Source organism: Mus musculus, chromosome 10, assembly GCF_000001635.26.
Source record: "Mus musculus strain C57BL/6J chromosome 10, GRCm38.p6 C57BL/6J".
Taxonomy (NCBI): domain Eukaryota; kingdom Metazoa; phylum Chordata; class Mammalia; order Rodentia; family Muridae; genus Mus; species Mus musculus.
This window is the reverse complement of record NC_000076.6, coordinates 44,262,196-44,550,553: the sequence shown is the minus strand read 5'-3', so window position 1 is coordinate 44,550,553 and position 288,358 is coordinate 44,262,196. Positions and strand designations below refer to the sequence as shown.

The 288,358-nt window shown below is 43.5% G+C and overlaps 2 protein-coding genes, 2 long non-coding RNA genes, 1 other non-coding gene and 1 pseudogene across 16 annotated transcripts; 4 read left to right on the top strand and 2 right to left on the bottom strand.

Moving 5' to 3' along the window:
• The first annotated feature begins 21,995 nt into the window (after nt 1–21,995).
• On the top strand, nt 21,996–113,380 carry Prdm1 (PR domain containing 1, with ZNF domain). 6 transcript variants are annotated; one of them, XM_006512505.2, is made up of 8 exons: nt 92,026–92,087; nt 93,495–93,573; nt 93,684–93,929; nt 100,316–100,435; nt 103,510–103,762; nt 108,390–109,495; nt 109,767–109,895; nt 110,312–113,380. In XM_006512505.2, exons 1-8 carry the CDS (start codon nt 92,026–92,028, stop codon nt 110,885–110,887), a joined length of 2,571 nt encoding a protein of 856 aa, XP_006512568.1. In that variant the 3' UTR covers nt 110,888–113,380. The 6 variants fall into 6 exon arrangements, with proteins under 6 accessions (XP_006512566.1, XP_011241411.1, NP_031574.2 ...); XM_006512503.3 differs by lacking the exons at nt 92,026–92,087; nt 93,495–93,573 and adding an exon at nt 21,996–22,188; XM_011243109.2 differs by lacking the exons at nt 92,026–92,087; nt 93,495–93,573 and adding an exon at nt 61,332–61,770.
• A 9,185-nt stretch (nt 113,381–122,565) lies between these two features.
• On the top strand, nt 122,566–130,597 carry Gm35028. Of its 3 annotated transcripts, none has more exons than XR_380291.3 (3): nt 122,566–123,051; nt 129,131–129,282; nt 130,325–130,597. It is a non-coding gene; the product is annotated as a predicted gene, 35028 (long non-coding RNA). The 3 variants fall into 3 exon arrangements; XR_380290.4 differs by lacking the exon at nt 122,566–123,051 and adding an exon at nt 126,224–126,637; XR_380289.4 differs by lacking the exon at nt 122,566–123,051 and adding an exon at nt 126,228–126,834.
• A 55,657-nt stretch (nt 130,598–186,254) lies between these two features.
• On the bottom strand, nt 186,255–282,232 carry Atg5 (autophagy related 5). Of its 5 annotated transcripts, XM_011243108.3 has the most exons (9): nt 281,970–282,223; nt 275,860–275,913; nt 264,357–264,522; nt 260,564–260,691; nt 255,880–255,958; nt 246,825–246,987; nt 231,000–231,094; nt 203,480–203,597; nt 186,910–187,638 (listed from the first exon to the last, which is right to left on the bottom strand). In XM_011243108.3, exons 3-9 carry the CDS (start codon nt 264,462–264,464, stop codon nt 187,502–187,504), a joined length of 828 nt encoding a protein of 275 aa, XP_011241410.1. In that variant the 5' UTR covers nt 264,465–264,522; nt 275,860–275,913; nt 281,970–282,223; the 3' UTR covers nt 186,910–187,501. The 5 variants fall into 5 exon arrangements, with proteins under 5 accessions (NP_444299.1, NP_001345525.1, NP_001300942.1 ...); NM_053069.6 differs by lacking the exon at nt 275,860–275,913 and having other exon boundaries at nt 186,255–187,638; nt 281,970–282,215; NM_001358596.1 differs by lacking the exons at nt 231,000–231,094; nt 275,860–275,913 and having other exon boundaries at nt 186,255–187,638; nt 281,970–282,215.
• Nucleotides 190,786–190,878, bottom strand: Mir1929 (microRNA 1929). Its single transcript, NR_035450.1, has one exon. It is a non-coding gene; the product is annotated as a microRNA 1929 (primary transcript).
• On the top strand, nt 214,253–214,772 carry Gm19229 (predicted gene, 19229; annotated as a pseudogene).
• A 119-nt stretch (nt 282,233–282,351) lies between the features above and the next one.
• On the top strand, nt 282,352–282,812 carry Gm40637. The gene is made up of 2 exons (XR_871625.2): nt 282,352–282,441; nt 282,593–282,812. It is a non-coding gene; the product is annotated as a predicted gene, 40637 (long non-coding RNA).
• Nucleotides 282,813–288,358: the final 5,546 nt, after the last annotated feature.

Below are 288,358 nucleotides of genomic sequence, written 5' to 3'. Positions count from 1 at the left end.
CCAGATAATTTCAGCTGTCTTTGTTGGACTATGGAAATGCACTAGTATACACTCAGGTAAGTGAGATAGCCCAGGAACAGCATATGCAGGTCATATGCTTATCCTTTCCTGCTGCTTACAGGATGAAATGTGAAGTTCTCTCTACATTTCTAGTTTCCCCTTACCCCATCAAAGCATGAGGGAGAAGGAAGTATCTTAGTTTTCACCAATGAGCAACCCCCTCATTCAGGTAGTGTAGAAAGTGGCCGTTGGTTAGTTCACAGAAAGTTCAGAAGTAGAACAGGGTCAGGGTTAGCTAAGTCACCATCTCAGTGGTTTTGGCAGAGTCTAGGTGGTCTTTGTCTCTCTTTGTTTTCATTTGGTACCTTCCCTGGGAAGTGCAAGGTGGCTGCCCTGGATTGTAGAGACTATAATAAGCAGGGAACAGAAATGGCATCTTATTGTTAGACCTGGCTGACCAGCCTCTTCCCAATTTATCCTTCATGATACTCAGTGTTCCTGAGCATGAAAACTACCACCTTAGTTTCCCTGCACTTCAAAAGAAATTAGGAAACAGAAATTGAAAAGGGAACATTTGATAAAGAAAAATTGGTTTCTTTATAGTTTGGCAAAACAGATAAGAGAAAGACTCCGGGCTTATCTGAAGCCTTTCCTGGGAAGGTGTTAAAGCTTTATGAAAAGTGTGTGTGTGTGTATGGGTGTAAACAAATAAGGAAATATGCATATGTTGATTTAGCCATGAGATAAACTTTCAGAAATGTGTGAATCTCTGCCTGTGATGCAAGTTCCTTTGACACCAAGACTCTAGCCTGTTCTTAACCTCAGCATGCAATTCCTATGGTAATTTTAAATCTTTAGGGTCCATTGTTTAAGAGTCATTATATGGTTTATACAATGTCACAGACTAACCAAAATGACCTTCTTGTCCCTAGGTCAGATTTACCTCAAATCCTTGGGAATGTAAATTTTTTTTCCTTAATCCTGGATTATGTTTTCTTAGGCAGAAGAAAGGCCACCATCAGTGCTGGTTTTTACAGTTTTTCATGCCTAACAAGAACAACAACAACAAGAACAACTACAACACAGTTTTTTGCTTTCAATTGGAAACTGGGTTAAGAAGCTGTCTTTGTTAAGTGCATTGCTTTCTGTTTTTTGTTTTAGGATTTATTATTTTATTTTACATATATGAATGTTTTACCTGCATGTATATCTGTGTATCCCACATGCATACCTGGGCATGGGGAGGAGAGTTAAAAGTGTAGAAGAGGCAGAGAAAAGGCAGAGAGAGAGAATAGAGAAGTAGAGGCCAGCCATGAGAGAGAGGGGGAAAAGGATGGGGAGGGGGAGGGGGGAGAGGACAGAGAGCAAGAAGACAAGAGCAAGAGAGAGCAGAGGGGGCAAGCAGCCCCTTTTACAGTGAGTCAGGTACACCTAGCTATTGCCAGGTAACTGTGGGGAGGAGTGTACCTGGTTGTTGCCACATAACTGTGGGGCAGAGCTTAGACAAAATGCTAACATTCATAGAGGGGGAAAAAAAAAAACCCTTTGAGTACTCTGGAGAAGATAGCTTGGGCCCATGAAAACAGTGATATTGTTCATGCCCAGTTCCCAAGCAACCTGCTTGCAAAGACTGTTGGACACAGAATCTAGAACCCATGTACGCTGTACCTCTCTTAGATTTAAACCAATGAAAAGCAAATGAATAAATAGTGGATTTGTGCTCTTGTTTAAAAAAAAAACAAAAAACAAAGTTGTTGGCTGATGATGAGTGAATGACGATCAGTCAGCAGTCTGATCTGGTCCACTGGCGAAGGATTAGACGTACTGGAGGTCCTTCTAGAGAGAACCTTATAACAAGAAGGAGACAGAGTTCTGTGATCATTGGGATAGAGCCCTAGGTCCTGACTGGTAACAGCCCATCCATTTCTCCTGCAGCAATCTTAAGCTGCCTGGCCTATCAATCTCAGAAAATATAATTATCTGTAGCTATGAATAATCAATTGTCCATGGGTTATGAATGCTAGCCTGGTAGATGGATATAAATGTTCTGATTTACCTCATAACACATGGGTAAAAGACGATACGGTACAAGGAACTATGGAAGAATAAGAATGTACTGCCAGCTACTTGGAGAGAAGGGTGTAGGAAAAAAGGAAAGGAGCACGGGAGCAACATGCTCAACATATAGCTTTTATGAAATGTCCTGTGTGGTACAGGACCATGCAGAATGAATGTATAGGGTGAAAAAATAATATTAAAAAATGAACTGCTCCAAATTCAAAGTGTACAGCAGCTTTGTCAACTTGACAATCTAGAATCACGTGGGGGAAAGAGTTCCAATGTAGGACTGTCTAGATTTTGTTAATTCGGGCAGACAGACCAGCTCACTGTGGGCAGCGCCATTCCCTGGACAGCGGATCCTGGGTACATAAGGGTGGAGAAAGAGTGTGAAGACTCACACCCATTCATTAATTCCTTGCTCTCAGCTCTTGACTGTGGTTACAATGTGAACACTCAGTCTCCTGACTTTCACCTCACGATGGACCATATGTGAGGGACCAGCTTTAAACTGTGCCAATACATATAGTTTCTATTTGCTTTACTCCTTTTAGATGGCAAAAGAAAAAAATTAAAAACAAAACAAAACAAAACAAAACAAAAAAAAAAAAAAAAACACAGCCGAGCGGTAGTGGTGCACGCCTTTAATCCCAGTACTGGGGAGGCAGAGGCAGGTGGATTCTGAGTTCGAGGTCAACCTGGTCTACAGAGTGAGTTACAGGACAGCCAGGGCTTCACAGAGAAACCCTGTCTTGAAAAACCAAAAAAAGAAAAAGGAAAAAAAAAAAAAAACACCAAAAACCACTTGATGATTTATGCCTAGCCGAAGTTCTACACAGAATTGTCCAGCTTTAAAGAACTGTTCACGGTCTATCTAAAGATAACCATTTTCCCCTCGAAAGCACAAGTGTGTTGTTGTTAGCTTTTGTATTTGACTTGACATTCCATCCAAATTTGAAGTCATGTATTTGACTCCTTCCTACACTTTTTCTGTTTGGGGATTAGATGGCTGGCAAGATGCTGACATCAAGCAATAGCCTAAGAATCCTAAAGGTTTGGCTTGTGGTCCTGTGCCTTTGGGAAATGTTTATACCGACAGAATATGTTTTATGGAGGGTAAAAGGGATAGGAGAGGGGAGGAAAGAGGCTGAGAAAAAACCAGTCTTCACATTGCAGTATACAGTGATTTTTTTTAAAGCAATCTTTTATAGAAGATTGCTATCAAGGGGCAAAACCCTAACTGAGAATGAATTAAAGTTTATTGCCCTGAGCTAAGATAGGCATTGAAAAGCATCGAATTCCTTATTGCCTAGAATAAAGGTCGGCATTAGATAGAAGGGATACTTGCATCCCTTTTGAAAAAGAAACAAAACAAGCCCCCAACCAATAAAAGTGGTGACTCTCTGCATTATATCAGCTCAGAGAGTGAGGAAATGGAAGGTGAGTTAGAAGAAACGCAGACATCGAGAGGAGGAGGAAATGATGTCATTTTACAATGCAGTATTGTCATCCTAAACAAAATCATTTTATAACCCCCTAGAAATAAAGAACTGTAGACTACGAAGAGTATTGTTTTTTTCCTCCCCAATAAATGATGAATTGTATTGTTTTCTGGTTTTTTTTTTTACTTATTTAAGCGATATATTATTCATATCATTATGCAACTTGCTGTTTTCTCTCTTAATATTATGTTGCTGGACATTGTAGAGTATGATCCACATCTTGGGCCCTGTCTGCGAACACTAAGGTTGCTTCCTACGTTCACTATTATATTGCTATGAACATCATCTGGCTTTGCATACCTGCATAAAAGTGTGGTATATTTGTACCATGATACCTTAGCTAAACTGGATTACACTTCCTAGAATTTCCTTCATTGTTCTTGGTTCACATGAACTTTGATTTGAGATGCAAAACAAAGCAGTCTCTTGGCTTGGGTAGAGTTCATACAGATCTCTACCTACTTGTCTACCTTCCAGAGCAGGTACACATATAGTTCTCGGAAAAGGACACTGGTCTGTCCTGCAAGGTCATACCTCGCCATGAAACTGTGAAAGAGAGCCACGAGGACACAGGGCTACTCTCATGAGTCTCACTTTTCATGTCTGTCATGTTTTCCTGGCCACTTGACCTTTGAACTTCAGGGCCCAGCCATAATCACCCAAGATGCTTAAAATAAATCCCTGTTAATCAAAGCCTTGTTCTTTAACAAACATAATGTCTCAGTTTCGGTTGATCCACCTGTAGCCTAGTATACCAGAGGATATCTCAAGAGGTACAGAAGTTGATCTTATACTGCTCCCTGTTCCAATCACCTCCCTCCCTCCTCCTTGAATGGTCTGGATGAAAAGTGGCTGCCTTGGACCAAGGAAAGGAAAATTATCCACATCAGAATAATGTCACTTTCTACCTCGTTTATTGACCTTCTCATCTTGATTCAAACAGCATTGTCTTCTCTTTGCTCAGGAGTTAACTGATCAGCGGAGCATCAGACTCCTTCTGGCCAAGAGCCCACAAAGGGGCAACTGCTATGTTTTTAAAATAAAGAAAATTTACTTCTTCTTCATTCAATATGAGGCATATGTCATCTCAAAACAACGAGTTAACCAACAAATCAATGTAGTGCTGCACTAGGGACTTCCCCCTATTTCCTCAATATTGAAACAGACAAGGCTTGAGAGAACCAATTCCTTAAGTTAGTTTTTAAGGATGAAGAATGTAATTTAGACAACAAGCTACTAGTAAAATCCAACATGCATGTTTAGTCCAAGGAGAGATGGACATAGCTGACTCTATTTTGTTCTTGGAAGCTTTCATTTGGCAAGGCTAAATTGAAGAGCTCTCTTAAGTGAATGCCACAGCCAGGGCCCATTAACATCAGCACAGACAACCATGAAGAGGCTTCCATTTCAGTAGCCTAGCCTTGTAAATAAGAAAATTGCTCATGGCTTCAAAACTTCAAGACCCTGAAAGCTAAGTATTTGGAGAAAACTGAAGTACAACTACATAGGCTAAAATTATACCAACTTCCCTCTGGTTGGGTCTGAAACTTCTGGAACAGACCTACAGCTCTACAGCCTCATCTCCTGCTTGACCTATGCAGACATCTAACTGTGAGCCACCTCCACTGAAACCAGCAGAGCTAGTCTGGCTGCCAACAGTTCACACCAGTGTAAAGCCAATAGACTACTCCTGCCTTTTGTCCCTCTTTAAGTATTTGTGCTTGTATGTTTTTAAATAACAATACAGAGGTTACAAAAGTAAGGGAGTTCTTTCCCTTTTTTTTTTTTTTTTTTTTTTTTTTTGTTGTTGTTGTTGTTGTTGTCTACAATTCTAAAGCCAATCAAACAGGCATGACACTGTAGCCACTTGGCAAATTCTTGATGGATAACAGAAGTTTGAGTTGAAGATCTGACACTTCCAACAAAAGACCCAATTTACAATACAAACCATAGATCAAAAGCTGTTCATTGATCTTACAACATATATTTATACCACAAAAATCACCTCACAAATGTTAATGTATGGAGGACAGCAAAAAACATAATTTAGCACTTAGTGAAGTCAATCCTCAATTACTTTTTAGTAGAGAAAATGCAGGTCATGAAGCCTTCAACTCACCCAACCAAGGCTGTACTGTATCATTGATTTACCTAGCCCCTCTGTTAACTGTATCCCCTTTACTGATGGTTAGACCAGAGCATGGTAGAATTGTTTGTTTTACATTTATAGAGAAGTTTCATAAATAGTTCACTGGCTAGGTATGGTGGTGTATGGCTTTAACCCCGGCTCTTGAGTGACAGAGGCCAGGCCTGGTCTACATAGTAAGTTCTAAGCCCACTAATACCCAAGGCTACATGGAAACTCTGTCTCAAAAACCAACCAAAAAAACAAACAAACAAAAAACCATAAGTATCTAGAATAACTCTGCCTCTTTATATGCAGAGTTATCTGTAATTAACATACAGTTCCATTTGCTGTACCCTCTACTTACTCTGTATTTTTCCCTGAATCATTTGAGAGTTATTTCAGAAGTAGTGTCCCTTTATCCAAACTCCTTCAGTGTAATGTATGCTTCCTAGGGATAAAGACTCTGAACATATCCCAAAACACCTACCAAAAAGAGCAATATAAATGTCCAGATCCAAATTTTGCCAGTTATTCCAATTATGTCTTTTATAATGTTTTTTCCTGTATTTGAGATCCGATCCAGATTAATACTTTGTCATGCACAGTATCATCTTTCTTATCCTCCTCTAACCTAGAATTTTTTTCTTCATCTATTCATTGGTTTCATAATTTATACATACTTAGAATTCTTAGTTGAACCAAAATGTACTTATTAGGATGTAGAAGAGAAGCATTTGTGTGTTCTCTCCTTTGTTCCTCCCTCCTTCATATCATATGACTTGAGTATTGAAGTGGAAACCTAAGGGTTCTGTGGAAAGTCGGTTGTGTTGGGTGGTGTGTTGCTAAAGCAAATACATAAAGGAACCTTTAGCTGAAGCAGACACAGGTAAAAGGATGTTCTGCTAAAGCAAGCACATGAAAGGACACACGATGAAGGATTGATTCATTGATAACAGCACACATGTATTGATCCGTCTTACACTTTGTACTTGATCTCCATTCGTCAGGACTCCATAGAGAGAAACTCACTGAAAAGCTTCTGATGGTGTGCTGCAGCTTCTTGCCACTTCTGTGGACTCAGGCTGATTGGCAGATTGATGTCAGCTTAGACAGACTCGCTTTCTGAGGCAAGACCCATGGAGGACACATGATGTTTGGACAGAGTATAAAAAGGATGGACTTGATGGACAGTGATGGAGGCTGAGCTGGCTTGCTTATAGAGCTAGCTGTGCAATGCTTGTCAGTCTCAAGTCTTTACTGATCTTTCCTTTGCTGAGAGAGGCACAGCTGAGAACTTTTCCTGGCATTCCTGTTGGCCCTGGTCCTTCCTGCTGACTTGTGCCAAGGCTGAGGCCTGGCTGTCTCTGCTAGGTAGTGTCACCACTGCTGTGTTTGCTATCCTGATTCTACCAAACTAGACTGCTGGTATGTCTGTGAAGTGTTTGCAAGTGGATTGAGCTGCAGCTGCTAACCTGTGAAATGAACTGAGAATTTCCACACAACAAAGATGTGAGTTGCTCCAAAGAACCATTTCTAAACAGGTCCACTTCCCCCATATCCTTTCTTCCCCACTACCTCTGGTGGGTGATAGGCTAAAAAGGGAGGTTAATGTTTTAAGAACCATCATTAAAAATAAGGTTTGAAAAAAATAAGTTACAGCATATAAAGTAACAAGAAATTGTATTAATTCCAACATCTTTAATTTTGATTTTTTTTATGAGATAGGGTCTTGCTGTATAGTGCAGGTTGTCCTTGACCTCTTGTCCCAGCTTCCAGACTGCTAAATCACAGGTGGGTGCTACTGCACTTGGCATCCTGAGAACTTCTTAAGTTTTGATAAAAAACCATACAATTACCATCCTAGCAATCTTTAGGTATTATAAGTTTTAGTGGTTGTACAGCCATCATTAACATTCTCACATAGTAAAGCTAAAGCCCTATTCCTGCTCAACAATAACTTGTCAGACACTGGAGGTCCTGTCAATCATCCCATTAATAAAAGGATGCCCTAAAGGCTGTTAAATAATTAGTCAGGAGGAAGTAAGTGTTGGTGGCGCTAAGGCTTTTCAATGCTGACCCCTGGGATGAATTGGTAGAGTGCTCTTCTAGGCTGTACAAAGTCCTGGCTTCAACACCCAGCACCACATACACTAGGCATGGTAGCACAAGGTAGCACTCAGGAGGTGGACACAGAAGTACTAGCAGCTCAAGGTTATCCTGAACAACAGAGAGTTTGAGGCCACTGTAGTCTACATAAAGTCTCTTTCAAAGAAGCAAACCAAAAAGGCTTATTAACTCATCGATATTGTTCAATTTATCATCAACGTGACTGTTGTGGTTTTCTTTTGAGTGTTTACCTTTAAAAATACTATTGCTCGAGAAACAATGTGAATATCGGAATTTGTTTTTTAAACACTCCAGTTGGTTAGTTAATTAATTAAAATGAGCCAGGCATATTGGCACATGCTTCTAACTCTAAAACTTGAAAGGTGGAGACAGGGGGATGATCAGATACTCAAAGTTATCCTCGGCTACCAGAGACTGCCATCATCATCATCATCATAGTAATAACAATAATAATAAAATTAACAATAATGAAAACATAGGAATAAAGTATGAATAGCATAAAACTAAATGGAAAAAAATGATGGACAAATCGGTGTTTACTATACTGTTTTACTTTCTGTATCCATTTGAAATTTTCTATAACAAGAAGCAAAACAAAAACTAAAGTAAACAAACAGAAATGTCTTTTGGCCCAGCAGGACATTAGAAGGCCAGAACCTGCTTTATATATTTCCACATCTGCTACTAACTTGGCACTAGGACTCTGGGCCTGTTTCTTTATTCCTAAAATAAGTTCCATTTTGACCCTGTGAATGGCTGTTCTCATTCTGACTGTGACTCTGTTACCCTGAAATCCCCAGCCATTCCTTATCAAGAATCCTTTCCGTGGGCTGCAGAGATGGCTCGGCAGTTAAGAGCATTGTGCTGCTACTGTAGAGGACCTGAGTTTGGTTCCCAGCATCCGTGGAGGCTCATAAACGACTGTTACTCCATTTCCCAAGGCTCTTTTTCTGGCTTCTGTGGGCACTGCAGACATACATGTAGGCAAAACGCCCATACATGTAAATACAAAGAAAACATTTTTTGAAAAGCAATGCTTTCCCAACTAAGTAACTGTAAGCAAGGCAAGACTTCTCTAACTCTCCCAAGAATACTCCTTCTGACTATGGGACTCACACACAGCTCTCACTTTCCACTTCTCATGCAGAGAAAGCACTGGTTCCTAAATATGTCGGTCACTCAGCACTTGCTGCCCTCAGTCTGCTTCTGTAACTTGCTCTCTGTGTCAGTGTTCTACGTCTAAAGCTGTAAGCTTACGAACCGGCCTATGAGTGGTCACCCAAATCATCCATGATTCAGCCTGTTGTCAACCGGGAGCACAGGTACAGAGCCATAACACTCCACTGCGCATGCGTCATCCACTTCTAAAGCAGTCTGCAGCCTCCGGTCTGTCTACAAGCAGAAGATAAGACGGTCTTTTCTGGTTTGTTCCTTTTCCCTCTCTCCAGAATTATGAGTTATAATTTGGTAGATAATATTCCCGGGGATGAATAAAGGATCTTTCTGTTTTGTTTGTTTCATGAAAAAGAGGTCTAATAACGCAAAGCTTCTCTTTCTCCCTCACTAGTAAGGGTGTGTGATCTCTTTGTTATGTGATGGCTAGAAACTCCTCTAATGTTGCAATTTTCTACTGGCTATATTGTATCGGGTTGCAGTTTCCTCTACAATCTTCTCTAAAATCTGCAGGATTGTTATTCAAATATAGCATACTTTAGAAAATGTCAGCATGAACTCCAAGGCCTTGGCTACAGGAAGGAATCAGTTCAATACCTGAAAGCAGTCTAGCTCAGTTCTTTATACCCCTTAAGATTTTACCCTTTGGGAAACTTCTAAAAATCAGCTGGTGACCCCACAAAAGCTTCTGTTGGTTCTTTTCTTTTAGCGTAGTAGGAAGTTGGTTCTTTTCTTGAAAGGGTAGTAATAGGGGTTTTCAATGTTGGGCCAATTCTGAGCCCCATCTTTTGCCATTAAGTAAAATTTCCCTAGTCCATCACTTCAGTTTGGCCTGGTGAAGACAACAACACAGATGGTAAATCCCATACCTGCTAGACAATGTTGCAAAAAAGTCTCTGACCAAAGATTGCCATCAGAAGTTTCAAAGAAGCACCTCTCTTGCTACAAATGACCCTGACGCCTGACACTACTCTGAGGTTGCTTCTTCCGTTCTAGGTCTTCCCTGTTTTACCCATTAATTAAATGAAAATCCCTCTGCCTGCATTCTGTGTCTATGGTAATGACAACGTACACATCTCAGTGAGTCATTATAAGCCATAGATGGAATTCAACTAGAACATGCTAGAGCTACACCATACAGCTCGGCATGCACCCCTGCACTCTTGTAATTCCCTGGAAAGAAAAAATGTTGATTAAACTTGAATAGATAGAGACATTGGGTAGCACAATGAGAAAAGCAATCAAACAGAACCTCTCCCTTCATGGGGTAATATAACTTGTGGAGGACTTTCACAAAGGGTATCAAGTATCGAATGCCACCACACTGCCTACTTAAAAACCAGACAGTCCAATTTTGAAATTTTAACAGGAAGAGAGTTAATAAGGGGAGGCCCACTTATTCGGATGAATCAAAGATGAATCTGATATATAATCATGCTTTATTTGTACAGGGTCATTCACCCTAGAATCAAAGCAGTGATCACATATCTCGTTAACCCTTACAACACCCCCAGGAGGCATGGAGATGGTAAGTCATCCCCCTTGTTACAGATGGAGAGAGCCTGAGGCTCAGGACACTGAAGGGACTTGTCAGAGGCCACATCAAGTAAGTGAGTAATGGAGCAAGAAAGGGAACTAAAACTCTGTCTTTCTCCCCATCGCACTATTATATCTATTATATTTTACCAGTGTTGCCAAACATATTAATTACATTTTCTTCAGAATTCATTTTAAAAAATCAACCCCTTCTTTAAAAAACAAAACAAAACAAAAAAAAAGGCAAAAGAGTGAGTTGATAAGGAAAAAAAGAGATTTGTGTTTGTTTTAATGGATCAGTGAATTAACATATCTAAAGGTGTTGCTTGAGAAACAACTTCGGTGTGAGACAAATGTTTACATTTTTAAGGTAATTAAGGTGAACTCAAATTGAAACTCTAATTTGTGACTGAAAAGCACTGGCTGCTTGCCTTTGGGTTTCCAAACAGAACCATCAAAGAAACCTTCATTGACTGGTCCCTTTGTTGTACGGGCAGGGGCAGCCGCCAGCGGCAAGCAAAGGGTTTAACTGACTCATCACGGTAAAAAAAAAAAAAAAAAAAAAAAAAAAAAATCATCAGAATTTTCAAGTTTTTTAACCTTCACATTTTCCTAGAAGTCCACTCGATGAGCAATTACGTTTTCAGGATCCCTGTTAGCTAACCAACCGTTCCTGAGAATTCGTGATTCCACAAAGTAAAACCGGTTACTACTCAACTTCCTCATTTTTAAAAGTGGTGGCGACAAGAAGTCAGGGTGACTGCCAGACCAGTGCTCCTTGCTGCGGAGGAGGTGGGGGAGCAGTCAGGAGTCCTAGTTTGCAGGCTAAGTTCTGGAGATGCAGGTACCTCTGTCCCTGAGCCATGCCAGCCTGGTGTGGAGCTGTGTCTCACACGTGGGTTCTGCAGGCTCATCCCACACCGACCTATAAGTCTCCTCGAAGCTGGGCTGAGGGAGCCCACACCACAGGCCTGTCTGTGGCCAGTGCTCTTGAGATTCTCGGTTCCCAAAACCGCAGTTCCCGATTTCTAGTTTCCTTATAGATGAGATGTGGGGATCTTCAGAGGGGATCCCGGACCGCCAAGCAAGGCTGGGGAAACCCAAAGCCCCTGTGGTTGACGCTAAGTTGTTTGGGTATCAGCAGAGACTCTGAGAGATGGTGTTTAAAATGCCTATTTTGGGTCAGTTGAGCTGGAGGGAGGCCACACCCCCCAGAGAAAGCCATGAAGAAGGTTCAGATGCGGTCTCTGACTCTCAGCTCCTGAGCTTTCAGGATCCAGAGCCTATTTCCATCTTTCCAAAGAAGTCTGGGGCCCTGGGCCTCAAATGTTAATTCTATATTTAGGTCTACCATTTATTAGCTGCTGTGTGACCCTGCGTAAATTATTTGGCCTGGCTGTTCTTCTTCTTAATTTGTGAAATTAAGGGGCTCCGGGGGCGGCTTAGACAGTGAGATGATACCTTTAGTGTTATCTGATTACCGTAAGCACGGCTTGGTGAAATTAAGCTCCAGGTCACACCAAGAACTGAAGGTGACCTAGTGCACCAGACCCTTCCTTAGGACTGCTGACCTACTTACATGGTTCAGGCAGAGGTGGGGTGTCATAGAATGAGTAAAACCAGGCGAGAGAGCATAGCTAGGAGAAAGCGTGTCAAGGCAAAAGGAAAGGCACACTGGGGAGGGAGCGACTTTCCAAGTTCCTGAACTAAATAAATCCTGTCACATTCCCACACGCAAGCCTACCACAGCATGAGCCTTGCCTAAGAAGCAGACTAGAAGGCTGATGGGAATCTGGATAGGATTGGCCCAGTTTAAGGAAGTTGAAGTTAAGCACCTCCTACTCCAAGTCCTGTAGCCCCTCGCCTTAGGTCTTACTCGCCTGAATAGACAAGGGGACTAGAGAGAGAAAAAACATGAGACGCAGTAAGACACCATCTGCAAGACGAGAGAGAGGCCTCAGGGGAAAGCAAACCTGTTAACCTCAAGTGTTAAACTTCCTGCCTCCAGAATAAAGAGAAAATTCATTTCTGTTGTTTGAGTCAAACTGTAAAATGGAAAAGTTTCCAGATCCTGTCGTCCAGCCTGGCCTGTGTGTCTTCCTTGTCTGGTCCAGTGATAGCAGGTCTTACAGAGAGACCACAGGGACAGTCTCAGTAGCTAGTAGGTTCTTGCCCAGGCCCTCTTTTTCTGCTCAAGAGATAGCCTACTCCTCTCTCACTGTGGTGTGACACTATTTCTGGGGAGATGTGAACAAATGTCTACTCACCCCAGATAAGAAACCAGCAACAGGAAAGTAGGGTAGGGCAGTGGCTCAGCATGTATTGCTCTTCCAGAGGTCACAGGTTCAATTCCCAGCACCCATATGGTAGCTCACAACTGTCTGTAAGTCCAGTTCTAAGAGATCCAATACCGTCTTCTGCCCTCCATGGGCACGAGGCATACATGTAGTACACTCAGGTAAAGCACTTACATACATAAAGTAAAAATAATGAATATTTTATATTCCTTTTAAACAGAGCTATAAAGGGAAAACTGAAATCTGTCAAGGAATCAAATTGTGGTTTTCCTTCCTTCTGTCTTTCCTTTTCTTCCATGAAAGGAATAAGAATCATCCCAAGGCAAGGGATACAGGCCAAGCAAAAGGAGGCTTTCAGACCTGCTCAATAAACTTTTCCTCTCAGTGTCGATGGAGACATAATGTGATGTAATGAGTGTGTGTAGTACTCATGACACACTTCCAGGGCACAAAGAAATACTAATAGCAAAGGAAATCTGAGCCAGCTGCTATGTACAGCAATAGACAAAGAGAAAAGACTAAGATAGGCAGGCAAGGTATTACCTATATTTCCATACATTATTAAAATTTTAAAGCTTTATCAAATACATAATATGAGTCAGGCCTGCATACATACCAATACCAAGTACTATAAGTACTATGTATTATGTTCCTGTGTGCCTAGTGTGTTATATGTTATTTAACTCTTATTGAGCACCCTGTAACCTAGAAGATACCAGACCTTTACAGCTGATAAAACTGTGGTTTAGGGCAACTCAATATTTTTTCTTCCAAGGTGATAGAATATACTGAAGCTACTCCTTTGTCTAATTTCATTAAAAAATGAATGTATTTATTTCCAGGCATTGGGCAACGGGAAACAAAAAGCATTAAAAAGAAAAACAAACAAAAAGTGTCCTGCTGTCAGATTGTTTACTCTCGGGGGCGGGGGGTGGGGGTGGGGGGGGTAGAAGCAGTAAATGAGGGAAAGGGATTCAGTATGTAAGAAGTTAAGTACCATGAAGAAAAACAGAGAAGAGAAAGTGGGAGGGGGGAGCCGACGTACACTTCACCCAAATGATGGCATATCAGTAAAGAACCGAAGCTTCCCTCCCGTCCAAGGAGCAATGCTCCAGGCAGAGGAGCAGCAGCGTTCAGACCCTGGGGCGGGAGATGCAGGAAAGTCAGTGTAGGTAGAAGAGAATGAGGTCAGGCAGAGCCTCAGACAATCTCAGGCAAAGGCCCTGAGTTTTAGGGCCTTCTTTTAGACATCTAAGAGGGGCCAGGTAAGCTGGAAGGGACCACAGTGGAGGTGTCAGTTGTCAGCTCTGAAACACTTCAGACTTTGACTCTGAGGCAGGGATTAGGAGCTCCTTAGCTCCCGGATGCGTAACAGTATCTCTAGGCTGCACTGCAAAGCCACCAGGAAGGTGAGTTAAGAAGCTGCCATAATCATCTGTGTGAGACAGGACACAGAGCAAGCCCCAAGCAGTAGCAGCAGGAAGCGTTCAGAAATGCTCAGGACGGATATAGTAAAGATGGAGGGACACAGGCTGGCAGTTGGGGCCATTTGCAGTGTGACTTAAGGTACCAGGAAGTCCTCCTGTCAAGATTTGGAATTTACACAATTCTTGAAAATCCGAAGGGAAAATGCTGTCCAGGGAATGATAAAGCTTTACACCTGACAGGTTTTTAGCTATTGAAGTGGAAATGGCCAATCAAGCAGGCTGTTGGGTGGCGGTTTGGGGAAGGGTTTGGAGTTTTTGTTTGCTTTGATCACTTGTTTGGGGTCTTGTTTTCTTTCTTTTGTTACGTACGTTTATTTGTTTGTTTGTTTGTTTGTTTGTTTAACACAAAGTCTTAAATGTATCTCAGGTCTGCTGTGAATTTCTCAGCCTCCAGTCTCAGCTTCCTGAGTTTTGGGATTACAAACCGGAGCCCTTGAGTCCAGCCCAAGTGGGCAGCTAACGGGAACTGGAGGTGTGGCTTAAGGAAGTTTGAACAGAAACTAACTATTCACACCTAGGAAACCCCTGTCTCTGGCAGGCAGGTGAGGTGAAGGCACAAAGTGAGAATAGGCCTGGGAGAGCCAGGCCTGGTCACCCCATCTGCTGTCCAAGGACTAAACACACACACACACACACACACACACACACACACACACACACACACACACACACACACACAGAGAGAGAGAGAGAGAGAGAGAGAGAGAGAGCTTTCCTGTCTCACACTCAGAGCCCTGGATAAGAAGTGGGGCATGGCTGAAAGCCTATACAAACTCTGTTACCTCGTCAAGGAAAGAGTAAAACAAGAAGAAAGCGGCGGCTTCATCTGGCTTCCGGTGCTTGCTCGCTTTTCCCTTTCACTAAAAAGTGGACAACAGTTAATCAAGGGATCAAGTAAATTTGGTAGCTATGGCAGGGACACAGACCTCCTGGGAAAGGAAAGACGAAATTAGAATGAAATTATTCCCCTGGGTTGTCCTGGGCTCCTCAAACCACGAACAAAATGTAATTAGGGCAAAAATGTTTTTGGAAGGAAGTTAGCAAACAGAGAAGGCCTTCTTAGATGTAATGATGACAGTTCTGAAGTTCTGTAATTCCATTAACCAAAAACTGTCTATGTGAAAAGTTATGAGGTTTAATGGCCCCAGAGAAGCAGTGCACACAGTGCTGGGGAGGGAGGGGCCGAGAGTAACATGTCTACTGCTCCAGAGACTTGCTCTCTAGCATCTAACTATACCATATATATATATATTATGAAATTTTTGTGTAACGTGACATATCTGTCTTGTTTTATTGCACCAGATGGAGAAAACACAACAATATTTGGGGGGGGGGGGACATTTCCTGTCTTTTTGTACTTAACATAAAAAGGTACTTTATGACTATTTTTTTCCAGCATATTTTCTCCTCCTCTGGGGATCTTGTTTAAAACCTTAAAGCCTCCATTTGCCAGAAGTCTTTGAATCATCCCAGTACTGTCTTCCTATCTCTCTGAAAGCAAGGCCGGCTGCGTTTGCTCCATCAGTGAGACTCGTGCTTCACAAGCTGCAGAGGACAGCGGCAACAGCAAACGGCTTCTTTCCTCCTTCTTTTAATCTAGGAGAAACGCAAGCTTAAAACACTTAGTATTTATGGGCCATTGATTTTATTTTTTACTACCCCAGTTAACCATGTCTTTTCTTTGCCGCTTGTCCAGAGGGACTCTCCTCACCCAAGGCTAGATCAGAGAAGCTAAAGGAGAGACTTCCTCATCTCTGTCTCATCTCTCACCTCCCTCCAAAGCAGTTCACAATAAAGAGAACTCACTCCCACATCCTGATCGCTGCTCTTCTTTGATCTTCCCCATCATTTTCTTATTAAAAACAACTGCTCTCTTGCCACCGCCCGCTGCCGCCAGTTGCAAGTTGTCTGAGTGACTATTTTCATCCTTAAATTTTTAATTTTGAAAATCAAGTCATATATTAGAGCTATTATGGTGGTAAATACAATATCCTTACTTGAAAACGAGGGTTAATCTATGGAGAACAACCTATTAATTTCCCACCAGCTAGAAAGGACTAAAATGCTACTTTCTGATTTTAGTTAGGTCTTTGGTTTCCAAGTCTGTCTCTTCCTGTCTCAGTCACACCACCCCACATGCTTTCCTGGGCTAGTTCTTCCATTGAATGGTAATTACAAATTAGCAAGCATTAAACTTCATTCCTATCAGCATCGTTTTTAAAACTGCATTCTGTAACAAGTCCTGAAATTCCAGCCAATGATGCAATACACCACCAAATTCCAATGAAGCAAAAATAATTTGAACAAACCCTCAGACTTCATAGTTTGGGAATTTTATTCCTAAAACAGACATATTTCATTAAGTCAAATAAACCAGTCATGTAACTTAACAAAAAATATTAACACACACACCAAAAAAAAAAAATGTTTACAAGCCCCTACTTTAAATTGTGTACCCAAAGACGGCAGTCAGAGTTGGTGGGAAGGGAGGCACTAAGATTGCCCCAGGTTGAAAAACTGAACAGAGCAGACTTATTACAAAATTCTTTTATTTTCTTTTTAAGCCTCTTCTACAAGTTTGTGGAGAATGTATTCACTCACAATTCGTTAGGTCCTTCCCTTTTTCTGAACTTGAGCGGCCTACAGCCAGTGACATAGTCCCCTTAGAATCATCTTCAAGTAAATGTCCTCCTTCCTGTGGCCCTGTCAGGCTGGATCAGGGGCTGCTGCTGCACTGGGGACTGTGTGCAGCACAATTCTGGCTTTTCCCTGCTGGCATCTGCATTCAGGAAGGGAAAGACCCACTCTGCTTTGTTCAGCAATTTTTATTTATTTATTTATTTATTTTGAGACAGTTTCTCTGTGTAGCCCTGGCTGTCCTGGAACTCCCTCTGTAGACCGCGCTGGCCTCGAACTCAGAAATCCGCCTGCCTCTGCCTCCCAAGTCCTGGGATTAAAGGCGTGCACCACCACTTCCCGGCCAGCGTTGTGTTCTAAGTACCTGGCAAACACTGGATTCCTATTAAATACTTAATAAATTAACAAATTGACATACTAAAATTGATAGGAATGTTGCTTCTTCTTTTGTCTTTGGCACAAACAAGCCAGCAGCAAGAAACAAAGCCAACGACAAATTCTGTTTTTTATTCAGTCTTCTGAAGGAGTCTCCAGAGGGAACAGCTGACTTTGGCACCCCGGTCAGGTGCTAGCTGTTTAATCTTAGATAACTAAATCTCATTTCTTTTCCTATAAAATAGGTATAGCAAACCTCCCTTTTGGGCTGTTTTAGGATGAAATATGTGCACCTAACATACATAGTTACTCTACAAATGAATTTGTCATTAGTTCATGAAGGATTTTGAGGACCACCTACAGGTAACTATGGATGCCAAGATAAATAGACCCAAGTTTTTTCTCCTTATGTCTCTTGCCCAAACACAGAACAGAGCAGTGCAGGTAGCAACATAGCTAGAAAAAGGGATACAATTCAAATAGAAAGTAACATGATGAAAGACTCTGAAGTCTGAACATGATGGTTTGTGTGGGAGAATGTGACCACAAGTGGTTGACCCCCCCTGTAATGCGATGTGAGCAAACAGAGCTAGCGAGAACCTGCCCAAGAGCACACTCATCTCCCATTTTCTCTTCAGTCCTCATCTCTTACATACAAGTTAAAGAGCCCTTATCTGGAAGAAGCAACACTTTGGGTTTAGGAAACATTGAACGCCTAGTTGGAGTTAGGTAAAATCTAAACACAGTATCTTTTCTTTTCTCCCTCCCCCGCCCCCATGCCTCCCTAGGACAGAGTTTAAAGGCCTAAGCCACCACAACTGGCTTAAACATGGTATTCTTTTCTCTTTCGTAAATGGCTGAAAACACTGAAGATAGCCTTATATAATCTTTGTAGTTTGGTTACCTTCTTACCACAACTTACCACACATTATCAGGTAGGGTTCGGAATTTCCACTCATTATCACTAAAGTTTTAGATTTTAAAATCTAAAAGGATTACAGATTTTGTACTTAGAGATCCAAATACTCAACCTTATTCCTTCACTTGTCCTTCTCTTTTCCTCTCTTTGATGTGGCAAGCCCACTCTCACCCACCTGGGGCTTTGCTCTGGCTTCCCTGGGCCTAGATATTCTTCCTGTTTATCAACTTAGCTCACTGTCTCATGTCTTTGCTGAAAATGTCATATTTGCAATAAAGCCAATCCCGATTAGACTATCTAAAATCACCCTACCTATACCTGATACAATGCACTAATTTATTCAGTTTTTTTTTTTTTGTTTGCCAACAACCCCTTCCTTTCCACACTCATATAAGTTTGAGAACAAAGGTCAATTTTGCTCCTTCAGGTATCCAGTGCGCCTATAATAGCAGCTGGTACTCACTAGCATAGAACAGATGAATGGAGGCCGGGATGTAGTCAGGGCAGGAAGTAGAGAAAAGTAAAGCTAGAGAGAGCTAAAGAGGATTTGAATGCTGGGGCAAAGAGCTTAGGTTTTTATCTGGTAAGTAATGGGAAGCTTTAAAGGCAAGTGTCATGTTCAGATGTGCTTCTTAGATCAACCACTCAAGGAACGGCACTGGAGAGAAAGGTAATGGCAGAGCCTTGCTCTGAAGATGCTGCTGTAGCCAGAGAGGAGGCAAAGCAAGGAGCAGTGGGAAAAGAAGGGAAGAGACACATCCGTAGCATTGTAATAAGTTAAACTAGGCATGTCTTGATGGCTGCCACTGGGGAAGGAGAAAAGAACTCCCAGGACAATTCCCAGAGTTGCCCAATAGGGTAACTGGGAGGTTAAACTAAGTGACAGCTAGAATGGGGGGGTGGGGGTGGGGGTAGTCAGAGAGGTGATGGGTGTGTATATAAAGTGATATGTATGTTCATATATACATGTGTGTATCTATTTATAGTTAGAGAGATATAGAGAAATATATCTCTCTAAACATGTGGAAGACAAAATTTGGGACTCAGATCTCTCTCCCCCTCCCCCTCCTTCCAGAGATCCAACTTGGGGAGGGCACTATGCATGCTAATCAGTATAAGGACTCTAAAACGGGGGGGGGGGGGGGGAGCTACATCCCCAGCCCAGAGGTTGCATTTCTACCAAGCAGAAATTATACTAGTTTTAAAGAGAAAACAACTTTCATTTCCAGTCTCCACCTATGCTTGGTCCCCAAACCAGGGACCAAAACACAGCTGTTTTAAGTTAAAATTTTATATATCTGTTCTATGTGATTTTTTCCCCAGATAGCAAAAAAAAAAAAAGAATTTTTGTATGTAATTAGTTCTTATTCTAGATTGTATTTTATGATAGACATTCAGCTAACTACCCAGAGAAAATAATAGCGTTTCCCCCTAAAAGTCACCATGTTTAGTTGTGAAATAACTAGTAGTATAAGCCTAACTCTGTCATTTGGTAAAAGTGCATGGGAGAAGTTAAGAAAATTCAAAGGCACTATTATATATTCAAAACAAATTTGAGGAACTACTTTCAAAAGGACATGTAGTTAGCCAGTAGAAGTTACTTATCACAACACATGATTGAAGCAAATTGCTTTATGAGCTTTGCTTTCTCCTTAATCAAACTTCTACATGAAAATAAAAGAAAGGCCACTAGCACAGTCAGGTAAAACTCCATAGGAGGAGAGTAAACCCAATTGTAATAATAATCCATTGAGCGTTTATTTTGTACCAGAAACTATACTAGGTAATTGTCCACACTTTGTAAAGTTGGTTTCCTATTACTCTTTAGGAACACAAACAAAACAAAAACAAAGGACTCAGTTTAGAACCTGTTAAATGCCACCAAGTGGTGGAGACATCTTTTGAAAGAAGGCAAAGCAATTTTCTTTCTAAAACCCAATCTTCCTGTTACAACTTCCCTGGCTTGTTAAAGATGAAGGTGCTGCATAAGAAAAGAAAATGGACAAGGGAGGAAGGCAATTTGATGCTATGTGCCAGAACTTCACAGGTAAAATGTACAAAACGTTAACTAAGCTCTGTATAATAAACAACATGACCTGGACTATTGACTTCCAAGAGATGAGATTTCTTGGGCCATGGGGAGCATCTTAGAGGGTCAGCTGCACACAGATAATAGGTAAGCGCTGCGGAGTACGTGGGCAAACATTTTGGATTGCTTCTGAGTCACCCGCTGATCCCAGAGCTAGCAGAGACTATTCTTTGGATTTTTGCCTTACTAATGCCAAGCAAGTCACCCACGTGGGCTAACAAGAGGCCCTTTAACTTCAGTTAACCCAGCAAACTACATGGCAGGTTTTCCTTCTCATAAACAAAGGATTATATCAGGGTTTGAAGGATGGAGCTTCTACTTGTTTGAGACTTTTGCTTGCTATGCCCTGGCGGTGGGTGTCACTTCCCAGGACATTTCACGGACACAAAAGCTCAGACAGCTGTGCTCTTGTAAGGCGAGCAATCCGGTTTCCCCGCCAAGAACCGCTCCCCCACGCAACCTCCCTACTCCTCCCACGCTACCCCCAGCCATGAACGGGTTCGACTCGTTTCTCCTCCGACGTCTTCCTCTTGCACTGGTTGCCTCAAAAAAAAAAAATCTAAAAGAGCCAAAACAAAAAGTTATCATTCGTGCGTGAACCTCCAGCGCAGAAAGTGAAAGTGAGTGCCAGGTATGTGCAGTGCTCCGCGGACTGCGCGAGCGGCGGGAAGGGGCGGGGCGCGAGCGAGCGGAGTGCTGGTCACGTGGCTAGAGGCTGTCCAATCCTGGAGGTCCCAGGTTGGGACCCGACCGGGTCCTCCAGAGCCTTGCTCGCCGGTTGTAGGCGAGTTAGCCCGGCTGGTACTATGAGAATCAGAGCACAGAGTGGGTTGCAGCCCGGTGCGCTCCAGCCACCCCCCCAAAGTCCCCTCACATATTCACACGTCCACTGCTGGATGAGCCACCTTCCATCAGCTGCGGGAGCCGCTTGCACACGTGTGGCCAATGGACCCAGGAACGATGGGATTTCTAGCTCTGTTCTGCAGGCCAAAGAGGGAATCAGGACTGTGTGCCTCCTTCCATTAAAGCGAATGTGCACAATGATAACTGGAGGGAATCTGAAGTTTTGGGTTTCCAGAGCAAAATCCAATAAGTTCCGACGTTGCTGTTGCCATTTTTCCTATTTTGACAGACGCCAGAGGGGAGCTGAGTTACTGAAATACAGGGCAGGTAGCAGGATGCAACGTCAGTTCTTAGTAATATTTAAAGTGATATTTAGGTTTTTGGGTGGGGAGCATTCCACGATGCGAACTTGTGAAAGTCGGTTCTTTCCTTCCACTGTGTGGGAATGAACCCTGGTCTTCGGACTTGGCAGCAAGCGCCTTTACACACTGAGCCACCTCTCCAGCCTCTATAGAAAAATTTTTAAGTGACTGGACGTTTTTCCTCATAAAAATCTTAATACTTCATTCGGTGCTGTAATCTAAAAGAACCAAATTCCTCACTTGAGGTTAGATTTTTCCATAATCTCAAAGACTCCTGGGAACTGTGGCGTTGGCGTTTTTTAATCCCTAATATCTACCACAAAACAAAAGCTAGCTTTTCTTAGCTAAATAACAATGGGAAAACTGGTTTCAGCCACCTCTGAGCAGACAAACCCCCACCCCCAAAGCCCTCGTCACTCTCCAACCTGCCCTTAGGTATGTTTGTGTAATCAGAGACGGATTGTAGCTGCCTTGACGTTTCTCCCGAGAAAGCTTAGTTTGCATTCACCGAAGTTGCTTGTTTTGGGAGTTTGTTGAGGCACAGAAAACGTGCCACAGGGAAGACTGAAGGTTCTGCAGCCGGAGGTCGTCGGGAGCTGCCCGGGCTGCTCAGGTGTGCCGCTTAGGACTGCGAAGAGCCGTGGAACAGTGCAAGGTCTTTAAAACGTTACTCTTGCTACCTTAAGAAATGGGGTTTCAAAGAATGGAGCCGGGGTGGTGTTTAAATTAGGATATCAGTGTGGGGAAAGATTTCCAGTGTTGGGGACAGTAAACCAGAGGGGACCTCCTGTTGCTTCATTCCTCCGACGGCATTCATTATTTAAAAATTTAAAACGGGATGGAAGGGAAGACCTTAGATCTTTCCCTTCAGTCTGTGGATGGAAGGGAAGACCTTAGATCTTTCCCTTCAGTCTGTTCAAAGAAAACGTCGAATTTCGTGTCACCCGTTGGTTGATTAAACGCAGAATCGGATACACCTTATTTTGAAATGTAAACTTAATATAATGTCGGAAATTCTAAAAGGCCTGCCCCAACTGAACAGGGGCAATTACGTTTACTCTTCTTCGGTAGCGCAAAAACAGCACCCAAAGTTTTAGATGCTGGGAGAGGGACATGGGAGACAGAGAGCAGAGCGACTCTGGGGATGGGGATCAGGGGTGTCACACGTCCCAGATGCCACCATTAGGACACGGAGACTCGGTGGGAGGCTAGGGAGACAAGGTAAGACCCAGAGGAGGGAGAGTCCAGACTGGTTCAAATTGAAAAAGGAATTCGCAGCTAGCGGCTTGCAATTAGACTACGCAGTGCACGATTGCGCAAATTATTTTAAAGGCGGGAGGGGGGGCGGTGAGGCGGGGGAGGGGTGGACAGCTGTTCTGCAGGAACACTGGTGCTGCCAGACCCTCGAGTAGGTGAGAGGGAGCAGACACACCCTTTGTGCGTCTTCTTTGAACTGGAGCCCTTTCTTTAAAGTCACCAAAGAAGGAGTGAGTGGGTTTAGGATGACCCAGAGATTGCTTTCGTTCGGAGATAAAGAGAACCAAGGGTGCTGACAGAGACCCTAAGGATACCAGAGGGATCTTTCTGTGTCGCGTCCCTCCAGGCTCAGGGAGGAATGGGTTGTGCAGACAAACTTTCCGAGAACTCCTGGCCTGGCCCGGAGTTCCCGCTGTCACTGGCTAGGGTGCTGCCTGCCACTTCCTAAGTGCAGAGCAGATTCTGCCGCGTGGATGGCTGCTGGGCTTGCAATCTAGTGTAATTGGTGAGCAAGCCAGGCAGTCTAAACCAGAGTCGGGGCTACTCGAGCTTTCCAGCCTTCGCACCTTCGCTAACCGCTAGCACCGCAATCGCGCTGAACTTAGGGGCGCAGAGCTGGAGGGGTGGCCCGGAGGGCAGCGCCTGGAGCTGCCAAGCTACCTTTTCCGATTTTTGAAATCCGGAGAGATGAGTCCTACTCAGGATGACACTTTTAAGTTCCTGGTTACGTCTCACCTTACTCGCACCTTTTTAGGTTCTCGGTTCCTGGCAAGCATAGAGGTTAGGCACAGGCAGAGGAGGGCTTGGGCAGGTGCCAGCTCTGAGTACCTACCCAGCGTGGTCACGTTCACTATGGGATCAATGAACCATGCGCTGCCTCTTTCACAAGCAGCCTGGGCGTTTTCTGCGAGGATTTACTTTTTTTTTTTTTTCCTTTCTTTTTAAAAGGAACCTTCAAGGATTACTATTTAAAGTTTTAAATGTTTTGATTCAACAGACACTTGTAAACAGAACAAAAGGGAAAGGCCTGACTTGAAACTGCTTTGCTTTGAAACTATTCTGCTTTGCTGAATAAAACAGCAGAGGAGGAATAATTGAGGGGGAAAAAAAAAACATTGGTTAAGTGAGTATTCAGCTGTAAATAAAGTAACAGGAAAGACCCAGTAAATAGGAAAAATAATAAAATAAACAGTAGATACACGACACAGACCGTTGGGAAGCTCTGTTCCCACTGAAAGCCTCTTTCTCCCAGGGAGGATATTTGTGGGGGAAAATTATTTGGTTATTTTCACAGTATTACAGCTCCCTTTGAATTAAACTTTTTTTTTTTTCATCAACTAGACTTAGTTCTTTAATTAGGAAGCACAATTGAGTTTCTAACAGATGTTGTCAGCCGCAAACTCTGATCCAAAATAATAGTGTAATTAGTTTGGGGGGGGGGGACATCTTTAGTTTATAAGGCCTGAAATTAAAATATGATGTTTTTAAACATTGTGGTACAAAGCCACCGGGAACATTTGTTCCAGAGTCTAGTAGTGGCACCACTTCCTGGTTCTGCCTTGGAAAAGTTTGCAGTAGGATGCTTAGGGCCCTTCTTATTCTAGACCTCTCTACATTTCCTTCAGCTCTTGGGAAATTCAATTTTAAAAAATGTTTCTGACTGAAAAAAAGTGAAATCCCTAAAACACAGCATGTTCCCAGTTGGTTAAGTTTGGTTTTTTAGTTGTTTTTTGTTTGTTTGTTTTATCATAAACTGACTGTCCTAGAGATGGCTAAGCAGGGTTTTTTGTTTTTGTTTTTGGCTAACTATAGTTTTTTTTTAAATATACATAATGTGAATTAATGTTAGCAAACTTTTTGTACCTTGAAATATAAACATAAATACAGATTTTTCTCTAATAGCTGTCTGAAAAATGAAATGTTTGCTAGCTTTTCTCTGTGGTAAAACTAGCAATCTGGCCTATCTGATTTGAATATAAGTATACGACATCAGGATAAACTAAACAGGACATTCTCCTGCATCTAGTTTTTGCTCTTACAGCTTGATGTTCTTCTAGACTCTATGCTGCACGGTACAGATTTGTCTTTATAAATTATCCATTTCGTACACATTACAAGGTGCAGGAAGTCAAGCTATTCTCTACAGTACTTAGCAAATCCACTGGCGAAAATTCTTATGGCTTAAACGGTGTTTTTAATACATGCCATGTTTCAAAAAGCATTTAGCAAAAATCAGTTTCTGTGTAAAAATAGCCTATCACCCTTTTGTGGATCTCAGTGCCTGTTTTCAATGTTTTTAAATGTTAAAGGCCAAGAGGACATTCATTACATTGTGCTGTCTGTGTCTTCTTCAGAACCCCTCTCCATTGGAGCCTTTTGGGTCCTCCTTATTTTCTAGTAACAATGCCTCTTAGGGACAGGTAGAGTTAAAATTACCCACTTTGGCAGACAGAAACTAGAATCCTTTGTTTCTGACACAAAGTAAACATTATTTTAACCAAATAGGCTATCTCCTGCCTTAGAGTCACACACTAGGTTTTGATTTGTCTTCTTTGGGTTACAAGAAAACAAACTTCTGCTCCAAACATAGCTGCTTGTTTTCAGACTGAGATTTCTTTAACTCTATGAGAATACTGTTCACTGACAGCTGATAGAGGTCTGAGCCTTAGAATCTTCCTAAGTGGGAAATCTAATATAAATGACACAGGGAGCAAAGACAAGGAACTTAGCACTCAAAAAATAAGTCCCATTGATAAATGTAAAGGTCATTGATAAATGAAAGCCGTTCACAAACAAGTTCCTTCATGCAGAATGAATGCTAGACCAGGGTTAAATGTGTCCTAAGTTATTTCTGTTTGTTTCCTCTTCAGTCTTATTATACCAATGTAATTTGATGTAGGTTTAATTGATAAAATGATTTCGGTCAGTTATAAACAAATGTTATTGGTCTGTCTCCTGGCACTTTGGTGTTGATCTATATATAGGAATAGCTCCGGGTAGCTCCCCTTGAAGGTTGCAGGTGATGATGTTAAAGTTCTCTGGGTTCTGCTGCCAGTGACTCCTCAGCCCTTCTAACACGGAAGTAGATCAGAGAGGTTGCCCTCAAAAAGTTCCTAGCCCATGCATTTTGCATTTTTGAAAGGAAAATTTTTGGATTGTTTCCTGATTTGTTGGGAATGATAAAGTCATCGGGGGCATCACAACTTCCTAGCATTGATTGGGAATATAGGTTTCTGGGTTTTAGAATAAGTATTTAGATGAAAGTTTCTGAGTACATATTTTTTAAAAGAATTATACAGCCTCGATTTCAGTAAAGCTTTTTTTGCTCTACACTAAAATCTTAAATGTATTAAGATTCATGACCTTCAAAATATAGTTGAATTTGAAGGAGATTTTTTTTCTCCCCCAAATTTAGCCACACTTCCTTGTAGCCTTTACAAAGTTCTACACACAGCATTGCAGTGGGAAGTTGTTTCTAGCAGCTGTCTCTCAGCAGTTGCCTGAGCTGAGTGTGTGTGGGGTTTTTCCTAATGAAATTTTAAATGTGGCTCTGTGGCTCCTAACACACCATGTGGATAATATGTGAACAAAAGCATGTGTGCTGAACATTATTACTGTAAAAGAAAAATAGTTTGCTTCTTTTAAATGGAAGGATACTTTAAGCTTTAGTAATGATGGGGGTCACTGCTTGAAAAGAAAATGCCTAATTAGCATCTGACAGCAAATCGTCAATCTGTAACTAATTCAGTTATTAAGATGATATTGTGTGCTGGAACAAAACTTTCCAAGTAAACTGGTTGTTAAGAGTCTAGAAACTTCCTATTAGAAAATCATATGTTTAGGTAGTTTCTCTTTTTACATTAATTTGTGTAATGGCAAATTATAAGTAGCTTGAATCAATGAATTCTAAGTATCTTTATTACTAATTTGATTCTTTTCTGGTGGAGGTTTCCAACAACTTTGTTCTTACAGATGAACTCAGCTGCTTCTCAGTGTTTCCTGCTATGTCTGAGTATGTTATTCAGAATTCATCAAAGTGGCCTGTGTGGCTAAATGTTAGCCTTTTCTTTCTGTTGTTAGCTAGAAAGACACTTTAAATATGACACACACATCAAAAACAAAGGGCTTTGAAAAGCTACTCTACTTTTAACGATAAGTATTTTCTGTACTTGACAGAAATTGATCTAAAACCTGAAAAGCTTTAGTAATAGAAAAATCCAGATCTACATAAACCACTAAGTCGGATGAACTTTTCCTACCGACATCTGACTCGGGGAAAAATGTACTTTGAGAAGATTTGTGGGACTGGGAATATGGCTCAGTGCTAAAGCACTTGCCTAACGCGTGCAAGGCCCTGCGTCCAATCCTCAGCACAAGTGGGAGGGAAGGAGAGAGGAAAAAATGGAAGGAAAAGAAGGGGAGAGGGAGGAGAAAATAAAGGGAGTTGGGGGGGAGAAAAATGAGAGCTATAAAACCTATCTGTAATTCTGGCACTTGAGGGGTAGAAGCAGGAGGATTGCATCAAGTTACTATGGCTACACAGTAAGTTCCAGACAAGCCTATGCCAAAGAGTGATCTCTCCCAGGATTAGCAGTCTCAGTTTGTTCCTGCATCAGACCTAGTTTAAAATCATAACATCAATTTCCCATTTTCCTATGTTTGTTTCCTTCTCTTACATATGTTCTCAGGCTAAAGACAGTCAGTCAGCTTTCATTACAAAGTAACTTGGGTTGGCAGTTGTCAGAGCACCTGTCTACTATGTCCCAGGCCGAGGGTTTTAACCTCAAGTATTTATCCTCACCTCATAACAAGATAATAACGTTTCTCATTTATGATCCTGCTTCTGCTAGGCTGGTAGCATCCATCTTTCTTTCTGTGGTCATTATAATCAACCTGGCTAAGATTCTCTCTTATCTTTTCTATAATTGTATATTTCCCATTCAAATTTGGCAGTTACATTATAATGAATTTTAACGAAAATTTTTATCCAAAAGTGATGTATAATTCTGTTTACTTGAATTAAGCTGGAGCAAGACATCAGTCTCTGGTTATTGAATTTTGGAACATCCCATAAGTATTTCGCCTCTGCACAGAGAGAACTGAGGCCCCAGGTACACAGCGGACGCTATGCTCTATCAAAAGCCCTCTTCTCATCCCTCACTCACCAGTCTTTGCCCACAGCTTTGCTGGCCACACGCAATACAGAGTGCTCCTGCTGTTCAGAGTAGACATGGCTTGAATGTCATTGACACGGTGGGCTCAGGTGTACTGAAGCAGGATTCTCTGCCCTCGGTGGTTTGGTACTGGTTCACAGCCCCAAAGGCAGTCAAAACAGACCAAGTCTTCATGTTTACCAACAAGTTTATGCAACCTTTGTTGATCTCTTACTCCAGCGGCTAAGCATCAAACAGAGAGTATAAAGTTATACACATTTGAAAAAACAACCAACTAAAATTCAACAGTCTCCAAACATTTTAGCTTCTATCATCTTTTTTCAAGAATTACTTTTAATTACTTGCAAATATGTGTGCCTTCATGAGTTTATATACACCACATACATGCAGCCAGGAGGGTACTGGATCCCCTGGACCTAGAGTTATAGGCTGTTGTGAGCGGCCTGTTCTAGGCTCTGGGAACTGAACCCATGGCCTCTGAAAGAACAGTAAGCATTCTTCATCACTGAGCCATTTCTCCAGCCATATATATCTTTTAAAATTATGTTAAAATATATGGCTTTTTAAACCAGTATATTTTAACAATGTCAAGAGGCTTACAGAATACTACCAATGCTTATGTCAGTACATCTTCCTCTGATGGCCTACTTTCCAAGACACATCAAAACCATTTTGCCCATATATATCTGTGTGTGTGTGTATATATATGTGTGTGTATGTACATATATATGCATATATGTATATGTAAATAGTAAATATCTCATATATAATATAGTTATATATCTTAACATTTGATGTGTGTCTGTGTGTGTTAAAATTTCCTGTGTACTCTTCCCATCTTCTCCCTTATTCTCACCAGTTATTTCTTTTTCTTTTTTTTTTTTTTTTTTTTTTCTGGTTTTTGAGACAGGGTTTCTCTGTGTAGCCCTGGCTGTCCTAGAACTCACTTTGTAGACCAGGCTGGCCTTGAACTCAGAAATCTGCCTGCCTCTGCCTCCCAATCGCCAGTTATTCTATGCTTGATTTTAGACTTTGTATTTGGATGTTTTCATAGTACAGTTGGATTAGAAAACAGGACAAATACAATCAGGGTGTATGTATGTTTGTTGTTTTTGTTTGTTTGTTGTTGTTTGGTGGTGGTAGTGTGTGTGTGTGTGTGTGTGTGTGTGTGTGTGTGTGTGTGTGTGTTTCTTCTGGAGACAGGCTCTCATTATGTAACTTAGCTTGCCTAGAACTCACTATGTAGCTCAGACTGGCTTTGAACTCACAAAGATCTGCCCACTTCTGCTTACCTGACTTACCTATTTCTAACTAAACAGGATTTTTTTTTTGGCCTGTCTATTCTGATGAGGTCAATTTTACTAATGATATTGTAGTGTTCAACTACTGGAGATCTCATTACTTTATCTTTATGGTAATGTTTGCTGTGCAAAGGTGGCTCTTGTGACCTTCTCAGATGGGTCATCTTACACATAGCAATAATTGTCTCTTTAAGATATACCCCACAGAAATGGGATTGTGAGGGTATAGAATAAAGCTGTTCACCTGTCAGTCTTACATGTCAGTCCTTGTGTCTGTCCTTTTTCTTTCCTCCATCTGCATTACTGCAGCAGAGTAAACTGCTTTGTCTTTAACATCTGGTGGACTGAGTCCCCTGCTGTGTTAAAACATCATCTCTCTTTGCTTGTGAAGTATTGGAGACAAAACCCAGAGCTTGCACTCTATGGAGAATATTCTGCTTTTGATTCTCCCTTGTAGCTTACAGCCAGTGTACGTCCTTTTTCCATACTGAAGAAAACATCCTTCAACCTTTTGGACTCAGATAGCCACAAATAGCTCTCCTCAGGTGAAAGCATTTAATATGCTCTCTATGTGATTTTTTTTTTTTGGATCATCATTGAAATTAAAACACATTATATAATGAATGGATAATAAACACCAACTTCCAGTCTACTGTTTCTTTTGACTGTCTTGGTCCTGAACTTTGGTACAGAAACAAAGTCAGAAAGTTCGTTTAATTTAAAAAAATAAACAAACGAACATCCAAAAGTTTGACTAAGCAGAAGAGTATTAGATTGCTAAAATTAAGGCGTTTTGTTTTGTATTGTTTTGCTTTCTTAAGGAGCATTTGAATTGCGGTGTGGAGGCAAGAGCAGGTAATGGCTTTCTCTTCCCCCTTTGTCCTTAAGAGGGGCAGAACAATGGGTGTTACTTGAGAACACCTTCTAATCTTTGTCACTCTGGAACATGCCTGCAGGTCATCACAAGGTTCTCAGTGGTGTCTCGATTTTTTTTAATTTAATGTTTAACTTCTGAGAGAATTGCTTAGAAACATTTACCCGGCCTTGCTGGTGACTCAGGGAAATAGTTAGATAAGGGTGACCACTGGTCAAGATAAGATACTTCATAACAAGCTTATTTTGGACAAATGATTAAAAGTAGAATTGTCATGGCTTTGCTAAACTGGAAATTTAGTTTGATTTTTTTTTATTCTTAAGACATATAGCATGAGAAATAAGCCTTAATATCAAAATTTAAGATATCTAGAGCATTGATCTTTTTTGAAATATATTTTGCTTTACACAAATTTAGAAAAATCTTTGGATCGTCTTTATCAAGTATATCAAGTGTGAATTTTCATCATAATACATTTGTTGAGTTTTTTTTTTTTTCTTCTTATTCTTCCTTATTGCTGTTGCCCTTGGTGGGGTGGGGAGATGATACTTAAAGCAGACAGTTTGTTCCCCTCTGTCAGATCATATGCACTGGTCTGAGAGGCACCTGTGCCATCTGTAATCAGCGGCCCATGGTCCTAATTTCATCTTCCTTTTCTGTTCAAGGCTTTACTTGGCTGGGTTCTTTAGTAGCGTGTGATCAAGGTAACGAGGAGAAAGCAACATTCAGCAAGATTCTGCGTTATTTCGGAGTGATGGTATTAGTTTAGGGCTATTTTTTTCTTCTTTCATGTTTAAATTAATTCATACATTCCAAGAGCATAAAAACCAAGATACCTATAGATAGATACCTTATACTTTGGATAATGCTTCATGTATTCATTCACTGTGGTGGCTATTTCTGGTTGTTAATTTGACTATATCTGGAATGAACTACGATCTAGAATTGGAGAGCACACCTGTGATCCAGATCTTGAGGCTGGAAGACACAAGTTTCTGACCTGGATCTTGACGTGGAGATCTTGAGGCATAGTGGCTATGAAAAGCTTAGGCCCAGGCAAGGTAGTATGTGCCTTTAATCCCAGATCTCTGAGTTCAAAGTCAACCTGGGCCAAAGCAAGTCCCAGATCCAGGCATGGTGGTACATAACTTCATCTGAGTCATGCCTTCTGCTGGAGGCTTACATAGGGAAATTGGAAAATGAAAGCCTCTATCTTTTTTGACTGCTTACACTGCAGCACGTGTGTTGGAAACTATTTCTACAGAAGACCAGCTTAAATAACTGGCCTTATAGGACTGAGCAACTACTTAGATTCTTGGACTTCCCACCCACAGCTGCCCATTGTTGGATTAGTTGGACTAAATCATCACAATAAATTCCCTTCACACAGAGAGACATTCCATAAGTTCTGTGACTCTCGAGAACCCTGACTAATACATTCACCCACTGTGTGTAGATGTGCATCCTGTGACTAAAGCGATCATGGAACTCATTGGCTACCACGGGACACTTTGAGAGTGAAAAGGGACATTAGGAATAATTAGTCATGATAATAAGCACAAGCCAAGAGGCTTCCTGGCAAGTCAGAAGGCTCGAACGTCTATGCGTCATGATTCCTACAGCCAAGAAGTTTTAAAAATAACTTACTTAGCTCTCAGGATGAGAAAGGAAGGGAGAGTTGATTGGAAGGGAGGGAGGCTTCTGCGTAGGCACTGTACCTATTAATAACACACACTAACACACACACACACACACACACACACACACACACACACACACACACACACCAGAAGACTGCCTGGCTGGAGGAAGGTTATTAAGAGAGCTGTGTGTATTAGTTGCCTTGAATGTGCGTGCCCAGTGGTTGTGAGAATTGTGTCTTTATTAACTCCTCGTTATCCTTGGCATTTAAAAAACATTACCCGGAATTCTTTTCTCTAAGACTCATAATATATGTCTGTCCTTAGTCTTTCTTCCATTTTTTTTAAATTTTGTTTTATAGTTCTGTACTCATCTAGGTAAACTAATTCACTTTTGGGTGGGGGGCTACTAGAGGAGAAGGCCTCCTAGTAGGCCTTATGTTAGCCTTCTTGCTCAATCAAGACACCGGTCTTAGTTATAAAGGGTCTGAGGGGCCATGTAGAATATACTAGCTCCCTACACCACATAAGCCAGGCATGGTGGCACTGTGATCCCAGCAGTACCAGGGGAGGGGAGGAGGGAAACAGGAGGCTCAAAGTATCTATCCTTGGCTACATAGCAAGTTCTAGGCCAGCCTGATCTACACGAAACCCTAGCTCAAAAAGTAAAGGATGTGTGAGAGGTGGGAAGCCTTCCAGGCCAGCCTAGAGCGTGCTCATTTTTGGACATAAGTGCATGTGATTCTCAAAACAGAGCAGCTTTGCATGCCTCCATTGCTGTATTTATCCCTCCTGAGGGAGAGCAAGTGAGTCAGGATAGAGGTGACTGCTGGCAAAGGGGTTGCCTCTCTTTCAGTTAATATAAAAAGGCATTTTGGGGGGAGGGGGGTTGTGCATCATGCCCCTCCTCCTGCTTCTGAAATCATATACTGGGGAATACAAAATATAGGAGTGTGTTTGCTGATCAACAGATCAAAGGTTCCCATGGGGGTTAAACCACCTGGAAGGAGAAAGGAGCTCTGGTCTTTTTCTGCAGCCTGAACTCTCTACCCTCCATTTTAGCCAGATTTTAAGTAAGCAACAGAGAGAGAGAGAGCTGCAGCTGGGCACTCTGCCTTCCCAGCTCTGGGCTGCATGGGATGTGTGAGTCTGTGTATGGGCCCAGTAAATCTGAGCTAGTGGAGACTGAAGAAAAAGCAGTAACATATATTCACACAAACACCAAAACTCATTGTTGACCAGTTCATAAGTCACTCTTGGTTTAGGATGCTCTTGCTAGGCAAGGATGAATGGAAATGCTAACTCATACTGTTTAAAAGATATTTGTGGCACCAAAGACAAGCATATCCCCAGTAACTTTCTGAGGATTTGCAAATATTTGCAGGCTAAAAAAAATAAATATAGTCGGAAAAAAGAACCAAGTGATGTCTTAGCAGCGAATTCTCTGGTCTTCCTATAATTTAGAAGATAACATATCAATAACGATAAGAATGGGGGGCTGGCTGTGGGACAGACAATATTCACAAAAATAATTGTTTTCTTTGGGGAGTTATTAATATTACTGCTTTCCATTATCAGAAAGAAACCTGGGTGGTTTGGGGGGATACCAGCAATGCTAACCATGTGACCCAGTCATTTAATGTTGGCATTCCAATAACCCAGGCTGGCCTAGAACTCATAGCGACCATCCTGCCTCAGCCTCTCATGGTAATATTAAACCTGTGAGCCAATACATGAATGTATTAAAACATTTCCAAGTGTCATCAACAGGTGCTCTCAAGGGCCAGAGAGCCTGCTTAAGTAGCAAGGGTACTTACCGTCAAGTTGATGACTTGAGTTTAATTCTGGAGACCCACACAGTGAAAGGAGAGAACCACTCCCCGAGCTGCTGGCTAACCTCCACCAATGTACCATGGCTCATGCATGTGCACATGCGCACGTGCGTAAAAAACACAAACACTATAAATATTTTAAGAGGTATATCCACTTATGTTTCATACATTTTGCCATTGTAGTTAAGAAATGTTGGGCTGGAGAGGTGGCTCAGTGGTTAAGAGCACTGACTGCTGCTCTTCCAGAGGTCCTGAGTTCAAATCCCAGCAACCACATGGTGCCTCACAACCATCTGTAATGGGGTCTGATGTCCTCTTCTGGTGTGTCTAAAGAGAGCAATGGTGAATACATAGAAATAAAAAATAATAATAATAATAAATACTGACAGCATAAACCCAACATGCTTGTAATCCAGCAGTGGGAAGGCTGAGAAGGGCTGGCACAAGTTTGAAGCCAGCCTGGGCTTTGTATAGCAAAACCTTGTTTCAAACAACAACAGCAGCAAAACAAACAAACAAAAAAATGTTCTTTATCTTTTCTTAGAATGCATGTTTAACTAAAAATATATATCCTTCTATGTGGTTTATCCAACTAGCTATCCAAATGATGTATCTGTGAAGAACGGGGAACAAGTTCCCCCCAAATCAGTATGTTTATGGAAGCAAACCTGTCGGATTCCTTCTGATACATGGGTCTAGTGGTGCAGTCCCGTTCCACCTTTAAGTCTTTCACCTTTGCTGCCTAGGACTGTGAGTGCTGGCTGGAATTTTCCTAAGGCAAAAAGAAGGACATATTCAGAAAGTCTTTGACAACATTTAAACAACTCTTATCAAAACTTAATTTCCATGAATGATTGATTTGGCGGCTGGAGGATGCTCAATTACCTCTTTTTCATGTGCTAATGAAGCCGAGGGTGACTTTAGGGAATTTGGTGAAGTGAGGCAGCCTGTTTGGATATGCACAGGACTTCTTTGCTTTCTATCCCAGTGTTCATAGCTGCTTTGTTATTGTCTTGCCAAGCAACTGTGGTTAATCTGTCTGCCAGGCCACAGGCCTTGGCCTTCCTCAGTAGGAAGGGCTGGAATTAGTGAAGCTGTCAAGCCAGGTGTTGAGTTTCAAGAGAATTTATTTTGTACAAATCTTCCAATAAGTTGCAAAATCAACAAAATTCAGGTTTCACTCCACCCCCACCCCTAGGTGCTTCTTGGCAATTCATTTTTGAGTGAAATCATTTATACTGGGAAAGAAAACTTTCAATTTCAAATTTTGAGGATTTGGGTGTGGTGGTGCATGCCTTTGATGCCAGCACTCAGGAGGCAGAGGCAGGTGGATTTCTGAGTTCGAGGCCAGCCTGGTCTACAAAAAAAAAAAAAAAAAAAAAAAAAAAAAGTCCCTTTTATTGAAAAATTAAAAATAGAATATTTCCCCCTCACAAAATATATCCTTACTACAGTTTGGGCTCCCTCTGGTCCTCCCAGGCCCTTCCAGCCTCCCTCTCACCTGGATCTACTCCCACTGTGTCTCCCATTAGGAAACAAACAGGCTTTTAAGGAATAATAATAAAGTAAAACATAGTAAGAGAAAACAAAAGCTAACATATTAGAATAGGACAAAACAAGCCAACAGAAGGAAAAGAGCCCAAGAAGAGGCATGAGAAATCTACAGACACAGACCCACTCATTATGTCGCTCAGAAATTCCATAAAACATAAGATACCCAAAGAACAAAAATACCCACTAACCTGGAAATAAAGCCAAAGACCTGTGGAGGAGGGGCAGAGGCAGAGACAGAGACAGAGAAAATATATAGTATACAAAAATTAAGTTAAAAATAAGATAAAATTTTAAAACACACACACACACAAATACACACACACCAAGGAAGATGCCTGACAGAACCTTCCAAATACCTATTGAGTTCCATTTCTGTTGGCGTCTACTGCTGGGCATGCAGCCTACCCATAAGAGTAGTTTGTGTCCCCAGTGAGACTCCCTCAGAGGAAACTAAATTTTCATCTGTGGTTGGTAATCTATTGAAGGTAGCTTCTAGGGTATGGACAGGTGTATGTGTCTACTTCTCTCAGCTCGAGAACCCCACCTGGTGCAGACCCATACAGGTTCCGTGTTTGCCCCTCAAGTCTCTGAGTTCATATGTGCATCAATTCTGCTGGTTTATAGTCGTGTCTTCCTGGTGCCCTCCATCCCCTCTGGCTCTTACACTCTTTCTGTCTCTCTTCCTCTATGTTCCCTGAGCTATGGTGGGGGAGGAATTTGATGGAGACATCCCATTTGGGGAAGAGTGTTTCAAGGTCTCTTATTCTCTGCATGATGTCTGGATGTGGGTCTCTGTATTTGTTCCCATCTGCTGCAAGAGGAAGCATCTCTGATGATGGCTGAGCAAGCACACTGATCTGTGCCCCCCACCCCCAACTCTCCTGCCACCCTAGTCAGGACCAGAGTGCCAGGCTTTGAATTTTAAAAGTTGACCTCCAGATCCAAGTTTTCACACTGCACTAGGGTTTTCTTCAACCAAGCTTGTCTGGAAATATAAGTAGGGTGCTAAAGAATCCCTAGTTCCATTTTTGAGTAGCCAGAGAAGAAAAGAAAGATTGCTTTGATTTTTGTCAGGGAAGAAAGGTCCTGTAGAAAAATTAGTTGAAAGATTCTTTCCAAGAACGTAGTTGCTATTTGGACTTAAGTCTTGATGATATGCTAAGTGTTCTTGCAGAGACTGAACACGAACCTGAAAGCTTCTGAGGGTGGACAGTTACAGACTGGTTTTGTGACACCCCCTCCTTCCAAAGTAAGACACTTCCAGCCTTTCCTGTTCAAAGCAACAATCCCAGCAGAACCAATTGGTTCCTATTCCTTGCTTCCGACAAAGGCTGTTGAGGCCTGCCAGCTTAGAAAGTGATGTGCATCCAGTAGAATAGGTCTTTGCTTCCATTGAGGCAAATACGCAGCCTGCAAACACTAACTGAGTTGTTCTAGCAGACACAGCCAAAACATCTGGGCAGCTTTGTCTTGCTTCCCCTGTAGCCATGGTAGGACTAGCTCTTTAGAGCTTCAGTTTTGGAGGTACGGGGCAGGTTGTCATGGTGAGAATCTGCAAGTCCTTTCATGAGAATGTCATAAACTTACCCCTTGAGGGGTGGCCTTGGAGTGCTGATCAACCTTAGGATTCTCTTAGAACATAATTTGCTCCAGGTCTCATTCTATAATTCCACTTGTATTTATAAAGTATCTTCTCTCGTCTTCCAGCCTCCTCTTCCCACAACAAAAAATAAACAAGGCAGTCAGCCCTTTGCCAGATAGCATCCAAGTAGCCACTGTGTCTGACTGATGCACATTTCAGAAACAGGTCATCCGTTGCAGTTGTCGGAGATGAAGGCTGGCCCTCCACGTTGCTCCAGGACACACGTCAATCAGGTGTTCCGCAATGGTGGGAAGGAAGGAATCTTCTTAGTGGCTTCTCCTCTTTGACAGCAGAGTATTGTCCTGGAGGGCCCTGGCCCCGAGTGTCACACAGCACGCTTACTATATCTACAGTTTCTCTAATGTCAGGTTCATGGCAACTTGAACATTCCTTTCCCAGATGATAGAAAGCACTTTGGATTCTAGTTAGTGTGTATTGTGCAAGATGTCCCCATTGTTCCTTTGGGGATTAGTCATGGTGAAAAGTGACTTTTCTCCATTATTTGCTTACTATTCTGCACGTATTAAGAGCTAGCATATCAAAACTTCTCTGGAAAAAAAAGAGCAAGTGTTGTTTTGTTATACTATCTGAGCAGACTGTTCATGTAAAACTACTTACTGTGCTATCCTCTAGATTACGTCAGGGGTGGATTGTTTTTTAAAACATTTTATTAATCGTGTGTGTGTGTGTGTGTGTGTGTGTGTGTGTGTGTGTGTGTGCGTGCGCGCGCGCGCGCGCGCTCTTGAATGCGTGCTCTCATGCGTATACTGAGGCAAGTGTGTGCATGAGTACCACAGGCGTGCCCTCAGAAACCAGAAGAGAGCATCAGATTCCCTGGAACTGGAATCACAGACAGTTGGAGCTGCTTGATATGGGTTCTGGGAACTGAACCCTCGTTCCCTGGAAGAGCAGACGTGTTCTTAAACCACTCAGTCATCGCTCCAAATCCTAAGCCAGTAACTTTTAAAACTCATGTTTTGGTTCTTTAACTGTTTTTATATCTTAAGATTTTTAAGCAGGAGACAATATGCTCCCCACACTATCCAGCCTTCTGCTCCTCCCTCCCTATTCTTACCCCGCACTTGAAGGCTAGCAATCCAGGCCACCTGTCTGCCCAATTCCTTTCCTTTTCGATGGTCTGTCTATATATTTTCCTAAACTCAACTCCTAAGGATTTTCTCCAGCACCAGCCTTTCCCTGGGCCAATCCTCTCTCCCGAGCATCATCGGCTCAAGTTCCCTAACCATTAGGGCATCCTATGAGGACGCAATCTAAGCTTGCCTCCCACCCACCACACTCTGGTGTAGTGCAGTGACTATCCATTCTGATGAAATCTCTTTGACTCTCCAGACCCTCTAAGGCAGTGTTTCTCAACCTGTGGCTCACAACCCTCTTGGGGTCAAATGATCCTTTCACAAAGATCACCTAAAACCATCCTGCAATCAGATTATGATTACATTACGATTCATAACTCTACCAAAATTACAGTTATGAAGCAGCAAGGAAAATAATTTTATGGTCACCACAATGTGAGGAACTGTATTAAAGGGTCACAGCATTAGGAAGGTTGAGAATCAGTGCTCTAAAGTTTGCTTCATTTACTTACAGACCAGACAGCAAGCGCCTTAATCCTCCATCCCTTTGCAATCCCTTTAGGAAATCATTTGATATCTCTCCCCTCCAGAGTCTGTCCATGTGCGCTCTCTGGCTCACTCTCCCTTTGCAATTAGTTTTCCTTTTACAGCATTAATGAGAGCATTGGCCATGTGTTAATGGATGTTGAAGATCCTGCAAGCCTTCTTCTTCTGGGATCTCTCTCTCTCTCTCTCTCTCTCTCTCTCTCTCTCTCTCTCTCTCACACACACACACACATACACACACACACACACACACACACACACACAATCGGGAAAAGGAAGGTAGGTCTAGTCAGATGACATCTTTGTGTAAAAGCAGTATGGGAGTGTTTGGTAGTACCCTTACCTGAAATAAAGGCAGAGATCACATCTGTAGTCACCCCAGTTCCTACAGGGTTTATCCTGAGGTATTAAGAAAACTGATTATTGGCAGTTGCTTGGTTTCTCTTGATTGTCTTCGGGTACATGGAATCCCTTCCGCTTTAACTCTATGTAGGTGAGTTTCACCTTCTCCATACAGCTGTGACCAGGTCTGTGGCTGGACATCACATTTCTCTGCTGAAGACCAGGGGCTGAGCACAGTTCCCCCAGTTGGGCTGGTTGGTGTTCTACCAGGAGTCCTGTCTTCCCTTTGGTCTCAGCCCCTGCTCCTGTCTTGGTCACTCATCTCCCCTCAACACTCATGAAGGCTGTGAGCATTTGGTTTTGCTTTCATTGTAAAGTAAATTAACTTTGACATGAGATATTTGAAGCAGGGGAATTGGGCAAATTCCGAATGACTAAAAGACATGCAAAGCATATATGTAACAATCTGACTTCAAAACATTCCTCAGGTGCTTCAAAGTGGGTTTGCTCAACTCTCAGCTTCCAGGGAGGCAAACACTGGTGCGGATTTCTAAGGGCCACTTCCTCTTCTGTTGGAAGGGAAGTATCACTGTAGACTGGGGAAAAACTGAGGAAGGTATAATTTTACTGGAGTCATTAGCGCTCTTTGGGCAGATCTGTGCTTGTGTTTTAATTTTTTGAAAGAATTCTGCTCACTTCAAAATCCTCACATATTCAAAGCAGTAATGTAAGAGACGACCAAGGAACACATCGTCATGTACACATATGGAAGAGCAAGTTATATCAAAAGAGAGAGCACAGGGGAATGACACTGGAGTCTAGTTTAAAGAGAAAGGGAGATAGCCAGATCTGAGTTACCTCCAGAGTGGGAGACGCGGAGCATCAGAGTTGAGGCACAGAAGAACATGTGAGTTGAGGCACTGTGATGATATTTCCCCTTCTTAATTTTAAGGTCACTGCTGGGACAGGTTAGAGTCAGCAGAGGTCTGCTGGGCCACTCTAGGAGCTATGTGGTCCCAAGTTATGGTCAATCCCCGGCTCTGGTGCATGGTAAGGCGAGTTTAGCCCACTATAACCTAGCTTAGCCGGACTTGTTAAGCCTCAGGGCTTGGGACCCCAGAGAATCTGGCTGAGCACTCTTCTGCAGGTGCCTTGGGGTTTGCTATATTTTTTTTAACCTTTGGGGACAGAATTCACCCCCTCCTCTATTTTAAATAAATGCTAAGAACCTCGGATTTAAAAAATATGTGTTATACAGTGGAATTTTAGGCAGCCGTGGAGAAAAATGAAATCGTGACATTTGTGGGAAAATGGGATGCGGCTAGAAATAAGTATGTTAAGCAAAATAAGCCAGACTCACAAAGACAGCTACTGCATGCTTTCTGTCCTATGCAGAACCTAGATTTAAAACTGTGTGTGTTTATGTGTGTGTTTGTGGCTCATTGAACCAGAACATTGATCATGAAAGAGAAGGAGGAGCTAGATAGATCTTAGGGATGAGACAACTAAGGTAGTAGAATACAAGGAATTGGAAAATGGAGAAAGGACTAGGTGGGCAGAGGGGCGCAACACCAGCAGGACAGAAGGAGGGACACAGAGGAGGAGAATAGCAGAGGGGAAGGGTGAAGGAGAGCAAAGTACAATGTCACATGTATATAATAAAGCCAAGATGGAACCCATTGTTTTTCATGCTAACCTAAAAAAAATTTTATGTTACAGCTTAATACTATAAATAATACACATAGTCACACATTTAAATTCTTTGTATATGTTTTCATTCAAAACATTTATTATTGAGGTAAATTAATTAAATGCTAATTGAAACCCACCTGTGAAGTATATGATTCATGATGCTGGGCATGGTGAGAAATCCTGAGGCAGGGGGATCACACATTCATTCAAGGCCTACTTGAGCTTCACAGGATGTTAAGGTAACTTAGCAAGATCTCAGAATAATTAAAAGGCTCTGAATACAGCTCTGTGGATGATCAAGGCTCACTCAGCCTGTAGTACTTAAATAAATAAATAAATAAATAAATAAATAAATAAATAAATTTTAAAAAATCTGTGGGTATACATAGTCACAGCCTTACTTCAGCCATGGTGCTTGAAGCTTAATCTCTATAGCTTGGTCTCTTCATCTAATAGCTTGTCACATGAAATTATTGGCTGGTTTGATTCAGTTCTTGAGATGGAGGTGGACAGATGCCTCGTGTTGGGGTAGGAGGACAAGAGCTGCTGTCACAGCTCAAATGAGTGACTTGCATCAAATGCTGTTCTGCTTATTATTCCATCTGCTGGTGTCTTAGTTAGGGTTTTACTGCTGTGAACAGACACCATGACCAAGGCAACTCTTATAAGGACAGCATTTAACTGGTCTGGCTTACAGGTTCAGAGGTTCAGTCCAGTATTATCATCAAGGCAGGAACATGGCAGCATCCAGGCAGGCATGGTGCAGGAGGAGCTGAGAGTTCTACATCTTTATCTGAAGGCCACAAAGAGAAGACTGGCTTTCAGGGAGCTAGCACTAAGGTGTTAAAGCCCACGCTCACAGTGACACACCTACTCCAACAAGGCCAGACCTCCTAATAGTGCCATTCCCTGGCCCAAGCTTATACAAACAATTACAGATGGCGTTGCCAAAGGACTGGCCCTCTTCAGCAACCAATTTAAATGAAATCCATATCTTTGTGGCTCAGGTCCCCTGTTCTCAACCAGCGCCCTGCCCCCACGTTCTCACACAAATAATCTCACACAGACACACAGTCTTCCCATGCCCCTGCATACACCTCAGCACACAACCCACTGTGTGCACACACAATACCAGCCACACAACCACATGCTTTGCGCATGCCCTACATGTTCATGTACAAGGGACATTCGTGTAAACTCATGACTGTTTCTCAAGTGGCTTACAAGTCGCCCCTCAGCCAGCACGTGCCCCACATGTATTCAGGGGAAGGGTTTTCTAAAGCAATCTCAGGCAGTTTTGAAGTACTAACCCTTAACATTTTGTCCCGGAAACAAGATTACTGGTTCCTCTGTGTGTTTAAAAATGCAAGTTAAAAAATAGAATTTGATTTCTTTCTGATTCTTGGCTTGTTACCTACAAAAAGACAGATGTATAACATTTCCCAGGTCCTTGTTTTTCTCTTACCAGTTGACCAGTTGACCAGGATAGTTGAACCCCCTGGGCCCGCCTCGAACATGATCCCAGAACCTGCCCAGACTGAGCTCATTTTTGCCTTGTGTATAAATTGCCTTTTGACCCTGGAGTTTCTTGTCTCGTTCCTTAAACACCATTTTTGGCAAGAGTCAGCTTTTAAGACTCACAAGGTCAGGGCTACCATGTCTGAGGGCCCTCCTATGTCGTTAGGCAGTCATTCCCACTCTCTCCTCTGTTCCCACTCTCTTCTTGCCCATGCTGTCTTCTGCTGCTTCCTGCCCAGGCAGGCTGCTGCTGCTGCCTGCAGTTTTCTGTCCTCAATTTGCCCCCATCCTTCACTGGGGTTGAACATCTCCTCACAGAAGTGTTTCCTGGTGCTTTTATCAAAAGGGCTTCCTCCCGCCCATCTTCTTATCTGGATTTAGTCAACTATTTTGTCGTCTTTGCCACTTTCCAAATGCATTTATCAGTTTGTTTACTTCCCTATTGTCTGACTCTTCAACCAGAATGCTAACTCTCCCAGGCAAGGAATCAGTTTGTCTGTCTCCTTTGTCTGGAGAACTTAACTTGATGGCACATAACAGTTGCTTTTTGTTTGTTTTGTTTTGTTTTTAATGAATTTAAAAACCCACTAAATGACTTTGAATACAAACGTCAATATGTTTAAGGATTTTTGGAAAAAAATCTGGACCCATGCACAGTGGTGCATACCCTTAATACCAGCAAAGACAGGAGGGTCTCTGAGTTCAAGGCCAGCATGATCTCTAGAAAGTCAGGGGTGCACAGAGAAACCCTGTCTTGAAAAACCAAAAGGAAAAGAAAAGGAAAGGAAAGAAAAAGATTATGGGATCCGGTGTTTTTTACTAAATAGTATCTACCTCTTAGCTTATAAGTCTAAAATGTAACCTATAATACTAGTTCATTATAGACTATTATATATAAGGTTATAGATTAGATATTTAAATGTACATCCTTTCTATAATCAGATTACAAAATTGTGGATTTGGCCTTAAAAAATAGAAAGTGTTTGAGGGTTTTGTTGTTTTATAGTATTTTAAAAGACAGCAGTTGGCTTTCGGGTGACAGGTGTCCTCTTTTTAAATTGCCAAAGCTGTGAATGATTGTGACCAAAATAGTTCAGGGAGCTGATGGGGCTGATGGGCTAGCCCAGCCGCTGAGATCTGCTTATTTCTTTTGTGAGTGGGTGCTGGAAAGAGGAGCCATGCAGACTGCTTGATATCATATAGGTAAAGGGTTCTCAAAGTTCAAGATACAGGGTCTTGCAGGGTGCCAAGTGGATTTCCTTGGATTTAAAAGGAGCACTTAGGCCTTCCAGTTTGAGCAATGGTCAACTAGAGGCCACCCCCACCCCAGTCTCTTCCTTTCCTGGGTGGGGAAGGGCGAGGAGGCTGCTTTTCTTCCTTTCTTTTACAAGGTGGTAATCTCCAAGTGGCCTATGGACATAAAGGGCTTTGAAAGGGGATATTTACACAGTTAAACTTTTCCCCCAGGGCAAGTCAGCAGCCCTAATGCTCCTGAACCTTTAAGTCTTCTCGCCCTCCCCCCCTCCCTTCCTTCCCTCTCTCTCCCTTTCCCTCCTCTCTGTCTCAACTTCTGTTTAAAATGAAGTAGAAAGTGGACTTCTCTCTACTGGTTTTACTTGAGTAAAATTTTAATCCTGCCTACAACTGTAAAAATCCACAGTTCTCGGTTGACATTTTAAGATTCAAAATTCTTTAAGGATTCGGCAAGGTGCTTAGCGGTGAATATAGTCTGCTGCCTTTTAAGTGAAAGAGATGGCACGCTAACAATATGCTTGCTGAAGAAACAGGAAGATAAAGAAGAGCACAACTAACCCTAGTAATTCTAGTAGTCCTGGGAATGGAAAGGATGCTGGAGAGTGCTGACTGGAGCCAGCCTCTATGCTGAGGCTTCTACCTCCCTGGGCATCTTCTTATATCATTCTGACTTTGGAACCATGTAGAGTAATAGCTACCAGTAATTTATAAAGGAAGGCTGGACATGACAGCACACTTACTTGGGATGCAGAGGCAAGAGGATGGCAGTAAGTTCACAGTCAGCCTGAGCTATACAGTGAGCACCAGCTCAGTCAGGGCTACATAGCGAGACTCCCCTGTCTCTACAGAGACACCAGCAGGGTTACTAAACAATCAGAAAACCAGAACCTTCCAAATTCCTAACTCCCATCCCATTTAGATTTTAGACTTCCAGATCTTATTCCGTTTGTTGTTCGTTTGCTTGTTGTTGTTGTTGTTGTTTTTTAAGTAGTAAGATGCATGCCACAAAATCCACCATTTTAATGCCATTTGGTTTGTATAACGTATCAGACCTGAGGCCTTGCTCACGCTAGGCTGAATGTGTGCTCTACCACAGAGCTAAGCCTAGCCCCATTTTATCCATGACTGAGACCCACAATCAGTGTGGTACTAGGCTCATCCACCCTGCTGTCAACCGTCACCAACACAGCCTCCAGAGCCTTTTCTGCATCCCAGGTGGAAGCTGTTCACTGACAGCCCTCCCCACCCTCCTGCTGGAATTCTGCTTCCCCTTGGCTGCTTTCTATCCGCTATCTCTTGTATATGAAATCATACAATATGGGTCCTTTTGTTCCTGCCTTACATCTCCTCATATGGTGCTTTCAAAGTTCATGCCTAGTGCATCATCTGTCAAAACTTCATTCCTCATACGACTGAGTAATATTCCATGATACACTTGTACCAAGTGTAAGCGACCATGGACATTTTGGTGAATCCTGTGCTTGTTCCTACACTCTGGCTATTTGTAGTAAACTTTAAGTCTTCAAGTGCTGCCTGAGGTCCAGAACAAGTTTCCAGTCTACTACATAGAGAGCAAAAGAGAAGCCAAAGGTATTTTTTGAGCCCTGCCAGTTTGAAAGCAATGCCCTCCTCTATCTGGAATTAGTTTGGAGCTAAAGCCCATTTAGAACATAGGAAATAGCCACCGAAATGTAACCATTTCCCAAACATGACGTGGCAGCTAGACAGCAATATTAATGAACACAGGCTAATGGGAAACACTAGTTTCTGAGTCTGTGTGTGTGACTCCACCCTCTAGAGAGGGTGACCTGAGAGTATGTGCCCTCTCCCTGCCCCAGGGTGGCATGTTAAGAATAAAGCAACCAAGTTTAGAACTGGGCAAAGGGAGCAGCGACAATTTAGGACAAGTTCACACAGTTGCTTGGCCACTGACCCTGGGCAAATGTCCCCTCGTCTCTCAATGATGGATGGTCTAGCAACTTTGACTAAGCTAAGTAATCTAGGTTCCAAAGCCAGCTGCCAGATTTCTTTCCTTTTTGGAAAGAGCCCCTAAAGGCATGTTGATTTAGGAGCATCCTCTCACGGTTGACTCTGTCAGTCACGGTGGTCATACGGAAGCAGGGCCACTTAAAGGCCAGGAATGAGAAATGGAGCCTTTAGTAGGGAGTTCTCCATGATTTTGAACGGGTACTTCTGTCTTTGGGAAGAATGATGTAAAGAAGGCTCCTGATAATCCACTCCAGCTTCTCAGATGTACAGATGAGGAATTTAGCACAAGGGAATCTTAGGATGTTTAGCCTATACCAGAGCTCATTACACAGGTACTAAGAACTTCCCAGCCATTGGGAAGCAAGTTGATTTTTTCCAGCAATAACTATTCTTTCATTAAAATACCTACCTTGAAAAAGAAACTGTAATAAAGCCAAATATTTGACTCTGGGGGGAAAAATGAGTTTGGTAGTAATCCAAAGCAGTTATTAAAATTGTTTTGTCAATACAAGGATTTATAGTGTCTTTTAAAACTCTATATATGTGTGTTTGTGTGTATTATATATTTCAGAACAGCTTACATTTTCAGAAAAATTGAGGAAATTGTACAGGGGGGCCTTATATGCCCCACACCCAGTCTCCTTTGCTTTTAATGTGTACAAATTAATGAGCTGTAATTTAATATAACAGTATTGACCCAGTTTTAGGAACAGATTCAAACTTCATCCCCACACCCCTGGTTATTTCATCTTTGAGTCCCAGGGCGGCAGATAGATACGACATTCCATTCACTGATCCTGTCCCTTAGACTCCTGGCCTGGAAGAGGTTCTCAGGTGAAAGTTGTCTGTTTGCTTAGGCTGGAGTTGTGGATTGTAAGGAGGAAGAGCACAAAGTAAAACCCCGTCTCATCATGTCAAGGGTCCATTTTGACAATGTATGATGCCTGGCACCTCGATGACACAACTGAAGTCAGGCTTGTCATGTTTCAACTCAGGGAAGTGACTCTTTTTGTTGCTATGACCTTCCCAGACCATATGTTTTGGAAGTCCCCATATTCAGTTAATGTGAGGGAGGAGTTATGTGACACTTTCCTGAGCAGGGAAGCGATGCAAATCACCAGGTAAGGAGGGACTTTGTACTCTAATGAATATTTAGGATCTTCTCTAGATTTTATAGATCATATAGATGGTTTATATATTGTCGATTTAGAGAATGTTAGCTAAATTGCATCTCAGAATAACAAGATTTTTCCCTCTATAATTAAAAAGAAAAAGAGGAGGAGGCCAGAATAGTGATACATGCCTGTATTCCCAGACACAGAGCAGGCTGAGGTAGGAAGACCAGCCTGAGCTACACAGGGAGAGTCTTGTCTCAAAATTAAATTAAAAGTTAAATGTGATTCATTTGTGTTTCTTTCATCCATATCAAGAGAAAACCAAAAATGTCGGTTAAGAATAGAAGCCAGTGAACCAGAGAATGGTGCTGCCAGTAATTCTGACCCGAGATCCAGGTCTAGAACCCACACAGGAGGGAGAGCTGACTCCCTCACGTTTTCCTTGGATATCTGTATATAAGCGCTCTCTCTCTGTCTGTCTGTCTGTCTGTCTGTCTGTCTGTCTTTCTCCCCCCCCCACACACACACTTTTTAAAACTGGAGTGGGCATGTTAGGCAAGTAGATGTGAATATTGCACACAATGGCTATTCCAATGATGTCCTGTTTATCAATGACTCAATTTCCTTTTTTTTTTTCTTTATCATTTTTTAAAACTGTATTAAAGCACTGGAAGAGGGCCAGAGACAGAGACCAAGGATGGAGGTTATACTTTGCATGTATAAGAGAAAAGAACCCATGTTCAGGAAAAGAAAGCCACTGCATGAATGGATTAAGCAGTGTGCCTCAAATTTACTCAGGCTAATGTGAACCTCCTTTAAGCCTAAATCCCCCTGAGATGTGTTTATTTCTTATACTGTGCACTCGACCACTGACAACCTATTGTTCCTGTGCTGCACAGTGAATTTTGATAACGAGGACCAAAGCCAACAACCAACCAGCCTCACAAACACGACTCCCAGAGCCACAGTCTTGGCATTGTCCACCCAACCACTTTCCCATGACGTGCACGAGTCGTGAGTGCTGGCTCTCAGTTAGATGGGCAAGTCCCTTCACATCTGAATCCGTTTCCAAGGAGGTAAAGACAGACGGCGGAGGGTGTCATCCCTGAGGTCCTTCCCAAGCGTCGCACCTGCATCCTGTGCCACGTCACTCTTTCCTATTCTTTTCGAGCTACACATCCTGTTGGCTGAAGTTCACTCCAAGTTGTTTTCCTACTATGTCTCAACTATGGCCTGAATCCTTACTTTCTCTCTAATAAAAGATTCAGAAAAAAATCAAGCCAGTCCCCACACATCTGCGTAAGGGATCAGAGTCTCCTGTGTTGGAGCGCCAGCCCTCCCTAAGGAGCATGTCTTGTGATGGTTTTTTTGGGTAGCTTCGAACCCCCACAATTAAATTATATTTATTTTTTGATTCCCCAAAACCTACACAGTAGAAGGAGAAACACAACTGTTGCATGTTTACTTCTGACTTTCATATACACCATGGCACATGTACACATACACACATATACATATACATGCATATACACATACATACACAAACACATATGCACACATGCACACACACACACACACACACACAAAATAAATTAAAAAAATATTTTCCACCCAATTGCAGTCTATCTTACTCAGGAAAGTACAAATGAAATCACAGGGTTGATGGGGAGTGGTGGGGTTGGTAGGGGTTGATGGGTTGGTGGGAGTTGGTGGGGGGTTGGTGGAGGGTGGTGAGGGGTGGTGGTGGGGGTTTGGTTTATGCTGGAGCTGGAAGCAAGTCAAGTATTCCACAGCTGAGCTATGCTCCCAAGCTTCTCTTCTCAGCACGATCCACACACAGTTATCTGCCATAGCATACAGTGAACTCACTTTTCTGCTTGGCTGTTGGGTCTAACACATTAGATGTATGTGTTAGGTAATACACTAATCTATCCACTTCTAATAAAACAGCAGATGTCGTTCTGTACAGAAATCGAGCACTTAGGATTGAATCTACATTGTCCAGTCTGAAGAATTTCTTACTTCGTATCTCTGCAAGGCAGAACATCTTTATGTCTCAAACTGTGTATGTGTGTGTGTCTGCATGTTTGTATCTGTATATAATTAATAACTTTGAAAAATAAATAATATTGTGTATAATGGGGACTTTAAAGCATGCCTGAGCTATCTGAAACCAAAATATGTTCTCGATTGGCTTTCATATTTAAGAAAAAGGGGAGAAAGAGTAGTGATGGGGACCTTTTGCAATGAAAAGGTTCTACAGGATGAAATCTTAAAACACAATACTGTTGCTATGTAATTTAGGCTTTCCCACAGCGGTCTCCTCTGTACCCTTGAATCTATTAATGTTTATGCCATGTGCTTAGCATTATCCATAATACAGAATGATTCCAAAGCACAAAACAGTTGAATTTGCCTTAGAGAATCCACAGCTTTCAGCTTGGTGCCATTGTTTGGTGTGCTGGATATTTGTCTGACTTAACATTCAGTCGGAATGACAATGGTGGCCTTTAATGCCAGCACTCAAGAGACAGAGGCAGGTGGATCTCTGTGAGTTCAGGACAGCCAGGGCTACACAGAAAGACCCAGTCTCAGAAAAACAAAAACAAACAGAAAAGCCAACCAACCAACAAACAAACCCCATTTAAATCCATGTGCAATACTTTCAGCACTGCAAGTTTGGGGCTATGCTTTCTTTCCGGTTATTTTTTGAGTGGAACACAGATTTAGAACATTCAAGTCTTGAGTTCCTGCTTTAGAAGAAAACACTTCAGATGAGACTAAGTTTCCTAAGACCAAACCACTTAGACCCATCCTGATCTGGTCAAGTGAGATGGGGTGGCCATGTGCTAGGGATAATTTATACAGTAGACAAATGTAAGAACAGTTTTCCTTCCTCTTCTAGAATAGAGTTGACTGTGTCCTCTCTGTCTCAAAGATGGAAGGTGGTCTTGTGCATCTTACGCTCAAATTGGTGCTCTGGAGAGTTAGGAACTAGTACTTAGGTTTCCTCAGAGTCAGTAGGCCTATTACATACAAAACTAACACCTTCTGACGTGTGTCATATTGGAGAGTAATAAACATGACTAGAAGCTGGTTATCTTACATACTAAGAATTAGGAGTTTTGAAGCAGCCTGTGTGGAGTTCACAGATTCAACAAAACCTTAAGAAGAGTTCATATGTTCTTAAAATTCTTTCCTTCAACAATCTTCCTGCAGTCTGTAAAAGATAACTCTGGTAACAGTCACTTCTTCCTGGTGGTCTGTTGTGAGTTTAGGACTGACATTAGGGAAATAAGTCATTGGATACTTCTTCTACCTCACCTCGCCCCCTCAGCACAGGGCTTTGAGGTGGAGCAAGCATGCTACCATTGACCAAATCCTCAGTCCCACTGAGATGACTCCTTTGAAGAGGCTTGTTTCCTTTTGCCTTGTTGTATAGCTTTCATCAAAGGTACAATCCTATGCATGCATTTGACTTACTGAGCAGAAAAGGGATCGACATACCTTTCTCTGATGTGATCGATGGAAGGGGAGGAACATGGATTTATGGGAAAGGGTGGACTGAAAGAACTCTGTCCACCAAGGATGGGTGGGGCCTAAGAATTAGCTTCTGAGGAGTCCGGGCCTTTGATAAGCAGTTCTTTATTTTTCTTCTCTCCTGTAGGGGATTCTTTTGGCATCTGGAGATATCTGATTGCAGGCAGGAGGATAGAGAGTAAGAGCAAGTACGAAGCAGCAAACAATAAACTTCCCATGTGTTGGGGAACATGGAAGAGCAAAACCACAGAGGGGAAACAGTGATAAATCTAAACATGTCCCGCAGTTAAGCTCGAGCAAATGGCAGAGAGAATGTAAGACGTGCTCCCTTTACCAAAGACACGTGTCCGAGTCTAAGCACCACCTACCGAAACCTACATCTTCTCTTTCCCTCGCTTCCCCCACTTTCACATCACTGAGATTTGCATCCCCACCACCCACCTCATTCTGCCACAATATGCCCTGTGTGATCTATTCAGACCTCATTAAACTGACGTACTGGGCCCACTGGCTCTGCTCAGCCTCAGTTTATTCCAACTTTGTTTAAGATTCGGGAAGTGCTGGGGGCGGGGCAGGACATTAATCGCTGCGCTTGTGCAAACGGAGTGCCAGCTGATTTATGGCAAAGGTTATAAAGGAAAAGTATTAACCATGCCTCGTCCCATTTGGCAAAACCATCCTGCACAATGTCCACAGAAACCCCAAGAGTCCTGTTTTGTGGAAAGAAGGGGGGAAAACTCCACCAAAGATACACTCTTCTTCTTTTGAGCATTAATTAAGACAGTAAATCACGGGCCACATGAAACAACTGTATTCGACAGAACGTGGATGGTCCAGGAACTCTGCTGGAGTTGTGTGAGTGGTCTGAATACCTCCGCCAAAGCCCTAAAGGGAGGGCAGACTTCAAAGGGCACTTTGGGCATGAAGGAGAGATCTGCTCCATCAGGGAGAGAAACGGTTGTAAAGTACAGACTGCAAGGAGAAATAGTGATGAGGACCAGTGCAGAGGGGCAGAGGGTAATGCAGCTGTGGGCTTTTTCTTAAAGGGACCAGATAAGTACTCGGTAGTGTATACTCTTTTCTAAAAGAGGAACTTGGATTTCATCATCTAGGAATGTCTTCCAGATGAAAACATACCTCTGTTTTTAAGGAGAGTAAAGGAAATCGTCTCTGTTTTGTTGTTTTAACATTGGTATTTTTAACCCATTTGAAATGGCCTCTGTCTGTTGTATTGACTATCCACCATATCCCACCACTGGATCCTGGACCGTTTTTTTGTTTTGTTTTGTTTTTTTTGTTTTTGTTTTTTTACAAGCTTCAGTGAGTTCAGGACATGTGAGCCATGAGTAGTTTGCAAAGAGTGACTTTATCTTAACTCACTTGCCTCCAGACAGGGTCAGCACTTCGCACAGAGGAGGGGGAATATTTTGGGGAGACCTTGTGTACGTTCCCCTTCAGTCACTAAGTTCATACTGAAGACCTTCAACGATACTTTTCTCTCCTGATTTGTTTTTAACTGAATGTCTTCGCATTTAGGGCCGAGGGTTTCTTTTTCTTCTGATAGGGCTATGTTTCTATTCAGTTTTCCTTACACTAAGGTGTCCAAAAGCTCCAAATTCATACAGATCCTATTGCCTCTGCCTCCTGAGTGGTGCGCTAGGATTATAAAGCACGTGCCCAGGTTCTCCTTCCTATTTGAATCCTAGCTTATAATGCATACATGTGTATCTATAAGCGTGTAAGTATGGGTATAGTATAACTCCTAGAAAGGAGACCAAGAAAAAGAAATATCAGTTGATAAGGAAGGACAGGAGGCAAGCCAAAGGTTCTGTGAATTGCAAAAGAGGATATATATAAAGACAATTTTTGTTTCCTAGTTTCAACTCTATCCTAGTTTTTTTTTTAATATGTGATAACTGGCATCTCATGATATAATAAATCTTGATGTGGGTTCCCAGGGTTCATCCAACTTGGCATTTAGAGTTTAGCCATTTAGAGTTAGATCCTTGTATATAAAACATTTCATCAAACCTTGACGATTTTCAGCCTTTATTTCTTCAAATAATTTTCCCACCCCCTCTCTCATAAGACTCTTGTGATGGATACGCTGGTTAGTTGGAATATGTCCCATTTGTGATAGACATACTGGTTAACTGGGATATGTCCCACTCATGATGGACACGCTGGTTAACTGGGATATGTCCCATTTGTGATGGACATACTGGTTAACTGGGATATGTCCCACTTGTGATAGACATGCTGGTTAACTGGGATATGTCCCACTCATGATGGACACGCTGGTTAACTGGGATATGTCCCACTTGTGATAGACATGCTGGTTAACTGGGATATGTCCCACTCATGATGGACACGCTGGTTAACTGGGATATGTCCCACTTGTGATGGACATGCTGGTTAACTGGGATATGTCCCACTTGTGATAGACACGCTGGTTAACTGGGATATGTCCCACTTGTGATGGACACGCTGGTTAACTGGGATATGTCCCACCAGTCTCTTGGGCTTTGCTTTTGTCAGGCCTTTTCTTTTTATCCCAAATACCTAAGCAGCTCCTTGTCTTTCCTTTAAACTTGCTTACATCTGACAAAATGCCCCTGGCAGAAGTTTGCTTTGGAATATTTTAGTCTCCTTGTGATTTTTCTCTCTAATTCTGTTTCTCTATCTCTTGACTTTATTTGCCTTTACATCTTCAGCATTTTAAGCTGTTTTAAAAACTTCATTTTGTAAGTCTGCCACCTGCATTCCCAAGGGATTGCTTCAACCTTATTTTTAGATCAGCACACTTTTCTTGGAATTCCTTGTGATTTATCTTTTTTCCCCCCTTTTTGGTTTTTTTGAGACAGAGTTTCTCTGGGTATCTCTGCCAGAAAACAAAGAACCTGAAACAATGAGTAGAAGGTATATACAACAAACTCTGAGAGATCTTATGCCTGCACAAACCCATGATTAGAGTCTGTAGTCAATGATCAAAATACAGATCCCCAAATTTGAAGGCAGAATCCTTACTGGTTGTTTGAGTTCCCACTAGCTGCTGCAAGATGTGCAGGAATCTATTCATAGGTGCCTATCATGATCCTAGAGGTTAAGGGAATGGATAGCCACTGTTAAGATTAAAAACTAAAATTGACCAAGTTTACCTCCAATTTACCATTCAAGCCTTCCCTTACAAATTGCAGATATTCAACGGACTACACGCTCCCAGATGGTTCCATCAGACAGATTTTGCCAGTGTGGTGGTTGTGTATGTGTAAAAAAACTGACTCTTTACTGACCCACCTTTCCAAAGCTCTCCCAACTGTCACTGTTATTATTATGACTATTATTTTATATTGTTAAGAATGATATATGATGGGCAACTGGTCTACCTCTAGACTACATAACCCAAGTCCCCTGCCCACTATCATTTCAAATGCATAACTCTTCATATCCTTTCGCATGTACTTTCAGCAATTTTGTCCTGACTTGAACTGATTACTCTTAATGGACTATGGCTGGCATGATCAAATGAGATACTGTGCATGCATATGCTTTGATACCCTTTGAAAATAAGTAAATTATCCTCTTTTTTAAACCCACATTCTTTATAAGTAGGCCACAAACTTAGAAAAATACAGACAATCTATGATATAAGTAGTCTCTAAGATGTCCTATAATCACCTCTGTCTTTTTATTGGGAAGGTAAGGAGAAGCTGAGATGTGCCCTCTAAGGATAAACATTTTTCAGGCAAACAACCATTTTATGTGTACAGGTTTTATTATTATTATTATTATTATTATTATTATTAAATTAAGAGTAAGTACTGTTTACTGATCTGAGTATTCATTCATAAACTCTGATCTGAGGTTGACTTTTTTGTTCACCTAAAAGAAAAGGGAATCAATCCCCATTATACAAATTTGTTGTTTTATTTGATGAAGCCTGAAATATAAGCACCTGGAATTAATGCCCTTTCATCTCCTAAGCATTAAATTCAAGTGTATAATTTTAGACTCGATTTGTTCCGTGAAACATGAGTAATACTTAAAATAAGCTAGTTTGCAGAATGACAGTACTAAGTGGGTTAGTCACAAATCTATTGTCATAGAATATTAGAAATAAGTATTTCTTGATGACATTCCTGCCAAAATCAGTTAGCTGATCCACAGTGGCTTAGGGAGATTGTGGTTAACCTATTTCCCAAATGGTAATTAAGAAATGGTTTCAGGTTCCTAGGAAAGGCTTCTTAGTCCCATTACATTCTCTCTCCATCCTCTCTTCCTCTGCATGTCTCATGCTTCTTTTTTGTCACTAAGACCAGACCATTCAAAGCATTCCCTGTATGTTTGGGCACTGCCCACCAAGGAAGAAGAAATTAAGCCGCCAAATGTTTGAAACCCAGCCTAAATGAGCCGATTAGTCTACTTAACTCTCTCTTATCTTGCACTGTGCAGGGCGTAATGGCTGACACCCATTGTTTGCCTTTTCTTGGCATTAATGAAGAAATCAGAGTATCCTGCCACCCTGGGCGTTTCCTCCAGTTAATTTAGCCGTCTCCTTCTTTCTAGGATCCTTCTGAAAGAAGAGAGTAAACATGGAAGTGAGCAGTTGTTAGAATTAGGATGTATATACTCAAACTCTCACATACAGCACACGAAAGCCAGGATGTGTTTGGCCCCTCGTAAAAGGACTGTGGCCCCTAGAAAAGCAAGAGGAAAACTACCACTCCGTGTGTGCAGTAAGCAGTATCCTGCATGAACATCTGGATGTTAGGGAACAGCAAAACTTTCAGGGTCTGCCTCCAAACATACAGATCTTACTGCCTTTAAGTTCCTCCATGCTTTTTTTTTTAAATCTCTTTATTCTAATTAGTACATTAATGAAAACATCGCATGTCTAGATTAAGGAAGCCATGCAAACACTTAGCAAGTTCCAGGCTCTACTTCCTAGGGAACTAGCATGGCTATTCTGAATCCATGGGGCTTCGCTTAGGGTTTTGATTCCTGTAGTCACTACAAAACAAATGAACAAAAACTATGATGGAGTTGAAACTAGGAAACAAAAATTATATTGACTTCCTTTTTCGTGATTCACAGAACCTTTGGCTTGCCTCCTGTCCTTCCTTATCACCTGATACTGCTCTTGCTTGGTCTCCTTTCTAAACATTATGCTATACCCACGCTCACCTGCTTACAGATATGCATGTATACATTATAAATGAGGATTCACAGATAAGGGAGAACTTAAGAGATGTTCTTTCTGAGTTTGGGTCTCCTTGTTTGTACTGTCCAAATCTGCCCATTTGTCTCAAAATTTCATGATTTTATTTTTTATTTTTGTTTTGAGACAGGGTTTCTCTAGGTAGCTCAGGCTGTCCTGAAACTCACGCTGTAGGGCAGGCTGGCCTCAAACTCACAGAAATCCACCTGCCTCTGCCTCCCAAGAGCTGGCATTAAAGGCCTGCATCACCACAGTCATGTCTCCAACTTATGTTTCTTTACAGCTGAAATGATATTCTATTTTGTGTGTATACCACATTTTCCTTTTTCTAGTCATCTATTGATCACTTGGTTGGTTCCATATCATAGAGCAGCAATAAACACAAATATACAAATATCTCAGATATAATGTGGAGTTCTCTGCATACTTGCCCAGGAATGGAAGGAATACCTGCATCGAATGCAAGTTCTGTTTCTAAGTTTGAATATTTCTCCAGTCTTTTCACCATACTTTCTAGAAATCGTGAAGTTTCTATACCTATATGTTTATGTATTTATTATTTACTCATGTATTCATCTGACACAGGACTCCTCATAATCCCCCAGCCCCAGAGTCCTGGATAACTGGAATTGTAGGTGTTGCTAGATAGCTCACACTTGCTAGACATTCTTAATTATCTGACCCAACAAGGATCAAAGACCTAGCCCCCAAAATCGGTGACTTTAAGCAATCTCATCCTCGTAAAAGGATAAGAGGAAGTAAGAGAAGATTGTTCTCATTTCCAGAGAGAATTGGGTAATAGCCAGAAGTAAGAAAAAAAAAAAGTTGGAGTTCACTGAGCCCATTCCCAATCCCATCCATATCCCCCATTCCCTGCCCACCAATGGAAAAAGGTGAACAGACGGTAAACTCTCTTGTGTCTCCCTTGCTAAGACCTAGCTAAGCTTTACAGGGAAGGTGACAGATGCATTACCCGGGCTGCGTGCACTAGAATGTGTTTGAAGGCGACTAATTCTGGATAACTTTTCCTGGTACACCACCAGGGCTAGACGGTATGATTTCTCAGCTCTCTTACTATCACCCCAAACGGGAACTATCCCAACATAGACACCATGGTCCACGAGACACAATTCAGTTCACTGGGAGCAGCAGCGTTAATCTCCAGAGAAATGGCTATTGCACAAGGTGTGTGGAGAAAGGGAGGCGAAACTTGGATTAAGGGTTGCAAGTCCACGCTTTTACTGTTTAACTTAAGATATATGGCTCAAAAAAAAAAAAAAGTTTCGTCTTTGGCTTTTTAAAAGCAAACAAACTTCAGCTGAGATTTCTCTTCCTGGTTTCTGGAACAATGCCCTCATTTATTGTGGGTTATTCAAAACAGCACATTTTAAAATAGCAATTATAGTGCAGATGATAGAGCAGGCCAAATTTGCACTGTGCTAATCTCTGTACAGAGACCTGGGAAGTCAGTGTGGTTGCTTCTCTTTTATTAGTAGCCGAAAGCCGTTTGCAAGCGTTTTCAGTTAAAGAGCCTTGTTCACATTCACAGGGTTTGTTGTTGTCTTAAAACCCGATCGAGGTCAGGGTGGAAGGCCCCATCTCCCCTGGCTTTTTTGGAGTCTATCTTTGGTTCTCTCTAAAACAAAATGGTTAATATAATAGAAAGGCAAGAATCTCTTTACATTTCCTTCTGATGAGACCATGAGGGAGATTTACAGGAAGCGGGGTCTTTAAAAGTGAAATTGAATGTGGAGTGTTTTCTCAACAACAGCCAAGCCAAACCAAGGCTCAAGACCTGGAAAGTGCTCTAAATAGCAGTCTCTTCTCCCCTACCTAGGCCTATGCCATGTCCTCATAAAATACCCACTACACAAGGTGCCATTGAGTGTGTGTTTACCTTGAACAAGATAAGAAGTGTCACCAGTGTTAGAAGAAAGGAAAACAGGAGCCCTGGTCCCCCTTTAGAGAAGGGAAAGGAAGACAAAAAAAAAAAAAAAAAAAAAAACTTGGCAGGATGCTAATCAGGCCTATTCAGAAAAGCCCTAATTAATGTAATTAAAATCTGTCAGATCAAACTGATTACCCTGATACTCAAGCCTGGAGTTGGGACTGAGGCTCCTGGGGGGAGGGGAGGCAGCTGCTGCTTCGAAGGTGGAGTTAAAGTTGCCGGAGAATGAGATGGATGGTCTCCTAAGTGATCAAAGCATCTTGAGAGGGAGGACAGTGAACTCCTGACTGGAGATCCAGTTTCCGCCCCATGCGCAAGGAGGCAGGTGTCTGGCTTGGGATGGCGGTAGGCAGGGGGCAGCTTGCTTTCCTCTCTAACAGCTAGACCACAGGTGAGAGACACTTTCATCTCCTGACAGGCCCCTGTGGAAGGAGTTGGCCATGACCACTGCTCACGAGCAGGAAGCAAAGACCATGCCGTGTGGCCCTCCCAGTATGGCTACTGATACACCAGCCTTTGGCAAATCCACCTGAACACAGGCACTGGCCAGAGTCCAAACTGCTCTGCTCTAGAGAGAGGGCAGACTCTGAAGCGATAGCTTTGCAGAAATTCCAGGTGGCCTGACTAGAAAAATGGATATTTCATCAACAGCAGGAGAGTCTTATTCTACCCAAATGGAAGAAAGGATAAATCAACGTAGGATAAACACATCCTCTGACCTTCTAATCAATATCCTGACAGTGTCCTCTTCCTGAAGGCTATAAAGTAGCATTCTCTTAACAGTTTATTCTGAAGATAATGGCAGGTACTCGTTAACTCCCTACTAATCAGAACATTAAAAAGCAGGATTCACCTATGAGACTGCTGATAACCTTATGAATTATCTTATATACTCTTCCTTGTTTGTTTGTTTGTTTTAACTTGATTTTTTTAAGACAGGGCCTCTGAAAGGCTCAGAACTCTGTTAGACCAGCCTGGGCTCAAAGTCATGGAGATCAACCTGCCTCTGCCTCCAGAATGCTGAGATTAAAGAGATGTACCTTGTTCAGTGTTGTTGGTTTCTTTATTTGTTTTTAACAGACCAAAATAATGCAAGACTAAATCTCCTAGCTCACGGAGCAATAGGAATGTTATACCCAGTTTGATTTTTCTCCTAATAAAAACTAGAGAGAGGAGGTTAATCGGTGGAGGTCAGAGAAGAAGTTGGTGTTTCAGCTCGTCTTCTATTGCAAATGCTGTTTGTATTGTGCCCCTGGTTAGTTACAGCTTTGGAACGTTAGTTTATGGGGCTTCTTTTTAAAAGTTGTCTCTCACTACAGAATGGATTTTCAGTGGCAACACCCATAGAATGGTGGACAGACATGAGAGGTCAAAATATAAATTAACAGTTGCGTATCTTCCTTTCATCGTGTGTAGCTTAACTAATCACATAAGAATAATATGTTTTTTTTTATTAAGGTAAATCATTATTGTAGGAAGTAAACAGGACCTGACAAGGAGAATGTGTGTGGCAGGATCCCTACCACAGAGAAATGTGGTAGCACTCGTTGGTGTCTCCAGAATTTAAGTGACCAAAGCAGCCAACCTAAGCTATGTAGTGAGTTAAAGGGAGGACTGGGCTACATCTCCAGAATTTGGTGTGCCTGTACGTGTGCTTACTCCAATGCTTTCCTCTGTTATCCTCATCCTCAAAGTTGCATTGTGCTAAGAAACAGGCACAGTGGTTCTACCAATGTGGATTATAGGGCTTTCACTAAAAGCTGAAAGACTAATAAGCAAGCTGTCTTGGAAGCTAAGAGAGTAAGCGTTGGGAGTTTATGACCCAAGGCCTGTTTTTTCTTGTTGATTGGCCAAGCAAGAACAAATTCTATACTCCACCCCTCAGCTTCTTCCAGGCTAAGATGTCAAGGCCAGCCTAGAACGTCCCAGTTCTGAAACTCTGAGCCATTTTAACAACTAAATTCCAGGTACAGAGGTGGACTTTGGTGGGTGGGGAGGTCTCTGGTTTAGCACATCTTAAGCAATTTATGCCAGGAACTGTAAAATGGACTGGTAAACAAATGAGTTCTATGCCTTTATTTACATATTATTTTGAATGGATAACTAGAAATTGGAGGGAAATCCCCTCTTTTACAGACACCTGAGGGCTTGGGTTCTATGTCTACCCAAAGCAACCTATCTAGAAGCAGCAGTTTGTGTTCAAGGCTGCAGACCTTGAGTCCATGGAGCTGACCGCGCTGCAGTGTCTCTAGTCCAGAGTTGAGCTGCACCTGTACTGGCCAGCTTCAGCCAAGCCCATATTTGCCTTGTCCCCCTTTCTGGCAATTTCACAATTTTATGACCCTCCTGCTTGTATTGATAGCCTTGAAAAAGACAGCTGACTTCAATTAGCAAACCTGCAGTAAGTGTGCTCGCCTGGTCAGTGCAGGCGCTTATCAGGGCAGAAGTGGATTTTATGGTGCACCGAAGGCCAGAAAGCCAGGGGAAGCCTTTTCTCTTTTTCTTTGGTATTACTTTTTTTTCTTGCTTCAGATTTAACCCTTTCCTTCCCTGCATTGGTAGAACTATCATTCTTCCTGAATGTGAAGTGATACCTTTAAACTTGATAGTTAGCTATTTAATAGTTAGCTATTGTGTGTGGTCTAGAGACACAACTACTGAAATGCAAATTGAAGCCCTCAAAACAAATGACAATACTTCTGTTATTCCTCTCGTAGAAGAAGATTTTAACAACAAATGTTGAGATCTGTGGCTTCCTTTTCCCAGCAACCCTTGCGTGGCTGACCTAATGCCATACATCTTACATTCATTCATATGGACATGTTTTCCATGCATTTCTTAGGGCGTACACATCCACCATCACATCTGCAGACATGTCTCCTATGCTTCTGTCAGATGTCTCTGAGTTGACCAGTGTGGTGGGAAAGACCCACGTTAGCCTGTGCTAGCCACTACAATTCAGTTGCTGTCCCAGGACTCTGCTTGGATGATATACCATCTCTGTCACTCTGCCTCGTCTGCTCCTCTTTCCTCTGGGCTCTGCTGAGCATCTTGGGGACATCCAACATAGACTGCACACACGCACATGGGTGTGTGCATACTCATGTGTGGGCTCACACACACACCAGAAACAACAGCATAGTGGGTGCCAGCACTTGTATCACACATGGCATGCCTGAGTACCAGATGTAGAAAAGAGTGATGACCACTGGACTTTCCTAAGCTGGGGAGTCTTGTCCTCCCAGGTCTCTAGTTCCCTTTACTTTCTTGTCTTTTTGACTCTGAATTTAGGTGATCAAGAATTTCGGGGTCTGTGAGATGGCTCACCAGGTAAAGGTCCTTGCTGCTGTGCCTGATCAGCTCTTTCCATCCCTGCGACCCACATGGTGGAAGGAGGGAACCAGCTCCCATAGGTTGTTCCTCTAATCTCCACACTTGTGTGTGTGTGTGTGTAAAGAAAAAACTAACATCAAACCCACATCTCTCCATCCACACCAATATGTTGCCCACTGTAGTTCTCCTCCAAATGCAAAATAAGCTCTTGGACAACTTTTCCAGCCTTCAACATTTAATGAGGAGGTCCACAGACAAAGGCCCTCCACAGTGGAGGGATGAAGTGATGGGGTTTTCATGTTTGTTTGTTTTGTTTTTAATATTTTGTTTTGAAGAAGGGTCCCACATAGCCCAGGTTGGGCATCAATCTTACTATATAAGCTGAGGCTGGTCTTGAACTCCTGATCTTTCTGTGTCTGCTTCTTGCCTGGGGAAATTACAAGCATGTGATAGCATGCCAGACTAAAAGGTGATCCTGTTGGACTTCTGTTTCCACCACCGGCAGTGGGCGAGTTGAATAAGTCTTTAGGTTGCCTTTGTGATTGGATATCTGCTTTTGACTACTACATTTCTTTTTTGATGTCCCACACTGTACTGAGTATCAGTTCTAGGGCCTCAAACATGCTAAGCAAATGCTGTACTAGCAAGCAGCACCCCAATCTTTGTTGGTGTGTGTGTGTGTGTGTGTGTGTGTGTGTGTGTGTGTGTGTGTGTGTGTTAGTATGTGATGGGGGGGGGGGTTGTTTTGAATTTGAAACATCAGTGTCCAGAACTTATGCAGACACATTAAGAAGAGGTCAGAAATGTCTTTAACTATACCTAGGAGTAAAAGTCATGGCTACGGGAATGTGCGAGATAAAATACGACTGGTTAATGGGTAACGCTTGTCATTGCCCCTGGCTCCTTGAGCAAACGCAGCCAGGTAGGATCTTTTGCTCAAAGACTGTTAGGGGTTAGCTTGAGGACTGAGGCAGCCCCTTCCCCAGACCTAGAGTGGACCCACAGCAGGTGGCCTTTCACTGTCTCTTCAAACAGAAAGGGAAGGAATCATGTTACTTACATTGCTATTTTCAAATAAAGAAGGCAAAGAGAGAGACATTTCTGTAAATGTCCTGGAGACCACGGGGTGCCTGACCTGCCTTTCTCAGCTGTTATTTTTGCTTGTGTAGCTGACCCATTGTCAGAACAGGTGTAAGGAGCAGTGAGAAATTTCTTAGGGCAGTAGCATAGCTTCCTTTTCTGTCTAGAAGAAAGAGAGGCAAAAAGGAGACCACAGCGTGACTTGGCTAGAAGATGCTTCAGTCTCAGCCCTAAAGGGGCAAATGGTGCTGAAACCAGAGTTTCCTTATAGAAGGTAAAATTATTTCCAAAAAGGTGAGTGGTTATTTTGGTTATATTATATTCAGGGAAAGGTGCTACATATATATTTTCTGAAAAATAAATTTATTTTCTTTTATAGTCTATGTGCAAGTAGACTGGTTGGGATTTTCATTTAAAAACATCAGCATCATCCTGATAAGCCAGACACAAAAAAGACAAATATCATATCATTCCATTCTATATGAGGTCGCCAGAATAGTCAAGTTCTTAGAAGTAGGAAGTAAAATGAAGTCAGCAGAGCCGGGGGGTGGGGGGGTGGGGTGGGGGGGTGGACAAAGTTCATGGTTACTATTAAGTAGTTTGAGGCAATGCAAAGTTCTAGGGGTGGATAATGATGGTGGTTGCGCAACAATGTGACTATACTTAATATCACTGATCTGAATGTCTGAAAGTGGTAAAAATAGGAAACTTTATGTTATGTATATTTTATCACAATAAGAAACTCCATTATAAAGATTGTGCAAACTTGCAAAGACTTGATCCAGTGACTAACTGATTAGCACAATTAAGAACAAGCCCCCTTCCCCACCCTCTGCTCTCCTCCCCTCCCTTCCCCTCTATGCTCTATGGAAGACTTTCCATGTACTGTGTGGTAAATGCATGAACTGTTAAAATTTCTAGTTAATTGTGTCTTTTATGTCTTTAATGTTGTGTATATTTCACATTTAATTAACAACTCCAAAGATAATTATCAGCTTAATGCTAATGATTTCTATCTTGGCTCATCAGACTGCATCATAGCGAAATAGCCACCATGCTAACTTCACTAGTTATTTTGGTTCCTTTGGGGAAATCTCCTAATTGTCAGGATTTAAGGATGCATTTGGCAGAAAGGCAAGTTTATCTTTAAATACTTCTAGATGTGTAATAATACGTAATATAAAATTCACCAGAGAGATAAACTTTGGCTTAGTTAAGTTTTAAATCTTAGATTAAGTTCATTCTTTTGTCATTTGTGATGTAAATTAAAATGGACACTTCCTGCCTCACTTGGTGACTTTATATAATTTTAAGAGCATTGGTAATCCCTCTTCCAAGAAGAAGAAAAAAAAATCTTACTGCCAACAATTTAATTTTAATTTCTTTTTAAAAAGCGATTACAAGCCGGGTGTGGTGGCACACGCCTTTAATCCCAGCACATGCCTTTAATCCCAGCACTCCGGAGGCAGAGGCAGGCGGATTTCTGAGTTCAAGGCCAGCCTGGTCTACAGAGTGAGTTCCAGGACAGCCAGGGCTACACAGAGAAACCCTGTCTCGAAAAACCAAAAAAAAAAAAAAAAAAAAAAAAAAAAAAGCGATTACGTTTTTATTATGTTTGTGCATGTGCGTGCACACACACACTCTTGCGTGCAAACACAGCACAGATGTGGAAGTCAAAGGACAACTGGACCTTCAACCGTGTGTTCTCTGGGTCACCAAGCTTGGCTGCAGGTGCCTTTGCTCACCGAGCCATGTCGTCTGCCTTACTTTTTTTTTTTTTTTTTTTTTTTTTAATTTCTAACCCAAACATTCTGGAAAAAGGCCTCTTAGTTGAAAGCTAAAATGGAAATAAGCAAATGAGAGAGTGGAAATATTGAGCGACGCGCTCTTGTTTGAAAATAGGAGTCTTCTTCTTTCATGTGTTTTTGCCTGTTGCCTTTGCAATTTAGAAAAAGAGAAAGTGTGCATCCATGTTTGTGTGTCCCACGTGTGTGTTTAAATTCTTCTGAACTTATCTTTTATTACCTAAGGATGCTTACAAAATTTTAATTCTCAAGCCCAGGTTTTTTTCTTTTTAGCATCCTTTTTAATGGAAAACTGATTGCTTTCATCCAGTGTATTCTAGTTCCAGCTCCCCTCCTCCCAGCTCTTCCCAGATCCTCCCCGAATTCCCACCCGTCCAAATCACACCGTTTCCTTCTCTCTTATCATTGAAATCCAAACAGGTATCTTTAAAAAATAATAAGATAAAATAAAATTAAACAAACCAAAATAGGACAAAGCAAGCAAACTACCAGGAGAAAAAGAGCCAAAGGGACAAAACTATAGGAGCCATATATAGATCCAGAAACACCCAGTCAAACCCACAGAAATCCTGCTAAAGCTCAGCACCATGCCCATGATATATGTGCAGAAGACCTGGGAAGAAGAGAGAAATAATGCCCAGACAAAGCCTTATGAGACAAGGAACTTCCCAATGTGCCGTAGAGTATGTTTTGTGTTGACCATCTGCCGCTGGGCAATGAGATCTGTCCTTGCTAGTATTTTGTATACCTAGTGAGACTCTACTGGAGAAAATGAATGCTTCTGGGATCCATTGGACATAGCTTCTGGGATACGGGGTTGTGTCCACTTCCCCTCTTAGTGCTGTCAAATGCAGTTCTTGAAGAGGCCAAAATGGAGTTCACTAAATAAAGAGGCCTCCTGAAGAATACTGCTGTGATTAATGTCCCTTTTTATGGTTTATTTTAGCAGTAGCACCATGCCTTCCCCAGATGTTTACAACACGCTGTTTGGGTAGAAAGTTGATGTCTTATAGCATCCTCAGCCCCTGTTTTACAGAGTGGCAAGATAGTCTGAGGACAAAGGTTATGAACTGCTTGTAAAGGGTTCAGAACAAGAGCCCCGTTAGGGTTTCATTGCAGAGCACGGTCACGGGCTTGGTCTTGTTTTTATTGGGGGCTATCTTTGGCTCATCGATCATCTGCCTACAGCAATGTCTGCTAGTTCTATGTTAACTAGCTGAGCAAAGGCTGAAGGCTTCATACAGTAACTGCATTTACCTCAGTGTAGCAGGCGAGCAGATAACAGGAGGGGAAAAAAATCATTCACTAATTTTTTACAGCTGTGTATAAAAAAATAAAAAAGCAAAGGAAGGTACAAACCCATATTCTACAGAGGGCTTCAAGATGCGTTCAGGCTTTGAAGGAAACTGCTTGACTCTTCCTAAATGGACTGTAAAAATCTTTCATGTATACTTAGTGTATCACTTTAAGCTACTTGTTCCCTTATGTTTGTCTGTCTCTCGTTTAAAACTAATCCTAAAACCAAGTGTGGTGGCACACACCTGTATTCAGCACTTGGAAGCTAAGGCAGAAAAAGGACTGAGAATTCCAAGCCAGCCATGTCTGGAGTCCATGTCTCAAAAGCAAGCAAATAAACTATCCTTAGTTGCAGGTAGATGGGGAAGCAAGGATTGCCTCTGATAATATTTGATTTTCTTTTAGTAAGATGTCCACAATCTGAAAGATTCCTGCATGAGTTTAAAAATAAACACATCAAACAAACAAACAAACAATAAACGAAAGCACACTTTCCCACTAAACCAGTGTTTTCTCCTGTGCTTTACAAACGAACACCGGGACACGTCAAGCTAAGAAGATGACTGTCAGATCAATGTGTAATCCTTGAGAATTTAAGGACTCATACTCCACTGGTTCAGGTAGAACTAAGAACAGCCTTGTTCAGCTTAGCTTACCCAGTTATTGCATGGTGACTGTAATGAGCCACAACTGGGCTTTCCAAGAAGGAAAAACAACTTTGTTCCATGCACTTCAAACTTCCCTAGGCCAAGAAAAGGCCTGATTTCCTTTGTCTTTATGAGACTAGATTCCTTCATGAATATTCCTTCAGCAAGAACGTTCTTCAGATCGTTATTAGAACACGTTGTCGTTGTGTCTAACCATGGTGAGAAGAGTTCTGGGCACTTTAAAATGGTGTAAGAAATCACAGACACTGGCAATCCCTCCCTCACTTGGAACTGGTGCATTTTGAAATGACACATACTGCTTTGGGGACCGGGACATAGCTTTCAGCACTTGACTAGCCCTCAAACCTATGCCCTACCCAAGACTATATGAGCTGAGAAAGGAAAGCATTCATACAGAGCACATCCCACTTCAGGGTCCTCTATAATTAATGGGTTAGGCTTGGCTTGTCATTCCCAAAGAGATTACCCTCCCCTAAGTATCATCATCACTGGGGAGAGAAATGTTATCGTACCCACCACAACCTCCGGCTCGAAAACATACTGCAGAGCTTTGCCCTAAGACTGTTTAATAGCTAAGAGTCCCTGCCACACCGCTACCTGAGCTGTCCTAGTATCAGGTGGGAGGCTGATCATGAATAGATATCTGCATTATCAGAAACGTTGCCCTACTTGCAGCTCAGTGAAACAAAAGGAAGACTTCTTAAAGGAGTGTTTTCTTTGAATTATCTTTCTGCAAAGCAAATGCAGCCATTGCTTAGGGAGGGCCCATGCGAGTCCTACAGTATGTGCACAGGAAACATAATATTAATCGCAGTGAAGCCTGATACATGGTTATAACTATCATCGAAACTCCTCTTATATTTTATTTACTGTTGGAACACTTTAAGGGAAAATGATTTTCCTTTGAGTGTCCCCACCTTGGGCCGGGGCGGGGAAAGAAGAATGAACTACGTGTCCCTTTGAAAAGCCTTTGGATTAGATTATCAGCACAGTTAATGCTTGAGGGACCTTGTGTCTCCTTAACTTGCCAATTTCTATTTGTTGAGTGTTGTAAGAGTTTGCTAATTAAACAGTTCCCAAGGTATTTTGAGAAGAACTTGAAGACGTTTCACCAACTGAACAATTTATTGCTGCAGTTGAAAAAAAAAAAAAAGGTAGTGTTTATTAACTTTCTTGCTGCATTTGTGGAGACTCCTGGTTATAAGTCCTGGCCCTTAACTGGATTTTGAGACTCGAATCAGCCTTAAGCCTTGCTGTTGTTTCAATGTATCACTGTCAGTTTCAGTAAACCTGAATCTAAGTAATGAGACCCTTGCTGCAGAGTTCAAATAAAAGCATTGAGAGCTCATAGGAACATTTCAGTTTTAAAAAACAAAAAAACAAAAAAAAAAAACATTGCTTCAGATAGTAGAATTGGAGGTATTTAAGGTTAAAAGAGAACACTTTCAACTTAGAAATTCTCGTCTCCTAATTCCTTACAGATGAATCTATGAAAGTAGTTTCACTCCACTATTGAAACACAAGCCTCTGTTAACCACACAGACCTGGGATACGGGGCCTCCTACTCCAGGCTTCATGTGGGAGGCCACAGCTGGGAATCGGAAGGGTACATAGATGTGGGCACAAGACGAACTCGAGCATACAGAATCCTTCTCTAAAAGGAGCTGTGCTGGCCTTCTGGTTGTAGCCACTTCTTGTCTCTCCTGGGCAAGTAAACTAAGCTAAGCGGCCATCTTTCTTTTGGGGGAAGGGGCAGTAGGGGTGGAGCTCAGGGCCCCATGAATGCCAAGCAAGCAAGCACACTAGCACTGAGTCCCATTCCCCAGCTCCTAGCTGGCTATTCCTATGCAATTAGTAATAATATTAATCTAGCTTTTACAATAGCGTAAACCCCACTGCAGTGGGTAGCATTTCGATAGACCTTGTAGCCTGTTGATCAGCCACACACAAGCCGCCTGGAAGCTCCAACCAGAGAAGCTCCCCCGGAGGAAGTGGGTGTGTGTCTGCCTGCCCTTTGTTGTGGTCAGTAAAGGAACTACTTGTGCTTTTTAATTAGAAGGGTGGGACCAGATTCTTCCTAATTGCAATTTGAGCTGCAATACAAAGCTTTTACAGAAGAACTGTGTTTAAAAGAAGTGCGTGGTCATTCTCTCCCGCATTCAACCCCAAGCCTTCCTTAAGTGACTCCTCATTTTACAGTTTAGCGGGGTTTTTTGTTTTGTTTTTTAACTTACCACAACCTCCTCCGAAACATAGTCTACCTCTACTCTGTAGTTCCAGTTTTGAAAGCTACAGCTTGGCTTCTGTTTGAGAAGGATCCGGAGGTATGCAAGGGCCGCCTGGGACAATGGATGTGGATACAAAGTGCTCCAAAGAGGAATTCAGCAGTGTCCATTCAGAATAGCCAGAAAGTGTTCATCCGAAATTGCAGACAGCTGCTCGTGCTAAGTGGGATTTATCCTTAGAACTAGACAAGGAAATTTGTATTTCCTGTTTTAATTAGAAGGGACTTTCACAACATAAGAATAAAAGGCATGGTTTGCCCCAAAGACATGCATCTGCTTCATATAAAAATAAATGCATTCTAAGTGTGAGAAATTGCTTGAAGATGGCCATGATATTGGGAATATGCTGTGTATTTACTTTATAGTCATCTGAGGTTTTCTTTTCCAGTAAGGTTAAGAACCTCAAGAATTTTTATGACTGAGTTAGAGAAAAGAGCATGGCCAAACGCTGTCGTTCATGTTGTGTTGGTACGAAGAAGAAGAAGGAGAAGAAGAAAGAAGAAGAAGAAGAAGAAGAAGAAGAAGAAGAAGAAGAAGAAGAAGAAGAAGAAGAAGAAGAAGAAGAGGAAGAGGAATGCTTTTTGTCTCATACACCTGCCAACTATGTTCATGGAAGGGCTGTTCTTGTAACCCTGACAGGAAGCAGTGGAATTGATTTTTCACCGCAATTGTTGACTTGGGATACATAGTAAATGAAATATAAATCAGTAGGCAGGTGTGTGTGTGTGTGTCTGTGTCTGTCTGACTAACTCTGTGTCTGAGTGTTCAAGCTCCTGAATTTGAAAGGAAATATAGTGGCTTCCTGCACAACATTGATTTTTTTTTCTTTTTAATAACTTACTTTTCAGATATCAATGCAGAGAATGTCGAAAGGAAACCATGTGAGTCATTTTAAATTATTCACAATGACAAAATTTCTAGCAGAGCTGTAACTCATCTTTTGAAGTTAACATGGGCATAGTAACCATTTAGTCCTTCCTCTGTGTAATACTGTTCGTCTCTTTGGCTGGGGATTTTGGAGCTGGCATTGAACCCAATAAAAATCAGTTTTTATTCCTACATCCTTACTCTAAGAAAAGAAGCCTTGAGGCTTAAGGAGTGGGCCTGCTTTTTGTTGTACAGATGTAGGGAAGACAAAATTAGGATAGATATAGACTGAAAGTTATATTCTCCATGCTTTGTTCAAAGTGGGCAGAACTTAATGTAAATTACTTACAGTTGCCCTCTTTTTTAATGCTCCTACCTGGGCAGGAGGGAGCTTGTAGTTGTACAGGGTTAGGTTTGGAGCTCTTTGTGAGTCTTCTCTCTGTGGCAACCTCCTTCCAAGTATATACCACCCTCTGTCAAGATTTGCCACAAGCTCTTTTCATGCCTCATGTGATTCTCTGAAGAGCCTTCAAGTCTGTTGGAACTTCTCCAAGAGTGCAGCACGTGACAGAGATGTCTGTCCCAGAGCTGCGCGCGAGCGAGGAGGTCCAAGGTCCATGGAGCATAGTTTGTGCTCTGGTGAGGACTGCCTCCTGTCATGTGCTAGACTAATTCTCATGGCAGAAAGGGAGTAAGGAAGCTCTCTATTGTCCCTTGTAGGAGTCAGCTTATACCTCAGGGGGCTGTATTCTCATTCCCTCCTAATAAAGTCACATTGGGAAACAGGACTTCAACCTGTGAACTGGGGAGAAAAGCAGTTGATCATTGGGTTGGAAGACCTAGTGTGGTTTCAGGAATATTTGGCATCAAGTAAGAAGTGTTCTTGGGAAGAAAAAATGTGCTGGAAGGGAGCTGGGGTAGGAGGCGGCACTGTGTCATCCTGGTGTGATGTCAAACGTCCAGCTGATGGCTGAGAAGGAGACACAGGGAAAGAGGGGCCTCCATCATGTTGTAGATAACAAGAAGTGCAGCTAGAGAAGACAAGAGTGATCTTCAGTCCTTAAGGGGAAAGGCAGCAAGCCATGATATATCAGATCTCTGACGTCACATATGTCAAAAGATCTGAGGTTGGTATTGTAGTATAGAAATGTAATCTAATGGCAGTCACGGGAATGAGGAGAATCCTGAACCCCCAATTCACCAAAATAGCCATGCATTTATCTAGACTGTGGAAGTGGCTCTACCACCCAGAACCATGTGCCTTCCAGCAGGTTCAGTTCCTCTGCCATAAACCACCTGGTTCAGGAATGACCAGTTTCCCAGCCTCACCAGCACCTCCCTGTCTTCACTTCTGGTTGAATTTGCCTGCATAATGGTGTTACAATTGCATCCTGTCATGTAATGCTATTTCAAATATGACTCCTAGCATAGATTCTGAGCTCTTCTCCTCCATTTTATCCATTCCCTACAAGAAACGTGGACCTGGAGTCCCGGGAATGTATAATGTAGTATAGAACATGCTATGTCTTGTTTGACTTAAATGGCTTAATAAGGAAATCTAGGCTCAGAGACATTGAGTGATAGGCTCAAAGCTTTCAGCTAATTAGGGGCAGAGGTCTCCGTGCATGTCAGAGAGTTGGGGAGTTGTTAATGATATCCACCAGGCAATCTGAGCTCTGACCCAACCGTGATCAAGTTCTGCATTAAAGGATAGACTTGGAATTTAGATCTGTGTGAGAGGACTTGGAGTGAAGCAGATAGGCTTCAAAGCAACCAGGAGATGTGCTCAGGATAGCTCAGATCTCAGCAATCCCAACACATCTCACAGATCTTCCTAAGCAAAAGTAGCTGAAAATGGAGGGAAAAAAAATCAACTCTCCGTGAATTCCATACCATCATCAGTTTAAAAAAAAAAAAAAAGAGCCCATTGTCCATTTTTATTTCTTACCTTGAAATTTATAAATGTTGTTCTTATAGCTTTTATATCTGAAAAGTAGATCCTGGTCATTTCAAAACAGAACAGCTCCTAGATTCCAGTGTGCGTGTGCATGTGTTATATACAATACTTTTTGTTTTTTGATTTAAGTCCTAAAGGTAATTTTATATTTCTCTGATCTGTAGAAAACTGATCATGTTCGTTTCTTTTCTTTTGGGGAGGGAAAGTACATAACTCCTTTCTAAGGGAAATCCTGATGTAGAAGTTTCTATCTAGAACAGTCTTTCCACTGATCTGCATCCTGCAGAATGATGTGAGATTTATCTCCAGGGGAACTGGTGCCGCTGCAAGGGAAGCAGATGCCCACTAAGGTTATAGTAATGGCATGAGCACAGAACACGGGAGCCACTTAGTTCTTTCTAAGAGAAAAATGTCTTTCCTGATGAAGTGTCCCAATTGGAGTAGTTCCAGCATAGAAAGAATAGTGAGTAGTTTTCAGAACCTAGCGTCACTGATCCGTGCACACACATCCCAGCACACAGCCCCTTTTGAGTGATAAGTTTTTGCTTGCTGTGGCACAGCAGGAGAGCTAGTGTGTTCAGAGATTCCTCCCTGGTTGCGGGTTGCTTCCTGGGATGGGGAGGGGTATCAGGGATAGAAATGAATAATCATTGCTGGGTTTTTGTTTTTACGAGCCAAAGGAAATGGCAGCCCTGTCCCCTGCCACCCCATCATGCCCCATCCCCCTAAAACAGCCTAAATGAAGATGGATGGGTTCCCTTCCCACAAAGGCCGAAGGGGACGCCCTTCGAGTGCAACAGGAATGGTGGGGTGACTTTGGGTCCCCACAAATGAAGCCCTTTCCGAGTGCTGTTTTTCTGGGGTTTCCTGGCTGTGAGTGCTGCTTAGCTCTTAAAAACTTCTACTGCCAGGTCAGGCGGAGGTCAATGTAAACTAACTCAACACCTCCTTTCCAGACCGTTCTTCAAATGGCAAGAAAACACCAGGAGAAATAGTGTGTTTAGATGTCAAAGGCTGCCTGGTATAGCAAGTATTCACATTACTAGCTTTTCATGGCTCAGCTGCACAGCAGACCATCGGAGTACCAACTAGTGTGGTGGAAGTCCGTTCTACATGTAGAGCTCTTTTGGTCTTAATCTGTGTGTTGCCTATAAATGTCTCTTATTCTGCCCCCTCCTCAATAAAGAAATGAGAAGTCACAAGTTCAATCCGAAACATCAATTCTAGTGTGCCAGATATAGGGATGGGGGGCGGGGGGGGGGGGAGAAACACATTATGATCTATTCCCACACTGTTAGTCAATTCTGAAAATTCCATTTTAAGTTTACTCATTGTGAAGTAAATCATTCATTCACTTGAAACTGAAAAGATAGCTAAGGACGAATCACTCAGAAGGTGGAAGGCAGAAACTGGTCAAGGTTACTGCTAGGTGTGTGCTAGCTGGAAGTTACTTTTGCAGTGTAGAGAAGAACTGAATTTAAAACTGTTTCAGAAGGATCAAAATCCATTCATTCTACAGAAGATAATAGTGCCACAGTACAACATTTCTATTACCTCCAACCCAGTACCTGGGCTTGACCCAGTGTATCAGGAAGTCTGTTTCTCATAGATGAAAGGACTTATGGCCCTGTCTAAAAATAGCAATGCCTTTCCACCAGTTCATCTCAGCTGGAGGTGGGATTAACCGGTAATTGTCTGGGGAAAGAGGCATTGATTGAATGGAGCTGCTTCTCCAGCAAGGCCCAGGTGGTGAGAGTTGAGTAGCATCATTCAGATAAGGCCCTGAAGCAGGCCACTTCTCTGTCTATTGGCTCTTCTGCAAAATGGTGTGGAGCTGTGGACAGACAAGATGCAGGCCTGTTCACAAGGTGAGAGGGCTACTGCTCAGACTGTTGGTGAGCTGCTGCGCCAACAGGAAAGCTGTTGACCTCTTAAAGCTCTACTGGCTGTTTCTGCCACGCCCCCAGGCACACAGCCTTGCAGAGCATTTGCCAGTAGAATTGGATGTGCTCAACTAGGAATGATTCTCCTGCCAGGAACCGGGTGAGAGGAGGTGGTAAGCACAAGGACGGTATGCCTCGCCTTGGCCACTAGTCACAGGGGAATTCTGGGTTTCCTGCCACTGTAGCTATAAGCTGGGACCTTCTCTTTCAGATGTTCCTGGAGCTGCATGCTCTCCTTAGAGAGAGAGAGAGAGAGAGAGAGAGAGAGAGAATGTGTGTGGGCAGGATGCAGAGTTAAGTAAGGTGTGCACTCGGATAGGACCAGGAAAAAACAAACAAAAGACAAAACAAAACAAAAAAACCAGAAGAAGCTTTTGTTAAAGTCTGTGAACCTCACTCATGCGGTAGGGGTCTCACCTCAGTCATTGGGCACCATTTGTAGATGGAGTTGTTGGTTACCTGAGACTTGCCCAGGCTCCTGTAGTACTAAGGGGCTCCTATCCACACATTTATTATAACAGCTAAAGTATTTGGGGGTTCCCTTGATGGCTGGGGTGATGGTCTGTGGCTTTGAAGTTTTTTTTTTTTAATCAATGGTCTTCTTATTGATTCATAAATGTCTTTTGAATAAACTACTCGTATACACCTGCTCCCATGCAAACCGATACACAAGCTCTAGCCCCTAGATTATGGCACAATTTGAAAGGGCTGTCTATAACAATAGTCTTCTACAGTGCTATTATTAATAAGCTGAAACAAACAGTGGGCTAAGAGCCTTTCACAGGGAAACGATAACCCACAGTTCACCCTTTCTTATACGGGCTGTCGGTGTGTGTCACTCACGATGGTAAAGCTACTTACTGCAATTATGTACTGAAAGGGCTGTACCTTTGGCACACAAACAATTTTCAAAAGTGTGTTTGAAATTACTGCACCAAAGTTAATACATGACCAGGCTGCCTGTCTAAGAATGTTGTGTAAACATTATAGAAAACGATCGCTATCTCATCTGTAGTTTAAAAACTGGGTCAACGAGTCTGCGGATAAAAGAAGATTGGAGCTTCAGTGCTCCCATGGACTGAGCCCTCGACTTCCAAACTCAGGGGGCTGCCCTGTAATCCTAATGGATTGATTTCCGAAATTCCTTGGATTTGTCCTGCTGAACTAGTCTAGTCTCTCGGGGGCTTAGCTGGATCCCTGTCGATAAATATTATGGTTTATACACAGTAATTCCACTCAGTCCAGCTGTAAACTTAAGTCTATTGTATTAACACAACACTGAAAGGAAACCTTGCTCTTCCAGGGACGCTGAGCCTGACTTTCAGACATGTTTAGAAAAATATACAGGGTTTTCTACTAGCTGGTTGGAGGCCCTTGGAGACAGGACCCTCCCTGGCCACCCATTGTCTGGAGTTTCGGCTTGCTCCTTCCAAATGGGCCAAATAAGGAGCTTCCCAGAGTGGTCATTAATGGGCCAGCTTTGGTGGGGGCTTTGTTCTTAACTGGGGGCTTTATCTTATCCCTGCTGGCTAAGCCCCTCCATGTACTCCTCACCTGTCATAACTGTCACGCATTTAATCCATCATTCGGGTCGACGGACGGCCTCTCCGATCGCACCACGGGATGGGCGGGTGAGGAGGAGGGGAAGAGCGGAGGGCGGAGTCCACTGAGGATGATTAGCAGGGTTTCATAAAGATTTTAAGTGAGATTTTAAACAAGTAGGCAGCTTGGCGGGAGAGAACCCTCTGCTTCATGGTTGGAACATAACAGCTAACATTTCAAAAGACAGCGAACGCAACAAAGTGTTTGCCTGAAGAATCTAAACTGAAATGGTAAAAAGGACCAGAGGACAGGCCCCTCCGCTCCTTTCCTACCTAAACTGCATAGAGACTGTCCTTTCTCTCTCAAAAACATTTTGGCACATTTTAGTGTGTGTGTGTGTGTGTGTGTTTGTATGTCTGTGTGTGTGTATGCCTCTGTGTCTGTATCTGTCTGTGTGTGTCTGTGTATGTCTGTGTGTGTCTGTGTGTCTGTCTGTGTGTCTGTCTGTCTGTGTGTCTGTGTCTTTGTGTGTCTGTGTGTCTTTGTGTATCTGTGTGTGTGTGTGTCTGTCTATGTCTGTCTGTGTGAGTGTCTGTGTGTCTTTGTGTATCTCTGTGTGTGTGTGTGTGTGTGTGTGTGTGTGTGTGTGTGTGTGTGTATGGTCACTCATATAATGACACTCATGTAGAAGTCAGGACAACCTCTAGGAGTAAGCTATCTTTCCACCACGTGGGTTGTAGGAGGCTTAAGCTCAAACCTGATGGGGAATTCTTTATGCATAGAGTTATGTTCAATCTTTGACAAAAATACAGAAAGAAAAAAAAGTAGCATTTTTACCACCTACGTATAATAGATAATTTATATGTTTGTATTTGTCACCTAATTCCTATGGAGATGCAAACATGTATTTTCCAACAAAAAATTATTATGGTGATATTGATGAGTCTACATATTTTCACCATTATATATCTGCAAAGTTGATTTTTTTGTTGTTTTTTTTTACATTTAACTTTGCTTTTTATGGGCATTTTGCCTGAATGTGTGTCTATAGCCATTGGTTCTGAGCCACCATGTGGGTACTGAGAATTGAACCTGGTCCTCTGAAAGAGGAACCAGTGTTCTTAACCACTAAGCCATCTCTCCAGCTCCCCAACTGACATTTATGATAAGGCTGTGTTTACGGTGAAGTACTTGAGTCAGCTCTTGAGCACAGTTTGTGTGCTAGGCATTGTTCTCAATGCTTCATATGAATTACAGTTCCCGGCCCCCAAAACCTTGTCAGGAGCTGAGCGCTGTCATTTCCATTCTGTTAACAACAAAGGAAAAGGGAAGAAGGGAAGAAGTTGCCTGGATGCAGGCCGTGCAGAACCAGGAGAATTAAGATCTTACCAGGCAAGATGGCCTCACAGCCATGTCTTTTTGCCATTATTCCCAAAGAGTCATAATGTACCTAGTCTAAAAACTACATTCAGAGATGCTGGGATGGTCCGGCAGATGAACTCACCTGCTGCCAAGGCTGATGGCCCTGGGACTCATCCCGTGGAGGGAGAGGCCGGACTTCTGTAGGATTGGGCACACACTCACAGAAATAATTAAATTTAAAGGGAAGCATCTTTGGAATTTTGTGAAAATATTATAGACCTTTTCCTTCCAATAGCAAAAAATTACCTAGACTATGTCCAGGTTTTAATGTCTGTTTGTGTGTGTGTGGTGTGTGTGTGTGTGTGTGTGCGTGTGCGTGCGTGTGTACCCAGAGGCTACTTACATCAGGCATCTTCTCAATTGCTCTCTGTTTTACTTTTTAAGATATGGTATTTCACTGACCAGGAGCTTTCTGGCCTAAACTGGATGCCAGCATGCCTCAGGGATCCTCTTGTCCCTACCTCCCAGAGCTGGGATTACAATCTGCTTCCCCACACCCGCCCCCCCCCCACACACACACCCCAGGTTCTGGGCAAGCTGCAGTTCTCATACTTGCAGAGTATGCTATCCATCCGGACTCTTAACACCCCAGTTTTATACTTGGAGCAATTGTGGACAGAGCTGGATTGAGAAAATCCAGCAGTTTGTCCATTCCGGTGATGTCAGGCCTCGTTACAACAGAAAGCTACTGTCCTTTCCTGAGGCTCGACAGTACCCTGCCCTGTGCAGACACCTGAGAGTAGTCTAGGAGACTCTGAACGACACGTGCTTGGCACGTGGACAGTAAATCTCCTAATTCAGTTCTCTCTTTCAGCACTCTCTGGCAGAGAGCCAAGCTAAATATTTCTGCTCGATAAAATATGCTGAGTGCTCTACTTTGCTCTGGTGGCCTAGCTTCCGTGATAGGGTTTTCCTCAGCGAGATGAGGATAGGAATAGGAACTAGACACCAGGCTGGTAGCGCCTGTGTGTATACTTTTCACCACAGACTGTCTTTATGAGCTATGATTAGATGAGCTTGTGCAAGAAGGAAGACCAAGGATTTTGAAAATAGATTGAATGTGAAATTCTTTCTCCTGCCTATTACCTATTCTTATTTGTTTTTTTTTTAATTATCTTTTCAGATTTCCTAGGTGTCTGCCATTTATTATCTATCTGTTACATTTTTTTTAAACTGAATCAATTTTTAAGGTTGTTACAGTTGGTCAACTGAAAGACCTAACATATGGACCAGTGTGTTTATGCCAGATGAGGATTATAGTTAATTGAAATATGTGAGTCCTGTCTTAATTAGGACTAATTAGAAGAGAAGGAGCAACGACATTCAGCTAGCCCTTCTCATGGCTTTAGACATGTCTTCTTCACATCAAAGGGCTTCCTAGGAGTTTTCTGAAGTAACAGAATTATAGAACTTTGTGTCTTGGTTCTTCTTCTCTGGTGGTTTATTGTGTGAGTTCTCTCTACTACTTTTACCTCAAAGCCTTTTCAAGGTCTGAATTATAGCCGTGTCATAACCAACATCATCATCTCAGTAGCAAGTTCCCACAAATGTCAATACTCAGACCACTTCCAACTTAGTATAACTAGATTCAACAGTCTAATTTAATATGCCTGTATCACTATGACTGCTCAAACTATTTTCCCATGGATCTCTTCCTATGCCTATGAATTATTTGGCCAAAGATTATGGATCTTCAAGGCTCTTGATATATCTACTTAAATTTACTTCTAGAAAAAGTTCTATCAGGGCTAGAGAGACAGCTTGGCAGTTAAGAACACTGGCAGCTATTACAGAGGATTCAGTTCCTATATGACAGCTTACAACCATCTATTTCCAGTTCCAGGGGATAGGATGCCCTTTTCTGACTTCCACAGTCACCAGGCAAATACATGGTGCATATATATACACACGCAGGCAAAACATTCATATACATAATATAAATAAGTCTTTTTAAAATTTAGAAAAAGTTATTATGAAAAAGCATGTTGTATAAATACCTAGAAACTGAGATTTATCCTAAAAATTTAAGTACTAATATCTTTTGATGTTTCTTTTTATGTAAGTATTGATGACATTATTAATGGACCATTGTCTAGCTTTTGTTTATTTGAAAAACATTGTAAGCTCTGACTAGGTTTGGGGTACCATGCCATATCCCAAAGAGCAGCTTTTGCTACCTTGAAATGTTTATTCTTTTTTTTTTTAAAGATTTATTTATTTATTATATGTAAGTACACTGTAGCTGTCTTCAGACACACCAGAAGAGGGCGTCAGATCTTGTTACGGATGGTTGTGAGCCACCATGTGGTTGCTGGGACTTGAACTCTGGACCTTTGGAAGAGCAGTTGGGTACTCTTACCCACTGAGCCATCTCACCAGCCCGAAATGTTTATTCTTATGATCATATTCCACTGTTTCTTTGAAGAGTTACAATTTGTAATGATATGTTTAATCCATGTATTAAGACTGTGTCTTATAAGCTAGGTGTGGTGGTTCATGCCTTTGATCCCAGTACTTGAGAGACAGAAGCAGGTGTATCTGTGAGACAGGCCTGGTGTGTGTGCGTGTGTGTGTGTGTGTGTTTGTGTGTGTGTGTGTGTGTGTGTGTGTGTGTGTGTGTTATGAATAAAGAATCAATGTATAAGGATGATAATGCCAACCCACTTTTGATAGAATGTAGAATTTGTGTTATTTTGGCAGTGTTGGGGATCCAACTCAATGTCTCTCTCATACATCTGAGATTATAAGTACTTTTTCAACAAAGCTATAACCAGCCACAGATTGTATAATGTTTAGTCAGTTTTCCAGTGTTGGGTATGCATTGGTATTTATCCATCCACATCTTGGTGATAGTTTCCGTTCTGAGTCACAAAGTCATCCATAACTGGAATAGGCATACGATCTGGGGCCACTGGGGCAGAACTCGTATGCTTGACTTCATTTTCCCATGCCCTTCATCAATCTCAGAGGCAGACTGTCTGCTCCAAGCCATGCACATAGAAGCTGTTTCTGTCCCAAGGTATAAGCTACATAAAAGCAGGAGAGAACTGTATAGGGAAAGGGGGACAAGAAAGAATGAAGCAGCCGGGCAGTGATGGTACACACAGCACTCGGGGCAGAGGTAGATCTCTGTGAGTTCTCAGAGATCTCAGCTAAAGTGCCAGCCTCATCTAAAGTCATCTCCAGGATGGCCAAGGCTATGCAGAGAAACTCTGTCTTGAAAAAAAAAGAAAAAGAAAAAAACGAGAGAGAGAGAGAGAGATAGAGAAGAAAGACAAACATCACATTTTTTTTCATGCAGAATCCAGATTTAGCAATATATCTGTCCATCTATATGAGGAAAAAGCAGAAGAGATGGTAATAGAAGGGAAAGGGATCCAGGTAATAAGGACGTCAATGTGAGCAAATACAATGATGTTGAGGTAGGAGGACACCATAATGAAATTCATTATCTTGTATGGTAACTAAAATCTAGATAAAAAAGATTTAGCAGCCACAACTCACAAGCACAGAGCACTGACTTTGCAGGAAGCATTAGGACAGACAATAGTTTATATGTATACAACATTTAAAAGGTGGAAATCTGGCTAAATAAAGCAAAGGAGCCCTCCCCCCGCCCTCTCCCCCCCCCCCCCCCCCCATTTATCAGCATGTTCGAGTCACCCAAGAAACTTTGTCAAAGACAGAATTAGCTGGGCCATCATCTCATCATTTGATTTAATTGGTATAGATCCAACCTGAATGGTAATATTTTTAAGGTTTCCAGGACATTCTGGTATGCACCAAAGTTGGAAGGCTACTTCTACTGAAAGCATTTGTGGAGCGTATTTTAATGCTTTCCCGGTGCACCTGTGTGTGTCCTTGCCTGGGCTTTTGTATTCAAGTCCCCCACCAAGCCACAGGTGAGTCTCTTCTTTATCTAGAGTGGAAAATAAAAGGGTATCCTTGGGAGCGCTTAGCTTTTTCATTGTGGTTGAGAAAGAGATGCAAAGAGCCAATTCATCTTCCAAGAGGTAGCAACAATGAAATCAACCTGGAAATTATTCTGTAGGGTGGGGAGGGGTCATGGGGAGTATTATTCAGTTCTTCTGCCAGAATTCAGATTTGTGAATGAGATCGCTCTGAGAAGCATGGTCTTCCTTGCCACAGCTACACAAGAATGCAGCACACTGCTAGGAGTTGCCTCGCCTGAGACTGAAACATAGCTTGGCTATTGTTTGTAGCAACAGAGAAATGTAGAGTTAGGTAAATGATAGATAGATAGATAGATAGATAGATAGATAGATAGATAGATAGATAGATAGATAATAGATTATTGACAGACAGACAGACAGACAGATAGATAGATAGACTTAGATAGACTTAGATAGACTTAGATAGACAGACAGACAAATTTTTTCCTATCTCACACTTAGTAGTACTGTTAGTGTTTTCTTCTAAGACTCATCTGTAATAAAACTCAAGACCAGACATCTGGTCTTGAACTCAGTGTGTGCCTTTGGAAGGCTCAGCCCAGATAATCCTGCAGCTCTTGCCGCCTGTTGAGGAGAATTGTGCGACAACCTACCTTCTAGCCATTCATGTCCGGGGCTCCTTGTAAAGGAGAACAGAAACATGGTCGGGCTGACTGAGCGCTTCTCTGGAAACAGGATGGTTTCAATCCTCTTCATCCCACGCAGACTTCCAGGTGCTTAGAAAGGAAGCTCATGCCAGCAGGCTTGAAGCTTCCTGGAAGCCACGGCCTGTGCTGTGTCCAGATCTGACTCCCAAGAAGGGGAAGTAGTGAAGTTAGCAAGGAGATGAGAACTGGCTGTTGCCTCCAACACGAGGCAGCTGAGCTCCGGGCTTGGCAGAGGGCTCAACTCCAGGAGATGGAGGAATGTGTGGCAAGGTACATTGATGGTCTGAACCCCAAGGTAAGAGGTCTAAGCTATTTCTCAACATTACAGTAGTGTTAAGGAGCCTTATTTATTAACTTTAAGTTTTTTTTTTAAATATATTTATTTAATGTGTATGGAAATCTTGCCTGTACATATGTCTGCACACTACATGCATGTCTGGTACCAGAGAGGCCAGTCCAGGACAATGAATAGCCTGGAAACTGGAGTTGATGATACTTGTAAGCCACAGTGTGGGTTCTAGGAACCCAACTCTGCTGTAAGAGCAGCTAGTATACTACACCACGGTGCCATCTCTCCATCCCCAGAGATTTATTGCTTCTTCAATTTAGAAATTCTCTAAAAAAGTGATTAAGCCTCTGGTTGGCTAAATAATATTAAGGAACAATTTATTTTAAATTGAAAGCAGAGGCGGCTTAAGGACAGCCAGGACTACACAGATAAACCATGTCTCAGAAAAAAGAAATTATTATTTTTTGTATATTCATTATACATAGTACTTACTGTTTTTTTTTTCATTTATGTTTTACTCAGAAAATATCCGGCAAATATTTTATAAGTTCTCAGTTACTTTTAGCTAGTCTCATGGCTCACACCTGTAATCTCAGTCCAGGGGAGGTCTCTGAGACAAGAAGATACCCATGCATTCAACTTTTGCTACTTAGTGAGACCCTATCTCAGACACAAACTGAAACAACAACTGCTACAAACCAGCTACTTACTGTTTTTAAGTTTGTTTGAAAGTAGACAGGCTTATGCTTCATAGTTAATTTGGGCAACTAGAATCACTTACAACTTGGTCCCCATGACCAGCTGGGGAGAGACGCCTCCTCCCCCTGCTGCATGTCCCATGCTCTATGTGCAGGACAACCCTTGGGTATTTAGATGTGACTTCCGAATTCAGAATTGTTTAAATCCTGAACATGAGGCTCAAGTTCAGTTTCTTAGAGAATTCTGAGTAGTTTAAAAATACATTAAGGCTGGGGTGTAGCTCTAGGGTAGAATAGGAACTTTAGCCAGGTCCTGGGCTAATTCTTCAGCACTGAAAACAATTCATATATGCTGATCATTAACTAAATTTTTAAAATGATGCATAGTTGCACTTTGGAGTACTCTGTGGCCACTAAGAGTGCAGAAGATTGAGAGAAGTGTTCACAGTAGAAGGGGAACTGTCAGTCATAAAACACTGCTGGGCACTAGAGAGGTAACCTACATAGTAACAGCTGGAAACTAGACTCAGGAGGATCAGGAGTTCAAGTTGGCTAAGTGAGACTCTGTCTCAAAAGAACAGAAACAAACAGAACCATTATTTGAGATACAAGTCCATTTAGAAGTGACACTTAACTGCTAGAATCTACACCAAATTGCTAACAATGACTGGCTTTTTTATAAAGGCCCACTTGGCAGCAAGGAATAATAAACTCACCTGTTTGCCCCTGGGGCTGTGTGAGGTCCTCTGTGGCAATGTATGGGCAGGACACAAGGGGCAATCTCCTGATGCTTACAGGCAAATTCAGGAAAGCTACCTCCTGGGGTTTTCAGGAGCCAACTGTCCCACAATAGCTTCTCCCTCACTCAAGGGCGGAGCTTAGCCTCCCTTTAGTTCTCTCATTTACCTACCCAACCTGATCCTTATCACCTGCCGCCAGACCCCTGGCTTTTATGATCAGAATAGATCAATGCATTTCAATTAGAAATCCCTCTAGGTCTGGGGAAATGGCTCAGCAGGTAAGCATGCCTCCCGTGAAAGTGTGAGGACCACAAAAATGTGGTTCCCTTCCTGGCACCCAGGTAAACGCAGCAGTGTGGTCTTGGTAGCGGGCCATCACTGAGAAGCAGAGACCTGCGATGCCCAGAGAAATCCACAGCTCTTGTAAGAGACCGGGAAAACACAAAACATCTGACATCAGTTCATCAGTTCTCCTGTCTCTCCAATCTCTCCAATCTCTCCAATCTCTCTCTCTCTCTCTCTCTCTCTCTCTCTCTCTCTCTCTCTCTCTCTCTCTCTCTCTCTCTCTCTCTCTCTCTCTCTCCCTCCCTCTCCCGCCCATTGTAGCCTGATGGTAATACTCTCATGGAGCATGCTTAAGACCTTAGAAAAAGTAGTAACCACATTTGAAAGGAAGAACAGTTTGTTATCAACTCTCAGCAGCTTCATTTTCAAAGAAAATAATTCTCAAAACTCCTAATTCTCCTATACTGAATTATATTTCTGGGAGCAGAGATAATATTTTTGCCATAGTTTCTGCTCAGACTTAAGTAGATGTATACATTTTGAAAGGAATGTCTTTCTATATCCAGTATTCTGGATAAAATACAAATGTAATATTTAGCAACAATGGCTTCTTGGGCAGTCCCTTATGGTAACCACAACATGTCCCTGGTTTTGTCGTTGGCCCTGGGATGCTATTGTGGTTGCTTCTCTGGATTTAACACGCTGATCTCTTTTGCCATCATCAGATGCTCGGCAGGACTTACAGAGGAAGGGGCCTTGCCCCTAGTTGAATGCAGATGGTTCAGTTTTGGGTGGCAATGCAGAGAGCTGCTTCTTTGAGGCACCACACTCCCGTTCCAAATTTTAAGAAAGCTGGCTGGCATAAGACTACCATAGGAATCACTAAAAGAAAAGTTAGTGTATATAAAACTCCACACCAACACTGATGTATCACGCTACATGGACATTAAATTAAAAGTGAACACAGAAATACCGCTTCAAGAATTTACAGAGACAGCAGCGGTGAAACTTTAAGCACTATATTTTGTATAGAAGCCATTTGGGGAAATGGGCATATTGATTATATTTTTCTCTGTCTTCCTTTTACAAACACCTGCAGAGCTTTTCTCTCTCTCTCTCTCTCTCTCTCTCTCTCTCTCTCTCTCTCTTTTTACTTACTAGCAGAAAATAAGGAGGCCTTTGTCTCTAACAGTTTAAAACTCTGAGCACTAATCCAAACTAGGTACAAAGTAGTATTATGTGAGGAAACCCTAACACTGAGCAAAGTGTAATCTTAGTCTACTTCATCAAGCTGCACACATAAACAAATAGAACAGATGCAAGGCGGCCACATGGCTTACTTACTTACTTTGCTTTTAAACTTCTCTGCACATCCAAAACAATTTGGCAATCAGAATTATCAGCCCAATAAGGAACGAGGAGTCTGATTGGTTGATTTCTCTAGCTTTACCTAATTGCTGTGGGGTGAAGTGGCTACAGAGGGAAAGTAGGGCCTAAGACTGGCAGGAAAGCTTTCAGAAAGAATTCCAGGGTTGGGGGGGGGGTACTTACAGGTGAGAGTGAACTGAGCAGCCCCCAACAAGAAGCAGAGAGCATCTGTGCCTGCCAGGTCTACTAGCATTAGGCCTGGCATGGTGGTGCACACCGTTAATCCCAGCACTTTCAAGACAAACGCAGGCATATCTCTGTGGGTTCAAGACCTGGTCTACATACTGAGATCTAGGCTAGCTAGAGTTACATGGTGAGGCCCTGTTTTTAATGAAAGAATGTGTTTTCAAGTGCTGGGGTCAGAAGTATACCCTTATGTTGATGGCTTCTGCCCTGAAATACTTCCTAAATTCTATGACTGTGGACTTTGTGCCCTACAATACGGTTTCTTTAGTACAGGTGTCTTCAGAGCCTGTTTCAGTGCTTCGTTTTCAGATAGGATCCGAGAACCACTTTTAATCTGCTCAGCAGACATTGATACAGACCTATGTTAATACAGACATTAATACATACTGAGCTGAGTAGTAAGTGTTCAATAGCCATGACTGCTCACAACAGGTAGAGGAGCACAGATAATCTCATTTACTAGTAAATGTCCTGGTGAAGCTTGAATAAAACAAAAGCAGCCAGCACGGGGACGGGGACCAACAGCTCTGTTCCAGGCACAGTCTGGCCTGGAAACCTGTGTTTGCTTCTGTGCCTTGTGTTGGCTTCAGCCAACTTTGAAGGCTTGTAGTAATTTAGATAGTTTAGTGGCCTCTGTCTTGCCTCTGTATGGGAACTTCTGAAATTAAAAATGCTTCTAAGAATGTTCGGAATAATATGAAGCAAAATGTACATTTACTGTGCATGACAGTTTGAGGTTTAAGTTCATATGTTGTTGTTGTTGTTGTTGTTGTTGTTTAACCACGTTAATTTTTACAGTTTTGGAAAACTTCTACTTTAGAGAACGAAGAATTCTTTCTTCAAGTCTGGCAGAAACCTTTTATATTAGTGCAAACTAATTGTTAATGAAAGTCTGGTCCACAGAGAAATAAATCTTTGGTTTGTTTAACCATATTCTGGAAAGAACATCAAGAAGCAACGGAGTCAGTCACCCGAGGCGGTGAGAGCTTGAAGACCATCCAGTTACGCAGCGGCCCCGACAAGATTAGTTCTCTTCTTGTGGGGATAAATGCGTTTACTTTTATCTACTGGTTTTTAGACTAGTTAATGTGTTGCACCAGATAAATCTGTTTCCTGAGTCCATCTTTCAGCTTGTTCTCCCCTCTCTGGTGCTGACAAATGGTTGGAGTTTGACACAGTTTATCAGTTGAGCCCCTGCTGGGGGCTGCCTGTCACTCACTCGGCTTGCTCAGACTGCCGCAGAGTAAACGAGAGAGTTATCTGCAATATTTTGCCCTTACTCCCTAGAGACAGATTCGGGTTGCTGTGAGTTTTCGCCTCCTGTTGCTCACGTGTCCTCAGCCAGAGGTGGGCTCTTGGTGATTTTCCAACAGGGTCACTGTAGAAATGAGGCACAGTTTTAAATTTATACGAAAAGGGAAGCCTCAAGCCTGTTTCATGACCCGACGCATATAGGAAGGGCACTGAAGGAGCCTTGTTTCGCAAGCACTGAAAAAGACTTTCTCCAAAGTAATTGCAGCCCGAAGACTCGTTCTTTTGGTGTTTGCTGACACAGCAGGCAAAGAAAGCAAGCACCTTATCCGCCTCAGAATTGAGGCTTCTCGGGTGAACTCTCTCTTCTTGTCTGTTTGTATCAGTACACATCAACTGCACCGGATAATGGGTTTTATTGTGGTATCTTCACATATGTATACACTGCACTCTGACCTTATTTCAATTTAACTTCCCACCATGCAAATACAAAGTCGACACAAAAGCTGAGCTTTGAGTGGGTCTCTAAGGTTCTCTGGCATTCCAAATGCTCTTGTTGGGCAGAACTCATTGGAATGCTGGATGAAGCGAACCTTTGCTCTGAGCAGCGGCTATTAGCACAATCAGTGAGACTTCAGCTATATGCAGAATCATTGGGACCATGCACGCTTGGGAGCTGGCAGTGGGATCCTAGGAGTGCTTCGTGCCACTTGTTGAACCTACTAAAGCAAAATGCAGTGTAATCGCTGACCAGCCCAAAAGCATGTTTAGCTGTTACCTATTAGTGCAGTGACGGGGCCCTCCGAGACACTGATTTGAATGCAGCCTCTGCCCTCTTCCCACCACCCTTTACTGTCCTCCTTCACATTCAGGCCAGGGGGAAGAGGGGCATCGTAGAAGAGGGAACAGGGTCCAGATGGGAAGAAACGGAAGGCTGGGAAGATCGTTTCGGAAATAGGTCAGGTACTTGGGAGATTAGACAAGCTTGCTTCATCCCTGAATACAATTAGGAGGAATTAGACCTGCAGCAAGTAGCTTGGATTTATCAGCTTTAATTGTCTATTGTCAGAGCCCAGCTCTCCTCTGGAGGATCCTGGTGGCAGTGTACACTCTAATACTTTTAATGGCCCTCCGTTGTGGGCTTAGCTCTCCTAAAAACCAGTGTCTGCTCTTTTCAAAGGAGCTCTGGGAAGCCTACCTACAAACACCAAGCTGTTACTTTCTCTGTGGTGGATCCCATTCTAAGGTCCCCACAGGTGCACCTTCACGGGGAAGGAAGATGGCTATTGAACATTAATAGGCACCTAGCTTCCCTGGTAGGCCCTTTCAGGAAACAATGGGCTGTAGATGGTGAGCAGATAAGTCCAGGCTGATGGCTTCAGAATCTCCCACTCTCTTTGTCAGGGCTGATGGGTCAAAGCCCCCTCACTCTCTTCCTGTTAAAAGGGTTATCAGGCTTATATGCAGCCAATAGTAGAAAGGTTTTTTCAGAAGATAAGGTGTCTATTGGACGAGGCCTGTTATTGTAATACTATTGTTCTCTGTTTCCTCTATTACCCCTCAGCCTCTCAGGTGGGAAAGGCAGTATTTGAAGAACTAGTCAGTTGTCTCCAGACTCCAGGCCTAACGTAAAAGGACTTCCTTCCTGCTCTCTAAGCTTGGTGTGATAGTCGGAACTCTTGAGTTTTGGCCTCCACAAGTTGTAAGGTTGTTTTCCTAGGCAGTAGGCATGCCGGTGAGCTGCCATCCCCCAAGGGTCATGGTTGCAGGTGAGATCTTGTCACCATGAGCAGAGCCAGGAAGCATGTGCGTCCTAAGCTTCTGCAAAGCTGGTCCACAGCTTACCTGGCAGGGAAATGGGGTTTTGTCTTAAATCTGATATTCAGCTCAGGTAAAGAACTACACCCCTTGGAGCAGAATTTATGTGTGGGACAGGGGTCAGTGATTCTAGAACTCATGACTACTTCTTTAGTTCTCTTTATCTGCTTCTAACTCCTGGAGAAATTGAGTGCACATATGTACTATCAAGCAAATGCATGCATACACACACAGAGACACATCCTCTACCATCTGCAATCTTCCCTTAGAAAGGATGAGGCGTAGTCATCACACACACACACACACACACACACACACACACACACCCTTTTGCCTCCATGACAGAGCCTCTATGCTAGGCTAACCTGCTTTGTAGCTGAAAATGACCTTCAATTTTTTATCTTCCTGCCTCAACACCCCCAGGTGGAGATTATAGGCGTATGTTACTTTGTTTGCTTTGTGCTGTGCTAGGAATTGAGCCCAAGGCTTTGTGTACACCGATGTCTTTTTCTCTCCACTGTGAGCCTTTCTCCTTGCTGTGAGGCCTCTCCTCTCACTGAAAGAGAGAGGTGTACTTTGGTCCCAGGCTCTCACTGATGTGGAAGCTATCCTTCCTCCCTCAGACTCTGAGAGAAGATTTTTCAAGGAAAGTGCCCATGAGCGTGCACCTGCCCTGCTGCCTCTCTCTCCCTAAGCATCCCTGCCCTGGCTCGTCTTAGTTCAGGCTCATTCCTTTTCCCACCAAATTCAGGATAGATGTCTTCTGGGTTCAGAAATGATTGCTTTTCCCACAGCCTTTTTCAGGAGTTAAGATCCCTCTCATGTCTGAATCACTATAATAAAAACATAGTTAGAAAGGCAATCAGATCTTAGAAACCCACAGTGGTTTTCCCCGTTTGCCAGGGACACGATGGTTACTGTTGGCACTATTTGTTAAGTTGGTGGATGTTCAACTGAATAAATAACTTAAAAGTATGTGGATAATCAGATAAAACCAGAACTGTGACAGGACCAAAATATGCTGAGGCATCCTGACATGGCAGCCATCTTGAAAGTTTTTACCGACCTTAGGAGAGTGCTTATCTTTGTTACATTACGAGAAGAGAGCTCTGCTTTAATTTACTTAATCTTTGTTTCTCTTCTTTAGGAAGTCAAAACAGTGACATCATCCTCTACCATCCCACAGGCCGCTAGGATCACCATTCCCAAGTCTAGGCCCTGACAATGTTTGTCCTAGTTGGGGGGAGGGGTGAGTTATGTGTCACGCAAAGGAAGCTTATGCTATTTTTAGATTGATTTAACACACCATTGAAACATATCATACACATATCACACCCATGACACACACGCGGCGTTGTAACACAGCATGTGTCATACATACATTCTCTCTCACTCACACACATAACTTGCTCTTCTTGTCCGGCTTTTAAAAATGGAAGGCAGCCCAGAGAAGCCAAGCCCGGTTGACTAGAGTTGAAAAGGCTGTTAAAGTTTAAAAGCCAAGTGCCCCTCCAGTTCTCAGCCCGGCTTTGAGACATGTGGGAGGGCTTCGAAGCCACAGTGCCCCTCTCTAAGGCTCAGGCTTACAGTTGGTCCCCAAATGTTTACCAGCATGAAGATGCCTAGCTTACAGGAAGTGGGAAATGGGTGTGGGGGGTTGAGGGTGGGTGGGTGAGTAGGGAGTGGGGAAGAGGGTGGGGGGTGATCTATTGATGTGGTTAGCCTGTCATTGACCTTGTTTGGCTATAGCAGGAGTTGAATTAGAAAATGAAAACCCGTTTCATCTTGAGCATATTTTATCCCTTTTTTTTTTTTCTTACTTTCCTTAGGGGAAAAAAACTTTTTTAAGCCCAAGTGGAGTCCAGTCTCCAGATTTGGTGCTCAGGTTCCCTCCGTGCCGCAATAGCAGCTACTATAGTCGTTTTGCTCATAGTCATCTGGCCGCCTACAGAGTGATTCCCAACCTACCCAAAGACTAAAGGGGCGGGGAACCTGGCCCAGGAGCTGAAACTGAACGAATGGTGGGTTTGCTGATGCATCAAAAGAAAGGGACGGGGCTTTCAGAGAACATAGCTATTGGGATTGTGATGGGCTACCATTTCACAGATGAATGAAGACAGCTGCTGAGATTGGGGTGTCCTGACACTGGAGAAAATGAAAAAACAAAACAAAAAACAACAACAACAACAACAAAAAAAAAAACCGACCAAAACTGTATCCAGCGTGTTGCTTAGAAGAAATATTTTTTAAAAGATTTATTTATTGCCGGGCGGTGGTGGCGCACGCCTTTAATCCCAGCACTTGGGAGGCAGAGGCAGGCGGATTTCTAAGTTCGAGGCCAGCCTGGTCTACAGAGTGAGTTCCAGGACAGCCAAGACTATACAGAGAAACCCTGTCTCGAAAAAACAAAAAAAAAAAAAAAAAGATTTATTTATTATATGTAAGTAAGTACACTGTAGCTGTGTTCAGACACCCCAGAAGAGGGCATCAGATGGTTGTGAGCCACCATGTGGTTGCTGGGAATTGAACTCAGGGCCTTCAGAAGAACAAACAGTCAGTGTTCTTACCCACTGAGCCATCTCTCCAGCTCCTAGAAGGAATATTTTAATACTTAGGATTCCAGACCATGGCCACTTCAGTTCTTTGTGCTGTGCACAGGCACTAGCACCTCCTGGTCTCCTAGCTTTAGTGTCCACATCCGGGAGTGCGGGGCTCCAGCCTTTGGAGGGTGCTGGGTGGCGCTCAGCCCACAGTCAGGCCCTGCTTAGCTGTTCTGCTCTGGACGCTACCTAAGTGCTATAATATGAATTTGCCCTTCATCTTAGCTTATACCACTATCTCTCCTTAACTACCACCGTCAGCATCAGAACTTGGCCTGGAACTGTTTGTTTTGTTTCCCCCTCATCTCGTGTTCGTTTGTCCTGGAGCAAATACTTCAAGGATATTATACTCCAATGATGCTCTATCCCTTTTTTTTTTTTTTTTTGGTTTTTTGGTTTTTTGTTTTTTTGTTTCCTGATGGTTTCACCTATGGCTTTGTCCAGCACAGCTGGAACACCTGGAACTAATTTTAGGGTTGCCTGGATGAGCCTCACACTGATATTTGATGTTTGCGTCCTCCCTAGACTCAAGCCTATTTCGCCACCTCGGAAGGTGAGCCCAGGCTGATATTAATTAACCATGAGTTGATTCACAGGCATCTTCCAGTCATTAAAGCAAACATTTGGCTTAAAATAGCCCTCTTCCCACTCTGACTGCCACCCTTTGCTTCTTTCTTTACACCACAGTGGTGGAATCACTGACACTTACATGGTATCTGTGCCCCAAGAGCAAAGTTTTTCATGAAAGGAAAGCAGGGTAAACCGTGTTAACTGCTGTGCAGTGGAGACAGCTAGCAGCAGGCCAGACCCTGAGATGACTACATTGTTTTTCTGTCCATAGTGGTGCTGACTCAGCATCGGTTAATAAACCCTCTGCAGGAGGCTGGATTTCTTTTGTTTAATTATCACTTGGACCTTTCTGAGAACTCTTAAGAATTGTTCATTCGGGTTTTTTTGTTTTGTTTTGGTTTGGTTTTTTTGGGTTTTTTTTTTTTTTTTTTTTTTGGTTTTTGGAGACAGGGTTTCTCTGTATATAGCCCTGGCACAAGAGCAAGCTAACAGCCTGTTTCTTCTTGGTGCTAGCGCCCCCTCTGGCAGAAAATGAAATAACAGGTGGACCTACAACCCCCCCCCCCCCCCCCAGTGTATTCTACTCTTGTCCCCGGTATAAATTTGATTGTTCCGAACTACATAAATTGTAGAAGGATTTTTTAGATGCACATATCATTTTCTGTGATACCTTCCACACACCCCTCCCCCCCAAAAAAATTTTTCTGGGAAAGTTTCTTGAAAGGAAAACAGAAGAACAAGCCTGTCTTTATGATTGAGTTGGGCTTTTGTTTTGCTGTGTTTCATTTCTTCCTGTAAACAAATACTCAAATGTCCACTTCATTGTATGACTAAGTTGGTATCATTAGGTTGGGTCTGGGTGTGTGAATGTGGGTGTGGATCTGGATGTGGGTGGGTGTGTATGCCCCGTGTGTTTAGAATACTAGAAAAGATACCACATCGTAAACTTTTGGGAGAGATGATTTTTAAAAATGGGGGTGGGGGTGAGGGGAACCTGCGATGAGGCAAGCAAGATAAGGGGAAGACTTGAGTTTCTGTGATCTAAAAAGTCGCTGTGATGGGATGCTGGCTATAAATGGGCCCTTAGCAGCATTGTTTCTGTGAATTGGAGGATCCCTGCTGAAGGCAAAAGACCATTGAAGGAAGTACCGCATCTGGTTTGTTTTGTAATGAGAAGCAGGAATGCAAGGTCCACGCTCTTAATAATAAACAAACAGGACATTGTATGCCATCATCACAGGATGTCCTTCCTTCTCCAGAAGACAGACTGGGGCTGAAGGAAAAGCCGGCCAGGCTCAGAACGAGCCCCACTAATTACTGCCTCCAACAGCTTTCCACTCACTGCCCCCAGCCCAACATCCCCTTTTTAACTGGGAAGCATTCCTACTCTCCATTGTACGCACACGCTCGGAAGCCTGGCTGTGGGTTTGGGCATGAGAGGCAGGGACAACAAAACCAGTATATATGATTATAACTTTTTCCTGTTTCCCTATTTCCAAATGGTCGAAAGGAGGAAGTTAGGTCTACCTAAGCTGAATGTATTCAGTTAGCAGGAGAAATGAAATCCTATACGTTTAATACTAGAGGAGAACCGCCTTAGAATATTTATTTCATTGGCAATGACTCCAGGACTACACAGCGAAATTGTATTGCATGTGCTGCCAAAATACTTTAGCTCTTTCCTTCGAAGTACGTCGGATCCTGTAATTGAGACACCGAGTTTAGGTGACTAGGGTTTTCTTTTGAGGAGGAGTCCCCCACCCCGCCCCGCTCTGCCGCGACAGGAAGCTAGCGATCCGGAGGACTTAGAATACAATCGTAGTGTGGGTAAACATGGAGGGCAAGCGCCTGCAAAGGGAAGTAAGAAGATTCCCAGTCCTTGTTGAAATCCATTTGCAAACAGAGGAAGCTGCCGCGGGTCGCAGTCGGTGGGGGGAAGCCCTGAACCCCACGCTGCACGGCTGGGCTGGCCAGGTGCGGCCACGCCCCCATCGCGGCGGCTGGTAGGAGTGAATCAGACCGTCAGTATTGGTAAAGAAGTCTGCGGCAGGGCAGGGAGGGGGAAGAGTAGTCAGTCGCTCGCTCACTCGCTCGCTCGCACAGACACTGCTGCAGTGACACTCGGCCCTCCAGTGTCGCGGAGACGCAAGAGCAGCGCGCAGCACCTGTCCGCCCGGAGCGAGCCCGGCCCGCGGCCGTAGAAAAGGAGGGACCGCCGAGGTGCGCGTCAGTACTGCTCAGCCCGGCAGGGACGCGGGAGGATGTGGACTGGGTGGACATGAGAGAGGCTTATCTCAGATGTTGGATCTTCTCTTGGAAAAACGTGTGGGTACGACCTTGGTAAGGAACCAGATTCTGTCTTTAATACGATTTGAAACCTTTTATCCCTTTTTCTTTCTTCCTTTTTTTTTTAACTTTTCTTTTCTCCCCCCTCCCCCTTTTAAAAAAAAAAAAAGAATGAAGCCTCAGTAGAAACCAGCGCTTCTGTTTTAGTACGCGGAGCACTGTCAAACATTTAGAAGACTTTTTTCCTCCGTATGAATCATTAACCCTTTCAGTTCTAGACATAATTGTCAATTCACTGAAATTTCAGTAGTGGTTCTTGTCCGCTTCGCCACTCGCTGCCTTTACATTACTGTAACTATCCCGGGTTGACTTAGGTTTTCACTTGTATTTAACATCGTTTGTTCCACATGACCTTACATGTTGGAACTAAATAAGAATGAGATAGTTTAAGTTGTACCCGGGACAAGGACAAGTAAGCATCTTTCCCCTTCTCGGAGCGTCCTATCTAGGGACGAATTGTAAAGACCAGCTCCGGAGAGGGACTCCCGCTGTACTGTGTTTACATTTTCACAAGCGCGCGTTCTAACATGGTTATCCTTATTCCTAATTTTTATCTGCGGCGTCTATGTGGGAATACGTTGCAGAGGCTGTTTTATCTTTCTTGCTTTTCCTCTTTGGAAAGGACTTTTTCCGAGGGCAGATAAGAGGAGGATCCCCAAGTCTTCTGTATAACTTTAGTTACAGTAAACTGTGCCACTTCAGTGACTTCTGGGAATTCATGCACTTTCACATTTAAATAGAAAGTGCTATTTGTGGCTGAGGGCTCCTAAAGGAATTCTCTTCAGGGAATTCTATTGACTTTTTTTTTAATATGTTTTGTTTTTAATTTTTCTATCTGGCTCGAGATGCCCACGGATTAAAAAAACAAACAAAACTGCTGGGTGTTTCCCTCTTCCCCAATTTTTCTTTTCCTGTGGTCCATGGGAGCTCGGGAAGGCTGGTACTCAAGGATGCTGGCAGGATGCAACCCCTCTCAGGCTTGCCTGCTGGAGGATGAAAGAGACTGAACGCGCGCGCGCGCGCGGCAGAGGGAGGGGACCTAGTTGTTTTGAAAGTTGCTTCGCTAGGGAGCTGGTGGGAAAGTTCAGTTTTCCCCATTTGGAAAAGGCAGACTGGGTTCCGCTCCTGCACCACACGTGTTTTCCATTTTTAGCTTCATTCAGACGCAGGCAGCGCCCCTGCCTCTTCCTCCCCTTGTTTGTGACACTTCTCTGAGACAGCTTTTCCACAGCTCTGAGGGTCTGGCGGCCATGACCCCGGGCGTCCCGGGACACAGGACGCAGCAGCGCCCACAACACATTTCTGCCTTGAGTGATAAAGCCAAGGATTGTTCAAAGGTAGCTGTTCTTTCTCTCCCGATGAGGTTAACATATACATATACGCTTTTTTTTTTTTTTTCAGCCAAAGGCTGCATTTTAAAACCGTGCTTCTTCAAGGCAGTCTACTTTACACGGCTTTGGACTCTTACTCAACTGTACAAGTACTCCAAGCTTTTAAAGTCTTCAGAGCACCGTGTTAGTCATAGCCTCTAAGAGGGAGGCACAGGAGCGCCGGACAATGGGGATTAAAAGCCTTTCCCTTCTCTTCCAGGCTGCCCCCAAGTCTAGCTCCGGCTCCGTGAAGTTTCAAGGACTGGCAGAGACTGGGATCATGAAAATGGACATGGAGGACGCTGATATGACTTTGTGGACAGAGGCCGAGTTTGAAGAGAAGTGTACATACATAGTGAACGACCACCCCTGGGATTCCGGCGCTGACGGGGGTACTTCTGTTCAAGCCGAGGCATCCTTACCAAGGAACCTGCTTTTCAAGTATGCTGCCAACAACAGCAAAGAGGTAAGCCGGCTGCCTTCTTGAAGTCTGACTGGCAATTGGGCCAGCTCTCCTACTACTATCTCTGAGAACCGTGAGAATTTATATGCATTGGCAAATAATTGATCGCTCCAGTGGCTGTTTTCCTTGCTTTCTCTTCAAACCAATTCCTATTCATTTCTTCCTCCCTTCAGCTGTCCTATACTAATTAGTAAACAGTTAAATTTTTTGGCAAGTTGACATGTCTTGGGAAAGCTAACTGGCAGCACTGGTGGGCAGCATGGTAAAGGGCTCAGTGCTTCACCCCCTGGCCCTCTTGGATGACAGTTTTAAAGGAAAGAAACTTCCTTAGAAAAAGAAGTTTTTCCTCTGCTCATGAGATGGCTTTATTCTTTTAACGAGCCAGCTTTATTAGCTGGGTTTCTAAAATTATTCTCAAAACCTTGACGTGTTTATGAACTGAAGAGATGGCATTAACCAGGAAGAGGGTCACGTAAAAGTGTCCTCTGTCAGGATGACTTCACTAACCACCCTTTACCTGTGGCAGCTCCCTGGCCTGGGCCAGGCCGGCAGGTCCATGTTTTATGGCTTCTGAAGTGGGTACACTCTTTGTATCAAAGACACAGAACACCTGAGGAGCACCTGATTTGTGTTTATATAACAATTAGAGTCGGCTGTGAAGTGATTTGCAAAATAACTCCTTGCTCTGAGAATCTGGCTGCTGCAGTTGCTCTCCTGATGGCTTAAGTTGCTGAGGCTAGCCCTCAGGAGACTTCCCACCATCACCATTGCCCACAGTGCTGTGGTTTCTGATCCTTGCTGTCTTTGGGGAGCAGTGAAAGGAGGGATTCTGTGTTGTAAGGATTCCAGATTTGCTCCTAGGACTATGCATTATGAAAGTGCCAGGTCACTTTCCTCCTTCCCTAAGCGACAACATGGGAAAGAAACTCCAGAGTTGGGGAAACACTGTCTCTTTCCTGTTTGTGTGTCTCAGTTCAGGGTTTGGGGGGGGAAGGAGGGAGGTGGCAAAGACCGAGAGCTAAACTTAAAGAGAGGAATTCTACCTTGTGTTTCACTAAAGCTCCACTCTTTGTTCTATTTCTGATGGGAGACTTATTTGTTTTATGAAAAGCAAATTTTAAATTGTAGTTTGTGTATAAATACCACCAAAAAAAATTGTAACCCCAGAGGTCACCCTTAATTATACCTCTTTCTGAAAACAATGTTCTTCTCAACAGAAAGCCTCTGAGTATGTAACCCGTGGAGTCAATGTGGCGTTTGTTTGGGTATTTGAGGTCTGGCTGTGGCTTTAAAAGGTGTAGTGTGTTCTCCCCCCATCAGATTTGCCTAAATATTGGTCCCTTCAAAAAGGGCCATTCATGTCCTGTTGTCTCTGTAGCCTGTTGGGATAGAAATAAAGACTCCTGGTTTTTTGTCATCGGCTCTGTTCTCCTTCAGAGTCCTTCTCAGCTCAGCCCTATAAAGTTTTTCAATTTTTGTTGTTCTACTGAAAACTATGGCTGAACGGAGTTATGCTATTAGATCATTTAGTTCAAGGTTCAGATAGTCAACTTCCCCGAAGGCTAGAGTTACAGCCAGGCCCAGACTGGGAGCAAAGTTCTCTGATTGCTCCAGGTGTTTCTAGATCATGCTACTCTGGTCCCTCTTGGTGTCACTGTGGCTTTATTTATCTTAGCATAATTCAGGCACAGCTTTTCACTAAGCCTGTTTGATTCTGTTTCTTTTCTGCTGAATTCCTTCCCATCTCTGTATGTTAAGCAACCAGAAAGAGGCAGCTCTTGTGTTTCTGACAGGGTGCCCTTCACAACACACAGAAAGTCAGGGTTCTTTGAGCCTACTCTATGTTTTACCGAAAGAAAAGTCAAATCGTTGTGGTAGCACCTCTTCGGTCCTCAATCATGAAAGCCACCAGGAAACAAAATTTAAGCATCATCCTATCCTAAGCATACACCAAAATGTGGGCCTGTTTTTCCCTTCTCTCCAGCGCCTTCTGTTTTGAACTTTGGGACAGGTCCCTTGGGGTGGTGAAAGAGAAGGACAGAATTGAGCCATTGAGGGTGTGATAGCTGCAAACCAGTTCCAGGCCAGAAGCATCTAGGATGGAGGAAGTGTTTACATTACCATTGTTCAGTTAGTTCTGTGAGTTCCATGAGCTGTAGAAACAGGGAAAGGCCTTTCTACGTGTAGCTTTTATCTGACTGATCTGGCTTGCCCATCTTTAAATGTTTTCATTAAAATAGCAAAAGCTGTTACTTTATGTACTGTGTGCTGACATCCTGGGGACTTTTTTTTTAAAAAAAAAAAAAACAAGATCATTTTTCATTATGAATTTGTGCTATGTGTCAGCACCTTCCCACCCCCACCCCCACCCCCTTGATTTAAAAACAAAACATGCAAACTGTATTTCTGATCTTAACATCAATTTTTAGCTCTGGCTCAGAATCATTCTGTTCTTTTATTGGGGCCGTTTGATCATTCTTACTTCCTATTTCCAGATCTAAAACCAAGTACAAGCACACTCTTCAAAACTTTTAGAACGTTTAACCGGGTGGGTTCTTCTTCCGTGGGATTTCCCCCTCGTCCTCCTGAAATAATCTCTGAATATTTGACTGCATTAAAAAAAAATCAGTTTTGACATTGGGAGAGCAGTATCCAGGACAACTTTCTGCTGTCAGCTGAGGTGGCTTGTCCTCAGGCACTGTGTGGCTCCTCTGACTCTGGTCTGAAGTTGAGTGGTGACAAACATCAGGCAGATCTAGGGACATGGTGTCCATTCTGATTGAAGTCCATTATTAAATTGAGCCATCTGTATGGAATCTCAGCACAACATGCAATTCCACCTCCGGACTTTTTTATTTGGTAGTATGTGCCAGAGTGCCACCACATCTCCCTTCACATAAAGATAACACGAAGCAGGAGACCTTTCAAAAACACCTGCTAATTCCTTTGAAAACTGGACTGAAGTACAGACTTGATATCTCGGTCTATACCCTTATAGTAAAAATACAGGAAAGGAAATCTAATTGTTGGGCGAGATTTGGGGAGGGGAAAAACAGCAAGTAATTAAAGTAACCTTAATTTGAAGTGAGGAAACTCAGGCCACTTTTGGAACTGAATAGTGTCTCCTTTCAAATCCCCCTGCTTTCTACTGGGCTCCTATATCGAACACTCTCTAAATGGCTGTTTGTTTTGAAAGCAAACAAACAGACCTATGCTGCCCTTATCATCCGACTTTCATTCTGTACTCCCACTCCCACTCACTCCATCCTGCACTGTAGGAATCTTTCTTTTCTAAAGTTAAAAAGAAGCTCTGCTTTTTGTCTCTGAGCTCCAGTTTGTGTCCTATAGCCAAAGCCACTGACAGAGACAGATGTGCCCAGGTGGCAGAGGGGTCGGCTCCGCAAGTCAAGCAAGCCATGAAGAGCTTCCGTGGGGCTGAAGCATGGGCAGCCTAAGGAGGCCTCTTTCTCTTCCTGATGGGTGTAGGGAAGGCACACAGCAGCCAGTCCCCAGGAGTAATTCTTTAGGACCCTGGTCAGTTCCAGTGAAGTTTCTTTCCTCAGTTAGGTGAGCACACTCTTGGTCTTTTTAGCAGTGTGCAACTCAAAGCACAGGTCAAGTTTCTCTGTGCCCTCTGCTTGTTCCTAGGGTAGGGCACTGTAAACAATGGGTTAGGAAGATGGGTTGGGCTAAGACACTCATCTGGATCAGTTTCCTGCTTTCCATTAAGAACAACCCTGGCTCTTACCCCCATCCTAAGACACCCCACAATCACCATAACCTTAGAGCCGCAGTTTCTATGTCTTCTTTGATTAAGGAATCAGACATGGATTAGACGTGAAGGTGTTTATTGTGTGTTGTTAGCATGCTGAACTTGAGATGGCTATAGGTGGTTTATTTGATGTTCTTTTTTCTGAGATAGAATCTTGAGATGTCTGTAGTCGGAATGCAGGCCACAAGCTGCTGATCTTCCTGCATGCTATGATTAGAGGCATGCACCACACCACACCTAGTGAGACAGGTGATTTCGAAGCTACAGGGTTCCTCTAACCTCAGAATGCTGAATTGTGTGTCTCTGTTTACCTATCAGTGTGAATTTCCTCGTGTTCTTCAGCTCTGTGTATAGTAGGAATTTTAAATATCAAGGTCCTATTGTACTCATAAAAACAATCTAATATTGCATTTTGGTCTGGTTATATTTCCCAGACTGACCTTGGACTCAATAATCTCTTGCCTCTGCCTCAGAGTGGCTGGGACTTGAAGCCACCCCAGAATTTCTGGTTACTCCTTTTTCTCTCATTCACATGACTTGTCTGTTGAGTTGCATTTGTAAGGTTAAAGATGGCAGGCGCTCCAAACACTGACTTAAACAGCTACAGTGCCAACTCCATAGTTGTGCCTAAAAGGTCCTAGATAGCTTGTACCTTCTTTCTTTTTCTCCCCCCCCCCCCCCCCAAGATTCTAAATAACTTCCTTTTGGCCACAGGACAATGTGTTTTGTTAGCGTTAAAATCGGTAGGTGAAAACCAAGCGTCTCTTCTGTAGAGAGAATGGCAATCTGGAAGGGAAGCTGTGACCTCATTGTACTGCTCCTTGTTGGTAATCAAGCTCTGACTCCCAAGAAACTGTGCGCAGGAGGCTATAATTTAAAACAAAGTTGATGAACCAGTCGAGTGCCTTTCTTAAAATTACTGCTTTAAAGTGGATATGTTGAAATTATCAGCTGCTAATTATTGGCTCCCTGACAAATGGCATTATTTGTTTTTCCTGCTTGGCATTTTAATATTATGGAATAAGCATTCAAATGTAAATGTCTAATAATTTGTGTATTATAGAAGACAATTCCATGGATTTTACAGAGTGGGTTCAATAATTCACCCGAACAAGCCTGGGACCGGAAAGTGTAGTCAAGCATTCTGTGTAAAAATTTATCTCCAGAGTCTCTGCTCTGAGATACTCTTGTTCCCCCAAAGCTAGGCTACCAGCAGACACCACCAATGAGGAGGTGTCTTGGAAGCATAGACAGGTGTGACGAGGGCAGAGGAGGAGACGAACATCTGCTTTCTTCAGACCTTTGCCACAAATTCAAACAGGACCAAAAATAACACCTTTAACTCAACGAATCTGTTTCGAATTGTGCTGGATATAGAGAATTTCTCCTCTCCCCTTTCCTGTCTTAAGAATGCCCTGTTAACATGTATTGAATATTAAATTATTTAACAAAATGGCATCTGACGATAAAAGGACACCTGTCATGAGAGTGGCCTGTCCCCACTCTTCATGTGTGTTTATTCCACACTAGACCCGAGTTTTAACTATGGATGAGGCTGGATACCAGTGTGTATCACAGTCCAAGTCTCAGATTTCCACTCAAACTACCTGAAGAGACATTGATTTGCTTCTCTGCACCTACCATTCAGGAATATAATCATAGGAGAACCGTCAACAAAAAAAGCCAAGTAAAGATAAATGCTGTGCATTGCCTTGCCCTGGCTCACCTGCCACTGTGAAAGGGGTACAGAGTCACTCTGGGCTCATTTGAATTACTTCCTGGTTTGTGTCTGAGTTGTGTTGTTATTTTTTTTTTTTTTTTGATACCGTAAAAAGAAAGTTATGCTCAAGGAAGAATGCCATAGTTAATGTGTTTCTTCAGCAAACCCCACAGAGTCAGAGTGTGTGAGGCCTTCAGTTTGAAAAGGTCATTTCCTCAGATCTTAGAAGCCACATCTTTTAGAACCCACAGTCTCATTACATATTCCATTTCAAAGAGGGACTTCTGACCACCATTGAGTAGATGTTGGAGAAGAACAAAGTTACTTGAAAGATCTTTCTAGTAAAGAGCCCTTATGAGCTATAAGCCAAAGGGGATGGAGATGTCAACTGGAATTTTAAAAAAACAACAAAAACCTTAATGTGTTTGGTTTCTGGTTCCCTCGGCCTCTATGGAACAGCTAAAGAGCATTATTTTGGTTTCTGAGGTTAAAACTCTTGCATTTTCCTCAAGCATGGTGTTTATGGTTTGAGGGAGAAGACTGGAACTAGGGAACTGAGGGCAGTAATCTTGACCCCCTCTCTCTCTCTCTCTCTCTCTCTCTCTCTCTCTCTCTCTCTCTGCCTTCTGATTCTCTTAGAACGGAACATCTTCTGGTCTTCCAACATGAGAGGCCATAGAGCCGAGTCAGTCACTAGAAAGCAGTCCGTCCCCGGGACTATTTCAGTTTCAGCACTTGGATGACTGTAAACGATGACTGTCACGAAGCTTACGGCTAACTGTGGAGGCATGGATGGTGCCGTGCTGGGTTATCAATTGACAGTTCAATTCACTCAGCTAGCTAGCTTGCCATCTCAGAGTCTGACTAATGACCTCATATTTTTTTTTTCCCCTTTAGGTTATTGGCGTGGTAAGTAAGGAGTACATACCGAAGGGAACACGCTTTGGACCCCTCATCGGTGAAGTCTACACTAATGACACAGTTCCCAAGAATGCCAACAGGAAGTATTTTTGGCGGGTAAGTAAGAAAACCTTTTTTTTAAGACTTTTCACTATAGGGGGTAAATGGAGCTTAAAGAACAGGCTCAGTTCCCTTTCAACACAGCAGGGCTCACCCAGGGAAACACTGGAATTCTGAGCAAGTTCCCTAGAACTGGTTAAACGCTCTGCCTAGAATATTAGCTGGAGGTGGTTAGATGTGGACTACCTGTGAATCTCAATTTTTGCAACTCATTGCATACAGGTCTGGGAGGGAAGGAAACAGTTTGCCGCTTGCTTCAAGGGCAGGCTCATTTGCATTTCTCTTCGAGGAAGTAGTAATGAGTCACGGAGACTTACATTTCACCCTTTCTTGATTTCTTGCTGAGTTAACTTCATTTGAATGGAAGAGTTATCCTGAGTGAACTTGATGTCGAAGACAAATGTCACTAAGAGAGGTAGATGGTGGGTTAGTGGAACTGGGAAGGATCATGGAGCTAGTTTTATTTAAATCCATCTGCACCATAAAACGGTTACATTTGACAGTATCATAGTTGTTAAGCATGAGGAAAATCCTCGTGTGCCTATGAGATTGTAGACTCAGGTAGAATAACTATTCTAAAGGTCTGGCCTATGCTATCTCCTTTGGAGTGTCAGGGTTAGCGAGGATTCTGAGGTGACCTGGGAGATGGGATTCATGGGTAAAAATTGTTCTCTGAGATGTCTCTGGCATGTTCAGTTTTCCTCAGTGTAGAAATGAAGAGCTATTTATACAAATTTAGTGAGCTGTTTTCCTCACACAGACATGAAATATACACCACCCAGAGAAATGGTAATATCCACAACTGGATTACATGAGAAAAAGACTTTGGTTAAAAAATTACTTATTCCTGAGAGAGTCTGTCTTCAGCTAGGAAGTCTTTGTTTCCAGAAACGTACTACTTCTACAACTGCATCTGTAGTCTTGTTAAGTATTTGTTCTCAATTTTTATTTATTTAATACTTAGTTGGTGTTAAATTATATTGCTCCAAGATCGCAGTCTGAGATTATGAGCGGTTTCGCCCTTATTGCTGTTCTCAGATGGGAGCCACCAGTGGTAGATTAATCTTGGCCTCAGCTGGTATGAATGAAGACAATCCGACACTGTCGTTTTGAAAACGGTCAAGAAGCACCAAAGGCTCTCCCATTACTGTCCCCACTGTCCCATTTAAAGATTTACAAAAAGAATTAGACTAAATAACTAGAAGGCTTCCCTTGGGAGGAATTATTTAAGTCAGTTGTCCACATGCAAGGAAGACAGGAATGAATCTTTTCACAGGTTGGAAGATCCTGATTTGTCAAGCAGGAATAGGAACATCTCTGTGTTGTGAGGAATGAAAGGTTGTCATGCAAATTACACAGTCAGAGATGCTCAGGTTGAGAAAGCAGTGACATTTCTTGTAACTGTAGTATGAATCAGCTTGTGTTTAGTCTTCTTGATACTGGATGGAAAGGCTGGTATCAGTGTGCCTTTTACAAAAGCATGATGCTAGTTTCTTGGGGTGCGTGTGACTTTCACGACATCCAAGGTCCTTTTTTTTAAAACAAGGATACAGTAAACCGTAGCCATGAAAGGCCTACTGGGATCGGCACACCCTCTGCTAGCTGTTTCCACCCTGGTGTAAGGGCGATGGAACCCCTTGTTCCTGGAAGTTTGCGCGTCAGAGTAAACAAACTTGAAAACCCCTCTTGATAGCAGAATCCAGTCGGTCTTGTTACATTTTCTCTTAACAAGATACACCGCGGAAGCTCTCGCAGGCTGCTTTGATGAAGCCACACGCACCCCCCACACACACACACACACACACATACAATTCACAGGAAGTCTCTCTTAAAAGAAACTGATTCTGCTGTTTACTGCCTGTGTTAAAGGGACAGAGTTCCTTTTTTATTTCTGATAACGTTAGAGGGAAATACAGAAACGTTCACACAGCCTGTGTGTGACTAAGAATACAGCAAATAGCCCTGTAGAGCAAACTCCCTGAGGTGAGCATGGAAGCGCCGTACCTCTTGGAGACTGTCTTGTGTGTAAAGAGGGCTCTCTGCTCTGAAGGAAGGCGGTGGTTCTTCAAGGAGAGGAGCTTTTCTGGAGAGGATGAGGAGTGAGTCTTTGACCCCTTGGTTTCAGTAGGAGTGTATTTCTCCCCTGCTCTTAACTATGCCTTTAACCAAGCACTCTGAGTACAGCTGTGAGTCAGAGGTAGCATTGCTGAAGAAGAACCATATATTTTCTTTCTCTTCTTTTTCCAAAAGGCCAAACTCGTGGCTCTTGTGTGTGTAGACCGTGTATGCCAGCCTCCTCACAGATATGGGCAAATCTCTCTACTCCTTTTCAAGAGAGAGGCACAGGGTGGCCGCCTGTGTTTACCAAGAGGAAAAGTTACTTCTCGATAGGCTGTCAAACTTTGGCCTCCGTGCCAGTGCCTCACTCTGTTATGGCAGGTGAAGTTCACCTTTGCCCCACCCAGTGTTTCCACAAAAAGGCAGGGTTCCAAGTATTCATCTGAACAAGTGTTACTGTGGGACTCAGGGTTGGGGGTGGAGGATGTTTGCAGAGCCTAAGCCCCGGGCGGGCGGAGGTGTAGGAAACACAAGTACAGAGGCCATAGAAAAAAGGTGAGACTCAGTTTGACGCAGTCCTCTCGGCTGCTGTGCCCAGTGACTCAAAGCACTAGAAGTCAGCAGAGTTGGAACTCTGGGCTGAGCAGAGTCGCCTGATCGATATTCGCTACTGTAGCAAGAGTACCTCTTTATGGTAGTTTCACCCACTCTCGGCTGTTGTTAATTGGAATATTATTATTATTATTATTATTATTTTGCTATCCACTGCCCTCCCCAACATGAGAAGACCATAAAATTGAAATGGAAAGGTAACTAGCACAATGTGCCCTGTTTCCTCCCCCATTTCTGCTGATTCAGCGTGAGTCCCACCGGATCAGCAATGAGGCCTGGAGTCATGGGTACAGCGTTGGTTGCTCGCCTGTGTTCCTTCTGAGCCATTCAGGGAAGCTTCCCGGTCGCTTTGGGCTGGCCGGCTGTCTTTCACACTGCATCTATCCTCTCCTTTTGAACAGATCTATTCCAGAGAGGAGTTCCACCACTTCATTGATGGCTTTAATGAGGAGAAAAGCAACTGGATGCGCTACGTGAATCCAGCTCACTCTGCCCGGGAGCAAAACCTGGCTGCCTGTCAGAACGGGATGAACATCTACTTCTACACTATTAAGCCTATCCCTGCCAACCAGGAACTTCTTGTGTGGTATTGTCGGGACTTTGCGGAGAGGCTCCACTACCCTTATCCTGGAGAGCTCACAGTGATAAATCTCAGTAAGTGGATTACAGAACAAAAAAAAAAAAAAAAAATTAAAAATGCTAGTAATGTCAGTTCTGCCCCTGTGAGCTAATAACATGTTGTCTAATTATACGGCTTCGTCATGTGTTGGACTAAGTAGGTGGCTTTAGCTAAGACGAGGAAGAGGAAAAACATTCTTTAATGTCCCTACTTCTTATTATAAAACATAATCATCAAAGATATACATATTACATATATTGTATAAAATAACCAGTACAGAATGTTGTTTTCGGAAAGTTGCAGGAAGAAGTATATTTCCGATTCTAATTTATGCAAGCGGCTGTAGGCACAATCCCAATGGGTATGGACCTGTGGAACAGGCCAGCTGCAGTCCCTTCCTGCTGTGCTGGGTCAGAGCTTTGAGTTTTCACTGAAATCTTGTGAAGATACGTGTGCCTGTAAAGCCATGATCTAATGTGGAAAGCTGTTTTCTAGAAAAAAAAAAAAAAACTGTCATAATTGTTCAAGTAGTCTAAGTGAATAACCCTAAGAGATGTCATATCTGAGCTTCCTTCCTTATGGTAAAGGGGACTGATCTCATCTTTCAATCAGGCTTACGGTAACCGCCTATCTCTTTATCTTGACAAATTCTTGCTTCCTTGGGTTTATAAGCTTTTACTTTTTCTTTTCTTCTTTTTAAATTTTGGCTAAAGTTACTGTCATGCCCTCTAGCAAGCTTTCCCTCTTCAGTCAGTCTCAGGTAGCTTTAGGAACAATTTAAGAATAAAAAAAAAAAAATTCTAACTTCTATTTTAACTCAGGGTGTGTGTTCTGGGTTATACTGCCGAATCTTACAGCACTTTTTCAAATGACCATCTTCCCATGAAAGCTAAATGTTGAAGGTTTAAAAGTTTTCATTTTAATAGTCTCTGAAATTTGAGTAAACATTTCCAGAAATCTATAGAGAGTTCCAAGCTAGACTTTACCCAGTTTCTACTCTTCAGTCTCATTTGCTTTCCCTGGAGACTAAATGTAGTTCATATTTTACCACTGAAGCACTAGAAATATTAATTTTAGTATTTTAACTTTTAAGACCAAGGACAGTGTCTCGCTAGCCATGTTCATTCTACAATGCTTGTGCTCTCAGGAATTTTCAGTTTTCTGAAAATCTTAGCTTCAGTACCTTTCCTGTAGGCTCACAATATAGTGTTTGTGCCCGGGCCCTCAGCTCAGCAACGTACACCCTTGAGCTAAGCATGGTGGGTAGGTACCTGCCCAATAGCAGCAAGCCCTCTCCTCGTGTTTGGGTTTGCTTTGGGTGTTTGTTTGTTTGTTTGTTTGTTTATGGACAAGGTCTCGTGCTGCTTAGGTTCAGTTCAGACTTGATGTAGTCAGGGAAAGCCTTGAGCCACTGTCACCTCCAAAATGCTAGGATCACAGGCCTGTGCCCTCCCCCCACCCCTGCCTCCCACCATCCCCCCAATGCCTGTTCCGAGTGTTTACTCTTTGTGTCCAGAAGTAAGTTTCATTATGCTATGAAATGACAGCTTTGCTCTTCAGACACCCCCCCCCTTTTGACTGATGCAGGAGTCTTCTGAGGGTCACAGGAACACCTCCTTTGTCTGACATTCCTAGGACAGAAAGAGAGTTAACCATTCAGCTGCCGTGCAAGGCTCTTGCTCCTGATTGTGAAACCTGTTGGCCCAGGTGTGGCCACTGATGACTGACACTCTGATCAGGAAAATTTCCAGCATTTCATCAGGCCTAATAGGCAGATCGAGTGTCCAAGATGGGCTGTGCTAGATTTCCAGGCTTAAAGCACAATAGAGGTCTGTCCAGAATCTCCGTAAGGACTTCCATCATGGGGTGCAGGGGATGGAAACCTAATGAAAGAATGTAAGTCCCCAGAAATCACAAACTGACAGGAAAGAGAAGGGAGAGAGGAATGTGGAAAAGAACTGTTAAATTTAGCTCCTGGCCCTCCCAACCTTTTTGGTAATTTTTTTTTCTATCTATCTAACTAACCCATCTAGAAATCAGTTGACCAAATTATAGACTTCTGAATGTTAATCTGCTTTCTCGGTTTCAGTTGAAAACAGACTTTGTTTTGCCTACTGCAGAACTTCTAGGTTCTTTCTTGTAGTCTTAGGGGTGCTTATTATAGATCGAAAATGTGAGTCGGCATAATTAAGCCATTCAGAACCTTCCAAAGCAGCTCACTCTTGAAATGACTCTGTCCGCCTACAGCCATTTAAGATTTAAGAACAAAAACAGATCTTGATTTTCTTTTTCATGTTAACTCAAGCTGCTAAGTGGGAGAGTTAGAAATGATATCAGCTCCTGTGATTAGTCAGCTGCTGAAGGATGAGTTTTTAAAAATGTACCTTCATATACAGTCTATAATTTCCAGCTGTAAAGTATTTTAGAGACTGACATTTTGCTGCGGATATTCCTTCAGGATAAGTTCTCAGCCTGGTTGTTTGTTTGTTTGTTTGTTTGTTTTCTGAAGACAGAGCCACCAAACGCTAAATTATGCATGTCACGGAGAAAATGAAAAGCTCTGACTTCATTGTTTCTTGGTTCAGTCATTAGCTTCACAGTAGTTCAGTAACTAAAGTGCTTAGCAAGAAGAGAGCCGATTAAACCTGTGCTCTACACTGGAAGAAAGCCCAATTCTTTATACTTAACAGCTTTCATTTGTTAAGTTTCCACTGTGGGACTACTACAAAAACATTATGAGTCTTTGATGTGATTTGCCACATTAAAAAAATGGCACAGACAGGGGTGTGGTGGCACACACCCTCAATCCCAGTGATCGAGAGGCAGACGCTGGTGGATCTCTTTATTCTTGGCCAGTCCAATCTATATAACAAGTTCCAGACCTACTGAGACTGCACAATAAGTCTTCCCCCAGAACCCCCATCAAAAAAAGAGCAGAGTTAGGAAGGCCGTACACAAGCAGGCTTGCACACTCTCACGCGCTCGCTCTCGCGCGCCCACACACACACATACATAGGCATACGCACATGCGCACACAACTTCTTTTCTCTTAACCTGAGGGTGCTTCTAAAATCATTATCTTTTTGTCTTACCTCCAGTAAATCCCTTCCTGTGACTGTGGGATGCCTCGCCTGTCAGCCTTCCAGCTTAACCTGTCTCTCTCTTCCTTTACCATTTTAGCTTTAAAAAACAAAAGTGACAATTTGAACTTCCTGCCTGCTGGGCCTCACCCGAAGGACTGATATTGGGCTGATAAGGGGATATTTATTTTGGTTGAGAGGCTTGAGAAATTGCTCTCCCCCAGAAAGCTTTCTGTCACTGACCCCATCAACATCTCCCCTGATAGTGTTGTCCACGGTGTTTATTCTGGGGCTCTGGCTTACCCAGGAGTAACTGATAACAGCCAGCAGGAGATAACGTCCTGTAAAGCGCTTTCCGACTGGCATCAAATCCCTCCAGCCTGTCAGCCTGGAGAATGGATCTGAAAGCTTTAGTTCTGGGCTTCCACAGAGTTCATCTTCAGACCTATCAGGTAGCAAGCTTGGAGTTCCTTCTCAGTTAAGCCCAAAAGGGCTGTTTTATAAGAGCACAAAGGATACTTCTTTACATTGTCTTAAGTGTCATTCCAAACCTGCCAGATCTTGGAGGTCAAGAATCTTGTTTCTACTCCGAGCATGTGCACCCCCCAACTAATGATGCTCTCAGCATCCTGGGGAGAAGTGCCTGTTTGAATGAGCATCCCAGAAACACAACTCAGCCTGTGCATCGGATGTGTTTTATCTTTGGCCCAGGAAAGCTGAGCTGAGGCTTTTCCTGCGAAATAGGGCTACATAACTATGGACAGTTTAGGACAGTATTCTCCTTGTCTGAGCTTGACCAGGGCATATATGCTGTCTCTAGGAGTAAATGTTTGTCTCTTAGCTGCCTCTGTCTTCTTTGGTGCTGTAAGTAATTGAACTAGCTTGGGAAGTACCTGTCGTGGTTTGGCAGAGGTGACTGTCACACCTCATGATTCCAGGAGACAGCCCAGATGGTAGTCTGGTTAGACCAGAACCTTGGTGAAATGCTCGCACTGCCGAGCAATGGCTAGAAGGGGCAGCCGCCATGCCCTTCTAGTTGATACAGGCAATTCGAACAGGGCTCATGAAGTTCCTATGTAAAGAGAATCGAGTTGGAAATTGATGACAGTTCATTACTTAAAACTAGTCTTAATCTTTCATCTAAGTTTGCACAGCATTCTGATTTCCTCTAGGTAAACTGCGAATGACTTATTAACCCGTGACAACCCCCCACCCTGTATTTTTTCCACCCCATCTTAGTGAACGCTCTGCCCGTTCCAGTTTGAACAGCACTTTTCTATCCTAGTTCTCACTAATGGAAAGGAGATCATCCAAGGGGCACTGGGCTCTATGGAGGCTGGCATTGTCCCAGGGTTTGATGTTATTCCCGATCCCCCCCCCCCCGCCCCCCGGAGGAAGTGGAGCAGTGTTTCTGAGTGGGTGGCCCAGAGCCCTCCCTCCGGAGTGAGAGGCGTTAGGGGCCAGGTGTCTAGCCTTTGTATTTGCTGCTGCTCAGGGTTTCTCAAGAAGAGAGAATGGCTTTCTGATTTCACTTCAGTTCTCCACAGCCCTGTGAGTAACCGCCCTTTCTTCTTCATTTTAGCACAAACGGAAAGCAACCCAAAGCAATACAGTAGTGAGAAAAATGAACTCTACCCAAAGAGTGTCCCCAAGAGAGAGTACAGCGTGAAAGAAATTCTAAAACTGGACTCCAATCCCTCCAAAAGGAAGGACATCTACCGTTCCAACATTTCACCCTTCACTTTAGAAAAGGACATGGATGGCTTTCGGAAAAATGGGAGCCCCGACATGCCCTTCTACCCTCGGGTGGTTTATCCTATCCGGGCACCTCTGCCAGAAGACTTTTTGAAAGCGTCCCTGGCCTATGGGATGGAGAGACCCACCTACATAACTCACAGTCCCCTTCCGTCTTCCACAACTCCAAGTCCCCCTGCGAGCAGCAGCCCGGAGCAGAGCCTTAAGAGCTCCAGCCCCCACAGCAGCCCGGGAAACACGGTGTCACCCCTGGCGCCAGGCCTCCCAGAACACCGGGACTCCTACTCCTACTTGAATGTTTCCTATGGTTCCGAGGGCCTGGGCTCCTACCCTGGCTATGCACCTGCCCCCCACCTCCCACCAGCTTTCATTCCTTCTTACAATGCTCACTACCCCAAGTTCCTGTTGCCACCGTACGGCATTAGTTCCAATGGCTTGAGCACCATGAACAACATCAATGGTATCAACAACTTCAGCCTCTTCCCTAGGTTGTATCCCGTCTACAGTAACCTCCTTAGTGGCAGCAGCCTGCCTCATCCCATGCTCAATCCAGCTTCCCTACCGAGTTCCCTGCCTACCGATGGAGCCCGGAGGCTGCTTCCACCGGAGCACCCCAAAGAGGTGCTTATCCCAGCACCCCACAGTGCCTTCTCCCTTACCGGGGCTGCAGCCAGCATGAAGGACGAGAGTAGTCCCCCCAGCGGATCTCCAACGGCGGGAACTGCAGCCACGTCAGAACACGTGGTACAACCCAAAGCTACCTCATCAGTGATGGCGGCCCCCAGCACTGACGGAGCCATGAATCTCATTAAAAACAAACGAAACATGACTGGTTACAAGACTCTTCCTTACCCTCTGAAGAAACAGAATGGCAAGATCAAGTATGAGTGCAATGTCTGTGCCAAGACGTTCGGTCAGCTCTCCAACCTGAAGGTAGGTCTCCAGACCCCCGCGGGTTTCTGCCCACAGACCCGTGCTGGTTTGCCCTTGGCTGCCAGGCAGTGCATTGTTGAGTGCACTTGAGCCATAGGAGACCCAGCTTGAGCCTGAACTGGGGTCTGCTGAATACTGAAAATACAGGGTTTATCTCAGTGTCTTTCCTAAGAGGCTTGCATCTGCATTGTACATACCTGGCTCTGGGAAACTTAGCAGGCAGGCAGGCCTCATTGCAACCCCAGAGTTCACCCCTGTGGTTTCTTCCCAGGTCCACCTGAGAGTGCACAGTGGAGAACGGCCTTTCAAGTGCCAGACCTGCAACAAGGGTTTTACTCAGCTCGCCCACCTGCAGAAACACTACTTGGTACACACAGGAGAGAAGCCACATGAGTGCCAGGTGGGCAGTATTCTCTGGGTAGAACTCTTGACCTCTGTGGAAAAATAGCTGTAGAATTGTCTTCCTGTGTTGTTTCAACAATACAAAAAATATGGTCTTGTACTAGGCTGCTGGCCCTGCACAGCTCCTGGGTACTCTGTGACTACTCACAGGCTATACTGAGGATGGCTGGGTGGATGTCAGTCAAGTTTCAGTGGGTGGGGACATGTCCTCAGATAAACAGTACCTCAGAGTACTGTGTGCCCAGCTTCTCCCCCCCCCCCCCCCCCCCCCCCCACCGCAGCATGAGCATTGTTAAGAGGCTTCTGGTCTCCCGAGGTTTCTGGCTATTGGCCTGCCTTTCCCCTCCAGCTGCAAACAATTAATCTGGTCTTCCCTGTGCCCTTTCTCTGTCTTCCCTTGCCCTCACACTTTAGGTCTGCCACAAGAGATTTAGCAGCACAAGCAATCTCAAGACCCACCTTCGATTGCATTCTGGAGAAAAACCTTACCAATGTAAGGTGTGCCCTGCCAAGTTTACGCAATTTGTGCACCTGAAGCTGCACAAGCGACTGCATACCCGGGAGCGGCCTCACAAGTGTGCCCAGTGTCACAAGAGCTACATCCATCTCTGCAGCCTCAAGGTCCACCTGAAGGGCAACTGCCCTGCGGGCCCAGCTGCTGGGCTGCCTTTGGAGGATCTGACCCGAATCAATGAAGAAATTGAGAGGTTCGACATCAGCGACAATGCAGACCGTCTTGAGGACATGGAGGACAGTGTCGATGTGACCTCCATGGTGGAGAAGGAGATTCTAGCTGTGGTCAGAAAAGAGAAAGAAGAAACCAGTCTGAAAGTGTCTTTGCAAAGAAACATGGGGAACGGCCTCCTCTCCTCAGGGTGCAGCCTCTATGAGTCATCGGACCTGTCCCTCATGAAGTTGCCTCACAGCAACCCACTACCTCTGGTGCCTGTAAAGGTCAAACAAGAAACAGTTGAACCGATGGATCCTTAAGATTTTCAGAAAATAAGTGTTTCGTGTTGCTTCTTAGGGTATGGCTTGGTGAATCAGGGTGCCTTTAGCAAATTGCTTGTACATGACTCCAGATCTGCAAAGCTCCGCTGGCACCGGGTGCTTCCCTGCACCTCTCTGGAATTAAAGAAGGACTCCAATGTTACCAAAATCTCAGGGCATAAATGAGGCAAAGACTCACTATATATACATATATACATATATACATATTATAAATATATATATACTTATTTACAGCCATGTCTATATATTTGAACCTGTGTATTTTGAATATTTGTGTGGATATGTTTGCATAGCGCCTTCCTATTACTAAAACTATTGCCTAGCCATAATTATTTTTTCAATGATAATTCTTCATAATTTATTATACAGTTTATCTTTCAAAAAGCAATAATTAAAGAAGTTTACAATGACTGGAAAGATTCTTTGTAATTTGAGTATAAATGTTGTATCTTTGTCCTGTGGCCATTCTTTGTAGATAATTTCTGCACATCTGTTTAAATGCCTGAGACTTAGAAGATAGCTCTGTGATTTCAGGCAACCTTTCTCTATGATAATGCTTTAAAATGAGGTTTTGATATTGCCAAAGTCATGTGGTTGGTGTGTTAACTCAGAAGATCACACAATCTGAGTGACATTCTCTAAGTTGGGGATACATGTGCAGAATTGCTCAGCAATAATTTGAGGGGAAGGAAGAAGAAAAATATTTTATGTTTCAGAATGATGGTTTGGTTTTCCTCCTCCTAGTCACAATTTTACCAAACAGTGACAGGAAGGCTTTGCCAACCTGTCTCCCAATGTCACATGACCATTCTGAGTGGCCATATGACTTTGGCATCCCTGGGTGTTATCTGAAAATGTGAAGAAGATAAAAAAGCCGTGTTCAGAAGATCTGTCGTAAAGCACAGATGTTGTGTGTGTGTGTGTGTGGGTTGGGGGGTTTGAGTCTGGCTGTCATTTTGCTGTTGGCTTGTTTTTGTTTTTTTAATATCAAAATTGCACAAAGCTGGTGCCCTACCAAGAAGGATTTGATATAGAAAGGCTCAGGCCACACTTAAAATACAAGCAAGCAAAGAGAACAGAAAAAAATAAAAGTAAAAACGGGTATTCTTATCATCTTAGGTTAAGCGGGTAATGAACATTCCTGTCCCCAACGCATCAACTGTATTGTATCTGTAAAACTCAGCTTTTCTCAGTATTTGTGTTTTTGCATTGTATAATTAACTTAATTAAAGATGAAAGGGCATTGCAAAAGTGTTCAACAATTACCTCATTGAGTGTATCCAGTAGGAGTGCAGGAATTAATGTCGTATCTCATGAGTTGCTACCCAGCTGAGCGTGTGTGCTTCCAAATGGTAGGCTGGGTGGTTCGGTCCTGTATTCTCCTAAGCCCAAAGGTTACCTGTTGGTGTTCAAGGTGTAATAAAGAATGCTGTATATTTATGAACCTATTTATACCAGTATACCATGTGTATATATGATATATTTATAACCACTTAAATTGTGAGCCAAGCCATGTAAAAGAACCTATTTTTCCTAAGAGCAAAAAGAATCTCTCTGAAGTTTTGCTTAAAACTCCATGACCTCGCTATGACTTTGGTGCTTGGGCACCACCCTGCCTACTACCAGAGAGCAGAGCACCTCAGTGCAGAGGTGAGGGTGTGTAGCATCTTGGGATGGATAGAAACACCACACCATCCAGTCGCATTTGATGGCCTTGCTACATGTGTGTCAGTTGGGTCACAGAATAAAAATCATTTTTCTATTTCTGCTCTCCTCTTCCTCTTCCTCTTCTTCTTCCTCTTTCTCTCCCTCCTCTAGAACCCTGACTCATGCTCACTGCTCAGTCTGATGCTTACCTTAGAGTTTTGTATATATAGATCAACTTACAAAGAGGGAAAACTTCAGATCCTCTGGGGGAAACCCAAGAGCCTTACTGACCTGTTGCTGTGACTAGCTAGATGGGTTTCTCTTTACCTTCCAAGGATCAAAACCAGAGATTCCACACATGCTAGCAAGCAAGCAAGCTGTCACTGGGCTGCAGCCCCAACAAGACTGACATTTCTGGATGCATCTGTATTTGAGAAAAATACTCACTTAATTGTAGGTTAACCAAAGCATGACCTGACATTGACACCAAATACAAATACGATTTCTTTGCAGTGAACTTGGGTTGTTTTCCTCCTGTGCTTTTCTTGTGTTGGGAGGATTTTTACAAGGACAATTGCTTTTCTTGCCATCTGTCTTCCTCTTAGGCCTCTTACATGAGAGTGTTGAGCCCACAATGAACAGTGGTTGGTTGGTTGGTTGGTTGGTTTGTTTGTTTGTTTTTTCCTCAGAGTTAAAACTGACCAAAGTTATTGGCTTTTTACTTTGCTAGAACAACAAACTATCTTATGTTTACGTACTGGTTTACATTGTTATTTATGTGCAAATTGTCAAAATGTAAATTAAAATATAAATGTTCATGCTTTACCAATGCTTGTCTAGTGTCTTGAAAGATGTTCCTGTGTTATTGACTACCACAGGGTCACTGAGCCACGTCGCCAAGAATTTTCAGTTTGTCTCTCTCTGCCCCGCCCCCTTTTTCCAGCAATATGACGTGATGCCCAATATCTCCCCTTTCTGTGGGCTGTCCTAGGAAGCGAGTGAGCATCACTGACCTGAACTATCTCATGCTCCCATTCAACTACTAACCAGGCCAGACGCTGCTTAGTTTCCAAGACCAAGTGTGTTCAGGGCGCTGTGCCATCACTCTCAATAGTGTGCAGTTTTCCCTTCCTTATGAGTTATGGATGTGTATCAGTATACCTGAGGTCATAGTGAGGAACTAAGGAAGACTAGTGTCTATTTCAGAAATGTCACATATGTACTCACAGCCTGCAGGTGGGTGAGGGCTTCTGGGAAGCTGGGGTCAGAAACCTTTCTTGCTGTTGACATTAGTATTGTTTCTGTGGTTTGAAGCTAACCCAAAATGTGCCACAAAAAATGCCCTATGTTCCTCCACCACCACTCCAAACTTGGGACTCTCATTGGCAACTCGGGTACTTGATGTGAATTTCCAAAAGGCTGACTAACCCCAAACTAGTGTGAAGATCAGGGTTCCTGGTGGCATGGCTCGGAGCCTGGTGGATCCTATGGTGAGACTGAGACTCCTTTCTTCTTCATGGATGTTTCAGAACCTAACCTGTCCCCAGAGAGAGACAGCACAAGTCAAATTGATTCCCTTTGGAAGATAAAAATAGGAGATGGGTCTTAAAACGTGACTGCTCTCTCGAGAAGGTTCTGGAACCCCCTTTCTGATGCTTTTCGTGGCTCCCATTTCACCATGGCCAACTTGATGAGTCCACGCTGTATGTTGAGAAAACAATACTCCTTATACTTCGGCCCTCCAGACTCTCTTGTGTTTTCTTTTGCTTTCAGGGTTTCATCCTAATTCACTTAAACATCTTGAAATGCTGCCAACATATAACTGTGCAGTTAAGAAAAGCAGAACCCTATTATCCTAATGTGCCAAGTGGTGCTGATTAGATGCCCGAGTTCTACAGAACCATTGTGGTAATATATATATTTAAAACCTCCTTAATATCTAGGGTGTAACAATTGCTAACATAAATCATCATTCTTTGGTAGATGAGGTCTTGTTTTCTTTAGAGTTGCCCATCTCAGGAACAACTATGCATAGAGTTGAGTGGGACAGTAACACCCACCAGGAGCCTAAGCGCCTCTGCCAGAGTTTGGACTGTTAGATTTACATAGTCCTCAGTGGGCAAAGCAAGTCTCAAGAAGTCACTAATTCTTTTTTAAATTTCCTTAATTACATAAAAGCTATACAGAAATATTCCCTATCATATTACAATATAGAGACTATACGTGGTGCATCATAGAAGTTTATGAGCACAATTCTTGATGGCCTTTCATTGGGGGAAATGAAATAATTTTGTTCTCATAAACTGATGTAAATGATGTTATTCTCTCTCTCTCTCTCTCTCTCTCTCTCTCTCTGTGTGTGTGTGTGTGTGTGTGTGTGTGTGTGTGTGTGTACCAAGTGTGGTAGCACATACTTTTAAGCAGAGGCAGGCATATCTCTTTTAGTTCAGGGCCATCCTGCTCTACATAAGGAATTCCAAGCAAATCAGGGTTATATAGTGAGAGCCTGTCTCCCCCTTTCCCCCCAAAAGGAAAAAGAATAAAAAAAAAAAAAGATAATGAGAAAGGGCCAGGTCAGAGGGAGGAAAAACAATAGGATGCACATGGAGAAGGCTTTCTAACAAAACCAGGCCTCCAGGGAGGTTGTCCAGAGAGGAGGGCAGAGGGGCAGCTAAAAGATGCTCAATGAGAGGAAGGTTTCAAGGCGCTCCATGAGCCAGTCCGCAAAGGTGGAGCACTTTTCCCATAATACATTGATTTCATTGCCTTCAGCTAGACCATTCTTGGAATTAGCTACCTCTTAAAATCCACTTCCAGCTGTGTGATGATCCTGAGTTTCTGAGACCATGGAGAAGCCTCCCACCACATCCCTTTTCAAGACCTCAAAGACCCCAAAGTCCAAGTGTTCAAAGTAGTGCTGACAGCTTAAATAAGCGAGAAGTGATTTTAATTTCAATACAGCCCTAATCGGTGTGATTCAGACGAAAACTGCAGCAAGATTCCAGAAGGTTATTTTTAACCAGATTTATGCAAATCTTCTCTGCTGTGGCCCAGCTTCTCAGAATACTATAAACTTAACGAACCTTCTCCTAGTTGGCTCCTTCCAGGCTTGCCAAGTGCTGAGTCAGGATTGGCCCTGTACACATTTCCCTCTCTCTGTGTTTAAGATAGAAGGTGTTATTCAGCACAAGTGTGACATAGTCATCTTTGAGTTTTTCCTCTGCCCTATCGAGAAAGAAAGAGGAAGTGGCAGATAAGCACCATCGGGTAATTTTGGTAAGAGATTCTTCAGTGTGCTTACAAAATGTGTTTTCGTGAAATGATAGGAAAACGCCCCATCTTTGGGCATCAGGAAAACTCACCTGTGGACAAAGGAAACCAGCTGCTCTCCACTATGGGTGGGGAACAAATAAGATCACAGCAGAAGAGTTTAAACCAGTGACCCCATCCTGGAGGTCGCGCATCAGATACATTACAACTCATAACAACAAAATTAGAGCTATGAAGTAGCAACAAAATAATTGTATGGTTGGGGGTCACTACAACATGAGGAACTTCATTAAAATGTTGCAGCATTAGGAAGGCTGAGAACCATTGATTTAGACTGAGACTAACTATCTCTGAGGTTTATAAGACACTGGGGTTCTCCTCAGGCAGGGACAGAGTTTTCCGACTTGTAGGAATTAAGGAAGAGTCACCCCACTTAAAAACACAAGCTCATCCCAAGATATCCCAGCAAGCCCCTCTATGCCAACAGTCCAAGCATCTGTCAATTTTATGTGCAGCCGAGGACCTAAACCAAGACATGTTCAAGACTTTGGTGGAGAACTTTAGTTTCCTTAACCTCCTGAGACTCTTTAGAAACAAAGTATGTATGACCTAACAAACTAGAAAAGCCTGCCTAACTCTGAGGAAGAGTCCATGATTCTGTGGAAAGGAAGAAAGAAAGAAAGAAAGAAAGAAAGAAAGAAAGAAAGAAAGAAAGAAAGAAAGAAAGAAAGAAAGAAAGAGAGAGGGGGGAAGGAGGGAGGCAGGGAGGGAGGGAGGAGAAGAAAGGAAGGAAGGAAGGAAGGAAGGAAGGAAGGAAGGAAGGAAGGAAGGAAGGAAGGAAGGAAGGAAGGAAGAGAAGGAAACAAACAAAGAAATGAAGAAACAAAGAAAGGAAGAAAGGAAGAAAGGAAGAAACAAAGAGTGTCCCACCTTGCAGTTCCCAGGAATCATGAACAGCAATGAAACAAAGAGTTCCCCTGGCCCTGTTAGAGAACCCCCAACCAGTGCAGGAGGTACTCAGGAAGAAGGGTGGCCTCTGCCCTCCCCTCTCCCATCAGTATCAGCACAGTGACCCTGAGTTCAAGTTCCCACCCATACAGGTTAAGGAAGTATGGAACATCAGCAACTTCTATGTAAACCTTTGTCATCCAGTAACACATAACCTACTATCAATAACCTAACCTGAAGATTAATAGCAAGGTCACCTAACTTTCTTCCACATGTCTCGGGCCCATAGTCTAGGAATACATTCAAGGAAGAAACTGAATGTAAGTCCCTACTCACAGGGGACACACTGTGTACTCATAATAAAGAGCACTAGTCTTAGGTCTGCCCATCACTCCCCCCATTCACCCTGATTTTCCGACCCTTAGAATGAGGAGCCACTCCTGGATTGTTTCTGGCAATCTTGGAAGTAACATACCTTTGCTATGCTAAGACTCCATGATTTCCTGTTGTCCTTGGAAACCAGGTTGCTGCATAAGTGCCTAGAGATCAGAGAGTAGAGGGAACCCAGAATGGGGGGGCAAATTAGTGTGGAACCAGCCATTGTGTCTTCTTTGGCCAAGGACAGTGAGCTTGCAGGTCCTGCTGACTTGTGAGAACTATGTGCTTTAATACACTCACCTGAAAGAAACCTACATTTCTTAAAAAATAGGAATAGTGAGTATGCTTAAGTTAAATTCTTGCTGGACTCCAAAACCAGAATCCTGTAATTGCTCTTGTTTTTCCTTTTTCTTCTTTGTCCTTTCCCTCCTTCTTTTGTGCTTTGCTGTTGCTGTTGCTTTTTTGTTTGTTTTTGTTTAAGCAAAATCATATTTACAAGACAAGTAAAAAAAGATTTTAAGTTTATTGTCACAAAAAGGAGCAAGGTACAGAAACACTGGCAACTGAGGAAGCCCTGAGAACACAGTAAGGAGACCCCTAAGGGGACAGTGAAAGGGACCTTTTCAGTTAGTGAGGCCACTGAGGCCTCTATACCACTTTAACGGTTTAAAGTTTTAAAAGGGGGAATAAGGACAAATTGAGCTTAGAGAGGGAGAGGAGGAGGAGCAGGAGAAGAGGAGAAGGAAGAAGAGGAGGAGGAGGGGGGGAGAAGTGGGGGAGGGGGAGGAGGAGGAGGAGGAGGGAAAGGTTAAAGCCAAGACAGAAACTGTGAGTAGATAGATGTGAAAGGGGCTGAAAACGAGTGAAAAGTGAAAAATTGCCTTATGAATAAACCGTTGAAAGACGGTGACTGAAAAAGCAAGCGTGCTTCCAGTAATTTCTGAATCACGAGCTGTAGCAGAGAGGCTGGCCTGAGCAGCCCGACCCCCTAACCTCCACTGCTGCACTGGGCTCGGCGGGCCTGTGGGCGGACAGTTTTCTACTTGACTGTTCAGTTTCGTTGTGATTGCCTCCAGCACAGATGATGTGGGCCATTTTACCACCCTGATCACCAAAAAACATGCCTGGTCATCTCTCCAACCTGCTGGCACGACAGGTAGGTGATAGTCCAGCGGCACCCGATGGGACGAGCCAAGGGACGAGGGCAGAGCCATAAAGAAGACACAAAGGAGTTCAGGAGACCCAAAGCCATGGCCTGTCCCTGTCTTGCCGGAAGTGACATGGCTTCGTGTCCAGTGTTCCTTTTCATTCCTGGTGGTATGTTCCCTGGTGAAGCCAGGTTGGCCTGGCCTCAAGTCCTGTCTGTGTTGACAGCCACCACATGACCTTTCCCTGAACACCTTTGGGCTCAGGTGTAGCAAGGAAGATGCCAATCATAGCAGGCTTCCCTCCTCCACCCCTTTGCATAGTTGGGGAAGTAAGTACGGGAGCACCAGGAAGTAGACCGGTTCTACCAGTGTGAGTCTGCCCTCCTGTGAGCCTGCATGACTAGGGATGTTAAAGGAGGCACTCAAGTACACACCAGCCAGGCCTGGTGTGGTGGAAAATGGCCAGACGACACAGCCAGTTCCCCACTGTGGGGCTGTCCCCACACTTACATTTCTAAATGTAGTCCACACTCAGTAATGCATACATCGAAGAGGTGGGAAGCAGGTGGCCACCTATCCCAAGCTTAGTTGTAGGGATGTGTTTTCTGTCCAGTGACTGGTGGGCATCCTCCCTCCATGAGCACACCCTTAGGACAGGCTGAAGGAAGCAGGTGCCTCTCTAGTGACCTAGGGACGAGGGAAACTAGGCCAAGGGGACATTTGACCTAGATGACCCAAGGAACTACTAACCAATGCGTGCAGCAGGGTGGATAACCAAAACATGAGTCGGCTCCTAATGCACTTGTCTCATTAATAACCACCCTGTGAATGTAGTCCTGTCCACAGGCCAAAGAGGCAGAGGCTTTCCTAAAACCTCCCCAGGGACCTTGGCATTTTTTGGATTGTAGAGGTCCTTTGCTTTGGCTAGTGGGGGGCTTTAAGACAGTGTCCTTTCCTCCCAGGGGTTTCCCATGAAGGAGGTGACGACGGTGTTGGACTTGGAGTATCTCCAGCCCAGAGATTCGGAGACGGTCAAGGGAGATGCCCAAGATGTTTAACAACTTCATGCCGGAACTGGAAACTGATTCTGCTCCCGATGTTAGCAGATTAGACACTGCTCTTATTGCCAGCTGGGCAGAACCCCAAGGAGCTGCTGCTATTGTTCATACTTTTGGGCACGTTTGCCAAACGTGAGCACCTTACAGCACAAAACTTAGCTCTGTTGTTGTTGTTGTTGTTGTTGTGAGAACTGAGCCAGGGTCCTTGTGCTCAGTAGGTGAGTGCTCTGCCACTGAGCTGTATCCCAAGCCAAATGGCCTGAACTCTTAACCAGTCATTAAATCATGTTAGGAAGAAACAGACAGAGAGTCCTGGAGAAGCACGGCCTGCCACAGTCTGCTGTGGTTCTGAACCACCTTTCACTCACTCTATGGATGGCGGGTCCTCTGTGAGGTACCACAGGGAGATTGTATTTTTGCTGCTTTTGCACACAGGCAGGCGTCACATCAACTGCTTCAGAGAAGAAAGTGGAGTATCAAGTTAACCCGTCCCTCAGAGGATAATGCCTCAGATACTGAGTAGTAGACATGGTGTGCATATTTGCTGTTTAGAAAAAAAGAGGGGGCAGGGTGTTTATAGATCCTTCCACTTTTGATCATGGAACCTGGATGCTCTCCACAGCAGAGGGAAGACATGTGATTGAATGCATTTCTATTTCAGGTGCACAGACAAGGCCTCTACTGCCCCTGAATTTAAAGTGGTATATTCTGTCTTAAATGGTCTCCATATGAAGTTAACCAATGTGCCTGGAGGCAGAGATGAAAGTTAAGAAGTAATGGTTGGGTCAACCTTTTGTTCTAAGGCAGTGGAATCCCAATAGGCACAAACCTTTTGGGGGGCTGTGTAGAGACTTTTTTTTTTAACACGGCCACCTGTTACACAGCTTTTGCAACCAACAGAAACCCTAGAAGATTTATAGTTGTATTGCTTCAAATTGGTAGTTTTTGGTCTCCTCTGGATTTGACATACACGTGGGTCCCAGACTACAACTTACATTATCTGAAGCAAACCAGCCCATCGTGGGTAAGTTACAGCTGTTTCGGTCCTTTCTCCAACTTAAGGGTAGTAACAGAACCTATCATTGCTCATCTGCAACCTGAAGAATTACATGCTCTTAAAAGGGTTGGCTGGAAAGAGAGGGAAGAAAGGAAGGAAGGAAGGAAGGAAGGAAGGAAGGAAGGAAGGAAGGAAGGAAGGAAGGAAGGAAGGACCCGTCTAAAATGTAGAGTCAAGAAGCACCTCATAAATCAAGGTCTGACTCTTGATTCCCATCAGAGACAGGTGTAAAAGTGAGTGGCTTTGCTAGGAGAGACCTCCCTGAGTTCTACTGAGGGCCCGCTCCAAAGCAGCAAGGTCTTCTGGAAGATTTAGAAGAAAAAGAAAAAAGAGAGAAAGAGAGAAAAAAGCCTGCTCAAGGTACACAGACTTCCTTCCGGACTTGGTTTTTCTCCCTTCTCAGGGCTGGTTGAAAGCTTTTCTGTGCTTCTAACTGTGCAGAAACCACATCACCTCCTCTGTCATCGTCTTTGCTCACCACTGGAGACCCCGGTGGTTAGAGAGGGAAAGTCCCTTTGATGGTGCATGTGAGGGGAGAGGGTGTTAAGGACGGGGAGAGGGGAGCAGAGAGGGCCTGACTAGACTTTAGTCCTGAGGTCAGCCAAGCATATCTTTTGGGGGAGTTCACGATACTCCTCCTCACCTTGGGATGAGGAGAAATATATCATCAAACAAAGGATAGAATGCTAACTTCAAGAGCTCTGTGGTTCTGCGAAGCCCAAACAGTGGCCACAATGACTTCTGGGTAGCCTAAGAATAGTCTATGCTTGACTCTTTGGCATAGGTACTGATGTGGACCTAGAAGGGCAACGGTGGGTGTGAGCGCAGGTACGTCTTTGATTTTAGCCATTGAGGACAAACTCTGAGGTGCTGCGACTGTCTGTCTGCCTTTTCTTTTCTCTACTTTTTCGTTTCTTCTTTTGAGACCGAGTCGCATGTATCTTGGGCTGTCTTCAAACTTGTTAGCAAGGTAGCCAAGAGTGATCTTGACTTCTTGTCGCTCTACCCTTGAGTGTTGGGATCTAGGTATCTGTGACCACACCCAGTTTATGTAGTGCTAGGAATCAAAGCCAAGACATAGCACGTGTTAGGCAAGACTTCTACCAACTTCGCTACATCTGTGAGCCCTCTCCATTATTATAAAAAACATGTAAAGCTAAGCATTCATAAGTGTTCAGTACAGCGGTGTTGACTGTATGCCCTTTGTTGTGCAATTGATCTTCTTCATCTTGCAAAATTGAAACTGTATTCCTCGTCCCCTTCCCCCTCTGCTACTGGGGACTGACATTTCTTGATCCTGCCACTTATCACGGGTACTTTTCTTCAGTTATGTCTATATGCTTGATTTCCATACCAAGGCCTAGTTTGAGTTCACACACCACCTGCCCTGCTGGAGGAGCCCTGCAGATTTGCTCCTTGTGAATAGTCATTATTCACGGCAGATCACAATCGAAAATCCATGTGCTCAGCACTCTGGTCAGGCTTAGCAGTTTATGGAGATGTTATTTGCACCAGCACACCAGTCAGGAATGAAAATAACTATCAACTCCTCAAATGTTTATAAGCCTCTTGGGCTATTGCACATGTAATTTAGAGTTGCCATCTTGTCTCCTTCTTCTTCTCAGTGGAATGGAATGTCCTCACTTCATCTTGGTAGCTGTAGGGATGTGGGGAGGAGAGTTTGCTAGTCAACCCTTGGTTGAAGTCCTCTTCCCTCTTTGGTAGCAGGTTGTGTGGTGGCACTTCCTCATATAAGTCACTACTAAGCAAATCCTCCCTGCAGGTTGTACCTGGAACCAGGGCAGGGGGCAGGTAAGTACTCTCACCCAATCAGAGCAATCAACTTGTCATTCCCTGAAAATAGAGTCGTCCCTCCAGTCTGGCCTGTTCCCTCCCCCAGCACGCTTGACTGGTGGGGAAGAAGAGAAGGCCTGACTGCCTTTGAGCAAGGCCGCATTCCAGGGGAGTGGTTCCTCCCGCATTCGCTACACACTGGGCGTGCTGTGCCTCGTGCCTGCAGCCACCCTTGAAGGGTTATTGTTACACAATAGTCATGAACTCTGGAATGTTTCTGGTCATTTACAGTGTGACATAGTCACGCTGCCAATGACACTGTCAAGCTTCAAGGCCCAGAATGCAGTTGGCTTGTTTTTCAATAGAACAGAGTTCCGCCCAGCACAGAACAAAGCTCGGAGGTTTTTTACAATACGCATCCTACTCTGAGACGCATAAGGAGAAACCCTAGGGAAATAAACTACAAGAACATGTTACAAGTCACACTCCAAGCGTGTCACAACCCCTGTAAAGTACACTGAACTAGCTGACCACCCTGCTTACTGATGAGCTTTCTAGAGATTAGCCTAGCAGTCCTTGGGGTGCCTTTTTGTCCACTCTTGCCTCCCCTTCTTTGGTTTGTTTCCTGTATGAGGTAGATGAAGAAAGCAAGAGATTAAGGTTCCAAAGAGCGCCTGATTCATGAGGCATGCCTGTTTTGCCTCCGTAGTATTCATTGAAAATGGCACGGTTCCAGTAGAAGAAACAGAAAGTAAAAATGAACCTTAACTCTGGCTTCTGTGATCAGCGATAGGAATGAACAGCGTGGCTGGCGTTCGTGTCTCCGCACAGATGCCCCTTAAGGTACGTCTATTATGTCCATTTCGCTTGTACGGTAAAGAGACCCAGAAACAGATAAATAACTTAGATACTTTAGGGAAACAACAATGGTGCATATAAAAAAAATTTATATATATATATATATAACTGAGGATTGAACCTGAGCCTCATACATGCCTGACAAGTGCTATTTATTTTATCTATTTTTATTATTTATTTATTTATTTATTTATTTTTGAGATAGGGTCTTGCTAACTGACCTAGGTTGGTCTTGAACTTAAAATCCGTCTGAGTCAGTAGCCCAATGTATCACCAGACCTGCTCAAAATAATAATAATAATAATAATAATAATAATAATAATAATAATTGGGGGGAGGAGGTGGTTGAAGCATGGTTTCTTTGTGTAGCTCTGGCTGTCCTGGAACTCACTCTCTATAGACCAGACTTTCCTCAAACTCACAGAGCTCTTCCACAGTCTACCTCCTCAGTACTGAGCTCAAAGGCACATGCTACCAATGCCTGGTGCAAAACATTTAAAAAAAAAGATTTATGTATTTGAATTTTATGTGTATGAGTGTTTTGCCTGTGTGTATGTATCCACATAGGTTTCTGATGTCCGTGGAGGTCAGAAGAGGGTGTCAGATCCCCTGGAACTGGAGTCAAAAATGGTTAGAGACTTCCATGTAGCTACTGAGAACCCAACCCACCAAGCTATCTTCCAAGCCACTCCAAAAATATTCTTGAGTAACTTAATATCACACTTACTGTGACCAAAGTCTTTCTATATTATGCCCAACACTTTCTCCGTCTGAGAAGATCAAAGGGGGTGGGGGTGGGGTGAGGGGAGGAGACCTTTGGAATGAGAAAGCTTATAATATAGACTGAAGCCTACTATATTTTGTAATGAATTACCAAGTGAAAAAGTTTAGGAAGGATCCACAACATATATTTGACACAGTGTGATGTGTTTGGAACTCATTTTACCCCAAGAGAAACTGTTTAGGAAACCCTCCTTACTGCCCCTCATAGACCTAAATCCTATTAGCACCTACATAAGGACACCGGCCTTCAGGTCCTTTCATTTTATTTTGACTCAAGTTATGTGCTTGTCACCCAGTAACAAAAGAGCACTCTGGCTCTTTTAGTCTGTTCACTCATTCGCTCATCCAAGGAACACTTATCGCCTGCCTGTTGTCACACTGTAGGTGATGGGGCAGGCTAGATGGAAGACTGGGTATGAACAAGAGCAGCACCTTAACCTCAAAGAATCACCTGTTTGGAGGCGGGGCGGGGGGGCGGGGCGGGGAAGGTGGTGGTGGTGGAGGGGACTGAGTGCAGAGTATAATTTGATTCATGTCATTGGTATTTTTTAAATAAAGTAGTTACATTAATAATCTGCTAAAGGAGATCAAATTTATTTTAAAAGACTAATGCCCAGCTTTGACTGTATAGCTTTTAATTTTTCAGATTTTCGAAAGTATCATTACATATGTTCATCTGGGTCTCATGTACTGTGAATAATGTACATTCCGACATTATTTAGGGTCAGCTGTCTAGTAGAAAATTCCATATTCTTCTTAACATTCTAACCCAATGGGACAAGACTACAGTAGCCTCAACCATTGGCAGGATTGTCTGTGTCTTCCGCTGACACTGTCCTGACAGGAGTGACTCAGGTGTGGCTAGCCAGTGTTGTCACTGTGTGGCTCTTCACCGACACGAGTTTGTGTTTCCACAACAAAGCACTGACTTGATTTTGTGTTTTCCAACATCACATAGCCCATCTCTCACTGAAATGGAGACCAGCCCACTGTATCAGAAGGAAGCCTAAAATCATTGGCACCAGACATTATTTTACTTCAAAAGGATGTACTCTGAAAAGGAGAGTGGTCAAAAGCTGCTGGTGTCCGGAGATGGAAGAGTACTCTACCTGGGGACGTTAGAGAGCAGGTGACCAAGAGACTTGGTTTGCTACTGGTTTGGCCAGCTGGATGACTTGAGCAAAACATGCCACCGCTTCACACCTGTAAAATGCCTCAAGTCACCCAGGTGACCTCTGCGTCCATTCCTACAAACCAACAAGTTAAAAGCTTGTTGCTCATCTTAATAAAGATGTACTCAAGCTCAAAAGGACCACGGAAGCATCATCTTGTGGTGCTCTGGTCCAGCCACTCAGCTCTCCCTGGTGTTTTGGTCAAGAGAGCAAAAGAAAACCAGGTGGCCTAGCCCTGTAACTCCTGGCTCAGCTTTGAAGGAACCGATGACTCAGCACGTGGCTCTCTGCCCTGTGGGTCAGGGCCACGAGTACCCAGGTGGGCCTTGGTATGGGGTTGCTGCCAGCACTTTGAGGTGAGCCAGGGACTTGCAATGTGAACTATTTCAGTAGCCACTTGGATTCCAGGGCACTGCACTCAGGCTGAGGACTGTCAGCCTCCATCCCGGATCAAACTGCAGCCTTGGATAATTACACTTCTCCATTGGCCCCTGCGTTTCAGAGCTGTGTGGCATCCAGACTTCCTCTTCCCTGTGCTGTGTTCGAGTGTCCTTTTCCTGCCTGTGAATCTGAGGATGAGATGAATGAAGTAGGAGAGTGTTCCTAATCCCACGGACCAGCTTTGCATGTCAATATAGAGAAAAGAATAGAAGAGGGAAAAAAAGAAAGAGAGAGAGAAAGAAAGAGAGAGAGAAAGAAAGAGAGAGAGAAAGAAAGAGAGAAAGAGAGAGAGAGAAAGAAAGAGAGAGAGAGAAAGAGAAAGAAAGAAAGAAAGAAAGAAAGAAAGAAAGAGAGAAAGAAAGAGAGAAAGAGAGAGAAAGAGAAAGAAAGAAAGAAAGAAAGAAAGAGAGAAAGAGAGAAAGAAAGAGAGAGAAAGAGAAAGAAAGAAAGAAAGAGAGAGAGAGAAAGAGAGAAAGAGAGAGAGAAAGAGAAAGAAAGAAAGAGAGAGAGAAAGAAAGAAAGAGAAAGAGAGAGAGAAAGAGAAAGAAAGAAAGAAAGAAAGAAAGAAAGAAAGAAAGAAAGAAAGAGAGAGAGAGAGAGAGAGAGAGAGGGAGGGAGGGAGGGAGGGAGGGAGAGAGGGAGGGAGGAAGAAAGAAAGAAAGAAAGAAAGAAAGAAAGAAAGAAAGAAAGAAAGAAAGAAGCTATCAAATCCTTTTCCCCTTCCCTTTCCCTTGAGGGCAAAGGAAACTTACTCCCTCAAAACAAAGAGAGAAGGGTGTGTCAGCAGGGGAGTCACCATAGGTGGGGATCTTGGAAATCCATGAACGAGAGTCATAGAGATTCATGCAACACTGGTGTGTATGTATGAAAATCTCTTTCTGTTTTTTAGGGGTGCAGGGTTGCGAAACCTAGAGCCCTATCTTTAAGCTATGAGATGTCAACATAATTGTTTTGAGGGCCACCAATCAGACCACACATTTTGCCCTACCCGATTATAATGAGTGCTCATTAGGTATTGTGATAACAACACCCTCCTTGTTTGTTAACAAAGGAGCATTCCGTCCGTGGATCACCCACTGCAGCTGAGGTGGCAGGATTAGAGTCTCCCACTCCTTCCCTAGGCTTCCTGATTCACTCCTGAGCGGACACGTGGTCATGGGCTCACATGGTCAGAGGTGCTTTCTCCTCCGGGTTCTGTCTCCTTCATCCTCTCTTCTTTTTGTCTTCTGGGCTACACTAGGTTCCTTACTGAGAGGAAAGACCTACTAGCCAGCCAGGTTCCTCAGGTGATCCTGACACAGAGGGTTTCTGAGAACTGGAAGCAATACAAAATGGAATTCCAAAAGCTGGGGACATCTGCCTGCCTCCCAAGGTGACAGACTTTTCCTGAGTGGCCATTTTCTCTTCTTGCTGGGCTAGCCAATGAGAGTATCATTTCTGATGTGCCTGGCAATGTTGGGAAAATATTCTCCTTTTAAGAATTAATTCTAATTACTGACTTTATTTTTACCCACTTAATTGATTTTATTGGTGTTTACTTTAACTGGCCAGATCTCTGTGAGACCTGGCAGGTCTGTTAACCTTTCAAACACTATCCGCTTCTCTCTAAAGGGTCATTGGCATGGCTGAAGAGTTTTAGTTCATTCACCCAATAGTATAAGATACAAACTATGTGCAGGCTGCCGCTTCTTGCGTTAGCAATCACAGTACAATGGTGCCTGGTCCAGGTCTCCTGGCATTTACAGTCTCGTGGAAAAGACACATGTCAATGAACTGGCAACACACTGACAAGACACTGTCTTTGATACAAGAGACATTTGTTTCAGTAACTTGCTACGACTGCCTTCTGGAAACCATTCAAATGCCTGCCGGCTAACTAGAAAAGTGGCTAGATAAATAACTATTGGGTACGTAGTGGGACATCAACCATTATTGAGAATTTTAGTACATTCTCCCTCTGTTAACATGGACTATTTCCAAATACAAGGACTACGGGGTAAAGAAAAGCAACTGTATATTGATTGGCGTGTGCACACCCTGCTTCCATTCGTGGAAGGAAAAGATAGCAGGCTATTTGCAAAGTGCCACATATACATTAGATATGTTCTTTGTGCAGTGCTGGAGGCTCAAACCCAGGACCTTGCACAAGCTAAGCAAAGGGTCTACATCTGAGCTTTACCTCAAACCCCTGCGTGGATGATATGTGAGCAGATATGTAAAAATCAGAAGAATTTTAGGGCCTCTGATCAAGGGAGAAGCAGAGGGTGAACAGTGGGAGGTGTTTACACACACACACACACCAACACTACACACACACTACACACACATATCACACACACATACACACCACAAACACACACCACACACACACACCACACAACCACACACACTACACACTATATACCACACACACACCACATACTATATACCACACACACACACACACCACACACACACACACACACACACACACACACTACACTATATACCACACACACACACCACACACATACCACACACACTCACACTACACACACACCATACACCACACACACATACACACCATACACCTACACACACACCTAAAATACTATCTAAAATGTGCTCCAGTCTCTGGCTGGCTCTCAACACTGGGAACTGGTGAAAGACAAACTGGATGTTTTTCCATAGAGGCTTAAGGAATGGAGGATTCTCTTCACTAGACCTTGGGCGGGGGGCGGGGGGGGGCGCTCCTTTGTGCCCTGTCTTCTTTGGGTCAGTTCCAATCTGATGTTTTTGGAATGAAAAGCAGGATGGGGGTGGGGTGTTGTAATGTTATAGTGAATGGTGCAGAAGGTAGATTACCAGTTCAAACTCGATTGTACAAAGGAGGAGGATATGGGGGCACTGCAAAGCTGGTAACAGTCTTCCTTCCCTATGAACTGTGTTGCCTGTGGCCCTTTAGGTGGCTTTTCTTGCCTGGAGACTGGTGGCAGCAGGCACTGAACAGCCCTGGCTCCTGCCCAAAATGGAAACTGTTCCCTGGTTTCTGTCTTCCTGCTGGCTTACTCTAGGATGCTCTAGCAGTTTATCAGACTTGGCTTTCTTGCTGTTGCTGATTTGCTAGTTGGTTGGTTTTGTTGATTTGTTTGTTTAGTTTCAGTTTTTAGATTGTTTGTTTTGGTGTTTGGTTTTTCTGGACAGGGTTTCTTTGTGTAACAGCCCTGGCTGTCCTGGAACTCAATCTGTAGACCAGGCTGGCCTCCAACTCACAGAGATCTGTCTGCCTCTGCCTCCCAAGTGCTGGGATTAAAGGCGTGGCCACCACACCTGGATTGGTTTTACTTATTTTTTGAGACAGGGTCTCAGTGTGCAGTCCTGGCTGGCCTGCAGCTCACTTATGTAGTAACACTAGGTTGGCCTGAAACTTCCAGTGACTCTCCTGCTTCTTCGTGGACATAAGACATTCCTCACCTGTCCAGCAAACCTATGGAAGCACTTCTGGCCTTTCAGGATCTCTGAGGTTGAAGAGGCCCTGGGGATTTCCCCCACCTCCTCCCTCCAGTTGCCAGGCCTTGGCAACTGTGACTTGACACACACACATCAGGTTCAGGAGTAAAGCTGGTCTCCACCCTGAGCACCAACGTGGAGCCTGGCACACTGTTTACAGTATGCCCACCTCTTCACAGCTCCCTGGGACTGTTGACAAGAGCACTCACAATGGTTAAACTGCCACAGCTGACTGAAGCCAGTGAGGACAGTCCAACACGTCAGCCTTAGGACTCAGAAGGACAGGTGGCTCAAACAGGTTTTCAGGAGTCTCCCTCCTGCCCGAGAGGAGGTAAGTGACTGCACAAACCTCCCTGCCTGCGGAGACTGACACCCTTGAAGCTACCTAACCTCCCATCATGGGTCAAGTTCAATACAGAAATCTCAGCCTCAAACCTTGGAACATACCTTGTATTAATCTTTATCCACAGTAGGTTTTATATATATATATCATATGTATATATGATATATATGTTCCTACAGTCTCACATGTGAAAACTATATACAAGAAAGTCAATAAGGACAACTGACAACTATCTCTTTTTAATACAGGGGGGAAAACTCAGCATTTGCAATAATTTTTAGGTTTTTCTTTGATTTGTTGTTTTCAAATTAATATTTTTTTGTTTCCTTTATTGTTTTTAGTTGGTGGTATTGTTTTGTTTTGAGAGATAGAATGTCACATACCCAAGCTAGCCTCAAACTTGCTATTTAGGTGGAGCTAGCCTTGAACTCTTGATGGTCTTGTTCCTTCCTCCCAGGTCCTGGGAGTCTAGGTATGCACAACCAGGCCCAACTCTGAACTAATACACACACACACACACACACATACACACACTATATATATATATAAAATGAAGCCCAATGGCCTCATTTTTTTACTCTTCCTGTGAACCTGGTCTGTGTAATGAAGACTGCAGACATATTGCCCACTAGTTGGACTGGCAAAGGCCTTTCCCTCCTGGGCTCTGACCTTCAGCTTCTTGTGGGAAATGTCATTTATGCAGCTCTGATGAAGTTTACTTTCTATTTACCCAAATGAATTTTCTTTTTCATAATGACTTCAGAAAATGGACTCTGGACCACTTGGAGTTCAGCAGGATGAGACTTATCTCAGTCCTGCTGTGAATCATTGCTCTCCCCCTTCCCCGCCCATGTCCACAGACACCTGATTTGACTTAGCCCTCATCTAATTCCTCCTGCTGTTTGCAGTGGAATTTCCATGCATGAGTCAAAATGGGTCATCCAACTGCTTAACGAACTGAGCTGTTTGTTTGGAGCTGGGTGTTTACAATGAAAACCACCAACCATGTTGTTTTCTCCTGTTTTGACAGCCCGGAAGTTCAGCAGAAGGAAGAGGGACTCTCCATCCTCGTAGAAGCAAAAGGCTTTCTTTCTGTTTGCCTTTTACTGACTGCAGTGAAAGGCCTAGCCTATGTCCAGTGCCCCAGGTCTTGGTGAATAAGGTGTGGGCACCTACAAAAGCTAATCCCTGCTCGTTGTCTCTAGCCACAACTCAAGGGTTCTGCAGCTTGTCTTTGGAAATGAGTCAACCAACAGTTGGGGAGAAAAACTGTACCTCTAAATCACTAATGACACACCTTCAAGGCTTGTCCTTTCATTTACCAAACCTGGAGTTTAACAACTCGAGACCACACTTCCTTGCCTGGTAAGCCTGTGTTTCACTGAGCTCATAAAACTGAAGAAAAGGTCAGCAGGCTCGCTGCTCCCTCAAGGAGTCTCTGGCCCCCTGCTTTGGCCTACCCTCATTTCCTTCTGCTTCCCTGAAGGACTATTTGAACACATTAAGGAAGAGTCTCATGGGCTGAGGAGGCAGCTCAGCTGGTAAAGTGTTGCTGGTCTTCTAAGCAGAAGATCTTGAGTTCAGGTCCCCAGCACTGATGTCATGTTCCTGAACATGTAACCCATTGCTGGGGAGGCAGAGACAGAAGGATCCCCGAGGCTTGCTGTCAGCCAGGCTAGCTGAATTGAGTGGGGTGTACTGAAAGGAAATCTTGTCTCAAAAAAATACAGTGTCAGATGGCATATCCTTGTACAGCTCCAGGACCTGACCTAACTGGAGTGGCAGGGGAAGGCAGAAAGAGCAGACACTAAAGAACACAGACACACCGAAAAACTGGCATTCGGTGGCCTGGGCTCCCTGATGAAGAAACAACACCCCAGAAACTTGGTATGTTTATTCTATACAATCCAATAGGGAGGTTGGGTCATTGCATACAGCTGAATGAGGAGGTGGGTTTAGCTAATCTCTGTAGGAGCAGCCTGCAGATTGCAAACATCTGGGAGGGGAAACCTAGAGTGGACGTTTCCAGCACATACTATCAACATCCACACTCAGAACAGAGGAAGGACTTGCCATCCCTCTGAGACTCACCAGGGAAGGCCTTGTACTCCCAGGGGGCTGAGGCAATGGGGACCTTGACATAACTATGCCCAAGGCAACACCACAGTTCTCTCAGAATTTTGCTGGCTCCCTACAAGAGAAAGCAATTTTGAGAAAGAGAGTTGACCTCTTCCCTCCCCATGCATGTGTCTGGATGCACATATGCATACATATCTATATATGTGTACATTCACACACGGGCACACACAGCTCCAGAGGACAGGGAGCTTTCCCTGCTCCATGTCAACCTGGAAGGACTCCTTGGTTGGCTCAGTTCCCATGACTGTCCTCACCATCCCGTTCATTCCTCTGTGTTTTAATTTGACAGATGTTAGCATATTACTGAAGGCCTATCAGTATTCACATTGGGTCTTGCTTTAGGCAATGGTTGTTTTACAAAAGACACTATAGCTTCTTTCTTTTCTTCTCCATGCTCATATCTTATTATTTAGCAAAGTTCTTAGCAGTAAATTATGATTATTTAATTAAAAAGGTATTTTAACATGAAATTTTTAGATGTTGTCATAGGTAAACATTATTATCTAGGCGTTGGAGAAAGCAGGTAAGAGCACTTTCTTAGCTTGCAGAGACCCAGGTTCAGTTCCCAGTGCCCACGTGGTGGCTCACGTCCCCCTGTAACTGCAGCTCTATCACATCTGATACCTTCTTCTGACTTTGGAGGACTTGTGCATGCACAGAGTGCATATCCATGTGTGAAGACATACAGAAATACAAATAAAAGATATCTAATTATAATTTATTATATAGCAAGACGATCATTATTAAGGTATTTTTTTCTCTTTTCTGTAAAGTAAAAAGAGAAAGGGTATATACTCTTTCACTTTCTACAGATGTATTTGTCTATGTATATGATTGCCCTATTTGCATATATGCCTGCATGACATAAGAGGTCATCAGACCCCATTACAGATGATTCTGAGCCACGACGTGGGTGCTGGGATTTGAACTCATGACTTCTGGAAGAGCAGCCAGTGCTCTTAACCGGTGAGCCATCTCTTCAGCCTAGAAATATACTCTTATCGTGGGACCTCACTCTTTTGTCTTCACATAGGAATTCCTGCTTGTCAGGGGCTTTGGGATCACTGACTTGCACAATCCCCAACACCCATATCCTTGCCCCCATTTCCAAGGAGGTATCTAGCTCCTTGGTCTGCATTGTTGGGAAGTCCTGCCCTCTTTAACTGCCTCTGTCCATTTCACACACACACACACACACACACACACACACATCATCATCATCATCATCATCATCATCCACTGAGAGCTGGGGATCTGCGGATGGAAACTTCTTCCCACACTTTGCTGTCTTCGAGTTTGGCCATTGCTTCCTGTGGTGAAGTCTGAGGTGGACAACACTACAGTATTGATGAGTGACAAAGAAACATGGGGATAAGATGTGGTGCAAAGGTCATCTTCAAAGAATCCTGTCACATCGATAAAAACCTTCTGCCAGCTCATGAACGCAGGAAGGGTTCATGGGACCCAGTGCTAACAGAGCATGTGGGTTGAGGCTCATTTAGAGTCTCTTAAACTCTGTGTGTTCCTTGTAAGAAATCCTAGAGGATCTGCTCCATTCACAGTCCACAACAGGCAGGAAACAGATCAAACAACAGAGCCAGAGGAAAGACGCAGGCAGCCACTGACTGTCCTGAGGCTAGGGAGCAGGAGGAGGCAGTTTAGTGTGGGAGACAATGACCCTAGCCACAGCTTCCCAACACCAAGAGACATCACCATCTTAAAGTCGCCAAAAGTAAAACAGACCATGATCAACTCCAACACTGCGAAGAGGCTCCTAGCCTCCTTACGGAATTCTTACACACAATGGTTAGTTTTATTTCTGAAAGATGCTGGTGGCAGTAACTGGAGGGGAATGACTCAGTCCCCGGGATCTCTGGATGGCCAGGTTTTATATTTGCATGTGAGTTATCCCAAAGACAAGACAGACATTCATCTCTTAAACCAGGTTCAGTATCTGTACTTTGACGTCACCAAGTGACAGGCTCGCGGGTTATGAAATTTGTTAAACGAGGTCTTTAGGAGTTGCAAAGTCGAGAAGGGTTCAACCCGGTTCCAACCAGAGCTGAAGTGACCAGGGCCAATGCTCATGTTGCATACAATGAAAAATTCATAGTCTCTTTGGAGGGCCCAGACTGTGTACAAAGGTTCCTCCCTTTCTGCATAAAAGTACTTTATTTCCTGGATTATAAAAATATTTTTACTAAAGGGAAAGGAACCAGATAGAGGCATCATGAGTTAGGTTTATTCCATGTCTGCGAAATGAACCAGACCATACCAGCCATGGTGGTAAATGGCCTTAATGCTAGTGCTGGGAGTCAGAAGCAGGAGGATCTCTGTGAGTTCAAGGCCAGCCTGGTCTGCATAGTGAGTTCCAGGCCAACCAGGGATACATAGAGAGAGGTCCTATCTCACAAACAAACAAAACCAAAAAAGCCCTGCTGCTTTTGAGTGGACTGAGTTTTAGATTCTGTCTTACAGAATATGCATTAGTGTGCCCACAGGCAGGAAGTTACCTGGGGATGCTGTCGAGCAGAGCAGAGCAAGCAGGTAAACAGGTAGGACTGCAGCATTAGGTGTGGCTAGAAGATGGGAAACTCTCTACTCCACAGGAAATGAGTGTCAGCAACAGTAACTCTCTCTCTCTCTCTCTCTCTCTCTCTCTCTCTCTCTCTCTCTCCCCTCCCCGTCTCTCTCTATATTTCTGTCTCTGTTTCTTCCTTTCTGTCTTTCTGTCTCTCCATCAGAGAGAAGAGGAGAAGCCACTTCTGCCCCTTCTCTGTCTCTGTCTCTCTCCTCAATTATTGCTTCAGGGAATGTTACTGAAACTTCTAAGCCCTGTTCAAAGTTCATTTCATCAGAATAATCTAGTACTTAGCATACGATTTTGTTCCAGCGAAGAAGACTTCAGAGGAACAGCCATGACATCTCTGCTCACAGGGATGCACAGAACGTGGGAAAGAGAAAGGGGACAGAATATGGCGCCATGAAAAAGCCAAGTTAATACTGTGGTATGGGGAGAACTCGGGTGACACTGCCTTTCAGTGGCAGTCCTACAAATAATGTGTATTTTAAGTAGTTTTAGTGTTGGTAATGGATTTGGGAGAGACAGAAAGAATAAGGTAGAAAGCCCACTTAGCATCTGAAGAAAAAGCTTAAGTCCACATCTGCACTTAGCATGTAAAAAACCTGCTGCAAGTGCTCTATAGAGAGCAGGGTGTCTGGGAGCAGGGAGCTTTGCTTTGTTTTACACTCATTCACTGAGAAAAGTTGGCATCTATTCTGAGCACCAAGGGCAACTGGCTTGGAAACTTAGGAAGGATTATCTTTGTGGAACCTTTTACTTCTGTCCTGTAAGAAAAGCTGCATAGCAGCCAGATGTGTCATGCCTCGATCCCATCACTCAGAAGGCAGAGACAGGCAGATATCTGTGAGTTTAAAGTCAGTCTGGTCTGCATAGTGAGTTCTAGGCCAGTCAGGGCTTTACAGTGACTCATACTGTCTCAACGCCCCCTCCCCGCCCCCCCCAACCAAAAATCCTAATAAAAACAAAAGCATAGTCAGTCTTTTTCTCTTCTTCACCCACCATGACCCACCCCGCCCCCACACCCACAACTGTCCTTGACTTAACAAAGGTGGTCCCTTTTCCTGGGTCTTGGAAAATCCCGGAAACAGAGAGGGTACAATATCAGAACTGCCAGGTGACTGAGCTTCTGCCTCGAATTCACTGAAGCTTAGTGTAAGGACACCTCTGAAGAATAGATGTGACCCTGACTGAGGGCCACTGATGAAAGGAAGGCATCCTAGGGTTCTGTCCCCTGCCCAACCCTAACCATGGGCACTCACCATAAATGGGAAGTCGGATGGTTATCCAGGCTGTAGCTGGCCTTGCTGGGGGAGAGTTACCCTCGATGGAAGCCTGTGCCTAGCATCAGACCTCAACTTCCTTCTCTGGCATAATTTAGGCTAGCTAGAGGTTGAAGAGATATGGCTTGTACGTGTCCAGCTCTCCCCCACCCCCACACACACCACTGCCATGCTCAAGTGCATGCATGCACATGTATAGGTGTGTATGGTAGTCAAAGGATAGATAGCCTTGAATGTTGTTCCTCAGGCTCAGGCATTTTTGTTGACACAGGGTCTTCACTAGTCTGGAACTTGTCAAGTAAGGTAGGTTGGCTGACTATGGAGTCTCAACCACCTACCTATGTCTACCTCAAGAGCATTGGGATTACAAGCCTATGCTAACACACACACACACACACACACAAACATACACACACTAAACGTGGGTTTTGTGTCCTCATGCCGGCAAGGCAGACACTCACCAATTGAGCCATCTCCCCCACAGCCATGTGGATTTTTAATTAGGAGATATAAAGCAAAGGAGTTTGGTAGTTTAGCTCCATATCATCCCTCTTTGTCTGAAGTTCCCAACCAACACTTCTGGAAACTTGAAGCGATGGGATAGTAGATATTTTTGGTGGCAGACAGTATGCTTTCTTTGGGGGGGGGTGGTTAAGAGAGATCAGAAGGTAGGTTTGATAGCAATGGAGGAAAGAAGTGGCCTAAGGGACATGTCTGACTGCTCTCACACAACAGTAGCTCTTAGACATGGGTGAGTTTGTGTACAGCCTCAGGCTGATCACAGATTTCTGGGCCTTGCTCTCAGAAAACCTGGCTGAGAAGACTTTGGATGAGGCCCAAGAGTTCCTGATGGTTTGTCTGAAGGCATCTCTTTAAGAACTGCTGCACATCCAGTGATACTGGCTTTCAGAAGGAAACGCCAGATAAGATTTCCTGGGGTCTGCGTTCGCTTTGGCTTAAGAAACACCAGGCAGCAGATGCAAGAAACTCATCCATTCTGGTTCCACAGAAACTCCCCCATGGATGTGATGTAACGCTAGCTCTCCATGGGTGGAGGCTGCCACCAAGGTTCCTGCCTCACTTGCTCCTTGGCTGATAATCCCAGGGCGGAACATCATGACTTTGAAGGTCCACGTGCCATACTCACTATGATAATGTGCTACCACCAGGACACCGTCTAGGTGTCCTTAGAACCATGGGAAGGAGCGTGTCCTCTATTCTCCCACTTAGAGGAGAATCATGTTAAGGGGCCTAAATATTTCAGAAGACAGAAGAATTGCAGTTCTCTACAAAGAACCCTATTGGGTTATGTCAATTTTAGTTTAAAAACTATTTTGCAAAACTGTGGGCCTGTGGTGGCTCCTGGCACCTGAGAGGTACACTCAGGATGACTAGGGTTGTTCTGGCTGGTTTTATGTCTTGCTTGACATCATCAAAAAGGAAGGAAGGAGTCTCAGTTGAGGAAAATCCCTCCATAAGATCTGGGTGGAGGTCTTTTTCTTAATTAGTGGGTGATGGAGGAGGGCCCAGCCGGTTGTTGATGGGACTCCCCCTGTAAGAAAGCAAGTTGGACAAGCCTATATCAAGTCTATAGGCAGCAAGCACTCCTCCATGAGCTTTGCAGCAGCTCCTGCCTCCAGGTTCCTGCTCTGTGAGTTCCTGCTCTGACCACCTTCAGTAATGAACAGTGATATGGAAGTGTAAGCCAAATAAACCCTTTCCTCCCCAACGGGCTTTTCAGTCCTGGTGTTTTATCACAGCAGTAGTGACCCTGACTAAGACAATGGTCATTCTTGTGTTCTCTACTGTGTTGGGCAACATTCATATACTGGGTCCCACACTGATATGCCTTGCAGAGCCTTGGCAGGGGTGGCTTAGGACAGTACCTGACATGGCCCTTTGCCCTTTCATGTTGATCACTTCTGAGCTCTGAGCTGATAAGTGTGACTTTGGAAGAGCACTGGCCACATAGCTCAGTCCACTTTTGGCATTGTGCTATTAGTCATCGTTGCCAGCCATCCTTTGAACCCCCACAGTGGCTAAGTCACATTACGATCCTCCTTGGGGGAGGGGACAAAGACTCTAAGACCAATGAACGTCACTTAAAGGGGAACTCAAGGCTTAGGGTGAGTACAATCTCTGCAATGCTTCTCTGCCCTCCCCCCCCCCCACACACACACACACACTCATGAGAACAACTAGGTGACGTCCTGGAACAGTGACTGCCAGAAGGTGGGCATGATGCCCTCTTACCCATCCAGACCCATGTACAGCGGAAGATGGATCATTGGGTGTTAACCTGTTTTGATAGCAGGAACACCTGACTGTCATCTGAGCTGACGTCTGTGGAATGGTAAAAAATAAAGTGGGAACCGGAGTTCAAGCTAATGACAGCTTCAGGTCTCGGGGGAATTTGGGGTTTCTCTTTCAAACAACAGAGACACACTGACTGTGTCTGAGCGGGCTAGACCATAGTCCCATATTTCAGGAGAGGAAAGTAAGACTGACAGAGGGTCTGGACAGAAGACAGGGAAGATGCTACTTCAACAGCCCAGCACCTCAACTTCTGCCTGACCTTCCCAAGGACCTGCAGCAGTTTGAGCTACACAGAGGTGGAGGAGGGGGTGCGAGTGGTTAAACATGGTTCTGGTTCTTGATCATAGGTGTTAGAAGGCATAGCTGAGTGTTGTTGATTTGAAACAAAGAAATGAAGTCGGATGTGCACACGTAGAGCATGTTTTTAACTTGTTTTTCAGACAGGGCCTCACTGTGTAGTCCTGACTGGCTCAGAGCTTCCTATGTAGCGCTGCTTGGCCCAGAACTTACTATATAGACCAGGCTCAGACTACACAGAAATACACCTGCCTCTGCCTCCCAAGTGCTGGGACTAAAGGTGTGTGTGACTGTGCTCCACCCAAAAGCAAGTTCTACACACACCCACGTGTGTGTCAGTGGATATCCAGTGGGGAAAGGGAGATCATTTCCTGGCCACACCTCCTTCCCTCATTACCCCATCAGCAGGCCTGTGTTCTTTAGTTTCTAGGCGATCCCATCTTTCAGATCGTACATGAATAGCCCCAGTTAGTGGGCACACATCTTACCCACCTTGGCTCACAACCTGGTTCTGATAAAAAGTAACTGTCACAAATTGGTTTTCTGGGGCAGCCATACTAATGGCAATTACTGCTTACATGAACGTAATTTCCAGTGATCCGGCATATAAACTAATCAGGGAGTCAGAAATTTTTAAAAAAGATTTATTACTATTTTTATCTGCACTGATGTTTTGCTTGCATGTCTGTCTGTGTGAGGGTGCCTGGTCCTCTCAAACTGGAATTACAGACAGTTGTGAGCTGCCATGTGGGAGCTAGGAATTGAACCAGGTCTTCTGGAAGAGCAGCCTATGCTCTTAACCACTGAGCCAGCTCTCCAGACTCCAGAAAGAATTTTTATTGTGTTGGTGGGAATCATAACTCAAGAACCAGTTTTAAAGCCATATAGCTGGAGCTGCCTCAGAAACCTTAGACAGTGACACTATGGCCCCAGGGGCCTAAAAAGGCAAGGCTTATCTACAGCCTGTTCCGTAGAAATATGAAAGCCACAGATATAACTTCAAAGTTTTTAGCAGTCCCTAAAACAACAACAACAACAACAACAACAACAACAACAACAACACCCCTCTGTAATCCTAGGACTTAGGAAGCTGGGATAGGAGGAGACTAAGAATTCAAGCTGGTCTAGGATAATTATCCTGTCTCAAAAATAAAACAAAAACAAGAACCCAGCAACAGCAAAAAACAAAAAGAATAAATATATAAAATAGGTGAGGTGTTCTTTAAAAAGAAAAAAAAATTATTTTAGCTAGGCAGTAATAGTGCATGCCTTTAATCCTAGCACTTGGGAGGCAGAGGCAGGCGGGTTTCTGAGTTCAAGGCTGGCCTGGTCTCAAAACACACACACACACACACACACACACACACACACACACACACACACACAAAGAAAAGAAGAGAAGAGAAGAGAGAGAAGAGAAGAGAAGAGAAGAGAAGAGAAGAGAAGAGAAGAGAAGAGAAGAGAAAAAAATACTCAACACAAGATATCTAAAGTAACATTTTGTAAAACATTCTGAGATTTCTCCTGTTCTAAATTCAAGATGGTGGATATTTTATGTTTTACTTTGAAACAGCCACATGTCACAGCAACCGGATCCCAAAGCAGATGAGGAGGTATATACAGTAGGCACTCATCTGGGGCCACTTTCGGTCCATCTCCTTCTGGAGGCCTCTCCCAGCGGTCACCAGACTCATCTGGAACTAGTAAGCAAAGTAAGGGGCCTATTCTGTCTCTGTCTCTCCTGGGTCCTCTAGACCAGCTCAGCAGAATGGATTTGTTTCTGGAACAAGGTTGTATTATGTAGCCCTGTCTGGCCTGGACCTTGCTTATGTTAACGAGGCTAGACTCAAACTCAGATCCCCTGGCCAGCCGCTGCCTCTTGAAGGCTGAGATGAAAGGAGCGTGCTGCTACATTCAGTGGGTGTTACTACTTTTAAATTCTTTGTATGTGTGTGATGTGTAGATGTGAGCATACATGCTATGGCATCATGGTGGAGTCCAGAGGTCAGCTTTATGGAGCCAGTTCTCTCCTTCCATCTTGAATGGGTTCCAGGGATCTGACTCAGGTCGCTGGGCTTACGCGGGAAACAGTTTACCCCCTGCCTTCTAGATGCTTCTTTTACAAAGAGGGGGCGTGTAGAGGAACAAAAGGAGAGTGAGAGGCCTTTCTCCAAAGGCTCTGTGAACCTAAGCCACGTAGTTGGCACTGTGGACAGTCAAGGAGGAGAAGCGACAGGCCCAGGCAGAGCTCAGAGGAAGCCGGTGCGGGTGCGAGGGGGATTTACTGCCCAGGTCTGGCAGTGGGGATTACTGGCTGCACGGCTTCCTCACAGAAGATCCTGTCTACCTTCGGCTCACAAGGCTTGCCAAGGAAAGAAGAGGCGGCGACTGCTCCAGCCTGCGATTTCTGAGGAGAAAAGGGACAACCATCAAACCACCCAAGAGGCAGGGCATGGTGAGGGCTGTAAAACCACGAAGCCACAGGGTAAGACAGACAGACCACGAGCCAAGCTCCCCGTGCTCTGCCCCAAGCAGCGAGACCTCAGAGAAGGCCTAGGCTGCCCTCCTGCCCTCAGAAACGAAATTTGGAATTGCACCTTGTAAGTCCATCCAAATGATGCCAGGTGATTCCAAGTGATTAAATGTGACAAAGAGGTGCGTAACAGGGTGGCTTCCTCAGCTCCCTGTATCACTGAAATGAATCAACTTCGAGACTCTGAGTAATGCAGGGTAGGGCCCACACTCGGGCTGCAGGTTCCTAAAGAGAACTTGGGGTCCTGCCCAGGTTTCTCCAGTTAGCCCTGAAGCTCTGATACAGGTAAAAGTGTCACTTCCCACCCAGCCACCACAGGCTTTGCCTGCCGTTACTCAGGAGGAATGTCCCTGAAAGGTGTTTTAGCATTATCTGTCTTAAAATGAAAGTGGAAAGCCGGAGTTATAAGGTGGCACCCAAAGGGACACAGAGACTGGGGTAGAGGTGGGGGTGTCAAATGTCAGTCCATAAACTGCCAAGATGACACACAGTCAGGGCCCTGTAGGGTGTGCCTCTTTTGGTTCCCCCAATGCCAGTGGGGTTATTAGAACATTGAGACAGCTGGTGCATTTAGGGAGTTGTCTTTAAGCTGGATCCCAAGGAAATCACACATCGCTAGGCTTTGGGGGTAGTGTGTGTCCTGGTGCCTAGATGCTTGGGAGCAATCAAGTCTTGCAGTGCTGGGGGGTCCTGCCCAGAAGCCCACCCAGGCAGCGTGAACCAGTTCTCATCCAGGGCCAGATTGCTTGGAAACCACACATATGGTAAACAAACAGGAGGGACATGTGTTCGTCCTGGGTCTCCCTACACTTCTCTCCCACAGAGGAAATGGCCCATTCCTGAAGTTCAAAGCTTCCCCACCGCTCAGAAGCCGGAAGCCAGAAGCAGAGACGGAGTGTTATGTATGCGTTTACTACACTCCCAGCTTAGATCTGCAAGCCAGGCACTCCTCAGCCGCAGTGAGGAGGAGGGCTGTAGCTGGGAAGAAAGACTCAAGGCCAAGGAGGACTTGCTCCACAGAGCCTGGCCGAGCTGGCAATTACCTTTTACGACAGCGAACTTTATGGCGATGGCTTCATTTCTGGCTATTGTCTTCTATTAAAAAAAGAAGAGGAAGAGCTTGAGTAGGAGATTATGGGGCATCCTAACACTCATCCCCTAGGAATCTACTCTCAAATGTCCAGAGAACTGTTGCTTTTCCCGGATACGGCATTGTTATTATTGCTTTCGTGATGGTTGAGATTATAGAAACTGCCCGTTTTCAAATAGCTCTTTTTATTAGCCACTGCTCTGAAGTAAACAGGCACCCATGTAGGGGCACCAAGAGGTCATGAATGCACATATGGTCTTGGTGGCAGAGCGGCTGGGATGCAAGCGATAACCCTCTCCATTCTTTCCGTTAACTTGTAGAGACCAGTCTGGGGCCTGTGAGAAAACAGTGATATGCTCACAGCAGTACTCGTCCAGCCAGCTCCAGGTCCAGCTCTGGTCCTATGTGTCTGTCAAGCTGACTGTTTTCATGGCACCTTGTTGCTCTTTGCTTTATGTCATGGTTCATGGTGACAGAGTCATGGCAGATAGCATGGCCTAGGATTGATTGAAGAGTCAGCACCGGTAATGATGACAAGTTCTCATCAGAATCAAAGCCCAGGGAGCTATGGCCACACAGCCCTCCTCCCACTGCTGCCTTGCTCTAAGCATCTAAGGCCAAGCATGCAAACTTTACCTCTCTGCTGAAACTCACTACCAACATAACTCTCAAGGGGTAATCGTCTAGCCTTACGAAAAATTAAAAATGTTTTCATTTACTTCTAGATTATAAAAATGTAAGTTTCCTGGGAGGGAATGCAGAAGCTGGTGAGCTTTCACCCACCCCTCAGAAATCAGTGCAGCCCACAGTGTGGTGTGCACCATCCAATCTTGTTTTCTAAGATGTATTTGCTATTGCTGTTATCTTATTTTGTCTCTATCCTTGTCTTCCTCCTAATATCCAATCAATACCCGAGAGTTATTTCCTATGCTGTCTGATCTGTCTACTCTCACTTTATATGCTGATCACCTCTGACTTGGAGTATCAATATTAAACAATGAAGTGAGCTGGAGCTTTGGAATAGAATATCTTAGGCTCCCAATCTTCCTTCCTTCCTTCCTTCCTTCCTTCCTTCCTTCCTTCCTTCCTTCCTTCCTTCCTTCCTCCCTCCCTTCCTCCTTCCTTCCTCCCTTTCTCTCTTTCTTTCTTCTTTTTCCTGTTTGGGACATGACATCATTTTTGAGGTTTTGTTATTTCATCTGCTCAAAGGGAGTAACATCAACCTTTTGAATTAATGAAAGTCAATAAAGAAAGAGCCAGCACACCATATGCCCCTAATCATTGCCTACATGAACAGTCTCTCCCTAGGTGGCCTTCCAAAATATTTATTTTCAGTAGTGTTATTTTAATACTCTCTCAAATTCTGAAGAAGGTCCACTGTTGATAGCAGGTGTTGAAGTTGATTGGTAGCACCTACTTCAGAAATGCCACTGAATCAGAGAGTCACACTGAATTAGAGCAGCAATGTCTGCTAAGGAAGTAGCAGTAGCGGCATTGCTGACCCATTGTCTAAAGCACGGCGTCCTTCATCTTACCCACATCACTTGGGCTTCTTCCTCGTAATGCCTTTCTCTGAACAGGTTTCCTTCTGATCTGTCTGGATGGTCATGCGTGTTAATTGTCTGAATCTCTCACTGACTTGAAGATGAGAGCTTTTCTTGTTTGCCAGTGCAACCCTGGAACTATGACAGAGCACCCAGGAGAGCTCCGTGTCTTCGCTCCCTCAATCTTCTCATGCAGCGGCTTCTTTGGTGTCTAAAGATCTTTTCCCAACGTTTCAAGTAGGCATTGATTTACGGCTAGAGATTGGGTCTGATCTGTCTTGGTACTCATCTGGCATATAAAATATGTTCAATAAAGTCTGAGTTGCCTGGTTCCTGAGGCTTTCATTGAGTATCTGGACCTGGGCAGCGCTGTACACTGAGGGCTCCAAGGCTGTAGGCCACACTTGCAACTAACCAGCTTTATTAGTGGCCACTTGCCATGGTTGTTGGCAAATTCCATCTGGACACAACCCACAGTCATTTTCATAAGACCACGTTGCTTGGTAGATTTTATGAGATGGCAGGTTCCTAGAACTGTCCTCGTGGTGTACAAGTTACCCACAGTGTTTACATATTAGCTATCCTAGCCTTCTTCTTCATGGCTCAGTGTAAATCAAGGGAAGCCTTGCAAGGAACAAAAGGCCTGCAGAAAGTCAGCGTGGTCCCTGTAATTCTGCAGAACAAAAATGACAGAGAGAAACCTCGTTTCCCCACCCATGGTTGAATTTCCAAGGGAGAAATGATTAAATATCATCACTCCTCACGTGTTTATGTTTGTATGTTTGTTTTTTTCTGACCATTTTCCACTCTTCGGGCATGTTGCTCTAGTGAAAAGAGTTTGTCGTTGTTGTTGGATTTTTTGCTATTATGGTGTTAGGAATTAAATTTAGGGTTCCATACACAGGCAGTTACTCAATGGCACATACTCCCAGCACTGATGGGTTTTTTTCTTAAGGTTGCTGATGTCTAAAATCATACAGCATCTATGTTGGCGCTCACACTATGAAAAACAAACATATTTCTTATCCTGCCACCCCAACACATGTTTTCACTCTGTCACGTTTCTTTATAGTTTTTGAGTATGAATATTTTTGATAATCATATTTGTTTGAGAAAGATAAAAGGTTGCTGCTAAAGATAAAAATAATAAATACAAGGCATCAGGAAATATTCATTTTATAATTTGTTTATTTCAATGCCTCTGTAATTGCTAGGTCTTAAGCAAAATCCAGAGGTATAAAATGTCAAGTGGGGAAAAAAAAAAAGAAAGTTCTTGATAAAAGGTGACAATTTGGAGGACATGGTGACACATAGCTGTAGCACCGAGTGGTGAAGGCAGGAGGATCCAAGGTTCAAGACCATCTTCAGCTAAGTAGTGAGTTCAAGGCCAGCCTGGGACATGAGACCGTGCTTTCAAATAAACGAATAAATAAATAAATAAATAAATAAGATTATGGTCATTACTTTACAGAAAGATGTTTTGTTTATTCTTATTTGAGGTTTATTCTCCTGGTTTACAACACCTGAATCCTTCCTTCCAGGATTAACCTCCTTGGGCTATCAATCCCAGGATACATAAAGTTCCTGTCTTTACTTACAGATTCCACACGTGAAAATTTATCTCATTTAAATTGACTTATGACCCTAAAATCAATACTTGTGGGCTCATAGTTGCTTATGGGCAACAAACATATCCAGTGCCCATTCCCACCAAGAAGAAGGAAGCAAGTCTGCCTTCCTGGGTAGCTTTTATACTGTGACTTTTCCTCTGTGGTGGGGTTTTGTCTCTCTGTGCCTCTTCTTACAGATGTCACTGTTCAAAGTGACCCAAAGCACACTGCTGAAGTGTCACAAATGCCCCCCAGTGCAGGAAGCCTGGGATGGGCCTTAGAGAGAGAGAGTAGTACATGTCAGAAAAGTGGATTCAGATATGGGTTATAGGGCTGGTGTGTGTGTGCGCTGTTTGCTTGTTGTATGTGTGTATGTATGTATGTGTGTGTATGTTTGTGTGTGTATATGTATGTATATGGTTTGCTTGTGTGTGTGTTTATGTGTGTGTGGTTTGCTTGTTGTGTGTATGTATGCGTATTGTGATTTGCTTGTGCATGTGTATGTGTTATGTATACATGTATATGTGGTTTGCTTGGTGTTTGTGTATGTGTGATTTGTTTATTGAGTGTTTGTATGTGTGTGTGGTTTGCTTGTGCGTATACATGCATGTGTACAAGTATGTGTGTGTATGTTTGTATGTATATGGTTGTGTGTTTATGTGTGTGTATGATTTGCTTGTTGTGTGTGTATATGTATGTGTGTATGTATATATGTATTATGTATATGTGTGTATATGTGTGTGTATGTGAGTGTTTATGTATATGTAAATATAGTGTATATACATGTATATATGTATGTATGTATGTGTGTATAGATGTATGTGTGTGAGTGTGTATGTGTGTGTGTGTGTATGTATGAATGTATGTATGTGTGCCCGTTCAAACACAAGGAGGCCATAAGAGTATGGTTTCACATTCCATGTCATTGCCTACGAACAGGATCTTCACTGAAGCAGAAGTTTGACATCTCACCATTTTGGCTACTTTGGCTGTCCAGTGGACTCCCGAGATCAGCCTGCCTCCATCTCCCAACACTGGAGTTCCAGGAATGCGCAGCTTCTTTACATTAGTTCTGGGGATCCAGGTCATTTTGTTTGTGTGGCAAGTGTTCTTATTCACTGAGCCACCCACCTAGTACCTAGACACAGTCACTAGTTCTTTGCCAATAAACCAATGATTTTACAATGTTGTTCTGTATATGGTGTATAAAGACAGACTCTCTATACAGACGCATACAGGGACATGGCACTACATGGGTCAGTTGACAAAAATGTTGTGACCACAGGCTTAGGGAACCCATGCTTTCCCTGGTAGCAATGGCTCAGTAGATGCTAACTCAGGGTGACTCTTTACAGGTTAAACTACTGTGCTGTGGGAAATGTGAAACACTGGAATAAACGTGGAGCCCATGTTCATTATTTTGTAGAGAGGACTGCTAGTCTTATCAGAGTCACATGGCTCACTGGAAATATTTCAGTCACTGCTTCAGGCTCTCCATTGTAAGGGCACAAGGCAGATCTTTGGAAGATCTTTGAGAGTGGGGTCCAAGACAGACTGTGCCAGCCAAGGCCACCCTACCAATGGCCCAGGAGATGTTACAAATAAAACCCGCAGAACCCCGGAGCCTAGCCCATGACTAGGATTCCCAGGGTGCTCTCTATCAGCAGAAATGGTATGGCTTTCAGACCTAGGCACGACGTCCTGATTGTCCATTGGCATCCTTGTGGCCATTCTTAGTTTTCTAAAAATATAAACCTAAAGAACAACAACAACAACAACAAAAGACCATAATAACAGCTGCTGGTCATGAATACTTCCTAAGAGTGAGTCCACACTCTTACCACCACCTCGGCAAGAGGTAGGTCACAGCAAGCTCTCATTTGCAGACGAGGAAAAGGAGGTAGAGGTGGGGCTCAAGGCTTCAAGGTCCACCCTGCTAAGCACCAGGCTGACCTTGTGCCATGCAGGTGGGGTAATGACCACTTGCTGAGTTCTCCACCTGAGTCGAGTCCTTTGACTGTCAGAGGCTCCAGTGTGAGTCACCATTAACATCTGACCTGTGTACAATTCTCGGAGGTCCATCAGCTGAAGCCTGACATTGCCTTCAGTCGAAGGACAAACTGTAATTCTTCGGCTCTTCTTGTATCTGGGTGAGGTGACAAATTCGAGGAGCTTCTAAAAATAGCTGGCAAATTCTAGGAGTTGCTAAAAATAGTGTAAGGGAACTCAGCCCTACTAGAGAGGGGATCAGTCTGACCTTTCGCCTTGGGGCCCAGCCCTCCTGAGGGTGACAATTTCACTGCTTCACATGACATTTGGTTTCCCTCGCATGTGGCTTGTTAGGATTGCACTTACAGGAAGCCAGAGAGAGCCTCTAACCTCGTCCTGGGCTATTTCTTGCTGTGTACTCTCTTTCTTTTCTCTCCCTCTTGACTTCCTGGGTTTGTGAGCATCTCACTGAGGCACCAGGGCTAGTGGCAAGCTCACTACTTACTGGGGAAGGTGTGCAATGGGTTGGCAAAGGTAGCCAGGTGGCAGGGCCTGACTTCTGCCACTGCCCCAGCCTCTGGTGTCTGTTCCCACTTCAGTAAACCGGTCCCAGTTATTAGAGATATGCTCACTGAAGGGATCGTTTAATAACTCTATGTCACCTTGTTCTAATCTACACACACACACACACACACACACACACACACACACACACACACCAAAACAAAACAAAACAAAACAAAACAAAACAAAACAAACAAACAAACAAAACCATGAGACAACACACTTACCTCCCCAGGAGATGTCCCAAGGAGTAAATTATCACTCACGGGTGCTTTGAGCCAGTCAGATGAAAGGCTTTCTCTAGAGAAGTGTTGAGTGCAAGTGAGGTCTCCTCAGCTCTCAGCCCCGCTGCCACTTGCCACCCTCTACTGAAAGTGCTCTTCAGGAGAAAAATGTGCACACACTGCTGGGGCAGACGGAGGCAAAACAGAACTAGCTTCTAGGACCGGGTCCATAGTGCCTAACCTGGACTAGCCGACCCTGCATTCTCAGCTTTCTGCATTATTGTCAGGCCAAGGGAACTGGAGTATTCGTGTTCCCATAAATACCCTTCCACAGAAAGTTGACAGCTCGGGAGCCAGAGTTTTCAGCTTTCTTTCTACTTCACCAGTGAGCCTGCCGCAGCTGTGTCAGCCCACCCGCCCTGGATGCATGTTCTCTGCTGCGTTCTGCAGGCACTCTCAGAAATCCTCAGGCTGAAGCATCTCCTCATTAAGAAGAGTCACATCTCCCAGAAACAGAGCAATGTCCCCATAGAATAGGCAACTGTAGAGGTGACCCTCAGGGCTGCTGTGAACTGAGAAAGGAACAGGGAGGGAGGGGCAGACGGGCAGAGGGGCAGAGGGACAGAGGGACAGAACCAAAGGCCTGAGCCTTGGAGTTCCACTGCAGCCTAGGCAGCACTGTGGACAACTGTCGAGCTCTGATGTATTCTGAAGTTGTAATAAACATCTGGCCACATCATAAACTTACTACTTGAAATAAGAAATCTCACGGTGGTATCTCAGGCCGGGGCAGGAGGCCACAAGTGTAGGTCAAGAGAGTACATAGCATGTGGTGAAGAAAGGTGTGAGAACTGCCTCATCTCGGGTCATGGAGGAGTCCTTGGAATGGTCCTGAGGTAGATAGAGGCTTGTCATCACAGGGGCTGTCCCCCACTCCTTCCATCCCCCAGTGTGTGTTTAATGCAGCTACCCCCAGGCTCACCACACCCGCCCTTGGAACCTAAATTAAGCGGTGAGAATGAACCTTTGAAGATTGTCTTTCAATCTAGGAGAGACTTGGATGTTCAGGGAAGAGAAGAAGAAAACTTGAAGGCCAAGAACCATGATGCACCGTGTGCAGAAACACCAGAGTGAAAAATCATTAGTTTGTATGCTAACCGCAAAAAAAGAAAAAAAAATTTAAAAGAGAAAGGAATTCAGTGCAGCACGATTGCGTGTTGGCATCGCAGTTAGGAGCTAAATAAAGCACAGCGTCTCTGAAAGAAATGGCTGTCGTCGGTTGATCAGCCCTTTGCAGCAGAGTTGGGCTCCTTCTGTCCTTCACTGGGCCAGCAGCCTAACCGAGGTAATCAGAAACCCCCATAAATACCGGTGAGTTTGCACATAGAAATGCATAGCTGCAGCACTGGATTTTCTAATTACTTACATGCTTTGTTTCAGAAGAGATCTTGAAAAAAATGATCTCATTTTTGGAAAAGAAGCAAAACACACGAAGATATATCGCCATTGCAAGTGAGTGGCATGGTGGCTTCCCTGGGCTTTGCTTTGTCATCTGTGAAAGGTGTGAGTCTCAAGGGGATGAATTCTAAAGTGTCTCTGTCTCTATCAAATGCACTGTCAGATTCTGGGATCCCAAGCCCCAAACGGACAAAGCACACTTCTGCATGCCCTGCAGTGTCCCAGATTTAGGTCAGGTGCCCCCGAGAGGCATGGAATTGCCTCTAAAAAATATATGCTGTTTCCACCCATGCAGGGTGTTTAACATGTCCTCATACCCCCTCTGAGGTTGGCTGCAGTCACAAGTGTCACAGGACACTACTTAGCTTGGTTTCAGAAGAGCTGAGGTAAACCCTGACCCTCTCACCAGATCGTAAATGCCTTGGGGACCTTATGTGGGCCCATAACGTCCCTAAGCCTTAGATTTCCAACTTGTAAAATGGGGGAAAATGACACCTGCTGTCCTTATTGTAAGTTACTACATCAAAGGGACAAACATTCATAGAAGGATTTAGAAAAAAACAAAACAGCACAGCACGTGAAAGACCATTGTCACTAGTGTAAAGGGGGGGCAACTGAGTGGAAAGTGGGGCGTCACCTCAAGCTCCATCCTGTCCTCACACCGGCCAGCAGCAAGCTCACCGAAATCAAGAGCTCACGTAGACATCAGTGAGCTCACTAACCAGGTGAATGGGAAAGAGGCAGTTTCAGAGTCAGCTTTCGGTAAACGCTGGCCTGGCAGCCACAAAGCCGGCAGTGCTAGAGAGCAGGTGGGAGATGGGGAGGGGAGGTTTCCTGGCCCCTGCCCTTCACCTTGGTCACTGACTCAGTGTGAAACAGCGCCTGCAACGAGGAGGAGGAGAGTTCTCATCCTAGTTCACGAATGAGCGGTGGCCACAGTCGGGCAAGGAGCTGAGTTCAGGGCAAAGGATGACTAACCGGCCTCCTCATCATTAATAACAACAATACTTGGCATTTATCTAGTTCTTTGTGTTTTCAAAGTGTTTTACAGTCACTAATTACTTAACTAGCACTCACCACCAGCACTCTGCCTATGGTGCTGAGCAGACAAAAGAGGCCTGCCTGCTCGTGGGGAATGGCAAAGCTAGAGAAAGTGAAGGTTGGGGGCCAGATGATCAGCTGCATCGTACAAGACAGTTACAGGGCAATGCAGACAGAAGTGCACATGGGCGCAGAGAGGGGGCCAAACACATACACAGGGGCATGGCCTGCCCTTGGACAGAGGCTTTCAACTGCTGAGAGAGTAGGGGTGGTGCTTCATGGGGAACTGAGGAGTTCCCTAAAAATGAGCACAGCACCACTTACTTATCTAGGAAGTCACACAAGAAATAGGTTGTAGAGGTGAAATGCTAAGTCAGAGGTGAAATGCTTGCCTGCTGTGCACAAAAGCTCTAAGTTCAATCCCCTGGGATGGAAGGAACTCTCAAGTGACTAGATGAAACTGGGCTGTCACTGTCTGACTAACATGCAATCTGATTATTTTCATGCTTAGAGAACAGGAAGCCAAGTCGTGAGCCTCCAGAGTGGCCAGGTTTGCTCACGAGCGAGCATAATCTGTCTGAGAGTTCCTCTGCTGGAACTTGCCATGTAGGGCTTCTCAAATGATGCGGTGAGCACCTGGTATTGATCCCCGGACTTTTTAGTAAATTAAATGAGAGGTACCCAGGGAGGCAAAGGACAGATGTGTGGCTGCAGCTTCAGAAGTCTCATTCTGTCACAACGAGTTCTAATACAGCCTGAGAGTCCTTGGGCAGCTCCAGAACTTTAGAGCCTGGAATCTTTGGCTGGCTGAGCCTTTCAGGCAGGGGAGCGAGTCACCTGCCATGTACCTTTCTTTAATTGGTCGCCCTCCTTGGGGCCATGAGCTGTCTCTTGTCAGATCTCAGGAACTAAAAGCAAGGTGAAGGTTGGCTGGAATTTGGCTGGAAGAGTCAGGAATGATAATAATAATTAACACATCCCAACTTCCACTTGCACTATAAACAATAATTAATGTACCACAGCAGCCCAATGAGGCACCTGAATCTGAATTATGAGCCTTAGTGTTCAGACAGGGAAACTGAGGCCAAGAGGTGAAGAGGCTCTTTAAAGGCCACACAAGGACTCGCTGTCACATCTGCACTTAAAACATAGGTAGTCTCCTCGTCTGAGGCTTCAGTTATCAGATATCAAAGACTTAAGCACAACAAAGTTATATGCACACACATTTAAAAAGATAAAAAATGATAGCTGAATTGATATTGATGTTCCACTCGGGACCCAGCCCTTTTCCTGTTACCACTGTACAGCCTGGACACAGACCATGGGCTCCCAGCATGCTCTCTGCTTCCTTATTTCTTTTTTGTTTGTTTGTTTGAGGTTTTGTTGTTGTTATTTGTTTGTTTGTTTTGGGGTTTTTTTGTTTGTTTGTTTTTTCAAGACTGGGTCTCACTCTACAGCTTTGACTGTCTTGGAATTCACTTAGACCAGGTTGACCTCGAACTCAAAGATCCACCTGCCTCTGCCTCCCAAGTCCTGGGATCAAAGGCATGCGCCACTACTCTCTATTTAAGGGGAGGCGGTGGCAGTCTGAATTCCCTTGTGAATGTAACTGGCCTCTCTTTGCCTTGCTTCCTGGAGTTTGGTGAAGGGGTTGATAGGGTTAAGCGATTGCCTAAGCTGTCTCCATGCTAAGATTAAAACTGTGTTCTCCGTTCTTAGTTAGTGCACGGATTCTGCCTGACTTTTCGCCTCGCCTGACAGTTGCTGGAACATTGTCAAATTTCCTTCACGTAAAACTCCAAGTACTGCCTCTCTTGAATTGTTCTACCCTACTCTCAGAGATAATAATCCATTCCAGCACTGAATAGGCAAAATGAGATTACCAGGCCAGTCCCTGCCCCTCAAGAAGATAACCCTTGGTGTCCATGTTAAAAAGGATAGATAGGTTCAACACTCAGGAGGCAGAGGCAGGCTGCTCTCTGGGTTTGGGGCCATTCTAACCTACACAGTGAGTTCCAAGCCAAGGCTATACAGTGAGGCCCTCTCTCAAAGATAGATAGATAGATAGATAGATAGATAGATAGATAGATAGATAGACAGACAGGTAGATAGACGGATAGATGGATGGATAGATAGATAGATAGATAGATAGATAGATAGATAGATAGATAGACGGATAGACGGATAGATAGATAGATAGATAGATAGACAGACAGACAGATAGATGATAGTTAGATAGATAGATAGATAGATAGATAGATAGATAGATAGATAGACGGATAGATAGATAGATAGATAGATAGACAGACAGACGGATAGATAGACGGATAGATAGATAGATAGATAGATAGACGGATAGATAGATAGATAGATAGATAGATAGATAGATAGATAGATAGATAGATAGATAAAAATCAAAAAGGATAGTTTCATCCATGCCTCTTTCGGCTATCAGTGAGAAAACTATTAAACATAGTTTGGACAGAAATTTCAAGGTAGCTTTAGGTATCACCACATACTTGCAAGCAAGCATGTCAGCATGTCTTTGGCATCTGAGTCTCCATCTCAAGGCCTTGCATGGTTTTCAGGCAGGGATCCTGGGAAGGGAGTGGATGGGGACCCTTAAGTTCACCCAGACTTGCTCTAGTGGCTAACCCTTCTCTACCTCCATGCAGGTATAGAGCCTTCCTTTCTCAGAGGTATAGTTAAGAAGTTCTACAAGTGGCTGTGCTTGCCCCTGGACCCCACAGCCCCATGAGACTTCTTCACTAGGAGAGTTTGTCATGCTTCCCATCTAGGCAGAGGTTGTTGAGGTTTGGGTTTGTTCATGCAGGTTTATGTGGCAATATAAGTCACCATTTTATCATCTACACTGTAGAAGATTCTCCCACTAGCTTGCATGTTTCAAATTCTTCACAGTTCTTATGCTGATGGCGTGGAGCTGCTCATAAGCCCCAGACAGGCAGGAAGGGAGCAAGCATGCTGAGCTGGTGGACCTCATGGTCAAAGACAGATGAGAAAGCGCACACACCTGACTCAGCTTGCATATCACACTTGTCAGCCACCTTTCTGTGCGCTTCTACTCCATCCAGATGCTCCTGAGGCACACAGAGAACTTTCTGAATTAAAAACAAAGTCCTCAGGTCCACAGAGAACGAAGAGCGAGGCCAGGGAGCAGGGTGAGAATGATGTGGCTTGAAGAATGTTGGGCAGGCTGAGCACCCAGTTATGTAGTCACCCAGAACAATAGTTGATACACTAATGTATCTGATAGAAGTCCGCCGGGAGCTCACTGTTAGTGCTGACTGTTAGTGATGCTCTGTGTCATCTCGACAGTCCTCTGTTCTCCAATCCTCAAGGCCACCCTGTCTCTGGTAACCATGATAACCATGAGATAACATCCACTGCTCTCCCTTCTCCTCTTGACTTCCAGGGACTCCCCAGGAGGAAGCCTCTGTTGTCCCAAAGCATCCTGTTTGTTCTTGCTGTCCTTACTCCAGCCCCTCCTGGTTAGTATCCCGCTATCTGTCTGGACATTGCTATCTCCAAGGCACCTTGAAGCACAGTGACTTCAGGCAGAGGTTTGGGAGTATCTCCTGAAGGCTCCAGCACACCAGGGGAATGTAGAACAGAAAGAGAAATTTCAAGTAGATGTTACCTCCCTCAGAGGCTGCTGGCCTTCTTCTGACTACCTCTCACCAGAGCACCGGCTGACGACCATGTGGCCAGGACAGACCATCATTCCTGAATGGTTGACTCAGATCTCTGGCCTGGAACATGATTTCAAGAAGAAAGAAGAAAGGGAAGAAGAAAGAATAGAAGAGAGAAAGGGGTGGAGGGGGAGCAAGGTAGGGACAGAGGGAGGAAAATAAGCCTGCTTTAAAGGAGTTTCTTTATGAACAAAAGGATGAATTATCTGCCATGGCTAATTTATTTCTTCACAAGAATCCAGAAATCCAAAATAGAAATCGAATCCTATCAAGATCCAGATTCAACTTTTATAATCGGAAAAAATCTGTTGGCAATCTTGAAAATGAAATTTTTGTCTTGCCACTCTGGGGAGAAGTCTATATAAACATGGCTATCAAATGGGAAGGTGTCCAAGTATGAGAAGGAAGACCTCTGTCCTCCTAGAAGACAGAAGAGACCTCCCCATGATCTCCAGGAAGCAGCTCAGAGAGAACACACTGTGTCTGTGCTGAGAATAAAGGAGGTTTAAAGCCACAGCTGCTGGATCCCGGAGAGAGATGGCTTCGCTTCAGTTTGGGAGGGAAGAGAGAACTGGTGGGTTTGACTGACCAGTTGGTGCTGAGAACCAAGTGATCTGCCAACTAACAAGTGGCACTCATGAAGGGTGATGTTGCTGGACCAGAGATAAGAATTGGTCAGGCTGAGCAGTGGCACACACCTGTAATTCCAGTACTTGGGACCCAGAGACAGGATGATCAGGAGTTCAGGGTCATCTTTTGCTACAGAAAATTCAAAGCCAGTCTGGATTACTTGAGATCTTGCCTTAAAAATATAAAAATGATAATGGTAATGGTGATGATGATGATGATGATGGTGATGGTGGTGGTGATGATGATGGTGGTGGTGGTGAGTGGTCTCTCCAGAACACCCCCAGGAAAACTTTGAAAGGGTATATTATGCAAATGTGAGCACAAGGTCTTGAGGTATCCAATATGGAACAAAGCACTAATAAGAGAGGTCTTCAAAAATTCCACTGTCTTCAAACCTGTTCTGTGTTGTTCCAATTCCGTAGAAATCTGCAGCCTTTGCTGGAACTTACAGATACATAGACACAGTCCATGACTCCATATTAAGAACCAGCTTTTGCAATTAGAGTGACTACAAATGACAGGAGCTGTTCTTACCCAGAAGGTGTTAAGGGTGTCCTGGTGAGAAACCTACAGGTGTGAGAAGTGAGAGGAGGCACAAAGCCATGTCAAAGTCAAGTCCTTCCCTACCACAGGAGAATGAGCCGGGGGTGGGGGCAAGGAGGGGGAGGGAAGGGGGAGGGGAAAGAAGGAGAGGGAAAAAGGGGGAGAGAAGGGGGAGGGGGAAGGGGGGAAGAAGAGGGAAAGGGGGAAGAGGAGGGGGAGGGAAGGAGAGGGAGAGGAGGGAGAAGGGGAGAGGAGGGGGAGGAAAGGAGAGAGAAAGGGGGACAAGAAGGGGGAGGAGGGGGAGGGAAGGAAGGGAAAGAGGGGGAGAGGGAGGGAGAAGGGGAAGAAGAGGGAGAGGGGGAGGGGAGGAAGCAGGAGAAGGAGGGAGGAGAGGGAGGAGAGAGAGAGAGAGAGAGAGAGAGAGAGCGCCAAGTCTCTTGTAAGCAAAGCAGAGAGTCTTACAAGGGCCTAAGAACAATGTACCCAAACAGCACATATAGGCACAGTGTTTGGACCCATAATATTTAGATGGGGTCTATGAATTGTTTTAAATTTTAAAAAATAAAATTGGATCTATAAAAGTCAATTAAATTTTAGCTAAAGAAAGGATTTAATTAATATGAATATTACTTTCATTTTATATATTTAATATATACTAGTATATATACTACATAGCATATAATCTATAATTTTAATATATAACATAATATAATAATGTTAAATTAAGAGAATTCATCAAAATTCTTGGTGAAAGACAGATGAGTCTTCCAGTGGATATTCCTACCATGGAAGGGTCTCCCAGAGGCAGTGTTCCCCAGGGCCCTTGTTATGGTTGACACCCCAGCTGCCTTCTTGCCCTTGGCACCCACAGAGATGTCTTGCTGGCTTAGTCCAGCCCAAACTGTGCACTTCTACAGCACCCTTCCAGTCTGCTTGCCTCCCATCCACTCAGCGGATATGGGGATGACCCTAGTTGACTCAAATGAAGAAGCCAGGCTGGGTGGGGCAGGCCTGTACTCCCAACTGAGGAAGGAGGCTCACAAGTTCAAGGCCTCCATGAGCTGTGGAGTGGAGCCTGAGTGACTCAGTGAGTCCCTGTCTCAAAATAAATAATGGAAATGTGGGTAGGAATATGCCTCAGTGATAAGACATGTGCATTATATGTCCTGGTCCTTAACTCCCAGAACCACAAAAATTAATGAATAATGAATCACATTCTCCCAGTCAGAGCAAACAATTAGTGCTGCAAACAAAAATGAACAACAACAACAAACCCAAACAACCAGAAGATCTATCTGACCAAATGTGTTCTCTGTCTCCTTGTCTTCTCCTTGTCCTTGTCTCCTTGACCTCTGCCACATGTCTAAAGTGTGACCACAGTCAGACCCCTTCCAGGCCTCACCCCACTCAGGGCCCCACTCTGGACCCTGGCTGGTCCACCTTAGTGACATTTATGGACTTCCCTCACAACAGTCAGAAGCCACAATCCCAAACCCCATGAGCATGAGATGTCCTCATTCTGTCGTGTGGAAAGCACAAGTGGCAGGTCTGGTCTACAGGAGGGGGTGGGAACCACTTGCTGTGGAGATGACCTTTGACCTTGGAGAACCAACTGCTATGGTGGTGACCTTTGGGAAACCAGCAGGGAAGACCAAGAAGGTAAAAGAATTCGAGGCCCTGGTCTGCCTTCTCAGGACCGGTTAGTTTACCTCCATGTATAGACTTCATGTTGCTCTGTGATTGCTTTTCTTCCTAATTGTGCCAAAGAATACATTATAGGGGCTGGAGAGGTGACTCAGGCCCCTATAGGGCACTACCTGCTCTTCCAGAGGTCCTGAGTTCAATTCCCAGCAACCATATGGTGGCTCACAACCACCTGTAATGAGAGCTGATCTGATGCCCTCTTTTCTCATGCAGACATACATGTAGACAGAGCAGTCATGTGTAAATAAATAAATGTTTTAAAAGAATACATTATATTTCTCACTTAAAAAATAAGCATATAGTAGAAATGAATTTGTAAGTGTATAATCAAATGGTATCAAATATACCCACAATCTCATAGAACCATAACACTAGGCCAAATTCCCTACCCCTTAAGCAATAACTTCTCTTCCCCTCTACCTACACTATTATTTAAGTTTTGGTCTAAGTGAATTTGCCTACTCTACAATCCTGATATACACGGAATCAGAGAATATCTGTCATTTTGTATGTGGGTCATTTCACTTAGCATAATGTTTCCAAGAAGATCTGCCCATGTTATAAGTATTAGAATTTCATTTCTTTTTATATGGGTTATGGGTACCCCACATTTTGTCTATCTGTTCACCTGTTGGTGGCCACATGAGCAGCTTCTATCTTTGCTATTGCTATAAAGCCATGGGATACAGATAAAGTCCCTCTTGTTCAAATCTCTATTTTCAGTGCTTCTATGCCAACAGTAGAATTCCTGGGTCAGATGGTGGCTCCACGTCTAGCTCTTGAAGAAACTGTCAAACAGTGTGTAATCGTGCTTCCATGGAAACGCTGGTCAGCAGGCTGTCTAAGGCTGGGATGGTTGAGCTGGGGGCAGAGACAAGGAACTGCTGCTTCTTGATCTAAGGCCAAAGGACATAGAAAGCGCTGGGCCTCAGGCACTCTCTAAGTCAAGTTCAGACAAGCTGCCCCAATCACTTTCCTTGTTGGGTGGTGATCACGGGACAGAAAATAGAAAGCCACCGGCAAATAGCAGAACTGTTGAGTGTTGCACCCAAGCTCATGAGCACACCTCCGGCAGTCAGCACCTAGGCCAAGGAAACTCTCTCAAGAGGTAGAACGCTTGCCTAACAGCAGTAGATTGTGTGTTTGATATAAAATATGCAAAAAGGTAAAGTGTATAGAGATTAAATAACAATAATATGAATGTCAAAGCCATTATTTCGGCTTAACAAACCAAGACAGTGTGTGAGCCCTCTGAAAGTCAATGTCTGGTCACGCCATCATCTGTGTGACTACTACCCCAAATTTGGCCTATGCTTTTCTTTCCACAGTTGTTTTATAATATACACATGTTCCTAAGTATATTTCTCATGGAGCGTTTTGAAAACTTGTGTAAATAAAATTGCCCGTTATGTATTTTCCCCATGACTTACTTTTGCTTACATACTGTTGTGATTTTGAGAGGCCCATTCTAAGCTGAACAAATGCAGTTCATGTTCATGCCTGCGGGTGCTATTTTATACCCCTTAAATATGTTCCCTATTCTTCAGATGCTCAGACACTCTGGCTAGTCCCTAAGAGTCCATTCTAATTAGGTACTCTCCCCCTCATGGCGACTAGCTCTAAACTATTTCAATGGTCAGTTTTCCAACACAAGAGATTTAGTGGCAGGTTGTGAGCAAGAGGAAGGTGGGTATCCTACTCTGAGAGCGTAATAAACACTCTTCTGAGCACACCCTCCGTGACTAGCAGCCAAGTCTAGACGCTTGATTCTTGTTGAAGACTGTTAAACAATAGACCCTCAAAGGATTAAAATGTCTACTGGAATCTCATGACCCGGAGGGCGAGGCTGAAAGGCAGGTGCCAGCCCTGGAGGAGGAACTTGCCTCCCAGGGAGAGATTTCACACAGTTCTGACAACTTGTCAGACCACCTTGCAGGAGAGAGGCATCCCAGACAAAGATGGGTCAGTGAGGGCTGGGACCACACCTTGACCAGGACTGCTTAATTATGCATACCTCTAGCCCTCCCAAGGATGCGCTACCTGGAAGGCAGCCTGCAGCCAAGGATAGCTATGAAAACAGCACCACCCCCACCCACCCCTCCCCGCCACAAAACTGTAAACTTATTTAGAATGTTAATGAGCTTTTTCTCTTTTCTTTGGTTGGAAAAGTCAGTGTTGTGCCCCAATTTCAAAAGACTAGATAAATCTGACTCCTATCTGTTTCCCAAGGACAGACTTGAGGGTCACAGGATTCGTTTATTTTGCCCTTCCTCCCAGCGTTTCTGGTTTTCATTGATTTGTTTCTACGATAGGCATACTGAGGACAGGTGGTGGAGAACCTGGCTTGTTGCATCGTCCAGAGTCCAGCCTTTTTACCCTCATAACACCAGGAACAATCCGGCTCTTTGCTCAGAGCTGGTGGGATTAAGGAGCATCCAGTCTAGCCCAACCAGACACGTTCTCTGAGAACTTTTAACCCTACCAAGAGCAGTCTCCTTTTCTTAGATGCACTTGTAATTTTATGTCCACTTGACACAAGCTAGAGCCATTTTCGAAGAGGAAATATCAACTGAGGAAATATTCTACCAGATAAGCATACCCGTGCACTCTTTTGTTTGATGGCTGATACAGAAGCATCCAGGGAGTGGTACCAACTCTGGCCTGATGGTCCTAGGTGTTGCAGAGGCAGGCGGATTTCTGAGTTCGAGGCCAGCCTGGTCTACAAAGTGAGTTCCAGGACAGCCAGGGCTACACAGAGAAACCCTGTCTTAAAACAAACGAAAGAAAGAGAGAAAGAGAGAAAGAGAGAGAGAAAGAGAGAAAGAGAGAAAGAGAGAAAGAAAGAAAGAAAGAAAGAAAGAAAGAAAGAAAGAAAGAAAGAAAGAAAGAAAGAAAGGAAGGAAGGAAGGAAGGAAGGAAGGAAGGAAGGAAGGAAGGAAGGAAGGAAAGCAAGCAGGTTCAGCAAGCCATGGAGAACAAGCCAGAAGGCAACACACCTCCATGAGCTCTGCCTCCAGGTTCCTGCCTTTGAGGTCCTGCCCTAACATCTCTCCATGATGGACTATAAGCTGGAGGATGAAATGAACCCTTGTTTCCATAAATTCATGGTGCTTATGGCAACAATAGAAACCCTAAGATAACCATGTCCCCATGGGAATCTGGGACCCTGGGTCTGATGTCTCCTCTGCCCTATGTCTGAAAAGCAGGTCAGGCAAGAGAGATGGTGTATGCATGAGAAAAGGACAGTAAGAAAACCTCCCACCCAGTCCCACCCTGGTCCCACCCTGGTCCCACCCTGGTCCCACCCTGCAGGTTTCGAGCAAAATCACTTTGGGGCTTGCTGGTTTCAGTCTCCTTCCATTGCTCACAATTGAAGTCCTGAACTCATCAGTTGCAGTTTGTTCTTCCCGTTCACTCAGAACTGCAGGAAAAAATGTCTAGGAACTCTGATGACCTAGAGAAAGAAGGAGTCCAGTTTTCACCTGGCCAACCGGAAGTAGGCTGACTAACTGGTTCAGTGGGAGGGCGGTTAGCTACAGGAGTAAAAACAGTGGGCGGAGCCTTGCTATTGTGAACTCCTGCATTGGTCTAATAGCATGGAGAGATGGTGTATCTCCATTAGGTTTATCTCCCGAGTTATTCTGACTAGTTCTTAGAGATGACATAAGACTTTTACTCTTCTTTAAAGCAAAGCAAAACAAAACAAAAAGTGCAGGGTGGTCAGCACTCAGCTCCGTTATTCTCAGGCGCCCTCCTGGACGCTATCGTGAATGAATGAATTTTATAGGTGATCTGAAGATCATATCGCAACTCTTATCTTGGCAAATACCTTCCTCTTCTGTCTTTGACCAGAGCTTCCACAAGAACCAAAGGGCCAGTGGAAAGTGGGTCTTTTTGTTTTTTCTTTTTTTGTTTTGTTTTTAACCTTCTTTTGCTTCCCCCTACAGGTACACGCCTCCAGGGAAGATGCACACACACACACACACACACACACACACACATCGCCAAAGCACACAGATGGATGGGGTCTTACAAAAGGAAGCATGCCATGCTTTCTCTTCTTCCTTCCTTTCTTTCTTCCTTTCTTTCTTTCTTTCTTTCTTTCTTTCTTTCTTTCTTTCTTTCTTTCTTTCTTTCTTTCTTTTTCTCTCTTTCTTCCTTTTTCTCTTTTTCTTTCTTTCTTTTTTAAAAAATCCTTTGCCTATGTGTGTGGCTCCCCAAAATGTGGGAATTCTTTTTTTTTCATTGTAGCCTCTCCTGAGTGCTGAAACCAACAAAGAACTCTGTTTTAGAGAGCAGCCATTCCGCTTTGAGGTTTAATTTGAGGTGAGCAGTCTTCTGCCTTCTCTATTTTTTCTTTTTTGCACTGAAAACCACAGTAAGGTCACGTCGATAGAACAGCACCGTCTTACAAACAGGCATGGACTCTCTGGCTCAAACCTCAGCCGACTACCTCAGACCATCGCTTGTCACGTTCCTTTCAAAAGAAACATCTCATGTTTGCTCCTGGAAACCTGTAGGTAGTCATGTCTGAGATGCTGAATTGTATGATAAGGCCAGAGAGTCTCATCAGAAGCAGAGAAGATGAGGGCGGTGGGTTCATTACTCAGGGAATACTGCTGGTGTGTGTGTGTGTGTGTGTGTGTGTGCGCACGCTCTTGAGAGCGCACTTCTGCTCAACCTTTTGATGAGCAGAAAATGTGCTCCCGACTCATTTTTCCTTTGCGTGAAACCCTGACACAGCATTTCTGATTTCAAAGGAAGCTGTATAAAGGGGACCAAGAGAAACCCCCACCAAATGAGACCACCTTAAAATCAAGTTTACTGCCTAAATGGGATTAAGCTAGAGTTGTGTCTTAAGAAGAATAAACCAGAAAAAAAAACACAAAGTCTTTGCTGCACGGTGCCCGCTTCCATCTAAAGTCTAGCTCTGAAGTCCAGATGCAGGCTGTCACTGGAGCATCTCTGGAGAGCGTGGGAAGTTAAAAGTCAGTGGTTTTGATTAATTAATAATCATCCTCAGCTGTGCTGGCAAATGATAAAAACAATTTGTCTGCCTTTAAAGTAAGGGAGGAAGACGTGTGCTTACCCAGAGCCGCGGAGGAGGAAGAACAGCTCTGCAGGCCTGGTCTGTCCTTGACTGGTCTGGTGGTGAACAAAGGCGACGTTGTATGTCTTTTACCCTATGAAGTCATGATTCGGAAGTACCAACCAAAGCTTAGACAGTCAGTCAGGAAGGGAGGCAGCGAGAGTCAGTCCCTAACGATGCCAAAGCACTGTTCTGTGGCAACCAAGGTGGTTACAAGAGCAACCCAACTGGATAACTGCTTCTCTGTCCGTCGTCTGGAAAAGCTTTCTGAACTGGGGACAAGAGGCTGCAGTTGTGTGTGCGTGTGTATGCATGTGCGTGTGCATATGTGTGTATACACAGGATGAGGTGACGTCTTATTGATAAATGAGAAAATAATTAAAATACATAGACTTTCCCTTTTTACTATTAATATGTATATATGTATGTATATATGTATGTATTATATATTTTATCTAGTTAGTTAGTACTCTAGATCAAAGCCAGTGTTTGATCCAGTCCCAGGCACTTCAAATGAAAACAAAACAAAACACAAATCAAGGAGACAAGACCCCATGCTCTTCTCTGTTCCTCTTCCATCAAAGGCTGGGTCATTCTTTAGTCTTTACAAGCCTTAGAGCCATAGGTGTGACAGCGCATACCTTTAGTCCCAGCACTCAGGAGGCAGAGTCTGACGGATCTCTGAGGTCTAGGTCAGTCTGCTCTATAGAGTGTTCCGGGACAGCAGGGCTACACAGAGAAACCCTGTCTCAAACATTATCACAGCAACAGGCTTAAAAGTTATTATCTGGCATTAGTCATTTTCAGCTCCCCAAGTGGAGTGACTTTTGTCTCTTGGGCCCTTGGTGGGGATGACAGAACTGTAGTGAACAGAGAAGGGAGGCTATCCTGAGAGAGAGAGGGAGGCTGGGAGCCATGTTTATGTTGTCATTCAAAACTCTCTGTATGCCATGACTGTGACCTCTCTGGGTCTTTGTCTCGTTGTCTCTACTGCCAAAGTGAATCTGATTGTTTTCACTCTACGTTCTGTCTCCTGTTGCCTTCTCTTCAATCCACCTCACATGTTTAGTTCACTTGATTGCATCCTTTCAGCCCCGAGGTCTTTCACGGACCCCAATTCCTAACCAAATCACTCCATACTTCACACCACCTCTCATTCAAGAGCCTTCACAGTGCAGACCCAGAATGTATCTCCATCCTAGTCTATGCTATCCCTGATGCTGTCAAATGGCCAACACCCTGCGTAACTCAGCAGCATGGTCCCTCTCATTTTTTTTTTCCTGGCTTTTGCCCTGAAGCAAGCCTCAGCAGCCTTCAAAGATCATGAGGGCCACCCCTGCCCCCTACACACCCAAGGATCTGGTTCCACCACATGGGGTGATTTCCTTTCTCTTGCTCTTTACCAACCTTCTGTTCACCATCACCTCCTCCTACCCTTGCCCTCTGCATGAGGTCCTGTACGCATTGCTCTTACTACGAGTGAGGAGCCCCTGAGGAAGGAGAAAGCTGAAAATAGCAGGCCCAGAAAGGCCCAGTTCAACTTGACCTCAGGCAGACCTCCTCGAGCTGATACACGACACCCACAGGGAACCCGGTGGCCAACTTTCTTCCAACTTTCTAGAAATCTGCAGCCTACCAAGGCCATACTAAGACTCAGGGACCAGGAAAACGTTTTTAAAACCAGGTGGATGTGGTGACACACGCCAGTAATTTCAGCCCTCAGAAAGCTGAGGGGATTACAAGATGGAAGTCAGCCTGGGCTGTACAGTGAGACTCTGTCTAAAGGAAAACAGTTCATAACTACAGTATGATAGAATATGTAGTGGTATTACTGCTCCACAACTCATCACCAGAAACCTAGTGACTTAAAAGACAAACAAAACAGTAGCAGCAGCAGCAACAACAACAACAACAACAAAACCACTTTGTATTAGTTCTCTGTCCTATGAAGTCCAAAGACTGATGGCTTGGTCCTTTCCTCTCTTCCATAAAATGGCCAGAGAGTTTGTCTGGAGGGATTGGGGAGGAAATACACTTGTAGTTTCTTGTTTGTAGAATCTGGTTCCCTGTCATTCCTGGTTGAGGTCCACAGTATAATTAGGTCAGGCCCATCAGAACAGTTTCTTTCTCTCTCCTCTTCCTTCCTTCCTTCCTTCCTTCCTTCCTTCCTTCCTTCCTTCCTTCCTTCCTTCCTTTTTTTCTTCCTTTTTAAAAATTTTGGTTTTTTGAGACAGGGTTTCTTTGTGTAGCCTTGACTGTCCTAGAACTAGCTTTGTAGACCAGACTGGCCTTGAACTCAAAGAGACCCATCTGCTTTTGCTTCCCTGAGTGCTAGGATTAAAAGTGTGAGTTACCACCACCCAGTTCAGTCTCTTTTTCTTATAGGTAGTCAGACATGCTGTAAAATACAACCCAGTCACAGGAACAAAGCCCATTACAGGTATAGTAAGTCCACAGGGGAGACATGGGTCCATGCTCCATCATCACCTTATGTATCCATTGTAGGGACAGGAGTGGACAAACCAACCCTGTACAGGAATAGTGACGAGGTTAGTGCATTTCTCCAGTATGTACAAGACTGTCCTGTGACTAGGGAAACCTTGGGGATTCTTATAAACTTGGGAGGGGCCTAGAACTCCTGAAGGAGACTTGCCAGTAAGGGGAGGTAGCGAGTTGATCAAGAGGGTTTGGGGAGTGGGTGAAGAAGCTGGGCAGTCTAAAGGAAGCAAAGATGAGTGTGGGCAGCAGACTCTCCAGGAAAGAAAGGTACCTACAAGCCCCTGCTGGGCTGGGCTTTTGACCCATAGTGTGGGAGTGTGTGCATTTGTGTGTGGGGGGGTGGCACACAAGGGGACCACCAAGAGCAGAGAAAACCACCTATATGTGTCCATGCTGGGGTGAGTTTGGTCTGGTGGGAGGAATCCATAGGCCCTCCAGGAAGGTCAGCAGTGCTGTGCAGGGATACTGAAACAGGCAAGGGTTGAGCAGATGGGTTTAGGCTAAGACCCACAAAGAAGAGCAGCCCACAAGGAGCCCCATGGAGAAAGCAGGGCTTATTTGTCCCAGAGCACAGAGTCCAGTGCAGAGCTTCATGTTGATCCAGAGGACATCATGTTTACATCTTGAGCCCAGTGTATTTCTGATTGGCCCTGTGACTGCCGGCACCTGAGAGAATAAAATACATAGGCCTTTATTATTAATAACTAGTTTATTTGTTTGTTTTTCAGTCCTTTAGATCGAACCCAGTGCTCAGTTAGTCCTGAGTACTTCAAACTAAAAACAAAAAGACAAACGAGCAAGACAGTGACTCAGTGCTACCTTTTCCTGGGTTATAAACTGGAGACTAACAACAGCTCTGGACTGCCCAGTCTATTCGGTGCACAGAAAGCCGTCTCTGCTGCCAGTAACCTGACTTTCTCCTGCACAGTGGCTTCTGCTTCGTGAGTCACTGCTGGTGCCAGGGAGTAAAACCCAATTAAGCACAGACTGCTGGGTCCAATCCTGGGTGCCAGGTTTGTCCAAAGACCCCTTCCCAAGCTGGGCTCTGAGCCAGCTGGGTAGGACTCAAAGAGCAATTCTTGCTTAGAGGACTCCCTTTAAGCTGTGGGCTCTCTTGCTAGATTCCTTCCTAAAGGAATTGTGTGGGGTTTCAAGGATCAAGGATCGTCCACAGCCACATTTAAATCATCATTTGCTTTGAGACTTTTTGGATTCTTTTGTGAGGCAAAGTCCAAATGTCACTGTAAAATAAAAAATACAAATCTTGAAACAACAGCCAAGCAAGAAACTTCATCCCCAGGTCCCCCACACCTTGGCTGGGTCGTCACCGTAGCATTACTCTGCTCCCTGCACAGGACAGAATCTCAGAACATCAAGACATGTCTTAGAAGTTTTGAGCCATTGGAAAAGTGCTTAGAAAGAACCAGGCTGCCTTTCAAGGACTTGGAGGAGTTGGCAATGGTTTGAATTCAGAATAAACCCAAAGGGAAGGGTTTGGCGACAGCTTTCAGTTCCTAGCATACACTGGGATAAATCCTTTTGAGCAGTAGGGGGGCTGAGAAGGCCTGAATGTGAACCAGGCCTCAGAGAGTGCTCAAAACTGATCCACAGATTTCGCTTCAGCCTCATGGGAACACGCTATCAGCGACTTTCCATACAGAGTAGGCAGTTCTTTCCATGCCAGAACACATCTTATGGTCTGAGGGTGCTCCAGCTCTGACAAGCAAGCTGGCCTGGCCTCGGGCACTACTCCTCTATGTAGACTTCCAGAGATAGCCCAGCCAAGTGTTGAGACAATGGGTAGGGTTGCCACATGAACTTCTCTGTATGATCCCACCCTTCCCAGCTCCCAGAAGAACCATACAGCCCACAGGGCTGTGCTGAGCGCAATGACCAGCCAAGGAAAGGCATTTAAGGCTTTGATCACTCTGTGTGTTTTTGGTTCTTTTAAAGTTTCTAGGAAAGGCTTAGCCTTGTTAGAAGTCCAACTTCTCCTTCTAAGTCCCCAGGAGTCTCTGGGCTCATTTTAGAAATAGCTTCCCTCTGGCCTTCGTTCTCAGCTTACTTACTAGTTCCTTCAACATCTTACTAGAACTGAGCAGAGTCTGGCTAACCCTTTAACCTTAGCTGGCTGTGATCATCAGCTTTCCATGACTGGAACGTATGCCTGAAGTAATAAGCTTACAAAAAGAGAGGGGTCTGTTTGGCTCATAGCTTTCAAGTTTCAGTCTATAACTTACTGGCCCTATTGCTTTTGTCGAAAGGAAGCACATCACGGCAGAGAATGCATGGCAGACAAAGCCGTTCACTCACGGTAGGGAAGTAAGAAGGCAGAAGGAATGGAGTCCCACAGTTGCCTTCAAACACATGCTCCCAGTTATCTAAAGACCTCCCATCAGGCCTCACTTCTCAGATGCCTACCTCAGTCACTATCTCCCAATACCACAGCCTGGGGACCAATCCTTCAACACATGTCTTGGATCTAAACTCTAACAGCATCCTGTCCACAGTAATTCTCAGGACCTGTCTGCCCCTGAACTTGTGGTGCTACACCATACCGTTGATCTGTGGATAATGCAGCCAGCATCCTAAAGAAAGGCACTGTGCAGCTTGAGGCTCTGCCTTGCTAACTTCTTGAGTACTGGTTTATAGAGAGGAACAAGCCTACCAATTCTCACCACTGAGGAGCCATGTGGCTTTGACAAGCCATTGTGCTGTTCGGACCTGTCCCGTTCTCTGTGAAATGAGGACTACACAATCTATGTAGCAGACGACACAGTCTATGATACACGGAGCTCCAACATCCCGTCAGTTCTGAACTTACCACATCGCACCCCAGGAGAGCCTCAGGTTTTTATCCGGTGAGTGTCTATTCAGCAAGCAACATGTGACAACTGCATCATAGACTAGGGGTGTGCTGTCCAGGACAGGGAGCCTCTGTTCTCAAAGACTTTACAACCCAGTTAGAAAAAGGGTGCCAAACGTTAAGAACAAAACACAGTTCCCACTTATTAAGCAACCCGAGTGCGGTCTAGCAGGTGAAGGCAAGCCCAGGGCCCCTCGTTTGTTTCCCGGTTCTCAGGGAGCACTGCTCTGTACTGCCTGAGGTCTGCTGTTGTGAAAACAAGCGCTTTGTGTGTTCTGTCTGCTTTCCTCCTGGAGGTTATTGCAGGAAGGAAGACACATTGGGTCGATTATCCCATCCTGGCCAGAAGCAGAAGTTCTACCAAGCATTTCAGTCATACAATCGAATTTAAAAAACCTGACACTGCGTGTGTATGACGTTTACACTCATACCGCATATGAGCATAGTAAGTATTAGTCAGTTACTGCTAGTCCTGCCTCTACTATTACATCTCAATTTCTCCTTTTTTTTTCAGATTAATATGTATGTATGTGTATATATATGGAGGTTAAAGGATTTTTCCCCCTTACATTTCCATGTGTATCGATAGGTCTAGGGCAAAGCCCTTAGGAAGTTCAGCTTTGAAACTTTCAAAACCAGTTAAAAGGACCCTAAGGTGAGTACTCAGCCTGGGCAGCATTACACATTTAGTTCTGATATAAGGCAGCCTGGAGTGGTAGACTGCTGCCCTTTAGTGAATACGGATGAAAGCTACGGTTTTATAGAACTAGTTCCCCTCCGCTTCCTCCTCCCTTCCTTCCTTTTCCTTTTCCTTTTTCTTTTCTTTTTCTTTTTTTTTTCTTTCTTTTTTTTTTTTTTTTTTTTTTTTTTTTTTGAGTCAGGGTTTCTCTGTGCAGCTCTGGCTATTCTGAAATTTACAGAGATTCCCCTGCCTCTACCTCCCGAGTGCTGGGATTAAGGGCATGTGCCACCGTTACCCGGATTTATTTTCTTCTTTCTCTCTTTCTCTCTTTCTCTTTCTCTCTTTCTTTCTCTTTCTCTCTCTCTCTCTCTCTTTCCTTCTTTCTTTCTTTCTTTCTTTCTTTCTTTCAATTTTATGTGCATTGGTGTTTTGCCTACATTATGTATTTGGAAGGGTGTTTGATCTCCTGGACCTGGAGTTATAAACAGTTGTGAGCTGCCATGTGGGCACTGAGAATTGAACCTGGGTCTTCTGGAGTTGCTCCCAGTGTTCTTAACTGCTGAGCCACCTCTTCAGCCCCTAGAAATAGTTCTTTTCAAATTGTGTTTTGAAACTGCATTCCTATGTAGGAAGATCTCTGCTGTATTTTCCCTTTTCTTCAGACCATCTTTGCATAGTCCATAAACATCAATACTTTCTCAGTACCCGAACTGGGCCTCTGAGGCCACTTCGAGGTCTTTACGGACCAGCAGCCTCATGCTTTGTGGCTGCTCTCTTGCAGGTGTCGTGGGAGGGTGCGCCCATGGGAGGTGGCTTCGTTTCGCTTACCACTGTCACAGAATACCAGAACCGGTCGGTACCGGATAGTGAACCGACTATGTCTCTGCTCAGGGTTCTAGGCAAGTTCGAGACTGAGGGGTGGCAGCTGCCGAGGGCCTTTGTGTCCAGCATCCTACAGCAGAACAGAGAGGAACGTGGCTGGAGGCCCCTTTTTTGAGCATCCGTTCTGTTCTAAACAGCTTAATCACCTTTAACTGGGCCCCAGCGCCGGACCGGCCCTGCTGTGTTGGGAGTGAAGCTTCTCCACTCAGTGGAACCATGACTGTGAATTTTAACCACTTGCACCTGAAAAAAAAAAAAAAAAAAAAAAAAAAGGAAGAGGATGCTGGATTAGGTGCAGTTCCTTTCTGGGACTTGGAACGTTGCCAGGAGCCTTGGCTCACTTTCCTGTCAGCCAGCCTCTCTGGCTCTGCAGACAGGCCAGGGCAGGAGATGCCTGTAGAGACCTGTAGGCAGACAGCTCAATGCAAAGATCACTTTCACTGTGTTGGCTGGGTGCTGGCTGCAAGCAGAGCCCCGGGCTGCTGCCAAGGGTTAAGGTAGCAAACCAGCAGTAAACGGAGTGCTTGGCAGAAGCCCAGCCTCTGAGACAGAGACAGGCTTAATTTCCATCCTTGGTCACAGTTGCAAAGGGACATTGCCACTCAGATCAACAAATCTGGTTTGCATGTGAGACATACAAACCATTCTTTGCATTGTGAAACAGAGTCTAAGAAGGTCCTATTCCCGGAAACCTCGAGGTGCCTCCCCTCCCAACTCTTAACATCCAGGTTACTCTAGCTGCTCTGAGTGAACCCTGACCTTTGAAAGGGGGGTATAATGCCTCCGAGAAACCCCAGGCCTGACTTCAAGCAGATCTTTATATAAGAACTGATTGCACAAGCCTGCATGTGTGGGGCTGAGGGAAGAAAAAGGGAAGAGTGCTTTCTGTGTATGACTGAGACCCTGCTATTCGTTTGACTTGGATGTTTCAGCTGAGCTCTGTCGATTATGAAGATAGTCATATATGTCAGTACTAGAAACCTCCGCTCGCAGTTGTACGAGCAGCTGCCCCATCCTCCCGCTCTAGCCTTGCCCTCCTCTGCAGTGAGCAGGAAGCAGAGACTCAGAGAGAGTTGGGCCTTGGCAGCTGGGAAGTGGTGGGGCATCAATTCTGCCCTCATAGCGAAGGGCAAGAGTGCTGGTCACATGGAATCCGGAGATGGCTGTGTAATGTGGGAGACGCTGAGTTCCATGTTCCCACACTGTAAGTCATGATGACACTGTTAAAAATGACGGGTGGGCGGCGGAAAGTGAAAGAAAAAGAACAAGAGGGAACAGAAACCGACCAGACGCACAGAGGATCAGGCGAGTGTAAGGAGGAAGGCACGAAGACAGGCTGGGGGAGGGGTAGCCTGGAAGTCAGTCAGGGAAAGGGGAAGGCAGGCAAAGGAGACTGGGTAGGAGGAAGAAACCAGACAAAGAGGATTGCGATGAGGTAGACACAGAGACAAGACCTTCTCCTTGAAAAAAAAAAATGTCCTTTTCCAGCCGAGGGTGGAGGCCAACCACGCCCCAACCCCTGCCTGACACGTCACTTTCAGACCCCGGCTGCAGGGCCAGCCGGAGAAGTCCCTCACCTTAAATCTGTCTCTGCTTGTTGAAGAAGGCCCGAATTGAGATGGAAGGAGTTTGTGAGACTTTCTGGAAATAACAGAGGAGAAAAGTAGAGAGCCATGTGCTTGGCAGAACCCTCTCGAGAGTCCTCAGACAGGCTGCGCCCGTTCTGCCCTTCACCTCAGGAGTGGTACCAAGCTCTCTGGCTTTGGTCTCCAGAAATCTGCAATCTGGGAGGGATCAAAGGTCCATATGGAGAGCGCTGAACAGCCACGCTGTTGCGCAGACAGTGAACACAGGCAGAAAATACCAATGGAAGATGAATGAGAGAAAAAGATGAATGAGATGAACGAGACCTTTAAAAAGATGAATGACCTTTTAAATGGACAATGGCTTTCTTGACAATGTCACAGAATTTTCTTAACTGTGGGGGAATTAGGGTAAACAATTTGGTCAACTATGGAAACATGGACAACTGGACCAAGAAGGTCCAGTGTGTGGGCTTGAGAACAGCATAGCAGAGCCAAAGCAGAGAATCCCATCACTAAAGCCAATCTCCAGGTGAGCTGGCTCAACAGAAGTATGGCATTGACCTTTAAAAAGTTTTTAAAATTAGCACTCCCCAGAAGTTATACTTATCATTAAAAAGCAACAAACATTGCCTAGACAACTCTGGCACAGGCCAGCTTGCAAGAGGGCCAGGCTTAGCCTCATCTGTCAGGTCGGACAGACACAGACTTCAGAGGACAGCTTGAGATCAAAGGTTGCAGGAAAAACTGAAGATGATGGAGGGTAGGCAGACACTGAAGGAGACTGAGGTGGTGGTGGTGGTGGTGTGTGTGTGTGTGTGTGTGTGTGTGTGTGTGTGTTTGTGAGAGTGTTTGTGTGTCTCTGTGTGAGTATGTCTGTTTGAGTGTATCTCTATGTGTGTGTGTGTGTCAGTGTGTATGTGTGTCAGTATCTGTGTATCAGTGTGCATGTATGTGAATGTGTGTTAGTGTGTCTGTGTGTGTCACTGTGTATATCTGTGTGAGTGTGTGAGAGTGTATCTGTGTGTATGTGTGTGTTTGTGTGTATCTGTGTCTGTGTGTGTCAGTGTATTTTGGGAGTGAGGTGAGGATATTCAACATGTAGTTGACAAGAACATGAAGCAAGGACAATGACAACCAAACGTTATGGATTTGTTTGGTTTTTCAAGACAGGGTCTCATGTATGCCAAGTTGGCCTTAAACTTGGCCTCGGCTACAGAGCCTCCCAAAACGGGATCACAGGTAGAAGAAGCCATAGCACCTTGTTTTATGTGGTGCTGGGAATGGAACCCAGAGCTTTATGAATGCCAAGCAAGCACATACCAACTGAGTTACATCCTCTGCCTAGAACAACCAGCATTTATGGGGTACAAACTGCCAGGTGCTTTCTCAAGCATTTTGTATGTTACTTGTTCACATAAACTCTTCTATTGTCCTATGAGGCATTTCCTGTTAACTGTATTTTATACACAAGGGAACCTGACTATTCCATGGGAGTTAGCTCAGTGTTCTATGTTCTGTAATTCTTAAATCTGAAGACATATAAGAATCAATGTTTATGTTTATGGGTTGGTTTATGTTGTTGTTTGTTTTTGGTTTTCTTTGGGGATTTTAATTTTTAATTAAAATTATATAATTAATTAATTTAGAGGATCCATGTCCCGGAGGCTGGTCTCAAACTCAGTCTGTAGCTAAGGATGGCCTTTCAACACCAGGATTACAGGCTTGAACCACCATGCCTGGTTTAGTCAATGCTGGGGACAAACCCCAGGCCTGTCACGTGCTGGGTGAGCACTTTGCTAATTTACCTACCGCCTTAGCCCACTGCTGTTCCTTTATTTGTAAACACTCACTTTTATATCTGATTCTAGACACACTGTCAAAGATTAGGTTTCTGTGAGGAGAGTATGACTTCACTATGAGGAGTTTAGCATTATAATTAACACGATGATTTCCCCCAAGAGAACTAAAAACTCTAGTTCAGCGTTATGAGACCTTCATATTAAAAGAGGCCCATCAAACGAAGAACCTCCTGGGTTCATAATGGGCAACAAGGGTCTCTCTCTGATACTCCGTTCCAAACTGTAAAATGCCTGGGAAGATGCAAAGCTCCTTTTCAAGAAGAAGGAGGAGGAGGAGGAGGAGTAAGGAGAAGAGGAGGAGGAGGGGGAGGAGAGGGAGAGGAGGAAGAGGAGAAAAATAAAGGTGCCCCTAGCCCTGGAAAGAGCAGCCAGGTTCTTGTCCTCAAGGTAGCCTCTCTCACAAGAACCGAAGCTGAGGCTCGGGCTCTGGCAGAGCCCGGCTGGGAGTCTGGGAGGCAGCAGATGGAGAGAGATAGCAATACATCTGTTTTCACAGGAGCCTGTTGTTCTCTGTACTAACTGCTATAAAAACAACACGAAACCAGCCACACTTCAGTTTTGGTTCTAGTGACTAAATCAAGGAATGGCTCGATGGTTGCTGTGTCATTAGAAATGAAACCAGTTCTTAAACAAGAGAACAGGGTCAACACTTTAATAACCCAGCCAGTTCATAGAAAAATCAAAGCTGAAACTCTGACACCCCAGCCCTGAACACCTGCTGCCTAAGGTTGGTTCTGAACCAATGAGCCCTCTTCCTTGCAATGAAGGCACCACATGGGCCCCAACTTGCCTGACACGGAGAGAGCCGGCTTCCTTATGTGCACAGTGCCATTGGGTGGAAATGAGCCTCATACCCAACAAAAATACTTCATATCTGACTTTTATTTTTTCAAATATATAATCCTATTCGCCCCTCTAAGTACTTTTTTTTTTTTTTTTTTTGGTTTGTAGACAGTCTCACAATAAATACAGCTCTGGCTGGTCTAGAACTCCCTATGTAGACCAGGCTGGCCTTGAAACTCAAGAGATCTGCCTGCCTCTGCCACCTAAGTGCTGGATCAAACATATATTTTGATGTATGAATTTGATCTTTACTAAGGTTGCCATTTACATTTTTGGTTTTGGTTTGTTTTGCTTTGCAGATAAGTACTCGCTGTGTACCCTAGGCTAGTTTGGAGTTCATGGCAGTCTTCCTGCCTCAGTCTTCCAAGTGTTAAAACTACAGGCATGAGTCTCCGAGTCTAGCCATCGTTTACATTTTTTTCAGATGAAGAAAGTGGAACTTGCAGAGGTGACTTAGCCAGAAACAGGTAGAGCTGGGGCTCTGAACAGAAAGATTCTGATCTACTGTCAGGGATGGTGGCCATACCATGATCCCAGCAGCACCTGGGAGAGCCAGGAAGATCCTAAGGTAAAGGGTAGTCTAGTCTACATGTACCTGTTCCCCTTCCCCACAAAAAGAAACAAAGTCACGCTCACCTCTGTCTATACTGCCCCTGATCTAACTTGGCTTGCATACAGTAATGAAGGTGGTAGAGATGTGGGAACTCATAGGTTGCCTCCTCTGTACCCTCTTCTCCCTAATGTCACCAAAGAACCTTCTCCTCCCTTCCTCCCTTGGGAAACTGTTGATGATGCTCATCATAGAATGCTTCAGGATAGGTGATTGGCTCAGTTCTGACCAATGAGGTTTGAGAAAACATGTGCTGGCCTTTCTGCAAACAAGCATCTCTGGGTCTCAGTTGTATTGTTAGAGGAGATGATCTCTCGATCCTTGTTGGTCTAGCAGAGAATTCAAGGTCCACATTCCCTAAACTATTATTTGTGCCCAAAAAAAATGCCCCTGAGAACTAAGCTAGCATACAGGAGAGGCAGTGCTCAGGAATGAGACAGACATGGTGCCTAAGAACTAGGGCAATGTCAAGTTTTCAGAATACGAGTAAAAGCAACCCCTTAGTTTGCTTAGATAATTTGGAGTTTCTGTCGTACAAAAACTGATTACCAGTAAAAACACTGCCAGAGGCCAGTAACATCTGGCTGTTGCCTGGGTTTCCCAGTCAGGCCGAAACTAGTCCTTCAACACGTATCATTATTTTGGGGGCACACATATCCCTCTCCTGTTTCAGACCCCAGAGACTCCATCTTTCTATTCCTGAGATCTGGCTTTTTCAGTTCTCTGCCTCATCTCAGCCCAGCGCAGACAAAAGCAATGTTTTTCCAAAAGTCCCACCACGGTGACAGGTAAAGGCACTGTTCTCTGCAAGGAACACTCATAGCAGGGGATGGACAGACCCACACATGCTGGTCGCCAACAGTCACAAGATCAGCATCAAGGAAGGATGGTGCCAACTCAGTTCTTCACATACTATAAAGTCTGTAGAACAATTATTTCCTTACCAGATTCCAGACAGGGCCTCGAGTCCCAAGAGTTTAGGTCTCTTATTTGCCAGTAGAGGACTCTTCCAGTAATTTAGACATTTGATATCATAACTTATAAGTCATATAGGTTTAAAAATCTGTGAAGAGAGCTGCTTTTTTTTTTTTAAGATTTTACTCAATCTAAGTTTCTCTTGAAAATTCTGTTGTTTACATTTCTGGCCAATATAACTGACAAAGCACAGTTAAAAAAAAAACAAAAAACAAAAACCTTTCTCCTGTAGCTCAAAGGAGAGAAAGCATAAATGAATCTGACTGGTTATGTGTAAAGGAATCACTTCAATCCCTCCACACCTGGTCTATCAGCAAGACTTGCTGTTTCCAAGTATGACTTGGTTTCTTTCCTTTTCACTAGAGCTGTGTAATCTATTCACATGAAAATTATTGGGGTTAGAGGTTTAGCTCAGTAGTCAGAGTCTGCTTAACACACAAGGCTGGTCATGCGCCAGACATGTTCAAGTGGCTCAGAGATCAAGAATATGACCTGGTGACTCCTCACATGCCCATGATAAAAAGCCACTTACTCTGCCTTTTGCTCTGTTTTTCCTTTCTCACACAGTAACTGAAAAGACCTTTCTAAGACATCCATATTTCTCTGTCTAAGCCATCTAATCGGGGCAGGTGAAATGGCTCAGTGGGTGAAGGCACTTGAAGAAGTGCAGTGACCAGAATTTCATCCCTGGGATTTTCATGGTGAACCAACTGGCAATACCCATCATACACACAAACACACACACACACACACACACACACACACACACACACACACACACACACACACAGACAGACACACATTAAATGTAAGTTTAAGAAATAAACTGTCCCTGTCCCTTGCCAGCTACAATGCTCAGAGGGCAGGCCCTGTACCTTGCCTGGGCAGCACAGCAGAGCTGGCCCTTGGTGGCATGGACACAGATGAGTGGCTAGAGAGCAGGAGAGCTGGCCCTGTCCCTCTCTGGCTACAGCATTGGGTGAGCTAGCCAGGGCAGTGCTGGGAAGCTCACCTGGCAGTGGAAGCAGGAGAGTTGGTGTTGACCAAGTCAGCTATCACCCAGACCCAGACCCAGGTCTATGAATTGGCCACCTCAACATCTACCCCATCTATGAACTGCTGGAACACATGAAGGGGCCAGTCCTGCAGATCCAAAAGCTACAGGATCTCCATGACACAGGGCAACAACAGGATATCTGAAAGGAGACTTTTGTTTTATCTTATTTCGAGGGGGAGGATGCAAGGGCTGAGGGAAGATAACGAAGAGACAGGAAGATGAATGAGACTGGAGTGCATGATGTGAAATTCACAAGCCATCAAAAAAAGTTAAAAAAAAAGATATGTACTAAAATTGGCTAGGTATGGTGGTGCATGCCTCTAATCCTAGCACTCAGGAGGCAAAGAGTAGTGGATCTCTGTGAATTCAAGGCTAGTCAAGTCTACATGGTGAGTTTCAGGACAGCCAAACAGAAACACCCTGTCTTAAAACAACGATTAACAACAAATAAGCAAAACAAAACATAAAACAACAATAATAAAGATGGTCCAGTGGCTTTTCTTTATTTCTCAACTTAAATAACGGTGTGGCCTCTTGGGCCCTGTAGCTGCTGTCTCCCCCATCTTTGGCTTCTCCTTATCCATGTTCCTCAGAAGCACACTGGCTTTTTTTCAGAGTCTCAAACAAGCCTCTTCTTCTTTCAGAGCAGTCTGTCTAGTCTTACTGCTAACTCAATAGCAGCTTTCCATCTTGATTATTGTTTCTTAACCGTAATCTCTTTAGAACAAAATGAAACAACCATGAAATGTATCACCTGTGGTGGTTTGAATATGTTTGACCTAGGGTATGGCACTATTTGGAGGTGTGGCCTTGTTGGAGTAGGTGTGGCCTTGTTGGAATACGTGTGTCACCGTGGGTGTAGGCTTTAAGACCCTCAACCTAGCTGTCTGGAAGTCATTAATCTCCTAGTGGCCTTCAGATGAAGATGTAGAACTCTCAGCTCCTCCTGCGCCATGCCTGCCTGGATGCTGCCATGCTCCCTTGATGATAATGGACTGAACCTCTGAACCCGTAAGTCAGCCCCGATTAAATGTCATTCTTAGAAGAGTTGCCTTGGTCATGATATCTGTTCACAGCAGTAACTAAGACCCTGACTAAGACATCATCAGCTTTAACTAACACATCTACACATAGAGAGAATAAGACTTTTGTAAGGTAATACTTTGAATATTTTTATTCATTTTGAAAATGTACTTAAAGGGTAAAGAATGGTACAAATACAAACAGAATACCATTTATCTGCAAAGCAAAAATTTGCCAGAAAACGGATGGACTTAGGATGTGGTACTAAGTGATGTTACCCAGATGCAAAGCTTCTTCTTCATATGAAGTCTAGACTATAGTATAGACATGCTCTATGTAAAGAGATGGGTATGGAAGAAGGTTTAGAAAGGAGACTGAGAAGAGGGAAATGCTAGTGACAAGGAAGGTTGGAATGCAGGCAAAGGGACACGTAAGCTAGGAAAGCAGACATAAGGCTGATGATTGCTTTGCTAGTTCCAACTCTGCTATAGATTTTTCTTGGTGGTGTAAATCTATAAAAAAACAAAAAACCAAAAAAAAAAAATGTAATTTAGAGTGAAAGTGTCAAATCCCAATGTGACTCCTTGGCTTCAGACTATACTTTCTAACAGAATAGCAATCCATTGAGATGCAGAGTTTGGGACTAGGCAAGTGTTTGCCTTAATCTAGCCGTGTGATATTTTCATTGGTAAGTTCATTATAATAAAGTGACGAAGATAAATTATTTTGTACCTATGTGTATCTGGGTATGCTCAAATATGTATGTAGGTAGGCATGTGCAGGTCAGAGGACAACTAGTGGGAATTAGCTCTCTCTTTCCAACATGTAGGTCTCAGGGATCAAATTCAGGCTCATCAGCAAGTGCCACTACCCACTGAGAATTCTTGCCAACCCTATTCCTTTTCTCTGCTTTCTTCCCCCACTGTGTGTACAGCTTCTGGTCCACTGATAGCATTAGAGTAGAATTCAGTTGTCACTGAGGGAACGGATGGGTGGGCAGCCTGGACTTAAAAACAAGTCTTCTCAATAAAAGAAACCAGGGTTCCCTGGAGAAGACTGAATTTTAGTGCTGAGGCAAGAAACACATCATTAAATGCCAGAAAGTAAGAAACTGCTTACAGACAAAAGGACAGGGGTGCATGACAGGAGCCAACTGGAAACCTCCCAGAGTCCAGCGCTGTAACAGCCTGAGCAGTAAGATACACAAACCTATCATATAAATAAAAAAAAATGGCCTTTTAAATAAATGAATGCAGATGATCAAAATTTCCTTACAAATGAATTTCAAATGATTTATCTAAATAATAAGAAGGTGGAGTTGATTCTGTACATTGAGGAGAGGAAATGATGGTTTTTAAGCAACAGAGGTAGAGGAGACACAGACAGTGCAAAGTAAGGCCACAGACAGAAAGAACCCTGTTCAAGGCTGAGCCCACCATGATGCCCTGCCAGTATGTAGCGGGGTGCATGACAGGGTGAGAAAGCATTTGCTGGGGTGTTCTTCTTCCCAGAACCAGCACCAGAAAAGCTCAACTAGAGAGCAGTGACTGCCCAGTATTCTTCGTATCAGTGAGAACATGGAAGACTAGAAACCTTCACACAACAGAGGATGAAGGAGATAAGAAAACTCATGCAGATGGAGGAGCTATGGCAGTTGAGGGCTGCTGGGGGAGGGTCACTCCAGTGCATGGCCCCACACCCACGTGTACACAGTTAGTTGGACTCAGGAGGTTCTAGTACTAATAAAAGAGAGGACATTGAGTTAGAAAGGAAGTGGGCTTTGGGGTCCTGGGGGAACATGGGAGGATAGGAAGGTGGATACAATCAATATGCATTGTGTATCTGTTGAAATTTTTGAAGACTAAGTAAAAGATAATAAGGAAAAAACACTCCCATATAATGTAGTATCTTAGGGCTGTAGACACAAATGAATCAGAATAAAATAGGGCCTTTTAGTTAACAATAATATATCAAAACAGTTAGTTGTGATAAACACACAGTAGTAATTCATGATGTAAGGAGAGGAAGTGGTAGAGAGGTATGGGGAACTCCACACGTTCAGTGTAGCTCATAAGTTCTACATTAGGAATAACTTTTCAAATACATCCTAGATTCGCAAATAGCACACGCTGTCATTTTCTGTTAGGAGTTCTTGCTAGCCACAGCAGTATATATACCTGTGCTCAAACTGAGGCAGGAATGTTGCACAGGTTCAAGGTTATTCTGGGTTACATATCCAGGCCAGTGTGTGTCGTGTACCCTGCCAACGAAACAAGCATTTCTTTGCTCAGTGTACATCCTTTAAAACCATCTCTTACCATTAATAATAAAGCATAGAGCTGGGCAGTGGTGACACACACCTTTAACCCCAGCACTGGGAGGCAGAGGCAGGCAGATCTCTGAATTTGTGGCCATCTTGGTCTACAGAGTGAGTTCCAGGACAGCCAGAGCTACACAAAGAAACCCTGTCTCAGAAATAAAAACAAACAAACAAACAAACAAACAAAAAAACCCATGAAAACAAACAACCCTCCATACGATATTAGTAAATAACTAAAATAACTGACCTTAAATTTGAAATTTGCTCTCCTTAAATAACCGAAGTATTTTACTCCAGGGAAATATTTCATCAAGGTCACGAGCTGCTTTTAGGTAGTTTCCTAGTCTCTCAGATTCCAGAGCAATATAATTTCGAATTCCAAAGACTTGAGGCATTCTCTAAAAATACTTTTTATTGTATGTTTTTGTGTGTGTATGTGTTTTCACTGTAACGTTATGCCAAATGTGAAACATATCTTGCAGCTATTATTAAAAGAGGGGGATGTCTTGTAGAACCAAGATGGTAACAGCTAAGACCAGCAGAACCAGCGCCATTTGGGCCTGGGTAGAAGTGCTGAAGCCCAGGCCCACCACACCCAAGGAAAGCTGCACGCCAACAAACCCCACAGAGGAAAGGCTCTGCCTGCAGAGAGGCTCCGGGACCTGCTTCCACCCAGTTCATACTTTCTGGTGAAGACTGAACGTCATCTTCAGTGACAAAGGCCAATGGGACTTCTTCAGACCACTGGTCTTAGTTGTTAGAAATGACTGCAGGAATCATTGTTCAGGCCCTTCCTTGTGAAACTCGCCCATCCCCTCCACTTCCCAGACCATGCACTACCCCGTGGGCGTGACCATCGCTCTGGAATCCCACTGGCTCCTCCCTTTTTCCCCACAGTGCACTGCCTCTCCTGGCCACCTAAAACTCAGTTCTCTCTCCCCCATGGCAGGCCCAGCTGTAGTCTAATTTCTTTCTTTTCTTTTCTTTTCTTTTCTTTTCTTTTCTTTTCTTTTCTTTTCTTTTCTTCTTTTCTTTTCTCTTTTTCTTTCTTTTCTTTTTCTTCTCTTTTCTTTCTTTCTTTCCTATTCCTTTCCTTTTTCGTTTCCTTTCCCTTTCCTCCCTCTCTCTCTCTCTCTCTCTCTCTCTCTCTCTCTCTCTCTCTTTCTTTCTCTTTTTCTTCTGTTTTGACACAGGGCTTCTCTGTGTAGCCCTGGCTGTTCTGGAACTCTCTGTAGCTGGCCTCAGACTCATTGAGATCCTCCTGCCTCTGTCTCCCCAGTGCTGGGGTTAAGGGTACAACACCACAGCTTGGTTCTAACTTCCTTTTTTTCATCACTAAAACTCATTTCTTTTCCTAAATCTCTGCAACCTGACAGTTTTCATCTCAAAACAGCTCTCTTGAGGGTCTCTGAATAGTTACTTGCCAAATTCAAAGGTCTGGTCCATTATCACCCTGGGTCTCTGTGAAGGTAGTGAATTTTCTGCAGCACTATCTTCCAGCATTTGCCTTCTTCCCTTCCCAGACACCCACTTTGCTATACCACTGAAGTTCCCTCCGTGCAGAAAAGTCAGACCCTTTAGCACCTGCCCCTCTCTCTATACCTCGAGCAAACATTATTTTTATTTACTCAATCTTTGTTTCTGTTTTGTTTGTTTGTTTTCTAGACAGGGTTTCTCTGTGTAGTCCTAGCTTTCTACAACTCACTCTGTAGACCAGGCTGGCCTTGAACTCAGAGATCCGCCTGCCTCTACCCCCAAGTGCCATTACAACACTGTGTTAGGCAGACAGATCTGGCTCTCACAGAGCTCTATAGCCTACCAAGGAACAGCTGTGGAGCAATTAACATGAGTGGGAACGCAAGAGGTGAAGGCCCAAAGTCAACTCTAGGTCAGGGAGGCTTCCACAGAGAGGGCAGAAGACCTAAGTAATTCCAGATAGATGATACATGCTCTTCCATATTACCATGTCTTGCATGGCACAGGACACACTTGAGAGTACTAAATAGTTTCCGACTCACCTACGGGTGACTTAGCTTTCCCTGAGTATTGACTGGAGACAGGGTGACCAGGTAAAAGGCCACTGCAGCAGACCGGATGAGCTGGTGTGTAGCTGCTCCAAGACTTAATGATGGACACGGTGTGGGTGAGCAGGGCAAGTGTGGTGCTGATGCTGACTCCCATTTTAGGACCACAGAGCTGAGTAGATATGGAAGAACGGGACAGGTGGGGGTCTGAGGCAGGGGAGTCAAGAATTCTGCTTTGATGCTCAAGTTTGAATTGCTATTCAACTGACATAGATGTCAAGTAGGTGGCTGAGTACTGTTTGGAGTGCAGAGGTCGCTGTTGGTGATAACAAGGGTGTAAAATGGCCTAAGTTGTGGAGCTGGGAAGATGACTCAGCAGGTAAGAGCCTTGGCTGCTCTGGACCTGGGTTCAGTTCCCAGCACCCACAGGGTGGCTCAGACCTTCCTCTAACTCTAGTTCTGGGGTATATCACACCATCTGGTTCCCATGGGCTCCAGCATCTCCACAAAAGCATACACAAACACTTCTTTTTTTTTATTAATTTTATTTTTTTGAGACAGGGTCTCTACATAACTCTGGCTCTCTGCAACTATGTAGTTCAGGCTGGCCTTGAACTCACAGAGGCACCAGTGTCTGCCTCCAAGTGCTGGGATTAAAGGCATAAGCCACCATGCCCTACGCATTCACATTAAAAACAACAAAAGAGCCTTGGGATGAGTTCAAGTACGGTAGAGGAAGAGCCTCCCCCCCCCCCCCCCCAGGTGACCGCTGGGACACCACACTCAAGGTGAGAAGGGAAGGAAACTGAAAAGGGGCCGAGCCAAGCAAAGCTGCAGGGTGTGGTGAGCAGAAAGAAAGTGAAGAATGAAACAAGGTGTGGTCAGCTGTCAAACGTGCTCCAGTCAAATCCCCGCCAAAGTCACCCCACAGTCCGAAGCTAGTCCCTCCCGCTGCAGCCCTGCTAGCGTTTCCCATCGCCTCTTCAAAGTATCTCCCTGCAGCTAAGTTCTGTCTGCTGCCTTCCCAGACACTTTCTTGTTTGCTGCACAACTTTCGCAACCGTTTCCCTAGATCTCTGCGCTTGTCGCATGGATGTCTATAAACTCCAGAGTCTGTCTAGCACATAGCAGCAACTGGTGTACCATGGCAGCAATGGTTTTATGTCACATGCAGCTGCTGAGTGCTGCCTCCCAGGAGGCCAGGGCAGGAGAGGCATGATTTCAAGGCTGCCGTGCACTACCTCATAGGACCTGGATAGGAAAGAAAGATGCCATACATCTAATCCTTGGGCTTGCAGCATCTGAGGTGCTGGCTGCTAATTCCATTCCCTTTGTCTCACTTTTACTGTCTCATCAGGCCTTAGTGACACCTGCCGACTTAAGAACCAGCATCCTTGAAACCTATGAAAGACTTCAGACAGCAGTGAACTTCAAAACACTGACCCAGATTAGAGAAATGCCTGTGCCAGGATAACATTTTATATTTGAATTTTTAAAAACGACATTTATTTTTATGTCCACTGATGCTTTGATTGCATGCATATGTCTGTGTGAGAGTGCCAGATCCTCTGGAACGGGAAGTTTCCCTAAATCTTCACAAAATGAGAGGGAGTCCACACGTCTACAAATCACAGTTATTATCTCTGTAGAAGAGTCAGCCAACACCAGGCAGTGGTGGCACATGCCTTTAATCCCAGCACTTGGGAGGCAGAGGCAGGTGGATTTCTGAGTTCAAGGCCAGCCTGGTCTACAGAGTGAGTTCCTGGACAGCCAGGGCTACACAGAGAAACCCTGTCTTGGAAAAAAAAAAGCCATCAACAGAAAAGTAACAAGCTAGATATTAGAGCCAGGTGGACAAAAGCCTCCAGTGACAGCCCCAGGACCTCCACTCCTACCAAGTCCAGACAAAGCCAGCTAGAGGTCAAAGGTACCTGTTGCATGCGCTAGTGCCCGAAAGCCAATGCTCTCGATATGATTCCCATGCTCAGAGACTGCAACGGGGCTGGCTCTGAATTCCCGAGTACTTGGCAAGACAGCAGATAGTCAATATAAACCTAGTAAATTATTTTGGAAGTGACATTGACAAAATGGGTCACCTCCGATGAAGGAACGAGCAGCTAGAAATCATCGGCGTGGAGATGACTCAGGCCCGAGTTCCTAGTGAACAGCCAGAGCTGCTGGGACCTGGGGAGGGGATGAAGATTCACACTCTAAGCTTAACTCAGCAGGACCCAAGTGCTTGCTCCAGCGCCAGGAGGTAGGGAGATGCTGCTGGATCCCACAACTCTCCTTTTCAGACGCAACGCCTCCAGCACAAGCTCGGCACACACCACTCGTCTATGAAAAGGTCAGGACTGGTGAAGACCTCCAGATGCTGGCTGAGAATAGCAGCTGAGGAGCTGCTCAAAGGGAGGCTGAAACAGGCCTGCACTGTGGTCGACGCAACAGCTAAAATGAATGTGGGCTGACGCAAGGACCCGGTCCGTGGCGGTTCCTACTGAGAGCAGATTTGAGTAAGCACGTCTCCACTGGTGATGCCAACCCCAACCAACTGAACTTTGTATACTGATTTCTAAATGACAGGGTCTGTCCTATTTTTGTAGCTGGTAACTCTGACAGGAACACAAGACCTACTTAAAAATGTCATTAGCCATTAATTATGCCTTTTTATAGACCGGTTTTTGGCTCTGTGACTGGAGGTTGGAGAAAGCTATACACCAAGCCCTTTTAGAGGGTCAGGGGATGTGTCAGAGCACACTGAAATGTCCCAAATTCCCAGACTTACCTTGATATGTTATCACCTTAACACAAATAAGATTAAAACGGCTCAGTATTAAAAACCTAAGAATCTAGTGAGTCTCTTCATTGTTTAAACACAGACTGTGTGATTACAAGGTTAGACATTAGTACATTTGCTAGTACATCTGGGGAAGCAAATATAATTTGTATTTGAGTCTGCAAGATCTGTCAGTCATATGAAGGATCATGATAAAGAGCTTCCTATGGCTTCTCTCTGGTTCAGACGGGCAAGCTGAAAATATCCTACAGAAAAACCACATTTGAAAAATATATGGGGTAATGCTTACCTGTAGTGCTAGCAGTTGGGAGGTATAGGCAGAGTAACAGAAGTTCCAGGGAACTGTTAGCTACATGGAGGGCTCAAGACCAACTCAACAGCAGTGCATCTGATTCACACACATGTGAACCTGGTGGCTTTACAACACAGCACACTGAAAAATGTTATGTTTGCTCTCAGGACTGCCTGACTTGGGGATTCCCTTTGCTGCCCAGCTGGAAAGAGCATCCCTACCACACGTGCTAGCCTAAAAGCCATCGAAGCTCTTGAGTGCAGCTCACACTACCTGCCTGTCACTTCTGTATCACAAAAGATGACCTGTAATTACAGGGTGCCATCTGCTCTCCAATAATCTGAACAAGATACACACCTCTCCTTCCTCCACCTTCTTCTGGTGCATTCTCAGGCCAGATGAATATATCTGAAAATAAAGACGGCCGGGTGGTGGTGGTTCATACCTTTAATCCCATTCCTCAGAGGCAGAGGCGGGTAGATCTGAGTTGGAGGTCATCCTGGTCTACAGAGTGAGTTACAAGTTAGCCAGGGCTACACAGAGTAACCCTGTCTCAAAAAACAGAACAGAGCAGAAAAAAAAAAAAAAAAGAAAAAGAAAAAAAGAAAAAAAAGACCACAGAGAGGAATAGAACTTGTATTGAGAACAACTCTTGTCATCGTGGTTGCATAAAAATGAGCCCAGTTTTAAATATGATCATATTTGATTTTTCTCCCTTCATACCCAGGGATTTTATCCTGCTTTTTGAATTACAGTGCCACAGGTAATGGGAGACCCGGCTCCTCTCAGAACGGAAGCATCAACAGTCTGAGAAAATGTAATTTGCATTATCTAGCACGAGCCACATGTACTGCATGTTTTGAAAACTAGAAGATAGGTTATCTGAACAGATTTTTAAACAAGTATACCATAGAAAAATAACCATTAAGAGTTATTGGTGGGCCAGCAAGATGTAGCTAAGTGGTTAAGGGTGCTTGCCGCCAAGAGTGACACCCTGAGTTCTATCTCTGGGACCAGGAGTGGAAGGAGAGAGCCAGCCCCCACTCCTGCTGTGGCTCCCCCACCCCCACCCCAAAGCTAATTGCTCAATGTTAAACCTGAAGTCTTAGGATAACCCACTTAGTTTCGCTGATTGGGAAAATCACAACATGGCTGGGGACACTTGTCCCTCATCCTCAGGGACATACCCTGTGCATCCTTATCACCAGGCTTCAGTTCCAACAAGCTCTCTATGGTCGGAGCAAGGTCATGCAAGTTTCGAGGAGCACAATGATAGGTAAGTAGTAGCTTAGGCTCTGAATTCCTCCCCTGTCACCAAAGCCAAGAACTTACTTTTTTTCATTCTCAGAGTGAGCCACCTACTAAGACCCGTAGCCCATTCGTTCTCCATTATCCCTCATCCCACATCTCTGTAGAAACTTGTAGTCTGAAGATGAGGGAATCCCAATCTTGCTCTATAAATATTTCACTCCCAACTCCTAGGAATGAAGGCAAACATATTTACCTAGCTTTTTAGTAGGCCATAAGACTTAAGTGCTCAAATAAAAACTAGGTATTGTAGCCAGCACTAATTCCTGGCTTTATTCTGTCTCTGGTCACTGGGCCCGGTCCTTAGCTCACCAGGCTGCAGATGCTCCTGGCAGCAGGAACACCGGGGGGCTGGCCGGCAGTGGCTTGGTGGGATTTACTCGGTTAATCTACAAGTGGAGGTCCCTTACCCCAGTGTCACCCAAAAGTCACCATGGCTACCCTTCTGAGCACACCTCACAAGCCCTCCCTGGCATCCGATCCTTCAGTAACCTCTCCTCAGTTTGTCAAAACTCCAAAGGGGAAAATCCCCTCATTCATACCCAGACCAATGTGCAGAAGCACAAGTCAGCGAGTTCTCCTTATGTAACTGAGGGTGCTCTTTTCCCCGCCTTTACTGAAAGGGCGCTTTGTTTTGTCAGGCAATGCTTTCCTGCTCGCTTCTATTTTTTCTGTGATTGACCCTCACTGTTATTTCTTTTATTATTATGCTTACAACTTCCATTCTAGGATATTTGCTATTTGGCCAACTTTATCTCATTTTTGTGAAAAAATGTGCTGTAAATCAGTGAAGATCAAAAGCTAAGGAGGGCAGGGGGAGAGGGCAGGGGGCCAGGGGAGAGGGTAGGGGAGAGGGCAGGAGGCCAGGGGGCCAGGGGAGAGAGCAGGGGGCCAGGGGAGAGGATAGGGGAGAGGGCAGGGGGCCAGGGGAGAGGACAGGGGAAGGAGAAAGGAGGAAGGAGCGCTATCAGGACCTCACTTGAGCCACCACATAATTTTTATAAGAAAACATTCATCTTTATTATTGAATCTAGAACCATTATTTTATGATATCATCTTTTAGCATACTCAGATGGGTTGACATTCAATGTGGACAGCAAGCTAGCTCACAAATCAACAGCAGGAGTCTCCAAGCAGCCATCGAGAGAGTGCAGCAAACTTTCCTTACTGTGGTAGGAGTTCCAGTAACCTCTGGATGTTTTTGGTAATGATAAGGAAAAGCTACTGCAGTCTAGAGACAGGTCACCTGCAGGCTTTAAAGACTGGCTGCCAGGGGCCACAATGACATAATCCAGGAGCCAAAAAACAAAAACGTAAAACAAAAAACCAAAACCAAACCAAACAAAAACACTGGAAAGGAACGGGAGATTCAAAATATTCAAAAATTATCATAGACAGATACTTGGCATACTATGATTTGACAGGTTTACAGTGACCAACGTAACAGCAAAGACAGATAGGATTATTTATACCTTTAGTATATAGAAGACAGATTTTTCAAGTCACAGTAATAAATCCTGTGACAGCTCCTGAGACAAGTCGCCTTATGCCCCGCACCCTTGCTATGCCAGTGAGAAATGGGAACACAGAAGAAAAAGTGGCTTACTCTATGAGATTCAGGAGGTCTTTGAAAAGTGACAAACTGTATGTTATTAAATGACAAAACATAGTTAGAGGCTTTATTTAAAAATCTCTCACTGTTCATTATCAAAGTTACAAGATTGTTTGCATACCAATAGACTGACTGTAAACAGGAAAGTCTCATTAAGGAAAGATGGGTTTACTGTAATTTGATCTTTTACAAAAAAATTACTGCAAGTTATTAATAACAGAATTTCTCTTTTACTTTCTTAAGTCTAATTCTATTGAAAATTCAACCAATGTTTCCATTCTCCTGCCTAAGGTTCCACCATGGTCACCTTAGGAAATACCCCACTTATTTGTTAATCAGAAATACAAACTGTGGCACATTTCCATTTTTTTTTTTTTCATTGAGCAAAGGCTTCGGCTGCATTGCATTTCACGAGAAGAGGAGGCTGCAGTGGTCCTGTGTGTCTCAGCGAAGCAGTGGTGCACACTCAGCCCTGCCCGGGCGCCCTATCTCTCATGGAATCTTCTCCTCCTTGGCTTGCAGCAGCCCGGGTTTCTGTTGCCTCCACTGAACTTGACTGAAGCAAGGGTGTCACGCCTCGTTGTCCTGACTCAAGGTGGTTCCATCTAGCGAGGAGGACACACTCTTTCAATCTGTTGGCTGGGGGACAATGCTAATATGAAGAAAGTTATCTGGGTAGCTCAGATGCTCGCTCAGCCACTGCAGAGGGGTTTCCAGCATTGGCTCTATCCCGTGAATCATCACCTGGCTCCTCTTCTCTCCATCTGTTCCAAGAAAGAGATCCAACAGTAAAAACCACAGGGAAAGAGGAAGACTTGCCTTTTCAGGGTCCTCAGTGAATTAAATGGATTTCAAACTTGTTCTATCCCCTCAACAGGAAATGAAGACAAGGAGAAAGTTTAAATGTTGCAAAATGTCTCATCCTAAACAGAAACCTGAGGGCTACAGTGAATTCTGATAAAAATTCTGTTGCTCTGCGAAAGTGTTTGTTCTTTCTTAATTACTGTGCTTGCCTGAGATTGACGTTAGTGAAACCATGCTGGAGAAAACAGCAGGGTGAACCCACTGACCAAAATACTCTAGGTACACAGTTCAAACCACCACAGACGACTGTTAAAATGGCAACTCTGTGGAAGGCCACACAACACACCCTTAAAAATATAGGGCAGAAGTGATCCAGAATCGGACCAGAATTCGAGAAGATGTTTAACAGCTGGGTGCTTTGCTGATTCTCTGAAATGTGCTCAAGTATTTCCCATAGTGTTGAAAGTAATAAAAAAATGTACAATTAAAGCTGGGATCACAGAGAGCCAATAATCTGACTTAAAGATTCTTCATTAAGAGTCCCAAAACCTCATCAGGTTTTACTAATATTTGCTTGCTAATTAAAATAGAACTATAGGGCTGGTTGCAGGGCTCAACTGAGAAGCGCACTCACTGGCAGGCCAGATGGCTTCCAGTCTGATCCCTGACACCCAGGGTAGAAGCAGAGAACCTAGTCCCCCAAGGTGTCTTCTGACCTCCATACTCATACCAAGAAATGTGGGCAATCACCTCTACACTAAAATGAATTCAAACATAATACAAATTTAAAGGATGCTGCAATTAATACCTTTAAATTCAAATTGTATTACCATTAAAAAAGCAAAACAAACAAACAAACAAACAAACCCCCAATGTAAAGAACAGCTCGACAACATACCCCTCCCCCAACCAAACAAAAATAACCAAAACGGAAAAAAAGGAACAATTTGTCACCCTGCGGTACAACTCCCTGACAGTGTCTTCAAAACATAAGGGCAACCCTCAGCATCCTGGGGACCAAGGAGAACAGGGCAAGCTCTGGTGGGCAGGACCACTACAGCTGCTGCTGGTATTTCTGTTCTACTCAAAGTGCCCTTCACTGCTCTAAGGGCTGGGACGGCCTGGCTCCACACGAAAGCAGAACCTTTAAAGAAATATCCAGCCTTCCTTCAGAGGCTGAAGGGTGGGTAGGCAGGGAGAGAGCAACAGCAGACATGGAAGCACTACAGTCAAAAGAGAAGTCGAAAATTAAAAACCTGATAAGCATGTTACCAGCTACCAACTTCAAACACGACTAAACAAAGCTTGCCCTTATCCCTGTCACAGTTCAGCTTAACTTTGGGGAAAGACCACTGCCTAAGGACCCATAATTTAAAAATTGCCTCTCTTGCTTTCCTTTCCCTAAGCTATCTTAAAACAAACAAACAAACAAACAAACAAACCAAACAAAACCCCCTATTTGTATTATTTAGTTAATGCACGTGTATCTGAGTCTAAATGGGTGTGTGCAGGAGTAGAGTGTCCAGTGGTCAGATGAGGGTGTTGGATCTCTGGACCTGGAGTTACAGGCTATTGTGAGCTCCCCAACATGGGTGCTGGGATGCGACTTGGGACTAGCACACGCTTAAAGGCTGAGCCACCTCTCCGGCCCTCTAGCCAGCTTTGTTGCATCTATGCAGACATTATTTTATGCAGCTATAATCACAGCATTAATACAAAGAATGGCTCCAGAATGCTGGTCAGAAGCATCTACAGACAGAAGGCAAAGCTGCACACAGAGCACAGAAGACTGAAGAACCAGTGTTTAGATGGACGAAGTTCTCCAGAATGGTTTCTTAGAATATCTGAAAACGTTTCTAGTATGGTTCTCTTAATATTCTTATTATATATTTCTTTGAGCTATTTTAATATTCTCAGAATTTCCTCCTACTTAGAACTGAGTCAAAAACCGAAAGCGTGGTGAGAGTAAAAGTTCCCTCTGTGCGCAGTTTCTCAAGCCAGCCAGCCCTGTGCGAGTAAAGCCTAACCAGGCACTCCTCAGTCTCAGCACAGGTCCTGACGCAGCACTACACACCAGCTCGCATTCACTGCGTGTGTCCCAGCCCCTGCTGCACATGTGCCTGACAAGGCAGGCCACCAATCCCGTTAGAGCAGATGGAGTCTGTCCCTGGTGCAAGCCAGAGAACATGAGAGGCACTCTAACTGCATCAAACGTGCCTTGTTGTGCCATCGTGTGCTGGGAAGGCAAGTTCTGCGTCTCCAGCCTGCAGGCTGGGGTCACTCTGAACTCTTGCATGAATGTGTTCTAATCTTGGACACCTAAGTTGGGCCTACCTGTGCCTACCTCTCTTCAGAACAACTGAAGGTGTGAGCTAAGGCCTGGCATGGTAGCCTTGTTTGAACTCTGAGCACATGGGAGGCACAGTCCTTAGAACAGCTCTTATACTACCTGAAAACATTCCAATGTATGGTTCTCTTAATACTCTTACTCTGTAGACTAAATAAGATCCCATCTCAAAACAAAGGAGAAGAAAGCAAAGACAAGACGGATAAGACAACGATGTGAAACAGTTGTCACAGCACGTATCAATCCAACACTTCATCGGTATTTCTCCTTTGCTTTGTTTTCCGACTTCTTTCTAAAAGTAACTAAACAGAGGATTCTTGGGATGGGGCCAGTATACAGACATATGTACAACAAGAATAAATGCACACAATGATATAAATCAGGCATAAAGGAGAAAGGCCAATCATGCAGACAGGTGCTACTGACAGATACATTAATTGAATCCCCACCCTGGGAATGGATGCCCAGCTTCATTTCTCTGAGATTTCATTTTATAGGAAGTGAAGGTTGCATATAGGGTCCTAGTTCACACTCTGATCCACCACCACAGCACGAGGAAGGTTAATGGAAGAAAAACAAACAGGCTGGCTGGTCCTCTGCTGCCCTTCTCAATGAACCTCAGTGACATGCATTCTCAGACATGCTGCACACGTCAAGAGAAGACAACACACCCTCTCTTCACATTTCCTGAGGAGGCTGGGTTGGCAATGCAGTGAAGGCTGACGGATGACTGAGACATATTCCAAGTCCTGTCTGGTGCTCAGAACCCAAGGCCACCTAGGTCTCCATGAGCTGAGTGTCACAGGCTGCAAACCTCTGCTCTATAAAGTCCTAGAAGACCTCCCAGTTCTAATCAGGATCCCACTCTTTCACACCACAACAGCAAACTCTCCTTCAGACGTCGGCCATCAACATTTACTAGCTTAGAATCTAGCTGAATGCGCCTCCAGTTCCTCATCTTAGAGAGTGAGTAAACACTCATCTCTACGGCTCCTCGAAGAATAAAAGAAAAATTGAAAAAGCAAGCCCAGGGGTTGGGGAGATGGCTCAGTGATAAAGAGTTCAATTCCCAGCAACCATAGGTGGCTCACAAACCATCTTCAATGTGATCTGATACCCCCTGGTGTGTCTGAAGACAGCTACAGTGTACTCACATACACTATATAAATGAAGAAGAAGAAGGAGGAGGAGGAGGAGGAGGAGGAGGAGGAGGAGGAGGAGGAGGAAGAGGAGGAGGAGGGGGAGGAAGCAGCAGCAGCAAGACCAGTTGAAGCTGCAAGAGGGTTTGGACATAGCAGGTATTCAATGAAGTTAGTTCATTTCTCCACCCTTCCTAGGGTATGAAAATATTATAGAGAAAATGAAAATGAGCTCTGAGCTAGAGTCATGCGGTAGAGAGGTTGCTAAGTGTGCACAATGCCTTAGGTGAGATCTCTAGCACTGCCCAAGTTGGCTGTAGCAGCGCACATTCAGAATCCCAGCAATACAGCGGGTAGAAACCAAAGAACCAGAGTTCAAGGTCACACAGCGAATTCCAGCCCAGGCGGGGCTACAGAAGACCGTGAGGGTGGGGGGAGTCAGTGGGAGAGCAGGTTAAGAAAGGGGGTCAGAGAAGGGGAGGACTAGGCTGTCAAGAATGGTAAGAAGTTAATTCTTTGGTACTAGATATCCACCAAGAGCTATAAAATAATATGGACTTAATTATGTGATTGGCAGCCAAGAGGTTATAAGAACTTAGCCTCTAATTATTTGGTGGCATTGTTCAAAAACAAACAAACAAACAAACAAAAAAAACAACAACAACAAAAAAAAAACAACGGGGAGGGCCAACAAAACCCCAGACTCAGTAATATACAAATTATGTGACATTCAAAATAATTCAAAAGATACAAAATATATTCAACATAAAAATCCAGTGAAATACCACACCTTAAAGTCAAGGGAGCCCTGACATATTATGATAATATTGTTTAAAAGACTTTAAGATTCATTTTAAGAAGATTAAAAAACAACAACAACAACAACAAAAGCAAACCAACACCAGGGAAGTGGTGGTACCCTTTAAACCCAGTAGTCAGAAGGATGAGTTCAAGGCCAGCTTGATCTACAGTGCTACACAGAGAAAGCCTGTCTCAAAAAAAAAAAAAACAAAAACAAACAAACAAACAAAAAAAACCCCAACCACCCCCCCAGCAAGAAACCCAAACCAAACAAAAACAGACAAACAAACAATAAACAAAACAAAACAAATCTTTATTCAATCCAAACAACAAACCCCACTTAAACAGAAACAACGTTGCTCTATAAAGACTGTTCTCTTCAGCCTGCTTCCTGAGAGCTCACCCCCTGATCGCTGGCCTGCTGGGGACAGAGTGCTCAGGTCCAGGCAGACAGCAACAAGAAGCATACGAGGGTCTTTAGAACAGGCTGCCTCAGTTTCTCGGGACATCTTGCAGTTTCTTTCTGACTGACAGACACAATTGGAATCTTAGTTTACAAAGGATGCTAAAGGAAAGGATGAAAAGGAGCACAGCCTTCAATGAGAAGTTTCCATTGGATTAATCTCTCTCGAGGTTCACACCTCTAAATATGGAGGAACAGAAAGCTCAGATCAAGTGAACTGACACCCGATTTAACTACTGCAGCTTCAGGGGTAGTTTATGATTCAAGAACAAATTTTGTTAAAAATAATTTAATAATTGTAAGAAAGTTTTAAGACCAATAAATAAAGAGACAAGCTTTTTGATTACCACTAACTAGTCTGAACAATTTTTCTCTAATCTGACAAATTCCTCAGATATGTTCATGAATAAAATGCAGCCTGAAGCCACTGCCACGAGACAGCCCAGGCTGAAATCTGAAGTGCATACATCATGCTCTGACTCGGCCGGCCTCGGTGGCAACAGTCAGGGAGGTCAGGTCGGGGGTTAAAGCAAGCCAGGATATGGCCAAAGGAATACATCAAACACTGATTTTAAAAGGGCAATTAATCTTACGCAGAAATGCTTCCTGGGGAATGAGATCTTCATCTTAAGAGCACACTCCACGCTGCAGCAATGAAAACGAGCATTCCTGAGCACTGGGCTTTCATCCGTGATCACAAACAGAAGGAGCGGTGTTTATCAGAGAGCTACAGCCTTTCACGGCACTCCATTAACATCTTCCGGGTCTATGCTCACTCAGCGCCAGCTATAAGGAGCCACTCACAGTCCCCGGATCCCTTTTCCATGTACAAACTACCTAGCATATATAATATTTTATTTCTAAAATACTTTCAGAGCCTTGGCTCTTTAGATGGTATCATCAACTTTTAGGCACGTGCACTCGCTTGACTTTTGCTTATAGCCATTATATGAAAAAGACATAAACCAAAATTTAAAATTAAAACCATATAATTAGCCATAATAGAAAATGTAGATAGTGACTGTTAGATGATTTAAACAAACTGATCAAGAGCCTCATGACCATCAAGTTTAAAAAGGTGAAAGTTAAACATGGCCTTGTTCACCTAAAAAATGGATACAATTAAAAAACTGGAGGGTTCAAAATATTTTCCTTAAAAACGTTATTGCTGTTTGTGCATTGTATGTGCATACGTGCATGTGCCACGGCACATGCGTAGCAGGCAGAGGGTAACTGTAGAATGACTTCTCTTTCCACTTTGGGTTCTGAACTCACATCACCAGGCATCTTTACCTGCGGAGCCTTTCCTCACCCAAGACACTACTGTTGTGACTGCATAAAGGGACCAAGTAGCTTTGAGCTTGTTGTTGGCAGACAGTACATGGGACTGGCAGAGCAGCTGCACCATGTGACAAGGCTGAGGACCACAGACCTCAGAACACACAACTGTGTGCAACTTCATTTTCTAGTGCCAGCAACAGAGTAAGGGTTGCACAAGCCCATGCTTTCCACTTTTCGAAAATCCAGGTTAACTTATTTAGCTTCTTGAGATTAAGATAAAAAAAAAATGATGGAAAGGAAATCAGAGGCATCTTTTGTTGGATCCAGTATCATATCATCTCCATTAGTAGAGAAAGAAAATAATCATTTTCGTCCTTTGATTTTAGAAAAGACATACACCAATGGATGTAGATCTGAAGAGAGTCTGTATCAGCAAGACCAGTCAGAAGTGCCTGTGTGCTGGACAAAGCATGAGGACAGACAGAGAGGAAAGCATTCAAGACTCATTTATATTTACAGCGCGTGATAAATTTAGTAAACTATAATTACCAAGTTTGGGCTGAACCTTAACAAGGATTATAGTAGATCTTTGCTCACAGAGGGCCAGCATTTAAATTGCTTTTAGACTTCCCACTGTAGACAGTGTTTCTTCCATAAAATATAAATGCAATCAAGAATAAAGAACAACAAAAACCGGGCTGGGAAGAGTCTACAAAGGAGGCTCCCACTACAGGGGTGACCCAGTGCTGTGTGGATCACTACAGTAGTCCTCTTGAATGGCAAACGCTCCGTTAGTACCAACAGAATCTACAACCTACTTCTGGGCCTCTATGCTTCAGCAAGTTATATGCTGACAATCAAGCCTGCTCCAGGGCATGAAGTGACGGTGGCGCTGTGGCCAACCTTGCTTCTCTTTCCTTCTGGGACTACACCTGTGGCATGTCTAATTCCATCTAGAAACTAGTTTCTAAAACAGTCAATCCATGGCATGGAAGTCTTCCCATAAGTGAAGGTATAATTGGCCTTTCTAAGTTTCCCATAAAATTTTGTTTGTAAAAATATATTAGCAAACCTATACAAAAGAAATACCAGGCTAACTGAAAACCTTAGAAAAATATAAGACTTTAAAGTTTCACATGGAAATGTTGTCTGACATTCTACAGAATGCAACAGGAAACTAACTTATTTCATAAACCTAGACACCTAGATCTGTTAAAATTTTAATGATTGTCCAATTCAAATGGGAGGAACGCACAGATAGACGTTAGTTCAGTCTGTGGTGAGAAAGAGACTAGAGCTATAAAGCCTCATCCTTCCATACCATCTGAGGGGCAGGGCTGCAGTTCTGATGTGTGCTCACACATCCCCATGCTTGCTCCTGTGGGAGCAGAGCCCATCGACCATGTGACTGCTAACTGCAGTGACAGCTCATGCTCTCAGGCAGCCATGGGGGTCTTTAATCCTGTCCACCGCCTGAGGATACTTCCGGGCTTTGTGTTCCCACCCCAGCTGCTGTGTCTGAAATCAACACTCCATATGGAGAATCACCGGACAGACACCATGAAGAGTACGGAAAAATATGAATTCACTAAAGTTCTATTTTTTTGAACTTCTATGGTTTTCTCATAAAGCCTATTAAAAATAAGATAACTGCCAGGCCTGGTGGCACACACCTTCAACCCCAGCATTTGCAAGGAAGGCGGAGGCAGCTGAATGAGTTCCAAACTAGCCTGGTCTACACAGCAAGTTACAGAGGGTCACTAAATAGTAAAACTGTGACACACACACACACACACACACAGGACCTGCACAAAGAAAACAATTTTGAAGTTAGATCACCTAAGTTGGACATTCCAAGTCCCTCGCCTCAATTTCACTGTGTTCCACAGCGCCTTTCCACAGTGTCTGAGCTTACGGCAATTTCAGGCATATCTGAAGGCAGACGTCTCTCAAACAGAGTGGCAGGAGCCTTTCTTTAGGCTCCGTGGCACACACAGGCCTTACACATGGTAAGGGCTTTACAGTGGCATGTGAGGTGTGGCTTGAGCCCTTTCCTTCCCAGCTGTCTGCCTTCGGTTCGTCTTCATTAAGATTCCATCTTTACTCTTCCCTCACTATGCACAGCACATCCTCAGTGTGGCTCACCCACAGCTGTAAAACTTCCTGCCCATTCCGCCTGACCAAAGCTTTCTACAGAGCACACGATGTATCTTTCATATCTGAGAGCGACAAGACAAGATATACAGCCCTGAGAGAGTGAGTGACTGAGATAAAATTAAGTCATCACATGGAACCCAGAAGTCAACAGTTGTAAAGGACCCTAGGGTGTCACAGAGTAAGAAGTACAACGGCCGTCGGGAGGAACTGGACAGGGCAGATCGCTTGCTCAGCTATCCACCTCTCAGGAGAGCCGGAGGACACTAGGACTAACCTGCCATGGACCAAGTCTTTCTTTACACCTTGCTGTTTGTGTAATACTGAATATAAAACCACGAGAAAATAGTTCAACACAAATAATTAATCAATGAAACCTTGAAGGAAATTCTAAAAACCAAGAATGAAGGTTTGTCAGTCTAGACAGGAAACCATTGCAGAAAGCCCTTAAAAATTGTGATAGGGATGCTGAAGTGCACCTCTTCACAGCTGACAGCTTCTGGCACGTGGGGGAGGGGGAACACACGCAGGGGGTTATCTTTAAGCGGCTGGCCACTAAAAGTTTGACCATGCTCCCCTGAGTGTATGGGCAACCCAAATTGGACTATGCATATTTTTCCCTTCTATTTTGGGGAAGGGAACAAGAGTGGTGGTGGACCTGGAAGGACCGAGAAGTGAGTGTGATAAACATGCAATGTGTAAAATTCCCAAATAAAAATACAATGTTGAAAAATAAAAAGAATGCAGGCTTGTTACACTATCTTACACTATGTAGCTTACTAGGTTTTTATAATTATATTGGAACATTGGGAAATAAAATATGACTCAGCAAAATTTATAGGCATTTTATATTCTTCTAAATAAAAATTAAGCATATGGTCTTTGACTTTTTAAATATTAACATTTAGTTTATCTCTCGCCTTCCATCATTTGGCTCCCAGGGATTGGACTCGGGCTGGAGGCTGACAGCAGGTGCCCAGCCAGCCAGAAGCACATGGCTGGGCCTGCTTCCTGACCCTGCCACGTAGTATACTGAGAGAGGAAGGTGTGTAACTGCCGGCCTAGAACAGAAAAGCAGACCTCAGAGTCATTTTAACTCCACTGAAACCACAGGCATCATGTACCTGTGCTCACCTTTGGTTTCTTTTTTCCATCTTGGCTAATTCCCCTAACTACTTACAGATCAGAAGGAATAGAACAAAGCAGCTCACTGCAGTACTCCCATGACCCCAGCTTCGCTGCCATAATATAGCGCATTCTACTGTCACCATGACGTAAGACATATTCCTCCACGTTCCATTCACTTCTCACAGGGAGAAGCAGGACACGGGTTCTTTGAATACTTTCTCTTTTTATAATGTGATGACAGCTAGTTCTTATCCATGCACACCCAAGTTTCAAGTCTTTCACTTTCAGCTTGAGTGCAGGTATGTCAAAATGCTACACACTGACAGTGTTCAGGTATCCTAATCTGCACAGAGTCGCTCTTCACTCAGAGACTGGAAGCTTCTGATTACTCTCCACAGATTTTAAATGATTTTTTCCTAAAAATAAATATGAAATGAAAAGAGGCAAAAGATAAAAGTTTTCCAAAGAAAAAGACAGAATTGAGGACGTGCTCAATCATGGTATGAAACTTAACACTGCGTACTGGGACTATCTATGAAACATGGGTGCTCCCATAAACCAACGAACTTGGCTGGCTGCTTTGGGGGAGAAGCCTGCTATTCACTCACAACACCTGAGACAGTCTGAAGCACGGCTGCAGGTTAAAGGGTTTTTGTTATTATTTATTTATTTTATTATATGGGTGTTATGTCTTCATGTTATGTCTGTGCGTTTGATCTCCAGAGCCCATAGTAGGAGATCCTGAAAGTTGTCCTCTGACCTGTCCTCTTGGCACACTCAAGGGTTGTCTGTCTCTGTCTCTCTCTCTCTCTCTCTCTCTGTGTGTGTGTGTGTGTGTGTGTGTGTGTGTGTGTGTATGAATGAGAGGGAGGGAGGGGAGGAGGGAGGGAAGGAGGGAGGGAGGGAGGGAGGGAGGGAGGGAGGGAGGGAGGGAGGGAGGGAGGGAGGGAGGGAGGGAGGGAGAGAGAGACCAGATTAGAAGGCAAAGCTTGTGAAGGCTGCAGTTCTTAATCTCATCCCCCAACTGAATACCCAGGAGATATTGGAATGTCTAGGGATGCAAAGCCTGGGCTAACTGAACTCAAAGGCCACAGCTCTGTACAGAGGCAAAGGTGTTTCTGCTTCCCCCCAGCCCTCACTTGAAACCTTTCTCAGCCACTCCTAACAGCCAGAAACTGGCAACCAGGAAGTAGATGAGCTCATACAGCGTCAGTGAAATAAATCAAAATTCCAACCCTACTGCTTGGGTTAAAAGCAACTATTAAAGTTACAAAAGACACCGTCAATAAGACAAAAAGACCACCAACAGATTGGGAAAGGATCTTTACCTATCCTAAATCAGATAGGGGACTAATATCCAACATATATAAAGAACTCAAGAAGGTGGACTTCAGAAAATCAAATAACCCCATTAAAAAATGAGGCTCAGAACTGAACAAAGAATTCTCATCTGAGGAATACCGAATGGCAGAGAAGCATCTGAAAAAATGTTCAACATCCTTAATCATCAGGGAAATGCAAATCAAAACAACCCTGAGATTCCACCTCACACCAGTCAGAATGGCTAAGATCAAAAATTCAGGTGACAGCAGATGCTGGCGTGGATGTGGAGAAAGAGGAACACTCCTCCATTGTTGGTGGGACTGCAGGCTTGTACAACCACTCTGGAAATCAGTCTGGCGGTTCCTCAGAAAATTGGAAATAGTACTACCGGAGGATCCAGCAATACCTCTCCTGGGCATATATCCAGAAGATCCAACCGGTAAGAAGGACACATGCTCCACTATGTTCATAGCAGCCTTATTTATAATAGCCAGAAGCTGGAAAGAACCCAGATGCCCCTCAACAGAGGAATGGATACAGAAAATGTGGTACATTTATACAATGGAGTACTACTCAGCTATTAAAAAGAATGAATTTATGAAATTCCTAGGCAAATGGATGGACCTGGAGGGCATCATCCTGAGTGAGGTAACACATTCACAAAGGAACTCACACAATATGTACTCACTGATAAGTGGATATTAGCCCAAAACCTAGGATACTCAAGATATAAGATACAATTTGCTAAACACATGAAACTCAAGAAGAATGAAGACTGAAGTGTGGACACTATGCCCCTCCTTAGAATTGGGAACAAAACACCCATGGAAGGAGTTACAGAGACAAAGTTTGGAGCTGAGACGAAAGGATGGACCATCTAGAGACTGCCATATCCAGGGATCCACCCCATAATCAGCTTCCAAACGCTGACACCATTGCACACACTAGCAAGATTTTATCGAAAGGACCCAGATGTAGCTGTCTCTTGTGAGACTATGCCGGGGCCTAGCAAACACAGAAGTGGATGCTCACAGTCAGCTATTGGATGGATCAGAGGGCTCCCAATGGAGGAGCTAGAGAAAGTACCCAAGGAGCTAAAGGGATCTGCAACCCTATAGGTGGAACAACATTATGAACTAACCAGTACCCCGGAGCTCTTGACTCTAGCTGCATATGTATCAAAAGATGGCCTAGTCGGCCATCACTGGAAAGAGAGGCCCATTGGACATGCAAACTGTATATGCCCCAGTACAAGGGAACGCCAGGGCCAAAAAATGGGAATGGGTGGGTAGGGAAGTGGGGGGGGGGAGGGTATGGGGGACTTTTGGGATAGCATTGGAAATGTAATTGAGGAAAATATGTAATAAAAAACATTTTAAAAAATTAGATAAAAAAAAATAAATAAAGTTACTTTTACTAAACAAAGCACAAGTGTACCTACCTGCAGCAAACACAGGCCACTCATTACACTCTGGAGACAGGGTTTAATGTGATGGTCTCACACTCAGTAATCAAGGATCCCACAGGGCCATTTAAAGAAATACACCTAAAATTACTAATTTCTGGAAACAGATTATGGCTAAGCATGTTAGCACATGTCTGTAAGGCCAGCCCCTGGGAAGCAGAGACAGGAGGATGGCTGTGGTCTGTACAGTGAGTTGTAGACCACCTGCGAGCTAGTCAAGGAAAGAGGGCTCTTACAGAGAACATGGGCAGGGCCTTACCACAGTTCAAATGAGGAAATCAGTTTCTGTTCCACAACCTGGGATGCAGTGAGGACACTCACAGGCCTGTCATCCTCTAACTAGTGCGGGAACAGTATTCATAAACCAGCGAAGGTTCCCAATTTCCAAAACCTGAAGCGACAGGAATTAGATGCATGGGGAAATGCCACTGTGCCTCCAAACGGGACCCAAGGCAGAGCAACTGCTCTGAGCTCCTTCACACCAACTTTTATTTTATAAGCACACAAATATATTATCTACTGACTAGAAGACATTATAAAAAAAGCCCTAGACACAACCCACTAAAAACTGAATACAATTCCATCAGAATTAAAACTATTTAGCCGTCAGAATTCTACCTCACTCCAGTCAGAATGGCTTCAGGTGACAACAGATGCTGGCGAGGATGTGGAGAAAGAGGAACACTCCTCTACTGCTGGTGGGATTGCAAGCTTGTACAACCATTCTGGAAGTCAGTCTGGAGGTTCCTCAGAAAATTGGACATAGCACTACCGGAAGACCCAGCAATACCTCTCCTGGGCATATACCCAGAAGATGTTCCAACTGGTAATAAGAACACTTGCTCCACTATGTTCATAGCAGCCTTATTTATAATAGCCGGAAACTGGAAAGAACCCAGATGCCCCTCAACAGAGGAATGGATACAGAAAATGTGGTACATTTACACAATGGAGCACTACTCAGCAATTAAAAACAGTAGATTTATGAAATTCTTGGACAAATGGATGTATCTGGAGGATATCATCCTTAGTGAGGTAACTCAACCACAAAAGAAGTCATTAGATATGAACTCACTGATAAGTGGATATCAGCCCAGAAACATAGAACACCCAAGATACAATTTGCAAAACACGAGAAAATCAAGAAGAGGGAAGATCAATGGGTAGATACTTCATTCCTCCTTAGAATAGGGAACAAAATACCCATGAAAGGAGTTACAGAGACAAAGTTTGGAGCTAAGACGAAAGGATGGGCTATCCAGAGACTACCCCACCCGGGGATCCATCCCATAATCAGCCACCAAACCCAGACACTATTGCACAATGCCAGAAAGATTTTGCTGAAGGGACCCTGTTATAGCTGTCTCGTATGAGGCTATGTCAGTGCCTGACAAATACAGAAGTGGATGCTCACAGCATCTATAAGTTGGAACACAGGGCCCCCAATGGAGAAGCTAGAGAAAGCACCCAAGGAGCTGAAGGGGTCTGCAATCATGAACTAACCAGTGCCCCCAGAGCTCATGTCTCTAGCTGCATATGTAGCAGAAGATGCCCTAGTCAGCCATCACTGGAAAGAGAGGCCTCTTGGTATTGCAAACTTTATATGCCTCAATACAGGGGAATGCCAGTACCAAGAAGTGGGTGTGGGTGGGTAGAGGAACAGGGTGGAGGGAGGGTATAGGGAACTTTCGGGATAGCATTTGAAATGTATATAAAGAAAATATCTAATAAAAAGACAGACCATAGATTTTGTGTGAAAAAAAACCCTCCCAAGTTCTTCCAGAATATAAAATATTTCTCAAAACAGAGTATTGGGAAAGTAATAAAATGGGGGCCTGGGAGTGAAAATAAGGGCATGTGATCAGAAGCTGCGGCTCCGCAGCCGGCAGCCGTCGTTTACTCAGCACACCAGATAGCCTGTCTTCCTTACACAAATAAACACGGCAGACAGAGTTATCAGTAGGGAAATTCAAATGAGGGAAGTGGAGAGCCATCACTGTGAGATGCCGACACACAGTCATCAGGATCACTATAAAACATGTCACTGGTGTGAAGAAACCGAAGCCTTCCTGAGTCCCGTGGGGGAATGGCAGGGAAGAGACAGTGAGCAGGCCAGCACACTGCCTGCTGGTCCCCGTCATCCCACCTCTGGGAATTTGTCCTGGAAATGAAAAGATGTTCCCAGAAAGATCCATGCCAATGTTCACAGCTGAATTAATCAGAAAGGTAAAAAGGTGTAATGAATTCTCTGTGACATTCCACCTAAGCAGGAGCAGTCCTCAACAAAAAGACGCCACCGAGACAAACAACACAAACCCGCTTCGCTGGGCTACACGCCTACTTAGCATAGGATTCAATTTATAGGAAGTGTTTTTTAAAAGGCAAATCATAGAGACAGACAGTTGAGCAATGGCTGCTTACAGCTAACAGCTCCAAGTGTGCAGAAGGGAGCACTCTGAGGGGACAAAAATGTTCTCTTCCAAATTCTGACACGAGCTCTGTAGAGTTTACTTTAAAAAGCTGCTGAGATATCAAATATATTGAACGGCAGAAAGCCTTTAATGAAAGCTAACATTATAAAATAGTGAGGTGGGACTGTGACCAAGGCCAGACAAAAACTTAGTGTTACCTCAAATTAGTTATCATAAATAATACCGCTTGAGCTAAGCCTTACACAAGGACTTCAGGAATTCCAGTGGTTAGTGAACACTTACCATGAGACGCTCTGATAGTAGTCTAGGCGCTAAGGTGAGGCAAGTGACCCTCTGAGACCATAAATCTTGTCTGTCTTCAGTAACTCTGTGCTGGGTTCATGATGTGCCTTGTCACCCCTTCTGATTTAGTCCTGTCTCCAAGCCTACACTGGCTCTAATTCTATTTCTCAGGAAAACCACGTCCTTAGATAAGGTTTAATAATTCCTTACCTCCTCCCTCCTAGGTCTAAGTGAGAAAGCCTGCTTGGTGTGTAAATGAACATGGTGTACATGGCTGACGATTCCTCTTACATAAGTAATCAGTAATGTTGTAATAGACCACGAGGCTGAAACTGCAAACTGCTGAGTTAATGGGCAATGGCTGGGTGCGAAAAGCAGCAGGACACCCGCATACATGTCCATATGCATGTGTGTATACATGTACACATTTATAGCAGCTCTCGGGTGGAAATCTGAAATGCCCACACTGACTTTACCACTGACGCAACAGCACATGTGGAAAATTCCACAGCTGACCGCACGTGACAGCACACATAAAAATGTAAGCACACTAAAAATACCATGGAAATCACCTTTAGGCTGTGCATATAGGTAGGTGGGTATGTGTGCACAAATTTGATATTTAAGCTTACATTCTATCCGCAAAATAATTCGCTACATGTATGCAAATATTTCAACTTCTGAAAGAAATTTGGAACACTCTTGAGTGCCAAGCATCTCAAATACATGTTTATGTGTACTGATTTTCAAGTATACAAATGCATGAGAATAGTACTTACAAAGCCCCAGAGCACAGGAAGTATATTTTGTCAGACAGAAGTGACTTCGTGTTTTGTGACAATTGCTATAAAACAAAAGATTTTCCCTTAAAAGGTAAGGAAAATTCTTCCTAAAATGTGCCAATATAGAATACTCACTTAACCTCAGAAATCAAAGGTTTAGAACAGAAAACGGCAGCGATGTGTCGCAGCTGCTAAGCACCGTACCTTCAGGGGCGACTGCGGAAGGACAGACTTCTCTGAGGAGATCTCCAAGTGTGTGCAGCTGTCCATCTGCGGCCACAGGCCGGAACAGCTTCTGGATGAAAGGCCGCTCCGTCGTGGTCTATAGGGAATAAACCCAAGCAAGTCAGTCCTTGTTGCTGTTGCTGCTGACTACAGACCCATAGATCACAAACATGAAGCTGGCATTAGTGTCTTCTGATGTGGGGTAACCGTGAATGCAGATAATAACTGTAAGGGTCACTGACGTGAGATCACTGGGGCAAAGGTTAACATAAATGTAGTCAATCAAACTCATGCAAGTATGGAATCTCAGACACTGTAGTGATACAACACAACCACCAAATACAGAAGCAGTCCCTAGCTCGAGGTTTTCCAAGGGGCTAGAGATAGGACTCAGGGGTTAAGAGTACTGGCTGCTCTTGTAAAGAACTGAGGTTTGGGTCATAGTACCCAAAGGGTGGCTCACAACCATCTGTCACTCTTGTTCCAGGGAATTCCAGGGGAATTTACCATCTTTTCTGGCATCCATGAGAACCAGGTATGTATGTGCCATATACACATACACATGGGTAAAACATTCACACAAATTTTTAAAAAAACTTTTTTCAATCTTTAAAAAGAAGGTTTTGAAATGAGCCTATTGTAAGTAGGGCAACAGACATTTGATAACAATGAATTCATATCAAGAATCCAAGGTTTGATAGAGGTAAGGATTTCAGTGCTAGGTCTGGGATATCTCCCTTCAAGTTATTAGCTCCACAGACTACCCAAACAACACAAGGTCCTGCCATTGCTCTTGGTTGCCCACCATAACTAGATAGTAAGGCTATATTGGTAAAGACACCACACATTCTAGTTGTAGGACATAGAGAAATCAATTTGGAACTGACCTGAAAAATTCTTCCCTGCTGGCTAGCTTTCCTAGTGCTGGCAGGCGCTACACAGGCCACTGGGGGAGAAAAACCATCAATAGCACTACCCAGTGGTGGTCCCTGCAGCAATACTGACCTGCCACACAAGATATGCCCAGGAGGTTGAAATACTGGCATTGACTTTTATGGGAGTCTTTCTGATTAAACCCAAGGCCTGCTCTGTAAACCTGGTCAATGTTCCCTGGCTGGGGAGGCCACCAGCCCTAGTGGAGAACACACTATGGTTGTTGTGCTAAACAGCCACACTGTTGAACTGGTTTCTACATGCTTATATTTACACCTATGGATAAATGCTGCTCTAAACTGTGGTCAGAGAAGGTTCTTGCAGTAGGTAGTGATACAGAGACACATAACTGGTCCAAGCCCTGAGAGTAAGTTACTGATGTCCATCCCTAAATAGGCAGTCTATTATCAACCCTCTTACTCTCAAGGCTCACAACTCACAGAAGTATGTATTTTGGGGGTGGTGGAGGGCAGAAAGAATTTCATGATCAGACAATGCAGGAGTGCAGTGAAATGATGTCCTCTGGATGTGACATGGACAGTGTACTCAGGAATGCACAGCAGCTATGGTTACCTGGACAAGTCCAAACCAGTCAACTTTACAGTATGGATAGGGGAGGGAGCGCTCAGTGATTTCTACCCAGAGCTGAGGAGTTATTGACAGTTGCTGGCTGTTCAAAGAGACTCATTATTCTTCGAGTGTGTGGTTGATGGGAGGATGTCCTGGCATCAGTGGATAGCCCCACACCTATGTGCATACCGGCAGCATTAATCGAACTGAGGGAGTTACTGAAGGACAAAGAGGATGAGGAGGAGGAGAATGAGAAAGAGGAAGAGGAAGGAGGAAGAGGAAGGAGGAAGAGGAAGGAGGAAGAGGAGGAATAGGAGAAGGAGGAAGAGGAGGACAGCAACAACAAAGAAGACATGGAAGGAAATGGAAATACTGGGATTTGGTTTAAGTATGATCAAGGTAACTGCATTCATATGAAATTGTTCAAGTATAAATAAAAATAGTTTTAAAAAACAAGCCCCCCAAAGAACCCTGATTAACTATTGAACTAAAAAGAAAATTTCTCAAAAGAGTCTACTGTTCGAGTGGCAGGTTCACAGGGCAGCAAAGCATCAGGACAGTTACCAGTCACCACGACAGATGTTCTACCCCTCAACAACAAGGCACCAGGACAGTCATCATGACAAACTTGACTCCTCAGAGGCACACTCCTCTGCTCACTTTAAGACTATTTTCCTTTCATGAGTGACCAGAGTACAGAAGCTCGGCCATCAGTAGCTCTGGCTGGCCTGGCACTTCCACCCTGCCCCCACTCCGCTCCTGAGTGTTGGGATTGCAGCTGGTGTGCAACACTGGCTCAACACCCCCATTTCTTCTGTGTGTTGTTGGGAGGCTACCAAGCACAAATTAAGAAATGAAAACTATTTCTTTTCACCTCAATTGTTAGTCCATTTTATGAGGTTAAGTTTTAATTTTAAGCCTCCTGGTATAAAAAGCCACAAAATGTCTAAGAACAAAAATATGTCTAATCTAAGAATATGACTTCAAATATCCTTTGGGGATATTATGCTTTTAATCAGAGGAAGTTCTTAGTCTTTTTTGAAAGAGCTAACATTTTTGAAAGAACTAACAGAAACTAAAACATGAGTAAAAAAACCATGTAACTATGAGCAATTTAAGGGATATACAATAAATGCTAAAAACTGGATGTAAACAACACAGCTGAGAATTTGTAGCAATAATAAAGACAAATTGTGCAAAACAATAGCTCAGCAACACTTATCAGAAATAATTTGGATTTCTTCACTAACTGGTCCACAGTTAAAATTTATTGTTATCTTTTTATTTATAAAGCCTATAGTTTAGTATACACATTAAAAAAAAACCCAACCTATCATGTCTAGATGACTGATCAACTACACAAAGATAATAAAGTTAGGAAAGCCCCAGAAGAAAAGAAATGAAAAGGGACTAGGGCAATCACTTAACATCGCCACCACCCACTTAGGACTGTCAGTCTTCCAGGTCACCAAGAGGCTTTTAAGACCTTTAGTAAGGGAAGTGACCTGATGAAAGAGACCTTTTCTCTCTCCGCACTAATGGAGAGCAGCATGGGGACAGCCTAGGTAGGAGACGAAGTGAAGGTGTAACAGGCTTGGGTGGGACAGCAGGGATGTGGACAGCAGCACTGTCAGAGTGAGCTCTCCGGGATCCTGTTGTCACTCATACCTAGTTAGCAGCAGAAACGTGAGGTAGCTGAGTTACAAAGCTTACTTAAAAACAACAGGCAAAACAGGAAAAGCCAAATAGTGATGGTTACATATTAAAAAGGAAATTCTAATTCCAGTATTGAAAAACACATGCCCTGTTACTTCTCAGTATTGCTCCTGTTTTCACTATCCCAGAACGTAACAATAAATCTTTCCACAGTAACACACCTTAACACAACACCATAAAATGGTGACCAAGACAGTTCTCCAAAGGGAAGTGCTGCTTGTATCCATCACAGAGAAAACGCAAAAGAAAAAGGCTACCAAACACAGCCAAGGCCATCAGCCAATACTGCATCAGTGCCAACAGGACAATCCAGTTCACTGCAGCCAATTTCCTAGACTCACCCTGGTAATTTAGAGATTAGAAAACACATAAACAGTGTAAGAGACACTCTCACAAACTATGATCAAGTCTGCGTCTCAGGCATCTATTCTTGATTTTTAAGGTATTGTCAAAGAGTATAGACTCTGATGTGATAAAGAACTAGCTGGTGGTTATCATTCTTATAGAATTATGGACACAATGACCTAACTTCTCCAAAAGTGACTACATTACAAACACACATGGCTGTGTACAGATAAGGGCAAAACACTCTACCCTGCAGAGACGCTCAAGCAGGAAGAAAGACAATTCAAAATAGCTTCAGGAAGTCCCTGAAACTGACCAGATTCACTAGGCCTCTCTTGCCACTGTAAAGAATAAAAGCTAAGAGTCCCATTGAAGGGAAGCTGAGCTACAAAGACAATCAGACAAGCTGAGGGGCAAAGATGACTCTGAGACCAGACCAGCTACCTGAAAGGGGTTTAGACCAACTGAAGAACTTGGAAAGGACACTCTGCAATCAGTTGAGCTGTCTGCAGGCTGTACAGGGTGTCCCAGGTTCCTAGCTTTTGTGACCTGCCATTCATGCTGGGAAGGCATTGGTGATGTAGCTGTCTTTGAGCCATTTCTGCTCCAGTGAGTAGCCCCTCAGCCACACTTCTGTAAGAAACCCCAATAAACCTACTGGTTCATAAACTTGGACTTTGGTGGTGTCTATACTTCACTCTGCTATAAATCCCTATCTGGAGTGAATATACCTGTGTGTTGTGTCTTCCCAGGAAAAATTCTGTCGTACAACAATAATGCTCAGGACAACAAAACTTAGAAACCGCTTTACTTCAAAGGAAAGAAAGAACAGTGTTTTAGAGAGACTTCTACTTAAGACTGCTTAGGCATAACCTAATGATGACAGGGGCTGACTTATTAAAGGCTGGGCAGAATTTCCTAGCAGTAGTCTCCTGAAGGTGTAACATCACTCAGACATTAGAATAACTATGTTTTAAATTAAAAATCTTCAAAAATAATAAAACTCAATTCTTCACAAATTATACTTTCCCAAATTAAAAACCTCGACAATTGCTAGGTCACCAGATCTCCTTGCTAGCAATGAGTTTTTTCCTATGCCAATGAAAGACTCTATAGTAAACCATAGCTACTTCCATTCCATTCATAATGGTAGGGACATCATAATGATTGGCATAAGGAGAACTGCAGAGGGCAGTGATGTTTCCTCTTTTTAAAAAATAGCTTAAAAGAGCATTTGCAACAAAAGTGTGAGTGAAGAACAGGGAGAAATGTTCAAGTAGGAGCTTAGCTCAACTACGATCCCAAGTGTCCTGTATCAGGACTGCTCAGTAAAGACTTGTCCTGTACTTAGAAGGGCATCCTCATGCTAACTCATGGATAGATGGATAGCACGCAAGTGACTGTAATACCGTAGTAAACGAGAGCAGAACCGCAAACTGGGTGTTGTGAGGAAATACCAGGAAGCCAGAACACAAAGCTTCACTCAGGGCTTGGGTCATACACAGCTCAGTGATAAAAGCACTTGCCTACCATGAGCAGGGCTGGGCCACTAGATGCAAGCAAACCAAACCCACAAACTCACCAACAAGAACAAAAATAGAGGAAAAAAAACCCCACTAAAAACAAACAAAAAACCCCCCAAACCCTAACAAGTTACATAAGGTAAAGTTCTAAGAGTGAGAGACACCCTAGCAGGTATAAAGTTAAAGCAGTTAATTGCACAGCACATCCAATGTAAACTTTGAAAACTCCATTTCAAAAGACGATGAAAACCAAGGAGAAATCCAGATGGCCTCAAGCTTCAAACTCATAACAGAGCTTGAATTATTCTTTAATGAAGAAAGAGATAATCACACTTCAGCATTCATGGGAACCTGGAGTAACAGCACTTGTTAGAAATTAGTGGATAGCAAACCCCAGCTAAGGGCCAGTGTACAGGGCACAGCAGAACAGGCAAGTGTGACTGCAATCCCAACTCCTAACACAAAGCACTGTCTCTAAGAGAAATCCAACACTGGAGTCCTCTCCTCAATCTGATAAGCTGGGAAATGTTACCTATGATTAATTATTATGACATAATAATAAGATAGATAATTCCTAAAATGTAGACTGAACAATGCAGTATGTGGTAACAAAGGCTAACTCTTTTCACTCCTAACTTTTAAAGCACTATTAAATAAAAGGGAACAGTAGTTGTTACAGAAACAATTACAGAGAGAATCAAAAGTAATTAACAGTCTCCTTCAACTTCCTTTGATACTTTATTAATTCAAGTAAGTGCTCATGGCACACAGTCAAAGAAAGCGTGTTACACAGGCGCACTGTCAGGCTTTACCAACAGTAACCTAATGTAGGCTTCAAACTGTCACAGCACACGTGACTGCAGATAAACTCATGCATGTCAAATTGTGCATCACATGCTTTTCAGAACCAGGTTCATATTTAAATTAGCTTAAGAATACACACAATTACAAGATGTATTCAATAAAAATAACAGAGAGGTTTAAACAATGCTGAGGACTTTACAGTCAAGTCTCTAGGGGAGGTGAGCGGGGGCCCAAGCCTTTCATCCCTTATGGAGGGAAATGTGAGTGGGCTGGCTAAAATACTCTGCAGGCCCCTCTCAATATTCCCGACGACATCAAGAAATAATAATTAGATTTGAAGCTGTCATTATTACAGCCAGGAACACTTAATCTCCAAAGCAGCAGAGTCTTAATTGAGACTATGATTAAATGACACACATACATCCAAATACATCCTCACATCTGGCTTAAAGTGTGTTTTGTCTCATTGAAATTATTACACTTGTAATTCTGTCTAGACAATGCCAAATATAGTTTGCCACATAATAGTTAAAGCAAATGTAGTTAACAGTTTGTGTACTCCTCACATCCTTTCACTATAATATACGTGGTGCAGAGTAGCATGGTGGACTACGGAAGACAGGAATCTATGATGTTGAGCCTTCTGATAGAACACACGGGCTGCTTGGAAATACTTGCTTTACTGTTTGTGTGTATGTGCAGTGTATTTGTGTGTACACATAGGCCAGGGGCTGTCATCTTGTTCTTTTCTTTTTTTAATAACTTCACTTTATGTTTTACATTTTAAAGTTTTATTCATTTAATTTTGTCTTTTGCCTGTATGCATGACTGTGTACCATGTACATGTCTGGTTCCCATGGAGGCCAGAAAAGGGCACTGGATCCCCTGAGACTGGAGTTACAGATGGTTGTTAGCTGCCATGTGGATGCTGGAAACAAACTCAGGCCCTCTGGAAGAGCAGCCAGTGCTCTTAACCACTGAGTCATCTCTCTAGCCTCACCTTACTGTTTGAGACAGGGTCTTTCAGTGACAGAGTCAGTCCCTGTTTCAGCTGGCCAAGCTGGTCAGTGACCTCAGAGGGCTCAGTGGGTTTAGAGCAGCACACAGTCACATGTGGCTTATGTGAATGCTAGGTAGGGGTCTGAGCTCAGGTTCTCATATTAATGGATCAAGTACTAGGCCAGCTCCCTAGCCCAGTTTAATTTTTCATATGAAAAATTTAGTAGCATGGCTATAGAAAAAGACTCAAGTAAAGACAGTATTGTTAATAATCCTAGAAATAGTTATCTTAATACACTAAAGATCTCTCTCCAAAACAATTATACTAAGAGAATCATAAAGTTTCATTCAAGTTAATAACTTAACATGTTTGCTAATTGTCTTGAAAGCCACACTAAAAAGTTAGATGAATACAAGAATCCTGTAAGTAATTAAGTTATTTTCTTTTGAAAAGTCAAAGGGTAGTTTTGCATGAACTTTTTATCTTTACAGACATTACTGTAAAATAAATTAGAAGCATTTCCAATTTGTACAAATACAGCAGTAAGAGGAAACGTCTGAGTGAAAGCAGCCACGCTGATCTCAGAAGTAGGGCTGTTCTGAAGGCCAGTCAAATATCTTCCCCAGGAGACAAGCTGAGTCTAAGCCCGGCCAAGAACCCGTGACTGCACAGATGCAGAAAGGCTTCCACGCCCACCCTCCATACATGCTCCACCAGTTTTACAGTGAGTGCTGAAGCTTACTGTATGGGGATATTATTATTTTTTGATGATGTATATAATTTTTCAGTGTAGCCCAATGAAGTATCAATAGACTATATGAAAATTCTTGTCCAAATTTTTGAAGCAGCAAACAAAAGTGGTAATTCATAGATCTGACTGCTGATATAATCTACAGGACAGCAAGTTTAAAAATAAAGCACTTGACTATTATGAAACACGCGAAAAGTCATGAAGTAAAAGCACAAAACTCTCAGAAGAAAACCAAGGGAGAAGCCTGCAGCCTTGGACTAACAAGGTTAGGCCAGGCTTTCTCAGCGATGACAACGTAAGAACAGCAACAACAAAGATTAAACCAAAGACTGAAGAGTCTGCGCTTCAAATGTCACCATCAAGAAAATAAGAAAAGTCCACAGAATAAGAGGATATATTTGCAAATCATACGTCCGACAAGGCTAGTACCTAGCATATACAAAGAATTCTCAAAACAATAGAGAGACAATCTCACTTAAAAATGATGAAAGGGGCTGGCAAGCTGGCTCAGCAGGTTAAGGTGCTTGCTGTGCAATCCTAATGACCTGAGTTCCATCCCCAGAACCCACACAAGGGAAAGGAGAGACATGACTCCACAACGTTGACGGGGTTGGTCTTGGGCACTGTGTATTCAGATACTGACCTCTGAGGCCAGAGATCTGGTTCCAGTCCAGCTGCTGGCACTGTCATGGGAACTGAACCATCTCCTGGATCAGTATCGCTCGCATAAAGAAGGCTCCCCAGTGATCTTATTGTTTAATAAAGAGCCGATCCGCCTATGACTGAACTTCTGTTCCCAGGGAGAGGGTCTGAAAGGAGTAGGAGGAGGAAGAAAGGAGATGGCCGTGAGGCAGAGGGCACAGGAAGCACTGTGATGAGCAGACCACCAAGGCATTTGCCATGAGGACACACATGGAACAGAACTCAGACTGAAGGTAAAGACCATGTGGCTGAGAAGTAGACAGCTTAGAGGGTTAGAATTCCTGAGTAGCTGAGCAGTCACAGTGCTCAACACTTGTGAATAAACATAATCGGTCTTTGTGTCAATTATTTGGGAGCTACAATGGGAACACACAAGGCTATATCATGCTTGAATCACTGACAGCTTTCCTCTAACTTCCACATGTGCACTGTGATGTGCTGACATATACATAATCACACACATATATACCATGACCATGTATATATAATACGCTGGACTAAAAAGGGTAAGACTAAGCAAGCACTGGCAAGGATGCTGGCAGCCTCATTCACAGTGGGCAGGAATATGGTGAAGATGCTTTGGAAAATACACTAACAATACTTTGAAACAGTAACCAACACTAAACAAACAATCGGCATATAGCCTGTCAACTGTACTCTTTAAATACCCACAGAAATGAACATAAGCGATCACCATGAAAAACAGCATTAATACTCGCTACAGCATACAGTCAGAACAGCCCCAGACAGAGACAATCCAAATGCTTATCAACTGGCAGTAGCTGTATACTGGACCATACAAAGACCCTCCCCCGAAAATTACTCTAGTTGAGCAATCATGATCTACAAGTAGGAGTCTGGGACATATGCAAGTGAAGGCACCAGATACAAAGCACTGTGTATTATAACACCCTAGTTTCTTACAATGTCCAGAACAGGCAAAAAGCTCAAAGACAGAAACCGAGCTAGTGGCCGCAGTAAGTAGGGGTGAGTGAGTGCTCCTGAGATTCGGTACAGTGATGGTTGCATGACTCTGTCACTGTCTAAATGAGACACATGCGTGCTACTAGACTGACAACTCAATAAAACTACTACACACTCAGGTGTAGTTAGGACAAGAAAGAGCCAGACACTGCTGCCTGCCACACACAAAAGCTTTTGTTTGAGCTTTCTTTTTAATTCTTACTCATACAACGTGACAGGAGTGGTGTGTCCTCTTGGGGAAGTCTCAAGCTTTGTGAGTGACTATGAGTTCCTTCAAACAATTATATATTTTTTAAAAAAGGTCAATAGTACCTGTCTTAGTCAGGGTTTCTATTCCTGCACAAACATCATGACCAAGAAGCAGTTGGGGAAGGAAAGGGTTTATTCAGCTTACATTTCCACATTGCTGTTCATCACTGAAAGAAGTCAGGACTGGAACTCAAGCAAGTCAGGGAACAGGAGCTGATGCAGAGGCCATGGAGTTTTGTTCTTTACTGGCTTGCTTCCCCTGGCTTGCTCAGCCTGCTCTCTTATAGAGCCCAGAGATGGTCCCACCCACAAGGGGCCTTTCCCCCTTGATCACTAATTGAGAAAATGCCTTACAGTTGGATCTCATGGAGGCATTTCCTCAACTGAAGCTCCTTTCTCTGATAACTCCAGCTGTGTCAAGTTGACACAAAACTAGCCAGTACAGCACCCAAACAAGGGTTAGAGAACTATTCTTATCCTTATCAGTTCAGAGCAGTTCACACGTCCCCCAACAGAACAAGCAGCATAGCAGTTCTCAGTTAGAATGGGAGAAAACCTTGCCTGATTGCCAAAACTCATTTAATGTTTTATGACCTGATAATTAAAACGCAGCTGGAAAGATTTTAAAGCACAAGATGTTAGCTTAAAGATGAATGCTTACTAAATGCATGCTGTTAACAGGGTCACCATGAGTACATGCGCACCACAGGTGCCAGGTCCCCTGGAGCTACAATGAAAGATGCTTATGAGCTGCTCCAATGGGTGCTGGGAGCCTAACTCAGGTCCTGTCTACAAGAGCTCTTAATCCCTGAGCCACCTCTCTATCCCCAGAGTCACCTTCCATCCATGTGACCTGTCCATTTATTCATGATCTTGAGTGTCTGTGGTCAACCGAAGTACTTTTATAAAACTAGTCACCATGAATTGGTTTTATGATATGACCTTGAACAAGTAAGGAATTCCTGCCCCCCGCCCCAGCTCTGGGGTACTTCCAGGTAGGTGCACAGAATGGGGTTTACCTCTGCTCCAGCTGTCCTAACTCCTAAAGACACTGCCACTGTTGGGTGCGACGCATCGGCAAGCTGATCAAGGCTGATACACAAAAGCCCACTGTGCAGGGAGTACCTGTCCTCCTGTTGCAGGGACCTAGCCAATCTCTTCCCCTGCCCCTCATGCAAACTCTCAACTCAGCATTCAAGGGTAGGTACAACACGTCTTCCTGGGCTGCGTGGAAGCCTGGAAACTGGAGTCTCCTCCCAGGGCTCTGTCACCTGGAACTGCATGTAGGCCAAAGTGGGCAAATCTGGCACTGAGCGTCAATCCAGAGGCCTGAGCAATTGCTTGGTGATCAGCAAGTCAGACAGCATTTGTAAATTGTAGGAGAGCTTCAGTGTATCCATCAAGGGCATCAGTGTCGACTATGACACCACTCAGGGCATGCTCCCAGACCTAAGAATACAGAGACCACACTGTGGTGAGCTGGTCATGGAGCGGGTGACTGCTGAAGTCAGAGCTGTGTCTTACCCCTGCGACAAGGCGCAGGGACACATAGTGCTGCAGAGTGGAGGGAAAGTGTGGAGGTAGCCTGGACTGCTATAGAAAGATCTTCAAAGATGAACATGAAAAGGTGTTCTTCAGGGGGATCTGGTCCAGCATTCTCTGTGGCAGAGGCGAGGCTTCCTCCTGGCCATCTACAACAAACTCCATGTAGCATGTCATAAAAGGCCACCCAGGGAGTCCTGAAACTGCTCCTGGTAATTGCCAATCACCCCTCCAGGAAGGGGTGGAGAGAGAAAGGCTTATTCTTTTCCTTTAGTTTTTTGTCTTTTTTTTTTTTCTCCCTTAAAACAGGGTTTCTCTGTGTAGCCCTGGCTGTCCTAGAACTCACTCTGTAGACCAAGCTGGCTTATGCCTCTGCCTCCAGAGTGCTGGGATTAAAACTGTGCTCTTCTACCCACTGGCTGAAGCTCATTTTTTTTTAAAGACTTATTTATTATTATAAATAAGTACACAATAGCTGTCTTCTGACACATCAGAAGAGGGCATCAGATCTCATTACGGGTGGTTGTGAGCCACCATGTGGTTGCTGGGATTTGAACTCAGGACCTTCAGAAGAGCAGTCAGTGCTCTTAACCGCTGAGCCATCTCACCAGCCCCACTGAAGCTCATTCTTAAAATCCTTTTGGATCAGCACAGCCCATGGGAGGTTACACACAGCACCTCAAAAGCCAGCAGGTGTAGACTTAGAATCCAGATGCGCATGGGCCAATGCTGTGTCTACGCAGACACTCAATCACATGCTCCCGTTTGCTATGAAGCACTAGCTCCTTTGTGGCATGGCTAAAATTAAAATTATCCTGGCTTGTTATAATCCTCCTGCCGTAGCCTCCTAAGCACTGGGATTATAGGCATAATCCACCACGGCCTGGTAAATGACTTATTTTAACTAGACTCCCACAATTTCTTTTCAGCTCCTTGTCTTGACCTTTTCTTTCCTATCCCTATAGGAGGTTTTCCCATGTAGAAGTACTCCTTTGTAGTACTGATGACAACGCTGAAGAAGCACTTAGAGCAGCACAGGTGAGGCTAAGGCAGGACATAATGAACTTTAAACAGGATTCTGGCAGGATCATGTACATCATAGATGCATATAAGTAGATATGGTGACGCTTGCCTTTATTCTCAGAACTGGACAGGCAGAGGCAGGCAGATCTCTCTCTGTGAGTTTAAGACCCAGCCTGGTCTATATAGTGGGCCAGGACATCCCTATGTGGAGATACCAGTCCCCAAACCCAAACCCAACCCAACCCAACCCAAATGAAACCAAACCAGACTGATGTAACTCTTGTATAATTTAAGTAACAATTTGTTCAACTGAGAACTGAAGGCTGTGGTAGGGAGCCTGAGAGGATACACTGTGGCTGAGCTAAGCATAGCTTGCTGAATAATTACCACATTAGAGAAGAGGAGAAGAGCACGCTGTTACAACTTACGATATAATGCTTCATTCAAAACATTTTAGCCTAGAATTAACTGCAGTCAAGGGAAATGCCCCTGGCCATACAAAACATGAACTACAACTATAGCATAAAACATGAGTGTGGTTAGAACACTCCAGAGCAATAAAACTAATCCACCATATATAAGACACAGAAGGCATGGAAGTAAAAAAATTAAAAACTTTAACATAACAGTATATTCAGGAAGAAAGTAAACTTGTTAGTTCTATTCCATTAAGCATTCCTAAAGCAACATTAAAAAAAAAAAAAAAAGAGTTCAAATCCCACTTTGATGTGCAGGTTCTTTTGAAGGCTACTCAACCCTGTTTTATAGGAAGCATCTGCAGCTGAAACAAAGACCTGGGCAAGAGCATCCCTCCCCGAGCCCATGTTTCTTGAAACATACAGTGAGAAATGAGCTCTGGCCTACAGTAACAATTATCTTCATCGTGAGGAGAAGCTTCCAGTGTAAGCTAAGGCAGTCATTTTGCCTTCAGCAGCATGCTCTTTAAAAAGGAAACTTCAAGACGTTCATTAAAATAGGAAATGGTTTACTGTGTAGTAAAAACACTTTTCAGATTAGTGAATCAGAAGGATTCCAAAAGGGGGGAAATGGGATAGTTGGGGAGAGAAAAAGGGAAAAGAAAAAAAGCAAAGATCAAGAGAAAAGCCTATTAGAAATGTGTTATTTATATGAGATAGATCCCCAGGTGGGGCAGTCTCTGCTCCATACTTTGTCTCTGTAACTTCTTCCATGGGTATTTTGTTCCCCCTTCTAAGAAGGGGCAAAGTATCCACACTTTGGTCTTCCTTCTTTAGTTTCACGTGTTTTGTGAATTGTATCTTGGGTATTCTGAGCTTCTGGGCTAATATCCACTTATCAGTGAGTACATATCATGTGTGTTCTTTTGTGATTGGGCTACCACACTCAGGATGATATACTCCAGATACATCCATTTGCCGAAGAATTTCATAAATTCATTGTTTTTAATAGCTGCATAGTACTCCATTGTGTAAATGTATCACATTTTCTGTATCCATTCCTCTGTTGAGGGACGTCTGGGTTCTTTCTGGTTTCTGGCTATTATAAATAAGGCTGCTATGAACATAGTGGAGCATGTGTCCTTATTACATGTTGGAGTATCTTCTGGGTATTTGCCCAGGAGTAGTATTGCTGGGTCCTCAGGTAGTACTATGTCCAATTTTCTGAGGAACCACCAAACTGATTTCCAGAGTGGTTGTACCAGCTTACAATCCTACTAGCAATGGAGGAGTGTTCCTCTTTCTCCACATTCTCACTAGCATCTGCTGTTATCTGAGTTTTTGATCTTAACCATTCTGACTGGTGTGAAGTGGAATCCCAGACACTATTGTGGATGCCATCAAGAGTTTGCTGACAGGAGCCTGATATAGCTGTCTCCTGAGAGGCTCTGCTAGTGCCTGACAAATACAGAAGTGGATGTTCACAGCCATCCATTGGACTGAACACAGGGTCCCCAATGAAGGAGCTAGAGAAAGTACCCAAGGAGCTGAAGGGGTTTGCAGCCCCATAGGAGGAACAGCGATATGAACTAACCAGTACCCACGGAGCTCCCTGGGACTAAACCACCAATCAAAGAAATCACATGGTGGGTGGGGCTCCTATCTCTAGCTGCATATGTAGCAGAGGATGGCCTAGTCGGTCATCAATGGGAGGAGAGGCCCTTGGTTCTATGCCCCAGTAAAGGGGAAAGGCAGGGCCAGGAAGTGGGAGAGGGTGGGTTGGTGAGCAAGGGGAGGAGAGAGGGGATAGGAGGTTTTCAGAGGGGAAACCAGGAAAATAAAGAAAATATCTAATAAAAAATTAAAAAAATATATTATTCTCTACATCATTATAAACATTTCAGCTTCCAAGGCATACAACTCAGATAATACAATAGAATATTCATATCAGACTAAATTTACTTATGAAGGATTAAAATGTTAATTCATTAAAACCGCCAAGAAGCATCTGCCTAGGTAATGGCTTCATGTATGGCTGTCAGAGTTGATTCATGATCAACATAATCTATGCACACATGTTGCTCTGGCCACATGCATATGTACTGAAACAATCTGCATGGGCCACAAAACAAACCTAAAATCCTTGAAAACCAATAAGCACAACCCCTACAAATATTAACCAGTGGTCTGACTACTACAGGAATAACCACTTGCTTTCTGACTGCATCTGAGGCCTGGTGCATAGGAGAGATCCATGGCTGGTTTACAACCTAGATAAAAATCCATAGGCAGGGAGGTCACAGTCCCTAGGGATACAGAAGTTGTGAAGAGAGAACCTCAGCTGAGAAAATGACCCCGCCACACTGGCCTGTGGGGAAGCTGTGTAGCATGTCTTTGATTAGTGACTGCTGTAGGTAGATGCATCCCTGCACTCCTTCCATGACGGACTGGACGTGGAACTGTAAGATGAAGGTAGGTATGGCCCTGTTGTTTTTCCACTGCAGGAGAAACCCTAAGCAGGACAGGAGGGAAACACAACCGCAGTTTGTGCTAAACAAACACATGGTCAAACTGCCTTCTAAATATTTATGAGAATACCTATGGATCAGTGCTGCTTTCAGCCTGTCAGAGAAGCTGCTTTCTACAGTAGGGAGCAGTCAGTACATAGCTGAGACACCTATAAATCTACTTCCAGAAACCCCAGGAAACGTCCTGGAAGAGTGACAGGAAAATGCTAAGCAGCAGAGAGGATGAGGAAACACTGTCTGCTGGTCATGACGCAGCTGTGCACTCTGACTTCAGTGCAGTCACAATTCTCAAGGTCAACCTAACCAGTGATGCCAGCATGGATGGGGAAGGGCTGTGCAGCTCCACCCCAGCTGAGGAGCTACTAACCACTGATGGGCACTAGGACAAGGGGTCACTTTTCTTCAGGTGTGTGATGCAGGCAGCAAAAACTGGACTCCAAACTGGAGGACACCAGGGTAGGAGGGACACATACTGGGGGTGTGTGAGCAGAGTGGGACAGGAGGAGAGCTTGGGTGGATATAGTCAAGGTACATTATTTATTTATATATACACACACACACACACACACATACATATATATGAGTGTGTGTGTGTGTAACTGTTCAAGAATAAATACAAATATTTCTAAATGGATGTGACTCAACAACACTGTCATATATTTTTATAAGACACACATATATGTATATATCTATATATAAATCAATCTATCTATCTATCTATCTATCTATCTATCTATCTATCTATCTATCTATCTATCTATAAATAGGCTCAATCAGAAAGAATACAAGTTGCTTTGGCTTACTTTGCATGTCTGCAAGTGTGTGTGTATGAGTGGTACTGGGGAAGTAACTTGGTCCTTGGGTGTGCTAAGCACATGCTCTACCACACTGATCTACACTTCCAGCCTGCTTTGTTCTCTTTAAGTTGATTTCTCTTCTAGTATTCCTAAGTGAGCACCCTACATACAACCTACTTGAAAGTATTAGCAGATAGGTATTTTTAAAGTCTGAGTAATTCTACCAAAAGCAACTCTCATATTTCCCCAAAAGAAGGAACCACTGCTAAGAACCAAAGCCTGGCAATCTGCTTTCAGCAGACAGGTGTGTGCTCTGCGTGCTATATGAAAATTACTTATGAGAAGAGCAGGGGGAAAATTAGAAGGCAGTTTTCCCTACTGAAACTAATAAGTGATTAAGCAGATTTCTGACAGCACAGAGCTGTCAGCAGGCTGAAGGATCATCTGAGGAGCAGCATCCCAATGCTAGCACTGCGTACAGTTTCAGAACACTGGAAGTCCCACGTGACGAAGAAACCAGCTGACCAGCTGGGATAGTTGTGAATGTTAAGGTTAAGTGACTTAAGATAGGATTTTTTTTTTAAGAATATAAAATTTTATGACACGTTAGGAAGGCCATCTAGTGATATTGAAACATAAAGGTGATATGGTTGGATAAATTACTGTATAAAACTCCTTCTAAACAGTGTGAGATATTAAGACTGCTCTTATATATTATATACATTAAGAATACCAATCATATCCCATTAAATGAGAGAAGAAAATATAAAATCTTAAATACTTTAACCATAAGTATATTTTTAATTATTTAGGGAAAATAGAATGAACAGTTAGTGCTGGCATCTTTAGCTCCTGTCTACAAAGTTGCATTGAGTGCTACAGTTTCTGCTTAGGACAGGACTACAATGTGTTTGCCTTGGTTTTTTTTTTTTAAACCAGTTTTTTTTTTTTAATCCCAATTCTTTTTTTCCCTTGTTTTATTAGATATTTTCTTTATTTACATTTCAAATGCTGTCCTGAAAGTTCCCTATACCCTCCCCCTGCCCTGCTGCCCTCCCTACCCACCCACTCCCACTTCTTGGCCCTGGCATTCCCCTGTACTGGGGCATATAAAGTTTGCAAGACCAAGGGGCCTCTTCCCAGTGATGGCTGACTAGGCCATCCTCTGCTACATATGCAGCTAGAGACACGAGCTCTGGGGGTACTGGTTAGTTCATGTCGTTGATCCTCCTATAGGTTGCAGACCCCTTCAGCTCCTTGGGTGCTTTCTCTAGCTTCTCCATTGGGGGCCCTGTTTTCCATCCAATAGCTGACTGTGAGCATCCGCTTCTGTATTTGCCAGGCACTGGCATAGCCTCATATGAGACAGCTATATGGGGTCCTTTCAGCAAAATCTTGCTGGCATTTAAGATAGGATTGTTACTGTCAAGGTCATACTAAGAGTAGTGGGCAACTCAGGCAACTGGAGGCTATATGTCCGGGAATGCTGGGAGAACTAAAGTTAGTCACTGAACCAGTCACCTCAAACATCAGGAACCAACACAACCTTGTAAGGTGTAAGGTCTGATAGGTGACAGCTTTCTATTTTGTGGTGGTAAATACTACACACACTTCTATTTTCAACAGTGTGAACATTTTAAAGTGTGTTACATTTAACATAAGTACCACCAATCAATTTTTTAAAATGACCTTGTTCTTACTATTTTAATCAAATTCTCAGAAAGGAGAGGTGAAACTATCATGATAAAAGAGAAAGACATACCAGTAACTGACAGCATGGATGTGTGTGTGCATGTGTGCTGTGACATGTACGTGGTGGTCACAGGGATTAACCTCTGGCTAACAGGCTTAGATGGCAAGTGCTTTTCCTTGCTGGATCACCTCATCTCCCAATACTGTTTCTTACAACCAAGAAATTCTTAGTGAAACTGTTGAAAGAGTTTCCTTTACAATTCCTTTTAAGATGACATATTAATGACTGAGGCTTCAAGGTTACTGCAGATCGTCTTATACATAGATACAAGCAATGGCACTCATTCTATTTCTAAAATTGAACTTAATGGGATCAATAAAAATTGCCTACTTGGTAGATAGAAATTTTCTGTAACGAAGAGAGGGTTCCAAAGTTTTAGCTCTGCTTCAGTTTCTTCACACTGTTTGTGACTTTTCTCTATTAGAAGAAAGGGGATTGAGGGCTGGGAGCCACAGAATGGGAGGGATAGTATACACGTGTACAAACTGAATTTCAAATAAGAAGCAACGACAGGCTAAGAAAACCAAAGAAATGAACCAACAGCCCATGAAAGAGAACAGGCTCTGCCGAGAGGCTCCACTGTCTCTGCTCAAATCCCTGGCTTCCTAATCACCAGGTGGATGAAGCCATGAGTATCAGGGCCTAGAGTATCTCTTAATGATCTCATCTGTATAGAAAATATGAACACATAAGGGAATAAACACATGTAGAATAGTTAAGACAGTACCTGGCCTTAAAAAATACAAAATAAATGTTAGCAATTACTGTTATTCATGTATAATTTGCTTCCCTTACAAACTTTTCCCCACAGGAAGGAATTTAACTCTAAACCATCTGAGATTACTAAATACATTAAAAACCTGCTGTGTTGGACTGCCCCCTGCAGGCCTCAATTTACCCACTTATTTTACAAGGAACAGAGAATATAAGATTCAGATATGTTTTAAAACGACACTAAAATCATTATTCAATCCCTCCTAGCAGTAAGACACTGTCTATAACAGCTATCAAGATGCAAAGGAAGTCAGTTCTTTTCCTCAGCAATCGACTAAATCCAGAAAATCGACACACACTTCAACAGAATGAACTGGGGGAGATAATAAAAACCACTGCCTGCATTACAAGGACAAGGGAAAGCTGAAGATACGAAGGCCCAGGTTCAGTCGTGCAGCAGGTAACCAGCTGGACACTGAGCAAGTCATTTTTTAGGTCAAAATCAGTGTTAAGATGTCAGACTCCTAGTTTCTGTCATGGCAAAGGAGAAATACCTAAGATAAGAGCAAAGAATTAACCTATATACAGCACAGGTGAAAGATTGGGAAAGATTAGCCAGAAGAGATGGTAAGGTGAGGTTAAAGGCCCTGTGAGAGAAGTTAACCAGGTAAGAAAATAGAACAGTCCAGTATTTTTATTTTAAAGATTTATTTATTTATTTTATGCCTGAGCTGTACAGATGGTTGTGAGCCTTCATGTGGTTGCTGGGAATTGAACTCAGGACCTCTGCTCTCTCCGGCCCTGCTCACTCTGGCCCAAAGATTTATTTATTATTATATGCAAGTACACTGTAGCTGTCTTCAGACACATCAGAAGAGGGAGTCTCATTAAGGATGGTTGTGAGCCACCATGTGGTTGCTGGGATTTGAACTCAGAGCCATCAGAAGAGCAGTCAGTGCTCTTAACTCCAGCCCCCCAAACAGTCCAGTTTTAAACAATACCATGTGATTTAGATGCTAGATAGCTAATATATAATATCAAAATTATCACCAAAACAAACATCCATATGCCAGCTGTGTGTGGTGGGACACGGACTTGGTCCCAGTACTGAACAAGGCTGAGGCAGGAGAGATCAAAGGCAACCCTGGCTACAGAGCAAACCAGTCTCAAAAACAAAATAAAAAGCTATCGTTTGGAGGGAAAGAAACACAGCAGGCAGTTAGTTCTACAGGAACCATGACAAGTTCTGTGAGGAGGAAGGGGTAAGATGCAAATGGAAAGCTGAGACTTAAGGCAGGTTGTTCTGGGACATTAGAATGAGTGAGTCAAAGAAAGTGAACAAAACTTACTCCAGAGTCCCGAGTCTGCGGACTTGCAGGGAAAGAAAGAGGAAACGGAAGCACAGGCTTACGCTGCTTGTGGTAGACACTACAAATACAGCAGCGCACACACAGCCTCGTGTCATGAACAACTCATCACACGTATTCCACTCGCCAGAAATACAGAAAGCCTGACAAACATTAATTTGCAACAATAGTATGATCTAAGGTAACTCAACTTGCCCAGTGCACAGCTGATTAGATAGCATCTGTACCTCTTTTCCACACCAAGCATTCTGAGACATTACAGTGAAGCAGGCGCATTTCATCTCCACAGTAACAAAATACTACAATCAGAGTTTTTTAGATGAAGAAGATCCAGAAATGAGACATAAGTGCCCAAGTGTTTCCCAACCTTCCTAATGCTGCAACCCTTTAGTATAGTTCCTCATGTTGTGGTGACCCCTAACTATTTAATCATTTCATTGCTAGTTCATAACTGTAATTTTGCTACTGTTATGAATAGTAATATAAATATCTGATATGCAGGCTATCTGATATGTGACCCCCCCCCCCCCCATAGGATTGTGAACCACAGCTTGGGAACAGCTGGCCTGCTCTGTCCTGAAACTTGCTTTCCAAGCCTGAGATCCCAGTCCTGCATGGCTTGAAGCCTCTCTATTTTAACCACGGCCATGCTCCATGCTACAGGGTTATTCTTTCAGACTGTCCAGGGTAGGGGCATTAGCTATAAGCTGCAGGTTGGTAGAGAAGGCAATCCCTGGGCATCTAACATGACAGACTCTTATTCTTTTCCTTTTCCTTTTTTTTTTTTTTTTAAAGATTTAGTTATTTACTTCATGTATGTGGGTACACTGTCACTGTCTTCAGACACACCAGAAGACAGCATCAGATCCCATTACAGATGGTTGTGAGCCACCATGTGGTTGCTGGGAATTGAACTCAGGACCTCTGGAAGAGCAGCCAGTGCTCTTAACTGCTGAGCCACCTCTCCAGCCCGACTCTTATCCTTAAGGTCGAGTACTCAGTGGAACGTTTTGCACTTTAGAAATCATTAACAGAGATAGCAGCCAGGCATGTACACCTTCAATTCCAGAGACAGAGCTCAATGCCAACACACAGCAACTTATGGGCTGGTCAGGGTTACAGTCAGACACTGTCTTAAAATAACTCCTCACTCCAGTCAAACAAGAACAAAAAAAACTCTAGGAAACACTTCATCTTTATCGTTTTCTCCAAATTTCTACAAAATCCATTCATCAAGCCTTAGAGGTAGTAGAGATGCCTTCTTCAGTAATGGAGTGTCGGCCTATCACATGACCTCTCCACCAAGCAAGGAGAACACTGCTGTGGTTAGAATGGGCCGTCACCATGGAGACTGGCCTCTGGGCATGCCTGTGGGGTTTGGGTTCATTGCTCTAACTGAGGTAGGAGCAGCAGCAGGAGCTCACGGCTCTATTCCTGACTGTGGATGTGATGCAATCAGCTGCCTTCACTTTCCCACCATGAAGCACTGAACCCTAGACTGCGAGTCAGAAGCCTTCCTCCTTCCCAAACGACGCTTCTGTCAGGGTTCTTCACACAAGAGAAGAAAACTAAAACACTAACCAGTGTTTCTTAAAATTAACTTGCTCTTGCAACAGCTCAGGGAACATCTGTTTCCAGAGACGTCATCCCACTTTAGCTTTCTGAGATTCCACCTCAGGCCAAAGCTTCCCAGTGGGCCATGTGCGTCCTCGGCCTGGGATCATGGCAGCATTGTCACTAGAGGAAGGGCCAGAATGGGGCTGAGTTCTTTCTCAGAAAACTGTCATTTGTCTGTCCTAGGATTTATCTGGTCAGACATCAAGCTTACTCAGTGAAAAAAAGTTTTAAAACTTCATAGCTACTAGAAGACAACAGCAATAGCAAACAAGTTAGTCAAAAAAATTGAATAGGAAAATCTAGAAATAAGAAACTGAACTGGTATAAAGGCCCCAACACATCAATGGTAATCTAGAAGAAACAGACACGGAACAGAACTGCACTCATGTCTGTGGTGACTTTATCTTCATATAAAAAGGAAAGCCAGCTTATACACTGGTTGTTTGCATACTTTAGTCATGCAACACAAGCAAGCACATACGCGCGTGGACACACACACACACACACACACACACACACACGAGAGAGAACAGAGAGATGTACTATTCTAGGCATTTAAAGAATCTTTTGAAATTGTCAGATGACCATACAAATTATAACCCAAGCAAGGAAATAAGGAAATAGGCTGACAACTGTAAAATCACACACACTGGACTTGAGCAAGCTAGATAGGGACTTTTACAGAACTATTTTTTAATACAATGAAATTTTTAAAAATGTGAAAATAATTAAAGAAGTAGGAAAATGTATTTAAGGAAACAATAGAGATTATGAAGATAAAGAGATAGAGCTAAGCATGGTGGCTCATACCTGTGATTACAGTTCTTAAAAAGAGTTTAGGGGCAGCCTGAACTACGCAGGACAAGGCTAGCCTAGGCTACATGAGACCACCTCACTCCACCAAGCAAAAGAAAACATAAGCCGAGTCACAGCTAACTGAAAATTGAAAGCTAAAATTAAATAAAAAGAACTTGTAGGGCTGGAGAGCTGGTCTGCTCTTGCAGAGGACCAGGGTTCCCTTGCCAGCACCTATGTGGTGACTTGCAACTGCTCATAATTCCAGCTCCAGACAGCCCAAAGCCCTTTCTGTCCTCACACAGCACCAGGCATGCACATGGCACACACACATGCAAGCAAACACAAACACAAACACACACACACACACACACACACACACACACAGAGAGAGAGAAAAATAAGTTCTTAGCAAAAGTAAGAGTAAACTAGAATATTAAATAAGAGATAGAAACCATCGAGAAATAGATTCTGGTAGCATAATTCTGAGACCTGTGGGGAAAGGGCATCTCACCAGCTACCCTTGGTGACATATCTCACAGGCAGTTAAAATAAGTGACAAATTATTATATATATTCTTTGGAAATAAGTTAAAACTAAATTAAAAAAAAAGCATTCAGTAGGACCTCTTCTTAGTCTCTAGCTTCTCTGCTTGAGGTAATGGCAAGATAGTAACTAAAATATGAGGCAGTAAGAGCACAGAAAGGTAACTTTTCACTACCGTGCAGTACACTAGGGGAGAAGCGTCAGAAGGAAGCACCATTTCTGTCTCTCTGAAGAGAGTTACGCAGTCTATGTGGCATGTTCCCCTGAGCTGTGCACAGGGAGGGAGTCATCACTTGCCACACACTTTTGTTAAGAACTTCAGAAAATTCACTGATGCCTGAAATCCGGCCCCTCCTCAGATGAGGGAGTACAAGTTAGTCCTAGCCAACCTAGTTTCTGATTATAATCGCGTACTATGAACTCCCTTAACTATTACATTCTTAAAGGTTTCACTGCGTCACGATAGAAGATAAGTAGACCTACTAAAGTAAAACTGGCAAGCAAACCTCTCAATCAAATTAAGTCATCAATGAGGCTTTAGTGATATATAAGATGGTTTTATACTGAAACATTGAGGGGGTGGGGGAGGGGGAATCAGCGTTCTGGTGATTACGAAGCACAGACAACCTAACTCAGACTCTATTTTACAGCTGATAAAGACAGGCAGAGGTGATCTGAGCATCCGTAGGATCTAGGCACCATTTTCCAACCGTTCTTTATTGTTTAAAACTTAAAATAACACTGTTCAATTCTTCCTAGGAAGAGTGTCAAGCAAGCCACAGCACAAAGTGACTCAATGACTGGCAGTTGTCCAGACCACAGGAAAATCCTCAATGCAGGAACCTTTTCCTTTGTGGCCTTATTCCTCTTGATGTGCATCCCCTATAAATCAGTGTCTCCTTCAGCTGGCTACAGGTTCTTCTCAAGTCCCTTTGCCTATGCAAGGCCTACCATCCCTGCCCAGACCTTTCGTGGCCATTTCACAGAGCCTCGTGGAGGTAACCTCATTAACACCATCTCCTTCCTGATGGATGGAATTCTAAATAACATGTGGCTGCATGTTGGAACCACCTCCTGCCATTAGCCTCATTTCTAGAACACTGGCTCATACTGAAGCACCTGGACTTCAGGAACACAGACCTGAAACTCACACACTGACTACTATGTAAATGACAGAGAAACGGTGTGTAACACCGCTAGAGAATTCTGGAGGAATCTGACTTTTACCACTAAAATTCTGTCACTTGATGGTACTCATTCTGAGTCCACGATGAACACATAACATGGAAAGCAGCGCTTGCCATCTCTGCAGAAGTCCAGTGTATGAGGAACAACATCAGTCATGGAATTCTAGATTCCTATTGGCTCATCTGGCCAAGCTACATTCAGGCTGTCTCATTCATTGTGATAACTATGTTACATAAATATGATAAGCTTAACTTATAAACAAGAAATAAGTTGTTGACATATCAGACCTGGGTCTGGCTGCTAATTCTACATTTCCTTTGAACTCTCCTGGGGAAGTGACATGAGTCTCTTCAGTGTGATCTAATATCTTAGCAAACATTATTCTTTGTCTATTAAACATGGGCTTCTGGGCTTTCTTTAAATATTCTTACTAAGTTGTGTGTGTGTGTGTGTGATGCTCAAATTAAGTGTTAATCAAAATGCTTCCTAAGTAACAGCTCACCTAAGAGAGTATCACAATCATACCTGATGCTACTACTAGAATATAATTAGGAAAAAGAAATGGAGGCTCCATTTTCCTTTGGTCGGAGCATAAAAGGAAAACTTAAAAAATGTAAGAAAAAAAATGAAAAAAAAAACCTATAAATCTAAAATTTTGGTATTTACTTACATACCATACTTTTTATTCAGATTTATTCAGATTCAACCCAGAACCAGAATGGAAAGGAAGAAAAGCTTGTAAGCAACTAAGAAACAATAAAGTGCCCTGCTCTTTCCCTCCCCCACACAGGAAAGGCCTGCAGGAAGCTTGGCTCTCACAGAACCCCCATCTGGCAGCCAGGCCTAGTGAAGCTAGTTCTGAGAGCTCTCTAAGTTCCCACTTTCTATCTGATGACAGAACTGTATAAAAACCATTCTCTCAAGTCGAGGTGGTAATACACACCTAAAATGCTATTATATGAAAGCCTGTGAGTTCCAGGTCAGGCTAGTCTCCAAAGCAAACCCTGTCTCCAAAACAAAAGGACAATCTCTTCTCTATTCCCCGACACATTCGCTCTCCACACACCTTCTCCACACCTGACTCTTCTGGGTGGTAAGAGCAAAGCATGAGAGGATAACCTGACCTCACGACTGTCCCTGAAACAAAATAAACAAGGAAGCAAGGCCTCTTCTCCAACACGTGCACTACTGGGCAACGATAGTTCTTAAATTATATTTCACAATCTAGACACTCTGTGAGGCTGTGGGATACCTGACAGTAAGTTACTAGAGAGCTCACGGCATGTGAAAATGAAAATAAGAGTTAACAGTGTTACGTACAGGGCATTTTAGACACTGGACTGAGCATGAACAGAACTCTGTTTTTGCAAACGTAGAAGCCTTGAAAATAACACCTGCAATACTAACTCTTGCTTTCAATTTCTGCTATTAAATGATTTGTCATTAGAGTAGGTACCCTGCCTCCTAAAATACGACCAATACAACTTTTACAGCATCAGCAACTGAATCCAAGGCCTACCTCATGTTTGCTAGTACGGAGCACTCTAGTACTGAGCTACCCCTGCAGGCCCTCAAGGTTTATTTAACATTGGCGACACACCAAGCAGAATCCTATCTTTACCTTGTGTCAGCTTTCTGTAAGCCTGACTACCAGACACTGTCTATAGCCCTGATGACTCCCCATCTAGACTCACTCTCCTCAGGTGCAGGAGCAAACACTGAATTAGCAAATACCACGCTCCTTGGGGAGACAGGTGATCTCTATGAGACTTCATCACTGTTTATCAGTCAACAAACCCAGACCTGATGTATGTATGCTTCTGTCAGAAACAGCAGGGTGCCCAGGACCCATCTTGAGCAGCAGCAGCAACAACAACAACGACAACAACAACAACTCAGTAAAAACAAAAAGAATAACAGCAGTACTAAATCAAGTATGAAAAGGATGCTGTTTGCTTACAGTGCTGTTGGTGTTGTTCTGTGTTGTGTAGGGGAATGCACATCAGGCCATTTCTACCACTATTCGCACCCATATAATCCCAGCACTGAGGAGGCTACGGTAGGAGAGTCCAAGGCCATCTGGGTTGCTGTCTCAACACCTAGTAATACAACCACTCTGGAAATCAGTCTGGCGGTTCCTCAGAAAACTGGACATAGTACTACCGGAGGATCCAGCAATACCTCTCCTGGGCATATATCCAGAAGATGCCCCAACAGGTAAGAAGGACACATGCTCCACTATGTTCATAGCAGCCTTATTTATAATAGCCAGAAGCTGGAAAGAACCTAGATGCCCCTCAACAGAGGAATGGATACAGAAAATGTGGTACATCTACACAATGGAGTACTACTCAGCTATTAAAAAGAATGAATTTATGAAATTCCTAGCCAAATGGATGGACCTGGAGGGCATCATCCTGAGTGAGGTAACACATTCACAAAGAAACTCACACAATATGTATTCACTGATAAGTGGATATTAGCCCCAAACCTAGGATACCCAAGATATAAGATATAATTTGCTAAACACATGAAACTCAAGGAGAATGAAGACTGAAGTGTGGACACTATGCCCCTCCTTAGATTTGGGAACAAAACACCCATGGAAGGAGTTACAGAGACGGAGTTTGGAGCTGAGATGAAAGGATGGACCATGTAGAGACTGCCATAGCCAGGGATCCACCCCATAATCAGCATCCAAACGCTGACACCATTGCATACACTAGCAAGATTTTATTGAAAGGACGCAGATGTAGCTGTCTCTTGTGAGACTATGCCAGGGCCCAGCAAACACAGAAGTGGATGCTCACAGTCAGCTAATGGATGGATCATAGGGCTCCCAATGGAGGAGCTAGAGAAAGTAGCCAAGGAGCTAAAGGGATCTGCAACCCTATAGGTGGAACAACATTATGAGCTAACCAGTACCCCGGAGCTCTTGACTCTAGCTGCATATATATCAAAAGATGGCCTAGTCGGCCATCACTGGAAAGAGAGGCCCATTGGACTTGCAAACTTTATATGCCCCAGTACAGGGGAATACCAGGGCCAAAAAGGGGGAGTGGGTGGGCAGGGGAGTGGGGGTGGGTGGATATGGGGGACTTTTGGTATAGCATTGGAAATGTAAATGAGTTAAATACCTAATAAAAAATGGAAAAAAAAAAAAAAAAAAAGGCCTTGGGGCTTGGGATGCAGTTCAACTGACAAAGTATTTGCCTAACAAGCACAAAGTTCTGGGTTTCCAGTGTAGACCCAGATACCACAGGTATAGTTGCAGTACTTAAGAGGCAGAGGTACATGTTCAAGGCCAGCCTTCACTAGGTAAGTTCCAGGCCAGTCTGTGCTACTTGAAACTCTCTCAGCAAAATAGTCTTCAAACATGCTTCATGTGTTATCTCAGGGTTACAGGTAAACTGTAGCAGGTAGACGAATCAGCAAGAACATTGGACATAACCAGTAGCAACTATGAGTCACTGCAACACAACCTCCAATTCTACTACCAGCAAAAGACGGAGCTAGAAAACCTGATGCAAACCCAGATACTAGTAAGTTCCCATTCAGACAGAAGGGTTCTAGACACAGTGCTTCAAAATGATGTCTAAAGCTTTCAAAAACATTTTTCGTAATGTTACTTCCTACCTGATATATTCTAAAGGGGATATAACGAAATCCATTTTCTTCTGGAGGATATTCCATGAGTTTCCGGTTGATGGCCCAAAACTGGTCAAATCTGTCTGAAATGATATAAAGTCTGTTATTAAGAATGAACATCATAACAGATTAGCTCATAAAAAGACAGTAAAGTCTTAGCCACTCAGAAGTTTCTGAGAAGCATTAAGACAGTGTTTACAATTTTTTCTCTTAATGTTAACAAAAGGAAGATATGAAATTAATCTTTAACATCTTTTTTTTCCTCTCAAGATAAACCCTCGACAGGTATGGGACTACTTCTGTTATCAAGGCAAAGGCCAGCAGTAGAGACAGATTGCCTCTGGTCTAACCTCTGCTGCTAATCTATGTAAGAACAAACTTGCACGATTTAAATATTAGTCAGCACTTATATTACAACAGTGTAGAAGAGCTTAAAGAAATGTGGAACCTGGTGTTAGGGCAAAGTCTGTATAGAACCTGCCTTGAAAGCACTAGAACCTGAATTCAGCCTCCTGGAACCTATGCAAAAATGCCGGGTGTGGTGGTGCCCACTTTAATCCCAGCACCAGAGAGGAAGAGACATTGCCTGTGCCCGGGCCAGGCACTTGGCCTAACTGGCACTCTATAGGCAATGAAGGACTTTGTCTCCAGGCGTTCCCTAGCTCTCCACTCACACATACGGGGTGGGGGCTGTCAAGCAGGGATGGATGTAATCCCCTGGTTGAATTGGCTTGCTTAAAGTGTACAAAGCCCTGGACTCAATTCACAGCACATGGGGGAGAGAGGGTGGGTAACAATATCTAGAACGTGCATGTGTGAAATGTCAATTGCAGCTCAATTTCATACTGATTACACTTTAAAGGTTTTTTTTTTTTTAGGTTCAGTTAAAACGGTACTAAGTTATACTTTGCAGATCATAGACTGTAGAGAGTCTAGCACTTTTCTAAGTACATTCAAAGGTCATTTTCTTGCAAATGCATTCATACAGTATGTGGTCTTATACATTTGCTCTGTGCACATGTATGCACACACACATGCACAGTATGATGTTTTCAAAGTTTGTTCTTGTGATATGTAGTCTTAAAAGTTTCAGTTATTTTTATGATGCAATAAGCATTCAGTGGTATAGAGTTACAAAACTGTGTTGACTTACAAAATTTGAGTCAGGTCTACTTTTGGCTATCGTAAATCACATTACTAAGAACATCAGCGTACATGTTTTGTATGAATGTTTTCAATTCACTTGGTGGACCCAAGAGTGAAATCTCTATGTCGGATGGCAAAGCCGTTTAACTGTTACTTGGTAAATATTCTAAGGAACTGCCAAACTATTTTCAAAAGTGGAACCATTCTCCGTTCCCACAAGCAAGGTCAAAGAGTTGAAATCCATGTTTGCCACTACCAGCACTAGTCATTTTTGCCCTGCTTGTTTTTTTGAGAGACAGTCTCACTATGCAGCTTTGGCTTGCTTCAAACTCATAGACAGCCATCTGTTTCTGTCTCCCAAGCGCTGGGATTAAAGGTGTGTGCCACCATGTCTGGCCATTTTTGTTTGTTGTTGTTGTTTTGAGACAGGGTTTCTCTGTGTAGTCCTGGCTGTCCTGGAACTCACTCTGTAGACCAGGCTGGCCTCGAACTCAGAAATCCGCCTGCCTCTGCCTCCCAAGTGCTGGGATTAAAGGCGTGCACCACCACTGCCCGGCTGCATTTTGTTTTTTATATGGACTTCTTAGTCAGTACAAGATAGGAATGGAATGTGGTTGGGATTTACATTTCTGTAATAACTGAGTATCTGTACATGTGCTTGCAAGGCCATTTATGTACTTGGAGACATCTCTGGAGAAATGCTCAAAGTTTTAATTTGTTTTAATTTATTATTGTGTATGATAGCATGTGTGAATATATAAATAGAGGCACACATGCCACACTGCACATGTGAGGTCAGAGGAAAACTTTTGGGGACAGAACTGCTCCCCTTACTGTGGCTCCCGGGCATGATGGCACACTTCCATAATCAAAACTCATGGGAGGTAGAGGCAGGATGATCAAGATTCCAAGGCTAGCCTTGGCTACATAGTGTGTTTGAGGGCATCCTAGGCTACTTGAGACCCTGTCACAAACAAACAAAAAGCCCTCCAGCAGAGCTGGAGACAAAGGCATGAGGATCATCATTACAGGCTTGTGGCTACCTTGATCCAGGGCAGCTAGAATACCAAGATCCTGACTCAAGACGCTGCAAAGCAAATCCCCAAAGCAAGTCTACATTAACATAGATTTACTCGGATTCCAACAGGAGGGAGAGGGAGAGAAAAAAAACCCAGAAAATAGACTAACTCTCAACTAGGGAAGATTTAAGACTGCAGGAGAGATTGGGTAACTGTCTGGAGACATTATTGTCAAAACTTGTCTGTATGCCTAGAGATTAGTGGATGGAAGCCAGGAAAACTGCTACATACTACAATACATAGGACAGCTCCGCCAAGTAACTATGTTGACCCAAAATGCTGATGGAAGGAAACCAGTCACAGGGTACTGAAAGATGATAAGCAAACTAAGAGAAAGGAGCCCCACCCACCCTAGCTTCCAATTCACGCTTTAACTTATGCACTACAGTATGGCCGGGTCTTACAACACCAACCATTTAACAGACTTCTCAGCAGAGTGTGCTGAGATTGCTAAGCGAAAGGCTCCTCTGTAGTTCCCAACGGCCACGAGAAAGATCAGAGTCACTAGGCTAAAGACAGTAAAGGAGACGTCACTCCTGTCATATGGCCAGCTGTGCAGTCTTCTCAGGCACGCGGATGTCAGCACACGGAAAGCTTCTATAAACAGTGGAGGCCCTAAAGGGCCTTCTGGGTCCCTACTGTTACTCAGCTACTTGTGGGTTACAGATTCACTTGGGCCTGGATACCGGGATGAGCTTCTCTAACCCAGGGTGCTAACTACACTCCTCAACTGAGGGTGAACCCCAGGTGTGGCTTTTCTCCTCCCAGCCCTAAGTAGCACACAGAGCTTCCTCATAACTAACAGTCACTCTCTATAAGACTTACACATTTACCCACTCAGTCTACTGCGTGGTTTCTGCCTCCTGAGCAGGCCTGATGAGTCACCAAGACTGAATGAAATCCTGAGCTCCATCCCGGGACTCACACTGTGGAGAAAATCCAACTCCTGCAGGTTCTCTTCTTCCTTCTAACACACATGCACACATACACACACATTAAATGTAATGAAAAACTAAAACCACAAAGAATCTGTATTAATTACTCTTAAACATCCTTATAAAATCTGTATTTTCCACTGGTAGGCCAGCTGGGCTTTAACTTATACCAACACTCCAGGTTCTGCCTCCCAGGTGCTAGGATTACAGATATGCGCCACCACACCCAGCTAGAGTTATTTTTATAGTTATTAAAAGATATGAATAAAAGTCAAAGAACAGCAGCGCTAAGAGAAGGTGCAACCAGGTGTCTTTATACCGGAAGTTTGTAATGATGGTCCTTGCAGACACTCATCAGTTTAAAATTAAAACAAAACAAAACAAAACCAAAACAAAGCACCCAGAAGCGCTTATCCAGAACATTATCTGTCCGTGAACCCTGCATGGTGGTACATGCCTATGATTGTAGCCAGTGGACAACTGAGGTGTGTTGTGTGAGACATGGCACACGTGTTCTCACATCCCAGCACCCTGCGGGAACCCTCTCTACCGAATTCTTTTTTTCCCCCCTTGGATTTTTTTTTATTTACATTTCAAATGTTTTCTTTCCAGGTCTCCCCATCGTAAACCCTCTATCCTTCCCCTCCTCCCCCTGTCTCTATGAGGGTGCTCCCCAACTCACCCACTCCCATCCTCCTGCCCTGGCATTCCCCTACACTGGGACATTGAACCCTCTCAGGCCCTCGGGCCTCTCCTCCCACTGACATCCAACAAGGCCACCCTCTGCCACATATGTGGCCAGCGCCATGGGCAGCTCCGTGTTATTCTTTGGTTGGTGGTGCAGTCCCCAGGAGCTCCCGGGGAGGGGGTGGGGTCTAGTCTGTTGACACTGTTGCTCCCTCCATGGAGATGCAAATCCTCTCAACTCCTTCAGTTCCTTCTCCAACTCCTCCATCCGGGACCCCAGAGCTCAGTCTGGCAGAGCCTCTCAGGAGAGAGCCATACCAGGCTTCTATCAGCAAGCACTTCTCACCCTTATTCTTAAGACAGGGCCTCTCACTGAACCTGGAACTCCTTCAGAGGTCATAAGCCCTAGCAAGCCTCCTGTCTCTGCACCCCTCTCTGCACCCCACAATGGAGTTGCAGGCAAGATTTTTTGTTTGTTTGCTTTTTGTTTGTTTTTTAACGTGGGCTCTTAGGATTCAAACTCAAGACCTGGTGCTTACAGAGCATGCTCTTACCCACTGAGCCATCTCCCCATCTCCCCAGGCCCAAGCACGATGCTTTTACAACTGTCCTTCAGTTTCTTCTACAAAGTACAAATGGTAAGAACACATATTCATCATGATAGTACTGAAAGAAAAAGTAATCAGACAGACACCAAGTTTACTTCATGTTTACCATGACCTTCAGAAGAACTGCAAGTGCTCTTATGAAAAAGTATTTCTTTCAAATTTACCGGAAAGCTGAAGATTCAAACATCAAAACTTTCATCACAGGCTAGTAACAAATGTTGTTGTTCTTGTGTGTTCACATTACAACACTTGAAAGAATGGTCTTCACCCAGAGTCACATCTTCCTGTAATCTCTGCGGTAAGAAGTGCACACTGTCCTTCCAGAGAACCGCAATTCTACTCCCAGAACTTACCACCTGAATGTTAGGTGAGGGTATCCAATACCCTTTTCTGGCCTCTATGGGCACTGGAACGCAAATGCACATACCCACATGCAGATCTACAAACATATACATAATTTGACAAATAAACCAGGCAAGTGTGATTTAATGCAGCATTTAGGAGGTAGAAATGACTAGGGAGTCTGAGGCCAGCCTGGTCCAGGCCCCAGGACTACACATGAGAGCCTGAGTAGTGAGTAGTTGCTTTTCTGCTGTGGTGATGAAACACTATGACCAGAAATGACTTACAGAAGAAGGAGTCTCTCTGAGCTTATGGTTCCAGGGGGCAAGAGTCCAGGATGAGGAGGAGGCATGGCAGCCAGTAGCCACATGGTAGTGAAGAGCTCAAATCTTCAAAGGCAAGCATGAACCAGAGAGAGCAACTGGAAGCTGGGTGAGGCTACATCATCTTAACATCTGTCTGTCCCCAGCAACATGATTCCTCCAGCAGGGTTGAACCACCTGACCATCCCCAAACAGTGCCACCAACTGGGAACCAAGTGTTCAAAGATGAAGCATATGGAAGACAGTTCTCATCACAACCATCATCCCTGCCTCAAAACTTAGTATTTATTAACCTATTTGCTCAATTTATGGTTTTATTTATGTATTTATATATGTATGTATGTATTTATTTATTTGGAGGCAGGGTTTCTCTGTAGCCCTGAATGTCCTGGAACTCACTGTGTAGACCAGGCTGGCCTCAAACTCAGAGATGCACCTGCTTCTGCCTCCTAAGTGCTGGTTTAAGGACATGTGCCACCATACCTGGCTGGCTTATTGTTTTTTAAGTCTATGTTTATGGGTATGTGTGTACATATGTGCAGGAGTGCTGGGATTAAATGAAATTGGCTACCATGTCTAGCCAAAAAAAGAGAAAGAAAGAAAGAAAGAAAGAAAGAGAGAGAGAGAGGGAGGGAGGGAGGGAGGGAGGGAGGGAGGGAGGGAGGGAGGGAGGGAGGGAGGAGAGAAGAGAAAGAAAGAAAGAAAGAAAGAAAGAAAGAAAGAAAGAAAGAAAGAAAGAAAGAAAGAAAGAGGGGAGGAAGGAAGGGAGAAAGGAAGGAAGAAGGAGGAGGAGGGAGGAAAGAGAGAGAGAGAGAGGGAGGGAGGGAGGGAGGGAGGGAGGAGAGAAAGAAAGAAAGAAAGAAAGAAGAGAAGAGAAGAGAAGAGAAGAGAAGAGAAGAGAAGAGAAGAGAAGAGAAGAGAAGAGGAGAGAAATAAAGGTCCTTAAAAAGACTTATGGAGCCATCTCTGATTATCTAAATGTGTTCCTGTACAAAGTACAGACTGAATCTCATGACCTGATCCACCATGTGTTGAGAAAGTGTTCTTTCTCTCAGTCTCAATGAGTGTTGTCACATCCTGAGATGAGGTCCAGAAACAAACTGAACAATGAATCAAACACACTTCACTTCACTCAGGAGGCAACTTAAAGAAAGACAAAATCATAAATTTACTTTTAAGTTTTGTACAGACTAAAGGCAAGGATAACCCATACTATGGTCACTCTAACTTTTAAAAATTGTTTTTACTTCATTTTATGTGTATGGGAGTTTGCCTACATGTTCATCTGGACACCATGTGCATGTCTGGCATCTGCAGAGGCCAGAAGAGAGTGTAGGGTCCCCTAGAGTAGGAATTACTGATGGTTGTGAGCCACCATGTGATGCTGGGAATTGAACCCTGGTTCTCTGGAAGAACAACCAGTACTCCTAACTTCCAAGCCACCTCCACAGCCCTGGTCAGTAAAATCTTTTCAGTGTTTATTATATAAGATATCGTCTCTTTATCTAATACAAATTCTTTATGTTAGGTAAGAGAATGTCAGTTCAGCAACACTGATGATTGTTGACGAATGTTTGCAGGCAAAGACACACTAGTGGCCAGGGCAGCTGTAGAATGAGCTGCAATCCTTCTTGGGCTACCCCTCACTGGGATCACCTAGGAAGCATTTAAAAGCACCAATGCATGGGATGTTCCCTAGATCAATTACAGTGCCCCCCTTACTGGCACCAGTACTTTTTCAAAGCTCTCCAGATGACTCCAATATGTAGCCAGAGTTAATAACCTCCAGATGTAATGGAATATGCCTTCATTTTGGAATCAGAGGCAATCTAGGCTAAAATTCCTGGTCCCACCTCTTTAATAGTTAAGTTCATTTCCTTATTTGTACAGTTGATAACGTTTACTTAATCTTTATAAGGAATCACAAGATAATGCATGTAAGAGTATCCAGGTCTAAGACATTACATAATTTTATTAATTATAATAATCTCTCTAAGAAAATCCCCTTCTATTGGTACTTCATTTAGTATGTCCATACTGGCAGCATGAAAATTTCCCTCGAAAAGATGTTCCTAATTTACAAACAGTTCACGATCTTACATTCACTACCACAAAAGAATGGAAACAGCAGACAAAAAGAGTGTGGAAAGTGGGTTTGCTCAACTACTCTGCATCTAAAAACAAATAGGCTTTCTCCTTCACTTCACACATAACCAAGATTTCTAAAGTGTCTTACCGGCCCTTTTATTTGCACTACTAGTGCTTGGTGGCTCAGGTCTTCTCTGCCTACCCATATCCCATTTCCTCAAATGGCAGAGAGGGCTAAGACAAGTGGTCCTGAACTGAAAAAAACACACAGATGTTTTGCTGGTGGAAAGCAGCATCAAAGAGAAGCACCAAATAGCACCGGAGTGGAAAATCAGATGGGGGCTGGAGAGACGCACATCAGGTGGCATGGCCACAGCTACCTACTGTCCAACACCTCTGGCTTCCACGGGCATCTGCATGTGGATGCACTCAGATGCATCCTCTCTTTTGTTCTGCTCCTTACTGAAGGTGGGCATTTGCTTATTATTGTATGTGATACACTTATAAACAGGCATATGCTCACACATGTGTGCATGCACACACATTCCTCCTTTCTCTTAAACATTTATTCAGAAATTACTTTTTAAATTATTTCATGTGTAAAGCTGCTTTGTTTTACATGTATAACAGCATGCACATGCCTGGTGTCCACAGAGGTCAGAGGAGACAACCAACCCCCCCTGTACTGGAGATACAGATGATTGTGAGCTGCCACGTGGGTACTGGGAACAGGATCTAAGTACTCTGCAAGAGCGATCAGTGTTCTAAACCACGGAGACATCCCTCTAGTCCTTTATTCAGCAAATTTTAATAATAAGTGATACTCATGATAAACCCTAAAGAAATTTTAATCAGAATCCTAACGGAAAAATGAGGTTAATAAAATTTGAGACAAACCCAATATTTCCCATATTACTCACTTACAACTCAAATATCTGAACCTCATGGTATATTCTCTTGAGCATGGCACATGGAAACAACAGAACTAAAGACAGTGATGACGCTCATTAGAATATAAGATCTTTCCTTTGCCTCAGCTCTCTTGTCTTTTCTCTTCCCATTTCCTACATCACACCTCTCTTTTGTTCTTCTCCTTATTGAAGGCAGGCAATTATTGCTTATGCTTCACAACGTATGTGAAAAATGAGATTATCAGGTACTTAACACTTATATATCAAACCACCTTTAAAGGATTAAGTGAATGCAGACAAGTATTTCTACAAGGCCACATCTAAGGAGCTATAAGTAAACATCAGTTGTCTATAGATTCCTACAAAATATTCAAGATCTTACCATGACAATGGGACTGAAATCTAGAATTAGACCGGCAGATATTTACTTCAATTTAACACATGGTGGGATATTTTAATACCCTAAAGATCACAAAGGCAAGAGCTAAGAGGAAAGCCCAAGAATCCACTTGGATCCCAGAGGACCGTCTGGAAACTGCTATTTGAACTAGAACTCTGTGGGGGAGGGCAGCCATTAGGACTCACTGAGGTCAGGGTTTGACATAGACTCTGCAGAATAATTAAAAACAAAGTCAGAAGGACCAGTAGACTCAAAAAGTTTTCAATTTGGACAAAGTATAGAGAGTGTAATCTCTCAAATTATTATGCACTTAATTAGTAGTAGGAGCAGCAGAAAACTGTTTTAAAAAACACAAAACAAGTACAGAATGCATCTCATTTTGCTGCATCTGAAATTCGCACATTTATTCATTCTTCTATAACTGCACATTTGCCATTTCTAGTATCCAGAAATCTGGCAATTCTTTGAGTCCTAGTTAAATATTGTCATAGTTTAATAATATGTAAATATGATTTATACATAAAATATTTGTGAATTCTCTATAGTTTCTAAAGTAATAAAGTCATACAATAAGATACAAGAAACTAGTGTTTATTTCTTCCGTTTAAGAAACATTTTTTAATATGTAGAATGCTGAAGTCACAGTTCACTGTCACCACAGGAACTAATGGAGACTTGACGGAAAAAGTTCGAGAGACAGTAAGAATGAAGCCATGATTGGGGACAGGGATTTGAAGTCATGAAATTCCCAGTACAAACAATTTATCACTTGTTTAAAACTTTATGCAACACCTAGAGATAGCTAACACATTAAATGGCATTAACTACTTAATGTTGAACGAAAAATGTCATCTGACCAGGTAGATCCCACAAAGATAACTGAGCGAGGCAGAGGCTAGTAAATGAAACTCAGATATTTGTGAGGAAAGTCTGTTTCCCAGTGTGCAGTACTGGGAAACTGGAGAGACAGAAGATAATTATTCAATTCCATACATTCACATGGTGGCTAGTCATCTGTAAGCTGCCCTTTTCTGTTCTCTTCAGAATTAAAACCAACCAAAACCAAAAAATTCCCACAGAACTAAACCTGGGTGTAGTGGCACATGAATTTAATCGCAGCACTGGGGGGGCAGAGGCAGGCAGAGCTCTGTGAGTTTAAGGGCAGCCTTGGCTACATACTGATTTTCAGGACATCCAGCCAGAGCTATATAGTGAGACTGTCTCAAAAAAGAAAAACAATCTCATCTTCAAAAAGGATAAGCAGAACTAGACTAAGAAAAAGGAAGGAGAGAACTCTGGAAGAAATGACAAGACTCCAAAGGACATATTCAGAAGACAAGTTGCTTCAAAAGTGCAAGAATGGGCTGGAGATGGCTCAGCAGTTAAGAGCGTGTACTGCTCTTCCAGGAAAGCCAAGGTCTGTTCACAGCACCACAACACAGGAGTGACGAGCATCTGTAAATCCAGCTCCTGGGAGATCAGACACTGTGGCTTCTGAGGATACTAACATGCAAATACACATTAGTACATAGAACTAAAAATAATTTAAGCACATGCCTTTAATCTCAGCACTCGGGAGGCAGAGGAACTACGTAACTGGCTTACATAGTGAATTCCAGGCCAGCTGGCCAGAGGTACATAGTTGAGGTCATGTCACAAGCATACACATTTTTATTTGCTTTTTAAATAGAAGTAGAAAAAGATGGGGAGGCAGCCGACTTGCTGAGCAAGCCTGGATGACCGTGGTCAGATCCTCAGAACCCCATAAAAGCAGTAGCTCAGGAACATGAAATCCCACTCTACCAACGGGGAGATGGGAGGCTGAGACAGGAGAATGGCTAGAATGGCCAGAAACTCTAAGTCTCTGGTCAGGGTTCAGTCACCAGTACCACCAAAACCAAACCAAACCACCAAAAAACGTAAGCAGGATTGATCTTAATACAATTTGTCATTTAATGGTGATTTGAACAAATATAAAATCATATTCCAACTAAACATGATTAAGTTTACAACCAGAAGGTTAGAAGATTGAACTTTTATAAGAGCGGGTTAAATGTCTGTTTATATACCAAATTCCTCTGGTTTAAAAAGGACATAAAGCCCACTGTTTTGCCCTTATTTACAGACTTAGGAAAATGGTGCAGGAGGATCAGAAGCACCAGGCAGAGCCAGGTAACTTATGTGACCCCATCTCAAAAAGGAAAACACTACATTAACATTTAAAAGAATACAGCTTCAAGAACGAGCCAAACAGATCACTCTAACGACTGCACACACATACAGACCAAGTGCTGAGCTACAGAACTAGAAGAGAAACTATAAATGTGATGGCCCTAACATAACCATGTATACCTGGCAGGACAGCAGTGGTAGCTGAAAGCAATGCTGAAGTGCACAGCACAGAGAGGGAGGGAATGGCTGTGACATCTAGGAAGTGCTTCCTGCTATTCTAAGGGAAAAGCAGCAGTATTCATTTCTGTTCTCTTAAAGAGAGTCATGAATTAATTTACATTCCAATACAAAGATTCATTTGCAAGTATCTTAAACAATATATGCCTATGTTCTAGCCTATCATCCCAGAGCTTAGGAGGCTAAGGCAGGAATGTCACCAAGAGTTCAAGGTTAGCTGGGCTACACAGTAAGTTACAGGCCAGTCCAGGGTATATCTGGAGGCAGCAAAACCCCATTCATGCAGAAGTGAGGGGAGGGGAGGGAAGAAGGGAAGGAAAGAGGAGAACAAAGGGACAAAACCACATCACAAAACAAAAACATGGTTCAGATTTCCTTTTTAGATAATGGATCATTAATATATTTATTTATAAGATGCTCCATGAACCTTCCTAAATATATTAAAATGAAAGACAACAATCTTAGAACTTACAAAAATGTAAAAAATTTCTTAAGTAGCGCATATTTAAGATAAAGGACTAACAAATAAGAAATTACATTTCAAAGGGATGACAAAAATTAAACGTTGATACGCCTATAAAACTAATCCTTTTTATTTCAATGAAACTAAATACTCCCTTAATATATCTATCATCAAGTGGTAATCAGTGTATCAGCCTAAACACAGACTTATACACATGTCAACCAGATCTCCTCATGGAAGTACACAGATAACCAATCTGTTAGGATGTACATAGATCCCAGGCTATTAAGATACCTTCTGACAAATTAACATGAGTATAATCTGTTTGGCATTCTGAAATAACTGTGTAGATTTTTTTTCTTAACTGTTTGTATTCTAGGAGGCTATAATTCAAATACTGCTTGTATTTATTATTTAAATTTCATGAGCAATCTTTCTTTAGAAGCCTAACAAATTATCTTCCCATTAAAGCACAAATGCATTCACTTATAAAATTCATATCACCCTTTTCTGCACGTGTGCATGTTCATATGCACGTATACCTCTATGTACATTTGTGCAGAGGCCAGAAGTTGACACTAGGTGACTTCTCAATCACTCTCTAGTCTGTTTACTGAGGAAGGGTCTTTCCAAGTACCCAGAATCCTCTGCTTTAGGTAGTCTAGGTAGCTAGCTTTTCCAGATGATGGACTGTCTGTGTTTCCCACCTCCTGGGTGCTGAGATTACAGGCAGGCCAGCAATCCCTGCCCCTCATATTTACAAAGATGCTGAGGACATTCACTGAGCTATCTCCCCAGTTTCCCTCCACTACAGAAAAGAAAATGGAATGACTGATTTAATACACACACACACACACACAAAACATTAATTTTAGATAGATAGATAGATAGATACATAGATAGATAGATAGATAGATAGATAGATAGATAGATAGATAGATAGATAGATAGATAGAAGCGTATATAGAGAATGCTGGACATGGTGGCACAGACCTTTAATTGGAGAGCTTGGGAGGCAGAGAGGTAGGTGGATTTCTGTGAGTTTGAGGCTACGGAGAGTTCCAGGCTAGTCAGAGCTAAGTAATCTTTTTTAAACCCTGAGTCAAAATTTAGTCAACTTCAAAATTAATTTAAAAATTTAAAAACACATAGAGAATAAATCGCCTGTCTATTCTGTAATGAAACCTAAGTGAACATTCCAGGAAGCTAAAATTTTTAAACAACTTTCTCACTATGCTATAGATTCTTCACCGATACATGTAGGCTAACTTACTCACTGGTCCAGAAAATATGACAGGTGAAAGATAATTATCAAATAGGCACCGCCTGTGAAATGGGACAGTGTAGGAGTTTAGACGCTGCAGCGTTAGAGCCTGATCTACCGCACTTTCTCCATCCACTGTCTCACACACTAAGTATTTCTACCAACAACTTAGTCTACTTCCATGTAGCTGCCTCGAACAGCTCAAACTTTGAGCCATAAAGATGAGCCTGATTTGCTGCCGACCACATCTATGTTCTCTGTATCCAGTATTTCACAGTTCAGTGCATAGAACACCATCAGGATCCCAAAATAAGCATTTCCTCACTACACTCAATCTAATAATAGGTTTTGTCAATTCTACCTTCAAAATGACCTTCAACCACAGCGGGCTGTCTTTCTATCCACTGTTGGTCACTACATTCCCCACTTCGGCTCCTGCCTCTCCTTCCCACCCGCTCTTCAGCAGCCCGGTGCTGCTTCAGCACTCTCTGGGCAAAACCCCTCCTCCACTGGCTCTTCCCTCCCATTGCCTTCAACCCTTCCCATTGTAGCCTTGGCCTACAAGAACCCACATGATGGACTCTTTCCCATCCCTCCAGAACATTAACTTGTCCTTTCCTCCTGTGACATCCAAGACATCACGGTTCTCGGTCAGGTTTGGAACCTACCTGCCGTGAACTAAATCATCACGCCCTCCACCTCACCACAGTCATGCTCCATAAGGCTTCTTGGTATTGAGTGGCCAAGAAGTTTAGAGACAATCATGGCTGATGCTGAGCCTTTACCAGTGGGATTAGTGCCCTTATAAATGAGACCCCAGGGTGCTTTCACTCGTGAGGACTCAGGGAAACTCTCTCCTGCGCAGACACTGGGTCTGCAGGTGTCTTACCTCATACTACCCCAGTCTCCAGAGATGGATAAAGTCAGTATTTACTGTTTTGGGTCTATGGTACTCTTGTTGTAGAAATGTGCAGAGACTAAGACCCAAACCAAGCTTTCTTGCCTTGTATTTTGAAACATGGCTCTGTAATACAAGCTGGCTCTTCTCTTCCTTTAGAGTTCACCTTACCTTTACAGAAGTCTTCTATCCCTAGCCCAAGTCTATTTGCATAATTCCTATTTCCTCTTAAAACCAGTTTTATGTTAAAAATGGCAAACTGGAGCCGAGTGTTTGCACATGTATGCAATCCCAACATTTGAGAGACTGAGGCAGGAGGATCCTAAGTTGAAGTCAGAATATACTAGAACCCTGTCTCAACAAAGGAAAAACAATCAAGGGGTGAGTGTGTGTGGTAAATAGCACACTGTAAGCTAATTTAAAAGGCTAACAACATTTTATAAGTAATGGGAATTTTAAGTGTATTTAACAGCTAAATCATACTTTTATCTGCAAGTGTATGGAACTTTAAATCATTTTTTTTAAGTGTTGACTCACTCCGGCCATGGTAATGCATACCCACAATCCCATCACTTGGAAGCTGAGGCAGGGGACTAAACATTTGTCTAGGCTGAACGACTTGTCTCAAAAAACCCAAACAGAAAAAGGAGTAGCTACACTCAGAGAAGACTGGCTAAACGCTGAGCCTTGTACCATTCTTGTAATCTTTTAGTGATTTCCTCAAATCTCCCCATACAGTGTGACGCTGAACAGAAATACTCCACATGAATTGACAACTGTCCCATAAATAAAAATGCTACTTTCTTTTCTGTTGTCACCATTAACTGTTTCAGAGAGGTGGCACATTCTCGTTTCTAAACTGAAAGCCTATAAAAAACTGAAAGGCACATTATGCCTTAAATGAGTTTTCTTGGTTTCATAAGCTTTTCTTATTTCTCCTTCAGAGAGCTTCAAAATTAAAATTAGCATTTGAAAGTATTCAAAAATCGTTGAAACTTGTGCTTAGCTTTGCTGTTCTCCAGGTGCAGCTCTGAATGGAACAGTGGCCCACCTGCTTTGTTTGAATTTGGACAAATTTACAACTACATCGACACAAAGGTGACAACAGCTCTATGACCTCACAATCAGGACCTTGTTACCAAAAAAAAAAAAAAAAAAAAAAGTCCTTAAATATAAAAAGCCATTTCCATAAATAATTTAAACTAAGAATATTACACTATTTATGAAACACTTTAATAGTACTTCCTGGTCATGTGAGAAAGAGATAAAAAAAAAAAAGTAAATCAAAACTTATGTCTTTTACGCTGAAAGTAACACCATGTTTTGAGGATAAAAATGTAAGATATATGCCAACCCCTTGAGCATTCTGCAGTGCAAGATAGAAAACAGCAGTGCAGGAACACCAGAGAACAAAAGGCATGTACAGGGCAGTGCCCCTGGCACACACACCAAGTACAGGAGCCCCACCCTGCTGCCTGCAGTCCAGGAGCTGGCTATGTGACCCCAGGTGCTGGAGGACCACACCTTCTCTGCAATGTCAGGACAAGTTAGATACACATTGCTAACTACAAACAGAAGGCTTCCTACAAAAGGTGACCATATAGACACTGTAAAGACGTGAGAAGTTCAACGGGCAGAAAAGGAGAGGCAGTCTTCTAGACAGAGACGATGGAGCAGCTGCCTTCACAAACACTCCATAGCTAACTTCAGCATCTTTATGTCTATCTATCTGTGTGCACCATGGCATGGAGAGAGAGGACAATCACGGGGCTAGTCCTCTCCTTCCACGGGTGGGAGGCTGAGCGCTGGCTGTCAGGCTTGTTGGCAAGTGCCTTTACTCACGGAGCCAGCCTGCAGGCAGAGTCGAAATCACAGCGTGGCAATGGAGAAGCCAAGCACAGAGCAAATGTACTACCGTGAAGAAGCGGAGGCCGAAGCTGCAGCCCTGGTGTGAGTAGAGACCTTTCAGGATGCATTCATCTTCCAACTATGATCCAAAATAGAGCCATGTCTAAGAAATGAGGACCACACTCTTTCTAAAATCATAAGTGACCAGCCTACGAGAGAGAATCAGGAACACAGCAACACTGGCAAGCTGAAATGGAAGAGATGACTGTGCAGATCTGAAGTGGAGTACATACTGTGTGGATTTGGGCCTGGTAGCCAGGGCCAACTCATACGGCTAAAGCATGACCTGCTCACAGGGCTATGGCTGCGTACTACGGTATACAGAATCAGGAGTCAGGCACTGTGTAGTTACCATTCTGCAGTCCCATCCAGAGCTGCTTGTGGTCTTTTTTCTGCATTTCGTTGATCACTTGACTTTTATGCTTTAAAGCATCAGCTTCTTTCATACACGACATAAAGTGAGCCTCAACCGCATCCTTGGATGGACAGTGTAGAAGGTCCTTTTCTGGAAAACTCTATTAAAGGAAATACACACAAAACAAGTATGCAGACATAAGTTAGCGTCTCAGGAGAACTACATTGACTACATTTCCCCGCTCACCAGTGTTCACAGCATGCCACATTTCATTATCATGATAGCTACAAATATTTTAAAAATTAATTTAGTAATTATTGCCCATTTGACACAATCTGCACTGTTCCCAAAAATCCTCATCTGTGAAGTTACCTCTTGTATGTTCCTAAGGATATCACACCTATAACTGACACTAGCAATCACAAATGTGTGGCCTTTGGAACCAGAAGGCCCAGCTCAATTAGGAAGGCTTTGAAATTGCAATGATAGGAACTCAAGAGACAAGGGAGGGCAGTAATAGAACAGAGAGCTGAGGTACTTATACAGTCAAGGCAGCTGAAGGACGCGCACTGCAGAGAGTGACAGATGCCGCACCACGGCCACCCTGCCTTGCCCCCACTGTGGGGCATCTCTTTCACATCCACCCAAGTGAGAGTAAAGACCACAGTGAAGTTACAAACAGATCCTTGATCCATTACATTTCTATCTCTCCTAAAGTGCACTAGCCATTGTGTACACATCCTTATCTTCCTGACTCAAACAACCTCTTACAGACAGAGTAACACCGTGCTTACTCTCATTATCTTCCAAATTGAAAACATGGCAAAGTAAATTTCATTTCACTTTTACAGGACACTCAGGAAGACTCCCTTTAGGAAGCCATTCACTTGAGGTGTGCAGGTATCTTTTTATTACTTTGCACATACAATCCCTACCACATTCTAAGGGCCAAAGCCAGGACGCTCTGTGTCCTACCACTGAGCTACATTCTTAGGTCCTCTTTCTAGAGATTATAATTGCATTAGTTAGAATATTCACTGACTGTCTATAATGTATCTAGATGGGTTATCAGTAAATGAATATCATTAGATTAAAGCACTTCTTACAAGTAAGTGAAAAAAATTCAATCTATTAGCAATACCACTTGTTAAAGCAGCTAAGCAATACTTTTTTTTCTCTCTTTTTTTATTAGGTATTTTCCTCGTTTACATTTCCAATGCTATCCCAAAAGTCCCCCATACCCACCCCACCCCCCCCAATCCCCTACCCACCCACTCCCACTTTTTGGCCCTGGCGTTCCCCTGTACTGGGGCATATAAAGTTTGCAAGTCCAATGGGTCTCTCTTTCCAGTGATGGCTAGCTAGGCCATCTTTTGATACATATGCAGCTAGAGTCAAGAGCTCCGGGGTACTGGTTAGTTCATATTGTTGTTCCGCCTGTAGGGTTGCAGATCCCTTCAGCTCCTTGGGTACTTTCTCTAGCTCCTCCATTGGGGGTCCTGTGATCCATCCATTAGCTGACTGTGAGCATCCACTTCTGTGTTTACTAGGCCCCGGCATAGTCTCACAAGAGACAGCAATATCAGGGTCCTTTCAGCAAAATCTTGCTAGTGTATGCAATGGTGTCAGCGTTTGGAAGCTGATTATGGGATGAATCCCTGGATATGGCAATCACTAGATGGTCCATCCTTTCGTCACAGCTCCAAATTTTGTCTCTGTAACTCCTTCCATGGGTGTAAGCAATACTTTCATGTCACATGAAAAGAATCAAATATATTATTAACCATGAGCTCTCATTGTTGGATTACCATCACCTCTAGTAAAAGACACAGCTTTCAGAATGAAAAATATAAAGTCATAGTTTATAAATTTACTTTAATAAAAATAAAAAAAAATAAAAGTTTCCCAAAATGACTTTGGTGTACATAAACGGGTTGGGAGAGCATTTTTCCCCCAAGTATTTCTTCTCATGTATTATTTTCCAAGAAAAGAAAGAATATATTGGGAAAAGTAATTCCGTGCCTGTTATACTTCCAGCTTCAGGAGGTAGCGGTAAGATGGATGCAAATCCGAGGCCAGCATGGGTTATGTGAACTTATAACCCACTCCTTCTGGGCCTCCCACCCACAACCCAAAGGCTGACAGAAGCTAAAGGTCAGACATGGTGACACATGCCTGTAATTTCAACATTCGAGGAGCATGAATTCAAAGTCACTGAGAGAGAGAGAGAGAGAGAGAGAGAGAGAGAGAGAGAGAGAAAGGGAAACAGGTAAATGAGCCAAGGCTAAAATAAGCACACCATATACCAAGTTAAGTTTCTCATTCTTTTTTGTAAGATTCTAATTCTACCTACAAGCTATCATCACTCCTTGCTACAATCTATAGGATATTTTTTCTCATCATGTTTCCTAGGTCCTATCTGTCCAATCTTTAGATTCTCCCATGGAGTAGCTTTGCTCATTTCCCCCTCTTAGTAGCATTCCACATACATACATACATTCTTCCCACTGAAAATACCTACCTAAAGCCAAACACCAACTCCAAACTCAACTTCTCTTTGGCTACACCTCTTATGATCTATCACCACAAATTCACAGAAGCCTTTTGGCTGTGCGCTAGCTCTCTAAGCAGGACTCTCATCCTCAGCCTGCTTTCTAATACAGTCCAGTACCTCCCGCCCAGGTTATGGTGCTATCCACGGGGTGGGGTGGACCCTCGATGTCAGCTAACAATCAAGGTAATCCCCAACATACTTGTGCACAGCTCATTCTGATCTGGGCAATCCTTCAACTGCAACCCCCTCACTGTTGGCTCTAGGCTGCAACATATCAGAGTTTAAGCTATCAAGGGCACATGTCTACAATCTTATACCCTTAATGGTTTTGAACTGAGAGTTATAGTGACCTTCCAAAAATTAAGACCTTTTAGCATATAATCAAAGCCATCAAGATTCTAAATTACCTGAGTCTGCTAACCTGCCCTAAACTCCTCACCCTATTACACACACACACACACACACTCACACACACCCTGCTCCAAACACTTGTTCTTCCAGCAACACCCTCTCATCTCTGTCTTCACACCAACTATCTGAACATTTCTTTCCCCTTGTCTATCTACTTATACATCTGGCCAAAAAATCTTCAGCTCAGGTTCAGCTTCTATGGACGACATCCGGGACACTTTCCCTTTCACCCACCACGTCAAGGCAGAATTTTATACTGTCCCTATACTGGACTCTGTAGTAATACTGGCCAGAACTATAACGCTTGTTAACATATCCACAGGCATCCGAACTCTTATAGTCTATAAACCAGAGATAATGACCTCATTTCTCAGTATCTTTCTTATCAGTATTTTTCTTAAATAAGTCAAATTATAGAGATATGATTCATATGTAATGAAACATAGGAAGTTTTAGTTAGATGAATTTTGAAGAACTATAAACCAAACAAGATAGCATTACAACAGATAAGCAACCACATCCCTCATTCCTCAGCAAAAGTTAACTGCAACTACTACTATTCCCTCACTCTCTACCAAAGTTTACTACAAGGTACCTCGTGTCCTGTGTAGCAGGCGCCCTCTTCCCTACTCCAGCAACCACTGACATAATCTATTGTACCAGTTTTGCCTATAATAACATCTCACAAATGTAATCATGTAAGAAACAGTGCCACTGACTTAGCATGCTCTGAGATTTACTGTGACTGACTGCACACACCAGAAACCGACTCCTTTCTGTTACTAAGGTATCAGTGAATGACTACTGTGTTTAATCTTGAAATCCCTTTGCTAGCGTGATTATTTCCAACTTTGACTTGGTTAATAAGGCTGCTGTGAACAGTAATAGGCAAGTGTCCTGGTAGACATCTTTCCGTCTTTGTCAGTATACAGCTACAAACAGCAATGCTGTCCACACTGATCCAGGTGTTTGCTTGATGGTGTTAAACACTGCTGAACTACTTTCTTGCAGTGAGAGGGCAGTGCTAGGCTCTCATCAGCACCTTCCCAGCTCTGGGCTCAATGTCAGGGGTATCATCAGCCTTCTCCATCTCAGTCATCCTAGGACATGTAAAGTAATCTCTCTCTCTCTGGTTCTCATTTACATTTCCCTGATGACTAAAGATGATAGGCACCTTTCATGTATTTATTGGTAATTCATAGGTTCTGTGAACTTTCTGTACAAATCGTTCGCATTTGTTCCAAAGCAGCTGGCACATGAGGTAAGAGGATGAGCATAATGTGACTTCTGTGTGTCCTTATGCAAATACTGTCCACGAGAGACAGCGGGTGCACACCGCATTCTGTACCCAGAAACGTAGACTGTCGGAAGCCTCCATGTTAGAAATACCTCATGTCAGCAACCACCCTCACAAACACCAGCCAACACAACTTCTGGTTCCAAGCGACCCTCCCACAGCTTCACAGCTGACCTGCTCAAGCTGCCCTCTCCAGAGCAAACGTTTGCCTTGCAATGCCTTCCTTACTGCAGTGTTTGCATACCTCTTAGCTACTTGCCTGAGTAAAACTATGCTGTGGAAAGGCTTTGGACTGTCCCTAAAAGACCTGTGGTTTTTAACTGTACAATCTTAAGCAGGAGTGGTTTTTTTGGTTTTGTTTCGTTCTAAGGAAAACATGCTGGATTATAGCAGAACTGCTTATATAACTGTCTTCTTCTAGATTCAAATCCATCATGTAGGGGTCTGGAGAGACAGCTCAGTGGTCAAGGGCACTTGCTGCTCTTGCAGAGGTCCCAGGCTGGGTTCCCAGAATCCAAATGGCTGCTCATATCCATCTATAAGTTTAGTTCCAAAAGACAGGACACCTCTTCTGGCCTCTACAGATAGCAAGCACACACATTCGTTTAGGCAAAATATTCATTCATAGAATGAGCCTAAAATATTTTTTTTAGATTTATTTATTTAATGTATTTGAGTATGCTGTTTTCATGCATACCAGAAGAGAGTGTTAGATTCTATTATAGATGGTTATGAGCCACCATGTGGTTGCTGAGAATTGAACTAAGGACCTCTGGAAGAGCAGCCAGTGCTCTTAACTGATGAGCCATCTCTTCAGCTAAAAAAACATTTTAAAAAAAACCACATTATTTAGTAAGATTTTTGCTGTGCTGCTGGTCACACTGAGTAAGTCGTGTTTTATTCCTAAGCTGGCATAGGCTTTGCAGCACTGGTCACTGGACTCCTTTCTTTTTCGCTATTGATTTTGTTGTGTGGCTTTTCTACTTTATTTTGCTAATGCAATGAATTACACTGATTGACTGTTGGGTGTTGAATCAATCCTATATTCATGAGATAAACTCCGCAATGTGTGTATTGTTCTTTTTTTAGGTACTACTGGCTTCAATTTGCTGCTAATTTTTATTGAAGACTTTTATAACCATGTCCATTAATGATATTGAGCTGCCAATTTACTTTTAATTTCTTTAACAATATTCGGGTCAGTTATAACCTTTAAAAACAGGCTCTATCAGAACTCAAGACAGTGGACTCCAGAAAATCAAATAACCCCATTAAAAAATGGGGCTCAGAGCTGAACAAAGAACTCTCACCTGAGGAATACCAAATGGCAGAGAAGCACCTGAAAAAATGTTCAACATCCTTAATCATCAGGGAAATGCAAATTAAAACAACCCTGAGGTTCCACCTCACACCAGTCAGAATGGCTAAGATCGAAAAATTAAGGTGACAGCAGATGCTGGCAAGGATGTGGAGAAAGAGGAACACTCCTCCATTGTTGGTGGCATTGCAAGCTTGTACAACATCTCTGGAAATCAGTCTGGCAGTTCCTCAGAAAATTGGACATAGTACTACCGGAGGATCCCGCAATACCTCTCCTGGGCATATATCCAGAAGATGTCCCAACCGGTAAGAAGGACACATGCTCCACTATGTTCATAGCAGCCTTATTTATAATAGCCAGAAGCTGGAAAGAACCCAGATGCCCCTCAACAGAGGAATGGATACAGAAAATGTGGTACATTTACACAATGGAGTACTACTCAGCTATTAAAAAGAATGAATTTATAAAATTCCTAGGCAAATGGATGGACCTGGAGGGCATCATCCTGAGTGAGGTAACCCAATCACAAAGGAACTCACACAATATGTACTCACTGATAAGTGGATATTAGCCCAGAAACTTAGGATACCCAAGATATAAGATACAATTTGCTAAACGCATGAAACTCAAGAAGAACGAAGATCAAAGTGTGGACACTTTGCCCCTCTTAGAATTGGGAACAAAACACCCATAGAAGGAGTTACAGAGACAAAGTTTGGAGCTGTGATGAAAGGATGGACCATCTAGAGACTGCCATATCCGGGGATTCATCCCATAATCAGCATCCAAACGCTGACACCATTGCACACACTAGCAAGATTTTGCTGAAAGGGCCCAGATAGAGCTCTCTCTTGTGAGACTATGCCGGGGCCTAGCAAACACAGAAGTGGATGCTCACAGTCAACTATTGGATGGATCACAGGACCCCCAATGGAGGAGCTAGAGAAAGTACCCAAGGAGCTAAAGGGATCTGCAACCCTATAGGTGGAACAACATTATGAACTAACCAGTATCCCAGAGCTCTAGACTCTAGCTGCATATGTATCAAAAAATGGCCTAGTCGGCCATCACTGGAAAGAGAGGCCCATTGGACTTGCAAACTTTATATGCCCCAGTACAGGGGAACGCCAGGGCCAAAAAGTGGGAGTGGGTGGGTAGGGGATTGGGGGGGGGGGGTGGGTATGGGGGACTTTTGGGATAGCATTGGAAATGTAAATGAGGAAAATACCTAATAAAAATATTTTTAAAAAAACCAAAAAAAAAAAAAAAAAAAAAACAGGCTCTAAATCAGCCTGAAGTGTCTTTACTGTGTGAGTGTCTTTGTGTCCTTCAATCATATATCCCAAACTCCTAGAGCAGTGTTGGCAGCGTAAGAGCAGGATCTCAGCATTTACTGCACTAGTCCTTACAGTTTAACACTCACACACACACACACACACACACACACACACACACACACACACACACACACACATTAAGCAACCCAGGGACACCACTAAAGCTTTTCTTTCAGCAGCTGAAAAACCCATGGGAGCAGGCAGATGGGGATAGAGATGAAGACGGAGGCTCCTATATTAGGAACTGCAGAGACATGTGGGGACCTCACTGCAGTGCCTGTGAGGCCGGGAGAAGCCACTGAAGTGCTCATGGAGCCAACACAAAACTTGTAGGAACATACTGGATGGGAAGGAAACAGCCAAACGAAATCAACACCAGAAAACCATGTGCCGGCTGTGGAAGGCGATGGCATGTGAGCCAAATGCTTATATCACATTCAGTAGCCCAGGTCAACTGGATAAGACGGAAACCAACCTGGAGGCTCAGTGAGTGCGAGCGAGCACTTACTGCTCTGTCAGACCAGAGAACAGATCCTGGCAACTATAGCAGACAGCTCACAAACTCCTACAACTTCAGTTCTAAGGGGCCCACACCCTCTTCTGACCTGCACGTACACACACACATACACACACACACACACAAATAAAAATTTAAAAATTAAAAAGAAAAGTGAAATGGGTCTGTTTTAATGAGATCCAATCACTTGCTACAAAACTCAGGCCTATTTTGCAAGGCTGCTATATAAACAACTGCACTGAAATCCTCAACAGCCCAGGTCCACCTGGAAGCATGCACTGGAAGTGCGGTGGCTATGAACTCCGCAGATTGTTAAGTAAATGACAGTTAACTGTTAAAATTTAATCCAACTACTAGGATTATTCTTTATTCCTAAAACTAAGAGACAGGCTTGTTAGGCAATACTGGTGCTCTGTCTCTGTTTGAAGTAGTCTTATTTTCACACCACCGTGAACTGCCCATTGCACATACACCATGGCTAGTGAAACTCATGCACACTATTAGGATGGTGGCTCCACCTGTACAGCTGTGGGATAACTAAAATATAGTAGCACACTGCTTTGCAAAGCACTTTAACATGTCCAGGGAAATAGTATATGGCCAGCGAGTTAAAGTATGGAGGAAGAGCACCATGAGAAGGGTGGGCCAGCGCCTGCGTGAGCAGCCCTGACATGATGATGTCCTCCCACTCCTGATGCCTCTCCATTGCCCACTGCCACTGGAGAGCTGCTTACTAATGATAATTCAAGATGTACTTCAGACTCCTGCAATGCCTGCCATGAGCAGGAGGGGTGGAGCACAAGGAAAGAGGGAGGAAACCAGGGTGAGGTTTTTTTTTCATTTTCATTTTTACTCCTTCTTCCTAAGATGGATTCATTATGTAGTCAAGGTTGGACTCAAATTGCTTTTGCAGCCCAAGTCTTAGCTGAGCTTGAACCCAGAACCTTTGTATCTCTGCCTCCTGGACACCAGAGCCACTCAGAGTGTCACCTATGCTCAGCCATGACCAGTACTTTTCAATTAGTAAGACACAATTACACAACAATGCGTTTACCTGGTCTCAAAACTACAAGGAATTGTATCTCAAAACAGAGGCTCACAAAATCTTTAAACTTCTATCCAAGTAGCTATGGAACTTCTCAACTGTATCAGTTATTCCAATCTCTGCTCTCATGCCCATGTCTACACCTGGGAATTTGATTGTTTGGTAAATATAACTGTATTATATATAGGTTATATAGAACAACCTGTTCTAAGTCTAAACCATAGATTACTCAGCTCTAAAAACGAAAAGATGTTTATGCATTAAATGGTTTTCTCAAAAACTTGGAAGAAAGTGGAGACTATTTTAGGGCAGAAAGAGCAGCCATGGGAAGTCAGAAGTGACAGACTATCCAGGGAGAAAGCACACACCTGCCTGCAAACCCAGCACAAAGGTCTGGCTCAGCAGGAGGATCACTTTGAGTCTGAGGCTAACCTAATCCACATAGTAAGTTTCTGGCCAGCATGGGCTTAAGAACAAATAAAAAGGAGAAATAAATAATTTATTTGAAAAAAATTCTACTCTATTAAGAACCGCAAATAAAACAAACAGGAATGGCTATTTAAACTATACCTTGAAATGTACTGTGATGTTCCAAGGAAGAGCTGAACTTGATGCAAGAAGATCAAATAGTAAACCAATTGGATAATGCCTAAAAACGAAAGGTATATCTTAAAGAGAGAAAAAATGCATAAATTTGTAACTATGACCCCCAAACCAATTTCCAGCACATCTTACCACGCACTGTCACAGGCTTTACTGGCTGATCACAGAAAAGTAACTGTGCGGCCACATGATTGGTCAGTACACACGCTCCATCCAGCTGCCAGGTGTTTCCTTCTAACTTTTCCATTTCCAAGAACAGTTTCAATGTACTCAAGGGAGTCTTATCAGCTGCTATAGGGTTAAATTATCATCCCAGTACTTATAAGAGGGACCTATTCTTTGTAAGTTTATTTAAACACAAAAATATCTTGTTACATTAGAAAGACAACTCCATTATGCAGCTCTGGTTGGCCTGCTACTATCTTAACTACACTGGCCTCAAACACACAGCAATCAATCCTTCTACCTCTACCTCCTAAATGCTGGGATTACAGATGTGCATAACCACATCTGGCTTTTACAGTGACTGATTTGTTCCGTTTCTGAGATGGCATCTCCCATAGTTTAGGCTGTCCTTGAACTCCTGGTCCAATTACCTTGAAGGATGAGTTCCTAAAGCCAGTCTTTTTTTAAATTAACTTTTATTTTTAGATTGTATAGGTGTTTTTATCTTCAAGTATGTCTGTGGACTACATGCATGTAGTATCCTCAAAGGCCAGAAGAGGACATTAGATCTCTTGGGATTGGAGTTACAGACAGTTCTGAGCCACCATGGGGATGCTGAGAATTAAACCTAGGTCCTCCAGAAGAGCAGTCAGTGCTCTTAACCAGTAAGTCATCTCTCCAGCCCTTGCTTTTTGTTTTCAAAATTTATAAATTTGTAAGTCTACAGACACTCACCTAAAGAGCAGGAAACCCCCTGGTCTGTGATAATATTATGTATGTATATCATATACAGTTACAGACTCTTAATACAGATTCAGAATAGTTATTACAAAAAGCATCAAAACCCTCTAGGCATGACTGAACTTGTCTATAATCCCAGCGTTCAAGAAATGGAGGCAGGATCCAGAATTCAATGCTTAATTTCAGCAACACAGAAAGTTTGACACCAACCAGGGCTATGTATAACCCTGCATTCAATAATGAATGGATGGATGGATGGATGAATGAATGGGAGGAATGAAAGAAGAGAGGGAGGGAGGGGGGGAGGGAGGGTCAAACAAGCCTGCATATTTAATGCTACCTACCAATCCTAGACTGAGCTGGAGAACAGACTCCCAAAAGTTGTCCTCTAACTGCACAAGCACTCAAATGGCATGGGTGGGCACGCATGGATGGTCCATACACTGGACACGACTGCCCCAAGTCATGCCATAGATATAAATGCCTCTTACCCAGAAAAATCACCACATTGAAGATTCACAAGTTATTTTTTACTGAGTAAATCAAGGGCAACACCAACAAAAAACCCAAGTAATTAAATGTACTCTCGCCTAGTTACAAGACCTGAGTCTGACCCTGACCCTGAAAAGGCCCATTTTACAAAATATTTTTTTAAATTCCCCAAACTCACAACCTTACAAAAATGAATGGAAAAGCTAAAAATGACAAAACATGGAGCCAAGGGAGTAATCTCCACATTATTTACAAACTGTGACGAGCATCCCGAGTTCTCAAGAGAGCTGCATGTGAGTGTGCACTGGACATCTTGTGTGAGTGTGCACTGGAGGTCACACGTGCTGCTCAGTCACTGCATCCTATTTACGTTTAAGGTCAGCAGGATTTTTTGGTTTGTTTTTCAATTCAGAAGTCAGTATTAACTTCTTACTTCTACAGTCCCCATTCTGAAAATGGTTTATACAATATTTAAAAATCACAGCAGAGATATATTTATCTTACAATTACCAAAACAAAAGAACTTTCTTAATTTTTTACTCAAATGTTGAAGATATAATTCATTTTCTTTCTTCTCCCCATTATCTTTCCCTGCAGCAGTAGGGAATTAAACCTAGGGCCTTGTATAGGTGAGGCCAGTATTCTCCTATTGAGCAACAAACCCAACTGATTTTACCCATTAATATGATATACTGCCAAAGTAGCCTTCAGAGAATATGGAACTGTTCTCTTAAGATAATTACAGTCTGCAAGTATCAAATACACGTAATGAATACTTAAGTTTCAGTAATACGAAACTTCACTCCTTAAACTGCAGTGTTAGAGCACCCTCTGCTGTCTAGTTAGGTCATTCCAAAAAGGACAGTTTTCAGATGGACCAACACTTCTGTATCTCAGATAACTTAAAAGTTAGCAACACAAATGCATGAGGGCTGGGGCTGGGCTCCATGACAAAGACAAAGCACTTGTAACCTACAAAGGACTATGACCTAGAACCTATCTATGCACCAATAACGGTTTTTCTTTTTTGAGACAGGGCCTCTCTATATAGCTCTGTCCTGGAACTCACTATGTAAACCAGGCTGCCCTAAAACTCAGAGATCTGCCTGCCTCTGCCTTCTGAGTGTTAGGATTAAAAGCATGACCGTTATGCTAGGCTTGTCCTTTAACTTGTTGGACATTCAGTCTGTCTACTACTTTTCTTAAATAGCTTTCTGTTATAATTTGGGCAAATTAAAATAAGCAACTAGGAAATTAGAGAACAGATTAAGGGGAAACTGTTCAGCAGATTGACAGCAGTTCAAGTCATGAGCTGAAGCTCTTGTCAAGGCAATCACTGGCATACACCTGTTATCTCAACAGCTGAGAGGCCACAGTCAGAAACACAGTGATCGACACAAGCTTGGATAACAGAGTGAGCATTCATCAGCCTGGGATACAGAGATCCTGACTAGGAGGGAAAAAGACTTTCAAGAGAGCTGAGAATAAAGTTCAGAGGAAGAGAATTGCCTACAATGCCCAAGACCCCTGGTTCAACCCCCAGTGATGGGTGGAGGCAGGATGCTTTCTCAAAGGATGTAGGAAGCTAACATAAGCCAAATCACTCTACTGAAGTAAAAAGAAGAAATTGGTCCAAACATTATTGATGTGGTATCTAGGAGACATGACCTTAAAAATATAACCTAGATCCTAGAAGTTAACTCCTTCTAAGTTGTCCTTGTCAGCGACACAAGATTATTTATACCTAAGTAATTTCCTTTATTTCTTAGCCTCTTTCAAAGCCTCTTCATTTTAATATTTCCAGATTGGGAGAAAGTGCCTTAACCTATTTGTATTTTTCAAATTTTATTTTTAAATCGTCCTAGTCAACACCTTTCTGCAACCAAATGGATGCAAATGGAAACATGAATGCAGGAACCCAGTGTATTTCCACCTCTCCCACAGCCTTCCCTTTGTAACTTCTCTACTTGAAACAGGTTGGAAGCACAATAAATAAGACTCTCAAAAACAGAGAATATCAAAACCTTATCTGCACATGGGTAAACCCAAATTGAGGGGTTTTGAAGAATTTTAAAAAATAGCATAGCAGCTAGGGTGTGGGTCTGGAGAGATAATCTCAGCACTTAAGAATACATACTTGGGATCGGAAAGATGGCTGACTCAGCAGTATAAAGCACTTGTTGCTCTTGCAGAGGACCCAGGTTCGATTCCCAGCACTGAAATTGTGGCTCAAAACCATTTGTAACTCTAGTTCCATGGGATCCAAGACTCTCTTCTGACCTATATGGGCATCACACACCTACACTAACAAAACAAAGCTCTTTCAGAGATTCCCCAGATCAATGCCCAGCATCCATGCAGAGTGGCTCATAGCCAACAGTAACTCTTGTTGTGGGGTATTGATGCTTCATGTCCTCCATGGGCACCTGGACTCACTTGCATATACCAACACACACACACACACACACACAGGCATATACATAATTAAAAACAATTTTTTTAACAAAGAAAATACATTAATCTATCATAAAATCACCAATGCATCCAAACAGAAGGCAGATTTCTCCCCCTTTTTATGATGGTTTAAATGACAAATGTCACCCAAGATTAGGTATTTGAACACTGGGTCCCTATCTCTAATGGCACTGTTTGGGAAGGCAGAATTTTTTTTTCTTTCCATTATTTTTGTTGGGGGTGGGGGAGTGAAGGAGTGGAAAGTAGTGGGTAGAGCTGAGGACAAGGACAGGGTCTCATGTAGATTAGGCTGAACTCATTATGTGCCCACAGATGACAAACTTCTGATCCTCTGGCCTCTAGCTCTGAGTGCTGGAATCACAGGTGTGCCGCATAAGGCCTGGTTTCTGACAGGTTAAGAGTCTGAATCCAGGGCCATGCTAGTCAAGGCAGAATATTGTCTACAAAGTACTGCATAATGGTTTAACTCTTGCTAGACTAGTCACTTCTTTTCTGTGTGTGTGTGTGTGTGTGTGTGTTGTTTTTTTTTTTTTTTTGCGGTGGGGACGGTGGGAGAGAGGGTCCTGCTGTATGGTGCTAGCTTTCCTGGTATTTGATATGATATATTGACCAGGGCAGCCACAAACTGGCAATTTTCTGCTTCAGCCTCTTGAATGCTGGGATTACAGGTACCATGCTTGGCCTTCTTTCTTTGTAGAACTTTTCACAATGGTTTTAGGACACTATACCTTCTTACAGCTAGCATATACTTAGTGCTTAACAAAGAAGAAAAACTCACCATTTCAGGGGTGTGCCTTCATATTCAAACCATATCTCACTAACATCTTCTTGTCTCATAACCTTCTGAAAGTGCTTTTTCACTTTGTCAGTTACCAACGTCAAATAGCTGACTCTTGGCAAAAGCAACTGAAATGAAAATTTGAAAAGCCATATTTATTTACTCATTATTGTTTCAAAACAAAGATATTAAGTAAGCCTTTTAATAGTAAGGGAAACAGTTGTGTTCTTTGTAATATTTTGACTACTTAATCCCAATAATCTGCTTTTTATAGAAACTAAAAGCTAGAGGTTAAAAAAGCAAATGTTTCTAATTGAGTTATAACTTCTAAGTAGAGCTAGGGTAACAGATGTTTATAATTGACACAAATCTATAATTTTCCCTACCCCTTTATCTAATACATAATTGCATGGCATACTAATCCAGATACTAAGTAGTTCTATCAAATTTATTGTAAATATTAAATGATTCACATGAGTATTACCACCTCTTTTACACAGAACTTAATGTTTACTGATATTAAAATATCATAGTAATAATATTTTAATAATATAGCTAATAAATGGCAAAGATACATTATACTCTTTTGAAATTAAAGCACCAATACACAGGGTACACTGAAGGATATACAAAATCACAGGGGTATAGCAAACCTGCCCTCTTTCAGAAATATAATCTATTGGTGTAAAACACACGTGTGAGTGATGGTTGGCTTTGCCAATTCGGCACTATCTAGAATCACTTGGCAGGACAGTCTCAATGCGGAACTGTCTACAGAGCTGGAGGTCACCTGGACGGTGCTAACTGATGTGGGAGACACCATTCCCTGGGTTTAGGTTCTGGACTAAGAGCAGAGAAGCGCAGTGAGCAGTGCACATGCATGCATTTCTGTTTATTCCTGACTCTGGATGTGGTGTGACTAGGTGCTTCAACTTCTGCTGCCTCAACTTCGCAGCAAAAATGAACTGCAACCAAAATTAAATATATAACCGTGAATTACTTATTTAAAAATAATTCCCTAAGTTGCTTTTGTCGGGGAAATTTATCATACCAAAAGAGAATGAAATTAGCATAGTAAACTAAGAATTTTCAGGCAGGCGTGGTGGCCCATGCCTTTAGTTCCAGTACTCAGGAGGCAGAGGCAGGACGATGCCTTTAAGTTCAAAGCTAGCCTGAGGCTTTTCAGTGAGACTTCTTCCAAGGAGGAAAGAGGGAGGGGAACAGAAGGAAGGGAGAGCAGGGTGTGGTGTGGGGGTTGGGAAGAAAGGGACCAGGGCGCTGCAGGGAGTCATGACTCTGCTACACAGCGTGCTCTAGGCTAATGAAGTTACATGGGGCCTTGAATCTTTTTAAAATATTTTGTTTTCAAGGAGTAAAGAGAGGGCTCCATGGTTAAGAGTGCTCTACTGCTCTTACAGAGGACGGGTGTTTCCTTCCCAACTCCCACATGATGGCTGACAACTCTCTGTAACTCCAGGTGCAGGATACAGGACCCCTTTTCCTGACCTCCAAGGTCTCTGACACAAGTGGTGCACATATGCATACTTAGGCACACAAAATAAAATGAAATATAAATTTAGAAAAAGAATTCTAGTACTGAGCACAGAGGCCAAAGCAAGAGGATTAGACATTCAAAATCTATACTAACGTCCTCCACACAGCCAGTCTTTATATTTGTATTTACGTGTATATGGTTGTGTGTGCCATCTGAGTGCAGGATCCTAGAGGCCAGAAGAGGGTGTAGGACCCCTGGGAGATGGAGTTACAGGTGATTATGCCCCATCTGACATGGATGCTAGAAATGAACTGAGGATCCACCTTACTGATCCATTGACTGACACATGTGTGTGTGACAGAGAGACAGAGAGAGAGAGACAGACAGAGAGACAGAGAGATGTGTGTGTATATATGTGGGTTTGTGTGGTGTGGTTGTGTCTGGTAAGTGTGATCGTGGTGTGTCTGTGTGTGTAGGAGGGTGTGTGTGGTCTGTGTTCTGTAGTATACGTGTATCTGAGGTGTGTATGGTGCAGTGTGGGTCTGTGATGTATATGTTTGTGGTGTGTGTGGCGTCTCTGTGGTGTTCGAGTGACCAGTGTGTGTGTTTATACAAACAAAAAAGAATGCATACCAGTATTCCACAGTGATTGTACACACACACAAACATACATTTTTTTTTTTTTTTCATTTAGATATTTGGAGGCTGGGAACTGAACCCAGGGCCTCTCCTCTAAATGCTAAGAAAATATTCTACCACCCTACTATACTCCATGCCCCAATGTTCTATTAAACATGTCAGACATAACATGTTGTGATCATATAGTAGGTCATTAGGTCATATTTAACATTAGGTCATAAATAACATTGTCATGTGAAGAGATTTTATTACTGTATATATATTTGTAAGTCCATTAATATACATATTTGACTAATTGCTTGGAATCATCTAAATATGTAAAAATCCAATGTTGGGTTAAAAGCACTGGCTGCTCTTGCAGAGAACCTGGGTTCAGTTCCCACCACCCACATGACCAATCACAATTGTGTACAAGTCCAGTTCCAGAGGATCTGGCTCCTTCTTCTCACTTGCTCAGGTACAACAATCATGTGGCATCCTTAAATGAAGGAAAATACCCATATACATAAAGTAAATAAAACTTAAAAAAACCTAGCTTCCTATTAAAACACAGCACATTGCTTATGATTCCACTACAGGTGTGCTGTGTGGTAGGTACTGACATTCTAAGTCTGTGCTCTGTTGTAGAGATAGCCTGACTCCACTCTCTAAGATAGATGACTACACGCACACAAAAAAGAACGCATATCAGTATGTCTAAAGTGACATGTGTGTTTGAACTGTGGGTAGCATGATTAGAGGGGATTTATTTATCTTAGAGAATTGCTGTTATTTAATTATGTGTATGTACAGGTACTTTTGAAGAGCAGAACTAGAGCTTACGGGGGTTGTAAGCTGCCAAAATGGATCCTGGGACCCTGGGTCCTCTCCAAGAGCAGTATGTGTACTTCTCTGTTTAGCTGCCTCTCAAGCCCTCTTTTGTTTGCATTGATTCATTTACGGTGCATCAGGTGCATGTGCACATACATGCACACACATGTACATACATGTAGCCACACAGATCAGTGTTAGCTGTCTTCTTCCATTACCCTTCACCTTATTTGTTTTAAAGAGTTTATGTGTGTGAGTGTCTTGCCTGCATGCATGTATGTGCAGCACAAAGTCACAGATGGCTGTGAGGTGCCACACGGGTGTTTAGAACTCAAACAGGGTTCTCTGCAAGTGCAGCCAAGTTCTAAGCACTGAGCCATCTCTCCAGCCACTGTTCACGTTACTGAGCGCCACTAAATCTGGAGCTCACTGGTTTGAAGGCAGGGCTGGGTGACCAGCTAGCCCCTAGGCACCCTCCTGTCTCTGCCTCCCCAGAGCCCACACTATGACACATGGCACGTTTCAAGTGAGTCCTGGGGAGCTTAATTTGGGTTGTCACACTTACATGGTAAGCACGTGACCAGCCAAGTAACCATCCTAGTCTTCTAACCGCCCACAGTAAAGTGAGGGACGAGGGGAGGGGACGGGCGAGGAGGAGGGGGAGAGAGGGGAGTCTGCGTCAGGATGTATCATATGAGCAAAGAATACAAGAAAGAGAAACAAAGAAAGAGAAACATAGGAAGGAAGGGTGGATGGAGAAAATATCGCAAAGTGACAGCCTCCACATTCTAAAACTTTTATTTTATTGTAAATAATGGACGAAGTTATAGGTCCCCTTTGCACACTTACATAGTATGGTTCTGCTTCTCTTTCAGTTATCTCATCCTGATAGAGAGTAAAGCAAGTTGGAATTCGTCCAAACCACACATCTCGAAGCACATCTTTGTCATCTGTCATTCTTCCAGTGGATGAAGCAGTACATATAGGCTAAGTTCTTCCTTCAACCAAAGCCAAACTGGAAACAGAATAAATAGCATTAGTCAGATCCTTCCAAGAATTAATGAAAACATTTCATAGGCAAAAAATGAACACCAAAAAACTTCACTTAAAGAAAAGGTGGAGTGGGGTATGGGGAGGCCTCACTGATGTACACCTTAAATCCCAGCACTTGGCAGGGGCAGAGGGGCAGAGGGGCAGAGGGGCAGAGGCAGGTGATTTCTCCAAGTATGAGGCCAGCCATACTTACCTACCTCTTACTCTCTCCCAGCCAGGGAGGAGGGGAGGTAGGTAGGTAAAAGCCAGGAATTTCTACATTAGAGAAGCCGAGACAAGAGTCTGTATGTAGCAAGACTGAGCTATTTGGTAAAACACAATCTCAAAAAGTCTGTGTGTATACACATGCATGCATATGTGCATGCATGTGTATGTGATGCCAATTACATATTCAAGTAATAAGCAATATAAGTCCCATCAAAATAGAAACTATACTTCTGCAAAATGTGTGTGTTTTTTAATGTTTCTTTTAATGCCTTCTTTCTTACAAACTGCAATCAGTTCTCTTAACTACAGGCCAGCCCCCCTCCCAGTTTCCAGCTCAGCCCCTTCAAATGTTTCCTCAGCCATTCCTCCCTCAGTTTCCCAACAGTCTGCTTAAACAGTCTCGTCTCTCATTTTCCCCAGTAGTAGCCTCTCCAAACTATAGCAGCTGTTCTACCCTATCTGCTCAGCTTGGCTTCTCCTGGCTCAGCTGTCACCAACTGTCTCTTGTCACTCTGCTAGTCTCTCTACTGTCTCCTAATAATATGGTCTCTGGCTCAACAGGTTCCCATTCTCTTCTGCTCAGCCTCCTTTCTACACTGACTGTCTTTTCTCCTCAGCCCTACTCAGTCCTTTCCTAAACCAACTGTCTTCTCTGACCCTACTCTCCTGCCACCTGGACCCTCGGCTCCCCTCTCTCAGCCTCTGCTGGCTCTTTATATCCTCTCCTATCCCTAGAATTCTAGAGGCAACCCAAACCAAAGGCCATAGGGTCAAGCAGTTCTCTTAAAGGGCCAGGTGACTAGCAACTGGGGATCCTTTAAAGGGCCAGGCACAAAGTAAATCACACCACATACTTCTTACTTTTTCAAGCCTGGTAGACTCTTATCACTCACCTAAAAGAGAGCCTTGTACCTGTGCCTTATGATCTTAATCTAATTTCAGATGATTATTCACATAATTACACTTGCCCCATCTAATGTATTTAGCCTCTCCTACCACGTTTATCATTTCTCCTGAAAAAAAAATAAAAAGAATATTTGCTTCGATTTGCAGATGATAGCATATACCAATCAAGAACTGGGGTTGGTGCAAGCCTATAGGCCTCATGGGTTGAGCCTGGGTGACATGAGCCCCTGCCAAACAAACAAGCAAGCAAACAAATAAACAACAACAAAAAGCTCTTTATTAAGTTTATTCCCTTTTCTAAATTTCATCAGATGCATAACTTGGCCCCACCAATACTTCCAGTCATACTGATTACAACTCCGTCCTATAGACCTCAGTAAGCCCCGACCCCTAAACATCCAGTCGCTGTGCTCTGACTCCCCAGCCTAGTACTAACTCACGCTGCTTCTCTCCAACTCTTACTCACACTGTCAAGTGACTAACACCCTCAGTCCCAGTGAAATATTTCTCCAACTCACAACAGTCCTTACTCCACAGGGTAGCGCTGCTAGCTCGCTCTGCACATGAGGAAAGTCTCAGGATCAGGGAAGGACAATGTGCATGAGCTCTGGGATAGCCCAGGCTATCATGCTCATACTCCATGTCACCTGTGTACATGATGAAACACACACTGCTGATAATGCACAGGGCAACCCAAGGAGGTTCTACCTGAGTATTAAGGGTCAATATACAACCAAGACAGTGTTGGGCAGTTAATTCATAATTTAGTATAATGTATAAGAAAAATCCTAAATAATTGCATGGTGCCCTCCAAAATTATGGGCCTAGGTGGATATCAATTTAAAATTCTTTTTAGAGTTATTATTTTATGTTTATGAATGTTTTGTCTACATGTATGTGTGGGCAACACATGCATTTCTGATGCCCTGAAGATCCAGAACAGGGTGTCAGATCCCCCTGAACTGGAGTTACAAAAGGTTCTGAGCCACCATGCAGATGCTAGGAACTGAACTTGTTGCAAAAGCCAAAAGTATTCCAATGGCTGAGCCATCTCTCCAGCAGGACATCAATTATTAACACCGAGGTACATCAAGGAGCTTGCTTTTATCCTTTCTCCCCACCCAGGACAAACCCTTTGGGATTGGCATCAGTTAATCCATAGTTAAAGATCAGTCAGCTGTTGGCCATCCACACATAAGCAAACTGCCTTAGGTGGGAAAAGACCTGCCTTATGTCAAACTACTGGCCACTAGTCAACTTAGAATAAGGACCCTGGTACTTAGCAGTGCCTTGACTTTTATTAAATATATACAAGTATTCTAAGCTAGTGATATACATATGTAAATTTCATTCAGTACCACAGTGAGACTTCAAATTCAAGCATGCTTAAATTCTACACTCAAAAGAAAAATTTCTGAATGTACAAATCACTCAAATTAACTTGCTGAAAACAGGAAGCCCTCATTACTTCCTGACTAGGTTAGCAGCTGATCTTTAGAATAAATGTCCAGGCTGGAGAGATGGATCAGCAGTTCAGAATGCCCGCTGAGCTTCAGAAGGCCTGAGGTCTCTCTAGCACCCAGCTAGGATTCCGCAGAAGCACCTGTAATTCCAGTTCCAGAATATCCAATTCCCAGTTCTGGCTTCTTTGGGCACCCACAAACATATCATAAATTCACACAGATACACACTGAAACAAATACACATTAAAAATCAAAGTAAGATAAATTTAAAATAAGTAAAATGAATAAATTTATGTGGTTATGGGCTGGAGAGATGTCTTGGTGGGGAAAGGCACTTGCTGCGCAGTCTAATGACTTGACTTAGACTACTGAGAGCTACATGATGGGAAGAGAAAAACTGGCTGTCCTGATCTCCACGTGGCTGCATGGCAGATGTGCACACAAGCACAAACATACCCCACCCACACATAGGAATCTCAAGTTATACTACAGGGTATAGTCATAAAGACAGCCTGGTGCAGGAATAAAAACACACAGGAAGAGCAATAGAAAAGAAGATCCAGAAATAAAATGACAAAGCTATGTATCCACTGAATTTTTGACAAAGTAGGCAAAAACATACTGGAAAACGGACAGCCTCTCCAGCAAACAGTGCTGGCCCTCCTGGCTGTACCTGCAGCAGAATGAAATTAGTCTTACCTTTCACCTTGTATAAAAATCAATACAAAACAGACTAAGGACCTTAATTTAAAACTTGAAACACTACAACTTGAAAGAAAACACCTTTTAAACTACTGGGATAGGAAGAACTTTCTGAACAGAACATAACAACACAGGAGCCAACCTCAAGTATCAGCAGGTGGGGCCACAGGGAAGTGAGAAGTCTGTACAGCAAAGAACGCTGTAGCCACAGACAGCCCACAGAATGGGGGCTACCAGCTACACTCAGTCAATATCCAAACTTACAAAGAACTGCAGAAATGAAACACCAAAGAAATAACACTGCCAATTAGCAAGTGGGTAAATAAACTTGAATATTCACTGTTAAAAAAAAAAAAAGAAACACAATGGCCAATAACTTTAAAAAAAACAATGTGGGTTTTTTTTTTTCAGATTTATTTATTTAATGAATTTAAGTACACTGTAGCTATCTTCAGACACACCAGAAGAGAGCATCAGATCCCATTTCAGATGGTTGTGAGTCACCATGTGGTTGCTGGGAACTGAACTCAGGACCTCTGGAACAGCAGCCAGTGCTCTTCACCACTGAGCCATCTCTCCAGGGAATGCAGACTAAAACTACTCTCAGAGCGTCTCACCAATGGCTATCGGTCATCAATAAACGTGACAACAAATGTTGGAGAGGATGTGCAGGGAAAGGAACCTCAACCACGATTAGTGGGCCACAAAACACTGCAGCTGTCATGAAACTCAGTTTGACGATTTCTCAAAAAACTTTTGAATAGAATTATCATGTGATCTCCTATTTCAGTTCTGAGTATACCCTAGCATAGAAGTGTTTTCACCCTCATCTTTATTATTGCTTTATTCACGAGAGAAAGGAACTGAAATCAACCTCAATCCCATCAACAGACAAATGGACAAGGAAAATTGGTGTATATATAAAATTATATATGTATACATATATAATATATATATATATATATGGAATACTGTTCAGCTCTAAAGAAAAATGAAATCACAAATTTTGCAGGAAGATGGATGGACTTAGAATATATATTATTAAGCAAGGTCACACAATCTTAGAAGAAGAAAAACCACATTTCTTCCTTACATGCAGAATCTAACATGAATGCATCTGCGTGTGTGAATACATATATTCGTAGGTACAGTAACATATGAAAGAGAGCAAGAAAAGCTAACATTAGGAAATGAAGAAGGAATGAATGCAAGTAGTAAATACAAGCTGTTTCCGAGTTCTGACTCTATCGTGGTTTTTTTTATTGGTGGTAGTGGTTTTGGTAGTGGGTAAGTGCATAAAACAGTGGAAATATAAAATCCAATGTGGATGGGTGGTGGTAGTGAACACTTTTAATCCCAGCACTTGGGAGGCAGAGGCAGTCAGATCTCTGTGAGAAGGAGGCCAGCCTGATCTACAGAGTGAGTTCCATGACAGCCAGGACTACATCAAGAAACTCTGTTTCAAAAACAAAACAAAACAAAAACAAACAAACAAACAAAAATAAGTAAATAAGGAAGGAAGGAAATACATAACTTGCAATGTGAAGATCCACAGCTCCTGTTTCTCTATAAAATATATAGAAGCTCATTGAATTGCATAGTCTTTGGGTGTTTTTTTTTCTTCAACTTTTTAAAAATATAATAAAGTTTAAAATAAAATTTAAATGTTCTTTAATTGGAAAAAATAATCAGCTTATGGATATTTCCTGATTTTGAGGTAAGGGCTCAGTATGTTTTATCAGAACAATAGAAACCTAAGGCACACTAATATGCACATCTGAAATCGAATGATTTATAGTAGTTTTGGGAACCTTGAACCATCCAGTCAACTATGACTCTTGCTCAAGAGAAGACAACTAAAAACTTCCTTAACTAACACATTTGAAGAAAACTCAATTCAGTTGTAAAGTTTTTTCTTGTTTTGTTTACTTTTGGTAGCATTGGGTCAAAACCAGTGCCTTAGACATACTAAGAAAGTATTCGACCATTTGATTTGCAATTTAAATGTTTAAGTCACTATCAAGGACCTCAAGCTCTGTAATTATAGCTACCAAACAGGCTGAGGCAGAAGGATCATTAAGTTCAAGGCCTGGGCTACAGAGTCAAGTCAAGGCCAGCATGGGAAACAGTGAAACCCTGTTGCAAAAAGAAAAAGAGCTTTATAGACAGAGCTCAGCAGTAGAGTGCTTGCCTAGCAGACCTGATGGCCTATGTAGAGTAGTAAGCAGTAATTAGCAGCTCCAACTCTTACTCAAGAAAGTAGTCAGGATGTTGAACATTTTCTTAGATGCTTCTCAGCCATTCGGTATTCCTCAGTTGAAAATTCTTTGTTTAGCTCGTACCCCATTTTAAAAATAGGGTTATTTGGTTCTCTGGAGTCTAACTTGTTGAGTTCTTTGTATATGTTGGATATTAGCCCTCTATCAGATGTAGGATTGGTAAAGATCTTTTCCTAATCTGTTGGTTGCCTTTTTGTCCTATTGACAGTGCCCTTTGCCTTACAGAAGCTTTGCAATTTTATGAGGTTCCATTTGTTGATTCTTGATCTTACAGCACAAGCCATTGGTGTTCTGTTTAGGAATTTTACCCCTGTGCCCATATGTTCAAGGCTCTTCCCCACTTTCTCTATAACTTTCAGTGCATCTGGTTTTATGTGGAGGTCCTTGATCCACTTGGACTTACTTGAGCTTTGTACAAGGAGTTAAGAATGGAATCAATTTGCATTCTTCTGTATGCTAACCTCCAGTTGAGCCAGCACTATTTGTTAAAAATGCTGTCTTTTTTCCAGTGGATGGTTTTTAGCTCCTTTGTCAAGATCAAGTAACTATAGGTGTGTGGATTCATTTCTGGGTCTTCAATTCTATTCCACTGTCTGTCACTGTACCAATACAGTTTTTATCACAAATGTTCAGTAGTACAGCTTAAGGTCAGGGATGGTGATTCCATCAGAAGTTCTTTTATTGTTGAGAATAGTTTTTGTTATCCTAGGTTTTTTGTTATTCCAGATAAAGTTGCAAATTGCTCTAACTCAGTGAAGAATTGAGTTGGAATTTTGATGGGGATTGCATTGAATCTGTAGATTGCTTTCTGCAAGATGTACATTTTTCACTATATTAATCCTGCCAATCCATGAGCATGGGAGATCTTTCCATCTTCCATTTCTTTCTTCAGAGACTTGAAGTTCTTATCATACAGATCTTTCACTTGCTTAGAGTCACACCAATGCATTTTATATTATTTGTGACTATTGTGAATGGCGTTGTTTCCCTATTTCTTTCTCAGCCTGTTTATCCTTTGTGTAGAGGATTTGTTTGAGTTAATTTTATATCCAGCTACTTTGCTGAAATTGTTTGTCAGGTTTAAGAGTTGTCTGGTGGAATTTTTGGGGTCACGTAAGTATACTAGCATATCATCTGCAAATAGTGATATTTTGACTTCTTCCTTTCCAATTTGTATCCCTTTGATCTCCTTTTGTTGTCTATTTGCTCTGGCTAGGGCTTTAAGTACTATATTAAATAGGTAGAGAGTGGGCTGCCTTGTCTAGTCCCTGATTTTAGTGGGATTGCTTCAAGTTTTTCTCCATTTAGTTTGATGTTGGCTACTGGTTTGCTGTATATTGTTTTTTAATATGTTTAGGTATGGGCCTTGAACATCTGATATTTCCAAGACTTTTATCATAAAGGGGTGTTGGATTTTGTCAAAAGCTTTCTCAGCATCTATTGAGATGATCATATGCAAATCAAAATAACCCTGAGGTTCCACCTCACACCAGTCAGAATGGCTAAGATAAAAAACTCAGGTGACAGCAGATGCTGGCAAGGATGTGGAGAAAGAGGAACACTCCTCCATTGCTGGTGAGATTGCAAACTGGTACAACCACTCTAGAAATGAGTTTGGTAGTTTCTCATAAAATTGGACATAGCACTACCTGAGGACCCAGCAATACCACTCCTGGGCACATACCCAGAAGATGCTCCAACATATAATAAGGACACATGCTCCACTATATTCATATCATCCTTATTTATAATAGCCAGAAGCTGGAAAAAACACAGATATCCCTCAACAGAGGAATGGATACAGAAAATGTGGTACATTTACACAACGGAGTACTACTCAGCTATTAAAAACAATGAATTTATGAAATTCTTAGGCAAAGGGATGGACCTGGAGGCTATCATCCTGAGTGAGGTAACCCAATCACAAAAGAACACACATGATATACACTCACTGATAAGTGAATATTAGCCCAGAAGCTTGGAATACCCAAGATACAATTCAGAAACCACATGAAACTCAAGAAGGACTACCAAAGTGTGGATACTTCGATCCTTCTTAGAAGGGGGAACAAAATACCTATGGAAGGAGTTACAAAGTGTGGAGCAGAGACTGAGGGAATGACCATCAAGAGACTGCCCCACCTGGGGATCCATCCCATATACAGTCACCAAACCCAGACACTGGGCCAACAAGTACTTCCTGACAGGAGCCTGACATAGCTGTCTCCTGAGAGGCTCTGCCAGTGCCTGACAAATACAGAAGTGGATGCTCATAGCTATCCATTGGACTGAGCACAGGGTCTCCAATGAGGGAGCTAGAGAAAGGACCCAAGGAGTTGAAGGGGTTAGCAGCCCCATAGGAGGAACAACAATATGAATTAACCAGTACCCCCAGAGCTCCCAGGGACTAAACCACCAACCAAAGAGTACACATCGTGGGACTCATGGCTCCAGCTACATTTGTAGCAGAGGATGGCCTAGTCGGTCATCAATGGAAGGAGAGGCCCTTGGTCCTGTGAAGGCTCTATGCCCCAGTATGGGGTAATGCTAGGGCCAGGCAAGCGGGAGTGGGTGGATTGGTGAGCAGAGGGGAGGGGGGATGGGATAGGGGGACGAGGTTTTCAGAGGGGAAACCAGGAAAGGGAATAACATTTGAAATGTAAATAAAGAAAATATCTAATAAAAAGAAATAGAGAAAGTTGTCAGAGTTCCTTTAACACATTTATGGTCAAGTCATGAGACATAAATAGTAATTCATGGCACATGGAATGGTCTCTCCTTAAATTCACCATCACTGAAAATAACTGACAATAAATGAAACCTAAAAAGGCCCAAGGCCACGTTGGGAAAGCTCTTTCCCTTCCCAAGAAGTAAAGACCCAATTGGTAGGAGTCCAAAACACTATTCTAGATAGATGATCACCATAAACCAAAACACCGTGCCTGGATGACTTCTTTTCCTATCTGATGCTTAGGGCAGTTGACCATGTTGGTCTTTCCCTGTTATTCTATTCTGTTCTTCTTCTCCTTCCTATATCAGAGCAAAGAGAAGCCAACATTCTCTCCTCTAATTTTTGAGTCCCTCCTCAAAGAAGATACAAGGATAGACTTTGAGAAATGAAAAATACCTCAAAACTCAATTATAGGCAGGGCTTTTTGTTTTGTTTTGTTTGTCTGTTTGCTTGTTTTTTAAAGGGAAGGTCTCATTATGTAGCCCTGGCTATGTTGAAACTCACTTTAGATCAGGCTGGCTTTGAATTCAGAGAGTTCTTCTGGGCAGGCACCACCATACCCAGGGAGGCATGGACTTTAACATCTTGTAATTCAGCCATGTTTATGAACATTCTATAGTAGCGACATACACCAAGAAATAAACTAGAGGCTTACATCTTATTTGCAATTCTTTCTTTTTGCTTTTAGTTTTTGAGACAGAGTCTCAAACTGTGGCGCAGACAGAACTCCAACTCTCAATCTCCTTGAAGCCCCCCATTGTTGGCCACTGATATATTTGGACTTCAGGGAAAGAAGCCGACTGAACCAAGGCAGATCAGCTAAACAGAACATGGTATTGTTGACATACATTGTGTAAACCAAACTGCCTAAGAGATTAGTGGAATGTAAGCAAGGCTACTTATTACTTCAAATTATGCAGTCAATATTAGTAACTGTTCATCTTGGGGCTGTAAGATGGCTCAGTGGTTAAGAGCACTGTCACTCTTCCAGAGGACCTAAGTTCAATCCCAGCACATGACCAGGCAGATCACTATTATCTGCAATTCTAACTCCAAGAGATCTCCACTGACACCAGAACACAGGTGCACATACCCACATGCAGAGATATACATTCTTTTATGTATTATTTATTATTAATCATTAGAAAGAGAAAAGTTCACCTATAAGAATTTTGTGTCTCTGGTCTAATAAATCTACTTTAAATGTATAAGCAAAATAGGTGATGCCATTTTCTACTGACCCTTAGTTAACATGTCTGTTTCCTCACGTGCAAAATGAAAAACAGCACTACCACATTAGCCATGAACAAAGCAATTCATTTATAACGCATGAAACTGTAATTTCAGGACCTAGGAAACAGGGAGGAGACAAGGTCCCCGCCCACCTGGGCTACATCAACAAACTATACCTCAAAAGCAAGTGGGGAGGGGCAGAAGGGACTAGGGATGTGGCTGAGTGGCAGAACAACTGATTAGTCTTCATGAGGTTCTGGGTTCAAACTCCAACACACACGCAAAATGCTCTAGGAACTAAGAATAATTAAAAACATAAAGGCAAATAATTTTAACAATAAAGGAAAGTGTATTAGTTAGGGTTTCTACTGCTGAGACAAAACACCATGATCAAAAAGCAATTTGAGGAGGAAAAGGTTTATTCAGCTTACACTTCCACATCACAGTTCATCATCAAAGGAAGTCAGGGCAGGAACTCAAACATGGCAGGAACCTAGAGGCAGGAGCTTACGCATAAGTCATGGGGGTGTGCTGCTTACCGGCACGTTCAGTGAGTGGCCTGCTCAGCCTATTTTCCTATAGAATCCAGGACCACCAGTCCAGGGATGGCACCAGCAATGATAGGCTGCTCTCTTCCCCAACAGGTCACTAATTCAGAAAATGTCTTACAGCTGGATCTCATGGAAGCCTTTCTTTAACTGAGGCTCCTTCCTCGATGATGACTACTTTGTGACACGTTGACACAGACCCAGCCAATACAGAAAGTAAATTCTAAAAACTATGGATCAAACACACTGCTAAAATATTCAATATAGCCAAGCTAAAGAGATGGCTCAGCAGTTGAGAGCAGTTAAGCATTATGCTCTGCTAGAGTTCAGTTCTCAGCACCAACAACTACCTCTAACTCCAGCCCCAGGGGACCCGCTCTCTCTGCACTTGGGCACCAGTACTCATACACACATACACTTAAATAAAGATAATAAAATGTTTTAAAGAAAACATTAAATTTAGTCAATAAATCCTAATCCTTTGATAGGCCAAGGTAGGTGGTATATACTAGATGAATACAGAAAACCTTAGACACGCTGGGGCAGCAGTGGTGCACACCTTTAATCTCAGCACTAGGGAGCCAGAGGCTGATGGATCTCTGTTTGAAGCCAGCCTGGACTATAGCATGAATTCCAGGACACCCAGGGCTACACAGAAAAACCCTATCTCAAAAACCAACCAACCAACCAACCAACCATCCTCAGTCATTAGCAGGACATAGTAGAAAGGCTAATCCCCATGTCTAGATGTGTCCCTTCCACCCTGTGCATGTGCTGGTGTGCCCCTCTCTGCTTTACATTCCGACTTGGCACATCATTCAGGGCTCGTCTCTAAAAGCCTTTCTTCTATGCAGGAATGGGGCAGCGCATCCCTGTCCTTCATGGATGCACCATTTCTCCTCTTCTACACAACTGACAAGCTTGCTTAAAGGTGTTTATCTGTACACCTGACACCTCCAGGAGAGAGGAATGCACTTCCGTGGGGAAAGGACTATATGTCACATACCATTTTCCTTCTGACACCTGGAACACTATCTGGATCATAGCAGGTACACAAATACATTATCTGCATCTTTTAAGTTTCTTTAGAAAGAGTACATGAACCTGACAAATTCTGTGTAAGAATGAGATGAAAAGAAAATCAGATGATCACATGTGGGAAGGGGGTGTTGAAATAGGATTTTTGTAGCCCAGAGAGGGTGGGGGTGGGGGGAAACAACTCAAACTCACTGTGTAGCACAGGCTTGCCTTGAATTTCCGACAATTCTACTTCTCTCCCAAGCACTGGAATTACAAACATGGCACTGCTCAGCCTCAAACAACAGTTTTAAATCGCTAGAAATACTATCTTTTATACCATTTCACACTGGATATACACGGCCTGTATGTTCTCATTTGATAATATAAATGATAAATTTGAGATGGAATGGCTGAATGATTTTCTAAAATCCTGTGGCTACAAAAGAACAGAGTCAATAGCAGATGCCACACTTGATCTCCTGAGCTCTTTCCTCCCATCTCACTGCAGTTTGCTGGCATCCTCTCCAGCCCCAAACACCCCTTTATGCATGGTAAATAGTCAATTAAAGGTTACTTCTAAGAGTTTTTCTTAAATACTTATTTTATTTGAGAATTTCAGACTTGTATATGATCAAATCTATCACCCTCCAGCCGCCCCCCCCCCCCAACTCCCTCCCAGCGTCCTGAGCTTTTCAGAGTTCACCTGAACAGGGCAACCTACTGAGGCATAAGCTGACTCTCCCTCTCCCAGCAGCCACAGCTGCTCAGCTCCAGGAACTGCATGAGCCCCTCCCCTCCCATCCTGGATGTGGGCTGGCTTGCTCTGTATAGGTCTTGCCCATGTGGTCACTGCAAACGGTAAGATCATATGTAAAGGTTCTGTCCTGTCCAACAAGTCTACTTCCTCTGGCTCTACAGAAGCTTCTATAAGGAGGAGAGGAGTTATATACTACTGGATCTGTAGGGTTCAAAGAATTCTAAAATAGTAACTTTGGGGATGCCCAGTCAGGAGTGGCAGCATCAGGATAGAGGAACCTCGGGGAGAGCACGTCAACAACCCCTAGAGCTACCTCTAACCCCTACACACTCACATGTATGCAAACACACACACTACACAACCACACAATAAATAAGTAAATAAAACAATAAATACACTTGGTACCTAACGGATGGCAACGAATGGTCAAAGAAAAAGTCACACTCTCCAACTTACAGTGAGTATTATGTGCCCTCAGAAAAGAATTTAAATTAAAAATATAAATGGAATAAGGTGTGGTGCTGAATACCCATAACCCCATTGCTCAGGAAGTAGAGGAGGACTAAGAAGTCACAGCTGGCTTTGGCTATCTACCAAGCTCAAGGCCAGCCTGGGCTACGTGAGATCCCATCTCAAAAACCCAAAAGGAAAATAACGTTAAGTTAAAAGTGTATTTAATGTCTAACCTTCTCATATCACAGCTGAGCAACACGGTAAATGTAGAGCAGGCTTTTTATCCTTGTGAACTTGCACAGCCTACTGCAGCTGCCAGACACAACAAAGAGAATCTTAACATATCTGTCTATCAGGCTTGAAGGTAGCACTCCAAAATCCAAGTATAGAGTTCAGCTCAGCGATAGAGCGCTTATCTAGCATATATGAAGCCCCAAGTTCAACTCCCAGCACTGAAGAGAAAGGGTGAGAGGGGAGGGCAAATCACTTTATTTGCCAGAAATAATGATATACAGTTAATTCCAGTTCTTTGGAAGTTGGGACAGAAAGATCACTAGTATTGGGTCATCCCTGGCTACTATGCCTGTTTTTTTTGTTGTTTTTTTTTTTTTGTCAACTTGCACAAAGTTAGGCATATTGGAGAAGAACTCTTAATTTAGAAAATGTCTCGGTACGACTGGCCTTTAGGCAAGTCTATAGGGCATTTTCTTGATTAACAATTGACGTGGAAGGGCCCATTCCCCCAAGGGCAGGCAGTGCCACATCTGCCCAGATGTGCCTGCCTAGTATTGCTGAGCATGCAATGGAGTAAGCAGGAAAGGACCATTCCTCCACAGCCTCTCCTCCAAGGTTCCTGACCCCAGGTTCCTGCCCTGACTTCCCTTCAAGATGGACTGTGATTTCAGGGCACAGAGCGGAAATAAACCCTGTTCTCCCCAAGTTGCTTTTTATCGCAGCAGTAGGATAATACTAAAGATACCACACAAATGAGTAAGACAACAGCCTGGGCTACATGGCAAGACCCTATTTTTAAAAAGACTCAAAAAACCCAAGTAGTTCCTAACTGTGCCTGGTATTGTATCACAAAGTGACAACCATAAAGCTGAAAACACCAGTGATGAGCCACATTCAGGACTGTATATATCCAAAGGTGAGCACACAGAAGCAACACGCATCAACATGTTTGTAACTTTTGCCTGGGAATATTAGTCGAGAGTTAATGCTGTAAAGGCTTCAGTGTCATGTGTGACCCCTGCCCAGACACTTCACTAAGCCCCAATCTCCTTTCCTACAGAATTAAATTACTTCTCAAATCACAAGGTTGTTCCAGTGGGGAAAACCTACAAGGAATGCACAGTAAGAGACATGCTGCAAATGCTAGGAAATGCAAGCAATTCCCTTACTGTCAAACCTGTGGAAGCTCATGGACAAAGCAGTAAGGATATCAACTCGAGCCGCCCTAGAGAACCTATGAGGTTTGAGAGAGATGAAACGGGACAAGGCTCCCAGAGCTGTGCATGGAGGGCAAGCCTGGAGGTAAAGAGATTAAACAGAAGGCAATTTAGCAACTGAGGCAAACCAACTTGAGTACCGGGCCCAAAACATAGTAGGCTGGCAACCTTCCCAAGGTATATGGGAAGCTGTCCAGAAATGCACAGTGCCTAGTCTCTCCTTAAATTTGCAAATAGCTTCAAATATGGGTCTTTGGTAATGTCTAGTACCTCTACATTCCTCCAGTCCACCCATTCCCCCACTTTCCTGTGTCACTTACCCAAACCTTCCCATAAAGTTTCCAAATCTCCTTCCCTTTCTTTCTGTTTGTCTCATGACCCTATTTCTAGTTCCTCTTAAATCTATTGCTTCAGTCAATCTTAGCAAGGGGATTTACTGACTGGTTCCACTCTGGGGTAGGGAGAAAGAGAAGAGGATTTTACGTTCCCTCTGTATTTTGTGTGCCTCCCTCCCACCTAAAGGAAACATGGCCACAGGGCATCTTTCAAACAACTTTAAATACCAAATATACTTGCTCCAACTTCCATTTTCACCTTCAGCTTGGACTCCTGACTTGTCTGACAAGTGTTTTCCTGCACAATGGACCTGTCATTTGGAAGTTTAACACCTGCACAACTGATGCTGACCTCAGGTCTTCCTCTCTCCCACTGCCACATCCTCCTCCACTATAGAAGCAGAAACCCCATTAGTCTGTTGTTCTGCCCATACATCTTACAATCATCCCTAACCATTCTTCCATACCTGACTACTCCAGTTTAGCAGCAACCACACCAGACTCAAGCCACTCTGACCACTTCTGCAGCCAACACGGCAATCAGTGTAAAACTCAGCTTAGCTCAATTTGCTCCTGACTCAAACTTATCTCATTAAAAATAAAAATTAGAAGCCAGGCACCTGGGAGGCAGAGACAAGTAGATCCCTGTAATGAGCACAGGAAAAAAGGAAGGAAGGAAGGAAGGAAGGAAGGAAGGAAGGAAGGAAGGAAGGAAGAAAGGAAGAAAGGGAGGGAGGGAGGGAGGGAGGGAGGGAGGGAGAGAGAGAGAGAGAGAGAGGAAAAAAAGCCTTTTAGACATTACACCAAGAACTCAGTTACATCTCTTACTCAAGATAACCAGACACAGTCCTAGAACCCCAGGATGCCCATAAGATGGTATATAAGCAGAGACCAAGAGCAATGCTCTGCTCTGTAATTCTGGAGAGATGCCACTGTGATCTGTTTGGTGGCTGTAGAGTCTCCCCAAGGATGCTGACTGTTCAATCAGAAACTTCTGTTAGAGACTGGACCTGACTTTCAGCTAAGATAGGTGGAACAGGTGAGCAGCTTTGGTGAAGATAGGCTTAGGACCATAGTTAGGAATTTAAATGTGAACCTTGTGTAATGACCCTCAGCGTAATAAAATATAACTTTTGTATACTATGTAATAAAATATAACTTTTGTATACTATGTAATAAAATATAACTTTTGTATACTATGTGTATCTACCTTCTTGCTTGGGACAATCTCTGTGAGTTCAAGGCTAGCCTGGTCAACAAGGCAAGGTCCATGACATCCAGGGCTGTTACACTGAGAAACCTTGTTTCGAGAAACCAATTTGAAAAAAAACAGTAAAAGAGACAGTTAAAAGTAGAGCCAGGTGGTGGTGGTATAGGCTTTTAATCTCAGCTCTGGGAGGCAGAGGCAAGTGGATCTCTGAGTTCAATGCCAGCCTGGTCTATAGAGCAAGTTCCAGAACAGTCAGGAATACACAAAGAAATCCTGTACAGAGACAGAGAGACAAAGAGACGAAGGAGTGAGTTGGGGAGGAAAGAAAAGGAAGGGTGGAAGGAAGGAATCTGAACTTTTAATCCCAGCCCTCAGAAGGCAGAGGCAAGCAGATAGCTATGAGTTCAAGTCCAGCCTGATACAAGGCCACAGAATGAGACCCTGTCTCAAAAAAAAAAAAAAAGTAAAAGTAAAAAATAGATGGTTCAGCAGTAAAGAATTCCGGCTGCACTTGCAGAGCACATGGGTTTGACTCTCAGTCCCACATGGTGGTTCACATCCTTCAGTACCTCTAGTTCTAGCAGACTCCTTGATGGGCACTAGGCATAAATATGATGGGCATATGGATATGCAGGCAAAACCTGGTCACTTTATGATTAAAATGGAAAAAAAAAATAAGTCTTTACAAAGTCCCACAATGACCTTGTCTCATCTCTAAGCACTCCTATTTGCCCCTGGAATTGGCTAGTATGCTCCAATGGCCTTTCCATGTAGCTTAGCCTCACTCACATACCTTTTCTGTGAACAGCACTAGATCTCCCATGCACACCACCACCCCTACCCATTCCATTTCATTGGCTTATCCTTTTTCTAGAACTTTCTATCACCTGGAAAATACTTTTTTCCCCTTGGGACAGGTGCTCACTGTGTCACTCTGATTAGTCTAAAACTCACTATGCAGACCGGGATTAAAGCTGTGTGTGTGTGTTTGTGTGTTCTTTTCGGAGACAAGAGTCTTGCTCTGTAGTACAGGCTGGCCTCCAACCCAAAGCAACCTTCCTTCCTCAGCTTCTCTAGCACAAGGATTAGAAACGTGGGCAATCACAGTTGGGGTTTGTTTTGTTTTCGGGTTATAGTTTGGTTTTGTGCTGCTCAAGATCCAATGCAGGGCCAAAAAATGCTAGGTTGTTTTTGGGCTTTGGAGGATGTTGTCTGTGTGTTGCAAAGAGTACCATGCCCTCTAGGATTGCAGCAAACTCACTAAATAGCCAAGGCTGGCCTTAAACTCCTGATTTTCCTGCCTTCACCCCACCTCCACTGCTGGAATTAAAGGTACAGGCCACAAAACTGGGCTCAAAGTACAATTAAACTTAGTGTAACATTCTCACCTGCCAAGACAACTACCATAAAGCCAATGTTCTTGTTCTCAAATTTCAATTCAAACAATAATTTTAATGAAGTCAGAATATTTGCATCTGACTCAAATACTCGGTATCAAGGACCCAAGATACTTATCAGGTGAATTCTAGAAGGCTTTAGATAGTCAACTGCTCCTGGGGTTCTGACTAGTGAAGACTTGCTATGCTTTCTCAGTGAAAACAATGCTACATGCTTTGGGAGAAAAACCTACATGCCACCCAGATTCTTAGGTTCCTCAAGTTTATATTCTTTGAGAGCAATTTCAACAAAGTAACTAAATAAACGAAAGTGTTCTACTAACAGAAAAATGCATTTGTTAGTATTAAGTACTAAAATTAAACTGAGACTCAAAGAACTGCATCGAAGAGAAACAGTCTGCGTTTAGATAGAATCAAAAAGCACCGAAACAATTACGATTTAAATAAAATGCAAGTCCTTAACTTGAGCTCCAGACTCGATGCTACATTTCCTACCTTAGTAAGGAACTGACATACTAACTACCCAAAGGGACAGCTAGACTGCCCAAGGGCTCCCGGGCCGGTGTCTCGCCAACCCCACCTCCGCCCAGCGGCACCGCCTCCCCCGCCATCCCTCCGGGTGCGCTCTTTACACGGGCCGCTCGCCCGCAGCCCCTGCCCCTGCCCGGTCCCACTCCCGCCCCACACTTCCACGCCCGGGACACACATGAGCCCTACCCGAGGTGCCGGCTCTGCTCCGGCTTCCCGCAGCGCGAAAGCCGCTCGGTCGGGTTCTGTCTGCCGGGATCACACTGTCCTGCAGAGGCGCAGGAGCAGAAGTCCCAGTGCGCGCGCAGCCGCACAGTGCTGCCGCCCGGGTCAGAAAACAGCCCGACGGGCACTTCCGCCCTCGGAACCAGAGTGAACCGCAGCGCCGGGCGCCCACCGTAGGTCCAGTCACCCTCGGCGCCCGGAGATGACGTCACCAAGACCACGTGGCAAGCGCTCCGCCCTCCGAGCGCGGCCCAACCTGGCAAGACCTGAGTTGCTCCTGAGCGTGCGCAGACACACAGGGAGCGCCTGAACTCGGAACGAGTTTGCCGGTTTTCTTCTTGGATGGACAGAACGCAGTCGTTGGTGTTCCCGGTTGTCAGTGTGACAGTTGTGGAAGAACAGAGAAATAAAGGATCCTGAGACATCGGCTGCCGTGGTAGCAGCATTTTTCTCTTCCTCACAAAACAGTATTGTAAAAACCTTACTTTTAAGGGTGGTTGGGATGGTTTAATTTAGTTGGGTTAGAGTCAGGACAGGGGTATCAAGCTGCAAGTCTGGGACTTAACTAGGTATCTCGTGTTCCTCAGTCTCCCAAGTGCTAGAACTGCAGACGTGAGCCACCACACCCGGCTTTCAAGGTAAACCACATTCATTTGCTCGGTAGAACCTCCCCACTCCTGTAGGACCACAGTAGGCATTAGTGGCTGTATTTAACCCCAGTTGGTAAAAGTACCAAAACCTCCCTCACCTCTAAGAGTACCTTTCCTACTCTTATTGCTTTGAAAATAAAACAAAACGTAAAGAGTACTTGATCTGGGTCTTCACTCACCAAACATTTTAACACCCTCCTCCTCGTCCTCCTCCACCTTCTCTTCCTCCTTCTCTTCTCCCCTCTTACTCTTCTCTTTCCTTCCCCCACCCGGAGAGGATGAGGTGTCCAACTAGATCCTAAGAGATGGTAAATGGAGCCCCGGGAGCTGCAGTTACAGGCAGTTGTGAGGCACCCAGTGCAGGCACTGGAAATGATTTTAGTCTTTTGCGAGATCAGTGAGCACAATTAACTCTTAACTACACTGATCTGTAGGTATTTCTCCAGCCTTTTTTTTTCTTTCCTTTCTTCCTCCTTTTTTGGGTTTGAGACAAGCTCTCGTGCAACGCTGACTGACCTCAAACTCTATGTATAATCATGGATACTCTTTAACCCCCATCCTCCGATCTGACCTTGAATTTACCATCCTTCTGCTTCAATTTCTCTACTGGAATTTCTGCCACGACACTTTGCTCTGTCAGCAGCGGCAGAGCCTGGCTAGAGCCATGAATCTAAATAAAGGCAGTGTTACCTGAAGAAACCCAAGAGGGTCTTGTCAGACTTCTGTTGAGGAGAAGCTGGGTTGGCCTTCATAAGGCTCCACCTAATGTAATTTGGTGCCATTCTCTGGTTATCCTGGGTGTGGACCTTGTACCAGTGTCCACGTCCTGGCCAGTACTTAATAAAACTTGCTCCAAATTTGCCTCAAACTTTGTTGTAGTGATCTTGCTCTTGTCCCATGAGTTTGACACCTTTCTTTTGTGAGGTTCCTTGAGCCTTGGAGGAGATGGTGTCCCTTTTATGGCTGAGCATACAATAGTCATTTATTTTCAGTGCTTAGACCAGGTATGATTTCAGCTAGTAACTGATTACTGAGTTTAATATAGTAGAGATTTCTGCTTTGAGTAGGTGGAGTGTGTTGGAATTCTGTCTAAACTCCACCCCCACAGTTCCTGCCAGCAGCCAGGTATGCTCCTCCTCACAGTTACCTGGCAACAGCTAGATAGGCTTGGCCCAGTATAAAAGGGATTGCTTGACCCCTCCTCTCTCTTACCCTCCTACTCTCTTGCCTCTCTCTTAGGTCTTGCCCCCTTGCTCCCATTCCCCACCCTCACCCCCCATGTAGCCATGGCTGGCCTCTGCTTCTCTCCTCTCTCCTTCTCTCTGTCTCTGCTACCCTTTTAACTCCCCTCCCCATGCCCTAAATAAACTCCGTTCTATGCTATGCCTGTGTGTGGTCTCTGGGGGGGGGGGGGGGGGAGGATGCCATGGCATGGGCCCGCTGAGGTGTCTCCTTCACCCACACCCCGCCAGAACATACCTTAATAGCTCTTTCTCTTTTTGCATCGCGACTCGGATCTAGAAACTCTGCAGGTTTGCATCCCACCCCAGCTACCGCAAGAGATCCACGCTCGTTCGCTAGCCCAGATCTGGTAAACCCCCCATTCCCACTGGTCAGCATGACTATCTACATGGCCCCAGAAAAGATTTCTTGAGCTCAGAACTACCCCTCTTTTGAAGATCCTTTCCCTTGGGTGAGATTTCCCTCTCCTTTTTCTTGAGGCTGAGAATTCCAGGCCAGGTCTGGGAACCCCCCACATGTCTCGCCCTTGGGTCAGTCTGCTATAGCTTAGACTTTCCCCTAACCTCCTCTCATCTGCAGCCTGCTGTTCCAGCTGCTTTGCCTGAAAAGCAAGTTTGGCTCCGCCCCTGCCACAGATCCTGCTTGCTGCCCTCCCCTCTCTCCTTGGCTCTATTCTCCATGTGAGAGGGGTGGATCTGGCTCCAAAATGCTGCCTTCCCGCCTCTTTCTCTCTCTCTGCTTCTCTGCCTGAGACTTGGGTGGATGTGCCACAAGTGTATTGCTAGGATACTTTGGGCCCTTACTCTCCCCTGCCCACATTGGGCCCCAGCAGTGGCGCAGCCACCCAGGGCTGCATGACCTGCGGCCCCTCTGCTTCAGCCACTGCAGGCCGGCTGCTTTCTCCCCGACTCAAGACCCAGTCCCCAGCCTCTGCCATGTGGGTTACAGGCACAGTCAGAGGGGCCCAAACCAACCACTCAGTTCCACATTTTCTGCTACCAGACTGCAGAAGCCCACAAACACACACCGGCATATTGATTGGTAAAGAGTTTTCCGGTTGGCAAGAGGGATCCTAGATGCCCAAATAGTGCCTGGCCAGCCTCTTCTGCCCCGGTTCTTAAGACCGGCCTCCTGGCTTACCTACAAGTTAGGACATAGGACCAAAGGCAATTCATAAACCCTTTTGGCTCATGCAGCTGGCCGGAAATTCCTGGTATCAGGTTGAATTACTTTTGCCTGCGGCCGTGGCCTCTAGATTTTCACTTGACGACCTGAATTTCTAGTTTGACTTTACTGACCGCCACTGACCTTTACTCAGGATGCTGGAACGAAAGGTTCAGTGACCCTCTCATCCCCTGTCATCCAATGGATGCTAAATTGTCCTCAAACATATGTTTTAAGGGATCTTCACACATACTGCTAGCAGTCTGGTAAATGAGAAAAGGCCCAAGCACTTACCTGTCCATGCTGCCTCCATGCTTACTTTATGAAACACGCTTAAACCTGCTGGGACAAACTCGTTTTCTGTCACCAGGATTTTATGCCACTGCTGCCAGCTCTCTTAGGCTGGTTCTAGCCATATGCCTCTTTGCTAACGCTACCTAAGGTTCTCATTTCTATCCTTTCTCAATATGATTTTTACTACTGTCACTGAATTCTACTCAGTTATAACCAATCTATATAGGGCTCAATCTTGTCAGAAATCTGTTAACAATAAGGTTGTGACAGAAGCTGTGACCACGAGGGCTCAGAAGATGTGGTCGCAGCTACAGGATGCTGCCTGGATTGTGATATGGTAACCACTGAACTACGAAATGAACAACACTGGATACCCTGAATTAAATAACTTAGCCAAAACCAAGGTGTCTTAGTTAGGGTTTTACTGCTGTGAACAGACACTATGACTAAGGTAAGTCTTTAAAAAACAAAAAAACAAAAAAACCAAACATTTACTTGGGGCTGGCTTACAGGTTCAGAGGTTCAGTCCATTATCATCAAGGCAGGAGCATGGCAGTATCCAGGCAGGTATGGCACAGGCAGAGCTCTTACATCTTGCCCCCTTGCTCCTATTCTCCCCACCCCATGTGGCCATGGCCAGCCTCTGCTTCTCTACTCTCTCCTCTCTGCCTTTCTCTGCCTCTGCTACCTTCTTAACTCCCCTCCCCATGCCCTAAATAAACTCTGTTCTATGCTATACCAGTGTGTGTCTGGTCCCTCACAGGGAAGGGATGCCTTGGCATGGGCCTGTTGTGGCACCCCTTCCCCCACAACCCCCAGAACATATCTTCTAGCTCTTTCTCTTTTTATGATCACAACAGAGTGAATGAGAACTGTGCCTTTCAAACTTTGGACAGGTATTCTTACTTTAAAAAAAAAAATCTACATTTTTCTTCAAGTAATATAAACATGTACTAAGGAGTCTCATTTTAAAACAGCCCTGGTTTTTGTCTCAAGATAAATCACTGATGAAACTGATGATATGTTTAAGCACGTGAAGTCCCTTGAAAGCAGATTTTACTTTATTACTTATTAAATTCTAGAGCAAAATCATACTATTATTCAGTGTGATTTCTACAAATTTCCAAACAGCAATGTGCCATATTCAGTAGTACTGAAGAAATGTTTCTTAATTCTCCTTAAATGACTTCTGAGTCACCTCTGGTTTAGTTTTAAGTTCCTCAGACAGAAAGTTCTACCTACCGAGCAGACGAATATGGTTTACCCTGGAAGCCGGGTGTGGTGGCTCACGTCTGCAGTTCCAGCACTTGGGAAGCTGAGGAGCCCGGGATTATGATCTGAGCTTGGAATTAGGACCCGAGGTCCATACACTTGTCAACATTTCACCACAATACAAAAATAAATGAAGGTTTAGCAATATCTAATGCATCCCTCACATGAAGACTATGAGTCCTGAACTGTCCAGTTATAAAATTATCCAGATACATAGTAAAAAGGAGGATGTGGGGGACTACTGTTTTAATATATTCAGTTCTAGTATAGATCTAAGAATTCCAAAACATTTAAATGAACCCACAATCTTCTAAAGATCTCTAATAACTCAAAGGGGAAAAGATGAATGAATTCAACAAAGGACATCTTTAAAAGAATACACTGAAAAAGAAGGTAGAGTAGGAAACTCACTATACAAATAAAAGTCAAAGCTGAGTCTTGTAAATTTCCACAAGCAACCTAAAACTCTAGTTTGCTGTAGCCATAGCTGCAATCTTTAAAACACAAATATATAATTAAGTAGTTACAGAGATTAATCACTTTTCCCCCAAAGTATTGGGTAACTATAAAATTTAATTTCATTTTATTGAAAATAGATTCTTTTCTCATACAATATATTTTGATTATAGTTTCCCCCCTCTCTCCCCCTGCTGTTCCTAGTTCCACCCCAACTCCCTTGTCCTCTGGATCCACTCCCTTTCCAGCTTCTAAGGCATGACAAGCAAACATGACAAAATAAAATATAACAAGATGAATCAAACACATCCGTATCACAACTGGACATTGCAGCCCAACAGGAGGAAAAGAGTCCCAAGAGTCAGATCCCCTTGTTCTCACAGGCAGGAGTTTCATAAAAATACTAAGATAGTAGCGCATATATATATATATATGTATGTATGTATATATGTGTGTGTGTATGTATGTATGTATATAAGACTATGTTAATTCTAGCCATTCATGAGCATGGGAGTTTTTTTCATCAATATCTTCTTCAGTTTCTTTCTTCAGAGACTTGAAATTTTTATCACAAGTCTTTCACTTGCTGAATGAGAATTACCCCAAGATATTTTACATTATTTATGTCTATCGTTTCTCAGGCTATTTGTCAATTATGTATAGGAGGGTTACTATTTTATTGTTGTGTCCGGCCAGCAGATCACAACATGGGTTCTAGCCTGGAAAGGCATTTTGGAAACCTGGAAGAGAAGAGGGGCTAGGTGGCGAGAGAAAGAAATGTAGCTAAGACAGTCATTCTGATCAAAGCTCAATTTTACTGTTCCACACGCAATTATAAAGCAGGGGAAGGGGGCCCGATTCCCGTCAATTAATCTTGGAGTCCAATAGCAGGGTGACCACGTGCACGGCTCCGAACAGCAAAGCAGCAGGTTCCAGCAGTGGGCATGGCAGAACGATTGAGCGGGAAGCTCTACCCCTGAGCAAGCAGGTTTCAGGCTGGGGGAGGGGAGACTACATTTTTATTTTATTTTATTTTATTTTATTTTATTTTATTTTTTGAGATAGTTTTGCATCCAGCCACTTTGTCAAACGTGTTTATCAGCTGTAGGAAGTCCTGGTGGAATATTTAAAGTCACTTCTGTATACTATGATATCATCTGCAAAAAAATAATACTTTGACTTCTTCCTAATTTGTTTCTCCTTGATCTCCTTCAGTTGACTTATTTCTCGAGATAAAACCTCAAGTACTATATTAAACGGATATGGAGAGAGTGG

What these genes read in the sequence shown, in the direction of transcription:
- Prdm1 (XM_006512505.2), top strand. Translation starts at nt 92,026, where the DNA reads ATGAGAGAGGCTTATCTCAGATGTTGGATCTTCTCTTGGAAAAACGTG. An exon ending in GCTCACAGTGATAAATCTCA is followed by an intron (nt 103,763 to 108,389) that starts GTAAGTGGATTA and finishes TCTTCATTTTAG; the next exon opens with CACAAACGGAAAGCAACCCA. An exon ending in GTCAGCTCTCCAACCTGAAG is followed by an intron (nt 109,496 to 109,766) that starts GTAGGTCTCCAG and finishes GTTTCTTCCCAG; the next exon opens with GTCCACCTGAGAGTGCACAG.
- Atg5 (XM_011243108.3), bottom strand. Translation starts at nt 264,464, where the DNA reads ATGACAGATGACAAAGATGTGCTTCGAGATGTGTGGTTTGGACGAATT. An exon ending in GAGAAGCAGAACCATACTAT is followed by an intron (nt 260,692 to 264,356) that starts GTAAGTGTGCAA and finishes TTTTCATTTCAG; the next exon opens with TTGCTTTTGCCAAGAGTCAG. An exon ending in GAAGGCACACCCCTGAAATG is followed by an intron (nt 255,959 to 260,563) that starts GTGAGTTTTTCT and finishes TTTCGTTTTTAG; the next exon opens with GCATTATCCAATTGGTTTAC.